Source organism: Callithrix jacchus, chromosome 2 (genome assembly GCF_049354715.1).
Source record: "Callithrix jacchus isolate 240 chromosome 2, calJac240_pri, whole genome shotgun sequence".
Taxonomy (NCBI): domain Eukaryota; kingdom Metazoa; phylum Chordata; class Mammalia; order Primates; family Cebidae; genus Callithrix; species Callithrix jacchus.
Genome location: NC_133503.1, coordinates 56,245,675 through 56,533,016, shown reverse-complemented (window position 1 = coordinate 56,533,016; position 287,342 = coordinate 56,245,675). Strand labels below are relative to the sequence as shown.

General features: G+C 47.7%; 3 protein-coding genes, 1 long non-coding RNA gene and 1 pseudogene across 18 annotated transcripts; 2 read left to right on the top strand and 3 right to left on the bottom strand.

The window, feature by feature from the left end:
- The first annotated feature begins 38,802 nt into the window (after window positions 1-38,802).
- On the top strand, window positions 38,803-47,402 carry LFNG (LFNG O-fucosylpeptide 3-beta-N-acetylglucosaminyltransferase). Its single transcript, XM_035289443.3, has 8 exons — window positions 38,803-39,328; window positions 43,736-43,784; window positions 44,256-44,355; window positions 44,451-44,604; window positions 44,711-44,796; window positions 45,271-45,436; window positions 45,860-45,945; window positions 46,140-47,402. Exons 1-8 carry the CDS (start codon window positions 38,891-38,893, stop codon window positions 46,204-46,206), a joined length of 1,146 nt encoding a protein of 381 aa, XP_035145334.1. The 5' UTR covers window positions 38,803-38,890; the 3' UTR covers window positions 46,207-47,402.
- An 8,499-nt stretch (window positions 47,403-55,901) lies between these two features.
- TTYH3 (tweety family member 3) lies at window positions 55,902-89,255 on the bottom strand. Of its 4 annotated transcripts, none has more exons than XM_078363732.1 (15): window positions 88,965-89,255; window positions 75,024-75,193; window positions 74,778-74,889; window positions 74,393-74,613; window positions 73,998-74,093; window positions 72,406-72,478; window positions 72,057-72,132; window positions 69,616-69,671; window positions 68,841-68,933; window positions 65,119-65,211; window positions 64,767-64,903; window positions 62,175-62,348; window positions 61,596-61,671; window positions 60,596-60,696; window positions 55,902-59,075 (listed from the first exon to the last, which is right to left on the bottom strand). In XM_078363732.1, the coding sequence occupies exons 1-14, from the start codon at window positions 89,085-89,087 to the stop codon at window positions 60,616-60,618; spliced, it is 1,581 nt and encodes a 526-aa protein (XP_078219858.1). In that variant the 5' UTR covers window positions 89,088-89,255; the 3' UTR covers window positions 55,902-59,075; window positions 60,596-60,615. The 4 variants fall into 4 exon arrangements, with proteins under 4 accessions (XP_078219858.1, XP_035145324.1, XP_035145325.1 ...); XM_035289433.3 differs by having other exon boundaries at window positions 55,902-58,976; XM_035289434.3 differs by lacking the exon at window positions 60,596-60,696.
- Window positions 56,935-57,895, bottom strand: LOC144581167 (uncharacterized; annotated as a pseudogene).
- A 9,049-nt stretch (window positions 89,256-98,304) lies between the features above and the next one.
- On the top strand, window positions 98,305-220,942 carry TIMD4 (T cell immunoglobulin and mucin domain containing 4). Of its 12 annotated transcripts, XM_078365777.1 has the most exons (17): window positions 98,305-98,406; window positions 98,739-110,512; window positions 112,308-112,605; window positions 115,692-115,763; window positions 122,043-122,096; window positions 125,898-126,012; window positions 128,227-128,260; window positions 156,722-156,885; window positions 162,171-162,270; window positions 187,201-187,542; window positions 190,134-190,403; window positions 192,129-192,209; window positions 193,283-193,366; window positions 213,963-214,012; window positions 218,132-218,249; window positions 219,809-219,848; window positions 220,785-220,942. In XM_078365777.1, exons 10-17 carry the CDS (start codon window positions 187,227-187,229, stop codon window positions 220,867-220,869), a joined length of 1,044 nt encoding a protein of 347 aa, XP_078221903.1. In that variant the 5' UTR covers window positions 98,305-98,406; window positions 98,739-110,512; window positions 112,308-112,605; window positions 115,692-115,763; window positions 122,043-122,096; window positions 125,898-126,012; window positions 128,227-128,260; window positions 156,722-156,885; window positions 162,171-162,270; window positions 187,201-187,226; the 3' UTR covers window positions 220,870-220,942. The 12 variants fall into 12 exon arrangements, with proteins under 12 accessions (XP_078221903.1, XP_078221901.1, XP_078221905.1 ...); XM_078365775.1 differs by having other exon boundaries at window positions 98,305-98,346; window positions 98,739-112,605; XM_078365779.1 differs by having other exon boundaries at window positions 98,739-112,605; window positions 115,695-115,763.
- Window positions 190,397-203,662, bottom strand: LOC118150655 (uncharacterized). Its single transcript, XR_004738803.3, has 4 exons — window positions 202,817-203,662; window positions 201,481-201,613; window positions 195,316-195,440; window positions 190,397-191,295 (listed from the first exon to the last, which is right to left on the bottom strand). It is a non-coding gene; the product is annotated as an uncharacterized LOC118150655 (long non-coding RNA).
- Window positions 220,943-287,342: the final 66,400 nt, after the last annotated feature.

The window sequence follows — 287,342 nt, the reverse complement described above, 5'->3', positions numbered from 1 at the left end:
AGGTGGATACAGTCCTTGCCCTCACAGAGCTTCCGGTGTCTGGGGAAGGGGCAGACACTAAATGGCAAAATCCAGCATTCCATTATTTAATTACTATTAATATTATGATAAATGCTCTGAAAGGGAAAAGATGGGGAGTGACAATCATGTATGCTGGAGGGAACTGGCCTTGATATGGGCAGTCAGGGAAGACTTCCTAGAAGAGGTGACATCAGCACAAAACCCAGAATAAAGAAGGGAAGGGTGTTTCTGGCAAAGGGAACGTCCGGTGCAAAGGCCCTGGAGTGGGAAGAGTCGGGAAGAGTGAAGGGCCTGGATGGGGATGGAGAAGATGTCCCCACCTCCACCTCTGCTGCCTGGCTGGGGTCCGGCCCTTCCTGGCTCCCTGATTAACCCTCAGTGGTCCAGCATTGTTCCTGGACCAGTTGCCCACCCAGTGCCCGGCCATTTTCTGTGGCTGGTGTGTGCCAACCTTGAGACTCTTATTACACAGAGAATCTGCTCACTCGGGGGCATTGTGAGGGCTGATAAGATTTGGCTGGAGCCAGCACCAAGTAGGGAATGCCCGTTCTGACACCACCCCTCTCCCTGGCACAGGCGAGCGAGCAGGCCGCCCCAAGGACCTTGGACGTCACCTGGCTCCCTCTTGGTGGGAATCCCTCCTGCAGGGTCTTAGCCAGGCACACCTCCTTGAGACTTCCCTGCTTCCTCCATACCTTTACCCCCACATTCCCCAAAATCAAAGCAGGCCCAGCTGCCTCCAACAGTTGAGGGGCCTTTATTTACTTATTTTTTTTGACATAGAGTCTCACTGTGTCGCCCAAGCTGTAGTGCAGTGGCACCTGCAACCTCCGCCTCCTGGATTCAAGCAATGCTCCTGACTCAGCCTCCCATGCAGCTGGGACTACAGGCATGTGCTACCAAGCCTTGCTAATTATAGTATTTTTAGTAGAGACGGGGTTTCACCATGTTGGCCAGGCTGGTTTCAAACTCCTGACCTCAGGAGTTCTGTGATCCTCTCACCTTGGCCTCCTAAAATGCTGGGATTACAGGTGGGAGCCACTGCATCCAGCCAGATGAGGAATGTTGAGAGAGTCCTTGACCCTCTCTCAGCCTCAGTGTCTCCAGGTGAGATAAATGTTGCCTTGTGCTCACCGCTCTAATGAAGGTTGTCTCCTGGGCTGGGGACAGAAGCAAGGCTGGCCTTGTCCCAAAGGAGGGACATGAAGGGTGAGACTTGCAGCAGTCCAGGCTGCTGAGATGGCCACTGTGTGGGTGAGGGGCCGGGGGCTTCTCCCTCCCTGTCCAGCCTGGAACCTGAGACAGCGCACAGAGGCTAATGCCCAGACAGAGGCTCCCCCAGGAAAGGACAGAACCCACATTTACCAAACACCTGCACGAGGCCGTGACCTTCAGCCAGAGTGCTCATGACCACCCTGGGAAGGGGCCATGGCTACCCCCACTTTATTTTACTATCTATTTTATAGATGTGGCAACTGAGGCTCAAAGAGGCGCACTGCCTGGCCTGGGTTCACACAGCCGCTCACTGGCTGTGCTGCTGGTGATCTTCACTGCTACCCTGCAGAGGCGGGGCCCGGGTTTGGGACGGCAGGAGGAGCCTCCTCTAGCTTGCCTCCCTCACTTTCTCAGCTTCCACAGCTGTGCTCCTCTCTGTGGTGCCCTCGAAGCAAGTTCACATTGATTCTCGTCCCTGCTGGATGAAGGCTTTCGTTCCCATTTTACTGACAGAGAGACTGAGGCCACTTTGCATGTTTCTCTGGTGAATTATTGTTGTAAACAGCTTCCAGGGGTCAATAGGGAGCTGGGTCCAAAAGGATGTGTCTGAGAGACTCCAAAGTTCTTGTAAATTGTGGTGCTGCTTAGGGTGGGGAACTGGTCTGAGGGGAAGCCTCCCTAATGTTTCTGAATGAGGGGAGCAGGGAGTGGACTGGTGAGGGTGAGGTCCAGAACACGTGGTGGCTGGGACCTTGCTGTGCTGTGAAAACCCCATGGGCCTTGAGCTAGTACCAACAAGGAGTGAACTCAACATGGCAGCCATCTTTGAGGAAGCTCAGCTACCCAGACAGGCCAATCAGAAAAGGCTGGCTGAACACTGGGACTACTGGCCAGGCACAAAAGCCAATGGGGGCCAAGCATGGTGGCTCACACCTGTAATGCCAGCACTTTGGGAGGCCAAGGCGGTGGATCACTTGAGATCAGAAGTTTGAGACCAGTTCGAGACATCTAACTGGGCGTGGTGGCAGATGCCTGTAATCCCAGCTACTCAGGAGGTTGAGGCAGGAGAAGTGCTTGAACCTATGAGGTGGAGGTTGCAATGAATGAAGGTCACACCACTGCACTCCAGCCTGTGTGACAGAGTGAGACAGTCTCAAAATAAATAAATAAAAGTCAATGGGAGCCAGCTGAGCAGGACAGGGTGGAGTGGGGCGAAGCAGCCCAGCTGACATCTGGCCTGAAGGGGAATCATGATGATTTCTACAGATGGGTACTGGGTTCCAGGGATGCCGTCTGCACCAGATTTATAAACAAACACAGCAGTGACCCGGATTTGAGGAAGGAAGAGCTGGGAATCCAATTAGATGAGAAAGGGCTGGGGGATCCTGGAGCTGGCCTGAGATGGGGATGTAGGAGCCTTCAGGGCCCAGGATCCCTCTCCCCAAGCAACAGCTTCAGAGGCAGGGAGGACCAGGGGGACATAGGTCAAGCAGGCGTGGGTTCAAGCCTCCCTTTCTACAGACTTCCCCAGTCTGAACCTCAGTGTGCTGCTCCGTAACCTGGGGCCACAGAGTACTAGATTTTTTTGTACTAACTTTTGAAAACTTTTAGTACAAAAAAGGTAAAATATCTCATTAATTTTTACATTAATCACATATTAAAAGGATAAGGATTTTAACCTATTGGGTTAAATAAAATATATTGTTAAAAGTAAATACACCTGCTTAATTTTTTTTTTTTTTTTTTTTTTGAGACAGAGTTTCGCTCTTGTTACCCAGGCTGGAGTGCAATGGCACCATCTCGGTTCATCGCAACCTCCACCTTCTGGGCTCAAGGAATTCTCCTGCCTCAGCCTCCTGAGTACCTGAGATTACAAGCATGTGCCACCATGCCCAGCTAATTTTTTGTATTTTTAGTAAAGACGGGGTTTCACCATATTGACCAGGATGGTATGGATCTCTTGACCTCGTGATCCACCTGTCTCAGCCTCCCAAAGTGCTCGGATTACAGGCATGAGCCACCGCACCTGGCTAATTTTTTTTTCTTTCAGTGATGGGGTTTCCTTCTGTTGCCCAGGTTGGAGTACAGTGGCAAGACCACAGCTCACCACAACCTCAGACTCCTGGGCTCATGCGATCCTCCCACCTCAGCCTCCCAAGTAGCTGGGACTACAGGTGCACGCCACTATGCCTGGCCAATTTTTAATTTTATTATTTTTTTGCAGAGTCTCACTATGTTGCTGAGGTTGAGCTCAAATCCCTGGCCTCAAGGGTTCCTTCTGCCTCAGCCTCCTGAGTAGCTGGAAGGGTGGATCTGGGGCGAGGGGAGGGGTGCCCATGCAGCTCTCACTACTCATCCACAGACATTTCCAGAGAGAGAGAGCCTATTGGGTGGTGGTTGTGGGTACTGGGATGCAGCGGTGAAATAGGTCTCTACACTCACAGAACTGATATTGCTGTGGGAGAGACAGATGATAAATACCTTGACCAATAAACAAGATATTCTAGATAGTGATAGGTGCCAGGAAGGATGTGCGACAGGACAGCAGCATAGAGCTGCACTCTCCTATCCAACAGCTGCTGACCGCATGTAGCCATGAAGCGCCTGGACGTTCCAAATTTAGATGTGAGCTGAAAAAGCACCCTGGGGCCCAGCACCTGTGTGCGATGGCTTGTGCCTATAATCCTAGCACTTTGGGAGGCCAAGTGGGAGGACTGCTTGAGCCCAGGAGTTCAAGACCAGCCTGGGCAACATAGAGAGACCCCATCTGTACAAAAAAATTTTTTTAAATTAGCCAGGTATGGGATACACACCTGTAGTCCTGGCTGCTTTGGAGGCTGAGGCAGGGTTGCCTGAGGCCAGGTGTTTGAGACTGCAGTGAGCCATGATTGCACCACTACACTCCAGCCTGGGTGACAGAATGAGACTTTGTCTCAAATACACACACTGGATTAATTTGAGACTTTGTCTCAAATATTCACGCACACACTGATTTTGAAAACAGTTCAAAAAATGTAAAATGTCTGGGTAATAAGTCTTATATAGGGGCCAACAAGGTGGCTCATCCCTGTAATCCCAGCACTTTTGGAGGCCAAGGTGGGCGGGCAGATCGCTTGAGCCCAGGAGTTTGAGACTAGTGTGAGTAACATACAAAACCTCACCTCTACAAAAAATTAACCAGGTTTGGTGATGTATGCCTGTAGTCCCAGCTACTCAGGAGGCTGAGGTGGAAGGATTGCTTGAGCCGGGAAGTTGAGGCTGCAGTGAGCCGTGATGGTGCCACTGTACTTCAGCCTGGGTGACAGGAGTGAGATCCTGCCTCAAAAAAAGAGATAATAATAATTATAATTTTCATATTGATTACATGTTAAAAGGATAATTGTTTTGACATATTGGGTTAAATAAAATATCTTAGTAAAAGTAATTACAGGTCCAGGTGTAGTGGCTTGCACCTGTAATTCCAGCACTTTGGGAGGCCAAGGTGGGTGGATCACCTGAGGTCAGGAGTTCAAGACCAGCCTGCCAATATGGTGAAACCATGTCTCTAATAAAAATACAAAAATCAGCCGAGCATGGTGGTGTGCACCTGTAATCCCAGCTACTCAGGAAGCTGAGGCAAGAGAATTACTTGAACTCAGGAGGTGGAGGATGCAGTTTGCCGAGATCATACCACTGCATTTCGCTGAGATCATGCCACTGCATTTCAGCCTGGGCAACAAGAGTGAAACTCCATCTCAAAACCAAAGGTAATTATAACTGTTTAAATTTTCTTTTTTCTTTTAGAGACAGGGTCTTGCTTTGTCACCCAGGCTGGAGTGCAGTGGCATGATCACGGCTCACTGAAGCCTCACCTCCTGGGCTCAAGTGTTCCTCCTGCCTCAGCCTCCTGAGTAGCTGGGGTTACAGGCACGTGCCACCATGCCCGCCTGATTGATTGATTGATTGTAGAGATGGAGATCTCACTATGTTGCCCAGGCTGCTCTTAAACTCCTAGCCTTAAGCAATCCTCCTACATGACCTCCTAAAATGCTGGGATTATAGACATGAGCCACCACATCTGACAAGAAAAGTGTTTTTCATGGGGCCACTAGAAAACCTAAAATTGCAGCTGTGGCTTATGTCATATTTCTTTTTTTTTGAGACAGAGTCTTGCTTTGTCGTCCAGGCTGGAGTGCAGTGATGCAATCTCAGCTCACTGCAACCTCCACCTCCTGGGTTCAAGCAATTCTCCTGTCTTGCCTTCCTGAGTAGCTGGGATTACAGGCCTGTGCCACCACACCCAGCTAATTGTTGTATTTTTAGTAGAGACAGGGTTTCGCCATGTTGGCCAGGCTGGTCTCGAACTCCTGACTTCAAGTGATCCACCCACCTCAGCCTCCCAAAGTGCTGGGATTACAGGCATGAGCCACTGTACCTGGCCAAGTCATATTTCTTTCTTTCTTTTTTTAAATTATTTTTGAGACAGAGTCTTGCTCTGTCACCCAGGCTGCAGTGCAATGGCACGACCTCGGCTCACTGCAACCTCCACCTCCCGGATTCAAGTGTTTCTCCTGCCTCAGCCTCCCAAGTAGCTGGAGTCACAGGCGCACACCATCACTCCCAGCTAAATTTGTATTTTTAGTAGAGATAGGGTTTCACCATGTTTGCCAGGATGGTGGATCATCTGACCTCAGGTGATCTGCCCACGTCAGCATCCCACAGTGCTGGGATTACAGGTGTGAGCCACCTCGCCCAACCTTGTGTCATGTTTCAGAGGGTGCAGGAGGAAGATGATGAGGGGGCAGGGAGGGAGGGAGAGCTGGGGCAGGAATCAGGGTGGGAGTGGGAGGCTCTTGGGCTTTTTGGGGGTGACCCAGAAAAGGACCTGGGAGGAGGAATGCCCACACAGGGATGAAGCACAGGTGCTTAAGGAGCGGGAAAGGGATTTGTGTGGCTGGAGCAAGGAGTGCACAGAGGATCAGGTGAGGGACGTTGAAGGGAGGGTCCAAGGCCCTGAGAGACAGGCTGGGGCTGGACTCAGTGGGATCCTCCAGCATCCCTCAAAAGGCATAATCCAGATGCCCAGGCCAGGGGAATGGCGTGAGGAGGAGCTGGTCGGGGTCTGTTCCCTCCCCAAATCCTCATGGGGGAGGTTGTGGCCCGCACAGCTGGAACCCCACCCCACCTGCAGCGCCACACGCCTCTGCTCGCTTGGGCCAGCTGGGCTGGCTTTGAACTCATGCTCCTGCCAAGGCTTCGGGGAAAAGACCCAGGGGAGCCATCATCTCCCAAAATAACTTCACACCAGCTCCAGGACAGCTGTGGAGAGTGGAGGAACCCGGCCCAGAGCTGGGAGCACTGCCGAGGCCTGGGGAGGGTGGGACTGAAAACGGACAGAGAGAGAGGGGCACACAGAGAGGGCCAGAAGAAAACAGGGGTTGTAGAGACATGTATCCTCACCCAGAGAAACAGAGTCCGGGGGAAGGAGAGGAGAGGGACACCTCAGTAAGAACCTGTCACCCATACTCCCTTAAGAGAGCCCCCTTCTGCACCTCCCTCCCCCAGCCAGGAGGCCCTGCAAAGAGAGAGGAGACAGCATCCCTGAGCCAGAGTCTGGCCAGGTGGGGGCCAGAGGGATGAGCGTGTCAGGGATGCGGCCCCACAGTGTCCAGAATCCCAGCAGCCCTGTCTGCGCAGGTTGGGCCCCACAGAGGGCCCATCTCCCAACACCCCTGTTGTCCCAGAGGGGAAACTGAAGCTCAGAGAGATGGGGGAGCTTGTGTAAGGAGCCACAGCATGGGTGTCAGGCAAGGACATGGCCTGGCTGGGCACACTCTTTCCCTGTGCCCTGCGCACTTGGCCACCACTGATTCAGCTGGCCAGCAGGCTCTGAGAGAATGTTCCACCCCCTCCTGGGGTCTCCAAGGCATTGGGAAATGTCCTCAGATGGGCATGGCCAGCCCTGAACGGAGCTCATGGAATTTCTCCAGCCCAAGGTGGTTGGGGGGTAAGGGAGAACCATGAAAGGCTGGCAATGACAAAGTTGGGCAGGGTGAGGAAACTGAGGCAGAGAAGGAGCTCCCAGGGAGCCTGCCTGTCCTGTCTTCAGGGCCCAGCCCATGAAAGCTCGGAAATTTGGGAGCTGGGGGTGTTCTTCTGAGATTTTGATGCAAGACTCTATCCAGTTCCACATGAGGCACTTATCTCATTCATTCATTCATTCATTCCACCAACACTTACTCATTGCTCTCTGTGCCCTGGGAGCTGGGAGGCCACAGAGAACCATGACAATCTGGACAAAAAACTAAGAAGGACCAAAGCCTAGAGGGGGTGGGACCAGCCTGAGCCCACAGACTGTGGAGGGGGCTGTCTGCCAGGCAGAGAGGTGGGCAGTCGATAAGGGAGCTGGAGGTCAGGGGCCAGGGGCTGGCCTGGAGTCTGCAGGGCCTCCTGAACCCCCACTCACCCCTCCCAGGGAAGAGAGGCACTTCCTTCTGAAAAGCTTAAACATCTGCTGAATGACCCACATCGGTTGCTCCCCAGTGATAATTTTTTGCAACGTGTTTTTCAGGATGGAAAATATAAACAAAGAAAAACCATGTGTGTGTATAACTGGGGTATTGGATGGAGGGTATTCTACAAGACAGGATGGGGAAGCTTGAGTGAGGGCCAAGTTCAAGAAAAAGAGAGTGTCTCAAAGGAGAGCCCAAAATCAAAGAAAAAAGGAGAGGACAGAGTGAGCTTGAGGTATCCCAGGGGGCAGCTGACCAGGGAAGGGGCAGGCTGGCCCAGGCAGGTGCCTGTGGTGCCGGAAGACACCTGCCCCATGAGCCAGAGGACACTGGGCCCTGGACAGAGCCAGGGCCACCTTCAGGCGACAGTTGAGGGCCTGGAGGAGGGGTGGGAGAGAGGTGGGCTTGTGGCTGGGCATGGTGCTCACGCCTGTAATCCCAGCACTTTGGTGGATTACCTGAGGTCAGGAGTTGGAGACCAGCCTGGCCAACATGGTGAAACCCCATCTCTACTAAAAATACAAAAATTAGCCAGGTGTGGTGGTGGGTGCCTCTAATCCCAGCTACTAGGGAGGCTGAGGCAGGAGAATTGCTTGAGCCCAGGAGGTGGAGGCTGCAGTGAGCAGAGATCATGCTATGCACTCCAGGCTGGGCGACAGAGCCAGACTCGGTCTCAAAAGAAGAAAGAAAGGTGGGCTTGTGTGCCAGGCTGGGAGCTAGGCAGAGGGTCCTGGGCGCCAACTGCCTGAGGGAAATGGTGTGAGAGGTCATGGCACAAGGCCTGGGAGGGGATGCTTGGGTTTAGCAATGGGAGGTCCTCAGAGGGCATGGAGTGAGTGGGCAGTGAGGAAACCGGGACCCTTCCTCTCCCTTTCACCCTCGTTTCCCGTTTCCCTCGGTCTCCACCCTCCCCGCCCCCCATTCCAGGATCTTGCGCTCTGGGGGCAGAACAGACACAGAGGGGCTCAGGGCCTGGAGTCTGGCTGCCCCTGGAGTCTGGCTGCCCACTCACCCTGGCCCCCAGGGCCACCAGGGGTCACCCCCACCCACCCGCTGTCCTGGCTCCAACTGCTGCTCCCACTTCCCTGGGCTGGAACGGGACACGAGAGTCTTTCAAAAACATTTCCTTTGCAAAATAATCCTTCCAAAAATGTTTTTGGAAACAGACTCCTGATCTGAACAGGAAGACGTTAATTACAGTCCCTCCCCAGAGGGGCAGGGGGAGGAAGCCTGGTGGTCGAAACAGCAGTGGGGGCCAGGACGGCCCCAGCCCACGCCCAGCCTCGACCTCCTGTCCCCCAAGGCTCCTGGGCCCAGTCCCTCCACCCACAATGGGAGACAGAGACCTAGGGAGAGACAGCAACACGGCCAAGGTCACAGGTCAGAAGCTGAGCAGGGTGGAGTCTCCTCCATCTGCTGCCACGTGGCATCAGAGTGAGAGCGTGGCGAGGCGTGTGCACTCATGAGTCTGGAGCGGGGGCAGGCAAGGAAGCTCCCAGAGTCCACGGCCTCCCCAAGCCTGACTTCCTCCCCCAGCAGGCCACCTTCCCCTGGCACCCAGGTGTTGGCTGGACTTGGAGGAAGGAGACAGGGCTGAGGATTTCCCTTTCTACTGCTGCTCTTAAGCACTGACCACCCTCCAAACAAACTCCATTTGTGTTCTCCCTGGGCCTGGATGAGGTCCCGCTATAGACGTTTTCTGGTACCTATGCCCATCTCAGTAAGCCCTGATGCTTATGTTCTGGGTCATGTAGACTAACTGGTAGTAGGAATTGTAGTTGGCTTAGAAGTTTGGGATATCTAAACCCTCACCTTTGCTTAGCCATCTAGCCAGAGGTCCCACCATCTAGCCTATGGCACCAGGGTTCATCTGAGTATAAATTGAAGGAATGAGCTATAAGCCGTCCTTCCACCCATCCATCTTTTTGACCATCCACCCACCCATCTCCCATTCATCCATCCATCTATCCATTCTTCTGACTAGTCATCCCCTTATCCACCCATTCATCTATCCATTCATTTTTCCATCCATCCATCCATTCATCCATCTATCCATCCATCTACCTATCCCATCCACAAATCCACCCATCCATCTGTCCATTCATTCATCCATCCTCCCTTCCATCCCTCCATCCACCCACCCTTCTGACATCCAGCGCCTCATCCACCCACCCACCTACCCTCTGATCATCCATCCATTCATGCTTCTGACCATCTATCTACCCATCCATCCATCCATCCTACTGATCATCCATCCACCCATCTATTCATCCTTCTTACCATTCATCCACCCACCCCATCCATCCATCCATCCATCCATCTACCCACTCATCCACTCATCTATCCACCCACTTATCCATTCTTCTACCTACCCACCTATCTACCCACCCATTCCATCCACTCATCTGTCCATCATCTGCCCACTCCGTATCCACCCAGCCATGCACGCATCCATCCATCCATCCATCCTTCTATTCATACATCTACCCATCCACCCACCCATCCATCTTTCTGACCATCCATTCATCTATCCACCCACCCACCCATCTACCCACCCATCTATCCTTCTGACCATCCATCCATCCATTTATCCATCTATCCACCCACCCACTCATCTGTGCATCCAACCCATCCATCTTTCTGACCATCCATCCATCCATCCATCTATCCATCATTCATCTATCCATCCACCTACCCATCAATCTATTCATTTATCTATATGTTCTATCCATCTGATAGAACATATAATTAGTTTCCAATTGCCATTGTAATAAATTACCACAAACTTGTTGACTTAAAACAGCACAAATGTATTACCTTACAGTTCTGTGGGTCAGAAATCAGTCTTACCTTAGAATCAAGGTATCAGCAAGGCTGGTTCCTCCTGGAGGCTCTAGAGAGAATCGATTTCCTTGCCTTTTCCACTTTCTCAAGGCCTCTTGCATTCCTTGGCTTGTGGCCATTTCCTCCGTCTTCAAAGCCAACAATAGCATTGCCTCAACTTCTGCTTCCATCTTCACCTCTGTTTCTTGGCCTCTCTGCCTCCCTTTTTCACTTACAAAGACCTTCGTGATTATATTGGGTCCACCCTGATAATATAGGATAATCTCCCCATCCTACGATTCTTAATCACATTTGCAGACTTTTATTTTGGTTTTTGAGCCAGAGTTTCTCTCTTGTCACCCAGGCTGGAGTGCAATGTCACAATCTCAGGTCACTGCAACCTCTGCCTCCTGGGTTCAAGCGATTCTCCTGTCTCCCAAGTAGTTGGGACTATGGGTGTGTGCCACCATGGCTGGCAAATTTTGTATTTTTAGTAGAGAGAGAATTTTGCTATGTTGGCCAGGCTAGTCTCAAACTCCTGACCTAGGGTGATCCACCTGCCTTGGCCTCCCAAAGTCCTGGGATTACAGGTGTTAGCCCTGCACCCATCCTGCAGAGTTCTCTTTGCTGTATAAGGTGGCATATTCACAGGACTGGAACATGGGCATCTTGGGAGGGGCATTACTCTGCCTGCCACACCATCTTTCCATTCTTCCACATCTGTCCATCTGCCCATCCATCCATTCATTTTACCATTTCATTTAATCCATTCATTTCACCAACTATCCATTCAGTCACCTATATATTATTTATCCCTCTGTCCAGCCAGCCAGCCAAGCATTTACCCATCTGTCTTTCTATCTGTCTTTCCATCCACCTATGTATCCTTTTGTCTGTCCACCCACTCACCATCCACCTCTCCAACCAGCTGTCCCAACTTCCACTTTCCTCTTCATCCATCCACCCACCCACCTACTCATTCACCCATCAGTCCTCTGTCCATCATCCATTCATCTATCCATTCATCCATCCACCCACCCACTCACCCACCCATCGGTCCTCTGTCCATCATCCATTCATCTATCCATTCATCCATCCACCCACCCACTCACCCACCCATCGGTCCTTCCATCCATCCATCCATCCACCCACCCACATGTCAGTCTTCTGTCCATCCATCCATCCACCCACCCACCTACCCACACATCAGTCCTTCTGTCCATCTATTCATCCATCCATTCATCCATCCATCCATCCACCCACCCACCCACAAGTCAGTCTTCTGTCCATCCATCCATCTACCCACCCACCCACCCACCCACACATCAGTTCTTCTGTCCATCTATTCATCTGTTCATCCATCCATCCACCCACCCACGTCAGTCTTCTGTCCATCCATCCACCCACCCACCCACCCACACATCAGTTCTTCTGTTCATCTATTCATCCATTCATCCATCCATCCATCCACCCACCCACCCACCCACCCACCCACCCATCCATCCATCCATCCACCCACCCACCTACCCACCCACCAGTCCTTCTGTCCATTTATCTTTCCATTTACCCCTCTGTCCATCTATCCATCCACTCACATGCCTGTCTGTCTGTCTGTCTGTCCGTGTGGGACAGGATACTAAGAGGGGGAGGATCAGAGAGTTATGGGGACTGCGGAGGGGAGACATTGGAGGTTGGAGTCAACTCCTCTGGTCAGTCTTCCTCTCCCCCATGCTTCTTCCTAGAGGCCTTAGTTACTGCCTCCCTTCCAATGGATAAATAGCTTCATCGTCTGCACCTACCATGCCCTGAGAGGGGCTCTTGTAGGACAGAGGCCATCACTGGCCATTCCCTGTCTCTGGAGCTGGTAGATGTTTGCTGAGTGAACTCAGAAGTGGTGTTGCCCAAGGCACAGCCCAGGGCAGAGGGGCACAGCCCCAGGCAGCCATGGGAGGGACTCACTAACTGGATGGACGGTGGGGGCACAGACTGCAGAGCTCGCTGATGCCCATGAGCTCCCTGCCGCTCCACTTGAGCTCAGCACAGGCGTGCGCCCCCGGTTCCAGGAGAAGCTGTGGGAAAGGCCCCTCAAAGGCCACAGGGCGTCTTGCCGGGGAGTGTTTGTCACCCCAGGGCTTGGGGAGAGAGCCTTGGACCAAGCCCAGGATGATTTGATGGGGAAAAAATGCCCCCAAGAGGAGCGTCGTGTTCTGACTGCCAAGTCAGCCCGAGCTTATCGCAGTTCCATCCTCAGCATCCCAGCTGGGAGAGCAGGGGAGCTGTGAGCCTGGTGTGGAGGGGGGAGGGCCTGTGGCCCCAAATCAGAGGCTGAGGCCCGGGTCACCCTTGCACTCCCTCTTCTCTGTCTCTGTCCTTTCCATCTCTCTTTCCCTGTTTCTCTCTCTCCCAGTGTCTCTGTGTTCTAGATGTGTCCCCTGCTGTCTGTTTCTGTTCTATCTCAGCATTCTCTGTCTCTCCCTCCCTCTCTCCTTCCTCGGTTCCCCTCAGGACATCCAGCCCCTCTCTGGGGCTTGTCCTGCAGATGAGCCCTGTCCCCACCCCCACCCTGCCTTGGGCCCAGAACCTCCTCCCCTTCTTGGGGCCACTAGGGGTGACTGCAATCCACATAGCCACCCCATGCTGGCCTGCATGGCCTGCTTCCCCCATCTACCCTCCTAGAGTGCTGAGGTGGGGTCATTCTGAGATCCTGGAGCAGGACTCAGGTGTACTCAGGACACAGGTATGGTGGGGGTTGTGACCCAGCATTGCCTGGGGTCTGTAGCAGGCACTCAGGTGGGAGTGTGGGGGTAAGGGCTGGGACAAGGCTGATGGGGCGGGACTTCTGATCTCAGCAGGGCAGGGGCAGTCACTGGTGCCGGAGCCCACCCTGCCCCACCCTGGGCCCCATCAGTGGCCCCTTCAAGGTCCTCCTATAACCTCCAGTGGTGCAAACCAGAGAGGCTCAGGGACTCCTGGCACACGCCCTCCAGGAACAGTTGTGCCTGTCTCGTGGGCCAGGATCCAAGGAAGTGGTGGGGGCAGAAAGGAAGCGGGCATTCCAGGGATCAGCTGGGAGGTGGGCAGGTGGGGCGTTGGCAACTAGGGAGCACCCTGTGGGCCCAGCCGGGTCTCCGCTGGCCATGGCTCCCTAGTGTCCTGCTCCAGGAGACCCCTATTCTATGGCCAGCTCTCCTCACATCCAGTGGGGGCTGAGGGATGTACAAGACAGGCAGAACCTGGAGTCCTCCCATCTGCAGGAGGCTGGTCTCAAGGAGGACCCTCTGTGACCTCTGTGTCCTCCGTGATGTGGGCATAGTGCTGCCCTCCCTTCCAGATGATCTTGGCCGTGCATCTTCCCTCCCTGCCCTGTGCTCTGTGCGGCTCTGGGCCCTCCACATGTGGGTTGCTGGACCCTGGACTTAGGGAAGCCTGACTCCAGCACTGCCGGCCACCAGGGCCTGGGCATCCTTACGTTGTCACTTCCCTCTGGCTTTAGCTCAGAAGCCAAGGTGCTGCATTTGTGACTCCTCTAAGGGAGGCCCCCAGGAGTCCAGGGAGGCCTGAGGGTAGTTTACAAAGGAAATGTCCTAGGGGAGCAGTCAGGGCCTCCTGCTCTTGTCCCTGATACCAAATCTGCCCCCCAGTCCCTGGCTCTCCCCAACCCCTCCACCGCATCTCTGAGGGGCCACCGGGCTGCCAATAGGTGGGGCTGGGTTACATCTGAGCATCTGGGGTCCAAGTGGCATTGAGGACTGGGGTCAAGAAAAGGAGAGAGGGGCTGAGCAAGGTCGCTCATGCACGTAATCCCAGCACTTTGGGAGGCCGAGGCAGGAGGATCACTTGAGGTCAGGAGTTCGAGACCAGCCTGGCCAACATGGTGAAACCCCATCTCTACTAAAAATACAAAAAGTAGCCGGGCATGGTGGCACATGCCTGTAGTCCCAGCAGCTACTCGGGAGGCTGAGGCAAGAGAATTGCTTGAACCTGGGAGGTGGAGGCTGCAGCGAGCCAAGATCATGCACTGAACTCCAGCCTGGGCGACAAAAGTGAAACCCCATCTGTAAAAACCGGAAAAGGAGAGAGGCTGGTGGCTGGAGACAGGGGTGGCCAGGGAATCACCTACCTGCTCCTCCATCAGCCTCCCATTGTGCTTACCCCACAAACGTGTGCACGTGTAGAACCATAAATATGGGCAGGGCTGGGAGTGGCACATGGGGGTGAATGCTGGCACAGTGGCCCCTCATCCCCCACCACCAAGTGCAGCCTCGCCGAACCCGCAGCCCCAGCCCTGTGCCTGCCCGGCCCTCAGTCCTGCTATTTGGGCAGTCTCACATCTCAAGGGGTGGCCCCCAAAACACCTACTGTCGGGGGAGTCTGGTTTATGACCCGAGACTCCCACCGTGATCCCAATTCTCTTTGGGTCAGGAGGGGAAATTGAGGCCCAGAGGGTTACTCTAGCCTCCTCTGAAGCCTAGCTAGCCCCCTATTCAGCTCCTCCAGCGCTGGCGGGGTGGGAGCTGGTCCTGTCTGTCCATTGTTCCATGGCCACCAGGGCCCCTGACCACCCCACCCCCACTGCAGAGAGGAGGCCCTGTGGGGAGGGGGTAGGGTTGGGTGCCGTGGAGGGGGCCTGGTGGGTGTGGGGAGGGTCAGACCTGTTAACAAGCTTCTTCCCAGCCTCCCCCGCCCTCAACTCTCCAGCCCTTCCCAGGCGGAAAATTCAATTAGTCTCGAGCAACTGCTTTGCTGAAGAGCCAGAGAAAGGGGACCCCGGAGAAAGGGGACCCGCTTGGCGGCTGTTGTGTGTGTTGGGGGAGGGAGATGTGAGGGAGGCAGAGGCAGCCAGAGGGAGGGTTGGGAGGTAAACAGGCTGCTGGTGAATGCATCCGCTGGTGCAGGGATACCACAGGGACAACGGGGTCCCTGTCTCTGTGTGTCTCTAGAGGTGGGTCTTTGTATGTGACTGTGTGTCCTGGGCCCCTGTGTGCCCACCTCTGCTCCTACACAGACACAGCCCTCACAGTCCTCCATGTGTGCCCCTCTCTCCCCTTAGCCGAAGCCTCAAGCGGGTCCATCCTAAGTCAACCCCAGCTCTAGGTTCTTGTGGCTGGGTGCCTGGGGTGGGGAGAGGAGAGGTGGGTGGTACAGAAGGGTAGGAGCTCCCTGCAAACTGCATCACACCACCCTCTGCTCATAGGGGTGTGGTGTGGCCCCAGGTCTCCCGGATTAGGCACCTGCCCCCACCTGGCCTCTTGTCCAGTCCGCCATCCCTGTGTCCTGGCCACATGGCCTTTGCACATCCTGCCTCCCCATGCTGGGTAAGCTTCCATCTAAGAATATTGTCCCAGCAAGCTCAGGCCTCTTCCGTCTCCCCTCAGCCCTGGCTGCACACCCAGTAGCTAGAAGGTCGCTCTGTGGAGGGCTGGGGGTTAGTCCTTGTGTGGACTACCCTCTGTCCCTGTGCCCAGCACAGGGCCCAGCACACAGCAGGTGCTCAATAAATGCTTTTTTGTTTGTTTCTTGGTTTTTTTGTTGCGACAGAGTCTCTCTGTCACCCAGGCTGGAATACAGTGGTGCGATCTTGGCTCACTGCAACTTTGGCCTCCTAGGTTGAAGCAATTCTTCTGCCTCAGCCTCCCTAGTAGCTGGGATGGCAGGCTTGCACTACCACACCCGACTCATTTTTTGTATTTTTAGTAGAGACAGGGTTTTGCCATGTTGAGCAGGTTGATCTCGAACTCCACTTGCCTCAGTCCCAAAGTGCTGGGATTACAGGTGTGAGCCACTGATTCCGGTCAGGTGTTGAATAAATGTTGAGTACATTGATGAAGTGTCCAAGGGGGTCTGGGCCCAGCTCTCAGGCCCACATAGGAGTTTAGAAAATGACAATGAGTTCTGTATGCCACTCTCTGTCTGGTGGACTCCTGTGCATTCCACTATGGCCTAATTTGCAGTACCGCTTCCTCTGGGAGAGGCTCTGATGATCAGTGAGAATGAGCATTGCAGCTTGGCCCTCAGCCTGGGGTGTCTGTGCTTTCCTCTGGGACCCTATCCCCTGGTCTCTGGCCCATGGTCTCGCGGCACCCACCCAGGTACCCATGATGGGATGAGGGGGCAGACCTCCGTACTCTTCTGTGATCTCACTGGGACCTGCAGGGAGAAGAGCTGACCAACCTGACCTCTACCCAGAAGGTCTTTCTGTGCCTCCTGGAGTGCAGGACAGGGACAGAGCTGCCCATCTGACCAGCCCCGCTGCACCACCCTCTTCCTCCTTCGATATTCCCCAGCCCTGGGGCCACCAATCCCTGTACGAGGAGTGGGGGCACCCAATTGAGTCAGACACAAGTGAGCGTCCAGGAGCTGGGGGCAGCCATGGACAGGGCACTTCTTCCCAGGTGAGGGAGGACCTGCTCCTAGTGTGCAGGCAGGGTCTGGGAAAACCTCAGGAAAGCTTGCCAAAGGGCTGAGGGGTCACCCACAGGAGGGACAAGGGGTGGTGGGCATGGACAGGGTCCCCATACCCTGCCAGGGAGGGGCTGGTGCCCATGTGACCCCTCGAAGTGGGTTTGGGGTGGGGAGGGGGCCCCAGGGCTTGCTGAAGAAGGCAGGGGGCTTGGGAAGGGTCAGATGTAGGGAGGGGAGGCATGTGTAGGAATGCGGGCAGCCCCTCCTCTTCCCCCGAGAGACAGAGGCAGATGGCAGGCTGGGGGGGCTGAGGAGGGAGGGGGAGGCTCCTCCCTGGGAGCTGACAGGGACACAGCCTTCTCAAGTTCCCAGCCCCATAACCTCTGCCAGCTGCGTGCAGCTGTGGCAATGCCCAGAGGAAACCCAACACCATTGAGGGGACCCCGGGCCGCTGGCTTCCTCACCAGGACCTGTTAGTGAGCTGCTGGGATGCTCATCCCAGGGGCTGTAGGTCAGTGCTGCAAGAAGTGACAAGGGTGACCCCCAAGCCTGGCACCCGGCTGACACCAGCCCAGTAAAGGCTGGAGGGGACAGTGTAGATGCAGCTCCCTGCTTGGAGGACCACCTAGCCCACCCTGTGATCGCAGGAGCCCCTCACGAGCTCCAAGCTACATACAACCTCCAGGAAGAACAGGCTCCTGGGGCTGGGGAGGTTGAGGCCAGGTTAGAGTGTGGGGCACCCATGGGAAGGGAGGCAGGAGCAAGAAGCTGCCCAGGCTCCACCACCACCCTTGAGCCTCAGTTTCCCCACAAGGGCCCTGGCCCCCAGCAAAAGGCTGTGATCTCACCTCCTAGCTGGCCAACCTCCCAAAGCTCCTTTCTACTGTGCGGGCCTTATGTCCCCCAGGGGACAAGGTGGAGCCCACTCGGAGGTCCCATGCAGAGCCTACCTTTGCCCCAGCCCCCACCCTGGAGCTCTGCACCCCCTCAAGTACACCCACTCTTCAGGTTGGGAGACTGAGGCCCTGCCAAGAGCTGCCCAGTCTCAGCTGCCTCCTTCCTGCCCAGAGCCCGGAGTGGGAGGTGATTGGGGGAGGGGCTGCCAGACGCTGTAATCCCATGTCAACAGGGGCTTAGACACCTGCTCAGCTCCTCCCCACCCTCTGAGGCTTGCCCTGCATTCCGGCACATCTCGGCTTGCAAGGGACTTTCCCCACTTTTCCGGAGTCTGGGCCTCCTGCATTGGTGGGGGAGGGGGGCACTGCCTCCCCGCCTTTGCCCCATCCCAAGCACAGATTTCACAGCCTGGTCTCAAAGGTCAGGCCTGACACTGTCCCTGCTCACTGTCCTGCCGCGGGTCCAGGCCTGGGAACGAGCCAGGCACTGTGGCAAGTCACACGAGTGAATTTTCTGGACAATTGGGGCTGGAGATGTGGTAGTGTCTGAAGCAGCAGCTTGGGGCTGGGTGGGGGAGGCTGAGGCACCTCCTTGGTGCTGAGCTTCAGAGGAAAGATAGCAGGGGGTCTTGGGAAGGGGTCTCTGCTGAGGCAGAGGGTCCTAGGTCAGGTGCGCAGGGCCCTGGCGGGCAGAGGCTAGAGAATGGTGAATGGGCCCGGAAGAGCTGGAGGCCAGGGCCCTGTGCAAGGAGCCAGGACCGGGGTCTGTGAGACAGGAGGGCACTGGGGACAGTGCCAAGGCCAGCGCCAGGACAATCTCCTGATGTGGACATGGGTCACGTCTACAGCCAGGGCCTGGGAGAAACTGAAGCTTAGTTATATTTGGAGCTGGGGTCAGCTTGGAATGAGGATGGGGGTCAGGGGAGCCTCAGGGGTCCTAGCTTCTGCCCATGCTGGGACCCCCGCTCTATCTGTCCAGGTGACCTCCCCTGCTCCACACCGTGGCCCACAGGCCTGACTCCGACCAGCTCGTCCACTTAGGAAACACGGCCCCTGGCCAGAACACGTCCATCACCAGGTCTGCCCATATTCTCCAGGGCCCACCCTGACTGCCCCCAGCCAGGCCCCACCCTGGACCCCTGTTTAGTGGGAGCCAAACCAGGTAACACTCCGCCCCTCCCACTGAAGGCCTTCAGGACACTGACCAGCGTGGGTCCTGGACACTCCCTTCCGTGGGTCCAGCCTGAAGGGGCGCTGAGGGGGTGGGGGAGGAAGGTGGAAGCTGGTCGTTGCCCTGGCCCAGCACCTGGCCCCTGCCCACCCTGCCCACCCTGGAAGCCCCCCTCCTGGCTCCCTTCTTTCAGAGTGGGACAGGCCTTTCAGGGCTAGGAATGAGGGCCTGGATTTCCATGTCAATGGCTGGGCAGGCCCGCCTGGTAAGCTGGTTAACAAGCCCCCAGCCCCACTGGGGTGTTAACACAGGCCCTATTCTCCAGGCCCGGCCTCTCGGTTGCCATGGTGCCCTGCGTGGCCCTTTGGGCCTCAGCTAATCCCTTCTCTGGGCCTTTCATCCTGCTGTCCCACCCCCAGGCTGGTCGCTGATGACTCGGCCATGCCCAACAAGGCTGGTTTCTCTGCCGGGGTCAGGGGAGGTCACAAATCCAGCCCCCATGGCCCCCAGCCCCTTGGCCCTGGCGCTTTGTCCTTGGCACTGTCTCCACATCCCCGGGGTTCCCGCTCTGGGAACTCTGGTGATGGGAAGGGCATTTGCCAGGTGGTCGGCTCCTCTCCCTGCGGAGTGGAGGCTTCCCGGCCCTGCCTTGGCTCTCTCCTCCACCCTGGCCACCATCACCCCTCATTTCCTTCTTGCTCCAGCCATTCCAGGAACAAGCCAGCCTCATCCCTCAGGACCTTCACTCCAGTGTCCTCTTGGTTCTGGAGTGGCAAGCTTTTTCCCAGCCAGCCTCCCCAAAAGTCTCCCCTGGAATGACCCCTCCTCTGAGCGGTTGCAGGCTCAGCCCCCGGACTCCTGTGGCACTGTCCCTTCTTTTTTTTTGAGATGAAGTCTTACTCTGTCACCTAGGCTGGAGTGCAATTGGCAGAGGTTCATCACAACCTCCACCTCCTGGGTTTAAGCGATTCTCCCGCCTCAGCCTCCCAAGTAGCTGGGATTACAGGCATGTGACACGCCCCCAGGCTAATTTTGGTATTTTTAGCAGAGACAGAGTTTCTTCATGTTGGTCAGGCCTGTCTCAAACTCCTGACCTCATGATCTGCTCGCCTTGTCCTCTTAAAGTGCTGGGATTACAGGCGTGAGCCATCACACCCAGCCCGGCACTGTCCCTTCTAGCACTTCCTGAGGATCACTTGCTGTCCACCCTAATCCAAAGGATGGTCCTTCAGCACCCAGGTCGTGGCTGGCCCGTGGCAGGCCTTGCCACTCTGCATGAAAGATAGCAGCTGTCTGCCAGGCGTGGTGGCTCATGCCTGTAATCCCAGCACTTTGTGAGGCACAGGCGGGTGGACCACCTGAAGTCAGGAATTTGAGACTAGCCTGGTCAACATGGTGAAACCCCGTCTCTACTAAAAATACAAAAAAATTAGCGGGGCATGGTGGTGCACACCTATAGTCCCAGATACTTGAAAGGCTGAGGAAGGAGAATTGCTTGAACCTGAAGGCAGAGGTTGCAGTGAGCTGAGATTGCACCATTGCACCCCAGCCTGGGCAACAAGAGTGAAAATCCATCTGAAAAAAAAAAAAAGGAAAAGAAAGATATCTGTTCTCCACTGCAGAGGGGGTGTGGCCCAAGATGAACAACTGTCACAGAGTTGGTGACTCCCCCCCCCCCCCGCCCCCGGCTCTGGGCTAACCTGACTCCACCCTCCGGGTCTCACCTAAGCCAGCTTCTCCCTGGCCCCGGAATCTCAGCTTGGAGACCACCTTCCCTCCCTTCAGCAGTGTCTGTTCCCAGAAGACAGGATGCCAGGATCCAGGAATTCCAGGCCAAGGTGTGATCTAAGGTCCATGAATTAGCCTGGACTCCAGCTTCGTGTTTGCTCCCCAGCCCTCCTTCCTTGCCAGCTTCTGCTTGCAAGCCTCCAGCAATGCGGAGCTCATCACCTGGGTGGTTCAGACAGGGAGAAAGTGTCTCCTTGGGGGTTTGCTCCCAGCTCTGGGCTTGGGCTTGGATGGCAGTGAAGCATAGCTCAATGGGCTTTGCCCCTGCTGGTGGTCTCCAGCCCCCGGGGTGCAGTGAGTGACTGCTTGCTCTCAGCTCTCAGCTCCCTGGCTGGGCTGCCAGTAAGTGGCTGTTAGCCAGGGCCTAGGCACTATATACTCAAGCATCCCATGAAGGTGGAGTGCGGAGGGACCTTGCCTGCTTCCTGGAAATGGAAAGCAGGGGGCCCAGCCTGTCCCCTGAAGATGGGGCGCAGAGGGACCCAGCCTGTCCCCTGGAGATGGAAAGCAGGGGACCCAGCTTGCCCCTGGAGGTGGCATACAGGGGGGCCAGCCTGTCCCTTGAAGGTGGGGTGCAGAGGGACCCAGCCTGTTCCCTGAAGGTGGGGTGCAGAGAGACCCAGCCTGTCCCCTGGAGGTGGAAAGCAGGGGACCCAGCTTGCCCCTGGAGGTGGGGTACAGGGGGCCAGCCTGTCCCCTGAAGGTGGGATGCAGAGGGACCCAGCCTGTTCCCTGAAGGTGGGGTGCAGAGAGACCCAACCTGTCCCCTGGAAGTGGAAAGCAGGGGACCCAGATTGCCCCTGGAGGTGGGGTACAGGGGGCCAGCCTGTCCCCTGAAGGTGGGGTGCAGGGGTCCCAGCCTGTCCTTCTCCACACAGTGGGCACATACTGAGGGCTGCCCACAGCATTTATTGCCCTTCAGTATCTCATGGAAATTTCGGGGGGTTGGAAGGGCAAGAAATGGCTCCTTTTGACAGCTGAGTAAACTGAGTCTTCGAAGGAAAGGTCAGGGCCTCCTAGGGGAGGCAGAGACTGACGCTGACCCAGCAGGTCCTGCAGTGAGGGGGAAACAGCCCCAGCCCACTTCTTACTGATCCCTCTCCCCTCAGGATGGCTCTCGGACTCCTGCAGCCCCGACACTCATGCCCCCTCCCATGAGCCACTGCCTGGGCTTTCGGCTCCCTGAGGCCCACCCTGCTAGGGGAAGCCCCAAAGGTGGGGCCATCTGAGGGGGCCTGAGCCACGCTGGGGTAAGTGGACAGGAGGTGCAAGATGTAGTGAGGGTGCTGGCTGGGCGGGACCCCAAGAGGTGGGCGGAACATGGAGGTCATTTGAGGTGGGGGGTGTTCAGTGAGGGTGCTGGCTGGGCGGGACCCCTGGAGATTCGTGGAACGAGTAGGCTATTTGGGGGTGGAGGTGTGCCGTGAGAGAGGCCAGCTGGGGGAGGGTAACGGAGGCCTCTGAGCAGTCGGAGGAGGAAGCTCCTGTTAGCCTCAGTTTCCCCATCTGCCACAGGGACTAGGGAAGGGTCCACCACCTCTAGAGCTTCTCAGAAGGTCTGGCAGCAAGGCCCCCCATACACTCCACATTGGGGAGGGATGTCAGGGGCCGGAACAGCAGGAAGAGGGGAGTGGTGGGAGGATGGGCGGGGGAGCTTCTCCCTGCAGTCCATGTGTGGGCGTGGGCGAGAGCGAGATTCCAGAACTCTCTGGGGAGACTGTGGAAGATCCAAAGCTGCTGTTGGTTGTGCTGTCCCGGCCTGTGGCTGCCCTGACCCTGCTCTTCCTGTCCAGTCCCCCTCTCAGAGACCCTTGGCTGACACATTGTGAGGGTCAGGCTCCTCTGCTGAATGGTAGACTTCACAGCCCAGAGAGGACATGACATTTGCCCAAGGCCACACAGTGAGAACCCATGATTACCTGCAGAATCAATGCATGCATGCATGCATGAATGAATAAATGAATGAGTGAGTGAGTGAGTGAATGAACGTTCTAGTGGACTGCTGTGTGAGCTGTCTGTGTCATGGTCTGACTCTTGGAGTAGCAGAGCCTTTCTGCTGCCCTCATGGCTGTACCTGGGGCAAATACCAGTGTCAATGGTCTCCTGTCCCAGGTCCTGTCCTGGGGTGGAGGTAGGCAGAGACAGCAGACTTGCCCACAGGCACCCCTCCAGCTGTGGTGGCTGGCACAAGCCATGCTGGGGGTGCACAAGTCTGCTGTTGTGTGGGCACCTGCAGCAGCGCCAGGCCACAAGTTTAGTAGGCCTGCCCACCTAGGACTAGGTCTAGCCTCCTGCCTGAGGACCCCCATCCACCCCAGCCTACCCTCCAGCTCCTGGGCACCCACTGACCTGACATGGTCTTTGTTCAGTTCTGCCCTCTCTGAGCCTCAGTTTCCAGGCTGTGGCAAGGCAGATAAAAGCAGCCCCTGGCCGGGTGCGGTGGCTCATGCCTGTAATCCCAGCACTTTGGGAGGACGAGGCAGGCAGATTACGAGGTCAGGAGATTGAGACCATTCCACCTAACACAGTGAAACTCCGTCTCTACTAAAAATACCAAAAATTACCTGGGCATAGTGGCACACACCTGTAGTCCCAGCTACTCGGGAGGCTGAGGCAGGGGAATTGCTTGAACCTGGGAGGCAGAGGTTGCAGTAAGCCGAGATCACGCCACTGCATTCCAACCTGGGCAGCAGAGAGAGACTCTGTCTCAAAAAAAAAAACAACAAAAAACCCCTTAAGGCACAGCTGTGGGACACAGACACCCCGTGAAGAGCACAGTCTTGGTGGAGGGGTTCTCACTGGGGAGTTGGTGGGGAGAAGGCTCACAGTCTCCAGGCAGGCAGAGCTGGGTTCGAGCTTCTGCATCTGTTTTAAAACCAGTCCCTGATCTAAACCGTGTGCCGGTGGCCAGGGCTTGGCCATGAACAAGGCAAGCGAGGCCCAGATGGTTTGAAGTTCCCAGCACAGCTTGGATGGCCAGACAATTATAATGGTAATGGCAAGAATAATAGTGGCCTGACACTGCACCCTCGCTGTGTACCACACCGGACACCTCGTGTCATCTTCACAACACCCTTGAGGCCGGCCTTCTAGTTATTCCCATTTTACAGTTGAACAAACTGAGGCACAGAGAGGTAGTGCCACTCACCCAAGGCTGCCCAGCTAATAACTAGCAGAGCCAAGATGGAAGCCCTGAAAGTGTGGATCCAAGAGGCAGATGAATGGGCTGGCTGAAGGCCTTGAGCAAAACACCCAGCCCATGTCAGCCTCAGTTTCCCCCTGAGGTCCCGCTGCCAAACCCAGGGCAGGTCTGGGAAGGGGCAGACAGGGAGTCCGCTTGCACAGTTGTGGGCCCAGCTCCAGGAGTCTCCCTTTCAGGGCCTGTGAAATTCGGTCATATCCTGACCCCTAAGGAGGACTGCATGGCTGAGGAGCCGCTTGGAAGCCCTGTGTCCTGCAGCCCACCAGCCTCGCCCAGGCCCTTGGCCCCCATCATCGAGGGGTGGGAGCTGCAGAGAAAGCCTCAGGCATGAATATCATGGGGGTAGGCAGAGGGGTGGTGGGAAGGGGCTTTGGAGGAGGTCCCTGTGGGCACACCGGGGTGGCCCGGCATCCTGGGGGCTGCGGGAGAGGCAGCAGAGCCAGCCCCCTCAACAGCAGGGCCACAGCCGCCTGTGGCCCCCGAGCAGTGACCTCCCCCTGGCTCCACAGAGGTGAGGTTAGGAAGAGGCGGAGGAACCGGCTGTGCGGGACACCTGAACCCTGGACCAGGCCTCCCAGGGGGCGGCCGCCTGGGGGCTGAGAGGCAGAGAGGAGGCCAGTTCCCACCGCCTTCCCACAGAGGCCCCGGGAGGAAGCGGGTCAGCAGGTGGTGGGCCAGCTGGGGCCTGAGCCTGCCCCGACCCGCATCTGCTGTGCAGGGGTGTCCAGGCCAGTTGCCTCCTGGCCTCAGTTTCTGGATCTGTCACTAGGGACACCATCCCTCCTGTCTCTGGCCCCTGAGCCAAGGCTGGCATGCAGGGCCCTTATCCCATTTCATAGACAGGGACACTGAGACCCCTGGCAGGGCTCACGGGTGATGCAGGGGTGTTCCCAGCTCTGCCAATGCCAGGCTGCTTCTCAGGCTGAGGAAGTCTGGAGACCCAGCTTCAAATCCTGGCCCTACCACCTACCACCTCTGGGCTGGGGGAGCGCTGAGCCTTGGTTTTCCACATGGCATAAATGACGCTTCGGAAGATCAAATGAGCCTTCATCTGGCATGGGTGATTATGGGGTGGATAGCACCTTCCGGCTGGTGGAGCAAGTACTGGGAGCCGGGCCTCACTGGCCCAGGACCTGGTGGCCACTGGCCCGGAGCTCATGCCTGGACCTGAGGGCTGGGGAGAAATATCCTGCCCATGTGTGGGCCTGGTGTGGGGTCTATGGCAGGCCCAGGGCTACTGCATTGCGGGCCCATCTCTGTGTCTATATGAGCCCCTCTGTCTCTTGCGCCAAACGGGTGCCTGCGGTCCCCAGAGCCAGGCAGGGGGCACAGGGGCCAGGTGCTTTCTGTCCATTCTTTTCACACGGGGGCAGGAACCACAGGCCGGGTTCCTGGTGGGCACGCAAGGGGCTGGCCGCTCCTTGAGTCTCCAGGTGATGCCTGCACCATTGGGCTCCAGGCCCCCAACTTAAACTTCCCAGCCCTCCTCTCTGTCCCCTAAATTACACATGCCAAGGGGGGCCGACGTGTCACAGTGGCTCCAAGCCTGCTATGGTGAAGTGGGGGAACTGGCTTAGCAGTGAGAGAAGACCCAGCTTCCCAGATTGCTGGCATTTTGGGGTGTTGTGGGTTGAATAGAAGCCCCCCAAAAGCTATGTTCAAGTTCTAACCCCCAGAACCCATGAAGTGGGGACCTTGTTTGAAGGACTCTTTCTTCTTTCTTTTTTTTTTGAGATGGAGTCTCACTGTTGTCGCCCTGGCTGGACTGCAGTAGTGTGATCTCAGCTCACTGCAACCTCCACCTTCCAGGATCAAGAGATTCTCCTGTCTCAGTCTCCCAAGTAGATGGGATTATAGGCATGTGCCACCATGCCCAGCTAATTTTTGTATTTTTCATGGAGATGGGGTTTCACCATGTTGGCCGGGCTGGTCTTGAACTGCTGATCTCAAGTGATCCACCCAGCTCAGCCTCCCAAAGTGCAGGGATTACAGGTGTGAGCCACCACGCCCTGCCTGGAGAAGTAGTTGAGGATCTTGAGATGAAAGGGCAGCACACAAGCTGGGAGACAGGCCATGTGAAGATGGAGGCAGAGATGGGGTGAGGCCTTGCTAAGCCACCCAAGCCTTGTTGGCAGCCACCAGACACTGCGGGGGGACCAAGCAGACAGAACAGACCCCTCTGCCCTCAGGGGCAACCAGCTGTGCGGCCACCTTGATCTCGACTTCTGGCCTCCCAAAGCGTGAGACAATGAATATCTTCTGTTTCCAGCCAAGTCTGTGGCCATTTGTTAAAGCAGCTCTAGAAACTAACTTGGGGAGCAGGAGGAGGTTTCTAGAACCTGGGAGGGAGTGGCGAGGGCTTGGGACGGGGGCCCAGTGGGGTGCCATGTGGGAAACCCTCCCCCAGGGGCGACTCCGCAGACCTCTGAACCCCAGCTCAGGCTTCCATTCATTGGTTGGGTGGGTTGTGGGGGTGAGCTCTCAGCAAACCAGGCCTCCTGGACTCCTGTTCCTCAGGGGACCAGGTCTGGCTGGGAGCTCCCGCAGCCTAGCATGGGATGCCGCCTCCCAGCCCCCACAATCCCATGCACGGGGCAGGGATGCTAGGGGGCCTTTTCTTCTTCCCTCGAGTTCCATCTCCTCGAGGAAGGACAGCCCCTTCACCCTCTGCACTGCCCAGCCCTGGCCCCCATACCCCTCAGACCTGGGAGCTCCCCAAGTCCTCTCTGAAGCTTGGTCCATGCACAAGAGCACAGTTCTGGCTTCTGGGAGGTTCTGCCCCGATGCTCTCTGAGCGAGGAAGCCAGCAGCTCAGCTGGCCCTGGGGCCTTTGCACCTGCCATTGCCTGCCCCAGGATGATGTCCACAGACACCCTCCATGTCTCTGCCCATGCATCTGCTTGTCCCTCCCTCCTCAGCTACCCAGGCTTGCCAGGCGTTCTCCACCCAATTCTCGAGTGTCATCGCTGGACTCCCTAGTAAAGTTGTTTGCTGGCCCTCTCTTTCTGCTGACTGCCAGGATGCTGAGTTCCGGAGGGCAGAGCTGGGTCTGTGTGGCTCCTGTCCCCATCTCCAGCATCCCACGTGGGCCAGCATTGCAATGATATTCCAGAGGCAGGGAAGGGGAGGGTGTGGTGGCTGCTTGGGGCTGGCCAAGATGACCCTAAAGATTCTCCTGCCTGAATGGCCCATCGGTGTGCCCAGTGTCGGCCCCCCTCTGCCAAAGGCCTCAGCAGCAGCTGCCTCTCAGCCCCCATCCTCTCCCCCATACCTAGAGGGGTCACCAGGCCTGGCCCCTTGGCTCCTAAAGCCAAGCTCAGAGTGGCCCCCCAGCTAGAAGCTCCAAGAGGATTTTAGGGCAGCCATAGTCACAAGTGCCCGGACCTGGGAGGGGCACTCCTTGGGGTCTAGCCCCATCCTGCCAGGGCTGGCTGTGTGCCCCTAAGCAGACCCTACCTGTCTCTGGGAATATGTCCACTGGGGCCCAGGGAGCAAGCAGACAGCCTCCTTGCTCCACCTGCTCTGGAGACAGAGGCCACTGGGGCAACAGCAGAAGTCAAGGAAGGCCGCCTAGAGGAAGAGGCAGTCACATGTTAGGATGAATGCAAACACTGGGGGAGCTGACCCAGCCTCGGAAGCCCCACTTCTTGGAGCAACGCCTTCCTGATGGGGACCAACCTGTTGTCCAAGGTGGCAGCCACTATTCTGGGCAGGAAACCTATGTTAGGGCCACACCCCAGCCTGATCGAGGCCTGGCCTTGGCCTCTCACCTTGGCCTGCTTGTCTTACCGCCTCCTCCTTCCGGAGTCTCCAGCTGTACAAGGGGAAGGAGCCGTCTCAGGTGTTTGCACACAGGGACACAGGCGTCCCCACACACAGCCAGCCCACATGTGCAGTTTCAGTGCCCCATGCTCCATGCTCCCTGCGGGCTCTCCTGTGCTTCTGTAAGCACTGTGCGAGCACAGGCCCCCCTCTGGAACTCTGGGCGTATGCCGGCCGGCACGCATCCTGCCAGGGAATCTGTGTCTCTGTCAGTGACCTACTCCATTTCCTGCAACAGCCCCAGTATGCCCCAGGAGCAATTACCAACAATGTTCCCTCCCAGCTGTGAAAGACGATACACTATGTGGTCACCTCCGTCTGGGCCACCAAGAGGATCCCGGCTGGGCTTCTGCTAAGTGGGTCACAAAAGCCATCAGGAGCTGGTCTTGGGGATTGCAGCTGGAGGTCGGTGACCTTAATCAGGCCCAGGGAAGCTGAGAGGAACCTCGCCCACTTTGCACCAACAGCCCCACTCACTCCACACCTGAGTCTTCAGAGGAAAGGCAAGGCCCTGAGGTTAGGACCTGAAATTGTTGGCCTGTCCGCATCCTGCTGGCCGGGATTGACTGTGCTTTTGTCGGCTGCCAGCCAGCGGCCGAGGACAAGCCCTGCAATCTGAGAAGTGGGCTGTGGGATGACGCAGCTGAGGGGAGCAGTGAAGCTAAGAAACTCTTGAGAGAGGTGGGAGAGGCACCTCAAGAGAGGGGGCAGTGCCAGGGCCGCCGTGCACATCCGTATATGTTGCGCACTGACCAGCAGCACACACCTGAGATCCAGTCCATGCTCTGCTCAACGGGCTGCAAAGAAGCAGTGCCTCTCCCCAAGCTGTGGCCCAGGCAGTGGGCAGGACATCTGGCAGGCATTGTCCACGCTTCCCCAAGACTCTGCGCTGGCTGCATCTGTATGTGCACACTTCAACATGCCTTGCAGGGTACCCAGACTGCTGGAGGAAGCTGGGACCCCAGCCCCCAGGCCAGGGCTCCCGTGGGCAGGGAGGCACATCCCTGTCTGGCCCGGGAGGCTTTGGTTCCCAGGCCATCACAATGGTCACACAACAGGGGCCCCCAGGGATGGAACCTAATCTCAGGCTATTGAAGACCTGAAAGCCATGGCCCCTGCCCCGAGTCAGCAGACGCGCCTGCTGGCCCCACCTGGGACACCTGATCCACTGGTCGCCCTGCCACAAAGGGGGACACTTTACCCCCAGAGCCCCCCGCCCCACTGACAGAGACAAGGAAGAAAACTGGGTCGTTGGGATAGAGTGACAGCAATGGCAGGTGGGGACGAGACAGGAGGGAGGGGCAGCCACCACTGAGCACAGCCCAGCCTCTGGGGATATCCCAGGCCTGAAGAAGATCTGCCCTGGGGGGCCTTAGAGCCGGAGGAAGGCTCAAGTGACTGCTGATTTGCAGGGGTTGGGGGCGGGGGCCAGGATGGGAGCAGCTGAGACCCGAAAGAAACAGCTAGGACCCCACCTGAGGCTGGAGACAGAGCCAGGACAGGGGACTCTCCACCCAGAGAGATGCCATAGGCCATGTTGTGGGGCAGGACTGGACTGCTCCCCAGGCCCCCACCCTCCTAGGCAGGCTGGCCAGCCCCCCACTCCTTGGCCTGGGCACGTCTGGTGTTTGCTCAGTCTCCCAGCCGGGCAGAGCATTCTGAGGGGTCACAGGGAGAAGCAGGCCTGGCCAGAAGACGGCCATGACCTAAGGTCCACCTTCACCCCCTGGCATCACCACAGACCCTGAACAGTGTCTGCTGGGGCCCAGCCCCTCAGAACTTTGGGACTTCCTGGGGTGTGGGAGGCACCTGGAATCGTGAGCCTGAAGGGCTCGCTTTCAAGGGTGGCTGCAGACACCTGCTGCTGGCTCTGTGGGCCTGGGCAGGTCCCTGCCTCCTGGGGCCTCCATCTTCCCATCCGTGAAATGGGACTTGGACCCAGATGCTCTTTAAGGTTCCTTCTTCCAACTCTTCTAGCAAGAGCCAAGTTCAGGAAGCCCAGCTCCATTCCATCGGCATCCGTGCTGAGTACTTTGTGGGTGCTGGGCTGTGCTGAGGGCTGGAGGGGACCCAGGAACAGGCAGCATGTGGACTGGAGGAGGGAGAAGTGTGGAGACTTCCCATAGACTATGGAGATGCTGAGTGCTCCAGGCAGATGCAGAGGGGCAGCTGGAGCATAGAGAGCCTGGGCCTGACAGGGCCTAGGGGGTTCAGCAGGCAGAGTGAACTGGGGGTGGCCTGAGAATGCCAGGGGCAGAGCCAGCCCTCCCAAGTGGGCAGCAGAGCCAAGGGAGGGTGGCAGACTTGAGCCCCATCTCTAGGATTTGGGGGCAGCCCTCAGAGCCAGCTGCCACCCGGCTCCAGCTCAGGATATGCAGTGGACATGGAATTGAGATCCACGAAGGCCGAGTCTGGAGAGGTGCATGGGCTGCCGAGGTGGCCTGGGAGACCGGTTGCCTTCAGCCCTGCCTGGAGCTCCTCGGTCCTACTGAGTCAGCCATTGCGGGGAAGATAAGGGATGGGGCTCTTATGGGGCCTGATGTTGATCTCAGAGGATGCCAGGGCCGCCTGGCATACCATCCTGCCCGTCTCCGAAGCTTCCTCTGGCAGTGGGTGGATCCACCCACAGCCAGAGGGTTCATGGCACCACAGCCCTGCTGAGTCCAAGCTGGCTCCACCCTCCCGGGTACCCTAGGGATGGGAGGCCAGGCACTGGGTGCTGTGTGAGTGGGAAAGTGGTGATGGTGGACAGAGCCACTCCCAAGAGTGTCAGGGATCTGGGGTGAGGGCACCTGGGCAGACCACCCCCACCTCACCCTGTTGACCCAGGCCAGACCACTTCCCTCTCTGTGCTCTGCTTCCTCATTTACAGAATGAGGCTGAGAGTCACAGCCAGGCAGCCTGTGACCCTGCAGTCCCCTCCAGCCTTCCCTGCAGCTGGCAGAGCAAGCAGGGTACCATCTCCCCGAGGTGCAGCCTGGGGGGCTGTGGGAGGCAGTGGGAGCAGCTGTACTTGAGGACAGTGCCTGTGGGGAGCCCCCCCCCCCCCCCCCCCCCCCCGCCTCCAGTGTGGGGACAAGAGGAGGGGCCCGGGAGTGTAACCTGGCGGCCTGCAGTAGTTCCGGCTGCTGCTTCTGTCAATAAGGCCTTCCTGTTTTGGAGATTAAACCCCGGCTGAGCAAACAGCTTTCCTGGAGGCTCCTCCCTCCACCCCAGCCGCGGCCCTGTCTTCAGGTCCTGAGGCAGGGACCACCTGGAGGCTGTGGGGGTGGCAGGGGCGGGGGGGGGGGACCCAGCTCTACAACCCCTGCCCTCACCAAGGCCTGGACCACAGCCCAAGCAGCCCAGACCGTGCCTCAGCCGCAGCCTCCTCCCAGCCCCCGGAAACCCCCTCCCCCAACCCCGTGCGATCCTTCCGATCCAAGGCAGCCTCACTGTCCTGGACACCCGGCCGCCGCATCCTCTGCCCTCGTGTGACCTCCTGCAAGAAGACAGGCACACGCCACTCCTGGGCCTCACAGCCAGGCACAAGCCACCTTGTGTGGACCCCAGGTGTGATGGGAGAGCCAGTCCGAGAGCCCCTCCAAGGCACAGCCAGAGGAGGGCCTGCCATCTCTTGGATGGCTTCTGCACCCTGGCCCCTGACCTTGATGGTGGATCATTCTTGGTTGTGGGGCTTTCCTGGGCACGGGGAGCTGTGGGGTAGCCTCCTATAGGCCAGATCCTACTGGCAGCTCAGCCCCAGCCCAGTGGCGACAACTGAAAGTGTCTCCAGGCATTCATGGTCAAGTGTCTCCAGAGACCAAAAGCAGCCCTGGATGCCACCCGTCGGGCTAGTCCCTAGCAGACAGTGTGCCCAGAAACAGGCTGCAGAGAGAGGACAGGGCCTCCAATGCCGGGACATTCCTCTGATGCCAGCCCCAGCCCAGCCTCTACAGCCCTGAGAGAGATGCAGCCCCACCTCCCCACTCTTGCCTCTGACATCCCCTCCTGCCAGGGGCCCACCCCTGAGCAACCTGGCCCTGCCTTCCCTCTGCAAATCCTGTCCAGACTAAGCTGCAACACTGGCTGAGCCTCCCAAGGAAGGGAGGAGGGAGTACAGAGGCCAACGTGGCTCCCCGCCACCCTCCCAGCTTCCTCCCTCCCTCCCTGGCCAAAAAGACACAAGGCTCAGAGGGACCAACAGACAGATAGGAAGGCTCAGGCTGGACGTGCATTGTCTGAGGTGGGCCTCAGGGTTGCTTTTCCTCCTAGAACACCACTCAGAGCCCTCCCTCTTGCTCGTGAACCTGTAACCCCTATGTCTCCCCAACACTCCTGCATCCCACACCTAGACCCCCAGGCTTCGATTTATCTCCAGCCTCAGCTCCACGGCTGTTCCACAACCCTGTGCCTGACCGTACAACCTCCACCTGCTCCCCACACCCCTGCCCACCTCACAACCTTCACCCGCTCCCCACACCCCTGCCCACCTCACAACCTTCACCCGCTCCCCACACCCCTGCCCACCTCACAACCTTCACCCGCTCCCCACACCCCTGCCAACCTCATAATCTGCACTTCCACCTCCGCAAACCTTCAAGCCCCAGGGAAAATGTCATCCTGATTTCCTGGAAGCCTTTCCAGAAGTCCCCTGCCTCCTAGCCCCAGCCCGAAGTGGTTTCTCTCTTTTCCAGGCCCTGGACACCTCGGGGCTGGACCCATCTTTCTAACCCCTGTTGAATCCACACTTCCTGTGTTCCCCCAGTGCCAAGCAGAGCTGGGCATGGAGCAAATGCTCAGGGAGGCTGTGGGATGAGCAGGTAAAATGGATGGAAGGATGGACAGACAGATGGATGGATGGATGGGTGGAGCCCAATGCCACCTCTCAGGTCCTATGGAGGTGGCCTCTCTTAGCAGGTGTGATCACCCTTCCTGGGGACATAACCTCCCCACCTTCTGCTTCTGGAGCAGCCTGGAATATCCTTCGATGCCGTATCATCTCCCCTGACCCTTTCAAAGGGGAAAGAAACATCGGTTCGTGGTAGAGAGGAGGAGCCTAGGATCAGGGAGGTACACAAGCCCATGGTCACACAGTAAGCAGGGCTCCCTTGGGGCCAAGACTGACCCCTGCTTCCTCCACATGGTCTGGAGTCCCTCCTCCCATTGCTCTGGAACCCATCCCACTGACATGGGCATGGGGTCATGACTAGGGTGGGGGGTCATGCCTGGGGCCTGACAGGCACTAGCCTGGCTGCACCCCACCCCCTGTTCGCCGTGGCTGCCATACAAGCCAGTCATTCTTGGCAAGACAAAGGCCGACTAGGGCAGGGTGGCTCTGGTGCCTCCCTGGTGGGTGTCTGGACTCTGCAGGATGTCAGTAAGTGAATCCTGGTGGCTGTGCTCTGCTACTGGGGGCTGCAAATCAGATTAGCCCCATCCAGCCCCATGGCCCAGCTGGCCTGGGACAGAAGTACCAGAGAGAGGCACAGCTGCCAGGCCTGCCGTCCTCCTGGTGCGGACAAGCCCTGGCCCCCAGGCTGAGGCCCCTCGCTGTTCCTGCTGTGGGCTCAAGGGGATGCGCCACTTCTCCTTTCTGGATCCCTGGACTCATCTGTTAGAACAACAGTTAGAGTGAGACCCTCTGAGGCCTTCTGGAGGTGGTGTTTGGAAATGTCCGAGGACAGGGCAGGCACTCTAGGCACTGGGAATTCACCCCCAGCACAGCCCCACACTCCAGGCCCCAGGCCCTGTGCTGACTCAGAGGCCAGTGGCAGCCTGCCAGTGCTTCTCACCCTGAGACTTATGCTCTCCAGGACCAGGCGTTTGGGAGACAATGTCAGAGAAGCACCTTTGAGCCCTCGTGTGTCTGCACATCTATCCGTCCATTCTTCCATCCAACCTTTACCAATCAGTGTTGATCAAGCACTTGATACACATAGACACTGCTCTGGGCCCTGGGGCACAGCCAAGAATCACATCAGATCCTGCTGTCAAGTAGCTGGCATCCAGCACCTTCCCAGCCACCCAGTGCCTCTGTGTGTGTGGCTGTCCATCCATCCATTAGTCCATCTGTTGGTCCATCTATCCATTCACCTGCCCATCTGTCCATCCATCTCTCCATCCATGCATGCATGCATCCTCCATGCATCCACCTCTCCATGCATGCATGCATGCATCCTCCATGCATCCATCCATCCATTTGTCTATCATCCGTTCATCCATCCATCCAACCAACCATTTGTCTGCCCATTCATCTGTCTGTCCATCTGTTCATCCACCTTTCCTTCCATCTATCCATCCATCCATCCATCCATTCATCCATTTGTTTGTCCATTCATCTGTCTACCCATCCATCCCTCCATCCATCCATGCATCCATCTGTCCATTCATGCATGCATCCATCCATCCATTCATTCGTCTATCATCCATCCATCCGTCTGTTCATCTGCCCATCCATTTGTCTATCTAAATGTTCATCCATCCACCTTTCCTCCCATCCATCCACCTTTCCTCCCATCCATCCATCCATCCATCCATTCATCTGTCTATCCATTCATTCATCCATCCAACTATTCATGTCCATTCCCCACCATCAGTTCAACCAGTGTTTACTGAACACCTACTTTGTGCCAGACAAGCAGCAAGGTGCAGTCTCTTCCCCCAGGGAGGCAGAAGTAAATGAGCAGCTACAACTTCATGTGACCAGCATCAGGATGGGAGGTAGCTGAGGGGGATGGCAAGGATGTTCTAGGAGGGGTAGCACTTGGTAGACTTGCAGGGTGCCCCAGGCCAGGTGCCTCAGTCACTGAGGCCAAGTCGGCTGAACTCTAACGAGCCTGGCCTCTCTGTCCACGCCTGACCCCAGGGTGTAGCCAATCCCGTGGCTGCAGGGCACCAACCCCAAGGCAGCCTGGTGGGCAGGGGGGTGAGGCACCAGCCATATCCTTGTTACAGAGTCAAGTAATGTCCTGAGACCCACAGAGAGAAGGGCATTAGCTCGAGACCACACAGCAGGTGAGCGGGTCTGGGCAGAGCAGGCAGCCGGGGTTGGGAATGGTGGGGGCGCTACTTACAGCTAGAGGCTGCTAGTCTCAGGGCAGTACCCACCCCAGCTGCAGTAATGGGAATCAGCTGTGCCACCCTGCAGTACTCCTTTCCCAGATTCAGGAGCCGGCTGTGGTGAGCCCAGCCAACCTTCCCATCACCCTCTTCCTGCCAGCAGGGGCTGCCACAGAAGCTCCTGGGCAGGGACATTCACAAGGCCACATCTTTTAGGAAATCTATGGGGTCCCTGGCATCTGGGGGCTTCACACACTGCCAGTTCTGACGCCTGGCCCCAGCCTGGGGGCCGGCATTCCTCTGTCTGTGTCAGGCGAGGACAGGGAGGCCCAGGGAGGCGCCAGGCTTGCCCAAGCCACAGCTACCACCTTGCTGAGTCCCGTCCAGGGTTTTCCATCTCTGAGCACTGCTGCTAGCTCGGAGGAAGCTGGTTCCCAGCACACTGAGTGGGGCCGTTCACCACCAGCTGATGAGTGGACAGGTGCCTCGGATGGCTTCCTGCAGAGTTAATGGGTCACCTATTATGTCTCCACAGATCTTCCCAGGGCCCTGCAGGAGGGCAGGCCATAGCAGTCCCAAGGAACAGCCTGGGGGAGGGAAGACAGATGGCTGCCTCAAAGCCAGCCCTGAGCCCTCACCCTCTGTCGAGGACAGACCCCAGCCCATGGCTTTGGGGACCTGATGGCACTGACTCCAGCAGGTGAACCCCAGGCTGAGCCTTGGCAGACAAAGGAGGCCTGGACTCCAGTGGGGACAGAATACTGTCTCAGCCTGATGGGTTATAGGGGAGACAGGTAGGGTCTTTGGTCATGTGAGTCCTGGCCCTGTGGCCCCACTCTCCACCTGACCCCAGCAGGTAGGTCTCTTGGGCCATTTGAGCACCCAGCTGCCAGGGATCCCCAGACTGGGACTGATGGCTCTGCGGAGGGTGAGTCCGGGGTCCAAGAAGCCCATGAAGCCATGTCCCAGGGCCAAACGGCTGGGCTGCCTGCTCTGGATGGTATGTCATGTTTGTGTTCCAAGTGGGGAAACTGAGGCTCGGGAAGTAACGTCACAGGTTCAAGGTCTTAAAGCTGAGAAGTGGCCCCTCTAGGTTTGGAAGGCAGGCTGGGCAGCCTCTACCCCCAGCCCCTCTTCCCAGGACCCTACGGCCTCAAAGGGCTTCCCTGGCAACACGGTCAGCCCTCTCCAGCCCTGCCCCCCAGTTCCCCTTGTCCTGTCCAGGGATGAGCAATGCCCCACTGCCCACTTCCCTACATGGCTGTATGGCCCAGCGGGTCCACAGAGGGAGACCTGGGGTTTGGAGGGGGTGGGGAGTGTCTCAGGCTGAAGCTGAGCCTGGGGAAGTGGGTGGGGGTGGCTAGACGGGCCACCCCCTCAACAGTTTTCAGACCTCAAGGAATCACCATGGAATTCCATTCTCCTGACAGCAAAGAAATTGATTCACTCTTGCCAAAGCCTGCAGCCCCCACAAGAATGCTGTAAGGCTTCCTCCCGCTGCTTCCAGACAGGCAGTGAATCAGGTCCTCCACTCCTCCCATGCCTGGCTACAGAGACACAGGAACCCCTGCTATCCAGCTCTATGCATGGGCCCCTGCCAGGCTGGGCCATCCACCTCTGTATAGTCACCCCCTTGGCACAATATCCCCCTTGCTTTCTGTACAATGGGCACATTGCTCCCACAACCTGCTGGGTCAAAGACACCGCGGTCAGGGAGAGCTGGGGAGCAGGGGTGGTGAAGGGCTCAAGGCAGGAAGTCCCACCCCCTGGCCTGGGAACTATGGAGACATTGACTTACAGCACCTTATCAGGTGGGGTGCAGGGTGGCATGGCACCCACCATCGGTGCTACTGACATGAAGTCCAGGTATAGAGCAGAGCCCATGCAAAGATTCAGAGGCTTGGCCATGCTTGGCTGCTGGGTGATGAGGAGGGATTGGGCCTCAAGAAACGGAGCTCGGACTAAGTTATGAGGTGCGTGGAGACCAGGCAGAACTTGAACTCAGGCAGTGGAGAGCCATGGAGGGTTTTGCTCTTCATGTGGGTGTCTGAGCAGTTATGGTCATAGTTGTCTGGCTGCTGCATGGAGAAAAAACAAAGCAGGTAGGGTAGGACTAGGTGGGACTGTGGTGGAGAGTGCCCAAGCCGTCCAGGGAAGAGATGATGGGGGTGGATGAGGCTCCGTCTCTGAAACAAGATTTGGGTGAAGTCAGTGGTGGGGCTGAAACAAGCGGGGGCATGGAGACACCTCAGACCCAAGGCTGGGGCTGGGCTGGGGCTCAGCTGACTGTGTTGGGGCAGCCAACCCAGTCACTGGGTCCTTTTCTTTCCGGCTTACCCTCAAGCCTCTCGAACTGCCTGGAGGCTCCAGGGCTAGATCTGGCTGACCCGGGGGGGGGGCGGGGGGGGGATTTATGGCAGGAGGTGACGCCATGGGAGTCTTGTCACTTGGGCACAGCCAGCACCATCTGCTCGGGCATCTGCCTTCAGAGGTGGTGCCTGCTAATTACCTGGGGCCAGGAAGAGGCCTGGGAACCCCCATCCCCCACACTGCCCAGCCGTCACAGGGGCTAGGGGTGGCCCCCTCCCCGCCCCCGGGCCCTAATAGCAAATGGGCTACAATGCCTTCAGAGGGGATCTGACAGTGGGGCCAGATATTTATCCAGTGCCTTTTTACAGAGCACCTACTATGTCCCAAAACCTGTTCCAGGTCGGGATGATGCGAGGTCGCTGCTGTCTTGCGGCTGACAATCAGGTAGAGGAAAGGAGAGGGGCTCCAAGGGGCATTTAAATAATGTAAAATGCCATCTCAGGGGTGAATTAAACTGTCAGCGCCCGAGGGGAGCAGTTAAGCCAGGATGGTGGCGGTGGTGGTCGTGGTGGTCATAGAGACCCTGCTTAGGAGGGCACGGGAAGGAGGCGCAGCCAAGCGTAGAGCCGCCCCCGTCCATGCTTCCGGAGGACGTGGCGGGCAGGGGGCTCACACCCTGCTCAGGAGACCCTTGGCCACTTCCGGGCCCCTCGCCCCACGCCCTCGGCTGCCGGCGCGCATTCCTGCCGCCTCCGCTCGTGCAAGGGGCGGGCCTGGGCCCGTGGGAAGGGCCGGGGGTAGGGGCCGTGTGCCGGGGAGGCGGGTCGGAGAGGGCGCACAGCTGGGCCGCATCTGGCTCGAGCGCAGGGAGACCAAATGGAACAGAAGGCGGCCTTTCATCCTGCGAGGCCTTCGTTCCACCTCGCCACGGGGCGCCTGAGGATTTCGGGGAGCCGACCTGCCCGACGGAGGCCCGGGACTCAAGGAAATTAGCCCGGGAAGAAAGAGTGGAATTTGATTCTGGTGCTTTCTCGCTAGAACCTCTAGTACCCACCTGCGGCACAGGTAATAGTAAGCTCTTGCTCCGTACAAATAACCGCTCCCCGGAACCGAGCGCTCCAGAAGACCCAGACGCCACCCCGTTTGCAGGGCCTGCCCCTTCCCAGTGGGGAGGAGGCTGAGCTCAGGAGGGGAAGCGCACAGCGAGGAAGTGGGATATCCCCCGCGGTGCGTCGGAGCCCGGAGCCGGGGTCCCAGCACGCTGCGCGCTGCGCCGAGGGTGCGTCCCTCCGGTGCCGGACGCCCGGTACATCTCCGGCCGGCGCTGGCCAGGCTGCGTTTCCCCTTCAGGGCCACTGGCGCGAGCCAGTCTCGAGGCCCCCAAGCCCGACGGCGGCCCGCAGGGGCTACCCGGGGTGGGGCGGGGCGTGCACGTGCGCGCCGGGGGTGAGGCCGCTGCGCCAGCGGGGCAGTTCCCAGCTCCGGACAGCGGCCCCACGTGGGACTGCGGGCCTGGAGAGACTAGAGCGAGGCCCCGCCTCTGAGCCCGGGAGCCAATGAGCACGCGGGGGCGGGGCAGGGGCGGGGAGGTTTAAGAAGCTGGCGCGCGGGCGCTGAGCTGCTGGACTTCGCCGCCTGAGCTGGGGGCTTCCGCGCGGTGCACCGGAGGCACACGGGGCAGGGCGCGCCGCGCGGCCGCCACCACACCATGCTCAAGCGCTGCGGCCGGCGCCTGCTGCTGGCGCTGGCGGGCGCGCTGCTCGCCTGCCTGCTGGTACTCACCGCCGACCCGCCACCGCCCTCGCTGCCCGCGGAGCGCGGCCGAAGAGCGCTGCGCAGCCTGGCGGGCCCCGCGCGGGCGGCCCTGGCGGCGCCCGTAATGGGAGCGGCGGGGGCGGCGGGGCCCGGGGCTCTGGCCCGCGAGGTGCACAGTCTGTCCGAGTACTTCAGCCTGCTCACCCGCGCGCGCAGAGACGCGGGCCCGCCGCCCGGGGCCGCCCCACGCCCCGCCGACGGCCACCCGCGCACCCTGGCCGAGCCGCTAGCGCCCCGAGACGTCTTCATCGCTGTCAAGACCACCAAAAAGTTCCACCGCGCTCGCCTCGACCTGCTGCTGGAGACCTGGATCTCGCGCCACAAGGAGATGGTGAGCGCCCCGCGGCCTGGACCGGCGGGCAGGCGGGGTGGGGACCCACCGTCTGGTCCAGCTGGTGGCAGCGTCCCATGGGGGCCACGCTGCATCCCCATCCAGCCACTGGGGCTGTCTGTGGGCGGTGACGCCAGTGCACATCCGTGCAGCCCAGTTTGCTTGCTGGGGCCACTCTCCCGTTACAGTTGTGTGACTGTCCCCGGGGCTCCGCCCCCAGTCCGGCTCCAGAGTCCTCGACGGCTGCAGGACCCTATGCCAGTCTCCAGTGCTTGGGGTTGTCTCCTGTGATACTTCTCACCCCCAAACACTGGAGCTCATTCATGGAGCATTATGTCCTTAAACTTCCCGCAGCAGTATTTGTTCGGACCCACCCTCAGCTCAGAACCCTTCCTGGGGAGAAAGGCTCTTCCTTTAGAGAAGTGGGGGGTTCTGACCCCTGGGCCTCTTCCTCATCACAGTGTTAAGGTGCGGGGTGGGGGGGGGACACAAGTCATTGCTGGTTGGTGGGCCCTGGGGAGTACATCTCAAAGAGCCCCAGCTTTGGGGGTCTGTGCGGAGACCCTCCCCCCACAGTGCAGGAGTCTCTGAGGCCTGCAACCTTGTGCACAGTACATCAGTTTCTTACATACACATAATTAAGACACACCCCACTTTGAAAATTTCCCTCGAGGCCACAGCAGGACGGTTGGGCTGAGGCGGGATGCGGACAGTGTGGGGCTTGCAATGGGCGAGAGGGAGGACATCCCTGGGCTGGGAGGTGCAGAGGCATTTGCTGTGAGGGTTGGGGCTCAGGGAAGACCCCACACGCCTTCCCCACTGCTCAAATCCTGGAGACCCAGGCCTTCTGGCCTGGCGCTGCCCTGTTTTGGGGCACCATGGTGGGGTGGGAGCAGGGCCTGGTGAGGTCATGATGAGGACTGGGGTGGGCAGGGTCCTCTCGGGTTCTGGCCTGGGGAAGGGGCCCTGGGAACCCCATGGCAGCCTCCTGGGAACACAGCGTCCCATTCCCAGGGGCTCAGCGGGCCGGCGGGAGGGGCGGCGGGGGCCATGGGTTTTGTTTGGCGGCCGGGCCGTTAGGATTCCCAGCGCCGGGCGGCTCTCACGCCGGCCCCTTGGGCAAGGTAACAAAGCCCCTTTCTCCAGCGAGAAAGGCGTCGGGCCCCTTGTGTGCAGCTACTTGCTCCGTGGGAACTGCCGCTGGCGTGCTGGCCACTCAGGTTGCCTGGTGATGAGGGGGCCAACGGGCCCCCCCAGCATCTCTTACTGACAACCCTTTTGGGGCACCATCCCTGAGCCTGTCTCCCCCACCCCCAGCACGCAACCTTCCTGCTGTGTGACTCTGGGCATGCTTCAGCCCCCCTCTGGGCTGCCATCAACTCTGAGCACCTCTCCCCTTGGAATCTGGGGTCTTTCTTCAGCAGAGGGGCTGTGGTTGGAGGGTCTCAGGTATCAGTCCCAGCTGGGCCGTGTGATCCTGAGCAAGACCTAGGGCCTCTCAGACCCTCACTCTCATCTCTGAAATGGGGGAATATGGCCTTTCCAGGAGCATGTTGTAAGAGACTGGCAAAGCCTGCAGGCATGGAGTGAGCCATGCGATCACTCAGCATCAAGGTGGGGGCCATCAATCCCTTGAGCCCTGAGGTCCTTATTGGAGGGTCACCCCACCTGGAGACAGGTTGGATCTGCCCCCAGCATCAGTTCACCAGCACACAGCAAGCAAAGCCCCCGTTGTGGTGGGTGATGGGTAGGGGTCCTGGAAATGCACAGAAGAGCCCCCTCTCCCAGCCCTGCATGGGATGAGTCAGACCCGGCTGATGGAGGACATAGATGTCAGGGCTGTGTGGCTTCAGAGGGGAGCAGGGGAAGGAACCCCTGGGAGGCTGTGTGAGGCAACAGTGGGCATCTGACCTACATGTGGGGGGAGGGAGGGAAGGCAGGAAACTTCCTGGAGGAGGCACCATTTGAGCAGGACTAAGAGTAAAAAAGTGCCCAGAAAGGGCACTCCATCTGGGCATGGTGACCACATTATGGGGGTTGTGCAGGAAACTTCTAGCAACTGGAGTGGTGGCTGGGGGAGGGTCTGTTGGTCAGCAGGGGCCACGCCAAGACAGGCCTGGAGTCCAGGATGAAGAGCCTGGCCTTTGGCCCAGAGGTTCCCCACCCCTCCCAGGAGCAGCCAGGCTGCTGCTCTGCCACCACAGCGGCCACAATTGCTGGGGAGAACTTGGCATCCTGTGTTTCTTTGAATCGCGGCTCCAGGAACAATGCCGCTTCCTGTGGGTGTCCCCCGGCCCCCGCCCGACACCTTCATCCAACCGACTCTTATTCCTGCAGCCCCTCTTACTCCTGCAGCCCGGTCTTCAACTGGGAAGTTAGGTGGCACTGGAGGGTCTGGGTCCCCAGAGGGCAGGGGCTGGCTGATCTAGCAGGCTGCCCCACCTCGGCCCCAGGGTATGACCTCAGACTAGTGCCTGCACCTCCCTGGGCCTCAGTTTCCCCACTTGTGCCTCAGCTGGTAATGGCACGCACCTCCCAGGCTATCAGGGAGAGAATCGATCTCTGCATTTGTTATGCCCATCTTCCAGAAGAGGAACTGAGGCTCTGAGCAGTGGGTGAGGCCTATAGCCTTTTTCTTCCTTTCCCGATGGCTCAGGTGTGGGGAGACAGGAGGCCCAGCACCCCCCGCACCCCACAGCCCCACCTTCTCAGATGCTGTTTTCCTAGAGGCCTCCCTGCTCCCCAGGCTGAACAAAGGTGACTTTAATCTCTGTAGCCTTGGGCTGGGTTTTTAGGGCACCACCAAATCTCGGGAGAACAGGCCTGCCTTGATCTCATTAAGAAAGCATTTTCCTTTTAACCCAGCGGCGCAGCAGAGCGTCTGCAGGGGCTGGCCCTCTGCCTCCCACGGCATTCCTGGGCTGAGATGCTGGGGAGGCCAAGGGGCTGGGTGCGAGTCTGTGCCTGTGGCTGCCCTGGGGTGTCTATGGGTGCTGCAGGAGGAGTGCATGCTTGGAGAGGCTAAGACCCAGCCTGCCACCTGCTTAGCTCTGGGCCTCACCTGAGAAGTGTGTGCATAGGGTCAGGCTGGACAAGGATCTGAGGCAACCAACGTGCTCCAGGGCCTCTGTGGGGCCTGTGTGTACAAGGAAGGAAACTGAGGCGGGTGGGCATGTGGGGGTTGCCCCTTGGTCAGAGCATTGCTCATACACCCTGGGTTTTGCACTCAGCCATGCCAGGGTGCGCCAGGCGGCACGTGCTGGGCGGGCCAGACAGAGGAAGGAACATTCCTCCCCGTGTGCCGGCAGGCCCTGGCGGGCGCTGGCAGCTCCTGGCCCCGCCCAGTGGCTCCCTCCTCTTCCGCAGAGCACTCCTGGCAGGGGGCGCCCGCATGCTGGCACAGGTGGGCTGTGGCCTTGGGCAAGCCTGGGTTTCCTCACCTGAGCAGTGAGAGGGGTGCTGGGCTGCATGGGTACTGGGGGCCCTCGGCCCGGGGGCTGGAGACACCTGAGGTTTCCTGCCACAACCCTGTTGACTGTCGGCTACTTTACAGAACTTGGGGGCTGCTTTGGCTCAGAGTGGGTAACCTGTCCAGCAGGGCACCCAGGCTGGGGGTGCTGGCTCAAAGGGGAGCCGCAGTGCTGGTGGCTACACCCTGCCCGTGCGTGGGACCTCGTGCCCGGGACCTCGTGCCCAGCCTGGCCCGGTTAACCAGGCCAGCTGTATGGTAATGGGCGACTCGACCACTCTGCTTAACTCGGTCGAGTTAAGGCCGGCCCGGCGCCCTCGCCCGCCGGCCCAGGACAAAGCTGGCGGACAATGCCTGGTGATTCATCCTCCCTCCGGGCCTTTTGTCCGCCAGGGCTTGGCAGCCGCCCAGTGAAGGCCTTTGTCCCCAACCCCAAGTGATTGAGACTTGGCTTCCCAAAGCCGACCTCCTCTGCCTGTCCCTCCCCGCCACTCCGCCTGTCCCTGCCCCCCCCCCCCCCCCCCCCCCCCCCCCCCCCCGCTTTTCCAGCAGCCTCCAAGTGGCAGGCTGGGCGCTGTGTCAATAAGGGTGTGTGCCCCGCCAGGTGCATGGGGCCGGCCGGGAACCGGTTACCTGGTGGGCGGGGGAGGCTCACCACCTGGCTCGTGCCTCACTGCGCCTGGATGACCTTGGGCGCAGCTGTTGAGGTTGGGGAGCGAGGCCCTAACCCCCTCACCCCCAGGGCAAGTGAACGTGTGAGCCCTGGCCCTATTGGCGCTGGATGAGTGGGGAAACCAAGGCCTGGAGAAGGTTGGAAGTTGGTGTGACTGAGCTGCAGCTGCAGTGACTCCAGGGTGCCCCATCCAAACCCCACCCCGCAGATGGCCTGGGGGTGTCGGTGCAGGGCTGCCTGCTTAAGGCCGATTTTCTCCTTCCAGACGTTCATCTTCACAGACGGGGAAGATGAGGCCTTGGCCAGGCACACTGGTGAGCCCTGGACTTGGGGCGGGAGGGGGCCCAGGCCTCCTCCAGGATCGGAGCCCTCCCCCTCCAGCTTCCCCCCTCCTCTGGGCCAAGAGGTCACAGAGGGCAGGATGAGGAGGACCGTTTACTTACCGGGTTTGCTCCACGCCCCGCACCACCACTCGGCCCCCCAATTCTCATGCAAATGAAGCCCATTCAGCCCCCCGGGTCCCTTTGAGCCCAGGCAGCGGCAACAGGTGGCGGGTGCTGGGAAAAAGCTGCCTGAATGGATGGGGGCGGGGCCGCCCTGGAGGGTGCTGAGCTGGGGGAGGGTCCGAAGGCCTGAGCCGGGAGCTAGTGTAGGGGAGGATATGGCCGAGCCTGGCTTGAACCAAGGGACTTTTCTCAAGCTACTGAGCCCTGCCATGTCCCCAAGGCCAGGACCCTCTCTGGGAGCCTGCTCAGACCCACTCACAGCCGCTCCTCGGTCCACAGGCAACGTGGTCATCACGAACTGCTCGGCTGCCCACAGCCGCCAGGCGCTGTCCTGCAAGATGGCTGTGGAGTATGACCGCTTCATTGAGTCCGGCAGGAAGTGAGTGTGGCCCCAGGGGACCCCCACCTCCCCACCCGAGCCTGGCAGCGCCCGCCCTGGCATGCCCTTCCCCGATGGCCCTGCCTTGCCCTCAGGTGGTTCTGCCACGTGGATGATGATAACTACGTCAACATGCGGGCCCTGCTGAGGCTGCTGGCCAGCTATCCGCACACGAGGGACGTCTACATCGGCAAGCCCAGCCTGGACCGGCCCATCCAGGCCACGGAGCGTGTCAGTGAGAACAAGGTGGTGAGTGTCTGTCCTCTCCCAGTCCCCCATGCCCCGAGGGGCACACACCTGGAGTAGGGAGGGGCAGTAGCACCCAGGTCTCAGGACACCTTCTCCCCTCCTCCAGCGTCCTGTCCACTTCTGGTTTGCCACGGGTGGCGCTGGCTTCTGCATCAGCCGTGGGCTGGCTCTGAAGATGAGCCCCTGGGCCAGGTGAGTGCCCCACACAAGTTAGGCCAGCCCAGTCCCAGGCTGTGCTCATGAAGTGACTGTGGGGCCCCTACTGTGGGGCCTGGCTTGGTTTGTGTTCCCAGTCACAGGGTGTCCCCAGCCTCCTGCGTGGCACTGCCCACCTCCTATCTTCCACTTCCTTCTGGGCTTCAGAGGGCAGATGTGTTTACAACGGCTACTCCCAAGCCTGACCTGCACAGAGCAGGCACTGGGGCAGTGAGCACCCCCAGCACCGTCCTGTGGGACTCCTTCCTGCACCCATATTCCTGCCACAGAGAGTCATAGAGCCGTACTCTTTGTTGTGGCTGTGGCCAGGGGAGGTGGAGGGAGCTGCAGCCCAGAGCTCTCCTCAGAGCTCTACTCTGAGTGCAGCGCCTTTGCCTGGTAGGGCCTCCCCAGTTCCCAGTAGGGAGCTCCTGCCTCTGCTCAACTGGTCTGGACCCTTCCCTCCTGCAGCGGGGGTCACTTCATGAGCACAGCTGAGCGTATCCGGCTGCCTGATGACTGTACTATTGGCTACATTGTGGAGGCCCTGCTGGGCGTGCCCCTAATCCGAAGTGGCCTCTTCCACTCCCACCTGGAGAACCTGCAGCAGGTGCCCACCTCCGAGCTCCACAAGCAGGTACAGCATCCTCTGGGCCCTGCCAGGAGCCGGAGAGCACAGGGAGGGACGTGTGGCTGCGGAGAGGGGGTGCAGTGGGGTTGGGCACTGTTCTAAAAGGGGAGGCCAGGCAGCGCCCCAGTGTGGATGCTGTCAGTGGTGTGTTGTTTCCCTGCTGTCTGTTCACTGTGATGCACCTATTGTGTGCCTTTCGGGTCTTTTGCTGAACCTGGGTGTGTATTTTGTCCATGCTGGTGACGTGGCCAGCCCCCACTGGTCCCCAGTTTGGGATGTTATTCCCAGGGCGTGCAGAGCAAGTGTCCTTCCAGGTCCAAGGGAGGCCAAGGCAGGGCTGTCGCCTCACTCAGGGCTGTGTGGCTAGTCTTGGGCAGGGCCCAGGGATGTGGGGGCCCCTCCTGGCATCACTCTGCCCCCTCCTCACAGGTGACCCTGAGCTACGGCATGTTTGAAAATAAGCGGAATGCTGTCCACATGAAGGGCCCCTTCTCGGTGGAGGCGGACCCATCCAGGTGAGGAAACCCCGGCCCAGATGGGCTTGCGTAGGGTGGCCTAGGGGCATCAGCAGGCCTTGCAGAGCTGGAGCGGGGTTTCTCTAAGCTGCGTGACTACACAGAGGTACCCCTCAAGTCTTGCTTGCTCGGGGTGGTTCCCGCCATGCAATGGGACTGCAAATGAGTGCTCAGCCCCTGCTCTGTCCCCACAGGTTCCGCTCCATCCACTGCCACCTGTACCCGGACACACCCTGGTGTCCCCGCACTGCCATCTTCTAGCGGCCACGGCTGAGACCCAATCCCTGGGCGCCCCTGGTATCCAAAGGGCCCGGGGACCCTGTTGCACTGCCCTGGCCTCGGCATTCGAGGCACCCCCAGGGCTGTGCCTGTGCATGTGTGTAGGTGTACTGCATGCCCACCCAGGTAGCAGGCTGCTGGGCAGTTCTGCTGTGCGGAGGGGCAAGCACAAGCGCCACTTATGTGTTTCTGCTCCAAGGGCCAGTGGGCCGCAGGGCCTGCTTGGAGGAAGGATTTGTGTGTCGGAGGCCACTCTGAGGGCAGTTCTGTTAGGATTTTTGGATCTTTCTGCAGCTATAGGGCTCTGGGCTACTTTGCAGGGATGCGTAGGTACCTTTCTCTTCCTGCTGAGCACAAGCCCTGTGCTGGGAGCACCTGTGCCCTGAAATCCTGGCTCCTGTGTCGTAGCCCCAAGTACAACTCACCGAGCCATGCTCATTGCAGTGGAGGCTGAGGCTCAGGGTGCATGACTCAGTCTCCTTCCTTCGGGCCTGGGCCCTGTGGCTTAGAGTAACAGCAGCCACTACCTGGTTCCAGGGGCCCCACAAAGCCCCCAGGGCCTACCTGCCCCCAGCTGGGTGAACAGTGGCTCCCCTCCCGCCTTTTTGGGTGGGGAGTCTTCCAGGTCCCCTCAGAGGTCTTCCCTTTGCCTCCCCAGGACTGGGTGAGTCAGAGCTGAGCGTTTAGACTCCTCTCCAAAGTAGAGAGCAAGTCGCCCACAGTGGGCGTGTCTGTAAATATTGTGACAGTATTTTTTTACTGTGCTGTTTTTTGAAAGGGAATAGGTAAAAAGTAGAGTGTTCTTGTTTTCTGCTTGGGCAGTGGGGGTGGGGTGGGGAGGGTCTTCTTTTAATCTTATCTTTTCTGTGGATCAGAAAAAACAGAAGCCAAACTCGGGGTCATCTTTATTTTTAGAGCTGAAGGGGGACTGTCTGGCACTGTATTTATGCGTTCCAGCATCTGGAACCTCCCATCCCTGCCCTCCTCCTCAGTAGCTGCCACCTCCCCACTGGGCCCAGCATGGCTCACCTGTCCCGTGTGGGGGGGTGTTTTGTGTTGTTTTTCTCTTTGCAAAGACATAGCTAGGAAAGCGAATAAGGGAAAAGTTCTCAGGGAATTCAAGTGTTGTTGCTATGGTGACGTCCTTTTGCTGTGAATAAAGGTGCTCTTTGCAGCAACCCTAGGGGTCCTGGTCTTGGCTGGAGGTGGGGCCTGAGTCCCAGAGCAGCCAGGGGTCGGGGTGGAGGACATACAGGTGAAGGGGAAGCACAACCTTGGGCGCACTGCATGGAGCAGGTAGATAGGAAGCCCTTTGAGACAACTATTTCGGAAGAAAACCTGGTGTCGAAATAGCTGCCCACCACTGCCTGCAGGTGCAGCCCGCCCAGGCTCAGGGTGGTCGCTGTAGGGTGGGCCCTGTACTTCCCAGAGGAACAGGTCTAGGATGCTGGGGGCTCTACATCCCAGCCAAGAGAGCCATCCCAAGGCTCTGGCCTGGACACTGGGGAGGCCAGCCCCTGCAGGAAGGACAGTGACTCCTGTGACTGGGCCTGGGACCTCCTTATCCAACTTCACTCCTACCACAAGCTTGCAGAGTCCACATCATCACCTCATGTTGCAGTTGGGAAAACCGAGGCATGGAGCAGCTGATGCCCAAGGCCTGGCAGTCATGCCCTTGGGCTGGGGAGGCACTCAGGCTCCAAGCCAGGCCAGCCATGGGTCCAGCCCCCCCACAGCTGATTATGCTGCGCCTGCCTCTCCTGGGAGGTGGCCCCAGATCCCGACCCCTGCTCTAGGTGGTGGGAGGAGTCCTGGAGAGCAGGAGCAGTGTGGAGCCCCCACTGCAGCTGGTCTCAGCCCCTTCGGAGATCCAGACCCTTGTTTTCTAAACACAGCAGCTCTGCAGTGCTTTTCCTTCCTCAAATCCAGCCTTTCAGGGTGACTGAGTAGGGAAGGGGTGCTGCAGCCTCAGCGGGGATTCCCTCCGCTCACCCTCCTGGCAGCCCTGGGTGGCTCACTTCCTCTTCTTCACCCTGAGCCCCCACCCCTCCCCTGGGGCTTGCACCCTTGGGCTGGCGCTGCCCTGGCTGTGCCTTCTGCAAGTTCCTGCTCTGGCCTGACCTCAATCCCCCCTCTCCGACCCCGGGGCTCCAGGTTGCCCTTCCTGCTACCTCTGCACCCCGTACTACTTTGCTCCAAACAGACAACACACTGTGAAAAGTGCCTCTCTCTGGGTGGGGGGTGTCTTCCCCTTCCCCATCGCTGCCCCCTCCAGAGAATGCTGAGCTGCTGAATGGGCCTGCCGAGACCCCTTACTCACAGCCTGGCTGGGGGCTGCCCTGGCCTTGGGGATGGCTGGCAGGGCTGTGACCCTACCTTGGCCTTGGATGGGCCTGAGTCAGCAGAGCAGCTGCCTGGGGGTGTGGGCAGTGACCGGGCTGGTGGGACGGGTGGAGGGCTGCTTACCATCACACAGCCTGACCCCTGTCTAGGCAGCTGTGGTCCTCCGTCAGCACCCACCACGTGCCCACCACTTCTCACAAGACAGTGCAGGCCCCTCTTCTGAATGCGGAAGTGGAGACTCCGGGGTGGGGCGGTGGGGAGTCACGATGGAACAGGTTGTGGGCAGAGGCTGCTGGCCTCCTTCCTGCCCTGGTGAGTCAGAGGCTTGGGGCCTTCTGCCCTGGCCCCAGTGCTGTCCCGCCACCCTGGCAGCTGGCATCGCCTCCCCACAGAGCTGGTGGGACCCCAGGGGCAGAGGTATGGCTGGACCCAGGGGTTGGAGAGCCCTATGGACGTAGCTGTGGGGCCCCCGTTGGGGCTCAGGGAGCCCCCATTAATCTTCAAATGTCCCTTTGTGTGGAGGGGGTAGGAGTCGGGGGTGAGTGAGCATCTGGGAGAGCAGAGGAACAAGAAGTGGGGTGGGGAGGAAGCCCAGCCCCTCCTGAGGCCTTGACCTCTCCATCTGAGAAATGGGAGCAAAGGTAAATTCAGTCCCTGTGTGCTGGGGGTCAGGGAACATCTCAGGAGGGACACAGGCTGGTGAATCTGGGTCCCTTCCTCTTCCAAGTTGATGGAGGGATGTTTCTCTGCCCTCAAAAGGGGAAGCAGGCCCAGCAGGGTCTTAGGAGAATGAGACAGTCTGACTTCTTCCATTTGCTGCACCCCCCAGAAGGTGACTCACCCAGCAGGGGAGGTGAACTCATTCCTCCCCCAGGTACATTCTGGGGACAGCTGTGTCCCACCCGCCAACGGTACCATCACACCAGATTAAGGGATGGTCAGAAAGGGCCCTGGCCAACTTCGGGGGCTCCATGTTCCCTGAAACCAGGAACATGGAGCTGGTTCCCCAAAACCAGCTCAGCCAGGCACCCCTTCCCAAACTGCTGATCATTTATGGGGCTTTCAAAACAGAAAAGTAAAACTGCAACCACAGGGGCTGCTGGGTGCTCAGCGAGGGTGGCAGACCGCAAGCCCCTACCCCTGCTTCCGTTCTGCCAGGTGAGTGCCTGGGGAACCCCAAGGCTGCTTGGGGTCTGGGAGGGGCTGCTAGGGTAGGGTGCCTCAGTTTAAAAGAACTTCCCTTCCACTGGGGTCATCAGGGCCAACTTCCTGGAAAAGCCGAAGCAGGAAGGCTTTGTCAAGATGTAGTGGGGAGAGGAGGGGCCTTCTATGTCTTGGCACAGCCTGGGCAGAGGTGCAGAGGCAAGGCAGAGGACAACTGGAAGCCTGATAGGGCAGGCAATGGCGTTGGGTCTCATGATCTCCCACCCCCCTGCAATTTCGGGCAACTAGAGCTTTCCACAGGCTCAGAGGGGCCAGGGGCTAGGCTATGTGACTTCAGCCAGTCCTGCCTGTTGGGCCTGGGGTCAGAGGGAAAGCAGGGGCCGAGGCCAGGGCCAGCTTTGTGTCTGTCAGACCTGACGGGCAAGTCTTGCTGCTGCTCCGGGCCCATGTGTCCACCCGGCCTCAGCCTTCTTAAATATTCTCAAATGGTCCCCTGCTTCTGAGGCCAGCCCCACCTCTAAGCCCAGAACTGGACACACCAGAAGGTGCTTGGGGTCAGGCGTGGTGGCTCACACCTGTAATCCCAGCATTTGGGGAGGCCAAGTGGGGAGGATTGCTTGAGTCCAGGAGCTCCAGGCTACAGTGAGCCATGATTGCACTACTACATTCCAGCCTGGATAACAAGAGTATGATCCTGTCTCTGAAAAAAAATCTTTTTTTTTTTAAATAGTCTTGCTTTGTTGTCCACATTGGAGTGCAGTGGCGAAATCAGCTCAGTGCAACCTCTGCCTCCCAGGTTCAAAAGATTCTCTCACTTAGCCTTTCAAGTAGGTGGGATTAGAGGTGTGTGCTACCACACTGGGCTAATTTTTGTATTTTTAGTAGAGACAGGGTTTCGTCATGTTGCCCAGGCTGGTCTCGAACTCCTGGCTTCAAGTGATCCTCATGCCTTGGCCTCCCAAAGTGCTGGGAGTACAGGCATGAGCCACCATGCCTGGCCTCTTAAATTTTTTAAAAAACAGAAGGGCTGTACTTGGTGGTTCATGCTTGTACTCCCAGCACTTTGGGAGGCCAAGGCAGGAGGATCACTTGAGGCCCGGAGTTTGAGAACAGCTTAGGAAACAGAGAGACCTCATCTAATAATAAACAAAAATAAAATAGGGCTGGGGGTGGTGGCTTATGCCTATAATCCAAGCACTTTGGGAGGCTGAGGCGGGTGGATCACTTGAGGTCAGAAGTTCAAGACCAGCTGGCCAACATGGAGAAACCCATCTCTACTAATATACAAAAATTAGCAGGGTATGGTGACATGTGCCTGTAGTCCCAGCTACTCGAGAGGCTGAGGTGGGAGAATCACTTGAACTCAGGAGGTGGAGGTTGCAGCGAGCTGAGATCGTGCCATTGCCCTTCAGCCTGGGCAACAGAGTGAGACTCCATCTCAAATAAAAAAGGCCGGTGCGGTGGCTCACATCTGTAATCCCAGCACTTTGGGAGGCCAAGATGGGCAGATCACCTGAGGTTGGGAGTTTGAGACCAGCCTGACCAACATCGTGAAACCTGTGTCTACTAAAAATACAAAAATTAGCCAGGTGTGGTGGTGCATGCCTGTAATCCCAGCTACTCAGGAGGCTGAGGCAGGATAATCGTTTGACAATCCAGGAGGTTGTGTTGAGCTGAGATCATGCTACTGTACTCTAGACTGGGCAACAAGCAAAACTTCGTCTCAAAAAAAAAAAAAAAATGAAAAAAAATACATAAAATAAAAAGGCATTTGGACTCTGTGCATCTCAAGGAGGGACCCTAGGACAGGGGCTCCTCGTCTTGGCCTCTGAAGGCTGGAGGTTGCCCTGATGATGTCACCATGCTGAGTTTGGAGGCTCAGAGCTGTAACCCCCCAACCATGCACCCCCTTCCTCCCCTGTGCAGGCCTCTGGGACTTCACGTCCCCACCTCATACAACCCAAGCAGTCCCTGGGCACTGGCTGGTGGTGATTGCAGGCAGTTTCTCACCCCTTCCAAGTCCCACCTTTCCCAGGCCCCGCACCGAGACCCATGGGTACAGCCCCAAGGGGTGGGGAAGGAGGAGACCCCCTACAGCCCCATGCTTGCTCTTCAGAGTTCCTGGCACGACCCACAGCCCCATGACCAAAGTCTGGTTTATGCAGCTCATGTCCTGTCAAAGCACACCTGACCCAGCTTCCTGTGGCAAAGCCCCAGCCACCCTCCTTCGGCTGCTGTCTGCCCTGGCTGTGGAGGGTGGCATCGAAACCTTAGCAACCGCTCCCCATGCCCTCAGAGTCCCACCAGCAGCCTCCAGGCACGGCGGGGAATGCAGATTCCCAGGCCCTGTCCAGCACAGAGGGAACTGCAGGGAGGGGCCTGCCCCGTCTTTCCTCCTCCGAGTACCTGGCGCCGCCTGCTGGGCACTTGTCCCCACAGCAGCTCTTACCACCACCTGGCCCCTTCTCATCCCACCTCTCTCATGCCCTCATCCTGAAATCTCTGGCTTCTGGGACAGGAGCTGTCACCTGCTGCCCACCTGGCCTCGTGTGGGTATCCATGGACTCCGTCTTTCCAAGGAGATTTCGACTCACACTCCCAGCCACTCTTCTTTTTTTTGAGACCAACTCTTGCTCTGTCACCCAGGCCACCATCTCTGCTCACTGCAACCTCGGCCTTCCAGGTTCAAGCAATTCTCCTGCCTCAGCTTCTGAAGTAACTGGGATTACAGGCATGTGCCACCATGACTCGTTAATATTTGTATTTTTAGTAGAGACAGGGTTTCATCATGTTGTTCAAGCTGGTCACGAACTCCTGACCTCAGGTGATCCATCTGCTTTGGCCTCCCAAAGTATTAGAATTAATGGGCATGAGCCCTGCGCCCACTGCAGCACCTCTCTTCTGCACTGCTCCGGGGCCCGTTCTTGGTGACCTTGGCATCCCCTCCCTCTCCCAGACCCCCACTCACGGTTGCTCTCCAGGCCTGGCCTTGCCCTGGGCCATCCTTGCCTCCTGCTCTGCCTCCACCTGCCTGTCCTGATGATCCCTCAATGATCTTTCTACCCTCCCACCCAAGTGTACCCTCACCTGGCTGCAATCTCAGGGCCTGGGTTTGATTTCACCTTCATCATCATCTCTTGGCAGGACCTGTGACGCTCACTCGGCTGCACCCAGCCCCCTGCCTGCATTGTGCCTGCCCCTGGGCAGCCAAACACGGCTGGAAAAAAAAACCACTCTGTCTAGTCTCATTTAGAGTCCCAGACCATGGACCCCAGGGGGCCTCAGGGATCCCCCATCGTTCCTCTCCTGGGCTCACCCTTCCTCCTCTCTCATCAGCTCCCACCCCCTCCTGCCTGCCTTTCTATTTCATGAGACCCTCCACATGTCCCCAAGGGACCACACTCCTGTGCAGCCAGCCTCCATTGTGCCCTGGGTCTAGCCCCTCTTGGGGCACGGTGGCTCATGCCTGTAACCCCAGCACTTTAGGAGGCTAAGGTGGGAGGATCACTTGAGGTTAGGAGTTCGGGACCAGCCTGGCCAATATGGTGAAACCCCATCCCTACTGAAAACACAAAAATTAGCAGGCAGATGCCTGTATGTAATCCCAGCTTCTTAGGAGGCTAAGGCAGGAGAATTGCTTGAACCAGGGAGGTGATGGTTATAGTGAGATCACGCCATTGCACTCCAGCCTGGGCATGGCAGTGAGACTCCATCTCAAAAAAAGAAGAAGAAAAAAGAATATTAGGTCATGTCAGTCTGCTCATTGACCCTCCATGGCTCCTATCTTCCTCTGGTTCAACGTCAAAGTCTCTCCCACCTCCAGCCAACCACTCTCGTCCTAGTTCCCTCCATTTTGGCCAGCCTCACCTCCTGGCTTGAACACACCAGGCATGCATCTGCCTCTGGGCATTTGCACTGGCTGTTCTCTCTTCTGGAACCTGCTTTCCTTAGCCTCAAAACTAAAACTGGCTTCCCACGGTAGGCGGGATAATGGCTTCCAGAGCTGTCCCAGACTTAACATGGCAAAGCAAAGGGACATTGGAAACATGAGTTAATTGTGGATCTTGAGATGGAAAGATGATTGGAAATTACCCACGTGGGCCCAGTGTAATCACAGGCGGGGGGTCGGGGTCAGACCCAGAGACCTCATGGTGCTCTCTGCTGCTGGGTTTGAAGGTGGAGGAAGGGGTCACCAGTCAAGGAATGCGGATGCCTCTAGAAGCTGGAAAGGGCGAGGAAATGGACTTTGGACTCTCTCCCCCAAGAGCCTGCAGAAGGAACCAGCCCTTGGCTTTAGCCCAGGGAGACTTCTGACCCACAGAATGATAGGATCATGAGTATGTGTTGTCTTAAACCCACGGAGCTTGCTGTGGTTTGCCATAGCAGCAGTGGGGACCTCATGCACTTCCTGACCTCCAGCAGCCTCTCTAAGTTGCCAGTTTTCCAGGGAGGCTTTTCCTGACCGTTAGAAATTGCACCTGGCTAACACCCCTGTCCCCGCCCTCCCGATCCCTCCACCACGATCGTTTTCCTGCAGCACGTTCTCACGTGTTTATCATCTCCTGGTTAATTTTGCCGTTTTTCTCCCACCTGAGCAGGCCCCTTTCTCTTTGAGGGCAAAGCCTTTTGTCCTTTGGTTCCCTGGGTGCACTCCAGTGCCCAGAACAGTGGCTGGACTTAGAAACACTGGTCCAGTGAGAGGATGAGGGGTATGCCACCCTCCCAACCCTCCCACACCTGCTCTGTGAGGAACCAGGATATTGTCTTCTGCCTTTCCTGATAGAGAGACGGGGGCTGAGATCTGAGGGGCAGGATATGCCTGGGGTCTTTCCCTTGTGGTCACTGGTTCTTGCTCCAAGGCTGGGGCTCTTGCCTTATAGGCTCCTAGCCCCAGATGTCCCTTATCACATGACTCCCAGAAGCCTCAGAGCTCTGGCGTCCCCACTCTGGGGAGCTCGGTGGCCTTCCTTCAGAGCTGGCCACCCTGGAGCAGCCACGGTCAAATCCAAGCACACTGGGCAAAGCTGCGGGTGTGTGCTGGTGGTGGGAGGAAGGGGCCCTGCCTAGTGGACACCCCTGCGCCACATACACGGTGCCCACAGGTGCCCTCACCACCTATATTCCCAAGCCTGTGCACCCAGGCATGGGAGACAAATGCTCTGCTGGTCAAAAGGGGCCTCCCCCAACTTAGGGGGTCCTAACATCAGCCTGTGAGATGGGTGTGTTATCGCAGGGTTAGGTACCTTCCCAAGCCTGCTTCTCAGCAGGAGCCTGGAGTGTGTGTGTCTGGGAGAGGGGTCCTTGAAACACGTAGACCCTGTGCGAGCCTCCAGGAGAGGACCCCCAGCCCAGGGAGCACGGGAACCCGCCTCGGTGCTGCTTTTGGAAGGACGGAGAGTGATTGCACTGGGGTCTCAGAAAGAGCTCGTCCTGGAACCCATCATTGCTTCCACCTCGCCGCTCGACCCCTTCACCCTCCCTGCTCCAGGCCAGGCACCCTCACCTCTCCTGAGGGCCGGCGGGGCCTCTGCACAGCGATCCTGGTCCCCGCTGGCCCCTGGCAGTGCAAGTGCAAACAGCAAAGTGAGGCTTTTACCATGTCGGTCGGATCAGCACTCCCAGCTCGGATCCATCGCTGCTTCGCACACAGCCGCCGGGTCAGCAAGGGCCTTGAGCCTGCGAGATATCGCCCACCCAGCGAGCGTGGCTCCGCCAACTCGCTCAGAAAGGCTCCTCTTAACTCCATCCCCCGAGATCCCGTTCCCGGCGCCTCGCCCACCTATTTTCCAAGGCCCTCGCCCTCACTCTAGAAGCCTTGCCCACCCTATCCCTGGAGCGCCTTCCCCGGCGCCCCGCCCACTCCATCCCTGGAGAGCCTGTCCCTGGCGTCGTGCCCACAATCCCGAGGCCCCGCCCACCCATTCCTAAAGAACCCGTCCCGGGATCCCCGCCCACTCACCCCGAGAGGCCTCGCCCACCCCTGGAGACCCACCCATAACTCCGAGAAGCCCCACCCGCAATCCCGAGAGGCCCCGCCCAGCCCACCCCGCCGAGCTGACCTGGTCGGCCCCGCCCTCAGTGTCCCCTCTGCGCCCCCACTGCCTCTGCCTGGAGCCACGGACTCCCTACCAGCGGCCGGGCGGGAGACAAAGCTGCTCAGAAAGAGAGGCTTGTTTTTTAAAATTTGTTTATTTTAAAACATGAAACCCAAGCTGAATAGAAACCACAGAAATTACATTGACGAGATATTTAGTATTTGCCAAGAAAAATAAAGCCCCCAAAGAAATAAAAATCAGCCCCAAACCCAGTTCTAAAAAAAAACAGAAAAACACAGCGACAGTACATACAGCCATGGCCCTACGGAGGCTGGAGGAAGGGGAAATGCAAAATGGTTCAGGCCTCAGTTCCTGGATGTTAAATCACACTGGGGTGGGGCGGTCAGATGCCCGGGCCGGGGGTAAACCGGGAGGCTGAGTCTTAAGGAGATTATATACATATTATATATAACAAATATGAAGTGGTTCAGTACACAACCATTATGGTTAAACACAAAACAAAGATCCCACAGGAGAGGGCCTGGTCCCCAGCCTGCCCCGTCTGGAGGTCTGGGGTCCAGAGGCTGCCTCACCACCCTTCCCAGGGCTGGGCAGAGCTGGCCTCAGGGAAGGAGCAAATGGTGCTTGGAACTCGAATTGCATAGTGAGATGGGTGGGTGGGCAATGGGCCAGGGGCTGCACCTAATCAGGCCCATTCACTACCAATCTTGCCACGACACTTGGGGGCCCCCAAGGTAGTGAATGCCTGCTGAGGAGACCCCTTAGTGTGGTAAGCCCCTGGGCTCCTCCCCTTTGTCCCCAGTGCCACCCTGTCCTCCCAATGAGGCTGTGGGCCTGGGGCCTGCAAGATCCCCTGTACTGGGTGAGAGTGGGGGCCGGCCAGGGTAACAGGTGCTGGCCAGATGCCCCCAGTAGGTGTGGTGAGGTCATAGGATGGGGTAATTAGGAACACGGCACCGAAAACTCAGAACAAAAAGACAACCGATGGCAGGTGTTCCCCTCCACCTACTGAGGTGGGGTTTGAACCCCTTTTGATTTTCCCCGTTTCCTTTCTTCAACCTCGTCACAGATGGGCACACACACACACCATGATCAGGAGTCCCGAGACAGCATGAGGCTCAAAGCCCGAGCCTCGCCGTCTCTCACGCTATGTCCATTCACCTGGCAGGCAGCCTCGTGGCCACAGACAGCATTTGTGCTTCTGAGCGGTTGTGGGGTGCTTGGCTGGCACCCAGGTCAGGGTGCCAGGGCATCCCTCATAACCCCAGGCTGGAGAGCTCCCCTGGCAGGTCAAGCCGAGGAAAGACTGGACAGATTGGCTGTGGCAGGGCCTCTGAGGGGGCTCAGAATGTCAGCTGTGCAGGGCCTGGAGCAGAGGCCCCTCCACTGAGGTTTGGTCATGCCCAGGGAGCTCAGACGCCCAGGATTGGGGCCCAGGCCCGTGGACTCCCCTCCCTGCTCTGCCCTCCCATATCCCCCTTTTTGGTCCCAGACACCAGCACAAAGAAAGGAGGGGTTCACAGAGGAAGGGCCGGGCAGAGCCTGGCCCCAGGGAGGGGATGAGGACATTTCTGGTCCAGGTAGCTGCCGGCTGCTCCAGGAGGAAGAGCCACGCATCTGTAAACTGCTGGGCCCGGCCTTGACCCCTGCATGTGGCCATCCAGCTGCCCTCTGGCTGGCCCTGGCCTTGGCACAGGCATTGAGCCTTGAGGGCTGGGCTGGCTGGGCCAGGAGTGGCAGAATGTCTGCTCCTGATTTGGGGTGGCTCTGCCCTCCACGGCAGGAAGCACAGCAAACATCGTACACTAAAGCCAAAAGCACCGTAGGGAAGCCTCACTCCCACTTTACGGGGAGGGAGACTGAGGCCATAGGGACCTCAGACCAAAGCCCATGGGAGGTTGATTCCCAAGGACCATCCTCCTGGGGCAGCACCTGCCTGGGGAGGGGTGTCCAGGCCCTTGGGCTGCCTGTCAGTCTATGGCACCCCCTGGAGCACCCCTTGAAGAAATGCTACCGCAGCCCTGACTCCCAGCCAGCTGCTCTGGCCTCGGCTCCAGTCCGCACCTGGGCTCACACTGCCGGCTCTGGGCCAGCCAGGGACACCCATGGAGGCTGGGGGTGAGGTTAGTGGTTAGTCCCAAGGGGGGCAGCAGAGGCTGAGGGACGTTCATAGCCAGCTTGGGTCCAGCCCCTCAGGCCCGGTTCCTTGGACGCTGTACCTGTCACGGATGGAAATGGAACCAAGAAGGGAGGGAAGGGGGTGCTAGTGGTCCCCTCGGCCATCAGCCCCGGCCTGCCCTAGAGATGACAAATGTAGTTAGTGCAAAGAACAAACCAGACACAGCTGCCCAGTCTCTGGGTGGGGGGAGGGGGTTTGGCACCAAGAAGGCAGCCAGCACTGGGTGGCAGGTGAGTGGCCTGGGCTCCACGTGGCCCCTGCTGTCCATGGAGGGCTAGGGCCTCTGACAAGGCAGGTGCTGAGCGAGAGAGTGAGGCTGGGGCGACGGAGAGGGGCCCTGCTGGAAGGGGCCTCTGGCAGCTGGCAGGAGGGTTAAGCCTGTGGGTAGGTGGGCTGCACGGGCAAGGAGGGCACTGCAGAGAGATGGGCACGCAGAGGGACCTCAGGAGAAACCAAAGGGCAGAGATGAGTAGATGGCACATGCCTCTGTCCCTCTGTGGCTAGCAGGTGCTGGCACAGAATGGCCCAGTGGTGCCTGTGAACTAGGAAGGGGTCCACAGAAGCGCTGGGCAGAGGAAGGAGAGCTGTGGAGGGAAGGGCCGGGTGGAGACAGTATAGGTCAGGTGCGGCCAGGGCTCGGGGTGCAGTGGCCATCTGCAGAGGGAGCGTGCTGGGACAGTGGGTGGCGTGCAGGGCTGGGGCGTCGGCTGGCAGCAGCGTTCAGGTGTGACTCGAGTTGAGGGTACAGGCCCTGAGCCCCTGTGTCTCCACTGTGCCCCTGAGGGGAGGGGAGAGGAGAGCAAGCGGCCTGCAGACACGTCCGGGGCAGGCCTGGCGCGGCGTGCAAGGGAGGGTCCGGCGGGTGGCCCGGGTGGAAGTGGCAGTGCTGGCATGGGAGGGGCAGTTGGCACGTGGGGTGGGTGGTTGCTGGGCGCCGTCTAGTGGCTGCCGCTGGAGTCGGGGCGAGGCTGGCTCGTGGCGAGGTATTTGGCTCTCATGCTGGAGGTGTACTGGAGGAAGACAAGGGAGAGGCGTCAGCAGGGCCCCTGCACGGCGCACACAGTCAGGGGTGTTCTCCTCGTGGTCCTTACTTGGCTAAGCCAGAAGCCCTAGGAGCAGAATGGGACAGTAGAGGGTGCCCTGGCAGAGCCTACAAGGAGGGGATCAGGAGGTGCTGCTGGCTTGGGGGGCCTGTACTGTAGGCCTGGCTGGGGCTGAGGGAGGAGCAGCCCCTAATTTGCTCGGCTCAGGGCAGGGGACGTCTCCTCTGAGGGGTGTACACACAGCCCCACAAGCCCACATCAGCAGCATTTGGGTGTTAGGCCAGACAGACTTCTGCCACCCCCAGGAGCCACAGCTCCAAGGCCCTACCTGCACCCTACACCCCCAGGACCTGAAGGACACACACCAGCTGCCCACCAAGGATGGGCCAAGGCCTCCTCTGGGCCCAGGGCCAGGTCCTTCTTCAGCCAGGCCACCGCCCGCTGGAGTAGGGGGAACCCAGCCTGAGGACATCCCCCTGGGCCACCCCTTCATGCCATGGAAGGAGGGCCCCCCTAAGCCACACAGGAGGCTGAAGCAATGCAGTCCCTCAACTCCCGTCAGGGACCCAACTGCGGGCTCCTTGTGGGTTTCGGACTTGGGAACAGAGGTGGCTGTAGGGGGTGCTGCTGTGTGCCTGGCTCTGCAGCCGGCCTGCACATCTTGGCTGCAGGCCAAGCCAGGAATATGAAGGTCTTATGTGCACGGGCGTGTGCAAGAGAGTGCATGTGTGTGCTCAGAGAAACCCACATGCATGAGGCATGTGCTAAGGCCAGACAGTGCAAAGGACCCACATGCCTGGCACGTGCTAAGGGCCAGCAGCAGTGAGGAGGCTGGGTAGGCCAGCCCCCAACCCAGGTGGGCTCCAGAACTCCAGAGCCCCAGGCCCATTCCCACAGTCCCCAGACTCAGAGGTACAGAGCGAGCTCCACAGGTCCCCAAGAGCCCTCCTAGGACACCTAGGTTTCGCACAGCCTGTGAGGCAGCCACAGAGGGGGTGGGAGGGAGGAGCCATGGCCCAGAGCCTCGGCATTCCATGGACATGCAGCATGGGGCGGGGAGGGGGGAGGATGGGGTGGGGGCAGGACAGGACAGGGCAGCCACCCAGACCCCTGAAGGAGTCCAAACAGGCACCCCCACCACTGTGGTGCCAAGCTCATGTGCTCATGGGCACACGCCCTTCCATGTGCACGCCCCAACACACAGGCAGTGCCTCCAGGGTAGGGCCAGCTGGCCACACGCCCAGGGGCCCAGGAGCATACAGGGGTCTGGGTGCATGGATTCCTCACTGGGAGGTGATAGGAGGGGCTGGGGCCACTTGGAGCTGGTGGCAGAGTCCCCAGAGGCCAAGCATCTGGGCTGGGGGAACGTGGAAGGGGACTTGCCAACCCCACTGTGAGGCTGGTGAACCCAGGGCCAGCATTAGAAGTCTGGTTGGGCTGAGGTGCTCAGAGCTGTCCCTGCCAACAGGAGCCGGATGGATGGAGCCCCAGGCCAGTGCCAACAGGAGGGCGGCAGTGAGTGCAGGGCGGAGGCAGGAGGCGCAGGCGGGCGGCCGTGCGGGGTGGGGGACCCGGTGGGTCAGTACCTGTCGCTCTGAGGGCACAGCTACCACAGCGTTCGGGCGCTGTCCATGGGCTTAAACTGCCAGCCCGCGTGGCTGCCAGAGTCCAGGGCAGCCAGATAGCGCTAGGAGGGCCCAGGGTGGGTGGAGTGCAGGAGAGAGAGAGAGAGAGAGCGCAGCCTCAACTCCAGGGTGTGGGGCTGGGAGGGGGCTATGGGCTGTGTGATGGCGAGGATGAGGGCAGTGGGACTGGGCCTGCACCTGGATGGCCTGAGCCTCACAGGCCTGGCCCCTCCAAAACACCCCAGGCCCAGCTCTGTGCTGCTGGGGACGACAGCAGCAGCCACAGGACGGGGATTTCTGAGCAAGGCAGCCTTCGGCCTCTCAAGCCCTGTCCTGGTAGCCCGGCCCCCTCCTCCCCAGTCCCTCCACTGTGCCACAAGCTCCTCTTGGGCACCATTTCCCCTCCTGCCTGCCTTACTCGAGATGCCAGAGGGGACAGCAGGGCCGGGCTGGAATAGACACTCAGGAAAAGACTCAAGGAAGAAAAAGAAAAGGAGGCAGAGCCAGGGCCCCTGGGAACTGGAGTGGTGGCACCCCATGTATCCAGAAGGGACAGAAAATGGAGGGTAAGCGGCCAGGGAGGGCCTGGTGTAGGGCCATGCCCAGGAGCTGGGAGGGCTGCAGTGGGGTCACACCTGCCCACCCACCTGCTCGCCTTCCCCAAGGGCCTGGGAGCTAACCTGCTGGGTGGCTGGCCCCAAAGCTGCCCTCTGGCCCCTGGGCACTCCAAGGCTGCCTGGGAGGAGCTAGCAGGCCCACCCAGCCCGGTCTACTCATGCCCGGCACCCTTCGGAGAGGTCCTGGCTGGGAAGAGCCCCCTGGAACCCCGGTGGTGGCGGCTCACAGCTGCCCCTAGAGCTCACACTGGCTGCATGTACCACACCAGCCCCCCAATACAGCCCAACAGTGGGCCCCCAAGGCTGAGCAGCCACCCCATCCACCCTCCTGCCCCAAGACTTACTGAGGGCGGCGGGGACTCACGCCCAATGAGTGGGGTGTTCTCACAGCGGGGGTTCTGGAAATTGGTGTTCTGGCTCCTGAGGCATGAAAGGAGACAGGCTGTGAGGCACTGCTGGCAATATGGGGGACCCTGGAGGTAGCCCAGCTGTGCCCTCCCAGCCTGCCTGGCACCCCCATCTTTGATCCTGACTTTCACAGGGGTGGGCACATCTGTTCTCACTGGGGGTTCCATGAACCAAGCACAGTAACAAAGGGCTCAGAGAGCCCCCTGTCCACCTTGGCCTGGCCAGAGCCCTTGTGACTCCCTCTGAGTCACCTGCCCACCACATAGCTGGGCCCTGAGTCCTTGTGCCCTGGACACAGAACCTCCATCTGACCATGTGGCGTCCCCTTGGCCCCTGGACCGAGTCCACCTGGGGCAGGAGGCACTCAATGCCCAGAAGCTGCCCCTTCTTCAGCCCCTTCCCTCAAGCTAGTCCCAACCTGCATCCACATTCTCAGCCGCATTAGAAGTCTGATGTGCCTGCTGGTCCCGCTGGGCTCCCTGAGTGAGCCTGGGCGCCTGCCCCCCTCAACTCACATGTACTCAGTGACTGGGGCGTTGCTGACGGTGTGGGCTGCAGCCGGGATGCTGGTTTCACTGCCGTAGCTGCTGCCACAGCTGTACAAACTGGGCATGTGGACACGGTAGAGGCTGTCATGTGCCTGCCGTGGCCCCGGAGCAGCCTCCTCCTCCCCATCCTCGTCAGGGCCTCTGTGAGGAGGGACATGCAGCACCAGCTCAGGCCCCAGCAGGAAGGAGCTGGCGACCCCTGAGGGTCTGCTTTGGTGCAGACAGACACTCCTGCTTCCAGTCCTAGCTTGGCTGTGTGCATATTGCATGTGGGACTGTAGGCTGGTCACCCAGCTCTGTGTCCAGCCCCGCCCCTGTGAGGTCGGGTGCTAAGAGACCTGTGTGGTCACCCGAGTGCCAGGCCCTGTACCACAGCCTGACATGGCAAGGCTTGCTGTCTGCTTACTGAAAGAAGAGTGCAAGGGCCCTCCTGGGAGGCCACAGGAGGCTGGGGTGCCTCTTAGCTCTGCACAACCCAACTGCACCTTTGGGTGGCCTGAGCCAGTTTTCCCGGCCCTGCTGCCCTCTGACTTTCCATCCTCCACTCTGTGCAGGCCTCTGGCACTCTGGAGCTTCTCCACACCCCATGAGGTCCCAGATGGGACACAGGGTGGGCTGCCTGGTGGCGAGCACTTCAGAAGCAGAACAGTGGTAGCTTTTGGCTGAGCGGTGGCCACCAGCCATGTCCCTCATATGCAGTGGCTTGAGTGCCCCCTCGACACTCCAGCTGTGTCCTCTTACAACTCCCTTTCTACATTGAGGAAAATGGAGGCCCTGGGTGGTTAAGTGACTGGCCCGAATCATACAATAAGCAAGGATAGAAACAGGATCTGAATCTAGCCCTGTGAGTTCAGTGCTATGCTCTTATCTACTCCCCTATGTCCACCATCTTTATTACCACTGACACCATCATCACCACCATCACCATTATCACCAACATCATCACTGCCATCACCATCATCACAACCACAACCACCATCACCATCACCACAACCACAACCACCATCACCATCACCACCACAACCATCACCATCACCACCACAACCACAACCACCATCACCATCACCACCACAACCATCACCATCACCACCACAACCACAACCACCATCACCATCACCACCACAACCATCACCATCACCATCATCACCACAACCACAACCACCATCACCATCACCACCACAACCATCACCATCATCACCACCACCATGATCACCATCATCACTACCACCATCACCATTATTACCACCATCCCCACTATCATCATTTACCATCACCATCATCACCACCACCTCCATCACCACTACCATTGTTACCATCACCATCATCACTACCACCACCATCACCATTATTACCACCATCACCACTACCATCATGGCCATCACCATCATCATCACCATCACCATTATTACCAACATCACCAATGCCATCATAACCATTACCACCACCACCATCACGATCACCATCACTACCACAATCATCACCATTACCATTACCATCATCACCACCACCGTCACCATTGTTACCATCACCAATGCCATCATTACCATTACCACCACCACCATCACAATCACCATCACTACCACAATCATCACCATTACCATCATTACCATCATCATCACCACCATCGCCTTCATCACCACCATTATCACTGGCAGCATCACAATCACCATCACTACCACAATCATCACCATTACCATCATCATCACCACCATCGCCTTCATCACCACCATTATCACTGGCAGCATCACAATCACCATCACTACCACAATCATCACCATTACCATCATCATCACCACCATCGCCTTCATCACCACCATTATCACTGGCAGCATCACAATCACCATCACAAGGGAAAATAACAGAAATCCAGACAAAAGTAAGAAATCTGAGCCAAGCTACCTGCCATCCATGTTGGGCCACCAAGCAGTAGCCACAGTCCAAGTGGGGGGGCGGGTGGAGGTCTCAAAGATAAGCCATGGGAGCCCCAGCAAGGGAAGGAGCCTGTCACCCCCAAACACCACACAATGCAGTACTGAGTGGGGAGACTCAGGCAGGGGCCACCAGGACCCCCACTTCAAAAGTAAGGACAGAGTGGCTCCAGGGGAGCTGGCTTCTTGGGGGTCATGTAGCTGGAGGCCACAGCCACCTGGGGACTAACCACTGACCTTTTCCCCCACAGCTCCGTGTACCTGCACCCCATGGCAACGGGGAGGGGGAAGGGTGAAAGCCTGCCTGGGAGGAAGCAAGGAGTAGAGAGTCTGAGGCCGCCTCTCAGGGTGGTGGGCAGGAGACCCCAGTCCTCCCCACTGCCTGCTCCAGACTCCTGCCACCCAGGCTGGGAGCTCCTCCAGGCTGTTTTCCTCCTGTGAAATGGAGGTGCTCACCTGGGATCCGGCAGCCTCAGAGATACCACAGAAACCTAGAGAGGGTCATGAGGTGAGGAGGTGTCTGTCCCTCTCCTCTGGCACTGGCATACAGGTGTCCATAAATGCATGCCCCTGAACGTCCTGCATGCCACATGGCCTGGGGCAAGCTCCCTCAACCCCTGGAACCCCTCACCTCTTCTGCTGCCAGGTGTGCGGGACGCTGCAGACGATGGAGCTGAACATGAGGGCAGTGACGAAGGAGAAGAGAGCCAAGTAGATGAGGCCCTCCACACCGTCATAGCAGAAGCCGGTCAGCGCCTGCACGTAGTCCTGAGGCCGCAGGGATGAGACCACAGGATCCAGAGATGGGGAGAGGGGCGGGGGCAGCGTGAGGCCCTTGGACCAGCCACAGCGGCCTGGACCGCCCCCCAGAGGCTGGGCTGAGGACCCACTATCTGCTGGGAGATTCCCATCCTCCCGAGCAGCCGCTCCCCTGTTCCTACCCGCCAAGCTGGCAGGACCCTGTCCCAAGCCCTGCCTCTCACCAGATGCAGGCTGCGGCAGTCCACCAGGGCGGTGAGGTGCTGCAGGTTGACCTCTGTGCCGTTCAGCACCTCCTGGACATGGAGGAGGGGGTCCTGGGGGGCACGCACCACAGGAGGTCAGCACTTCATTTGGAAGGGGGACCTTGAGCTAGTCTTGCCCTGTCTTGGAAGCCCCCAGGTCTCCCTCTACCCCACAATCTGCCACTGAGATACTCTCCACCCTGCGGTCTCAGTGCAGGACCTGAGGACTCTGGGGCCTTGAGAAATGGTGACCCCAGGCCCCTCCCTAGACTCATGGGGCCCACCAAGGACACAAGGACCTGGGAGCACCTGTCTGGTGTGGGCACCGCTACGTAAAGACAGACCTCCTTTTCTTGTAATGGGAGAGACAGTGAACCCCCCCACATGTCTACTGACACAGACCTGCTCTGCTTTTAAGTCTTATTTCAAGGAACAGTTAAAGGCAAGGGAAATGTCTCATGTTAACTGACAAAACTCTCCATGCAGAGTGAGCGTGATCCTGTAATGTGTCCGTACGCTCTCGGGTGCTCATGTGTGTGCACCTGTGCACAGACACTGCCAGTGCTGTCGCATGCCTTGAGAAACGACTGCACAGAAACACCCCCAGGCTGACGGCAACTCCGCAGGAGCAGCGACTGGCCCAATGCTGCCTTTTACAGCTCATTTTCTTTTTTTTTAATTTCTTCCTTTTTTCTTTTTGAGATGGCTCGCCTAGGCTGGAGTGCAGTGGCATGATCTTGGCTCACTGCAACCTCCACCTCCTGGGTTCAAGAGATTCTCCTACCTCAGCCTCCCTAGTAGCTGGGATTACAGGTCTGTACCACCATGCCCTGCTAATTTTTGTATTTTTAGTAGAGACAGGGTTTCACCACATTGGTCTGGCTGGTCTTAAACTCCTGACCTCCTGATCCGCCCACCTCGCCCTCCCAAAGTACTGGGATTACAGGCGTGACACCATGCCTGGCCTACAGCACGTTTTCTAAGGACCCACTACAATCCTGAAATGGATTTTTAGGACCGGGACTGGTGGTTCACGCCTGTAATCCCAGCACTTTGGGAGGCCGAGGCGGGCAGATCACCTGAGGTCAGGAGTTTGAGATCAGCCTGGGCAATGTGGTGAAACCCCATCTCTACTAAAAATACAAAAATTAGCTGAGTGTGGTTGTGCACGCATGTAATCCCAGCTACTCAGGAGGCTAAGGCAGGAGAATCGCTTGAACCCAGGAGATGAAGGTTGCTGTGACCTGAGATCAGGCCATTGCACTCTAACCTGGGAGACAGAGGGAGACCCTGTCTCAAAAAAAAAAAAAAATGCATTTCGGGATAATAGAGCCTATTGTTATGGGCTGAACGATGCCTCCAAAATTCTTGTGTTGCAGTCCAAACCCCCAGGACCTCAGAAAGGGACTGCATTTGGAGACAGGACCTTTAAAAAGGTGTTGAAGGTAAACCAAGGTCACATGGGTGGGTCCTAACCCCATGTGACGGGTGTCCTTATAAGAAGAGGAAACTTAGCTGGGCGTGGTGGCACACGCCTGTAATCCCAGCTTCTCGGGAGGCTGAGGCAGGTGAATCGCTGGAACCCAGGAGGCAGAGGTTGCAGTGAGCCAAGATTGTGCCACTGCACTCCAGCCTGGGTGACAGAACAAGACTCTGTCTCAAAAAAAAAAAAGACTAAGATAAAAAAGAAGAGATCAGGACACAGATACCCACAGAATTGGCCCTACAAAGACAGCAGAAGATGCCATCTGCAAGCAAAAGGGAGGCCTTGGAAGAATCCGGCCCTGCCAAGAGCTGTGAGATGATCGTCTGCGGCAGAGCCTGCCCTGTCTGGGGCGCTTTGCTATGGGGGTCCCAGGAAACCAATCCTTCTCCCTATCCACTCGAATGCAAAAACGCCAAGAGGGTGCTCTAGCTGTAACAGAAATTCTAAAAAGTAACTTTAATTCAAAGTAATGTGTGTATCTGTGTGTATAATTTTCACTTATTTTTCATTTATTTATATATGTGCATATTATATATATGTATGAATATATATGTGTGTGTGTGTGTGTGTGTGTGTGTATATATATTTTGAGACAGGGTCTTGCTCTGCTGCCCAGGCTGGGGTGAGGTGGCACCATTACAGCTCACTGCAGCCTTGAACTCTCAAGCTTAAACAATCTTCCTGCTCCAGCCTCCCGATTAGCTGGGATTACAGGCATGCTTCACCACGCCTAGGTAATTTTTGTGATTTCTGTAGAATGGGGTCTGGCTATGTTGCCCAGGATGAGCTCCTGGGCTCAAGTGATCCCCCTGCCTCGGCCCCAAAAAGTGCTGGATGACAGGCACGAGCGCCACCCCCTGCCCTGTGTGTGTAGGTTCATTTGTTTGCTTTTAGCTTTGTGAAGAGCTCCTTAGAGAAGGGCCAACTGCTCCCAAATGGAGTCTGAGAACCACGCTTGTGCCCGTGCTGGGGGTGTGCGCAGAGACAGGGATCCCCACGGGAAGACCAAACACCTCCAAAGAGATTTGGGTTTTATCAAGAGCAGAGCAACTTATTTATTTATTGATTAGACAGAGTTTCGCTCTATCGCTCAGGCTGGAGTGCAGTGGCACCATCTCAGCTCACTGCAACCTCTGCCTCCTGGGTTCAAGTGATTCTCCTGCCTCAGCCTCCCAAGTAGCTGGGATTACAGGTGCCCACCCCCGAGCCCTGATAACTTTGGTATTTTAGGTAGAGATGAAGTTTCATCATCTCGGCCAGGCTAGTAGTGAACTCCTGACTTCGTGATCCACCCACCTCGGCCTCCCAAAGTGCTGAGATTACAGGCACAGGCCATCATGCCCGGTCTAGTTTTTATTTTATACTTTTGAGATGGAGTCTTGCTCTGTTGCCCAGGCTGGAGTGCAGTGGTGCAATCTCTGCTCACCGCAATCTCTACCTCCTGGGTTCAAGCGATTCTCAGCCTCCCAAGTAGCTGGGACTATGAGCACCCACCACCACACACGGTTAATTTCTGTAGTTTTAGTAGAGATGGGGTTTCCCCACATTGACCAGGCTGGTCTTAAACTCGTGGGTTCAAGTGATTTGCTTATGTCGGCCTCCAAGAGTGCTGGGATTACAGGCATGAGCCACCTTGCCTGGCCATACTTTTAATTTTTTAAAACATATTTTAATGTAGAAATGCCTGGCCCAGAACATTACAGGGAAAAACAATAATCCCCTCCAATTTCCGGAATCCCCCCAGGACATTCACCCTGAGAAGGGATATGATTCTGTTAATCTCTTCCTTCATCTCTTTCCATTTTCTTCAAATTTTTTAAAAAATATAAGGAGCTTGTATTAGTTTTTAAACAAAGAATAAAGTTATTTTTTAAAAGCTGGGTGTGGTGGCTCAAGTCTGTCATCCCAGCCCTGAGACCCACCTGGGCAACATAGCAAGAGCCTGTCTCAAAAGAAATGAGTTTTATAACCTACCAAAAATTCCCAAGGAAAAGGAACAAAGGAGGGAGGAAGGGGAGGACAAAAGAGGCCTAATGAAGAAAGGGCTGGGGGAGGAAAGAGGAACACCTCCCGCACCCACTGCCATCAGGTCCCTACTCAGCCAGCCTGGTGCCTTCTCCAAATCTGCCCTGAGCCGTGTTTGCACCTCAAATTTCTTTCATGCTGAGAAAAAAGGGCCCCTGCCTGCCCCAGCGCCTGCCCCACAGCCCCTCACCTTGGTGGCCGGCTGCTCCCGGGGGACGGTCCTCAGGAGCTCAGCCACGACATCCTGCATCTCCACCAGCGCCTTGTGGCTGCCCGACAGCTTCTGCTCCAGAGAGGAGATAAAGTCTATGGGGGCCACTGGGCCCACCCACTTTTCCCTCCCAGGACCCTCCAACACGCTGCCACCAGCAAGGTGTCTAGCCTAGGAGGCTGTCAAGGCTTCGCCCTGCAGGCCAATGGGGCACTCCCAACCCTTGCTTCCCCAGGGACACACCCAGAGACCACAGAGCCCTGAGGTGGTAACAGGCAACCATGTACCCACACCAGCAAGCAAAGCACAGACACACGACCTTCAGGACCCAAAGGGTCCCACAGTCACGGTGAAAGGACAGGCAATGAGTACAGGGCTTGACCAGTTGGTGTGGCAACCACTTCAAACCCCCCCCCCCCCACCAGGATGGCTGGAACAGGCTACAGAGGCATCTCTGGGGCTCCTCCTGCTCCCCTCGACAAGGCCAACCCAAAAGCAGTCCTGGCAATGAGAGTCCACTGAGTGGGTCACCCCGAAAGGCTTGCACCCAGGTGACTGGCGTGGTAATCCCAGGGGCTGTTGGTGACATCCACACAGCCTCTGTCTAGCTCCGTCCCCCAGCTCCCCAGTCCTGCAGGCTGAGGAACCAGGCACCACGCCTGTTTGCCTGCTCAGGGCCCCTCCACACAGAGCAACATGCTCAGGTTCTCCCCGAATCTTAGTCCCAAACTCCCAGGACCGGCCAGGCTCTCACCTGCTGGAAGGGGTTGGCGGCGTGGGGTGAGCAGGCTAGGTAGTATTGCAGGATATCTGTGGAGAGACGTTAGGGCAGGCTGAGCCACGATGACTGTCCCAATGCGACTGTGTGCACGTGAGCATGTGTCTGCATGCATGTCTTCAGGGCACATCTGCATGTGTGTTTACATGTGTGCCTATGTATCTACACACGTTTTCAGGACACATGGGCATGTGTGTTTACACATGTGCTTATGTGTCTATACTCATGCCTCAGGGCACATATGCATGTGTTTACACGTGTGCTTATGTGTCTACACGTCTCCAGGGCACATGGGTGTGTATGTTTACATGTGTGCATGTGTCTGCATACACATCTTCAGGGCACACCTGTATGCATGTTCACATATGTGCCTGTGTGTCTGCATGCATCTGTTGATACATATGCATGTGTCTGCATGTTTACTTATACATGAATGTGTATCTGTACATGTTTACATGTGCATGCATGCCTATTTGCATGTTTACAAGTGCACATGTGTATGTGTGTGCATGTCTGTATGTGTCTTCACGTGTCTGCATCCAGTTACACACATGCATGTGTGTCTACACATTGACCCTTGCTGGGATCCACCTTCTGAACTCTTTATAAATTCAATTCTTCCAATTATCAAAGAACATTAAAAAAATGTTTTTAAAAGTTGAAAAAGCGATAAAAGTATTTGGAAACAGGAGAACTCATGCCTCAGGGTTCACTGCGGCCGCCTGTGCAGTGAACCCAGTGTGGCTGGCCTGGCTGGTCTTCTGGGAGGGGCTATATGGCCCGAAGGCTGGAGCTCACACTTATATTTGTACATGTACATGTGTAGCGGGGGCTGCTCATACTTGCTGAAACCCCCAAAGGCCGCCAGCAGTAGGGACCTGGAGGGGCCAGGCTGATGGCAGGGGGGCCAAGAACAGTGGTGGGTGCCACTGAGTGGTCACCAGCCCTACCCCGGCTCCCAGCAGAGCCGGTCCACCCCTCCACCCTGAGGACAAGGTGAGTTGGGGGCGGATTACTTTTCCTCCTGGAGGAGACTTGGGCTTTGGTGGAAATGGTTCCTTCAACAAAGGCAGGTAAAAAACCTGCCCACAAGGGAATCTTGTGGCCTCCAGGGACAAAGGGTGGCAGGATGGTCCCTGACAGGAGGGAGCACTTCAAGATCTTTCAGTGTCCCCACCCCCACAGGGAGAGGCCTCCTAGTTTCTACTTGGGAACACACAATACTTCCAGAATGGGGGCCCAGAGAAGCTTAACAAACTGACAGCACCCCAACCTCCAGATTCCCACATCCACCTGCCTCTGCGACATCCGACACACATTGCAAACCTCCCAAGGGGGCTGCAACTCCCAATGGCCCAGCTCCCTGCCTCCTAGCTCCAGACCTGCTCCCCAACCCGCAGTACAGCTCATGGCCCTGCAGCATAGAGCTGCTGAGACCATCGACATGAACTGCTCTGCCCCTCTCTATCCCTACATCTAACTGAAAGGCAGTCCTTCCAGCTCCACCCTCAAAGCCCATCCCTGACCAGCTTTTGCTCCATTTATTCAAGTCCCTGCTGTCTCCTGCTTGAGGTATCCCCCTCACCCGCTCCTGTAAACCCGGAGGCCTGAGGATGCTTTGAAAGAGACCTTCAATCATGGGTCAAGTCTCTCCCCTGCTTCCCTCCTTCCAATGGCCTCCCCTGGGAATAAAGCAAAGCTCACCATGGTGACTCAGCCCCACTGGCCTCCCACCCTCCCCTCCCCATAAGGGTCTGCCTCCTGCCTTGGGGACCTTGCAAAAATGCAGCATCCTCTGGCTCTATTTTTTTTTTTTTTTTTGAGATGGAGTTTCGCTCTGATTGCTCAGGCTGGAGTGCAATGGTGCAATCTCAACTCACTGCAACCTCCGCCTCCTGGGTTCAAGTGATTCTCCTGCCTCAACTTCTGGAGTAGCTGGGATTATAGGTGCCCACCACCAGGCCTGGCTTATTGTTGTATTTTTAGTAGAGATGGGGCTTCACTATGTTGGCTAGGCTGGTCTCAACCTCCTGACCCCAGGGACCCTCCTTCGCCTCCCAAAGTGCTGGGATTACAGGGGTGAGCTGTGGTGCCTGGCCCTTTAGCTGCACTTTAATGACACGCATTTGGCCTCTGCCCACCTGCTCAAAGCAGCCCTGGGTCACCTGCCCCTTCCCCCACCCCATGGGCACCCATCACCCCAGGCACCACTGGCCTCACAGTTCCTGTCATTCTTTACAAAGCCTCCCACTTGGGAAAGGTGGTCCAGTCTGCTCACTAGTGTCCCGGCCTGGGACCTGTCTCCCTGAGACCATGGGACCACAGGGCAGGGGCACTTCCGCTTCGGCCACCTTGCTCTCCTGGCTAAGCCCAATCCTGGGGAACCCACTCTGACACGGCTGCAGATGCAGACTCACCCCCACTCAGCACCGAGTGCTGCTCCACCATCTTGGTCACGTAGGTGTCGGGGTCCACACAGAAGTCGCTGGAGCCCTAGGGTGGGCGTGGGCGAGCGAGAGGGGGTGACCAAGCCGAGCCTAAAGGGAAGCTCTTGGGGGTAGAACCCCTGCCCCTGAAGTCTGCTTTCTACTGAGGAGGGTAGACTGTGAATCTGGGGTCACAGGTACACTGTGCCCATGGCAGGGCAACACTGTTCTTGGGACTCGGTACCCGGGGAAGATGCCAGGGAAGGAGTGTGGCTGTCCCTCATCCCTCCCCTAGTGCCCAGGTCCAGCAGCAGGGGACCGCACCCCCTCTGCCACTCACCACGGACACAGCCAGCTCCAAGCCCAGCGCGCCCCAGCTGATGACCAGGGCCAGGACTCCCAGCAGGCAGACCCTGGGGCAGAGATAGCCAGTCAGCAGCCCCAGGCCAGTGTTGGGGGCATGTCACCTGCTGGACTACAGGCCAGAAGATGGGTCCCAGTGCACAACGGGGGTCAGCCCACACAGGAACTGGGGCTTTTCCCACGGCCTGGCCTCAGCCAGAGCTGCCCACAGCCCAGGGCCCAGATGGAGCCCTCTCCTGGGAGGGGTGGGCTCAGAGAGTTCCAACCTGGAAGTAGGGCTGGAAGGCCAGGTGGCTCTTGGGGCCCTGCCTCTCCTGGCCCCCAGGTCCCGAGCAGGCAACAGTATCTACTTTCATGAGGGACCCTGCATCCCACTGCCCACGTAGCAGCCCAAGGGGCCTGCTAACCTCAGCCAGACCAAGCCCTCCTGTGCTGAACTCTAGCTCAGCAACTGGGTGCTCTTGCTACAGCACCAGCCTCTCCCTCATCCACACCTGGGGAGGCCTCACCTCACCCACATCTGGCTCCCTTTGATTCAGACACACAGGCCCCTGTGCACACCCCATTGCAGGCGCTTCCCCCCACACTGTGGGTCCCCCAAACCCCAGTGTAGGTCCCCCAAACACACCCCAGTGCAGGCCCCACACCCCACTCCAGGCCCTATGCCCCACTGTGGGCCCCCCACACTCTACTGCAGGCCCCCCACACCCCACCTCGTGTCCCCCAAACCCCACTGCAGGCCTGCACACTGTTATCCTTCCTTGTATGTCCAGGCATCCCTCACTCCCTGGGGTCCTTACTCAATCCCTCCTCTCTAGGGTCTCCTTGGGCATAGTGTGCAGTAGCACCCCCCCACCCACCTGTACCCCCAACCTGCCAGTACCCCCCACCAGCCTACACCCCCTCCACCCCAGCTCTTCCTCTTCAGGGTGCTGTCACCTCTGGCCCATGGCACCTTTCCCTCACTCCACTTCTCTGTGACCTGTGAGTGCCACATAGGGGGAGGCTGGGTGTTCTCCCATCTCTCCCGGGCCTGGCCCAGGGAGACACCAGCTATGGCCATGCAGCTGTGCAGTGAGGGGCAGTGACAACACCTCGCCTCCCACGGAGGAGCTGCCACTCTCTCTGCCTTCCCAACGAGGAGACCAAGGACCAGCACTAAAGAGCCACCTGCCCAAGGTCACCTTCCTGGTGAGCCAGAGCTGGGGCTGGAACCCAGGCTGCCCCAGGGCCAAGGATGGAAGGGGTGGGGGAAGGGGCCCCAGCCTGGTCCCTGGGTGGCCCGGGGCAGTCAGAGACCTCAGCAGGTTGTTTCAGGTCCTGGGCTACAAGTGCCCCATGTGCAGACTCTCACAGGAAACCAAGGGCTGGGGGCAAGTGTACCGGGACGGTGGCCACAGGGGCACAGGCCACAAGAATGGAAGGGGCATCTCAGAGCAGACCCAGTGCAGGGGGGGGGGTCCTGCTCAGCCCCCACCACAGAGCCTGTGGCTGATACCACAGAAGGGGTGTGGGAGGTGGTGCCATGGTCCCTTGCCCTGCCCCTCCGCTTCAGGCCCCCAGACTCACCCCACGAGGATGCCTTTGGAGCTGCGGATGAGGCCGACCAGCACCAGGAGACAGATGACGACATCCAACAGCAGCAGGCCCAGGTAGCCCAGCCACCTGCAGGCACACCTGGGAGTGGGCCAGGGCATGGACTCGGGGCCAGGGAGTGGGGTCCCAGGGGGAGCTGAGGCCAGCAGCCTGGCACATCGGAGGGCATTCAGAGGGTCTGGATCTTAAGGACTGGTGGCAGTTCTTGAGAAAGGCTCCTGTTAGGGAAACTCCAGTCTTTGCCTGTGACCAGTGGCCCTGGGCCCCCCACCCATCAGGCTTCATGTACTAGGTGCTGAGAGCAAAACTGACCCAAGGAGGGTGATGCCTGCTCAGTGGGGCGGGCAGGGGGGAGGGCCCGGCCGCACCTGTACCAGTCGTAGAGATCCACCTGCTCCGCCAGCACCTCCAGCGACACTGCGGTGTTCCTCCAAAAGGGAATGGCGGCCGTGTAGCCCAGCAGCGTTTCCAGCAGGCCCTGCAGCCGCTGCACGGCTTGCAGGGGCTCGGGCCGCCCGGTCAGCTGCCGCTCCAAGGTCTGCAGGCTGGGCTCCGCGGTGTGGTTCAGCCCCACTGCCGTGTCCCACACCTGCGCCGGACCCGCGGGCGTGAGGCCAGGAACCTGCCCTCCTTGCCCCAGAGGCTGGGCCCCTCCTGCACAGCCCCAGCCCCGGCTGCCCCGCCCGGCCTCGCACAGACGTGGAGTTCAGGAGCAGCAACAGCAGCCCCGGCCCCAATTCGGCGGCCACTCACGCGGTCCTGGACCCCGGCCACCGTGCGGTTGGCGTGGCGGAGCGAGTAGGTGGCACGGTGGATGCCGTCACTGGTCTCCCCGTTGCCGTAGAATCCTACCGCGATGCCGGCGCTGGAGGGAGCGGCGGCGTGAGGGCGGGGCCTGATATTGTGGCCCCGCCCCTTTACCCCATCCTCTCTAGCCCCGCCCCCTAGGGAAACACCCCTCTCTGGTCCCGCCTTCCAGCCCCGCCCCACCGCGCTTACCTGCACACCAGCGTGGCGATGATGACGCACCAGGCCGTGCAGCAGCAGTCGGCGTCCAGGTGCTCCTCGCTCTTGCGCCGCCGGCAGCACAGCCAGAAGGAGTAAAAGAGCAGGAAGAGGAGGTCCAGGGCGAGGCAGGCTAGGGCGGCGGCCCCCAACAGCAGCAGCGCCTGCGGGCGGGCAGGAGGCGGCGCTGGAGGGGGTGGACCCCCAGGCCCAGAGTGGCACGCCCCGCTCCAGCAAGGACCTTGCACAGGCTCCCATTTAATCCTGCTCCCAGCCCTGGGAGGTGGGCCTCATCCCCAACTTGTAGGTGAGGTATGGAGGCTCCCACCACCTCAGTGATGCACCTGTGGTTACCCGGGTCTGGACCCCACACCTGGGACCCCGGTCTCGCCATCTTCAACGCTGTACGGCATCAAGACTGCATAGCCACTAGGAGGGGCCGGGTGGACCCTGGCCTCCATTTCCAGGCCTCCGTGTCTCCGGCAAGGCCACCTGTACCCTCCCCACTGGGTCCCCAGAGTACAGAGCAGATGCTCAGGATGTCTGCCCCACCAGGCACCAAGGAGAGACACTGGGTGGAGGTAGCCAGAGAATGTGGGTGACAAAGGAGGACCCAGCAGTCTGGTGAACCAGTGTCCTTGCAGCCACAGCCCCACTAAGGAGGTCCCTCCACCTCCCCAAGCCTGGTTTTTCTTCTGTAGAAAGAAGTGCTGCTGCCCCCTGAAGAAGCGAAGCCCTGGGGAGGGGCTGCCAGCATCAGCTCCTGTCCTCACCCCCAGCCCAAGACACCCTAGAACCCCAGGGCCCATCTCAACTCAGGCCCAGAACTCTCCTACATCAGTCCTGGCAGGATCCCCCACCCCAGCTATAGTGCTAAGGTTTTCCCTACCCCACTTGTTGGCCATGAAAGTGTTTCTGAGGGGTGAACATGGAAGATGCCCCATCAGGAACCTGATCCTGTCTGGGGTCTGTGCACTGAGAAGCTGCACTCAGGGGTGGGCACTGCCCATTGAGTCCCCCCATGCTGGATGAGATGGTGGGGCTGGTCCCACATTGCCATGGTCACTGGCCAGGGCTGTCCCAGGGGACACCACCCACACAGGCTGCATATGGTCACCCCACCAGACACAAAGCCCTGTCTGGTTCCAAGCATGGCCTTCTGGCGTGGTTCTCCGCAGGTCTCTGAACACAAAAGACAGACCACAGAACAGACACCAGAGCCCTCCCATCCCAAGTCCGGGCAACCCCCACAGGAAGTGGCTAAACTGATGCAGCAGTGACATTTCCTGAGCATCCGCTTCAGGGAGGGAGGGTAACATGTCCCCAGAGCTGTCCCTTCTCCTGGCACCACACTCAGTCTGCCTGTCCAAGCACTCTCACCCCCCATTTCATCAACAGGGAAACTGGGCTTTAGAGAAGCTACAGAGAAAGCACGCAGGCCCTGCAACCCCAGGTCCCTGGGTTCAGCATAGCCCTGCCCCTGGCTCAGCCCTCCAGAACCTCCGCATACTTCCTGTGTCCAGGCGAGGGATGGAGAGCGGACACAGGGCTGTGCCTCATCATGGGGCCAGGGACCACCCAGAGGCTAACTCGGGGGTGTCTATGGGTGGGGGGTGTCTATGGGTGGGGGGTGTCTATGGGTGGGGGGTGTCTATGGGTGGGGGGTGTCTATGGGTGGGGGGTGTCTATGGGTGGGGGGTGTCTATGGGTGGGGGGTGTCTATGGGTGGGGGGTGTCTATGGGTGGGGGGTGTCTATGGGTGGGGGGTGTCTATGGGTGGGGGGTGTCTATGGGTGGGGGGCTGTCAGCAGCAGGGGCCATCAGTGTTGTGGGGTGGCCACCAGGTACACCTGCACTGCCCTCACTGGCACTGCTGCAGAGAAACACCTCCCTCCCTGGATCACAACGCTTCAGCAATGTGGCTCTCAGGGGCCCCAGCCTCGGGAGCTACTGGGGCAGATGGTCCCCTGCCTGTCCCCCCTTGGGATGAGGGCTCAGCCACAGTGGGCACTGGGACTGTTGCTGGATCTCCCAGGAGATGGTTGCCAGGCAGCGGAAGGATGTTGTGTCCTGCCCTCCAGGAAGCCGGCCACACCTGAAGGTGGCCTTTCCATCTCTACCTGGCCAGGAAGGTGCTGACCAACTCGGCACACCCAGAAATGAGCCGCCATAGTCCAAAGTCATGCCAGTGTGTCCACAGCTGCCCAGCAGTCAGCAATCTGGATACTGCAGAGCATCGGGGGCAGGCACCCTCTCGCTCCTTCAGCCATGCACAGGTGCCTACCGCCCTTGCAATGGCATGAGTACTGCTGGGCCCTGAGCCCACTCCCACCCTCAAGAGGCAGGCCACCACAGCCGCTGAAACTGAATCAGTTCAGGACAGTCTCATGGTCCAGGGAGCTCAAGTCACAGAGGGATCCTCAGGATCCAGTAGGGTTTGCCCAAGATCACACAGGGAGGCAGAGACAGTCCAGTCACATGGGGTCAGGGGCTCACATTAACACCCAGCACCACGCCCAGGCCCAGGCTGTACACACAGTGGGTCATCTATTAACGTTGGGGAGCTTGGAAAAGCAACACTCTGGGTCTGGCCTGGCCTATATGGGGCTGGGCATGGAGTAGAGGTGCTAACCCCACCAGCTGTGACCACAGGCCCTGCCAGTACCCTCCTTGTAGCTCAGAGGCCAAGGGCAGAACAGACTTGTGGGCAGCTAACTATGCCCCTGTGGGCCAGAGCTCCATTGGACCCATACCCATGTCTGCACTTCCATCCATGGGGCATCCCTTGGGCTCCTATGGCCTGGGGGCGACGGCAACCAGCCCCATCTTGGCCCTGGGCTGGCTAGACTCCTCCAGTGAGCCCTCCCTCTGCTCTCCACCTACAGAGGACTCCCCAGTCCTTGAATGGGGTCACCTTTGCTTGCTCCCCCAACCCTGGGCTCACATGGGGCATGACTCCAGGAGAGCCTGTCTGTATGCACACCACATCTGGGACTCAGGGAAACTCCTCCTGGGGTGAGGAGCTGGGGACTGAGAGAGCAGGTGTAATCCCAGACACGAAGCACACAAAGCCTAAACAGGTACCTGGCTGTGGCCTCCGTAGCCACCGGCCTGGCATGTCCACCCAGAGCTCAGGGCATCAGTGCACATCAGATGGCTCCCAGGCATGAATCACTTCCTCGGTGGCGCCAGAGCCACCCACTCCCATTTGGCAGATGAGAAAATGGAGGCAGGGTGAGATAAACCCTGGCCAAACAGGACCTAGGTGAGGCAAGCCCGTTCCTTGGACTGCTCTGCCCTGGTGCGGAGGGCTGACATCCAGGCGCAGCGGGCGGGGGGCAACTATGGCTAGTGGGGAGAGGCTGCTAGGCACCAGGCACACGCAGGGTCCCTGTAGATGGTGTCCTCTGCCCTCGGGGCTGCCTGTAGGAAGTTGAGGTGACGCAGGCACTAAACATCATCATAAGTGAACTGTGAAGCCTGCTGGAAGGTAAGAGGCACTGAGAAAAGCAGAAAAGGCAGCACTCGTGTTGCCCAGGCTGGAGTGCAGTAGTGTAATCTTGGCTCACTACAACCTTCTCCCAGGTTCAAACGATTCTCCTGCCTCGCCTCCCAAATAGCTGGAATTACAGGCGCATGCCACCACACCTGGCTAATTTTGTATTTTTAGTAAAGATGAGGTTTAACCATGTTGGTCAGGCTGGTCTTGAACTCCTGACCTCAGGTGATCCACTCGCCTCAGCCTCCCAAAGTGCTGGGACTACAGGCGTGAGCCACCACACCTGGCCCGAATGTACGATTAAAAAAAAAATTTTTTTGAGACAGGGTCTTGCTCTGTGGCCCAGGCTGGAGTGCAGTGGCACAATCACAGCTCACTGCAGCCTCGACCTCCTGGGCTCAAGTGATCCTCCTGCCTCAGCCTCTCAAGTAGCTGCGACCACAGGCACATACTAACAGCTCCTGGCTAATTTTCTTTCTTTTTTTTTTGAGACAGAGTCTGTCACCCAGGCTGGAGTGTAGTGGCTTGAGATCTCAGCTCCCGCGTTCAAGCAATTCTCCTACTTTGGCTTCCTGAGTAGCTGCGACTATAGGTATGCACCAACACACCTGGCTAATTTTTGTATTTTAGAGATGGGGAGATCACCGTGTTGGCCAGACTGGTCTTGAACTCCTGACCTCAGGTGATCCACCATTTTGGTCCCCCAAAGTGCTGGAATTACAGGTGTGAGTCACTGTGCCTGGCCTCTGCCCTAATTTAAAAAAAAAAAAAATTGTAAAGACAGGGTCTGGCTATGTTTCCCAGGCAGGTCTTGAACTCCTGGGCTCAAGCGATCCCCCCGCCCCCCCGCCTCGAACTCCCAAAGTGCTGGATTACAGGTGTGAGCACCGTGCTTGGCTGAGGCAGCTTTCTCCTGTTCTTGCCTGGATGGGGCCAGCTGCAAACTGAGCCTTACTCCTCAGCCCCCAGGGGCCAGAGGCCAGGCTTCGGGGCCGGCACAGGGACAGCCTCACTCAGCCTCCCCCAACTCAGGAAGGAGATGGTGTCTCCCTGAGAGTGCACAGCCTGTTCTCATCTGCTGTTTAGAGCCCAGGTGTCAGGGTGCCAGCAAACCGGGCAGCTGCTTCAGGCCCCCCCAGATCCCAGGCACCCAGTGCACCAGGCCTGAGCCCAGCTGTCTGCAGGGAGCGTGCCGTGGCCAGCCTGACCTCTGTACCCACTTCCCGAAGCCAGATTCCCAGATGGCAGCCTCCCTCAGGGCACTGGTCCAGCGGCATTCCCGTGATGGCCCAGCCACCTTTCTCCACCGGGCTGGCGGCCCCTCCACCCTTCCCTGGCCCATTCAGAGAAAGAATGGGAACTGTCTGATCAGCAGCTGGGCTCTGACCAAATGGAATTTTCCGTCTATGGTGGAAGTGATGTAAGGGCTCAGTCAGGCGAGTCGAAAGCTACACGCTGGGCTCCGTAGAGCACTCAGGGAGGACTCGAGTGCCACGAACGAGCCAAGGGGGCTGGGGGTGACCCCCTCCTGCTGCCTCAATTCCCCTCCCACACCCTAGGCCCCCTGGTCTTGGCCCTGGGCCACCCCCTGCTTCTCCAGGCCTCTGCAGCCCCACAGCCACGGATGTATCCACTGGGGATGCCCCCTCCCACTGTGAGCCTAGACTCCCCGTGACTGCCCTGTGGCCCCCCACAAAACCCCATCACTCTGGAAACACCCAATCAGAGAGAGAGCCAGGGTCTGAAGTCTTACTCTGTCCCAGATCAGGCTACCGCCAATAGGATCCCAGTATACCCCAAGCTACACCAAGTCCTCCCTGACCTGGTGGGAACGCCTCAGGCCACGGCTGGCTAGGAGTGGGCAGAGCTCTCTGGCCTCTACACCCAGGCATACACTGTCCCTGGGCCTAGAGCCTTCTTCTTTCAGGGAACCCCCACTGTGCCCAGACACAAGCCACCTCCTCTAGAATGTCCCCAGGATGTCAGAGACCCAGGCCCAAACCTGGTGCTGCAGCCTTTGCTCTGTGGGAGCCTCATCTCAGCACCTGCAAGGCAAGAACTCCTGACCCGACCTGGCTGCCTGCACAGGTGGGTGGCCCTGCCCCAGCCCTGCTTGGAGATGGGAGGGCCCAGTGTGCCACCAAGGCCTTAGGACAGCAGGCGGGGCAGGAGGCTTGGGGAGACAATATACGTGAGCAGTGGCGAGGCCAGTGCCCCACACCTGCCTTGTCCTCCTGCTCACGCCCACTCTGCCTCCAGGCCCTTCCTGGATGTGGCTCCCATTAGCCACGCAGACACAGGCACCCCCCACACAATGCCAGGCTCGGCACCAGCACAGGCTGCACCACACCAGGCTGCCGAGTCGGGAGGGCCATGCATGACTGCAGGGCAGGGCACACTGCCTGCCACCTGCACCAGTGGCTGCTTCTGGGCATCCTGGTGGCTCCTAGAGCACCTGGTGGCAGTACCTGGGCCTGGCAGCATGTGAGGATACATGCCACGCAGGGCAGGGCACACAGTAAGCCAGGGCCAGACTGTGGAACACACACCCTCCACACACATGCAGATAGCTGCTCAACACTTGTGCACCTGGGAGCAGCTGCCTGCCCCGGCGCCCCGGGCCATGGACCTACACGCTGCTCTGTCCTGCCAACCCCTGTGGGCTATGGCGGCGCATGGCTGGGCTGAGGAGGCCCTGGCCCACTGGGAGGCTCTCACAGGCGCTCTGATGAGAAGTCTGGCCTGATGCAGCCCGCAGCCCCAGCCACAGGCAGCAGCCACGATCCCGCCACCATGCTCTTCCGGCCACAGCTGCTCCTTCCTTGGCTGGATACTGCTTTGGGTCCACCCTGAGCAGGGAGGGAAACAAAGACACAGTGACACATCCTGGAGCCACGCTGCTAGGCACAGGGAGCCTGGGGGCAGGTCCAGAGTCCACAGTCACACAGTGGGGCAGGAGAGGCCAGCAGGCCAGGCAGTGTGACTGCAGCTGAGGATGACGGCTGCCTGTGGCCCTGGGAAGGACCAGTGAGCCCCAAAGGTACAGCCACAGGCACAGGGAGCAGGGGTAGCAGGGGTAGCAGGAGAAGCAGCCCCGATGCCCAGAGAAGAGGCAGGCAGAAGATGGGTTCCAGCCCTGCTCAGCCCTGCCCCGCCCCTCATGCCAGCTCCTTATGAAAGTGACAGTTTGGTGGAGGGAAAGGGACAAGCTCCACAGAGGCCAAGCACAAAGTCCACCGAGGGGCCAGAATCCTGCCAGAAGTGCCTCCATGTGACAGACACACAACATGGTGACAGCCACACAGCCTGACTGCAGTGGGGACGGAGTCACCCCCAGCTTCCTGGATAGGGACAGAGTCTCCACACTGACAACTATGATCCTGTCCGGGGTCTAGGCTAATTGGGGAGCATCAGCTTTCAGGGCATCTTAACAGCACCCTGCACTGGGTGCTGGGGACCCAGGCTTGGACAGACAGCTTGGCCCCGCTGGGTGGGGGGCTCCCCTGCATCCACAGTGCTAGCCGGGGGCTCCAGGAGGATGTGGGAGGCAGTGGGAAGGGAGCAACCCCACCTGACTCCATGGATGCCAAACTTCAGCCCTGGAACTGCCAAGGCCCCTCCTCCAGAGGAAGTGACAAGGTTTGGGGGTGTCTGAGAGGTGGGCTGGAGTCCTATACCCCAATGCAGACTGAGGAGTTCTGGCCTCCAGCACCGTGAGAACCCCCCAGGGTCCTGGGCCAGGGTAGGGAAAGGGGCCGGATCCCTAGGGCCAAGCCTTGCTTGGAGAGGCCAGGGTGTGCTCGGTGTGTGCAAGCCACCACCACTGCCCGTGTCAGGGGCCCCCCACTAGGAAGCAGGGCTCCCCACCTTTGCCTCGTGGGTCCCCTCACACAGTGGGGGCTCCAGGGTCATAGCCCTCGGCTAGGCCTCAGCCCCGCACGTGGCTACACTAGACACGTGGCTGCAGCCCCCACCCACAGCACACTCGGCCCAGGCTCCCAGTGACGCCGGCCCAAAATTAAAAACAGATTTTCCACCAGGCTGGGCTTGGGTTTCACGCATTCCATGACGGTGAGCTCCTGGCCATGCCTGGAGGGCATGCAGCCAGCAGCAGCCAGCAGCAGCCACGTGGGAGCCTGGGTTGGGGCCAACTTTGCATCCCCGTCCCCCACTCCTGAGGTCCGAGGTCCAGGAGGCCAGGCTACATGTGGCCCCACACCCACTGCTCCACAACCCCCAGAGCTCCCTCCAGGCTGGCCCTCGCCCTCCAGGAATGGCCTGGAAGGAGGCTGGTGAGGCAGCCCTTGGGTTGACACTCAGAGGTGCTCCTGCCCATCTCCCCATAGGCCGGGCCTCTGCCCTGCGCCCTGTAGCGAGGGGGCCCCTGCTCTCCTGCTGCCCTCGCCTGCCCTCCCCCATGCAGGGAACAGACACCAAAGAGCTGCAGCAAGCGTGTCTATTTTGGTCCCCGCGCTCCGACATATCTCTCAGCGTGACACCCAGAAAACCCCCTGCTCTCCCAACTTGTCTGCAGACCTCTGCACCAGACACCTGGGGACTGGGTCCCCGGCCTCAGACCAAGCCTGGAGCCGCCAGACTGGAGCCCCGTCTCCGGGTTCAGCTCCCCACCAGGGAGAGGCAGCCCAGAGGGCATGGCCCAACCCAGATGCAGGGCTCAGAGATCGGTGTACCCCAGAACTTTGGAAGTGCTCCTCCACGATGACCAGGAACCCCACCAGTGTGCATGGGCCCAAGGGGGCAGAGCAAGCAGGGGCACCATGGCTGGCACCCTCCTCAGAGGCCAAAGGCACTGGCACTCAGGCTGTGAGTGGCCTTGCCTCCTCTCACACGCTCAGCCAACAAGGGCCTGGCCCAGCCACGGAGGGTGCTGCCCCACGGGACTCAGGCCAGCCTCCCAAGACTGTGAGAAGCCCCCTTGGGCTCCCTGCAGACCCCAGCGGTAGGCCTGGGTACGGGAGGCTCTCCTGTGGTCCCACCATACACCTGCTGTCACATGCTGATTCCCTGGTGGCCGAATCAGGCACTTCCCATGTCCTTGACCCCAGGCCCCTGGCTGCAAACTCAGTTCCTCTTCTGTTGCCCAGGCCTCGGCAGAACTGACTGTGGGGCAGCTGGGGGAAGTAGATGCCCCTGAGCCCCTCTGAACCTGCACCCCTGGGCTCTCGAACTGCACTGACACCATGTCCACTGGAAGGGATGGAGCTGGGCTGTAGCTGGAACCGGGGTCCAGTCTTCCAGCTCCCGATGCTGGCTGGCCCACATTTCTGCTTATGCTGGGGACACAGTGTCCACCTCCCAGGGTCACTGGGTGGTTCTCCAAGAAAAGTGCTTTAGAAACAAGCAGCACAAGCCTCTGGGGATCCAAGCTGCAGGGCTCCCCACTCCCCCAGAGCCTAATCAAGAGCGCCTGGAGGGGTCAGAGCAGCTGGCATTGCACATCCCTTAGATGGGGCTGGCCAGCGGGGGCCCCTGCCCAGGGGTCAGGGAAGGAAGAAGGGTCACCATGGAGATGCCCAGAAGGAGGGCCCTAGAGCTGGGCCTGGAGTTCCAGGCAAGTTGGGGGCAGTGAGGGCCCCACACACACAGACTGCAGTGGCCCCTGGCACTGCTGAAACCGGAGATGGGGAAGCCAGTGCCCTGAGCAAGAATTCCCACCCCAACATCCGAGCACACCCAGGAAAAGCCATCAACACCTCAGCGACTTCTAGCAGGTCCAGGCTGCACTCTAAGGAAGGGACTTGAGAACCCCCGAGTCTCCTAGGGACAGAGGTGGCCAGAGCACCCTCAGAGTCACCAAAACCACAAGCCCAAATGCAGGAAGCCTTGATGAAGACAGTGGCCCAGGCCAAGGGTGGCCTGACACCCACCCTCTAGCATGTGTGGACTGGGTAGTCCAGGGCCCACTTGGCCAAAAGGCAAGCTCAGCCAATCAGTGTCTTCCAAGGAATGCAGACGCCGGCCAAGATGGAAATGCCCAGAGCGGACTGGGACTAGCCATGCGGCGTCCTGCCCCATCTGCAATGCAGGATCCCATTCGCTGCAGCCCCCTGTCTAGCTCATCAACTCCTGTTCACTCAGGGTTTGCTCCTGAAGCTTCTGCCCTGCTCCCTGGGGGCCTCCAGGTCTGGCCCGCTTCTGTCCCCTGCAGCTACAGAATCTTGCCTGGCACCGTGGGACACGGGACAAGCATCTGGAACCAAAGGCCCTAGATGCAGTCCAAAGTACAGGATGTGTAAAAAGCTATAGGATTCCAGTTCTCAGGGATACCCACCCTATAGCTCTATGCGCTTGGACAGAACCCAGCTGGAGGGACGTTTTTGTCTCACGCTCTTCCCTTTTCCCCAAATATTCCACGAACGTGTACCGCTTTCATAAATGACAAGACAGGTGACCAAAGCTGCTGTTTTAACTGGAGCTAATTTCCTTCTGATGAGTGGGGAGGATGATAACAGGCCAGCCCTATCCTGGGGAACAGTCCCCCAGCCTGCAACTGGGCACAAGGCTGACCTCATGTGAGTGGCAGCACAGAGACGCTGTGCTCTTAGGAGCTGGCTCCCAGCTCTGCTAGGATAACACTTGCCCTACTCCCAGAGCTCAGATCCTCTCACAGTGGTTGTCCAGCCTGGGCTGGCACAGCTCCTGGCACAGAGGACTCACCAGTTCCTGAGGTAGCACATTCCCCTTGTGCAGTCAGACCAGAGTGACCCTCCAACACGTGGGGTTGAGGCCTCTCCCCAAGGCTCAAGCTTCTCTCTGCCCCAGGGCCTTTGCACGTGCTGTTCCCCCAGCCCAGAAGCTCTTCCCCAAGTTTCTGCATAGTGACCTCAGTCTTATCATTAGGGTCTTGACAGAAACATCTGGGCACTCCAGACTCTAACTGAAAACAGGCCCCCAGGCTATGCAAACCTGAGAAGGGGCTCAGGGCATGTGTCCCAGTGAGGGGCAGGGACCCTGCCAGGGCTGGCGCAGCCCATGGAGGAGTCAGAAAGGAGAAGGCAACTCATAACCCTCTGTTGGCAGCCAGGCTTGCAGCCTCTATGGCAGGCCAGTTAACACCACCTCCTGCAGGAAGCCTTCCCTGACCACTGGGCTCCCACTGCCCAGTTTGGAACCCACCACAGGGTATAGCTGTTCTCCTGCATCTGGCCCTGAGCTGGAGGAGACAGTGAGCCCAAGAGAGAGGCTGAGGTGAGTGAGCATGAACTTGATCCCTGCCTGAGGACATGGGGTCACAAAGGGCTGGTGGGAGCTTAGCAGGCAGGCCTCCCCCAAATAAAGCCCACGATGGCGGCCGTACCACCCAAGGTCATGCAGAAGGAAGTGACAGAGTGAAGGTGCAGGCCTGCGATGCTCCAGCTGAAGAGAAGGCTCCGGAGCCCTCAGGAGCCCCTGCCCGATGCCAGGTCAGCCAGGCCCACTAGACATTCAGGACTCACTATGCAGCACAGACTGGCCCGGGCCACACCAGGTGCCCAGGCTTCAGGCCCAGCCCTGCCAGCTCAGCTGCAGGGCCACCAAAGAGTCTCAGGCCTCCAATCCCCCCCGTGAACGACACAGCCCCCATTCACTCAGATGCCCAGGCAGCGTGGGAGCCCAGCCCTACAGCCCATCTCTACAGTCACTTACTGGGGAGCCACGCCTCGGGGACTTCTATAGGGTCCAGGTTGCACTCCAAGGAAGGGACTTCCTTGGAGCCGACCTCAGATGCCCCTCTACCTCCTGCCCTCCCACAGATCCCTCAGTCCCCATCAGCTCCTAATCTCAAGGTCACAGCCCCAGCAGCAAGGCAGCCGTGGGGGAACCTGGGAAGCCCGCAAGTCCAGGCCAACTGGTGCTCCTCCAGGGGCAGGAGCAGAGGCCTGAAGAAATGAGTAGGGCTCTTGTCCCCACCGCTTACTCACTATGTGATTCGGAGCCTCAGTTTGCTAATCTGTACAATGGAACAACTGTCCCCACCGCCTGGGGCTGTGGGAAAAGCAGCTGGTGACAGGCAGTCCCACGCAGGGCCTTGAAACCTCCAGGAGGTTTCACCAGGGTTCCCAATAGCAGACCACGGGGGCTGGAAATAGCAAAGGCCAGTCCCTCGTGCCACACCCCCAACTCCTGACACCAGGCCCCACTTCCCCCAACCCCCTGCCCTGATAATCTCAAAGCAGACACCCACTCCCCAGCAGGGCACAGCCCAGGTGGGGGCAGCACACAGACAGCTAAGAGGGAACCCTAGGTCAGGATGGGTGAGGGGTCCACCTCCCCCACAGCCAGCAACTCCTTACCAGGGAAGGCGGGAAGGGGTGCCTGCCATGGCCCAGACCCACCCACTGCCCACCCTCCCTGGAAGGGGGCTCCTGGCCCTTGCCCCCCAGGAGTGACCCTATACAGGCGGAATGGCCAGCCCAGATTCAGGATGAGGCGATGAAGGCTCAGAGAAGCCAAGTAGTTGCCCAAAAGCACCAGCACTTGAAGGGCACGGGCAGGACGCATGCCAGAACCAGCTCACGCCACAGCCCCTCGCCAAGAGCTGGGAGTGGAGGCGGCAGGGGATGGAGGCAGGCTGGTTTCCACATCGTGAATTATTCAGTGGCTAATTCTGCTCCGTGGAGACGAGGCAGGAGAGAGAGTGAGTCAGAGCCCTCCCACAGCAGAACAGCGCAGGGCAGGGGAGGAAAGGGGGCAGAAGCCAGGGCCTCCCAGTGCCACAGCACCCTGCTAGAGGCCAGGCAGGCGAGACTGAGCAGAGGAGCTTGGCCACTGCCTGGAGGCCCCCTGGGCTGCAGATATCATCATCCCTCACTCCCTTTCTCACTCCCTGTCTCAAATCTGGGAATGCAGGCTCCCTGGAGGGCTGGAGGGAAGTCCAACTGTGGCTGGCAGTTCAGGCAGGTGGCACCCCAAGGGCCAGCAGGAAACAGCTGCCCCCCCCACCCATCCCCCATGCTCCAGGGCTGCCCTGGAGCTTCAGAACTGACAAATGGGCCAAATCCTCAGGGCAGAGAACTTTCCAAAGTGTAGCACACCCTCCTTGGAGCTTCAACAGAGTCTTCCAGGGACAAGTGACAAAGCCGAGAGCATGGAAGAAGTTCCAGAAGTTCCTGGATGTGCGTTGCCCCCACATAGAACGGTCCCCTGGGGCTGGGCCTCTAGAACGCAGGCGTGAGATTTTATACCAATCCTTCCGCCTCCCTCCTCCCTGCTGTGTCTGGGCGTGCCTGGGCCGATTCCTCGCCCCCTTCCTCATCTGTTAGGAAACGTCATCTGATGGGCTGGGGGGCCTGGGTGCAGTGAGCACGAGGCTAGGAGCACTGGGCTTCTCCACTTCCACTTCCCTCCTCTGGATGCAGGAGGCCACAGACAATGCAGTTCTGAAGAGTCCAGGTGCTAGGCTGTCCACGGAATACCAGATTCCCAAGCCATTTTGATAAGCAAAAAGCCATTCCCACCCCACCATGGAGCTCTGCCATGATCTGTCCAGAAAGAAACTCCGGGTGACCAAGGACCCTGGTCACGGGGCTTCTGGAATCCGGATCTCTAGGCAGGAAGGAAATGCCCACAGCTTGGTCCCCTGCCCCACACTCAAATGACAGTAGCTTGGCCATGGGGGTGGTGCTGGGGCCTGGCATCATGCCAGGCCAAGAGCTCCTCTGGGAGAGGGCTGCAAAGGGCCCCCCGCCACCCCCCAGCTCTACCCGGGTTCAGCCACTTCCAGCCTCCCTGCCTGAGGCCCACGGTGCTTCCCAGCCGCCAGGCCTCCCTCCTCTGGGGGCCACAGGCAGCCTGTCTCCCACGGCCACACACGACAACCTGTGTACATCCCACAGCCTGACCGCCAAGCAGGGGGTCATTACCGACCACAGAGGGCTGGCGGTGGCCCAGGCCATTCACCCACTGGAAGCCTGGCAGTGGGATTCCCCAGCCGCGGGTGAGTGGGCGAGGAGTCCCCGACAGCCTGCAACCAATGTGCTCCGGCACCCGCTCTGATCTCAGAGCCTGGGGGTCATCTGGGGAGGGGTCTCTACTGGGACACAGCACCAGGCTGCCCCCAGTGATGGAGAGGCCCTCCACTGGCCAAGGGGGCTCACCGAGTGGGGAGAGGCAGCTCCATGAAACCCCAGAAAGGGGGGCCTTAGTGACACCAGAAGGGAAGGCCAGAATCCGGAGGGGTACCATGGACCCTCGACGGGTTGGAGGGGATTTAGACCTTTGAGGAGGAGGCCATGACCCTGGAGGAGGGGGTCCCAGGAATCAGAAGAGACCCTCGAGAAGGAAGGAGGCCAGGACCCGCGAGGAGGAGGCGGCTGTGACCCTGGATGGGGGATAAGGGGTCCTTAGGCCCTCGGGGAGGGGGGCCGTGGCCCTGGGAGGGGAGGGGGCCGTGACCTGGGGACCCTGACCCCGTGACCCCGAGGGTCCCGTGTCACCTGCTGGTAGTCAGCGTCCTCGGGCCGGAACTGGCTGCTGGTGGCCTCCCAGCTCAGGTCGAAGTGGGGCAGCCGGTGCAGGAGGCTCACCCACCAGGGCGCCGCGTAGCTGACCCCAGCCATGGCGCGGCCCGGCCGCCTTCGGCTACGCGCGACCTGCGCGGGGCTCCCTCGCTGGCCCCGGGCGCGGGCTTTAGGGACCCGCCGACCCCGGCCTGGCCGCCCGCATCATCCGCGCGCTCCTGGGCCCGGCCCGGCCCGGATCGGCCCGGCTCGGCTCCGCTCGGCTCCGCTCGGCCGCCCGCGCCCGCCGCCTCTTTGTTCGCCGCCGCCGCCACCGCCCCCTCCGCGCCCCCGCCCGTCCGCCCGCCGACCCCGCCTCGGAGTCTCCATTGGTCCGCCACCCTCCAGACCTGCCTCCGCGTGCCCCGCCCTTGGCCCGCCTCTTACCCACCATTGGCCTATATGCCGCCAATCCCGCCCCACATTATGCCCCGCCCACCCGTTTCTGCACCCCTATTGGTCCTTTTACCTGATGCTTCTGCCCCTCCACTCTCATACCCTCCCATTCCCAATAGCCCCGCCCCTCCTCGTGTCCCCGCCTTCCTTCCCCGCCTCTGAACCGTCATTGGTCCGCCGGAAGACGCTCCGCCCACTTCGTCGCCCTCGTGGAGGGCGCCGGCCCCTAAGGCGCTGGAGGACTGTCTCTCAGCACTGTAAGACCTAGACCTGCCTTTCCACGTGGCCATGGGGGCTAGAACCCTGGCTGCAGAAGCAGCGACGCTTCATTCCATGCGTTCGCTCGTCGTTTCGATCTTTGCACGTTTCTTGCATTTTACTGCGGGGGTCCGGCCTGGTGGGGCTGGACTGGGCTGGCCTTGACCTACCCATTGCACACGCACAGCACACAGCCCATAGCGCTCAGCAAGGCACCAAGTGGCCTGGCTGTACAATGGACATGATCTGGATTCAGGATCTTGCTGGGGTATCTAGAGCTGTGTGATCTGGGGAAAGTTACTTAACTGCTCTGTGCACCATTCTGTGCATTGGTGTCTGTAAAAGGGGATGATTAAGGTACAAGTGTTGGCTGGGTGCAGTGGCTCACGCCTGTAATCCCATCACTTTGGGAGCCTGAGGCAGGTAGATCACCTGAGGTCAGGAGTTTGAGACCAGTCATGGCCAACATGGTAAAACCCCGTATCTACTAAAAATACAAAAATTAGCCGGGCGTGGTGGCAAGTCCTAGCTACTCTGGAGGCTAAGGCAGGAGAATTGCTTGAACCCAGGAGGTAGAGGTTACAGTGAGTGGAGCTCACACCGCCGTACTCCAACCTGGGCAACAAAGCCAGACTCTGTCTTGAAAAAAAAAAATTTTTTTTTGAAAGATATGGATGTTAAGTGGATCCAAAGATAGATTCAGTCCCCATCCAGCCTTCCCTCTGGGGCAGGTTGAGTCTTTTGTCAAGACCTAAGACGAAGACAATGCCCTGTCCTGGCATTCCAGGACCTGAAAATTCAGGCAACTGCCAGCAAGGGCCAATCATGAGCTTTGGAGCCACACATCCAAATTTCCTAACAGGGCCTCATCATGGCTGTGCCTCCTCCTCTGCTAAAGGGGAGATGGGGGCTGCCGGAGCCAGGAGGATGGACATAGTACCTGCTCGGGCCCAGGTGCATGCCTCTTCCCGACTCCAGGGGCAGTGGGTGCATCCTGGCTCTGTTTCACCTCCTGGGGCCTTATTCCTGGACCTCCTGTGTACTGAGAAACAGGTTTCCACACCCAGCCTCCACCATCTGCTGTGCCCAACTCAGCCAGTTCTGTGGGCAGGCGGCTTTTCCTGGCAGGAAGGGCTCTTTGCAAGCAGGGACAGTTCTGGGCAGTGACTTCCCAGGAGGCCTGGGCCTCAGCTCATCGACTACCCTGACTTGTCTGTTTTCCTGTGATAGGGCACCGGACAAGAGGGCCTAGCTAAGCTGCAGTTACCACCCACTGGATAACTTAGAGACACCACCCAGTTGGGAAATAACGGCCGAGCAGAACTGGGGAGGTCGCATTCTTCATCCCTAAAGGCTGAAGAGCCAGGAATTCTGGGTGGGGTGGGGATACTGGCTCAGGTTCCTCTCTCTCCAATGCCAAGGTTATGGGGAGCTCCAGGCAGAATGAAGACCACTCCAGCCCCCTAAGACCAAGGCTACCTCCTTGGGGTGGGTTGGTACCTGGCCAGGTGAGTCCTCTTCCTTGGCACCCGCTGAGTGTTCACTGTGAACAGGTGGCATAGGCAGGATGCCCACTCCTAGCCTGACATTGCTCCAGCATACAGCCTGTGCCCTCATCTGCACAGCGAGGGGATCGCCTGCATGGCCCACGCCCTTGGTTGACTCTGACCTTAGGGTTCTGTGTCGTATAACTCCAGGGATGAAAGGGACAGACCCTGGCCAGCTGCAGAAATTGTCTTCATGGCCCGAGATTGTTTCTTGTTCCTGCTATTGGCAGCAGCTCCTGTGGCCACAGACGGACCTCCGGCCTCCCCCTGATTCCAGTGCCCTCCACACCAGCCTGGCAGTCCTGCCAGGGGTACACACATGCAGACAGGGAGTACATGAGTTCCTTCCCATGTTTTCAGAAGCCTTGCAAAATTGTGCTTTTTCTTCTGATAAAACCAGAAAGCCAGCCAGGCGTGGTGGCTCACGCCTGTAATCCCAGCGCTTTTGGAGGCCAAGGCTGGTGGATCCCCTGAGGTCAGGAGTTCAAGACCAGCCTGCCAAACATGGCGAAACCCCGTCTCCACTAAAAAATACAAAAATTAGCTAGGCATGGTGGCAGGCACCTGTAAATCTCAGCTACTCAGGAGGCTGAGGCAGGAGAGTCACTTGAACCCAGGAGATAGAGGTAAGCTGAGATTGCACCACTGCACACCAGCCTGGGAGACAGAGCAAGACTCCTTCTCAAAAAAAAAGAAAAACCAGAAAGCCTAATGCAGACATTATGCGAAATGATAACTCAGGGCTCATGCCTGTAATCCCAACACTGGGAGACTGAAGCAGGGGAGATCGCCTGAGGTCAGGAGTTCGAGACCAGCCTGGCCAATATGATGAAACCTCGTCTCTACTAAAAATACAAAAATTAGCCAGGCGTGGTGGTACATGCCTGTAATCCCAACTACTCAGGAAGCTGAGGTGGGAGAATCGCTTGAACCCAGAGACGGAGGTTGCAGTGAGCTGAGATAATGCCACTGCACTCCAGCCTGGGCAACAAAGACTCCAACTCAAAAAGAAAAAAATGATAACTCAGGTGTAGTGGATTGAATTATGTTCCCCAAAAAGATTCGTTCCAGTCCTAACCTGTGGTATCTGTGAATGTGACCTTCTTTAAAGAAAGGGGCCGGGCACAGTGGCTCATGCCTGAAATCCAAGCACTTTGGGAGACTGAGGCAGGAAGATCTCTTAAGTCCAGGAGTTTGAGACCAGCCTGGACAACACTCCTCTACGAAAACAATTCATTCTCTGCAAAAAAAATTTAATTAGCTGGGTGTGGTGGCACAGGCCTGTAGTTATAGCTACTCAGGAGGCTGAGGCAGGAGGATCCCTTGAGCCTGGGAGATGTAGGCTGTGGTGAGCTGTGATTGTACCACTGCACTCCAGCCTGGATGATGGAGCAAGACCTTCTCTCTAAAAAAGGGTCTTTGTTAATGTAATCAAGTTAAGATGAGGTCATATTGGATCGGAGTGGTCCCCAGTGCAAAGATGGTGTCCTTATAAGAAAAGCTAAATTTGGACACGGACTCTGAGATACAGAGACACAGAAGGAAGAACCCCGTGTGAAGACAGAAGCAGGGGTCAGAGCAATGCCGCCACAGCCCCTAAGCACCGAGCATTGCTGGGGCCAGCAGAAGCTGGGAGCGAAGCCTGGGGCAGCCCCTCCCTCAGAGACCTCTGCCTCGATCTCGGACTTCTGGCCCCCAGAACTGTGAGACAATGCATGTCTGTGTTTGAAGCCACCCAGTTCGTGGAGCTTTATCACAGCAAATCCAGAAACGAATACACCGGCTTTCTCAGAGCTTCTTGGTGGCTGGCGCCCTGGGCCTCTGATTGGCGTGAGATGGAACGGTGCTGATGACTGACTGATGTTTGCAGTGTGCTTGGACGGTGAAATCTATTCCTAAGGGGCCCATGGAGGGAGAATTGGTAAAAGGGGTCCAGGGTGGAGAGACTAAGGGGCCCACAGCCAAGGTTCTAGAAGAACACAGCCGGAGTCCCTAAGCCACCCCAGTGCAATGCTGGCTGGGATCCAGTGTTGAAGAGAAACTTCCGTGGAACTGAAAACCCCCAGCTTCCAGGAGGGTTAAAGGAGAGAAGGCCAGATAGAGGACCTAGCGTGGGACGAGCATGGAGGAAGTTCCCGCTACCAACCCACATGCTGTGACCTGACTTCACTGCCCAGAGCTACTGTGGTTTTCCCATCTGTTCTGCAACCGCTGTGGCTGGAGGCTGGACTTTAATCCTACTCTACAGATGGAGCAACTGAGGCCCAGGCCCTGCCACTGCATGGGAGGCCTCGAGAATCACCAGCTGGTCAGGGAACCAGGGTTCAGCCTAGTTCCACTGGCCCTTCCTCCCTCCCCACTTCTTCCCTCCCTCCCTCCTTCCCTCCTCCCTCCCTTTCTCTCCTTTGCTTCCCCCACCCTCCCTCTTTCCCTCTGTCCCTCCTTTCTCCCTCTCTCCCTCCTTCCCTCCTTTCCTCCCTCACTCCTTCCCCCCTCCCTCTTTTCCTTCCTCTCTTCCTCCCTCCCTCCTCTCCTCCTTCCCTCTGTCTTTCTTCGTCCCTCCTTTCCTCCCTCCGTCCGTCTTTTTCTCCTTTCTTCCTTCCTCCCACTTCTCCTCCATCCCTCCCTCCATCCTTTCCTTCCTTCTATTGAGTGAAATAGGGATTGTGAGCAAAAAACAGGCATGAGAAAAATCTGTGAGGAGAGACTGCTGAGGGCCGAGTTGTCTGGAAGCCTCTAGTAGAAATGTCTGGTCCCAAGGGAGGGGAGCAGCCAGGCCAGGAGCTCCCAGGATCTGTCTTCCATACCAGGAAGGTGTCAGGGTTGAGGCTCAGAACGGTTGTCCCCAGGCCTGCAGAGAGGCCAGGCCTGAGCTGAGGGCCCCCAGATGCTGGGGTGGAAGCCAGGACAATGGAATTCCCTGTATTTGGGCGTCATTCAAAGAGGTTCACGTTTTCAGTGCAGAGGGAGCTCACTGGCCTGGAAGAGAGGGCTACAGGGCGGGGCTTCCTGGTGCCTGCTGAGATGAGGCTGGGTGATTGCAAAGCCAGTCTGGTGCCTGGCTGACCACAGACACCTGGCTGATGGATCTTGGCTGCAGGGAAGCCACAGGAGCACCACTTTCAATCTGGGTCTGAGACAACCAACCCGAGGCTCTGGAGGCTGGGAGAGATGCCAGCCAGCATGGTCCCCAAGAGGACCATGAAGCAAGCCACACAGACCTGTGCGAGGATGTAAGTGTCTCTCATTTATCCAGGCTCACCTGGCCAGCAGCCTCGCCTTGTCCAGAAAGCCACTGGGAGCCAGGAGACCAGTGGGGATGGCCTCTGAGTGGCCAGGAATTCTGTCCTGAGTCCACTCACTCAGGACAGGAAGTCGAGTGTGTCATCCAGCACTTCCCTGCTTGCCACATAAGACTAACAAGACTGGGTGTCTGGGTCCCAAGCCTAGTGTAGATTGAAAATAGTGCCCTGAGGCCACCCATGGCTGCTCATGCCTGTAATCCCAGCACATTGGGAGGCCCAGGTTGGAGGATTGCTTGAGCCAGGAGTTCCAGACCAGCCTGGGAAACATAGGGGGACCCTCATCTCTACAATACATTAAAAAGTTTAGCGGCTGGGTATGGTGGCTCATGCCTGTAATCCCAGCACTTTGGGAGGCTGAGGCAGGTAGATCAGGAGGTCGGCAGTTCAAGACCAGCCTGACCAACATGGTGAAACCCTGTCTCTACTAAACATACAAAAATTAGCCAGATGTGGTGGCAGGCGCCTGTAATCCCAGCTACTCAGGAGGCTGAGGCAGGAGAATTGCTTGAACCTGGGAAGCAGAGGTTGCAGTGAGCTGAGATTGTGCCACTGCACTCCAGCCTGGGCAACAGAGCAAGACTCAAAAAACAAAAAAAAAAAAAAAAAAAAGGGAGGGGGGTGGGGCTGGGCGCAGTGGCTCACATCTGCAATCCCAGCACTTTGGAAGACCAAGATGGGTGGATCATGAGACCAGGAATTCAAGACCAGCCTGGCCAATGTGGTGAAACCCTGTCTCTACTAAAGATACAAAAAATTAGCCAGGCATGGTGGCACGCACCTGTAATCCCAGCTACTCGGGAGGCTGAGGCAGGAGAATCGCTTGAACCTGGGAGGCAGAAGTTGCAGTGAGCTGAGATCTCGACACTGCACTCCAGCCTAGGTGACAGGATGAGACTCCATCTCAAAAAAGGAAAAAAAAAAAAAAAATTAGCCTGTTCACGCAGCTCCACCAGCAGCCAGGTTTTGTTGCAGTGGGCACTGTGCTGAGAGTCATCAGACCTGGGACGTAGGTCGGGCTTGGCCCAACTGCTATGGCCTCTTTGGAAACCCATGTCATCAACAGGGGGTGGTGAACTTAGCATCCACTGAGTCCAGTTTCCTATTTTACAGATGGGGAAACTGAGGCTCTGAGAAGGGAGGAGACTCATCCCAAACCACAACCCTGACTCATTGAGAAAACAGCCATAAAAAAAGAATGAGGCCAAGCAAGGTGGCTCACACCTGTAATCAAAGCACTTTGGGAGGCCAAGGTGAGAGGATCACAAGGTCAAGAGATCAAGACCATCATGGCCAACTTGATGAAATCCTGTCTCTAATAAAAATATAAAAATTAGCTAGGCATGGTGGTGGGCGCCTGTACTCCTAGCTACTCAGGAGGCTGAGGCAGGAGAATCACTTGAACCCAGGAGGTGGAGGTAGCGGTGAGCCAAGATCATGCCATTGCACTCTAGCTACAGAGCAAAACTCCACCTCAAAAAAAAAAAAAAAAAAAAGAATGAAATCATGGCCTTTGCAGGAACACGGACGGAGCTGGAGGACATCATCCTAAGTGAACTCACTCACATACTGCATATTCTCACTTATAAGCAGGAGCTAAGCAATGAGTAAACATGGACAGAAAGAGGTAAACAGCAGTACCGGGAACTCCAAGGTGGGGGAGGGGCCAGGTGCGGTGGCTCACGCCTGTAATCCCAGCACTTTGGGAGGCCAAGTAGGGCGGATCACTTAGGTCAGGAGTTCCAGACCAGCCTGGCCAACGTAGTGAAAGTCGGTCTCTACTAAAAAGACAAAAGTTAGCGGGGTGTGGTGGCACATGCCTGTAATACCAGCTACTTGAGAGGCTGAGGCAGGAGGATCACCTGAGCCCAGGAGGTCAAGGCTGTAGTGAGCCGTGATTGCACCACTGCGATATAGCCTGAGCGACAGAGCAAGACCCTGTCTCAAAAACATAAAAACAAAAACGAGACTGGGCACAGTGGCTCACGCCTGTAATCCTAGCACTTTGGGAAGCCAAGGCTGGTGGGTTGCCTGAACTCAGGAGTTCAAGACCAGCCTGGGCAATACAGTGAAACCCTGTTTCTACTGAAATACAAAAGATTAGCTGGGCATGGTGGCATGTGCCTGTAATCCCAGCTACTCAGGAGGCTGAGGCAGGAAAATTGCTAGAACTCGGGGTGCAGAGGTTGCAGTGACCCGAGATTGAACCATTGCACTCCAGCCTGGGCGACAGAGAGTGAGACTCCATCTAAAAAAAAAAAAGAAACAAAAAACAAAATGGGGAAAGCTTTCTTCGTGTTCTGATGCTTTCAAGGGTTGTTCTTTGTTTGCTAGTTAAAAACACACACCTGCTCTGTGGGTGCCGGCGGCTGGCTGGGTCTGAGCAGGAATATTCATCACAACCTGGTACTATCGTCTCTTCCAGGCAGCCTCCAGTGCCCCAATTCCAGGAGCAGTGGCAGGGGGTATCTGGCTGCCCCATAGGCTACAATTGGCATTGGTGACAAAGGCTGGCTGAGTCACCATTGGAAGGCAGGTGAGCTTGGTGAGTAAGATGTCTTTCACAGACCTTCAGAAACAGGCCATGGTGGGCATGAAGGGAGGCGCTGGGGTGGAGTGGGTGGTGGAGTGGGGGACAGAGTCTCACCTCCCTCTCAGGAGCCCCACCCACTGCTCTCACAAGACCCTCAGGCTGTCACAAGCTTGCTGCCAAGGAGACATTGCTCCCCTTCCAAGAGCAGAGACTTAGAGAGTGCCAGGCAACTCTCTAAGCCTTGGTTTCCCCAGCTGTGAAAGGAGGAGGGTCATGCTTCCCTCCACGGGTGGGTGCTGGGATTATGCTGGGAAAAGGGTTGTCTAAGGCCAGGTCCCACATAACCTACGTGCTCTGCCCCATGTCCCCATGTGGGGCCCTGTCCCCACCTCATGACCACTGTGTCTCTGTCTGGCCTGGGCAAGGGAGTGTCTGCACCCTCTAGGTTTGAAAGCCTGGATCTGACAAACCTCACTCCCCACACATGGGCGAAGGCCGTCTCAGCTTCCTTGGCTGGTTTTCTGGTCAGGGTGGGCTCAGGGAGCCCAGGGAGTCTGGGGTCTCCCTCACTAGGCTGGGCAGGCTGCTGGGTCTAGGGAGTCTCTGGAGATCCAGTCCTCCCCTTGACATGTCATTTCCAAGGCAGGGGGCCCAGGACGAAATGAGGGACCCCCAGCACCTCCGCCGAGGCTTTGTCCAGAACACAACACCCTGGAGACCCAGCTCAGCGCAGGGGAAAGAGTGCTTTGTGTGAAGGTGGGTTATAGGCAGCCCCTCTGTGGCCCCTGCCCCTCGCCCAGCTCCCATACTAGGACAAGCAGGGAAGGTTCTGGAGGCCACTCTAGGGGTGGCCTGCTTGCCCAGAGGGGCTCATCTCATAGGAAAGGTCTGGAGGCAGGAGATGGGGCCTTTTTTGGATCATGTGAAGACCTCTGGGGGCCACCTGGGGAAGCCCCTTAGAGGTGTCATCACCCTGCCCCGGCACAGCCCCCTCCTCCATGCACAGAAGCCAGTCGACATTGGGGAAGGACTCTCCAGCTCCACACCTGCAGTCCCAGCTCCAGAGGCTGAGAAAAGGAAGTGCCTCTTTCCAGGTTCCCTGGAGCACCGGGTGGCAAGGCCATGCCCTTTGCCCTGAACTTCTCTGCACCACCCCGGTTCATCTCCGCCAAGGAATCTGTCTGGCCTCCTGCCCCCCTGCCAGCCCCTCCCTGGCCTCCCAGGACCTCAGGACCAAGTCCAGAGTCCTCCCAGGACTGGCGAAGCCTCCACATCGCTCCGAGGTGGGTGGTGCAGGGGTGCAGGGCTCTGGAGAGGAGCAGGCAGAGGCTTCTGGAAGCGAGGTGGTGATGGTGATATTATGAGGGCGGGGCTGGGCCTGGGATAGACGCTTGGGGTCTGTGTCTGGGATGAACAGCCTCTTGCTCTTACAGAGCCCTGCTGGCTGGCATAGGCCTCCCTGGCCACTGGCTCACAGCCACCCGGAGACAGGGCCAGCACGCCCTTGGGTAGCGATGGTGAACCTGAGGCTCGCCACAGGTCGCCCAAGATGGGGAGGGGGTGGTGGCTGGAATCCTGGGGCTGCATTATTCCACCTGCAGGCCTGGGACTCACCCACCCCACTCGCCCTCACCCCCACCCCCACCCCCACCCCCTGCCACCTTTTCCTTCCTAGAGTTCCCAGCTGGGCTGTCAGCCCAGCAGAGAGGATGTGGGAATCAGGAGGCCCTACGGGGCTCAACTTCAGTGGGCCTAGAGCGGAGACCCAGCTCTGGGGGCCCGGCCAAGCCTCCGAGGACCACGGAACGCCCTCTCTGCTCCACAGGGTCCCCGTGAGTACAGAGAAGCTGGGGCAGCAGAAGCAGGAGGAGCTGGGGCAGGAGGGGCTGGGATAGGAGGGGCTGGGGCAGGAGGAGCTGAGGTAGGAGGAGCTGGGGCAGGAGGAGCTGGGGTAGGAGGGGCTGGGGTAGGAGGGGCTGGGGCAAGAGGAGCTGGGGTAGGAGGAGCTGGGGTAGGAGGGGCAGGAGGAGCTGGGGTAGGAGGGGCTGGGGCAGGAGGAGCTGGGGCAGGAGGAGCAGGAGGAGGTGGGACAGGAGGAGTTGGTGTAGGAGGAGGAGCTGGGGCAGGAGGAGCTGAGGCAGGAGGAGCTGGAGCAGGAGGAGCTGGGGTAGGAGGAGCTGGGGTAGGAGGAGCTGGGGTAGGAGGAGCTGGCCTGGACATGGCTTCGTTCTGGAGGAGGGGGTGGAATGTGCTCCTCTCTGCTCAGTTTCCCAGCCTGGCCAGGCCTCCTTCCCCACTGCCTCTCTTGGCCAACATCCCAGCTCTCCCCTTCACAGGGCCCTGGGCTCTCTCCTCCCTGGGTCAGCACACACATGGTTCCTCATCAGCCCATGAGCCATTGTCCCCTCTTGCTCCCAGCCTCGCCTTCTCAAATGCAAATCCAATCCTGTTCCCACAGCTTTAGGACCAGGTCCCTCCAGCCTGGCCTCTGTGTCCCTCCTGAGCCCTGTCTCCCCTGCCATGCCTGATCCACTGTGTCTGGCCACCCTGGGGCCTTTCCCATCCTGGAGGTGGGGGCCTTGCTCCCTTTTCCTCCGGAAGGAGGTTGACAGTTCCCTGGGCCTGGAAGACACTCCCTTCCCCACCTGCTCAGCTGCAGCCCTGACTCCCTTTTCTGCGAGACCAGAACTGCTCTCCAACATCTAGTTCCTGGGTCTAAATCACCTGCGTCCCCACCACCCTGGAGGGTAGACCTTGGCTGTGCTCTGCCCACCTTGGGTTCTCTGCATCTAAGCCAGTGGATATTTGGTGAGTAAACGAATTTAGGATTGGTGAAGTGGCTCCCAGCACTTTGGGAGGTCGAGGTGGGAGGATCACTTGAGGCCAGGAATCTCAGACCAGCCTGGGCAACACAGCAAAAGAAAAAAAAAAAATTAAGAATTAGCTAGCAGTGGGAACACACACCTGTAGTTCCAGCTACTTGGGAGGCTGAGGTGGGAGAAACGCTTGAGACAGTGAGCTATGATTGCACTACTGCACTCCAGCCTGGGCAACAGAGCAAGACCTTGCCTACAAAAAATTAAAAAAGAAAAAAATTATTTTCTGGCCCCAAAGATCTAGTCTTCACAGAGGTTAGCCTAGTTGTAAACAGACAAAATAAACCCTGATAGTGCATCCAAAGAGCCCTTGAGTACAATAAATACTAAAACACACAGGCAGGCTGGGTGCCGTGAGATTACAGTGGGGAGGAGGAGCTGATCGTGAAAAGCTTCTTAGCAGAGGGTCATCTGGGCTGGCTCCATAGGAAGGACATTCCTGGGAGCAGAAACAGCACAGGGGAGGGGCCAGCTGGAGGTGGGGGAGCATTTTCCAAAAAGACCGGTGGTGAGGGGCGTGTGGCTGGAGGGGAGGCCAGATGGCAGGCACGGGGTGCCTCGAGGAGGCACTGATGGGACCCAGGGTACCACGTGGGATCTGAGGGTGTCTGTGGAGCAAGGGGCCGAGGAACAGCTTACACTGGCTCTGGACTAAGAGTTCCCTAGTAGCAGTGGGGAGGAGAGACAAAAGCCCCCAGAAGGGGTGGGGCTGGAGGGAGATGACACTACTCTATACTTCTCTGTTTTTCTTTTTATAGTGTGTTATATATCTTTTTTAAGAAACAAAATATCATTGTAAAATAGAAATGGCCAGTGGGAAAGAGTCAGGTGAGTAGGTGAAGGGCAGATCAGAGAGGGAGCATCCCTCTAGGGCAGAAAAGGGAGGAGTCTCAGGCTTAGGAGGTGGGAGGATGAGGCAGGGGCTAAGACTGGGAGGCTGCTGAGCTTGGCATTGAAGGGGGGTCCTGTGGGGTGAGTCTGAGGGGTGAAGAAAGCCCTGGTTTCATTCTGGAACAGTTCAAATAGAAGGTGGGTCCCCCAAAATTTATTCTTTATGGCCTGGTGGTTCATGCCTGTCATCCTAGCACTTTAGGAGGCTGCAGTGGGAGAATTGCTTGAGCCCAGGCTGAGGCTGCAGTGAGCTATGATCGTACCACTGCACTCCAGCCTGGGTGACAGAACAAGACCCTATCTCTACAAAAAATAAAAATAAGGCTAGGAGCAGTGGCTCACACCTGTAATCCCAGCACTTTCAGAGGCTGAGGCAGGTGAATCAGTTGAGGCCAGGAGTTCTAGACCAGGCTGGCCAACAAGGCAAAACTCTATCTCTACTAAACATACAAAAACTAGCCAGGTGTGGTGGTGTGTGCCTGTAGTCCCAGTTACTCAGGTGGCTGAGGCATGAGACTCGATTAAGCCCGGGAGGCGGAGGTGGCAGTAAGCCAAGATCGCTCCACTGCACTCCAGCCTGGGTGACAGAGCGAGACTCCATCTCAAAAATAAAAGAAAAAAAATAAAACCATTAACTAGGTATGGTAGCACACACCTGTAGTCCCAGCTATTCAGGAGGCTGAGGCAGGAGGATCACTTGAACCCAAAAGTTCAAGGCTGCAGTGAGCCGTGATTGTGCCGCTGCACTCCAGCCTGGGGTGCAAGATCTTATCTGTAAAAAAAAAAATACAGAAATAAAAATTTAAAAGTATCCTTCAGAAAAGAGGGTGCTGCCTTCTTAAGTCCTTAGAAAGTATCTCACAGCATGAGGCTCTCAATTAGTTTATTTTGACAGCCACACACTATTCGGGAACTGAGGGAGGAGTTTGAAAGCTGGGAGCAATATGTATGGAGGTCGCCTGGCAGAATCCACTGAAAAGATGTCAGAAATAAATTTAACTCAGATTAGTCATTTTTCCAGGAGTAGAACCTCACATTTGCAAGCTTTGGCTGTCTTTGTAAATCAGTCTTTTAAATGCAACTTTAAAAATACAGCCAGTGGGGCCAGGTGCAGTAGCTCAAACCTGTAATCCCAGCACTTTGGGAGGCAGAGGTGGGCGGATCAGCTGAGATCGGAGTTCAAGACCAGTCTGACCAACGTGAAGAAACCCCATCTCTCCTAAAAATACAAAATTAGCTGGGTGTGGTGGTGCATGCCTGTAATCCCAGCTTCTCAGGAAAGCTGAGGCAGGAGAATCGCTTGAACCTGGGAGGGGGAGGTTGCGGTGAGCCGAGATCACGCCATTGCACTCTGGCCTGGGCAATAAGAGTGAAATTCCGTCTCAAAAAAAAAAAAAAAGTACAGCCAGCGGTTACATTTTGAAATGTGATCATAAAACCACTACCACCTGGACCACCAGCCTCAGGTCCAGCACACCAGCACTCGTGGCTTGGGAAGAAATGCTCCAATCATGGCATGTCCTGTTCAGAATTTTTTTCTTTTTTCTTTTTTTAGACAAGAGTCTTGCTCTGCCACCCAGGCTGGAGTATAGTGGCATGATTTCAGCTTGCTGCAACCTGTATTTTCCCGGATTCACGCAATCTGCCCACTTCAGCCTCCCGAGTAGCTGGGACTACAGGTGCACACCACCATGCCCAGCTCATTTTTGTAGAGAGGGGGTTTCACTATGTTGTCCAGGCTGGTCTTAAACTCCTGGGTTCAAGCTGGATCTCCCCGCCTCGGCCTCCCAAAGTGCTGGGATTACAGGAGGGAGCGGCTGCGCTCAGCATGAGCAGATTTCTAAATCATCACATGAATTGCAAACAGTTTAGCTGAAAGTGGAGGATGTCAGGCATGGAAAACTGTGTGAGAGGATCCAGAACACGGGGACTAAGCTGCCGGTGCAGCCAAGTCTCAGGAGTGCCATGAGAGGCATCCTCTTAGATCAGTGTTTTCTTTTAGATATGACTTTAAATATTCGTGATGTGTGACCAGATTAACATATTAATTATTAACAAGTTGGCATTTGACACTTTGGTCCACACTTATCAAAAGCTCATACTTTTGGCCAGGCTCGGTGGCTCTTGCCTGTAATCCCAGACCTGTGGGATGTTGAGGTGGGTGGATCATGAGGTCAAGAGATCAAGATCATCCTGGCCAACATGGTGAAACTTCGTCTCTACTAAAAATAAAAAAATTAGCCGGGCATGGTGGCACCCGCCTGTAGTCCCAGCTGCTTGGGAGGCTGAGGTGGAAGAATCGCTTAAACCCAGGAGGCGGAGGTTGCAGTGAGCCGAGATAGTGCCACTGTGTTCCAGCCTGGCGACAGAGCAAGACTCCCTCTCAAAAAAAAAAGCTCATACTTTCAAGTTGACTAGATGGGTTTCCTTTTTTTTGCAGTGTCTTTTTTGGAAAAGTGGAGCCTCACACAGCTCAAGCCGCTTGAGCCTGAAGTGCGTGCATGTGTGTGCATATTTATGTGTGTTTCATGTGTATGTCTGTTGTCATGTATGTGTTTGTATGTGCCTGTGTGTATGTGTATGTGGGGGGCAAGTTTGTGTATGTTTGTCCTTGCAGGTATGTTTTTGGATGCACGTTTGTATGTTTGCATGTGCGTCTGTGTGTATTTGTACACGTGTGTTTATGTGCATGTCTGTGCGAGGTGTGTTGTGTGTATATATCTGAGAGTGCAGGCATTGGTGTGTGCACGTGCACGTTGGTGCAGTGTGCATTTTCAAGCACGTTTGCATTGTTGCATGTGTGTGCATGGGTTTGTGGGCATATGTCTGCTCATGTGCATGTGTTTGCACGTACATTTGCATTGTGGTGTTTTGTGTGTGCATGTGTCTTTGTCTGTGTGTGTGGACATGCAGTAGTCTGGAATGTTCAGGAGGTGGGTTTTGTCTTGGAGCCTCTGGGAACTGTCTGGTGGGGTCACCTGGCCTCACTACAGATGTGGCAGCAGAGTTGAGGGCTGCTGAGGGGGTAGCCCCTGTGGGGGACTCTTGAAGACATTGAGGGAGACAGGAATGATCTCTGGATTTCTGGCAGGGACAACCATGTGGCTTGTATGTCATTTACTGAACAGGGAGCAGGGTCACAGGTGAAGGTAAATTGAAGCCGAGCTAAGCTGAATTGGAGGCATCTGAGACATGAATGTGCAGACGTCCAGTAGATGATCCAGGCAGGTCGGGGTGTTGGGGACAGAGCCAACACCCACACTCAACAGGCAGAGGGTAGGACTGAGTGCCAGGGCAGAAGAGAAATCCTGAAAGCAGGGAGGAGTGATGAGGAGGGAAGGGCATACTCCTGGGTGAGGGTAGCTGGGGTGGGTGATGAACGGGATGGGGGGTGGGGGGGAGGGGGCGGTAAGTGGAGTGGAGCCTGCAGCCCGAAGCATGCTGGGGGAGAGGTGGGTATGAGAAGGGAATGGGGCGGGCGAGGCTGCAAGGAGTGGGAACCAGCACCCTTTGTATAACTTATGCAAGCTGTGACCTGGCCCACCCACTCACACCCTTCCCTGCTTTCATTTCTTTGCAAGCCTGGCCTGGGAAGGGAAGAGCTGGTGGGGAGGAAGCCCCCAGACTGGGCCGCCATGAATGGCAACCGCGGGAGCCCTGGCAGGGCTGCACTCTCTCCTTTGAATCCCAGGCTGCTCTGGGGCTTCATTAACGAATAGCTCAGGGGCACCCCCTCCTCTTATTCAGAAAGGGACATAGCACCATGGAAACGTCCCTCAGGTTCCTGAGGCAGGCCCCATCTAATGGGGCTGGCCCTTGCGGCTGTCAAAGGGCCTGGCTCCCAGGAACCAATGGGAAGGTGCTGGCCGAAGGCCATTAGCTGGCACCCACACAGAGACGAGCCACCCTGTTCCACAGCCCGTCATTCATATTCCAAGCCCAACAGCAGTGCTGAAAGGAGTGAGGGATTCAGAGGCTTACTTCTTTTTTTTCCCTATGTCCCCCAGGGACCTTGGAGGAATCTCATATTTAAAATTATCTTGGCAAGAGCCTGTGGTGACTCTCGCTTGGTCTTTGAGGCGGCCCACATGCACTGAGCGCGTGCCTGGGAGCACCAAAAATCAGTGAGCTGGATGGGGAAGAGGAAGAGGGATTCTCCCTGTGTGCCTGTGCCTGTGTGCACGGATGTCCGTGCTCACATACGTCCGTGTCTATCCATACCGCTGCCCAAGGCGGGTGGAGGCCCGAGGTTGGACCTTCCCCCTCCTCCTCTCACCAGCTCTAGCTGGCAAGCCCTCACAGGCTGTTTTTCTCTCTGCCGCTGGGTCTGAACCCCTCAGGGACATAACAGCTGGAGGCTGCCGAGGCTGTGAGTTTGCAGTGGGTGACTGCCTGGTACACCATGCTCTCCATTGCCACAGGCTCCTTCAGGTCCTACCAGTTCCTCTGCAAAGCGCAAATTTTCAAATGAACTGCTTGCCAGAATAAGCCATTGAGGTGTAAAGATGGGCTCAGGGCAGGGCACAGTGGCTCATACCTGAAATTTCAGCACTTTGGGAGGCCAAGGCGGGAGCATCGCTTGAGGCCAGGCATTGTACACCAGCCTGGGCAATACAGCAAGATCCTATCTCTACCAAAAATTGATTGATTGATTGAGACGGAGTTTTGCTTTTGTCGCCCAGGCTGGAGTGCCATGGCTCACTGCAACCTCCACCTCCCAGGTTCAAGTGATTATCCTGACTCAGCCTTTTGAGTAGCTGGGATTATAGGCACCCACGACCATGCCTGGCTAATTTTTGTATTTTTAGCAGAGATGGGGTTTCACCATGTTGGCCAGGCTGGCCTTGAACCTCTCACCTCAGGTGATTCACTGCCTCAGCCTCCTAAAGTGCTGGGATTGGCCAGGCATAGTGGCTCATGCCTGTAATCCAAGCACTTCGGAGACTAAGGCAGGTGGATCACCTGAGGTCGGGAGTTCAAGACCAGCCTGACCAACATGGTGAAACCCTGTCTTTAAAAAAAAAAAAAAAAAAAAGTGCGGGGATTACAGGCATGAGCCACTGTGCTCCACCCCCCAAATATTTTATGTTAGCCAGGTGTACGCCTGCAGTTTCAGCCACTTGGGAGGCTGAGGTGGGAGGACCGCTTGGGGCCAGGAGTTCAAAACCAGCCTGGGCAACTTAGCAAGACCCCCATCTCTACAGAAATTTTTAAAAGAAGTGGTTGGCCATCGTGGTGCACACCTATAATTCCAGCTACTTGGGAGGCTGAGGCAGGAGGATCACTTACACCCAGAACTTTGAGGCTGTAGTGAGCTATGGTTGCACCACTGCACTCCAGCCTGGGCAAGAGAGCAAGACCCTATCTCAATAAAAAAATATACATATATTTTCACACACACAGATATATAGGAGAATGATAGAAAATGGGTTTGGGCAAATGCCAGAGCCAACCACAGTAACTGTGGAGGCTTCAGACAAACTCCGCCCAGGATTTAGCACCCCAGGGCAGGCAGCCACAAGTGCACAAAGCCACAGATGCACCTTGTTCTATGCAACAAAATATTGAAAAACAAAACCCAGATATCAGCTCCTTTTGGTCATTCCCATCTATGTTTGATTCCTCAGTAAATTATTCTTTCCTTGCTCCTGAAAAAGAAATGAAATCAAATTTGGAGAAATAACTCCCTCACGCACACACATTTTTGTGGGCTCACTTGTATCTAAGGAACAGAAATTCCACGAGGGACCCTGGTGTCAAGAGTTGCACCCCAGTTCATGCATGGCAGGGAGCTGGCAGCGGGACCTGTCCCTGAAGCTGGCTCTCCAACCCCTAGCCTGCACTGTGACCACAGCAAAATGCCAGAAGCCTAGAGAAGTTGGGTTTCTGAAGCAGATCCTTTGTGCAGCCTGAGTACGTGCAGTGGGAACACACCTGGAGGTAATTAAAAGGCTTTATAGGGCAATCAAGGCACCCTGAAAAACAACTTTTTATTTAAAAGCCAATAATGAGTTGTACAAGAAAGAAAACCTTATCCCTTATCGCTTTTAAGGGTGCTTATCCATCCATGGTGTGTACCAGACAGGGTTGTTGGCACTGTGTAGGTGCTGCCGGCAGGCCCTTGGGAGCTTGGCGAGGTGGGAGCCTTGAGAAATATCTGGCTCGGACCCATGGCGAGGTTTGTGTGTCAACTCCCTGGTTCTCAGAGAATCTCTGAGTTACATGAGAGCAGACACTGCTTCCAAAACCAAAGGAGAAATTTTGCAATCGTTTGGACAGGTTATAATAGAATCTCATTCAGATCTTGAAGGTTATTGGTACTTTCTGCAAGTTTTTATTCTTCAAAAATACAGCAAAGCTTTGCTGTACTTATCTTGGTAGGAGCTCTAGGTTGGGCTATCTTTTCTTAATTCAACTGGCTTTTTTGCAAGGAAGGGGGTTTCTGGTCCATCTGAGGGATCAAGGGCACAGTCTGTACAAAAATAGACATTCAGCAGGCAGACCACAGCCAGAGTGTGCGACCAGCATCGTTTGGCTATTTTAGTCTCTTCTTAATACATAGACTAACGAGCAAAGAAAAGGCTACTTTGTCCAACACGGGGCCCTGGGTTGGAGTTTAGCCCTGCTTGGTTCTGCCCACTAGTCTCACATCATGTCACTCACCCGAGGCCTGGGGGAACGGTGGTCTTGGTGGTCTTCTTTGGCCCTTCCACCTCTTCTCCCTTGTGGGGACCACCCAAGCCCTCTCCTCACTTGCCCAGAGGCTGCATGCCTCTCTGGCATCACAGTCTGCACAGGAACTGGCTGTAGGACTCCACTGAACTCCCCCTGGGGCTGGCTTTGTGCCCAAGGCACATCCACCTCACTTCTGCCTCCTTTCTGCTGGTTTCTGGCCTGTTTGGTTCCAGCCCCTCCCCGCACTCTCTCTGCAGCTGTGCCTGGTGGGTGATATGAACCAAGGGACACTGAGGATTGTGGCAATGCCTGGACTGTTTGGTAATCACTGGCAGTCGGTCCCTGGCTTCTGAGCCTGGGCCCTCCTCCTTGTTCTCCCTGTCCTGGATCAGCAGGACATGCTGGGGGGACAAGGTCCTACAAAGGCCTTGTAAGAGCTGTGCCCTGTGTCAGGAGAGCCTCCTATATCTCCAGGGATGTCCCTGGAGCTCTCCAGCTGATGCCTCTGCTGAGGTCCCTAAGTGGCAGGAACAGGACTCTAGGGGAGGAGTTGGGGACAGGCCTTTAAGGGGAGGGTGCACCTCAGGTAAGCTGCACCTGCAGCTCACCAGCCCCTGCATCAGGGCCTGTAGGGCTGAGGGCCCCACAGGGTCGTGGGGTGAGCCTTATGCTGTGCTGAGGTGCAGGATCTGAGAAATAAAGAGACAGGACACAGAAGTACAAGGAAAACGCAGCTGGGCTCAGGGGGTCATGCCACCTATAAGCGGAGTCAGGCGAGGCCCTGAATGTCCAGAAGCATGAGTATTTATTGTGTATAGGTTAGGGGGCAGGGCAGTGAGTGAATTCATCTTTAAGGATAGTGATAGGGTCGTGAAGAATAAAACATGGGGTCGACCCCCATTAGGTCACCTAGGCCGGGAGGTGGACAGTGCACAGCAAGGGGCCTGTTCCCATGAAGGCAAGGGCCGTGAGCAGTAAGGGGGTGCAGTGTCCAATACTTCTATCTATGGGCAAACTACTTCTAAGAAGATTTATAGGAGGATGCTTTAAGTCACATAGCGGTGACAGAGCTGTCAGTGTTACCGCCACCTTCTGGCGGCTTCCAATGAGTTCTACAGGAAGATGCTTTTCGAGCAGCATAGTAGCAAGAGCTGATAAAGTTCACAGTCACCAAGGTGGATTGCCGTTCTGAGGGCAGGCTTCTACAAGAACTGGAGCAAGGTCCTACAACTCGTTTATCAGGAGGAGTGGCTCTCGCCCCAAGTCTGCCATACAGCGGGTATCTTTACGATACTGAATGCTGCCACCTGGGCCATGGATTCTTGTCCTGGTATAACTGTTTTTCCCTTAAATCATGCTCTGCACTGTGTCTGCTCTAGGCATTTCTCTGATTATAAACTGCTTATTCCTTAATCCATGCTCTGTACTGTGTCCACTCTAGGCATTCCTCCGATTATGAACTAAGATATAATTATAGGTATATATTTTAGGGAATATATAATTATAGGGAAATATTCTTTAGGCACTCATACTATCAACTATTATATGTTTCTATATAGAGGATTATATAAAGGGATTCGTCAAGCCCTATTTCTATAAACTAATATATGATTATGAGGATTATATAAAAGGAAATAGCTGAGTAGTAACACTATAAATTGAGATATTCCTCAAACCCTTACTGTGCCAGCGTTCTGCTTAGCTCTCATTCCTCGGTGCCTATATGGGGGGTTACCCACAGAGGCCAGCTTCAGCCTCAGCAGTGTCTGCTCTACCGGTGTGGCTGCTGTTAACACAGCGGGGCCAGGCCCTGGAGACTGTGACATCTTCGGTGGCTGCTTGTTTAAAGGGCATGGGATGGAGAAAGAGTATGTTCTTTTAAAGCTGGACCCAACAGCCTCTGATAGCAGATACAGCTTTGCTGCTGTTCTTTAAGTTCAAGGTGATGTGGAGGTGTTGCAGTGACAATCAGGACACCATGAGCAACATGTGCCACCAACGTTTACCCCGAAGTGTTCACACCTGGGCCTGCTTTGGCACTTAACGCTGGGGCAAAGGTCACTTTCTTGGGGACTTACCCTCCACTTCCAGTCTCCCCAGGAATTGTCCTGTCTCCTGCCTTCCTAGGCCCTGCCAGCAGCTTCAGCAGCACCTCTGCCCACCCCACTCCACCACTGGCTCCAACAGCCTGGCCCCGCCCATGGCTTAGCCCCACCCATAGTTCATCCCGCCTATGACCCCCACGCCTCTCAACGTTCAGCCCACCCACAGCTCATCCCTCCCACGGCTAGGCCCCGCCCACACCTCGTACCTCTCAAGGCTCAGCCCCACCCCCGGCTCACCCCTCCATGGCTAGGCCCCGCCCCAGCTCACTCCCCCATGGCTAGGCCCCGCCCACAGCTTGGCAGCCTGGGCAAGCGTGGCGACAGGCAGCTCCACGACTAGAGACAGGAACCAGGGGTTTGTCTTTCGGAGTACCCCACCCCAGGAAGGCAGAGTCCAAGGCTTTCTGGCTGCTCCCCGACTCCATGGGCTCCTCTTCCCCTCCTAAGTCCCCTCAGGGCCAGAACTCCTGGCCCTCAGGACCTGGGGCAGCAGGCAAGGAGGCCTCTCTGCCTGGTGCGGCCTCCATGGAACAAAACTACATTGCAGTGTTCCAGAATCACAGAACAGCCCGATGGGCTGTCCCCAGCAAAGGGGACTGGTGACCAGCACTGGACACAGCATCAGCTGGTCACAGGCTTGAGAATGCATTGTTTTACCCAGGGAGCTTCAAGACGGATGCTGGCTTTTAACAGAGCAGCCCTGCTGCACCAAAGGAGGACACGGCCGGTTACCTACGGACTATTCTTCACCAACCCCGAGGCAGGGATCCCCTCTCCATACCCATAACCCAAAGTTCTAGGCCACTGGTTCCCAAGAGTGAGCATGTCCTGCAGAAATACGTGGGTTTAATGAGAGGGAGCAGCTGCCACAGAACGGAGGATCTCCCCCAGCGAACATGCAGGTACCTCACCTTCTGAGGGCTTTCGAGGGTGGACTGGTTCCTAGGACCTGCAGCTTTGAGCCGGCAGGCAGAGAGGGCCGGGATGGTGCCCCAGGGAGTGGACCTGGGCAGGTATGGTGATGAGGGCAGGGGTCTACAGAGGGCCTGTGTCAATTACGCAGTCCATCAAGTTATCAGCCAGTTCAGTGGAAAAAAATGGTTTTGGCAACTCACAGTCCAAATGAGGAAAACATGTGAGCAAGCTAGACCCTCGGCTGACTTGTTTCCACCCACTGTAGAAACAGAGCCTACGTGGAGACGGGCCAGGCAGCGAGCTGCAGGGTGGAGCTCGTCCTTCACTTTGGGTGGCCCCATCGCTGAGTGACTGGGAGAGGATGGGTTGGGCTGGGCACACCTGTGTCCTCCTCCCACAGGGCAGGTGGACTTTTGAAGCTCCTTTCTCCCTTCCACAAGACACTGAGTTGGGGCCATCAGCCCCTGACTGACGTGGAGGAGGCCCCAGGCTCAGGCTTGGCTCCCAGGGGTGACTCAGAAGGCTGCCATGCTGCAGAAGAAGCGCCCAGGGATTAGACTGTTCCCGTGAACAGAAGCCTTGGGAGAAGGCATTGGCTGTGTAAGGAGGGGTTTTCTAATGCTAGTCTCTCCTGAGACTGAGGCCAGCCCTGGCAGGAGTCCTGACAAGGGTGCTGTGGATCTGGACATCAGGCCTCGGCTGTGCAGGGGTCTAGATGCCCCTGAAGGCCCACCCGGGTCTAAGGCTCTTCTTCTTGATGCCCTAGCAAGGGCTAATCTCACACACAAGCAAGAGATGGGCATAGACACTGTGCGCTTACCCCAGGACCTCCTTCTTAGGCCTCTGCAGCTGCTGCCTCCAAGGGCTCTGCACACCAAGCCCAGCTGTGGAGCTGTGAGTGCAGAGGCCACACACATGGGGTGATGGGGACTGTCCCAGACAGCAGGTGCGACGTGCTCCATCATGAGCCTATGCTCTCCCTTGAATGGCGGGCCTGCCTCCTCACTCTCCTCTCCTCTTCCCCCGGGTGACCCCACAGAAGCCAAGGCACCTGCTGGGCTTGGTAACAGATGTTGCCCTGCTGTTCTCAAAAGCAAGTGTGATGCAGCTTTTGTGATTATAATTTGGGATTTAAAAAAATCTTCATTTACGCAGTGACAGAATCCACCTAGAATCCTTCCTGGGAAGGGCAGCTCTGGAGGGCAGTGCTCCAGGGGGCAGGGAGGGTGATAGGGGAAAGGATGGTGTGAGGGGCTGGGGCGTGGAGTAAGCTCATGTGGGGACCTGGGTGTCTTTAGCTCCTCACTGGCTTGAGACAGGCCATGTTTTTCCATGGAGATGGGGGAAGCTGGTCTCACACCTTCCTAAGGCATAGCAGGTCGTGTCTGCCTGGCCTATTGGGCCGAGATCGGGGGCAAATCCTGGTTGTCGAGGGTGTCACCAGGAAGAGGGGCATGGTGTTGGCACTGGCTGCTAATAGCAGCTCCTCACAGGTCAAGGTTGTGGGCAGACTGCAAGGTGCTGTCAGAGAACCTGTCACTGCAGGCTCCCTGGTGGCCCCGAGTTCACAGAAGACGTGTCTGTTGGACTGAAAAACCACCATCCGAGCTGCAGCTGGAGATGAGGAGATGCAAGCCACTGGCACTTCCCAGAGAATGAAGCAAAGGCATTTGGGATTCCTTCAACAAACAAAAGCACAAAGAGAAAGAGAAGCGGTGCAGATATTGAGGTGTTAAGTAGGTATCATCCTTCTTCTCCTAACACGATTAATTATCTTTCCAGTCGTAGTTCCTGTGTCCTCTGCAGCATGGCCATCACGGCATGGAGGCAATGATGGAGACCTAGACTGGGAAGTTCTTCTTCGTGGGCAGAGATGGGGCAATGATGATATCGTTGGAGTCATCAGAGTTGACGTCATCCCTAGGTGGAGGTGCCACGAGCTGCAGCCCCGAAGGAGGGGGGGTCTGTGGAAATGAACCACAGAGAGAGGGGTCAGCCACACTGACCTCAGGGGCTGCCACCACGGACACCCTTTCACTGTCTGCTCTTCCCTGCAAGATGGCGGCCACCCCCAGAAGCAGTAAGCCATGGGACAGATGGGCCCTCAGAACCAATTTACATACCTGCCAGAAAGCCTCTCTCTCCTAACCTTCAAACTCAGCTCTGAGTATCCTGACCATTTCCCCAAATCAAAACACCTGCAAAAGCAGACATTCCTCTGGCGCAGCATGGAGGAACCTCAAGTCTGCGCCAGAGGAATTCCCTGAAAGTCATTCCCACCGAAGCAGCCTAGGAGTCGGACCCTGGGCGGGAGGCTACTGGTCTGTAGGAGTGTTTCTGCTGGGTGCAGTGGCTCATGCCTGTAATCCCAGGACTCTGGGAGGTGGAGGTGGGAGGGTTGATTGAATCCAGGAGTTCTAGACCAGCCTGGGCAATACAATGAGACCACATCTCAAAAAAGAAAAAAAGCCGGTTTCCTAGTTAACTTGCTGGCCACTAGTATGGACGGCAGGATGGGGCAAGGCACGGATCACTGTGAGCTTGCAAGCTGCTTGGCCATTCCCCCAAGGATGCTACTTCCTTATAAGTATCTAGAACGTTCAGAACTTTTAATCCACCCTAGAATGGGATGCCACGTACAGACGGGATGGGGATGGGTACCGGAGCTGAAGAAGGGACAGGCCCCACCACAGCAGCCCAGAGCTCCTCGGGAGGGAGCCTGGCTTTTACTGCTTCAAAAGATGAAAGTAAAAAAGTCATGAATTGCTGATTTGAGATTTTTAAAAGGGAAGGAAATGACAATTCGGCCATGCTGCAGATACTGTAACTGTGTCAGCTTTTTCTTCCCTGCAACTTTCAAGAAAATTCATACTACTGGGTATGAATTTTAACTACTGTACTTTTAACTACTGGGTCATGCCTCCATGATAGGAGGCATGAGTTTTATGTTTAGATGAATTTGCCCTGATCTAACATTTTTCACTGAAAACACCCTTAAACAACCACACTGTCTTTGGGGCAGTCAATGACTTACATATTTTTGCTTCAAAGGTGCTTTAACTTATGTATGTACAGTGGAAATTGCAAAAGGTGCGATTTATACTTAGGAAAAAGTAACATTGGATTTAAGGGCTTTAGCGATTTAGAATGTACATGTTTATTTTTTTCAGTTCAGGCCATATAGTTGGTACTTCAAATTCCCTGTAAAGAAGGCATTAGATTTAATACAAATGGAGGGTAATTTGACTTACAGGTGGGGAAATAGCTTGTCATTCTGAGGGCAAGTTTAGGTTCAAATGTTTCATTTCAGGGATTTAAAAGATAACTTTCAGTGGAGATTCTCAAAGGCCTCAAAACCCATTGACCCCTTAGGGTGGCTCTGGATTCTGAGGAGTAACAAATGTCACAGCCTCTTAGCCAGAAAAATCTGATGGAACATATTGATTTCCCTTGATTCCCATTGAACTGTGTCTGTGTATTTAACCAGGAGCATCTGAAGGATTGGCTGGCAGCTCTGTTTGAAAGAGAGGGTGTTAGTTAGGTCACACCTTGGATTTTAGAGCCATAAAATTTGTAAGAAAAACCATTTTCTGCCAGGCAGCAGCATACACTATAGAGTCTGTTAGACTTTCTCAGTACTTTTGTTTTTAATACTTAGCTTGTGTCTGCTAAGTGGATGCATTAGTGGACTTGTTTTGGAGAACATGCCTAAGTCACTGACTTCATTTAAAGCTGAGATTGGGAGAAAGTTGCCTTTCTATGAAGAGTTGGTTTATAGTCTATAACCTGGGGGATGGTATCCATTGAGGCTTATTCTTATCTGGATAGTTTTCTAAAGAGTTTGAGTTTAGAGTTGAACATTACAGTCCAGGAATTAGAGAACCCTGGAGCAAATTGAATGCGGGGACATTTATCTTTGCATACAAACCTCCCTGCTCAGTGCCTCTAGTACCGGCTTGCAGCCTAAAACATCCAGGGAACAGCTGTAGGAGCAGCAGAGTCAAGAAAGATGCCACGGACACCAAACTTAGGAAAGAGGTGAAGCTCAAGGGGCCTTTTGGACAGAACTAAATTGGGTACAGACTGGCCACATGACTCTCATGTGTTGTTCTGTTTTTTGTTCTGAAAGAGCCACATCCTCTTACAGGTTTGAGTGCTAGAGGAAAACAGTTGAGAACTGGAAAAAGAGCGATGTTGAAAAGTGAAGTTATGGAGACTGTGGTGGGGAAGGGAAAACACACCAGTGCAAGGCGGTACAGAAAATCAGCGTTGGGAATTCTCATCTAGCCACCATCACTAATTGACTCTTTATTTCTGTGGTGCTCTAAAATAAGGGACTCATGCAAAGGCTTTGTAAAGAGGCAAGTGATCCACTTTGCAAATAAAGTGCGATATCTGATGGGAAATAAAGGGGAAGGTAGCCCTGAGCTGGAGCCTTCCTAAAGGAAGCTCTACAGTGAGAAGTGAAAGCTGAGTCAGGAAACACAGGAAGTCACCCCTAAGGAATGACTAGAATGCAGGTGCGGAAGGAGCAGGGGTCAGGCTCTGCCGGGAACCTTACCTTTAGGGTTGCAGATCATTACCAAGGCTGACACTGGGCAATACCGTCAGCTTTAAGAGACTTCAGGGAATTCATGTTGTGTCTATTCTGTTGGTTACTGGATGTGTGGATAATCGAACTTGCGCAAGGCTGGGAAATCCAGAATGGGGCTGTAGTATCACTTGTATGAATAAAATAAAAGCTTAATTGGGTGTTCTAGATAAAATCCCCTGTTGTTGGCTTTGTGTGTTTAGAGGGAACCTGGGAGTATAGAAAGTGTGAAATAATCTTATGTATTGGTAAGACTATCTAGAACATTATGTAGATCACATTTCTTTGTGTTGATGAAATAGCTAGGGCAATAATGAAATAAATAAATCAACGAAATAAGCAGGGCAATGCCTGCAATGCCTGAAGGCCATCTTAGAATTTATTTCTAAGAGGAGCTGAAAGGTTCGGAAGTGGGTGGGTGGGAGCCCTGCACGCCCGCTGTAGAAGGCTGGGGAAAGGCCCCGTAGAAAGTTGATGGTAATTCCTGATTCTAGTTTTGTTCTTTATTTTTCTTGGCATGCAAATTTTCCTCCACAAATGGAAAAATTCTTCCATTCTTTTCATTCCTCTGCCAGCAGAAACTACGACACCGGAGGAAGTGACAAGGACACAACCCACCAGCTCTCCGTTGTACCCTTACACAACAGGTAACCGCGTTCTCTTTCCTGAACACCTGGGATCATTCAAACCTTGATAATCATTGGCTCTGTTGAGGGCACATGCTCTGGAATATGACAGATCCGACTTGAGTGCCAACACCAGCCTCTCAGATCTGTCATGTGACTTGTACAAATATTTACCGTTTCCGAATGTTTTGTTGTGTGTGTGTGTGTGTGTGTGTGTGTTTTGAGACTGATTCTCCTGCCTCAGCCTCCCGAGTAGCTGGGATTACAGGCATGTGCCACCACACCTGGCTAATTTTATAGTTTTAGTAGAGAGGGGGTTTCACCATGTTGGCCAGGCTGGTCTCAAACTCCCGAGCTCAAGAAACCCACCTGCCTTGTCCTCCCGAAGTGCTGGTATTACAGGCATGAGCCTCCACAGCCCGTTGTTTTGTCATTTGTAAAAAGGATGTAATACCATGATCTTGTAGAATGCTTGTGAGAATCAAACGGGATGAAAGAGTTAGGACATAGTTACAGAGGGTAAGTGATAATTATAATAGCAGCTATTATCATTATTCTTTAGAACATCAAGAATCCAAATGCCTGATTGGCGCAGGTAGCTTATGTGATTTGGAAACATCCACATGCATATTACTTTGCTTTTAGAAATCAAGTCAACCAGCCTTGAATCTGAACGTATTATTTCGACTTGATTCCTTGGGCCAGGGCCTTAAAAGCAATTAAATCCAGTCCTCTGGTGTTTAGATCAAACACCAGACCCCATGTTTCTGATCAATCCCAGACCCTAAACAGTACCAGGAGGCTCCCACTGCCTCATCAAGTTTGTATTTACATGAGCATTCTCAGATGGTGCTGTGGTTTGAATGTTTATTTTCCTGCTATTTAGGGAAAACTCCCAAACTGGGTTTTCTCTCTGTTCTCACACCACCTCAACAACAAGCATCAACTCAGATCAAGACTTCAGTGACTGAATGTGTGGAGGAGTTTTTTCCTCATGCATCAATCAGTGGACACCGGCTGTGTATCCATTTCAATTCTCACACTATCTACCTGGAGAGAGGGTCAGATTTCACAGGAAAGATCCCATCTATCGCTCCTTTCCCAGCTATCTCTCCTTGTTCCCCTTAGTGGTAAACTCTGGGAGTGCCCTATGCTGAGCTCCTCTTTGATGCTGAGCTGGCTGTGGGTCCTTGTGTGGTATCCAAGCAAGGTCATGCAGGGTCACAGGTTGGGGGCTCAGTCCCCAAGACTGCCCCTCCCACCCCCGCCATACACACCAGGTACAAGTCCAGGTCTCTGGAACTTCTGCCCCACCAGTTTCAAGTTAGGTTTCCCGCCACCCTCTCTTTGGATTCTATTAATTTCCTGGAGTGGCTTCCAGAACTCAGAGAAACACTTATGTTTACCAGTTTACTATGAAGGATATTGCAAAGGATACAGATGATGAGATGCACAGGATGAGGTATAGGGGAAGGGATACAGAGGTTCCATGCCCTTCCTTGGGAACTCTAACTTCCAGGAACCTCCAAGTGTTTTTAGCTATCTGGAAGCTCTCCAAACCTAGTCTTCTTGGAGTTTTTTGGAGACAGAGTCTTGCTCTGTCACAAGGCTGGAGTGCAGTGGCATGATCTCGGCTCACTGGAACCTCCACTCCCAAATTCAAGTGATTTTCCTGCCTCAGCCTCCTAAGTAGCTGGGATTACAGGCATGTACCACCACGCCCAGCTAATTCTGTATTTTTAGTAGAGATAGGTTTTTACCATGTTGTCCAGGCTGTTCTTGAACTCCTGACCTCAGGTGATCCGCCCACCTCGGCCTCTCAAAACTGCTGAGATTATAGGCATGAGCTACTGCACTTGGCCCTTCTTGGGTTTTTATGGAAACTTGAAGACATCAACATTCCATCCCCCAGGGGCACAGGGAAAGATTCACTCTGGGAAGAGTCTTATGACCCATAATCAGAAAGCCAGGGGAAATTAAATCTCTGCCTTGTCAGGTGAAAGGGGAGCAGGAGAAGGTCAAAGATTCTTTCCCGAGGTCAAATATATTTATCATTATAACAAAAGACTGTAACTGGGGCTATGGGAATTATGAGCCAGGAACCATGCTCAGACATCCGTCTGTCTATATATGTACATATAATCTCATAACACCACACCCCCAAATTCATGTTGGTAGCTAATCCCCAGTGCAAATATTAAGAGCTGGGGCCTTTGGGGCATAATTAGGTCATGAGAGCCCTGCCTTCATGATGGAATCAATGCTTGTATAAAAGGCCCAAAGTACCATTTTCTGAATGGGAAAGAAAAAACAAATGAATTAGTTAGACAAAAGGAGGCCCAAGGGAGCTTGTTTGCACCTTCCCTCATATGAAAACAAATAGAAGACACCATCTATAGGGAAGAGGACCCTCACCGGATTGAGTAATGAGCCTGTGCTTTGATCTTGGACTACCCAGCCTCCAGAACTGTGAGCAATAAATTTCTGTTTAAATTACCCATTCTAAGCTATCTTATCATAGCAGCCTGAACAGACTAAAACAGATGGGTTGAGGACACCCACACCAACATCAAAGAAGCATACCCCTCGGAGATCCTGCTACTCTAATCCAAACAATCCATAGTATTGTCCCAAGTCGGTGCAGGCCTCTTAGAGGCTCCTTGAAAGTGTAGAATTGACCTATCTTTCCTTGTGATGGAGGAAGGTGATGCTGAAACCTGTCATCTTTCCCAGCCAACTCTCTTTGTTCCCCTTAGTGGAAAGCTCTTGGGAGTGCCCTATGCTGAGCTCCTCTGTGATGCTGAGCTGGTTATGTATCCTTGTGTGGCGTCTAAGCAAGGTCATGCCTTGCAGGACTCCTCGTGTGTATGACTCATTGTACTCAGGAGATGCCAATCTGTAGGCAGCTGCTTCCCAGCCCACATGGCCTACAGTTTTTGCCAATCATTCCTGGTAGCTGGTTAATTTAAAATGGACCTGCAGTGTGATTCACAGAGGGACTCATTCAATTGGGATTAGATAATGGTGACATTTGGTTTTGAAAGTGTAATCCTTAGCGCAAACTGTTTCTAGGCACAAAAGCAAAATGAAAATAGATAAAAACACAAGGTAACAGCAGTAGGAGCAGCTGCACCCCACTCTTTGAGGGTGTAAGGAGGAAGAAAATAGGAGTGGGGAATCATTCTCTGAAATACCGTGTCAGTAGAACCTGGTCAAGGTAGCGTTTTCCAGGATGGAACAGACAGTGGAGCAGCTGTATCCCCAGGACTCGTGAGGCTGCTGCCATTTTGGCGGTGGATCCAAGGCTCTTGGGCCAAGTTCTCACTGCGTCTGGGTTGGCCCTCAGTTGCCTAAAGCCTCATGGAAGCAAGGAATATTAGGTCTGGAAAGGATTTAGGCTGTCACATGGCCCACTACCCACCTTTGACAGATGTATGTGCCAGGAAATGCATATATTATCTTGTTTAATTCTTTCAAGGCAGGACACATTTAATGGGATTGCCAGATTGAGGAGGCTCTATAAATCTGCTCTGGAGACACAACTCTCCCATTTCAGCCATGAGTTACTAGTTGTGTGCCCACAGGCAAATTGTTGAACATTCCTCTCTGGATGATGGGAGTATGTATTTGGAAAGTGCATTGCATCGTATCTATCCTTCCCTCCTCCCCAGTTCTCTTCCTGTTGTATAATAATAATAGCTTAGTGCCAACCACTTTACATGCATCATCTAATTTAATTGTAACAACTTGATGGGCTGTGTACTATTAATAGGTTGTAGTTCATGTGGTTCTCTAGCTAGAGATATATAGTCTCCCTTATCTGCAGTTTTGCTTTTCTGTAGCGGTCAACTGCGGTTCTAAAATACTAAGATATTTTGAGAGAGACTAAATTCCCATAGCTTTTATTACAGTTTATTTTTATAATTGTTCTATTATATGATTTACTGTTGTTAATCTCTTTCTGTGCCTAATTTATAAATTAAGCTTTATCATAGGTATGTATATATAGGAAAAACATGGTCTGTAGAGGGTTTGGTATTATCCTTGGTTTCATGTGTCTACTGAGGATCTTGGAACAACTGTATACACACACACACACACACACACACACACACACACCCCTTTATATACCCCTACATACATATATACCTCTGTGTATGAAAAGGACCTTGAGTATCAAAGTTACATTGCTAACAGACATTGTCAGCATTGAACTCAAATTTTATCTGACTCCAGGCCATGCTATTTTTCTGCATCACCCCATTCTCTTCCTGAAACTGTTACTTAAGGTCTTAATACCTGTCACAAACAGAGCTGAGATTCTTTATATTACATAAACCTACATATTGCTTTTGGCTTTCTTTTTCTATTATTATTATTTTTAAATAGTCTCACTCTGTTGCCCAGGCTGGAGTGCAGTGGCATGATCTTGGCTCACTGCAATCTCCACCTCCTGGGTTCAAGCAATTCTTGTGTCTGTCTCCCTGGTACTGGAATTACAGACGTGTACTATCATACCTGGATAATTTTTTATATTTTTAGTAGAGACGGGGTTTCACCATGTTGGCCAGGCTGCTCTTGAAATCCTGACCTCAAGTGATCTGCCTGCATCAGCTTCGCTAAGCACTGGCATTACAGGCATGAGCCACTGTATCCAACCTTGCCTTTGGCTTTCTGGGAAGCCTCAGAAGCAGTAAAATGTAAACACAGTAATATAAATTTTGGGGAGATATTAGTCCAAGTTTATTCATGTTGAACCTATAGCATTGTCATCAGCTAGAGAACTTCATAGACTTAAGTATTTCCATTTGACGGAAGTGCAATGTGTGTGTAGGTTATCAGCAGAGTCTCTTGTCACTTAATTAGAAATCATCATCCAACCATTTCCTGTGTGTTTCTTCATCTGTAAAAATGAGATTAAGGAATTGGTTGTTACACTGTAAAGTGCTCACTATGTGGTAGATGCTCAGTAAGAAGACAGTTCTGTGTTTCACCTATAGTTGTCTAGGAAAGCCAACAGAATATACTCTTATTTTTTGGGGGGACAAGGTCTCACTCTGTTGCCCAGCCTGGAGTGTAGTGGTGCTATCTCAGCTCACTGAAACCTTTGCCTCTGAGGTTCAATCGATTCTCCTACCTCAGCCTCCTGAGTAGCTGGGTCTACAGGCATGTTCCAGCATGCCCAGCTAATTTTTTGTACTTTTTGGTAGAGATGGGGTTTTACCATGTTGGCCAGGCTGGTCTTGAACTCCTGACTTCAAGTGATCTGCCTGCCTTGGACTCCAAAGTTCTGGGATTATAGGCATGAGCCACCATGCCTGGCTGAGAATATACTGCCTACCACAAAATAGATATTTTAAAACACATTGAAATTTTGAAATGTTCAACTCTAAGAGAAATGTATCTTATATATTATATAAGATCTTAATCTTTATATGGTATAATAGACATTGATCTGGTGGTTGATATATTTTCTAAAGTACTTCTAGATCAAAGTGTAAGCACACTGGCGACAACACAGGAGTTATATGCCACCTGTTTTCCATATTATAGTATGTTTTACTCATTCTGAACATAAAACCAATGTGATGTCCATTCTAAAGAGGATGGTTCTGGTTTTTGGATGTAATGCCTCTGGACATTCATATACAGCTTTTCAGATAGCATAAAACTATTGATTGCCTTTAAATGGCATTCTTAACTTGACTCCATGAATGGGCTTTTGTGGTTACCCTAAAATAGTACATAAAACTTTGTGTGTACATGCATTATTTTTATTTTTATTTTTTTTGAGACGGAGTTTCGCTCTTGTTACCCAGGCTGGAGTGCAATGGCGCGATCTCGGCTCACTGCAACTTCCGCCTCCTGGGTTCAGGCAATTCTCCCGCCTCAGCCTCCCGAGTAGCTGGGACTACAGGCACGCGCCACAATGCCTAGCTAATTTTTTGTATTTTTAGTAGAGACGGGGTTTCACCATGTTAACCAGGATGGTCTCGATCTCTCGACCTCGTGATCCACCCGCCTCGGCCTCCCAAAGTGCTGGGAGCATTATTTTCTTAATAAAGAAAAAAGAAGGAGTTCATTTTCAAAGAACCTGTGATAAAAAGTTAAGAAACACACTTTACAGGAGGAATTAATACAACATTAATAACTTGGTATGACTCCTGCAATGCCTGCAGCGTTTGATCATATTATCATTCAACTTTTCATCACCAGAAGGCAACGTGAGTATATTTAGTGTCTGCAGTGAAAATTCAATATTTTTTGTAATTCTAATTAAATTTCCTTCTTGTTAAGCAGATGGGAATGACACCGTGACAGTCTTCAGATGGCCTTTGGAATAACAATCAAACTGTAAGCATATTCCTCCCTATTTGATTAGCCAGATTCACTTGAATATCTCCCTGGAAGCAAGTTACATTTAAAGCCTATTTCTGTAAGGCTAGCCTGCAGATTTTTTTTTTTAATTCTTAAAAAAAATGAAGAAAATAATTTGACTCTCAAATAGAATGCTTTAATTTGAAAAGTTTATTTCGGTGATCTCGTTTGTTAGGGATACCCAAAGAGCAATATGTTACTGAGTAGTACACTTAGATACACAGTACATAGACTTTCTGCTGGGTGAAAATTGGGGAAAAAAAGAATGAGCTAATTTAAGGAGAGCAAGTTAAGATAACACACCAAGGAGGAATTCAATTATCATTAGGAAAACAGCATGCTTTGACAGGTGGAATAGAGGCCATCCCAAACAAAAGTATAATGTAAGTGAAACTAACATAATATGTTTATTCCCTAATATATTTCCCCCACCTAATGACTATTTTATGCAGAAATTTTTAAGACTACTGTTGATTTTTTCCTATACATAAACCTCTCCATGGGATGACTTTTTTTTTTTGAGTCATTGTCTCACTTTGTCACCCAGGCTGGAGTGTAGTGGCGTGATCCCAGCTCACTGCAACCTCCTCCTATTGGGTTCAAGTGATTCTCCTGTCTCAGCCTTCTGAGTAGCTGCAATTACAGGTGCACACCACCATATCTGGCTAATTTTTGATTTTTAGTAGAAATGGGGTTTCACCATGTTGACCAGGCTGGTCTTGAACTCCTGACCTTGGTTGATCTGCCCATCTCAGCCTCTCAAAGTACTGGGATTACAGGCGCGAGTCACCATGCCTGGCCCAGGATGACTTTTTAAGATAAGTAAGTCCTAGATAATAACTTTGATTCTGTAAAATGTTCCCATACCTTTTTTCTCAGTGAACTTGGGAAAAAGTCTAAGGGACCTAGTCTTATGATGCTCATCAAAGTCTTCTACTTCCATGTAAATTAGATACATTTATTAATAAGACCTTTTCTTTTGGCTCCTGTAAGAAACAACTGCCTTTTAGTATCTGCAAGTAACTTTGTGAAGCAACAAACAAAAAAAGTCTGAGGTTATGAGAATAATCCTTCTGTTTTTCTTTTTTAAATTTATTTTTATTTTTTGAGACAGAGTTTCACTCCCATTGCCCAGGCTGGAGTGCAGTGGCACGATCACAGTTCACTGCAGCCTCATCCTCCCAGGCTCAAGTGATCTTCCCACTCCAAACCTCCTAAGTAGCTGGGACCAGAGGCACATGTCACCATGCCTGGCTAATTTTATTTTTTTCTGGAGACAGGGTCTCACCAAACTGGTCTCAAACTCCTGGACTCAGGCTATCCTCCTGCCTTAGCCTTCCAAAGCTCTGGAAATATGGGTGTGAGCCACTGTCCCTGACCTGGTTATGGTTTTTTTCGTTTTCTTTTTTACGCTTAGCTGCACATTCTAAAACGAGCATGCAGTATTTGTGTAATGTAATCAACAAACGAAAGCAAAGCCTGTCTCCTGAAATCCCATTCTCCATCTACCCACATTACACTTCCCTCCCACCCCATAGGTAAGGTAGTAACATAGTAAAAACATAGTTGTGCACTCCCAGACACTGGCTATGCCAGTTTTTTTTTTTTTTTGAGACGAAGTTTCGCTCTTGTTACCCAGACTGGAGTGCATGGCGCGATCTCGGCTCACTGCAGCCTCCGCCTCCTGGGTTCAAGCAATTCTTCTGCCTCAGCCTCCCGAGTAGCTGGGACTACAGGCGCGCACCACCATGCCCAGCTAATTTTTGTATTTTTAGTAGAGACGGGGTTTCATCTTGTTGACCAGGATGTTCTTGATCTCTTGACCTTCTGATCCACCTGCCTCGGCCTCCCACAGTGCTGGGATTATAGGCGTGAGCCACCATGCCCGGCCTAGTTTTTTTTTTTTTTTTTGTGATGAAGTCTTGATCTGTTGCCAGGTTGGAGTGCAGTGGTGTGATCTCAGCTCACTGCAATCTCTGCCTTTGGGTTCAAGCGATTCCACAGCCTCAGCCTCCTGAGTAGCTGGGACTACAGGCACGCACCACCACACCTGGCTAATTTTTCGTATTTTAGTAGAGACAGGGTTTCACCATGTTGGCCAGGATTGTCTTGATCTCCTGACCTTGTGATCCGCCTGCCTTGGTCTCCCAAAGTGGTGGGATTACAGGCGTGAGCCACCATGCTTAGCCTGGCTATGCCACTTCTAAGCAAGCATGGCTCAATTGCTGTTACTCCACTCGTATTCTTAGTGTTTATCAGGAAGGACCTAAAAGTACCCTTGCAAAGACCCTATTGAATATGTTATTGCTAGACATAGAAATAGGTTCAGAGAGGGTAAACAGTTTGTCCATGGTCACATAGTGACTAAGTAGAAGACCTGGGATTCTGACTCCAGAGATGAAACTTTTACAGATGAGAAGACTTGACCTTCATTCAGATTCTCCCTTTTCCTTCTATTAAAATACCTACCCAGTGAGATTGCTTTAGGATTACAACTAAGCCTTGAAAGGGGGACTAGCATGACGCCTGGCACATTTCAGGCTTATTCCAGGAGGTGATGATCTCTTGTGATAAGCACCAGAAGACAAACAATTCTGTATTTCTGCATGATTGCATAGAATTGTTAATCATGGACATATCTGTGTGCTGCTACTCTCTAATCTGTTTACATAGAGACAGAATAGTCAATTACAGGTAAAAAGACAAGTAAGGATTGTCATCAAGGACGAAATTCAAAAACTGAGCACATTAAGATAACATCAAGTCAATTTATATGAACACATTTTTTTCCTTTTTCTGAGATAAAGTTTCACTCTCTCCTAGGCTGGAGTGCAGTGGTGCAATTTTGGCTCACTGCAACCTCCAACTCCTGGGTTCAAGCAGTTTTTCCTGCCTCAGCCTCCTGAGTAGCTGGGATTATAGGTGCGCACCACCACACTTAGCTATTACGTTTTTAGTGGAGACAGGGTTTCACCATGTTGCCCAGGCTGGTCTCATACTCCTGACCTCAGTTGATCTGCCTGCTTGGGCTCCCAAAGTGCTGGGATTTACAGGCATGAGCCACCACACCTGACCTTTTTCTTTTCTTTCTTTCTTTCTTTCTTTTTTTTTTTTTTTGAGACGGAGTTTCGCTCTTGTTACCCAGGCTGGAGTGCAATGGTGCGATCTCGGCTCACCACAACCTCCGCCTCCTGGGTTCAGGCAATTCTCCTGCCTCAGCCTCCCGAGTAGCTGCGATTACAGGCACGCACCACCATGCCCAGCTAATTTTTTGTATTTTTAGTAGAAACGGGGTTTCACCATGTTGACCAGGATGGTCTCGATCTCTTGACCTCGTGATCCACCCGCCTCGGCCTCCCAAAGCGCTGGGATTACAGGTGTGAGCCACCGCGCCCGGCCCTTTTTCTTTTCAAATATCACAAGAGGATGTATTTATGGAAATAGCCTATTGACTTTTAAAACAGTAAATTCAAAAATTTACATATAAACCTGTTTTAAGCATACAGTTTTAGTTTTGACAAATGTGTACACCTATGTAAATATGACCTCAAGCAAGATAGAAAACACCTTTATCATTGTAAAATATGTTTTGAATTTCAGTTTGTCTTAGATTTTCACCATATGTTTACAAACTCAGATCATTTGGTCTTACCCTTACGTTCCAGAAGTACCCAGGCACCAATACAGGTAAATGCCGCTGGTAAGTGATTCTGGGAAATGTTTTCTCTTTATAGCTTTTTAACAAGATGCTGTTTCAATCTGTTATTTTTTCCTTAGCAACTGACCCAAGTATATAGTCCACAGACGGCCACTACCACTAAGGAACTCTATGCTGGACTCTGCATTTCTGTCTTGGTACTTCTTGCTCTTTTAGGTGCCATCATTGCCAAGAGTAAGTCATTTTGAGTTTGTTCCTAAGGGACCGGAACAAGGAATGTATGGCCAATTTGCCTGGGTTCACTAGTTTCTTAAGTCACGTGATTTTGATCTCACATGACTTCCCTTTATCCCCCAACTCCTCATTTGTAAAAGGAACCTGGTAATAACATCTACCTCAAGGGGGCAGGGAAAATGAAGTTTAAATGCATTGGTATCTACAAAGCCCTGAGAATGGGAGTTGGGTGTGGGGCTCATGCCTGTAATCCTAGCTACTTGGGAGGCTGAAGGAGGCAGGAGGATTGCTTGAGCTCAAGAGTTCAAGACTAGCCTGGGCAACATGGTAGGAACCCCATCTCTTAAAAAAAAAAATTTAGGCCAGGTGCTGTGGCTCATGCCTGTAATCCCAGCACTTTGGGAGGCCAAGGCGGGCAGATCATGAGGTCAGGAGTTCAAGACCAGCCTGACCAACATGATGAAATTCCATCTCTACTAAAAAAAAAATATCAAAATTAGCTGGGCATGGTGGCATGTGCCTGTGTTCCCAGCTATTCAGGAGGCTGAGGCAGGAGAATCACTTGAACCTGAGGGGCGGAGGTTGCAGTGAGCCAAGATTACGCCACTGCGCTTCAGCCTGGGCGACAGAGTGAAACTCCGTCTCAAAAAAATTTTTTTTGTTAAAAACCAGCCAGGAGCAGTGGCTCATGCCTGGAATCCCAGCACTTCGGGAGGCTGAGACAGGAGAATTGTTTGAGCCCAGGAGTTCAAAACCAGCCTGGGCAACATAGTGAGACATTGTCTCTAAAATAAAGAAAAAGAACAAAAAGAAAAAGCACTGAGAAAGGTTCCTGGCACATGACAAGTGCACAGCAATCTTAAACCGTAATTGTACTTAGAAAGATCCTTTTGCCATAAATCTTCATAAATCTCATGGAGCTTACATTCTAGTGGAGTTTTCACTTTAAACCATTATTTTTTAAACTTATTTTTCAATTATTATTCCCCCATGGAAAAAAATTTACTTCTATAAGAATTTTTTTGAGACAGAGTTTCTCTGTTGTCTCACAGGGTTGAGTGCAATGGCACACAGTCTTGGCTCACTGCAACCTCCGCCACCTGAGTTTAAGTGATTCTCCTGCCTCAGCCTCCCCAGTAGCTAGGATTACAGGCGTGCATCACCATGCCCAGCTAATTTTTGTATTTTTAGTAGAGATGGGATTTTACCATGTTGACAAGGCTGGTCTCGAACTTTGACCTCAGGTGATCCACCCACCTCGGCCTCCCAAAGTGCTAGGATTACAGGAGTGTGCCACGGTGCCAGGCCAAGAAAAATTAAATACAGAGCTTCCCAAAGTGCTGGGATTAGAGCTGTGAGCCACTGTGCCTGGCCTTAAATACCTTTTTCTTAGGGGAGAGAAAAGTGATGAATGTAGGCAATTTTAGAGGAAGAGTAAATGATTTTTAGGGAAGATGAATGGGCCCAAAGAACAGAGGGTAGGAACAAAGTTCCTCTGGACTCTGGATGTGTTATCAGCTGTAGTCTTATTCCTGGGTTTTGCTTCAATTTCCCTGACATTGATGAGATATCTGGGGGAGATTCACAACAACAGAAGGTCTTCTGGAGGATCTGGCCTTTAGCTAGATAGGGGAGCTTCAGAGAAGGCCCTTCCCTGCCTATGCTCCTCCACAGGTGCTCTCAATTTGAAGTCCAAAGCAGCCTATTTGAGGGTATTGTTTTCTGAGTCCTAACAACCTCAAAATATGCCTTCCTCCTTAAGCAAAAACCACTCATTCTTTCCTTCTCTAGGAGAGACGACTGGTAGTACATACTCCTGCAAATGTATCCTTTGGTAGAGGTGACTCTTAGTATATGAGCTCGTGTCCCAGTTCACCTAAAACAAATCTTGGTTCATTCCTGTTGTTCAGCAGCCTGTCTGAAGGATCTTGGACTTACTCTTTTGTTTTAAATGAAGGATAATTTAAGAATTGCATTACAGTTAGAGAGGACATGGGGATGAATACACCAACCCATTAATGAAATTGAGATACTGAACAGTAAATGGCTTGTATGGGTCCTACAGACCCAAAAGGGAAGGAGATACCTGAAGCGACCCGGGAAAAATCCAAGTAATAACAGAAATAATACACTTGATTGAAAAAAGATACTATGAACTCTTGCTGAGATGTTTAATTTTCTCTTCAATTCCTCTCTCCCACCCCTCCAATTTAGAATATTTCTTCGGAAACAAGACTCCAGAACTAAGGTAAGCTTGAAAGTATTTCTATCAATACCTCCTGAGGTTCCCACCCTGGTAAAATAAAAATAGAGTTCTGTCTCTCTCCTAAACTCTCCATTGTATACGTTGGATCCTGACAGTCTACTTTAATGAGCACTTCTATTATTTACACCTTCCAGTGGTATTTGTAGCTTTATGTATCTCCCTGGAGTTGTGGCAGAGCCGGTGCAGAGGGAGCACTTCAGTCCTAACCAAGCCCCATAAGGCAAGATAACTGAACTGCAAGATTTGTTTGATGGAACTAAACATTGAATGAGTTGCTTTAATGTGCTCTTTTATTTCACTCAATTCTTTGTCTTACTGTTTATTGACTATTATATTCCAAGGAGATGAATAAACAGACAGAAAACATGTAAGCAAATAAACACAGTTCTTTTACATACTTACAGACAAACACTCTGGGGACTATAGAACAAGATATGGGTCTGTTTGAGTGGATGCCAAGAAAGTAGGAAACTTGGAGGAAGATAATTCCTGGCTGGAGGGGCAGGGAGTGCAAAGGCACTGAGGTAGGGCAGGTGCCTCCAGTTTTCCACGGCTCCCATCATTCCCTGCTGCCCCCTATCCAGCTTGCTCCACTGGTCTATATTAGCTGTCTAGCCTTGAAGACACCTGAAATTTGCCTTTAAAGACCTTTCAGTCTTCTCTGCTTCCCAGTTACATTTTTTATTTCTTTGTTTGTTCGTTTTTTGAGATGGAGTTTCACTCTTGTCACCCAGGCTAGAGTGCAATTGTGCAATCTCCCAGCTCACTGTGACTTCTGCCTCCTGGGTTCAAGCAATTCTCCAGCCTCAGCCTCCCAAGTAGCTGGGATTATAGGCACCTGCCATCACACCTGGCTAATTTTTGTATTTTTAGTAGAGATGGAGTTTTGCCATGTTGGTCAGGCTGGTCTTGAACTCCTGACCTCAGGTAATCTGCCCATCTCGGCCTCCATAAGTGCTGGGATTATAGGCATGAGCCCATTCGCCCGGCCTCAGTTTCAATTTAAATCCCCTTTACTGCACCGATGTCCCAAGGCCATCTACTCCATTGCCTGTAATGGTAGGAGACAACTACCTAGTTCTAAAGCCAACCGGCCTGCTTCGTTTAGTTCAGGTTGAGTTTTAAGCAAGCACTTTCTCTGATTCAGAATCTATGCCTCTTACTTAGGCTACCATCTGTTAAGCCTAGTTCTCCTTCATTGGATGCTTGTAGTTAATTAACTGAGCCAATCCAGAGAACCTGTCTGAACAGTGCCCAGCACATTGTAAGTACTCAATACACATTGACTTTTTTTTTTTTTGAGATGGAGTTTCGCTCTTGTTACCCAGGCTGGAGTGCAATGGCGCAATCTCGGCTCACCGCAACCTCCGCCCCCTGGGTTCAGGCAATTCTCCTGCCTCAGCCTCCCGAGTAGCTGGGATTACAGGCACGTGCCACTGTGCCCAGCTAATTTTTTGTAATTTTTAGTAGAGACGGGGTTTCACCATGTTGACCAGGATGGTCTCAATCTGTTGACCTCGTGATCCACCCGCCTCGGCCTCCCAAAGTGCTGGGATTACAGGCTTGAGCCACCGCGCCCGGCCTACACATTGACTTTTATTATTGCAATCAAACCCTTTACAGCAATCAACTGTGAGAGAGGCACTATTCTCATTTTACAGATTGGAAAACAGTTTCAGAAATGTTGAGTGACATCTAAGGTCACATTCCATAGCATATAAAGGACTCAATCTCAGGAATCCATGCGCACAAATATTTCTGGAATGAAAGAGAAATGTGTAAAGTATATTAAAAACAAAAAACCACACTAACGAATGATGGGAACTTCCTTATGACTCTATCTTTTTGGCAGTTATGTCACACTGAGTCATTTGAGCTCACTGACACTTAAACTAAGTGTCTTCACACATGTATGACTGACCTGTTCAGGGACCATAAAGGTGTTTTGTTTCTCATAGTTCTTTAAATGTGTGGACATGTTTTTCATCTGCAGCTGAATGAAGACAAGTTCCATACTCTGGGGGCAGCCTTTGATAACAAATAGTCGCTATGTACAAATATCTTAAATAAAAATATCCAGTTACATCAAAATGCTACACGAGTTAAAATTCAGTCCACTTTCTCCCCTCACTTGTATTTCCACTCTTTCTACTGATTTCTTTTTTTGAAACCGAATCTCACTCTGGCCTAGGCTGGAGTGCAGTGGTGTGATCTCAGCTCACTGCAACCTCCACCTCCCAGGTTCAATGGAGTAGCCAGGATTATAGGCACAAGCCACCACACCTGGCTAATTTTAAAAAAAATTGTAGAAACGGGGCCTCACTATGTTGCTCATGCTGGTCTCAAACTCCTGGCCTCAAGTGATCCTCCTGCCATGGCCTCCCAAAGTGCTGGGATTAGAGGCATGAGCCACTGCATCCAGCACAGGAAGACTTGTAACACCACGATCCAGTGTACACTTGGGAAACAGTACTATTTAAGTACATTCAGTGCTTTTCTATTCTGTGTTTATCTTGAATACAGGATGTAGATCGCTAAGTAGATTTAACAACCCTCTTGAAAGGATCACAAGCCACAGTTGGAAAAACACCAGTCATCCAGTTCTTAGCCACATTTGAAAATGCGCATCTTGATTTAGCAACTTAGTTTGAAGTCAGAGCTCTGTATTTTCAGCTTTTCTGTTTTTGTATTCTATTATGTGAGTTTCTGAGAGACCAGTCTGAGTTTTTGAATACTTCTTAGATTGCCTATCTACATGCTTATTAAGCAGACTTTTCTTCAACTTAGTTAATACTGAGAGCCATACTTTTCACAACTCTGGAATGCACTATTCATTTTGTACTTTGTCTGAACGTGGTTCCTAGAGTCTCAAACACCTGATATTGCTTGATCATAAACAAGAGTGCTGCTCATATGTGAGGAGTGGTCTGCTTTTCCCCTTACCCCTGTTATTCTTCAACAACTCTTTCTGCAGTATTTCGTTTAGCAGCCTTCAAATTCAAGCTTTGCAAAATGCAGCTAAAAAGGAAGTCCAAGCAGAAGACAATATCTACATTGAGAATAATCTTTATGGCACGAACTAAGACCCAGTGGTGCTCTTCAGGAGTTTGCATCCATGATTGCAGAAGACAACAGATATCAGTGTATCAGACATCTTTTAGACTCCAAGATGGTAATAACATATCAGACATCTTTTAGACTCCAAGATGGTAATAACATATCAGACATCTTTTAGACTCCAAGACAATGTTTCTGTATCAATTTTATCTGGCATTCCAATATGTCAGGACTGGGTAGACTGACTCTCTAGCTCCAAACTGTGTATAGCCGACCTCATCATTAATGTAGTCCTAATATTTATGCTAAAACTGGCTCAATCCTTCTGATCATTGTGGAGTTCTCTCTCAAACATGAACACCTTAGAATTGTATGTTCTCCTTAGACCCCATAAATCTTGTATCCATCAAAGAGATTAGTTACTGGAAACAAAGCGAATGGACCTCTCTCGGCCATCAGAGCCGTCCAGAAGAGGGAAATCTATCTTACAGATCAGCAAATTCAATGTGAGACTTCATTTGGAAGCATTGTATGATTGTCTCTTGTTTCTGTATTACAGTTTCAAAAATTGCATTGCCTATGTTTTCCAAAGGTTTCAGATTATGGGGTACGTGGGTTTTTATCTCCTCTATGGGGAAAGAAAGTGAGTCTAATTCACTATAACAGGTATAGGTCTTTTCTCATGACTCTGGAAATGTGATGCATTAAGTACTGGATCGCTGAACTGGGGTATCTATTTTACCAGTTAAAAGAGGCTATAATAGTATGAAAATAATTTGCCAGGTGATTCAACACATTTATCCTTTTTTTTTTTTAAGATGGAGTTTCACAGTTTCACTCTTGTTGCCCAGGCTGGAGTGCAATGGCACCATCTTGGCTCATGCAACTTCCACCTCCTGGGTTTCAAGCAATTCTTCTGCCTTAGCCTCACAATTACCTGGGATTACAGGTACCCACCACCACACCTGGCTAATTTAAAAAAAATTTTTTTTTTTAGTTGCACTGGGGTTTCACCATGTTAGCCAGGCTGATCTTGAACTCTTGACCTCAGGTGATCCACTGGCCTCGGCCTCCCAAAATGCTGGGATTGCAGGCATGAGCCACCATGCCCTGCCCATTTATGCAATTTTTTACTACGTCTGTGTCATGGTGCTAAGCATTTAAACAACTATCAGGCTTTCTGAACAAATTTTTAGAACCAAGAAGGTCAGCAATAAAAGCAAAAAAAGGTTGGGGTAGGCAAAAGGCTGCCTTTTCTGCCTTAGAAGTTATATTACAGGTATAATAATGTTTGAAACTCATTAGTTTTGACCCAAATTCTAAATTGTCTCCAAGCCACTTTTACATTTAAAATTGTTCTGGAGGCTAGCGCCATGGCTCATGCCTGCAATCCCAGCGCTTTGGGAAGCCAAGATGGGCAGATAGCTTGAGCCCAGAAGTTTGAGACCAGCCTGGGCAACATGGCAAGAGCCCATCTGTATTAAGAAAAAAAATTAGAACTAAAATGAAAGATAAAATTGTTTTGGAAAGACAAAGCATTTTCTCATATATAATCAATTCCTGTATTTAAAAAAAATAATTCAGTTAAGCTTATTGTAAGGCTATCTTCAGTCACCAGTATAACTGTTCAGATGTATAGATTTGCCAGGGCTAGATTTATCAGAAAAGAAACACTTTGACATGAACAGTTAGGGCTGGGTATTAATTTCAATTTCAGTTTGAGTAAACTCTGAAATAATTCATGCTTGGGGTCCAGAGCTACTCATATCATAGTAGTCTAGGACAACAGGATGCTTGCTTTCAAAGGAAAAATATTTTTTTCTTTTTCTTTTGAGACAGAGATTTTCTCTTGTCACCCAGGCTGGAGTGCAATGGCACAATCTTGGCTCACTGCAACCTCCACCTCCTGGGTTCAAGTGATTCTCCTGCCTGAGCCTCCTGAGTAGCTGGGATTACAGATGCCTGCCACCATGTCCCAGCTAATTTTTATGTTTTTAGTAGAGACAGGGTTTCATCATATTGGCCAGGCTGATCTTGAACTCCTGACTTCAGGTGAGCCATCTGCCTTGGCCTCCCAAAAGTGCTGGGATTACAGGCGTGAGCCACTGTGCCTGGCCAGGGGCAACATTTTTAACACTTTTCAGAGTTCTAGGTCCTTTGAAGGAAAATTCTGTGGGCAGGTAAGATTGTGAAACGTGGTATTTCAGTCTTCCCAAATGTGGCTGGCCTAATCTGGTAAAACATTTTTTTAAAGAAACTATAGTGTCTTTTTTTCTTAAATTTGAGGCAACATGCACAAAACTGGAGATTTGAAATTAAAGCCAAGATTTGTAGCTTCTCCGGAAAGACCTGGCAAGATTGGACTGCGTTGCTATTTGACCAGGACGCCACTAGATGGGGTTGCATCCTTGAATCATCAAGTCGTTAGTTGCCTTCATGCTCACTTTTGTTACCTGCCTGGCACCTGTGGGGCTTTTAAATTTATCGTACCTGCTCTATTCTCTGGATCCTTCCCGGGCATGTATGATGCATGATGAAGACTATAGGAATCTGGTTAGCTTTGCTTAATGCAACATTTCCAAAACTTGTTTGAATGTATGAGTATAGTGACTAGTAGCATTCTGTGAAGTACAATGCATAGGGGCTTAGGAGTTTAGGGTAATATCCAGAATTAGGCACAGGACTTGAGCCTAACCCTAACTCTTAGCAGTTACACTGGATGACATTAGAGCAAATGGTTCTTTACTACATCTACAGTTTCTTCATCTGTTCGAGGTAATCATTTCCATATCAGCTATGGTGTACAGTGGTAATTCCAATGAAATGTTACATGTGAGAAGTCTTTGAAGTGTAGAAAACACTACAGATACTGAAGCAGTTTGGAGAGTTAAAAAACACTACACAAATGTAGCTTAGCAAATATATATTTTTTCTTTTGAGACAGAGTCTATCTCTGTCGTCCAGGCTGGAGGGTAGTGTCACAATCTTGGCTCACTGCAACCTCCGCCTCCTCGCTCAAGTGATTCTCCTGCCTCAGCCTCTAGAGTAGCTGGGATAGCTACCACTCTCACTTAATATTTGCATTTTTAGTAGAGACAGGGTTCCATCATATTGTCCAGGATGATCTTGAATTCCTGACCTCAAGTGATCTGCCTGCCTCGGCCTCCTAAAGTATTGGAATTACAGGTGTGAGCCACCGTGCCTGACCAGGACTTAGTCAATATTTTCTTTCTTTCTTTTTTTTTTTCCAGACAGAGTCTTGCTCTGTTGCCCAGGCTGGAGTGCAGTGGTGAGATCTAGGCTCACCGCAACCTCCGCCTCCCAGGTTTCAAGCGATTTTCCTGCCTCAGCCTCACAAGTAGCTGGGATTGTGTAGTAGACGTGTACCACCACACCCAGATAATTTTTTTGTAGTTTTAGTAGAGATGGGGTTTCACCATGTTGGCCAGGCTGGTGTCGAACTCCTGACCTTGTGATCCACCTGCCTCGGCCTCCCAAAGTGCTGGGATTACAGGCATGAGCCACCACGCCCAGCCAATGGTGTTACATTTATAAGTCTCTTGCTGTATGCTATCTTTTAAAGTAACATTTCTTTTTTGAAACAGTGATACTGGGTAATTTGGCTATCATCATATACTGCAGAAAAAAAATTGCCAGCTGAGAGGGAGAATAGGTAAGAAGAAACAAAGGGGAGGAATTTAGTGAATATGAATTATTTTCCTTTAAGTATATTCATCTTGTAGATCATATTGAGTTTTGTTTTTTTTTCTTTAAGATCGTGTTGAGATTCCATTACCTACAATCAGTCTTGGGATGCTGGAACACTGGTGTAATTAAGACTGTATGCTTAAATTGAGAAATTTTGCACATCTTTATCAAGTAGCAGAGCTAATCATTCACTGATGGCTTTAAAGGTGAAATAATTCTGTGAATACATGAAACTGTGAGGGACTCGGTGGTCATCTAAGTTTCTTTGTATGCATATTCATTAGTAAAAGTTTTGTTTGTTTCTTGAAAACAAAACAACTATGGAACAAGTTTGAAACCGACTCAGCATTTGACTTAGTTTGGGTCAGGCATCTTCAACTTGCTGGGAGCTCCAGTCAAAGTGGGTCACATTTGTGGCAAGTCATGTAAATGTCAGGTGCTCTTCAGGAAACACTCTGAATTTCAGGTTCTAAGGAGCTTAGTAGGGAAGAAATACAAAACCCATCATTTCTGGTACTGATTATTACTAAGAAAAAGAATCTTGTGATACAGACTGGCTTCTCAACTGTGGCATTTGGGGACAGAAATCTCTGTTGTAGGGGCTGTCCTGTGCATTGGAAGGTATTTAGCGTCATCCCTGGCCTCCACCCACCAGATGCCTGTCACATCCTCCAGCAGTGATGACTGACAGTGTCCCCTTTGTAATGTCACCCCTGGTTGAGAACCACTGTGGTAGAGGGTGCTTCGGGGGTGGGTAGGAAGTGGTGTAGCTTTAGCTGGTTGGTGAGTGGCTGTTTCTAGGAAAGAGGTGACATTTAAGTTGAAACCAAGAGAAATATGTAGGTAGCAGCCACATGAAAATCTGGTGGAAGGAAACCAAATGCAAAGGCTGTGGGGCAGCAGGAAGCTTGTGTATTAAAAGAGAGGCAGTTGTGTTCCAAGGATTAAAAAACTAGTGCGTGAGGAGGGATGAAGAGAAGCGAGGCTGAAGAGTTGGGCAAGGTGTCTGGCCAGCTGCTGGATGAAAAGGAATCTATGGGCCAGGCATAGTGGCTCACACCTGTAATCCAGTACTTTAGGAGGAAGACCGGGGATCGCTTAAGCCCAGGATTTCGAGACCAGCCTGGGCAAAAAAGTGAGTCTCCATCTCTATTAAAAATTAAAAAAGAAAAAAAACGGGGGTCTGAACATGTCTGTTTGAAAAAGAGTGCCAGTCTTAGAAAACCACTTTTGCATATTAAAAGCTAAACCTGCTACTCATCACCAAATTATATGTTAACATTCATGAACATGTTTCAGTGACACTATTCTAAGTCAGGTATAGCTCAAGAGTCAGCTTTGTAGGGATGATAGAAGGATATAGGCAGAGGAAGGAGGTGGGAGAAGGGAATCTCTCGGCAGCAAGGGGCTTTCCTCATGGCTGTGAGACACCCCCAGGCCTACCAAGAGGGGTTAGGGAAGAGGCACCAACGTTTAGCTCTAATTGATTTGCATCCAAACTTGCTGCTTTGGGAGGCAGTAGTGGGGTGGTACAGGAGTTGACTATTCAGTCCACAAATGAATTTTTAAAATAGTATTTTGAGGTGTATTTTAAAAAATGTATCAGACTTGTGATTTAATGGATATTGATGAGTAAAATGTTAAAGTTAATTAACATAAATAATTCGAGTGAATAATAGCAAAAAAGCAATGTGAATATGGCAATGTTATATAGATGCCTGAAGTCGGAGAGTCAATAGATGAAATCAGTTGGGAGCTTGTTAAAAGACACACTTCTGGGCCCTATTTCTAGACATTCTACTTTAGCAAGTCAGATGGGATCCGAGAACTTTTTTTTTTTTTTTTTTTGGAGACGGAGTTTCGCTCTTGTTACCCAGGCTGGAGTGCAATGGCGCAATCTCGGCTCACCGCAACCTCCGCCTCCTGGGTTCAGGCAATTCTCCTGCCTCAGCCTCTCGAGTAGCTGGGATTACAGGCATGCGCCACCGTGCCCAGCTAATTTTTTGTATTTTTGGTAGAGACGGGGTTTCACCATGTTGACCGGGATGGTCTCGATTTCTTGACCTAGTGATCCACCCGCCTCGGCCTCCCAAAGTGCTGGGATTACAGGCTTGAGCCACCGCGCCCGGCCCCGAGAACTTTTGTTTAAATGACAGAAGACAACTACGATAAAATATTTTACATTTCAATAAAAGTACTCAGACTTCAAGAAAGAACATGTGGAAATAAGAGCATACCGTCCTTCACTTTGACTTATTTAAGATGTTAATCTCAGGAAATGAACGCAAAATCTTTCTTCCAGGAAACTTTGGGTATTGCACTGCCACTTTTATTTATTTATTTATTTATTTTTTGAGCTGGAGTTTTGCTCTTCTTGCCCAGGCTGGAGTGCAATGGCGTAATGTTGACTCACCACAACCTCTGTCTCCTGGGTTCAAGCCATTCTCCTGTCTCAGCCTCCCAAGTAGCTGGGATTATAGGCGCCCACCACCATGCTTGGCTAATTTTTGTATTTTTAGTAGAGATGGGATTTCACCATGTTGGCCAGGCTAGTCTTGAACTCTTGACATCAGGTGACCCACCTGCCTTGCCCTCCCAAAGTGCTGGTTACAGGCGAGTGCCACTGCACCTGGCCTTGAACTGGCCTGTATTTCTGAGGCTAAATAAAACTACTTGGAGTCTGGCTGGGTGCAGTGGCACCCGGCCAGGCTTGGTGGCTCATGCCTGTAATCCCAGCACTTTGGGAGGCCAAGAGGGGCAGATCCCCTGAGGTCGGGAGTTCGAGACCAGTCTGACCAACATGGAGAAACCCTGTCTCTACAAAAATCACAAAAATTAGCCGGGCAAGATGGTGCATTCCTGTAATCCCAGCTACTCAAGAGGCTGAGGCAGGAGAATTGCTTGAACCTGGGGGCAGAGTTTGCAGTTAGCTGAGATCACGCCCTTGCACTCCAGCCTAGGCAACAAGAGCGAAACTCCATCTCAAGAAAAAAAATTTACTTGGAGTCTCCACAATATAGAAAGACTGAAAAAATGTAGGGTAAGCTTATTGACGCTTCGGTTTTCATGGTCTAGTTTGTAGAGAAATGTTTCTTACAGGTTTTTAGTGCTGTCTAGAAGGAAAGGAATGACAATTAGTCATTTGATCTCTCTCTGATTAAGGTTTTCCTTTTTTCCTTTGTCATTGATTTCCTTTGTTTCTTTTTCTTTGAGACAGGGTCTTGCTTTGTCACCCAGGCTGGAGTGCAGTGGTGCGATCACAGCTCACTGCAGCCTTGAACTCCTGGGCTCAAGCGATCTTCCCGCCTCAGCCTCCTGAGTAGCTAGGACCACAGGTCTGCGCCACCTTGCCCAGCTAATTTTTGTGATTTTTGTAGAGACATAGTTTCACCATGTTGCCCAGGCTGGTCTCAAACTCCTGGGCTCAAGCAATCTGCCCACCTCAGCCTCCCAAAGTGCTGAGATTGCAGGCATGAGCCACCGCACCTGGTCCTTTTCCTTAATTGTAAACAGTTTTGGAGGATCTCAGGAGTCATATCCTCTTAAAGCCACCATGCCTGACTAATTATTTTATTTTATTTTAAGCAGAGAGGAAGTCTCGACATGTTGTCAGGCTGGAGTGCAGTGGTGTGATCATGGCTAACCCTAACCTCAGCCTCAAACTCTTGAGCTCAAGCTGTCCTCCTACCTCAGCCTCCTGGGTAGCTGGGACTATAGGCATGTGCCACCATGAGTGGCTATTTTTGTATTTTTTTGTAGAGATGGAGTCTCCCTGTGTTCTCTCAAAACTTTATTTCTACTTTGACTATTGATCACATTAGATTTTCTGAGGATGTATACCCAAAGCCTATTACTCTACCCACTGCAAAAGTAACGATAGCCAACCAGAAGACAAGAGGGTACCCTTGGTGGCCTCGATGCAGAATGTGAGCACCGTGCACAGGGGCTGAGGGAGAATCAGTCTGTAACTCAGAACTCCTGGGACTCTACTTGTCATATTCCCTTGGGGATTCTCATGGGCACTAAGGATCTTTCCAACTCTTACTTGGAGCCTCAGGTGGCTACTTGTCCCTTACCCCAGTCACTCCTGAGTCCTTCTTCTGTAGGGCCACCAGCATAAGCTCAGAACCAAGATCTTAGCTTTTCACAAAAATGGAAATCCTGCAACTACTCCTATTTGGTAAAATTCTGAACTCCAGCCAGCCCTCTGCTGCCTATCCCCAATTTGCCTGCTTCATGGAGTCCCTTTCTTTTGTGCTCCAAAGGCTATAAATGCCTCAGATACCCACTGCCTACTCCATGGGTCATCCCACCTTTCAGGAATGCTTGTCCCCTGTTTCTCCACCAGGCATGTCATTCCTCAAAGTTCTGCTCTAGCCTCACTGCTTCGGCCCTTCTGGTCCTAATCCTCCTGGACAGAATTAATCTCCTCTTCTGAATGCTTCTGGGCAGCCCTTTTTAGTCACTCAATAAACATGGGAAAATAGAGTACCTCCCACAGTCTAGGCATGTTGCTAGTACCTAGCTGAGATTATCCTACATGAGGCCAGAGTTCCTCCCAGCCTGTGGGGCACCTTAGGATGAATTACAAAGAGGCCTCCCTCTTCTTTCTGGCTGACACAGCCTTGAGTCAGGACAGACTTATCAAAAGGAGTGTGACCTAGGATTTTTGTGCTGTGCAAACTAAAACCATAAATGGTGATCCTATAACTTTGTCTCTCTTATTAGAGATATTTAGGTTGATGGTGTTTTTTTTTTTACTCAACACTTTGAGGGAAGTGTCTGTATTTTCTCAGCACCTAGCTTATACTTAGGTGCTCATATCTATCTATTAAAATTAGTGAATAAATTCGTAGAGCCAGGCATGGTGGCACACCCCTATAACCCCAGCACTTTGGGAGGCTGAGGGGGGCAGATCACCTGAGGTCAGGAGTTCAAGACCAGCATGACCAACGTGGTGAAACCCCATCTCTACTAAAAATACAAAAATTAGCCAGGTGTGGTGGTACACACCTGTAATCCCAGCTAGTCTTGGAAGGCTGAGGCAGAAGAATTGCTTGATCCTGGGAGGCTGAGGTTGCGGTGGGCCGAGATTGTGCAAGTGCATTACAGCTTGGGCAACAGAGTGAGACTCTGTCTCAAAAAAATAAATAAATAAAATGAATTGATAGGAGAATGTTTCTTAGAACCTTCCTGTGTACTCTAGAGATGGGATAGAGCAGGAAAGAGTGTCTTTAAAACTCTTTTCAAGTCTATTTATATTACTGGCTAGAGTCGGTGGGAATGTCAATGACTCTGAGATCAGTAATTTGCAACATTAGCTGCATATTAGAATCATCTAGGAAGGTTGGGAAACCACCCATGCCTAGATCAATTAAATCAGAATTTCAGGAGGTGGGTCACAGATACTATGCTTTTTTCAGTCTCCCCAGATTTTTTGTTTTTTTTTTTGAGACAGTTTCTCACTGTGTTCTCCAGGCTGGAGAGCAGTGGTGTGATCAAGGCTCACTATAGCTTCAAACTCCTGGGATCAAGTGATCCTCCTGTCTCTGCCTCTGAGTAGCTAGGACTACAGGCTTTCCACCATGCCTGAGTAATTTTTTTGTTTTTTTATTTGTAGAGACTGGTCTCATTATGTTGCCCAGGCTGTTCTTGAACTCCTGGGCGCAAGAGATTCTCCCATCTCAGCTTCCCGAAGTGCTGGGATACCAGGCATGAGCCCTGCAACTAGTCTTCCCCAGGTTGCAGAGTGTGGCTGAGATTGAGAACCACTGACCTTGAGAGACTTGGGAAGGGTAGATGACAGCATGTTTTCATGTTGTGTGTGTCGAGTGCTCTGGAAGGACTAAAAGACAGAAAATCAAGCAGGAAAATGTTCACAGTAGGCTAGAGCAGGTGAAAAACCAAGTAGAAAAAAATAGCAAGAGGCTGGTGACCACAGGTGTGTTCTATGTCTAGCACTCATGACAATAGCATGATATTGGTAGCACCCCTGGGAACAAGAAGGCTGAATGCTGCCATGCTTTTGGAAAGCTCCCCAGGAAGCTGGCTCACAGCTATTTAGCTGACTTTGTCCCTTGGCCTCCTAGGAACTAAATGTTTCCCCTACAAACTGGTAAAAATAAACAAAAGAAGAAAGTCCCCTTTGGACTGTGAGGACATGCTCTAGGGTAACCTCTATTTTGTGCTGTGGACAGCTGAGATGGGGCTTGCTTTGCCCGTAAGTCCTTGCACCTGCTTGAGTCTAAAAATATTAAAAAAAAATTTAGGGATGAGGTCTTGCAATATTGCCCAGGCTGGAATGCAGCAGCTATTCACAGGCAGGATATTAGTGCACTGCAGCCTCCTGACCTCAAGCGATCCTCTGCCTCAGCTGCCGGAGTAGCCGGGACTAGAGGTGAGCATCGCTATGGCCAGCTCTAAAAAATACTTTGATGATGACTTAGGCACACATTGCTTAGCAGATTTTAATTGTTAGAAAAGTTTTAGACTAACAGCAAAGTTGAACAGAAAGTACAGTTCCCACATAGTCACCTTCCTCACACAATACACACACATCATGTCGCCCCATTGTCAATATTCCCCACCAGTGTGGCACATTTTTTACAAATGATGAATCAACATTGAGACATCATTATCAATTAAAGTTCATAGTTTCCTTAAGGTTCATGCTTTGTGTTGTACATTCTGTGTGTTTTGATAAATGTATAATGTTTAGTATCATACAAAATGGTTTTGCTGCCATAAAAATCCTGTAGCTCCAGATAGTCATTCCTCCCTCTCCCCAGATCTCTGGAAGTTACTGGTCTGATCTTTTCGCTGTCTTCACAGTTCTATCTTTTTCAGAATGTCATATAGTTGGGGTCATACAGTATGCAACCTTTCAGATTGATTTCTTTCTGTTAACAACACGCATTTAAGATTCCTCCATTTCTTTTTGCAGCTACACAGCTCATTTCTTCTTATTGCTAAATAATATTACATTGTTTGGATGTATCACAACTTGTTTTTTTATTCATTTGCTTTAGTTGCTTCCCAGTTTTGGAAATTATGAATAAAACTGCCATAAACATTCGTGTGCACACATTTTTTTGTATAGACAAAAGTTTTCAATTGATTTAGATAAATATCAAGGAACACAATTATTGCATTGTCTGATAAGAGAATGCTTAGTTTTTTAAGAAACTGACAAACTGTTTTTCTTTCCTTTTTTTCTTTCTTTCTTTTTTTTTTGAATGGAGTCTTGCTCTGTTGTCCAAGCTGGAGTGCAGTGGCACGATCTTGGCTCACTACAAGCTCTGCCTCCCAGGTCCAAGTGATTCTCCTCTCTCAGTCTACTGAGTAGTGGGGATTACAGGTGTGTGCCATCACACACCTGTAATGTGTGCCTGGCTAATTTTTGCATTTTTAGTAGAGATGGGTTTCACCATATTGGCCAGGCTTGTTTCAAACTTCTGACTTTGTGATCTGCCTGCCTCAGCCTCCCAAAGTGCTGGGATTACAGGTGTGAGCCACTGTGCCCAACCAGCCCTGTTTTCAAAGTGGCTGAGCCATTTTGCAATCCCACCAGCAATGATTGAGAGTTCCTATTGTCCCACATCCTTGTCAGCATTTAGTGCTGGATGTTAGCCATTCTAATTGAAATGTAGTGGTATGTCATTGTTGCTTTAATTTGCATTCCTTAATAACATAAGATGTTAGACGTATTTCTTATGCTTATTTTCCAGCTGTATATCTTGAAAAAAATGTTTATTAAGATTTTTGGCCAGCTTTTAATCAGTTGGTTCATTATCTTACTGTTGAGTTTCAAGAGTTCTTTGAATGTTTTATCAAATATGTCCTTTGCAAATACTTTCTCCCAGTCCATAACTTGTCTTTTTACTGATGGTGTCTTTTGCAAAGCAGAAGTTTTAAATTTTAATAAATTCCAACTTGTCACTTTTTTCTTTCATGTCTTTAGTGTTGTATCTAAAATGTCATTGCCAAAACTTATCTAGATATTCTTCTGTTATCTTGTATGAATTTTGTAGTTTGGCATTTTACATTTAAGGCTATGATCCATTTTGACTTAAATTTGTGAAGGGAATAAAGCTTGTGTCTAGGTATACTTTTTAAGTGTGCGGACATCCAATTGTTTCAGCACCATCTGATAAGACTCCATTTGCTCTGTTGTATTACTTTTACTTGTTTGTCAAAGATGAGATGACTATATATGTATAAGTCTGTTTTTGGGTTCTCTATTCTGTTGCACTTATCTCTTTGTCTGTTATTTCACCAATAACACACTGATTCCTGTAGCTCAAAGTTATTGTAGCTCAATTATGGTAAGACTTAAAGTTAGGTGGTGTCAGTCCTCTGACTTTGTTCTAATCTTCCAATATTGTATTGGCTTCTCTGAGTCTTTTGGTTTGCTATATGAGCTGTAGAATTGATGTGTCAATTTTCACAAAAACAACTTGCTAGGACTTGGATTGGAATCTATATATCAAGTTGTGCAGAACTGACAGCAATATTGACTTTTCCTATCCATGAACATGGTATACCTTTTTATTTAGTTCTTTGATTTATTTAATCAGTTTTTAAAAGTTTTCTTCATACAGCTCTTGCATATATTTTGTTAGATTTGTACCTATTTTATTCTTTTGGTGTTAGTATATTATGTTCTTAATTTTAAAATCTAGTTTTTAATTTCTGGCATATAGGAAAACAATAGACTTTAGATATTAACCTAATATCCTGAACCTTGATGTTATTGCTTATTGATTCCAGGAGTTTTTTCTTTTGTCAGTTCTTTGTTTTCTATAGACAATCATATCACATGTGAACAAACAGCTTTATTGCTTCCTTTGTAATCTGTATACTTTTTACTTGCTTTCCTTGTCTTACTGTATCAGCTAGGACTTTCAGTATGATGTGGAAAAAAAGTAGTGGGAGGGAATATCCTTGCCTTCTTCCTGATCTTAGTGAAAAAGCATCTAGTTTTTTACCATTACATATGGTATTAGTTGCAGGTCTTTTGCAGATTTAAAAAGTCAAAATACAAAAATTAGCTGGGTGTAGTGGCACATGCCTATAATCCCAGCTACTAGGGAGGATAAGGCAGGAGAATTGTTTGGACCCACGAGGTGGAGGTTGCAGTGAGCCAAGATGGTGTCACTGCACTCCAGCCTGGGCAATGGAGTGAGACTCTATCTCAAAAAAAAAAAAAAAAAAAAATCAAGATGAACCTATGATTTAAGGAAGCTTTGCCCCTCCCTCCCCAAAAAAGGAAATCAAGATAAAAATGTTCCCCTCTACAGAATCACACTTTTTTTAAAAAGAGTTTTTTGTTTTTTGAGTCAAAGTCTTGCCCTGTCATCCAGAATGGAGTGCAGTGGTATGATCTTGGCTCAGTGCAACCCCTGCTTACTGGGTTCAAGTGATTCTCCTGCCTCAGCTTCTTGAGTAGCTGGTATTACAGGCACAAGCCACCACACCCTTTTTTTTTTTAATTTTAGTCGCAGGGGTGGTTGCTATGCTGGCCAGGTTGGTTTTGAACTCCTGGCCTCAAGCAATCTACCCACCTCAGCCTCCCAAAGTGCTACTGCACCCAGTCAGATTCATACTTTTTTTACTTTGTTTAGTTTTCCATAGATTCAAACTTTTTTTTTTTTTGGAGACTGGGTCTTGCTCTGTTGCCCAGGCTGGAGTGCAGTGACATGATCACAGCTCACTGTGGCATCCACCTCCCAGACTCAAGTGATCCTTTCACTTCAGCCTCCCAGCTGTAGTCCCAGCTGGGGCTACAGGTGTGAACCACCACACCAGGCTCATTATTGCATTTTTTTCTGTAGAGATGGGGTTTCATCATGATGCCCAGGTGATCTTGAACACTTGTCACCCATATAGGAGTGCGATGGTGTGATCTTGGCTCACTGCAACCTTCACCTCCTGGGTTCCAGTGATTCTCCTGTCTCAGCCTCTGGAGTCACTGGGATTACAGGCGCCCACCACCACGTCTGGCTAATTTTTGTATTTTTAGTAGAGACGGGATTTCAACATGTTGGCCAGGTTGGTTTTGAACTACTGACCTCAGATGACTGGCCTTCCAAAGTGCTGGGATTGCAGGCCTGAGCCACTGCTTCCACCCACAAACATTTTAAGAAAAAAAATTACATTAATTTTTCTTTTTTCTTTTCTTTCTTTCTTTTTTTTTTTTAGACAGAGTTTTGCTCTGTCACCCAGGTTGGAGTGCAGTGGTGCCATCTTGGATTATTGCAACCTTGCCTCCCAGGTTCAAGTGATTCTCTTGCCTCAGCCTCCTGAGTAACTGGGATTGCAGGTGCCTGCCATCACAGCTGGCTAATTTTTGTACTTTTAGTAGAGGCAGAGTTTCACCATGTTGGCCAGGTTGGTCTTGAACTCCTGACCTCGGGTGATTTGCCTGACTTGGCCTCCCAAAGTGATAGGGTTATTGGTGTGAGCCACCATGCCCGGCCTACATTAGTTTTTCTAACTGCCACCCCCTCCATTTATTGATATTTCATTCAAAATTTAACAAGCCTTTATTATGCACTTGCCATGCAAGGCATTTGTAAGACTTTATGTAGAAGAAAACATAAGTGTAAATTTTCAATACCTTGGATTAGGAAATGGTTCTTAGCTATGACACCAAAGAATGAGCAACCAAAGAAGAAACAGGTAAGCTTACTTTATCAAAATATAAACCTTTTAAAAATTATTATTATTATTACTTTCTTTTTAGAGACAGGGTCTTATGTTGTACAGGCTGGTCCTGGGCTCAAGGGATTCTCCTGCCTTGGCCTCCCAAAATGCTAGGATTATGGGCCTGAGCCAACATGCTAAGTAAAAATAATTTAAAATAATTTTTAAATCAGCTACATTTAAGATTCATCAGATGTAAACCTTTTGTGCATCAAAGGACATCATCACAAAAGTGAAAAGACAACCCAAATAATGGAACAAAATACTTGCAAATCATATATCTGATAGGAGTTTATTATCTCAAATATATAAAGAACACTTGCCAGGCACAGTGGCTCATGCTTGTAATCCTAGCACTTTGGAAAGCTGAAGTGGGAGGATTGCTTGAGCACAGGAGTTTGAGGCCAGCCTGGGCTATATAGGGAGATCTCATCTTGCATGGGGCCTCTGGCCCCTTTCTTTTGGCCAATTCTCTTTCAGAAAGAGAGTATTTACCCAATGCCTGTTCCATGTTGTTTATTGTTCCACATTGTAACTTGTTTTTGATCTTACAGGTTTATAGGTGGAAGGAACTTGCCTTGAGTCTTAGATGAGTCTTTGGACTTTGGACTTGGGGCTTTTGAGTTAATGCTGCATTGAGTTAAGACTTTGGGGGAATATTGGGAAGGTATGATTATATTTTACAATGTGAGAAGGACATGACATTTGGGGGGCTAGGGCAGAATGACATCATTTTGATTTTTGTCCTCTCCAAATCTCATGTTGATATGTGATCCCCAATGTTGGAAGTGGGTCTGTGGGGATTCACTCAGGCTGGTGAGAAAAATTTTAGTTATAGTAGCCACAAACCCTCTTGGAAGGCCTGGGGGGTTTGCATAAGCTCCAGCAATAAATCTGGCTGAAGGCAGCCAGAGTCTCTTTGCAGAAGCCAGAGAGATTAGGACCCAAATACAAAGGAATGTAGAAGTGTTTATCTAGCTAGCTTGTTTATTTATGTGATTCTAAAAGTGACCTTTGATTTGCCATGGGTGCTTAATTGCTTTCTACTCTGGGAAGTCCTCAATGTCAATTACCCTTTAGTGGTGTTGACTCAAGTCTTTGTCAATTAAACTTTACTGAATAAATGCAAGTCTCACTGGCTAGTCAGGCCAGCAGCTGCTATCTGTTTACAGCACTCTCCTTGAGTGCCTGCAAATGGCCCCACCCAGCCCACTTTTACAATGTAAATCTGTGTCTGAGTGAATTGATTCAACCATCGCTGAGTCAGAGTCTGTAGGATAGACCCCTGCACGTCGTGACCCTGATATGGGTCCTTGTGGGAGGTATTTGTATTATGGGGGCAGACCCCTCATGAATGGCTTGGTGCCCTCCCTGTGGTAATAAGTAAATTCTTGCTCTAATAGTAAATGCAAGAGCTGGTTGTTTAAAACAGCCTGGAAGCACTCTTGTTCCTTCTCTTTCCATGTGACATGCCTGCTCTACTTGTGCCTTCTGCCATGAGTAAAATCTTCCTGATGCCTCACCAGAAGCGGAGAAGATGCTGGTGCTATGCTTGTATAGCCTGCAGAATGGTGAGCAAAAATAAACATTTTTTTCTTTAAAAATTACCCAGTCTCAAGTATTCCTTTGTAGCAACACAAAACAAATGAACACATCCTCTACATTTGTTCTTAGCAGCAGTGGTTGGATCCTCTTTTTTATGTCCTTTCATGTTTATGTCCCTCAGGACTCAGTCTACTGCCTGCTTCTTTCTAGGCATCTTCTCCCTACTCACCGGAGATTCCTAAATATCTGTTGCAGTCAGATGTCTCTCCTGAGTTTCAGATTCAGTTGTAAACTGCTAGCTTTACATTTCCACCTGGGTATTTCACAGTCAGCTGCAGCCTTCTGTGCCCAGACCTGAACTTAGCCTCTTTTAGTCCTTCTTCCACAAACATCTTTGAGTCCCAAAACCAGCTGTAGCCTGGATTCTTCCATCTTGCTTCATTCTTTCCCAAAGCTCTTCTGCAGCCTATTGATTATATCCCATGACTGCCTTTAATCCATAATTACCCTTTCATTCTCCACAGCTGTGCTTTTAGTTCTACTCTGGTTAACTTGGACTAGATTACTGCAGTGGCCCCCACAGTCTACTCTCCCTCTTCCTTTGCCTCCCTTGAGCTAATTCTCCATGGAACCCCCACAGAGATGAGCTTCAAGTACATATGTGTCATATTTCTCTCCTGCTGAGGACTCTGTCTTTTACCTCATGACCTACAGAATTGATGCACCTTAAAGTGGCCCCTAGTTGTACACCTTTTCTTGGGTCATTGTCCACTCTTGGTTCTTCCTGTTTATTTCACTTTATTCTCCAGACAGGCCAAAAGTTTCATTCTATAAATACACAATCCTGTTTCTCATTTTGCTCTATTGTAATACTAGTTCTACTGCTTAGCATAACTTGTTTAACGCGTAAACTCACACTCACCTCTCAGTACCCTGGTTAGGCTTCATCTTTTCCTGACAGACTTCTGTATATCATCCTCTTTGCCATTCTACAAATTGCATGTGTTTTTTATTTTTATTTTTATGGAGACTGCATCTTGCTATGTTGCCCAGGCTGGTCTTGAACTCCCAGGCTCAGGTGATCCTGCCTTGGCCTCCCACAGTGCTGAGATTACAGATGTGAGCCTCCGTGCCCAGCCCCACTGCATGTGTTTTTATTCTCGCATTTATTACACTGCAATTTCCTTAAAGGTCTTTCTCTTCTTTTGGCCTGTGACCTCCCTGGGGGCAGTTGTGATGTTTTATTCATCCCCATATTTCTTGGTCCTGCTCTGATGCCTTGATGGCACATAGCTGGCACTCAGTAAATATTGTTGAATATATAAATATTTGTCAGTCTCCTTTTAGTCTTAAGCATCAAACTCCTGTATGAGATTAAAGACATGCCTGCATTCTTTTGTACTTGTGGTGGGCAGACATCCAAAGGGTTCTTAAAGATTCACACTCCTGATATTTATATCTTTGTGAAATCCCCTACTCATGAGTGTGGACCAGCCTGGTGAATTGCAGCTAACCAGCAGAATGAAGCAAATGAGATTGCAACTTTTGTTTTGCTACCAATTTCTCTAATGGCTCTCTTCCTTTCTGGCCCTAATGAAGTAAGGCATCATTAAATGGAGAGACCTCCATGGCAAGGAACTTAGGGAAGCTTTTGTTTGACAGCTAGCAAGAAGATGAGGCCCTCACTCCAACAGGTCACAAGGAACTAAAATCTGCCAATAGCCATTCAAATGAACAGTGTATCCTTTCTCAGTTGAGCCTCCAGATAAAACCCCAGCCCTGGCAGATACCTTGGTTGCTTGCTCATAAGAGACCCAGATTCTTGACCCATGGAAACTATGAGATAATAAATATATGTGGTTTAAAGTCAGGATAGGTGTGTGTGTGTGTGTGTGTGTTTCCAGTAGTAGATAGCTAATACAGTGTTTTGTCATTGACAGGTGAAGTATAATGCCTCACCTTGAATCTGGGTTAGCCTTTGTGATCTTTGACCTACAGAATGTGGCAGAGGTGATGCTATGAATTTAGATCATAAGATGTTTTCAAGTTAGATCATGAAAAGACTGCAGCTTTCAGGCCAGGCACAGTGGCTCATGCCTGTAATTCCAGCAGTTTGGGTGGCCAAGGCAGGAAGATAACCTGAGGTCAGGAGTTCAAGACCACCCTAGCCAACATGGTGTGAAACCCTGACTCTGCTAAAAATACAAAAATTAGTCAGGTGTGGTGGCATGCACTTGTAATCCTAGCGACTTGGGAGACTTAGCAGGATAATCACTTGAACCCAGGAGGTGGAGGTTGCAGTGAGCCAAGATCTGTGCCACTGCACTCTAGCCTGGGCAACAAGAATGAAACTCTGTCAAAGAAAAAAAAAAAAAAAGCCTTGCAGCTTTCACTTGGACCTCTTGAAACACTTGTTCTTAAGATGCTCCATTTTGATGCTCTTATTAGGAACTCAGCTGTCATAATGAAAGCAGCCCTAGCCAGATGAAGAGACTGGGTGGATATGCTAGTTGACAGCCCAGCTGAGTTTTCTGCCCAAAGCCAGCATCAACTGCCAGCCATGGGAGGGAGCCATCTTGAATGTCCAGCCCAGTCAAGCCTTCAGATAATTGCAGCCCCAGCCACCATCTGATGGCAACTGCATAAGTGACCCAAAATAGGAACACTCCAGAACCATGAGAGATAATAATATACTGTAGTTTTAAGCTACTAAGTTTTGATGTGTTTTGCATGTAGCAATAGGTAACTGGAATGACCCCTTAAGTGAAAAGAGCTCTTATGCCATTTAAAAAATTTATTTTATAAATTTTTTTTGTAGAGACAAAGTCTTGCATGTTGCCCAGGCTGTTCTCAAACTTCTAGCCTGCCAAAGTGTTGGGATTATAGGTGTGAGCTACCATGCCCAGCCTCACTGATGCCATTTTTAACAATAGCCAACAAGAGGAGGGCTTGATGGACTATACAGTCATTATTCTTCCATTTCTTACAAAGCAAATCCTTAAACGGTGAATTATATTACATAATCCATCTAGACATAGTCCTTAGAATAAACCCAGTTCTTCCTTTGGCCTGTGTCATATGGCTCTTTTCTGGTAGTTATTCAAATATGGCCCACACCATCTTTTTCTAACTCACTGCTCTTGGGTCATACTGGCTTTCTTTATTTATCTAGCACATTCCAAGTTATTTCTGAACTTAGTGTCTTTGCACATTCTGATTCCTCTATCCGCAAGGCCATGCCTTTGGCTCACTTCATGGCATCTGTCTCTCCCTACCTACAAAGGAAGGGATTTATTATATGATATTGGCTCATAAAATGATGGAGGCTGAGGAGTCCTTTGGTATGCTCTCTATAAGCTGAAGACAGAAAAACTGGTAGTGTAGTTCAAAGGCCTGAGAGACAGAGGACTGATTGTCTAGATTATAGTCTGGGTCTAAAGGCTTGCAAAGCAGATTCACTGAGGACAGAGAAGATTGATGTTCCAGTTCAGGTAGTCAGGCAGAGTTAATTTAACCTTCCTCTGCCCTTTTTGTTATGTTCAGGTCCTCACAGACTGGAGAGTGCCCACTCATACTGGGGAGGGCCATCTGCTTTACTCAGTTCAGCAATTCAAATGCTAATCTTGTCCAGAAACATCCTTACAGATAGATCTAGAACTAATGTTTAGCTATGTAGGCATCCTGTGACCAAGTCAAGCTGGTACACAAAATTAACCATCATAGTTATTTTCTCAGAAAGACCTTCTCTTACCAATATTTCTGGCAACCTTTTTTAAAATCCGCAGCTTTGTTTCTTTTATTTATAGCGTCTGTTACAAAATTTAATTGATTACTTGTTTTCTCTTTATCCCCCTCTAGATGCCAAGTTCCATGAGGACAGCAGGTCGTGATAGTTCTAAAGGGTAGAACAACTCAGGTCTGTGAGAAGGGAAGGAAAATAGCTCAAGGAATTAAGGAGCCTTAGAGGCCCAGGAAGGTATCCAGTAGTGCTCACTGCAAAAATGTGAGCTTAAGCCAGAGAAGTCTCAGGCTTCATAGGAACCCACAGGTCAGCCATTTCTGACTTTATACCATTGCCCATTTAATAGTGTCAGCCTTACTTGTAACTGGGTAGAGGGAAAACGGGGCTCAAATTGAATTTTTTTCTATTCATGGAAGAAAGACTGTACATAACCAGAGAAGTTTCAGCTTCAAAAAATATATTTTATAAAAATTAAAAATGAAATACACGTTTATGGTACAAAATTTAGAAAGTACACAAAGTATTAAATAAAAGGTGAAATAATTATATCAATATATAAGTATAGTTCTGAGGAGATTACACAACAACCTTATTAGTAAAAAATTTCTATCATCCATATCCTATAGGTGAAGAAATTGAGGCAGTCAGAAATATAGTCATGCTTAAATAATTTGAAAGTGGTGGAAATAGGCTGTGGATACACTCATTTTGATTCTAGAGCTGTGCTGTTCACTAAGCCAGCCACTAGCCATATATGGCTATTTTAAAATTAAAACTAATTAAAATGGAATTAAATTAAAAATTCAGTCCTCAGTTGCACTAGCTGCTTTTCAAGTGCTCAGTAACCATAGATGGCTAAGAGCTGCCCCGTTGAACAGCACGGTGTTGAACCTTTCTATCATCACAAAATGTCTTTTTCTTTAAACAGGTGTTCTTAATTTTTATTTTTCCTGATTATTCTTTCAAACCATCTTCCACAATGGTTTAACTAATTTACATTCCCACCAACAGTGTAAGAGCATTCCTTCTCCACAACCTCACCAGCATCTGTTGTTTCTTGACTTTTTAATAATGGCCATTCTGACTGGCATGAGATGGTATCTCATTATGGTTTTGATTTGTATTTCTCTAATGATCAGTGATGTTGAGCTTTTTTTTCATATGTTTGTTGGCTGCATGAATGTCTTCTTTTGAGAAGTGTCTGTTCATGTCCTTTGTCTACTTTTTAATGGGGTTGTTTGGTTTTTTTCTTGTAAATTCGTTTGAGTTCCTTATAGATTCTGGGTATTATACCTCTGTGAGATGGATAAATTGCAGAGATTTTCAGCTGGGTACAGTGGCTCATGCCTGTAATCCCAGCACTTTGGGAGGCTGAAGTGGGTGGATCATTTGAGTTCAGAAGTTTGAGATCATCCTGGCCAACATGGTGAAACCTCGTCTCTATAAAAATACAAAAATTAGCTGGGCATGATGGCAGGTGCCTGTAATTGCAGCTACTTAAGAGGCTGAGGCAGGAGAATCGCTTGAACCTGAGAGATGGAGGTTGCAGTAAGCTGAGATTGTGCCATTGTACTCCAGCCTGGGTGACAGAGTGAGACTCCATCTCAAAAAAAAAAAAAAAATTGCAAAGATTTTCTCCCACTCTGTAGGTTGCCTATTCACTTTGATGATCGTTTCTTTTGCTGTGCAGAAGCTCTTTAGTTTAATTAGATGCCATTTGTCAATTTTTTCTTTTGTTGCAATTGCTTTTAGCAATTTTATCATGAAATCTTTGCCTGTGCCTATGTCCTGAGTGGTACCGCCTAGATTTTCTTCTAGGGTTTTTATAGTTTTGGGTTTTACATTTAAGTCTTTAATCATCTTGAATTAATTTTTATAGAATGTGTGAGGAAAGGGTCCAGTTTCAGTTATCTGCTAATAAATAGCCAGTTCTCCCAGCACCATCCTGAGTTACTTCACTTAGAATAATGGTTGCTGTGAATGCCATTATTTTGTTCCTTTTTATGGCTAAGTAGTATTCCATGTGGTATATTCCAGTGTGTTATATATTCTATAAATAAAATATATACCACAGATAGGGAACAATTTCCTTATTGCTTGTTTTTGTCAGGTGTATTGAAGATCAGATGGTTGTAGATGTGTGATCTTATTTCTGAGTTCTTTACTCTGTACCATTGGTCTATGTGCTGTTTTTGTATGAGTACCATGCTGTTTTGATTATTGTAGCTTTACAGTATAGTTTGAAATTTGGTTGGGTGATACCTCCAGCTTTGGTCTTTTTGTTTAGGATTGTCTTGACTATATGGACTCCTTTTTGGTTCTATATGAATTTTGAAATAATTTTTTCTAATTCTGCATCACAAAATGTTTTATTGTATAGTGCTGCTATAGAGACTACATCTGATAACATTTGGAAAATGTGTTTTCCTCAATCTCCTTTCATTTTCCATAGTGAAGAGATTACTGCTATTCATGGTTGCTTCCACAGCTTTTTCTAAGCAAATACAAATATAAATACCCATATACCTTTTATTTTGTGTTGTGCTTTAAAATATAAGATCATCATGCCTGTAATCCCAGAAGCTTGGGAGGCTGATGCAGGCAGATCACAAGGTTAAGAGATCGAGACCATCCTGGCTAACATGGTGAAACCCTGTCTCTACTAAAAATACAAAAATTATCAGGGTGTGGTGGCACACACCTGTAGTCTCAGCTACTCATGAGGCTGAGACAGGAAAATCGCTTGAACCCAGGAGGCAGAGATTGCAGTGAGCCGAGATCATGCCACTGCATTCCAGCCTGGCAACAGAGTGAGACTCCATCTTATAGAAAAAGCAAAAAAATAAAAAATAAGATCAACCTTACTTCTGCAAAAATGGTCATAATTAAAAAATAAAAAATAACAGATGTTGGTGTGGATGTGGTGAAAAGGGCACAGGTCTATACTGTTTGTGGGAATGTAAACTAGTGTAACCACTATGGAAAACTGTGGAGATTCCATAAAGAACTAAAAGTAGAACTACCATTTCATCCAGCAATCCCATTACTGGGTATCTGCCCAGAGGAAAATGATGCATGTTTATAGCAGAACTATTCACAATTGCAAAAATATGGAACCAGCCTAAATGCTCATCAGCCAACAAGTTAGATAAAGAAAATGTGGTATATATTTTCTTTATGGGATATATACCACACTGGAATATACCACATGGAATACTACTCAGCCATAAAAAGGAATAAAATAATGGTATTCACAGCAACTGTTATTCTAAGCAAAGTAACTCAGGAATGGAAAACCAAACATCATATGTTCTCACCTATAAGTGGGAGCTAAGCTGTGAAGATGCAAAGGTGTAAGAATGATATAATGGACTCTGGGGACTTGGGCGGGAGGAGTGGGAGGAGGATGAGGAATAAAAGGCTATACACTGGGTACAGTGTATATGTTCAGGTGATGAGTGTGCCAAAATCTCAGAAATCACCACAGAGGAACTTTTCCATGTGACCAAACACCACCAGTTCCCCCAACACTATTGAAATAAAATCTTAAAAGAAGATCAAATTATGCCTATTGTTCTGTAACTTGTTTTGTTACTTAATGATTGATTTTGGATCTACTTGTGCATTAGATTTTTAAGAAACTACCAACAATTTTCCAGAATGGTGCCACCCTTTACATTTCCATTAGCAAGTGTGGGTGATATGGTGTTTCTGGACACTTGTCAGCATTTGATATTGTTACTATTTTTAAATTTTGCCAATCTCTGATGGATGTGTTGTGTTACTTAATTGCAGTTTTAACTTGCAATTTTTTGTATATTTATTTTAATTTAATTTTATTTTTGTAGATACAGGTTCTCACTATGCTATCCAGACTGGAGTACAGTGACACAATCTCAGCTCACTGTAACCTCCACCTCCAGGGCTCAAGCCACCCTCCCGTCTCAGCCTCCCAAGTAGCTGGGCCTACAGGTGCATGTCACCACACCCGGTTAATTTTTTTTGTACTTTTTGTAGAGATGAGGTTTTGCCATGTTGCCGAGGCTGGTCTCGAACTCCTGGGCTCAAGCAATCTGCCCACCTCGGCCTCCCCAAGGTGCTGGAATTATAGGTGTGAGCCACTGCTCCCAGCCTTAACTTGCATTTTTCTAATGGCTAACAATGGTATTTTTAAGTATTTTTCCATGTGCTCATTTGCCACCTGTACATCCTTTGCAATGAAATTTCGATTTATGTCTTTTCTAACTAGATTTTTTAAAAACAGTTGAGTTTTGAGTTCTTTATGTATACTACATGTGTTCTTTTATGTAGTCTGTAGATTTAGTTCTTTGCTGGATATGTGGTTTACAAATATTTTCTTCCAGTTTGTAGCCTTTCTTTCTTTTTTTCCATCCTCTCTCCCTCCGTCCCCTCCCCTTCCCTCCCCTCCTCTTCCCTCTCCTCCCCCCACCTCTTCCTTCCTTCCTTCCTTCCTTCCTTCCTTCCTTCCTTCCTTCCTTCCTTCCTTCCTTCCTTCCTTTCTCTTTCTTTCTTTCTTTTTCTTTTTCTCTATCTTTCTTTCTTCTTTTTCTTTCTTTCTTCCTTTCTTTCTTTCACAGAGACTCACTGTGTCACCCAGGGTTCAGTGTAGTGGTGGGATCTTGGCTCACTGCAACCTCCACCTCCTGGGTTCAAGCAAGTCTTATGCCTCCCTCCTGAGTAGCTGGGATTACAGGTGTGAGCCATCATGACCAGCTAATTTTTTTGTATTTTTAGTAGAGATGAGGTTTCACCATGTTGGCCAGGCTAGTCTCGAACTCCTGACCTCAGGTGATCTGCCCACCTCAGTTCCTCAAAGTGCTGGTATTACAGGTGTGAGCCACCATATCCGTCCTATCATTTTAATAGTCTCTTGCAGAGAAAAGTTTTAACTTTGATGTACCTCAATTTTTTCCTTTTACAGATCATACTTTTTGTGTCTAAAAACTCCTTGCTGAGTTCTAGATCCAGAAGATTTTTTTACTATGTTTTTTCCCAAATGTGTTATAGTTTTACATTATATATAAACTTACATCCATGATACATTTGAGGTTTAATTATTATACGAAGTCTGAGGTTATGTTGAGGTTTATTTTTTGCTTGTGAATATATATTCAATCGCTCCATCATCATTGGTTGAAAAGGCTACCTTCATTTAATTATGCTTGCAACTTTGTACAAATTTATAGTGAATGCCCTGACTTGATAACTACACGTAACAAAATATCATATGTACCCCATAAATACACACAAATATTTTGTATCAATAAAAACAATTTATTGTGTATATTTGTGTGGGTCTATTTCTGGGTTCTCTTTTCATTTCCATTGATTGACGACTCTATCCTTCAGCCAATACCACACAATCTTGATGACTATAGCCATATAAATATTGAAATTGGATAGAATGATTCCTCCTAAATTGTTCTACTTTTTTATTTTTTACAATTATTTCAGCTATTCTAGTTCCTTTGCTTTTGCATATACATTTTAAAATAGTTTTGTCTATATTAATAAAATCTTGCTGAGATTTTGATAGGAATTGTATTAAACGTGTATATCAGTTTGTAGATAATGATAAATTTACTATATTAAATCTTGCAATCCATGAACACAGTATATCTCAACTTGTTTAGCTATTCTTCTTATTATTCTTTCTTTTTTTTTAGGAGCAGAGTCCTGCTATGTTGTCCAGGCCGGCCTTGAACTTCTGGCCTCAAGCAATACTCCCACTATGGCCTCTCAAAGTGCTGAGATTGCATGCGTGAGCCACCATGCTCAGCCTAGATCTTCTTTAAAGTTACTTTCCTCAGCATTTTGTAGTTTTCAGCATGTAAGTCCCATACATTTTTGTTAGACTTATACTTATTTCCTTTTTTGGGGAACAATTTAAAATGGTATTGTATTTTTAATTTCAGTGTCTATATATTCATTGCATTTATATAGAAATACGATTAATTTTTGCATATTTATCTTATATCTAGCGTATTTACTGAACTCACTTATTCTAGGAGGGTTTTTTTTTTTTAAGATTTCTTAATGTTTTCTACATTGACAATCATATTATATATAAACAGGGATAGTTTTGTTTTTTCCTTTTGATTTGGATGTCTTTCATTTCTTTTTCTTGTCTTATTGACCTGAGTAGAACTTGCAGCTTGTGTTGTCATGAATAAAGATGGTGAGAGGAGAAAGACATTCTGGTCTCCTTACCGATCTTAAGGGGAAAATATTCAGTTTTCACCTTTAGTATGATGCTAGCTATAGGCTCTTATGTGTATGCTCTTTATTTTCTTGAGGAAGTTCTCTTCTATTTTTATTTTTATGAGAATTTTACTTATTGAGTTCTAAATATTATCAAATATTTTTCTGCCTTCATTGATATAATCCTGTGATTTTTTCTTCCTCAGTCTGTCACTATAGTAGATTACACTGGCTGATTTTTGAATGTTGAATCATATTTACATGCCAGGAATAAACCCCACTGGGCCATGTTGTATAATTTCTTTTATATGATGCCAAATTCTCTGTCCTACTATTTTATTAAGGATTTCAGTATTTATATGCATGAAGGATATTGGTGATATTATTTACCAAGCCGTCTTTGTTTGGTTTTGGTATCAGAGTGATACCAGCTTCAGACCAAAACCTGACAAGGACACACACAACAAAAACCCTACAGGCCAACATCTCTGACGAACATAGATGCAAAAATTCTGGATAAAATGCTAGCACACTGAAGCCAACAACACATCAAATAGATAATATGCCATGATCAAATGAGATTTATCCCAGAGACATAAAGATGGTTCAACATATGCAAATGAATAAATGTACTACATCACATCGACAGAATGAAGGACTAAAACCATATGATCATCTCAATATACAAAGATAAAGCATTTGATAAAATTCAAATCCTTACATGATATAAACTCTCAAATTAGGAACATAGAAGAAACATTCCGCAACATAATCAAGGCCGTATAAGGCAAATGCATCATACTAACATCATAGCGAATGGGGAAAAGCTGACAGGCTTTTCTCTAAAAAGTGGAATTAGACAAGGCTGCCTTTTTTGAGACAAAGTCTTGCTTTGTTGCCCAGGTGAGGATGCCCACTTTTACCACTCTTACTGAACATAGCACTGGAAGTCCTAGCCAGAGCAATCAAATAAGAGAAAGGAATAAAAGGCATCCAGATTGGAAAAGAAAAAGCCATTTTTTTTTTTTTTTTTTTTTTGCAGATGACATGATCTTATATAGAGAGAAATCTAAAGCTTCAACCAAAAAAACCTCCTAGAATTGATTAATGAATCAGTAAACTTGCAGGATGAAAAATCAACATATAAAAATTAATGGCATTCCTTTTTGGTGGTCCTTTTTTTTTGGTCTTTTTTGAGGCAGTGTCTCACTTTGTCACCCAGGCTGGAGTGCAGTAGCACGATCTTGGCTCACTGAAACTTCCACCTCCTGGGTTCAAGCAGTTTTCATGTCTCAGCCTCCTAAGTAGCTGGGATTAAAGGCATGTGTCACCAAGTGCGGTTAATTTTGTATTTTTATAGACAGGTTTCACTGTGTTGGCCAGGCTGGTCTCAAACTCCTGACTTCAGGTGATCCATCCACCTCAACCTCCCAAAGTGCCGGAATTATAGGCATGAGCCACGATGCCCAGCCTTTTGTTATTTTTGTTTTTCAGTTTAGTCAATGGTCTGCTGAATACAGAGTAGTTTAACAGTTAGGGTTGCTAATTACTCCTCAGCACAGAGATTCAGAGTCAGCACACAAATGTCTTATCCATGACTGAGATAAACAGTCCCCCTGAACACAGTCCCAATTGTGTCATGTGGGCACCCTTCCCCCATGTCCATGGAAAGGGGCACCAGAGGCCAGCCGGGCCACAGCTATGAAAGGAAGACCTGACTTCAGCTCCTTGCCGTTTCTCCATCAGGTTCCTCCTCCCTGTGTGCCCATCATGTTTACCACTTCTTATTTCCAGAGGACTTCCTCCTCCATAGCTACCATCCCTTCATTGACTTTTACTGTCTACTTGTTTGCAGGGAGCTTCTCTTTGTGGCAGGATAGGGTGATGACCAGGCATTCAGGCTCCATCAGACAATAGAGTCTGGCTCTACCACTCATTATTTTTTAAACAACCTTGTGACTGTAACTACCGCTTATTAGCATACATTATCATGCAATTAATTAACAACCCTTAGGTCAGGCATGGTGGCTCACACCTCCCAACACTTTGGGAGGCCAAGGCCGGAGGATTGCTTAAGCCTAGGAGTTAGAGATCAGCCTGGGCAACATAGTGAGATCCCCTTGTGGTGCATGTCTGTGGTTCTAGCAACTCAGGTGGCTGGTGGGGAGGATCACTTTAGCCCAGGAGTTTGAGGCTGCAGTGAGCAATGGTCATATTACTATACTCCAGCCTGGGCAACAGAGCAAGACTCTGCCTCTAAAAATAAATAATAAATAATAATAATAATTAAAAAAACAGAGTAAAATCCTCTTAGATTCAGTTTTTACAAAGTGTCATTGGAAGCATAAATGTGAACTTGAAGATTTTTCAGATATTTAATGTTGGATGGTTGTTTTGCAAGATTTCCATGGGTAGAGTTTTGTACTGGAGATGAGGAAGTTTTTTTCTCCCTCTATTTTCTAAGTATTTGGCAGAGAAGAGTATTAAAACAACCTACGGGATATGTGTTTACCCCTGAACTATTCTATAAAATTTAACATAGCTAAAATAAATCAATGGAACAGATAACAGTTATTTCTTTGTCTCCTTGCTTACACCCACTTCTCCTTTTCTAAAAGGAAATTTGTCATTAGCTGAATATATTCTAAAGTTGTTTCTTTGTACTTTGTTTTGTTTTAAAAGATAAGCACTAAAGAAAAATTCTTTGTATTTCCATAAAGCTTTTCATCTTATATTTCCACATACTTTGACAATGTTTTTTCTTAAGTTCTGTAGCATGCTTTGTAAAAACAGCTATATTAGGTTATGGTTTACACACAGTAAAACTCACCCATTTTAGGTGTACCTCAGATCGGCAAATATATACAATTGTATAACTACCAACACACTCAAGACATAAGGCTGGGCGAGGTGGCTCACACCTGTAATCCCAGCACTTTGGGAGGTTGAGGCAGGTGAATTACCTGAGCTCAGGAGTTTGAGACCAGCCTGACCAACATGGCAAAACCACATCTCTACACCAAAAATGCAAAAAATTAGCCAGGAATGGTGGTGTGCACCTGTAATCCCAGCTACCAGGGAGGCTGAGGTGGGAGGATCACTTGAGCCTGGGAGGTGGAGGTTGCAGTGAGCTGGATTCATGCCACTGTACTCCATCCTAGCTGACAGTATGAGACCATGTCTCAAAAAAAAATTGTTATACAAAATTAGAAGATATAGATATATAAAAGAAAAAAGAAGCAAAAATCACCAGTTTCCTTTGTCCAGAAGAGGCACATTGTTAAAATAACTTAAAAAATATGAACTTTCAGGCTTTTGTCTGTGTATGTGTGTGTGTCTTCTTACTGGAGTAGGTGAAAGTTGTGCATGATCTTTTGTATTTTAATTGTCACACATTGTTAAAATAACTTTAAAAATATGAACTTTCAGGCTTTTGTCTGTGTATGTGTGTGTGTCTTCTTACTGGAGTGGGTGAAAGTTGTGCATGATCTTTTGTATTTTAATTATCACACTTGATGAAGATCGTTTTTCTCACTTCTCTCCTGGGGATCTTTTCACATCAATAAATATGCACCTACAATATTCTGTATTTTATTACTTTCTTTAAACTTTTCTTTTAAGGTTAGGAGTACATATGCAGGTTTATTGCATAGGTAAAAGTGTTATGGGGGTTTGTTATACAGATTTTGTCACCCACGTATTAAGTCTAGTACTCATTATTTTTCTTGGTCCCCTCTCTCCTCCCCCATCACCACCCTCTGATAGGCCCCAGTGTCTATTGTTCTCTTTATATGTTCACAAGGCATTCTCATAATTTAGCTTCCACTTATAAGTAAAAACATGAGTTATTTGGGTTTCTGTTCCTGTGTTAGTTTGCTAAGGATGATAGCCTTCAGCACTGTCCATGTTCCTGCCAAGGACGTGATCTCATTCTTTTTATGGCTGCAAACTATTCCATGGTGTGTTTGTATAGCATTTTCTGTTTTTCTTTCTTTCTTTCTTTTTTTTTGAGATGGAGTCTTGCTTGTTGCCCAGGCTGGAGTGCAGTGGTGCAACCTTGGCTCACTGCAACCTCCACCTCCTAGGATGAAGCGATTCTCCTGCCTTAACCTCCTGAATGGCTGAGATTACAGGCAACCACCACCATGCTCAGCTAATTTTTGTATTTTTAGTAAAGACGGGGTTTCACTATGTTGGCCAGGTTTGTCTTGAACTCCTGACCTCAAGTGATCCACCTGCCTCAGTCTTCCAAAGTGCTGGGACTACAGGCATGAGCCACCATGCTCAGCCCACATTTTCTTTATCCAGTCTGTCCTTGATGGGCATTTAGGTTGATTCCCTGTCTTTGTTATTATGAACAGTGCTTCAATGAACATATGTGTGTATTTGTCTTTATGATACAACAATTTATTTTTCTTTGGGGATATACCCAGTAATGGGATTGCTGAGTTGAATGATGGTTCTGTTTTTAGGTCTTCAAGGAATAGTCACACGGTTTTCCACAATGGTTGTGGAAAACACTCCCACCAACGGTGCATAAGTGTTCCGTTTTCTCCCCAACCTCATCAGCACTTCTTATTTTTTGTCGTTTTAATAATAGCCATTCTGACTGATGTGAGATGTATCTCATTGTAGCTTTGACTTACATTTCTCTAATAATCAGTGATACAATATTCTTTTAAATGATTGATGAATCTTTATTTGATGACTCAGAATCTTTATTTGATTCATGTTGATGGCACATGAGACTTAGACTATTTGCAATTTTATGATATTAACAGTAGTCTTTTATTCATTTTAAAGAAATTTATTATACCTCCACTTACTTCTAATCCATATTTTTGCATTTTGAGATGATCATTTGATTTTAAGATCTGCTATTCTTTAAAAGTACAACACTGGTTTCTTTCCCAGGTATCCTAGAAATGCTGGGGAAGAAATTGGACTTGGTGTGTAGATGGAGAAATGAACTTCATCTAAGTGAAGAAATACATCTCTTACGCAAGATACTCAGGTGCTGGATTTTGCATGTTGTCTCAAATATATTTTTTATCTGAATATAAAAATACTCTCTCTTAGCCTTCAAAAGAGGAACTTTGAGTAAAAATTTGGTAGAAAAGTGTCTGAAAGGACGAGCTTCCTTTAGCAATGCAACTCCAGAAGTTTCATTTCTCCCTCTTTTTCTTCTCTTCCCAAACTAGGAAACACTTAAAACACGTGGGCCTAGTTGAAAAGAGCTTCAGTATTTGAGTGGGGGGTTGGGGGGTGGGAGAGCTGATGACAGGGAAAGAGCCAGTTCAGTAACTAACCAAAATGACAATGGTGAAAATAATTCCTCTCCAAAAATTTCCATTCCCGAATTGTATCTGTGCACTTATGTAGACTACACTTAGTCCCCTCAAGTTCCTTTAACGAATAACTGTTCTTGGTCAGGTGCAGAGGCTCATGCCTATAATCCTAGCACTTTGGGAGGCTGAGGAGGACAGACCACTTGAGCCCAGGAATTCAAGACCAGCCTGGGCAGCATAGTGAGATCTTGTCTCTACAAAAAATTAAAAAATTAGCTAGGTCTGACATGACTGTATTCCCAGCTTCTTGGAAGGCTGAGGTTGAAAGATTACTGGAGCCTGGGAGGGTGAGGCTGCAGTGAGCTGTGATGTTGCCACTGCACTCCAGGCTGGGCAAAAGAGCAAAACCCATCTAAAAAAAAAAAAAAGAAAGAAAGAAAGAAAAAAAGAATTGTTCTCAAAGCCTTTTTGACAAAGAAAATGATAGAAAAGTCAATAGTGGAGATTAATTCACACAAAATTATTACCCCCTCTTGTTCATTTTCTAAAAAGACTATTTTCAGAGATTTGAGACAAAGGGAAGTTTTAGAATTATTTAGTACAGACTCATCTTTTTTATACACAAGGAAGTAGGTGGAGGCTATATTGTTAGATTTTATTCTGATCTTTGTTTTCTTTTTGCTGTAAAGGCTTGGCTCTTCAATTCTGGTTTATATAACCATTTTTTATTTTATTTTATTTTTTGTAGAGACAGAGTCTCACTATGTTGCTAGTCTTGAACTCCTGGGCTCAAGTGATGCTCCCAGCATATTGGGATTACAGGTGTGAGCCACTGTACCCGGTCTTTGTAATCATTTTTGAAAAGGGTTGCTTCTCTAGTTAACTCCCTGATCCAATAATAACTAAACAGGAAAGAATTTTCCTCTTCAAGGGATGAGGTTTAAGCCTCTCAGGACTACCTTAACTTAAGGAGTGAACTTCCTCCACTTAATCAACTACATTTTTCTGTATCGTTAACCTTTCTTATTGCATTCCTTCTTATTTTAGAGGGAGAGATAAGCCTTGTTTCTTTGTAAAGGCAAACTTTTCATCTGTGTTTCTTTTTTCCTTTCGTTTCATAAAATCTTTTTGGAAAAGCAATCCATGCTGATTAAATACAAAGCAGAAAATAGTTAAGAAGTCAATATATAGCATTTCTTTATCTCAGCAATGATTTTCTAGAAAATGTAAAAATAACATACAAATCACATTGGCAACAAGATGCCTAAAGTATGTAGTAATTAACCTTATCAAGAATGCACAGAACCTTTATGGAAAAAAATCTAAAACTTTATTAAGGATCATAAGAAAATATGAATGGCTGAGTTTATGGATGGCGTGATTTAACATTTGTAAAGATGTCAGTTCTGCTTGGGTGAGTGTGGTCAGTCAAGGAAATTCCAATAAGAAAATCTAATAGAATCTTTTGGGATACTCAACAAGTGACTGGAATTTTCATGGAAGTATAATCTATAAAATAGCTTTAAAAATTGTTTTAAAAGACCAAATGCAGTGGGAGAGGTTGGACTCACCCTTTATTAATATTGAAGTTTTTTATAAAGCCTTCATCATAAATGATGAGATACTGGCACAAGAACAAAACTCCAGTGCCACAGGGTAAATAGCATAGGACTCACACACAGCCACATACCTTTACTTACCCGTCTAATATACTTCATTCCACATGATTGGCATAGCATTATATATCAATGAAGAAAAGATGAATTTTTAGCAGAAAGTTGTGGGCAAACTATATTATTATATAGAAAAAAAAAAGTTGAATTTCTACCTCATACTACATACAAAGATGAACTCCAGAGGGATTAATGACTAATTGCAAAAGCAAAACTAAGGAGTTAATAGAAAAACTATAGGCAAATATTATGGTAATCTTGCAGTGGGAAAGAATTTTTTTCCTTTTTTAAAAAATAGATACAAGGTCTTCTCTTTGCCCAGGCTGGAGTACAGTGGCACGATCATGGCTCACTGCAGCCTTGACCTCCTGGACTCAAGCAATCCTCCCACCTCAGTTTCCTGAGTGGCTAGAAATACAGGTACTTGTCACCACACCTGGCTAATATTTTTTTAAAATTTTGTAGAGAGAGGGTTTCATTATGTTGCCCAGGCTGGTCTTGAACTCTTGGGCTCAAGTGATCCTCCCACCTTGACTTTCCAAAGTGCTGGCATCATTGGTGAGCCACTGCACCCAGCCAAGCTTTCTTAAACAAGATCCCCAGAGCAGAAGCCATAGGATAAAGATGAATGATTTCTAATATTAATATATCAGTATCAAGGATTTTAGTTCAGTGACATATTCAATGGGCAAAGTTGGCAGAGGGATGATGGAGTAGAAGAAATTACTTTTAATGTTTAGAGAAGATGGCATACACATACCCATGCAGAAAGAGAGAGGAGAAAGGAAAAGAAAAAGAGGAAAAAAGGAGGAAGAAGAGGAGGAGGAGAGGAAGAAAAATAGAAATATGGGCAAAAATATGAGAAGTCAATTTACTAACACATACAGTTAACAAATATGTGAATAAATCATTAAACCCCCAAAATAATAAAAACAAGAGAACAACGATGAAGTAGCACATTACATCCATAAGCTTGGAAAAAATTACTAAGAGATCTACTAGTGCTAATCGGTACCAGAGTTAACAGAATTCTCATGTGCAGGGGTTGGAGTAAAGCTGGCCAATTTGCTCTGGAGAGAGATTTGACGGTACCTAGTGAAATTAAGTGTGTGACTAGCCTATGATTTAACAGTTCCCTTTCTGGATGCCTGCTCTAAGAAACTCAGGTCCATGTAGGGACATGTATGAGGTTATTCAATGAAACATTTTTTGTGTCAGTAGAAAGTTGGAGGTAACTTGTGTATTCATCAATAAGAGAATGGATGAATATAGGTAGAGTGCAGTGACTCATGCCTGTAATCCCAGCACTTTGGGAGGCTGAGGTGCGCAGATCACTTTAGGTCAGGAGTTTGAGACCAGCCTGGCCAACATGGTTAAATCTCATCTCCACTAAAAATACAAAAATTAGCCAGGCACGGTAGCATGTGGCAGTAATCCCAGCTACTTGGGAGGCTGAGGCAGGAGAATCACTTGAACCAGGAGGTGGAAGTTGCAATGAGCCGACATTGTGCCACTGCACTCCAACCTGGTGACAGAGCAAGACTCCATCTCAAAAAAAAAAAAAAAAAAAAAAAAGAGAGAGAGAGAATGGGTGAATAAAATGGGGGATATGTCTACAATGGTATTATATATTATGCAGCAATTAGGAGCTATAAGCTAAATATACATACAATGACACATTTAGATTTTAAGATCATAGGGTCGGGTAGAAAAGGAAGCAGAATGAGATCCATAGCAAAATATTTTGTAATCTGAAAACACACAAAGCAATACTGTGCATCTTTCATGGATACTTACATATCTAATGACATTGATTTAACACATTAGCAAAAATTTGGAGTATGTATTGAGATGTCAGGAAAAATTGGAGGAGGCTTAACAGACCTATGATGATATTGTGCCTTAAACTGTGTGATGAACTCAATCCTGCACCTGTGAAGAAAATACATGCATTCACTTATGCACGGAAAATCTATTCATTTGACAAATAGTGAAAACCTGCTGGAGTGAAAAAACATGCCACCCAAATCCTACCACATAGAAATAACATATTTGACATTTTGTACACCTGTACTCTTTTCTCCACCTCCATCTCCCAGTTTTGAATCCTGACTAAAATACTTTTCCTTTTCTGCTGAAACGCATTTTCCCTTTCTAATGATGACTTTTCCAATGCTACAAAACTTGCTGTTTTTAATCTCAAACATTCTCTGAACCACGATCCTTTGCCTGTCTAGTTCACAGTTCAGGACAATGCCTCCCAAACTTACTTTCTCATTCACTTCTCAACATACAACAATGGTCATTTCTTCTACTCTTTCTCAAAGGTCATCAATGGTTTCTTAATTTTTAATCAAGTGGTCTTTTCTCTGTTGAGATCAGTAAGTATTTATTGGGTATATACCTTGACGCATGATGGCAGGGTCTATGTTAAGTGCTGGGGGTATGAGATGATTCCAGTCCAGTTCCTGTGTTCCAGGAAATCACACTGTGGTTTGAAAATAGATATGAAGGCTGGGCATGGTGGCTCACTCCTGTAATCCCAGCACTTTGGGAGGCTGAAGTGGGTGGTTCATGAGGTCAGGAGCTTGAGACCAGCCTGTCCAACATACCAAAACCCTGTCTTTTACTAAAAATACAAAAATTAGCCAGGCATGGTGGCACATGCCTGTAATCCCAGCTACTTGGAAGGGCAAGGCAGGAGAATTGCTTGAACATGGGAGGTGGATGGATGTTGCAGTGAGCCAAGATTGTGCCACTGAACTCCAGCCAGGGCAACAGAGCAAGACTCCATCTCTTAAAAAAAAAAAAAAAAAAAAAAGATATAAATTGGATAATCTTAATATGATGTTCTAATTACAGAAATAAGGTGTGCCCAGGTTGCTGAAGTTCCCACTGGAGCTCAAGTGGGAACTTTGCATTTAGGAAGATGTATTGGAGAAGATTCAGTATGAGTTTTGAAGGGTGAACGAATTAAATAAGATTAGGGAATTCTAGGCAAGTGGTTCTCAGACCTAGCTATTCATTTAAGGTTAAAAAATACTAATGCCTAGGTCCCAGCCCAGACCAATGAAGTCATGTCTAGGGGTGGAATCTGCATATGATTTTAGAAGTTCCTCTTGTTATTTTAGGATATAACCAGGTCTGAGAACCACAGCTCTGGACTGAGAGAGGAACAGGTGCCAGCTACAAGGGTATGGAATGGTAGGAGATATAGCTAATGTCAGAGCCTTTTTATTTTTATTTTTAATAATGAGATGGGGTTTCACTATGCTGCCTAGGCTGGTCTCAAACTCCTGAGTTCAAGCAATCTGCCTGCCTTGACCTCCCAAAGTTCTGGGATTGCAGGTGTGGGCCACCATGGCCAGCCTAGTGTCAGAGCCTTTTATCTCAGACTGTCTCACTCAAAAGAATGTTCTTAACCACTTCTCATTACTGGTTCCACATGGCTGAGGGAGGTATTAGTCAGGATATGTTAGATTATGATGTGGTTAAACAAAAAATAATTTAGTGGTTTAGAATAACAAAGTTTGGACTGGGCAAGGTGGCTTATGCCTGTAATCCCAGCACTTTGGGAGGCTGAGGCAGGCAGATCATGAGGTCAAGATATCGAGACCATCCGGCTAAGATGGTGAAATCCTGTCTCTACTAAAAATAGAAAAATTAGCTGGCATGGTGGCGCATGCCTGCAGTTCCAGATACTCGGGAGGCTGAGGCAGGAGAATCACTTGAACCCAGAAGGCGGAGGTTGCAGTGAGCTGAAATTGCACTACTGCACTCCAGCCTGGGACAGAGCAAGACTCCGTCTAAAAAAAAAGATAACAAAGTTTGCTTTTTAGTTTTACATGCTTCCACTGAGGATCATGGGGATGGAGGGTGGGGTTCTACTTAACATCATTCTTAATCAGAGACCCAGGCTTGGGGTCTTTTACTCTTTGAAGCCAGGCGAAGGGAACATAGTGAATTGTACACCAATTCTTATATGCTTCACCTGCAAGAGGCCCATGACATTTTCGTTTACATGCACTTGCCAAATCCAGTCCTGTGGCCATATTGAATATCATGGTGATGGGGCACGTTACTCCATTATGTGCCAAGAAGATAACTAGGATATTTGTAAAAATAACTCTTACTAAGCTGTATGAAATAAAATGAAACTTAATTGCCAATGGCAGCCATTTATGTTCATCGAGGTTCCACACTGTGGCACCTGGAAGAAGTGATTTCACTATATTTGTGCCAACCAATATATTTCCAGGGGAGTTTAATGCTGTACTTTTTCGTTCTTACATTCAATTCTTCCACTTTCAATTCTTTCCTTCCTTCCTTCCTCCCTTCCTTCTTTCTTTCTTTCTCCCTTCCTCTCCCCTTCCTCCCTTCCTTCCTCCCTCCTTCTCTCCTTCCCTTCCTCCTTTTCTTCCCTCCCTCCCTCCCTTGCTCACTCCCCTCCCTCCCTCCTTCTTTTCTTCCTTCCTTCCTTTCTGTCTTTCTCTTTTCCTCTCACTCTCTGTTTCTTTTTCTTTTTTTGAATGGGTCTTACTCTGTCGCCCAGGCTGGATAGCAGTGGCATAATCATAGTTCGCTGCAGCCTCAACCTCCCAGGCTCAAGCAATCCTCCCACCTCAGCTTCCATAAGTGCTAGGATTACAGGCATGTTCAATTTCTTAACAAAGATCTGGCCTTGCCAGGAGAGTAAAAGTTGGGTTTCCAAGATTTCAATACTTTCTGTATTTCTTCAGATGGAAACTCTTTTTCCTCTTCTGGGAGTAAAACTAACGTAACAATGACTTTTTGAGCTAACCACAATACGCTCCACCCAAGCTCCATTTCTCCTTTTTTATTTGAGGATCCTCCCTGTGTGAGGTTGATTTATGAGGCCAATGGACTTATGCCAGCTTCTTTTCACCTTTGTTTCCTTTGCTTATAAATTGATACTTTTCCCTATGTCTTTATGACTTCAAAGACCTTGCCTATAAGTAATCTCATTTAATTCCCAAATAGACTCCATAGTGAAGGCATTATTCAACCCTTTTTTACAAATAAAGAAAATAAGATTCAGAGGTGAGACCGGGTCTCACAAAGCTTTCTGAAATATTTACATCTTCTGGCAGCTACCCTTACCTTCTTTCCACTTTGTTTTATTTTCTCCTTTTAATGAGTCAGAATGTTTACTCATTCATTCACTCATCAGGTAGGTATTATCTATCAGGAGCCTGGCACTGAATCAGCTGCAGGGTTGTATGTACTTGGTCTCTTGTGCTCTGCTGTCCATTGCTCAAGCAACAGCCTTTTCTTCTTCTAATAGAACTCTGATTTTCTTCAGGGAACCAGCATGTTTTATCTTCCGATTTGAAGGACCCTAGATCCCTATCCCAGGCTCAAGGCATATGGGCCTGATTGGTCTAAACTAGTCATACCAAGAACCCAAAAGCAAATGCAATGCAAACAAAGATAAATAGCTGGGACCTAATTAAACTAAAGAGCTTTTGCATGGCAAAAGGAACAGTCAGCAGAGTAAACAGACAACCCACAGAGTGGGAGAAAATCTTCACAATCTACACATCTGACAAAGGACTAGATCCAGAATCTACAATGAACTTAAATCAGTAGGAAAAAAAAATACAATCCCATAAAAAAGTGGACTAAGGACATATATAGACAGTTTTCAAAATAAGATATACAAATGGCGAATAATCATATGAAAACATGCTCAGCATCACTAATGATCAGGTCAATGCAAATCAAAACCACAATGTGATATATCACCTTACTCCTGTAAGACTGGTCATAAAAAAAAAAAAAATCCAAAAACAGTAGATGTTGGTATGGACGTAGTAAACAGAGAACATTTCTACACTGCTGGTAAGAATGTAAACTAGTACAGCCACTATGGAAAACAGTGTGGAGATTCCTTAAAGAACTAAGAGTAGAGCTACCATTTGATCCAGAAATCCCACTACGGGGTATCTACCCAGAGGAAAAGAAGTTATTGCTTGAAAAAGACACTTAAACACACATGTTTATAGCAGCACAATTAGCAATTGCAATATCGTGGAACCACCCCAAATGCCAATGCCCATCAATTAATGAGTGGATAAAGAAACTGTGGTATAGATATGCAGTGGAATACTACACAGCTATAAAAAGGAATGAATTAGCAGCATTTGCAGTGACCTGGATGAGATTAGAGACTATTATTCTAAGTGAAGTAACTCAGGAATGGAAAGCCAAACATTGTGTGTCCTCACTGAATGTGGGACCTAAGCTATGAGTACGCAAAGTCATGAGAATGATACAGTGGACTTTGGAGATTTGAGGGGAAGAGTGGGAGGGGAGCAAGGCATGAAAGACTGCCAATCTGGTGCAGTGCATACTCCTTGGGCGGGTGCACCAAAATCTCACAAATCACTACTAAAGAACTTACTCATGTAACCAAATACTACCTGTACCCCAATAACTTATGGAGAAATAAAAAATGAAAAAAAATAAACCAATCATATCAATCTCATACAGTAGATTTGAGGGTAAGCTGGTGGCCTAGTTCTGGATAAGTCAAGTCGGTCAAGAAGGGCTTCTCTTCCCAAATAAAAAGTCAGACTAACAATGTGAAAGCTTTTCTATCTCCCCTTTCCCCTTCCCGAACATGAACTTGATGTCCAGAAGTACCTCAGCCCTCCTGTGATGAGGGTGTGACAAACCAGCATAGAGGAACAGAAAGAGAAAAGTCTGGGTCCTTGATATTTTTGAGTCCCTGGGCTGTCTACATCCGGGCTTCTTGTTATGAGAGGAAAAACAAACCTCTTATTGTTTAGGCTACTATGAATTGGATTTTCCATTCCTTCCAGTTGACTGGATTCCTAAGTGACTTAAATGATTGTTTTGGAGATAGACTCATAAAAAATTTCTATTTCTATTTTATTTGCTAGTCAAATTTGCACATCACCATACCCAGCTAATTTGTCTACCAAACCCAGCCACTTCTGAGTAACTGTACTCTATCCACAGCCCGAGGGCTGAAACTGCAAATGGAATGGTGGCATTCTGCACAATGGGATCCTTCTTCTCCAGGGCAAGGCTGATCTCAGGGTAGCCAATGACAGGGAGCAGCCAGTGGAAAACAATCTGAGGCCTGTCTTGGAAAATGTGAACCAGAGGGGCTCAAGTTCTCCCTCAGGAATCTGGCATTTAGAATTGAAAGAGTGAGTGAACTCTGAGAGCTAGGTTGGGGGTCACTTAGAGGATTTGGGGCTAGGGTGTATAATAAGGATCATGAGAAAGTTGGTATCATGAGAAACCTGGTCAGGGGAGAGGTTGAGAGACGGACAGAAAGAGATACCCCAGAGAAGAGCAGAGGAAGTAACCCCTTGACGTTTTCTAATGAGGTACTGAATCCAGACTGCATGTGCCCTTGTTGGGGCAATTTGAGTGAATCTCAATATTCTTGTCCTGAAATCAGCTTGAATATACTAGGTAGTAAAAGCAATATTTTGAGTTAAGTTTTCAATGTCTTCCAATCCCTCTTTTCTTATATGTATAATGTCAAATGTAATACCTCCTTTATGGGTTTGTTGTTGGGATTACACGTGAACAAGACCTAGCACAGTGCTTAGCACATAGCTACAGTTGAATGAATGTTAATTCCTTTTCCATTTCCCCAGCGCCTAGGTTGTGAGCGTAACGAGGGCAAGATACAGCAGTTTGTCTGATACAGCAGTCTTAGGGTTTAGCACCGTGCCTGCACATAGCATGAACTCAATGGGTTGGCAAACGTTTTCTGTTATGACTAGATAGCAAATACTGTTGGCTTTGTGGACCATATGATATCTGTTGCAATTACTCAATTCTGCTATTGTGGCATGAAAGCAGCCATATGCTAAAAAATGGACATGTTGCAATAAAAGTTTCTTTACAAAAGTGGATGTTGGGCTATATTTGGTCCAAGGGCCATAGTTTGCTGACTCTTGCTATTGATGATGAAGAAATGAATGAATAAAAATGAACGAAAGGGATTTTATTTAAAAATGCCATTTACCAGAAAGAAAGTACTGGTTACTATAAAGGACTCTTTATCAGAAAACCTGGATTCTATTTTCATCCTATTACATGTCTTTTATCTTCTCCCGCCTCATGCCTTTATTTGTAAAATGGGGCCTGATAATCCCTCCTTTGTTTAAAGATTTGAAACTGTTCTGTAAAGGTAAAATCTAGCCTTATTTGTCTTTATTCTCAGCGCCTAACAGAATTCCCACGTCTAAGCATAATAGTTGACAAGCACTTGCTCAATGATTGCAAGTTTGAGGTGAATCAGGGGTTTGGTGAAGCAGGTGGTTGAACAAGATAATAGCATAAATTCTTTTATTACTTATTCGTGTATTTATTTTTTGAGACAGTGTCTTGCTCTGTTGCCCAGGCTGGAGTGCAGTGGCATGATCTCGGCTCACTGCAACTTTTGACTCCCCAGTTTCAAGTGCTTTTCATGCCTCAGCCTTCTGAGTAGCTTGGACTACAGGCACACACCACCATGCCCTGCTAGTTTTTGTATTTTTTGTAGAAAGGAGGTTTTGCCATTTGCCCAGGCTTGTCTCAAACTCATGAGTTCAAGCAATTCGCCCACCTCAACCTCCCAAAGTGCTGGGATTACAGGCATGAGCCATGGTTCTCAGTCCTAAACTCTTAAAATTGGGGAGGGTAACATGGAGAGAAATGCCAGAATATAGGTGATGGGAGGATGGAGGCAGCAAACCACATTGCCATGTAAGTGCCTATGCAACAATCCTGCATGTTCTGCACATGTACCCCAGAACACAGAGTGCAATAAAAAAAATATGTATATATGTGTGTGTGTGTGTGTGTGTATAACATCTTAAAATTGGAAAGACTTTAAAATCATCCAGCCAAATTCTCACTTTGTAGAGGTTTTTTAGTAGATTTAAGATTCCAAATGACTGAAAACCCAATGCAAATTGACTTAAGCCCAAAAGGGAATTTATTGCCTCATTGATGTGCTTTGTTTAGGGATTCCACTCATGTCATAGACCTAGGCTTGCTTAATTTCCTCACTTGCTTTCTGCTTGATTGCTTCTCTTATGAGGTAGGCTTTCCTCGTTGGTGGCAAGACTGCTACCATTAGCTTCCGGCTCATTTTCTCACAGCTCAGACTAGAGAAAAATAGAGAAGGTCTCTATCTCTTAAAAGTCAAAATAAACATCTCAAGATTGTGTATCCTTGACTTCATTTGAGTCACTTGCTTATCGATGAGCCAATTGCACCCATGAATGAAATCAATGTCACCTGAGCTGCATTGACTGAGAATGAGGAAAGTCTGGTTCCCCAGAGGCAAACTTCCAAATGCAGAAAATGAAGGCGGCAAATACATGAAACACCCATCGCTGCTTAGGAGTCTCTCAAAAATATGCTTTAATAAGAACTGAGCATCGTATATTAGGCTGTTTGTGAATATTCTGAAGCCTAATCATGGACTCTAACTTAGGAAGAGACTACCAAAGTTAGCCTCATTTTTCATGCTAGATTACTTTTAACATTTACATTCCTAAAACAAAGGAATGTGTGCATTTAAAAAAAAATAAATTTTATTTTAAAGCAGTTTTAGATTTTCAGAAAAATGAAAGGTAATACCAGAGAGTTCTCATGTTCCCATACACTTGTGTCCCCTATTATTAACAGCTTATATTAAGGTGATATGTTTATTAAAAATAATGAACCAGCCAGGTGCGGTGGCTCATGCTTGTAATCCTAGCATTTTGGGAGGCTGAGGTGGGTGGATTGCTTAAGGTCAGGAGTTCAAGACCAGCCCGGCCAACGTGATGAAACCCCATCTCTACTAAAAATACAAACAAATAGCTGGGTATGGTGGCAGGTGTCTGTAATCCCAGCTACGCAGGAGACTGTGGCAGAAGAATCACTTGAATCTAGGAGGCAGAGGTTACAGTGAGCCGATATCATGCCACTGCACTCCAGCCTGGGCAACAGAGTGAGACTCTGTCTCAATAATTATAATAATAATAAATTAATGAACCAAGATGAGTACATTATTATTAACTAAAATCCATACTTTATTTATCTTTTCTTACTTTTTAGCTAACGGCCTTTATCTGTTCCAAGATCCCGTCTGGGATACTACATTACATTATTTATTTATTTAATCTTTTAAAAATAGAGATAGGGACTCACTATTGTTGGCCTGGCTGGTCTTGAACTCCTGAGCTCAAGTTATCCTCCCACCTCAGCCTCCCAAAGTGCTGGGATTATAGGTGTGAGCCACCGCACCTGGCTTGTTTTCTTCATGATTCGATGTCATTGGGTTTTGAGGAGGAAGTCCATAGAGGTAAAGTGACCCTTATATTACATCATATCAAGGGTACATATTATCAACTCAACTTATGGCCGATGTTGACCTTGATTGTGTGCCTTAGGTAGTGTATGTTAGTTTTCTCCGTCGCCCAGCAAATCCCCACTCTATGTGTTGAAGGAAGTCACCAGGTCAAACCCACACTTAAAGAGTGGGGATTTGTGCTTTATCTCCTTGAGTGGGGAGCATTTACATAAATTATATATAATACTTCCGGGCAGAAGATTTGTCTATTCTCCCCTACTTATTCGTGGATTCAATAATTTACTTCTTTCAGTATGGCCTCAGATATTTATTTTATACTTTGAATTATAATCTGGTATTCTTTTATTTATTTTGTTGCTCATGTTTTCCAGCTTCGAGGTGGAGCTCCTCCTTTGCCCTTTAAAATAATCCCATCATTAGGGAAAGTTTTTTTAATTTTTAAATTTTTAAAATTTTGTTCTTTTGTTTTTTAGCACCTTCTTGCTTTTACTTACTGACATTGCAGGATGCTCCAGGCTCATTCTGTATATTTTTTGCTTCAGTACTAGAATCAGCCATTTCTCCAAGAAGCTCTGGTTCTTTTTATGGGAGGGTAGAAGTAGAAATTAAGATGTGGGTGCTAGGTATGCTCAATACATCCATTTTATTTATTTATGTATTTATTTATTTAGAGACAGTCTCCCTCTGTTGCCCAAGTTGGGGTGCAGTGGTGCAAACTCGGCTCACTGCAATCTCCGCTTCCTGGGTTCAAGAGATTCTCCCGCCTCAGCTTCCTGAGTAGCTGGGATTACAGGCTCGCACCACCATGACCAGCTAATTTTTGTATTTTTAGTAGAGATGGGGTTTCGCCATGTTGGCCAGGCTGGTCTTGAACTCCTAGCCTCAAGTGATCTGCCCACCTTGGCCTCCCAAAATGCTGGGATTAGAGGCATGAGTCACTACACTCAGCCTCGATATATACATTTTTAAAAGTTAAGTTGTAAAAGGTTTATAACTTAAAAAATGGCAAATTTCTTTCCCACTTCTTTGCATTAAATTTAAACTCGTTTGAGCTTGTTCTTCTGGTTCTTACCTTCATATTACTCATAGTGTGTTTATGCTGGTACTGTCTGATAGATACATTTGAGACACTATTTGTTGATTTCTTATAAAGGTGAATAGACTTTGGCTTTCTTACACCCCTACCCCACTTCCTCTCTACCAGTCTTTCCAGTATAGTCATATCAAAATTGGGTGTTAAGTTGTGGCACGGTGGCTCATGCCTGTAATTCCAGCTCTTTGAGAGGCTGAGGCAGGCAGACCACTTGAGGCCTGTAGTTTGAGACCAGCCTGGCCAACATGGCGAAATCTTGTCTCTACTAAAAATACAAAAATTAGTCAGGCGTGTGCGTGCCTGTAATGCCAGCTACTTGGGAGGCTTAGGGATGAATCGCTTGCACCCTGGAGGCAGAGGTTGCAATGAGCCAAGATTGCACCACTGCATTCTAGCCTGGGTGACAGAGCAAGACTCTATGTCAAAAAAAAAAAAAAAAAGTCTGAGTGTAGTGGCCCATGACTGTAATCTCAGCACTTTAGGAGGCTGAGGCAGGAGGATCACGAGGTCAGGAGATCGAGGCCATCCTGGCTAACAAGGTGAAATTCCGTCTCTACTAAAAATACAAAAAGTTAGCTGGGCATGGTGGCACATGCCTCTAGTCTCAGCTACTTAGAAGGCTCTGTCTCAAAAAAAAAGAAAAGTGTATGTTAAGCCAAGAGCCAGATTTTACATTATCATGATATGTAACTACTAATAGCTTTCATATTTAGCAAACGCACCATAATTACATTTCTTTTCTAATACAACATTTTATCTTTCCTGGTTGTAATAATTACCTCCGATTTTGTTTGTTTGCTTGTTTTTTTGAGATGGAGTCTTACTCTGTCACCCAGGAGTGCAGTGGCACGATCTTGGCTCACTGTAGTCACCACCTCCTGAGTTCAAGGGATTCTCCTGCCTCAGCCTCCCAAGTAGCTGGGATTACAGGCACCCACAACTGCACTTGGCAAATTTTTGTATTTTTAGTAAAGACAGTTTCACCATGTTGTCCAGGCTGGTCTGGAACTCCTGACCTCAAGTGATCTATCTGCCTTGGCCTCCCAAAGTGCTGGGATTACAGGCATGAGCCTCCACACTTGACCTTCATTGTCTTTTTTTTCTTAATTTCCCAAGTATCCATAAAATATTCATCCCATCACTGTGAGCAGTGGCTCTGTTTCCCAGGCTGGAGTGCAGTGCCGCAATCTCAGCTCACTACAACCTGCACCTCCCAGGCTCAAGCAATCCTCCTGCCTCAGCCTCTGGAGTAGCTGGGACCACAGGTATGCATTGCCACACCTGGCCAATTTTTTATATTTTTGGCAGATACAGACTTTCTTTTCTTTTTCTTTCTTTTTTTTTTTTTTTGAGACAGAGTCTCTGTCACCCAGGCTGGAGTGCAGGAGCGTGATCTCAGCTAACTGCAACCTCTGCCTTCTGCGTTCAAGTGATTCTTCTGCCCCAGCCTCCCAAGTAGCTAGGATTACAGGAGTGCACCACCACACCCAGCTAATTTTTGTATTTTTAGTAGAGACCATGATCTGCCCGTCTTAGCTTCCCAAAGTGCTGGTATTAGAGGCGTGACCTGCTGTACCCAGCTGATACAGGTTTTCACCATATTGGCTGGGATAGTCTGGAACTTTTGGACTCAAGCGATCCACCCACCTTGGCCTCCCAAAGTGCTGGATTACAGGTGTGAGCCGCCACACTCGGCCTCCCCTCTGAATTTTGAAGGCATTCATGCATTATTTTCTAGCTTTGTTGTTTGGAACCCCAATGCCATTCTAATTCCAAATCCATCAATGCAATATGTTGTTGTTCTGGAGTCTTTTTGTATCTTTTCTTTATGTCTGATGTTCTCAGAATACATGATGATGTCTTGCTTTGTGGAGATAGTTTCATTCATTGATCTTAGCATTTGATTGGCCCTCTCAATGCTGAGAGCCATGTTCTTTAGTTATGAGAGTCTTTCTTTTATTATTTCTTTAGTAATTTCCTTTCCTCTATTTTCTTTGGTAATGTTCTGAAACAATCCTGGCCCTTTGACTTTGTAGATAATTATATTTTCTAACAAATTTTCTTAACTTTATTTTTCAAACCTTTCATAAAATTCAGGGGTAGGTATAATATTTTTAATTTCTACGAGTTCTTTTCTAGTCTCTGATTTTTCATTTTCATAACATCTATGTTCTTTTTCATGGACGTAAAATCTTTCTTTCTGAGAAAATATTAGCTTTTAAAAATTTTTTTGAAGTTCTCTTTAGCTCACCCTGTTGTTTTTTTCTTTTTTATGATAAATATTTTCCTCAAATGTCTGATGATCCCTGGTTATCTGTTCTTATTTGAAAATGACACTAAAAACTAATTAAAAGTTCTGCATACATGGCTGAGGCTCATGAACTGGTGAACTTATTGAAGGAGGGTTGGGTGATTTTGTTGGGGAACACTAAAAAAAAAAAATCTGAAAATGTTTTATTGGGACCATTTAGTTTAGCCAGAGATTAAATTCTCCAGGTTCCTGGGGAGAATAGGGAAAGGATCCCATGGTTCTGTGGGCATTCAGGGGAAAGTTTCACTCTGAATCCCCTTATTTTCATCCCTGCCCATGTTAGTTTGGCTTTCCTGAGTCCACAACCTACCTCACCTGATAATTTAGATTTTTCACTGATACCTTCAGTAGAAGTAATGTTGAAATGTTTGACGTTTGTTGGCTGGTTACACTCAATTGAGGATTTTTAAAAATCTGGAACATCTGTGCAGTCTTATATTTTCTCTCTGGTACTAAGTAGGAGCAAGACACAGGTAGGCTTAGTCATATGGACACATTACCCAAAGGGTCACAGGTCAAAGGACAATGTAGTGATTTACCATAAGCTTTGGAATCAGGAAGTTCTGGGCTTCAGTGTCTTCCTAAAACTTTACAGATTTTTTAATTTAATTTTTTTATTAAACATTTTTTAAGATAAAAAATTGAGAGGGGGTTTTGCTATGTTGATCAGGCTGGTCTCAAACTCTCCTGGCCTCAAGTGATCCTCCCATCTCAGCTTTCCAAAGGGCAAGGATTACAGGTATGAGCCACTGTGCCTGTCTTCACTTTTCTTTCTCCATTATCAGGGCAAGGAGACCAGGGGAGAGGGTGAGGGAGAACCTAGAATGGAAATGGAGCCAACTTTTAGTCTGGGTTTTGGCCCCATGAGAAATCTACATGTAAACATTAGCCAGTGTGGAGAGTCAACTGCGCTTTGTAATAGGCTGCACAGCGGTTGGGACGACTGTGGCACGTGCATAGGTTATACAGGCAAATTTGCACCAGCACATGCATGGATGCTCATGCACATATAGGAAACCCACTATACACTATACACTATACAAAGAGGCACAAGTGTGCCCATGCCATCCCTCCACACACACATTAGTCACCAGGAGAAAAGGGCTCAGCACATTTCATCATGCTTCACCAATTGGGGGAAGCCATTTAGGACAGGGGAACGGGAAGATTATGAGGGAAAAAGAGAAATGAAACAAGAGTCCCACCCTGTCAGCATTAACTGCAGTATAAGAAATGGGCTCTGGATAGATAGACAGACTCCTAGCTCCGGTCAACCGTCAAAATGTCCAAAGAAACTCTTGTTCTCTGGCTGGTGATTGAGTTTTGGGGGCTTTATCTGAGTAAGTGTTCTGAAACCTTCTATGTAGAAGTTCCTGGAGGACTTGCTATTGTGTGATGGACTTCCATGCACTGGTTTGGGCCTCCATAAAGCACAGGCTCACTTCATTTCTGCATTCCTCCCCTCTCCCTTCTAGGCTTTCTTCTGCGGAGAGTCTCTCCTCCCCCTTACACAGAGGTTTATCCAGAGACGGGTCTGGAGGTTTTAGGCTGGGGTAACTTGGGTTTATATTGGAAATGGCAACTGAAGAAGAGACACAGAAATAAGTGGTCAGTTAAACTGGGGAAAAGAGATTTCCTCTATGGGTGTTATTAATATAATCAATAAGTCAGGAGAATTTGTTCTGGTGAGAGTTGTGATAATTCTTATCATTCCCTCTGTTTTTTAGAAGTTTTTGTTTGTTTTTTATTTTGTTTTGCTGGGGTGAGGCCTTATGGTAAGGTTTCTTTTCTGCACGTTGTTTTTGGGTTTTGGATGATGCAGAGGTACACACAGTTTGGCCAGTGAAGTCCTTTGCATCCTGATGGTATAGGGCCAAGTGTTCTGGCCTGCACTGCACTGCAGCTGCATCTCAGGCACTAAGTCTTGACACTGGGAATACATCTAAATTGCTCTGGTGCTCCCGTATTTGTCCCATAGTTGAAATGAGGGCCCTGGCTTCTTAAATGACCAGTTGTCACAATCTGTTCTTCTAGGATAAGATAATATTGAATAGTCCTTGAAGTTTTATAAAGTCCATGTTTTTTTAATGGATATATAATAACTATACATATTTATGGACTACTTGTGTGTTATTTCGATACATACATACAATGTACAATGATAGAATCAGGGTAATTGGGATATTCATTTCTTGAAACAATAAATTTCTTTTTTCTTTTGAGATGGGAGTCTTACTCTGTCACCCAAGCTGTAATGCAGTGGCATGATCTCGGCTCACCGCAATCTCTGCCTCCCAGGTTCAAATGAGCCTCCTGAGTAACTGGGATTACAGGTGCCCACTACCATGCCCAGCTAATTTGCATCTTTAGTAGAGATGAGGGTTCACCATGTTGTCCAAGCTGGTCTCGAACTCCTGACCTCAGGTGATCTACCCACCCAGCTTCCCAAAGTGCTGGAATTCTTTGTGTTGAGAACATTCCAAATGTTCTCTTCTGGTTATTTTGAAGTACACAAGAAATTATTAATAACTACTGTGCTATTAAACACTAGGATTTATTCCTTCCTTTTAACAGTATTTTTTTTTCTTTTTTCCACATGTTCTAACTAACTGTATTTTTGTACCCGTTAACCCACCTTTCTTTATATCCCTTCTTCCCTATTCTTTGTAGACTCCGGTGACTATTATTCTACTCTGCTTTCATGAGATCAACTTTTTCAGCTTCCATGTAGGAGCGGGACCACGCAATATTTGTCTCTCTGTGTCTAGCTTATTCAACTTAACATAATATTAATAAACTCTGTTTCCATCTATGTTGTTGCAAATGACAGAGTTTCATTTCATGGCTGAATAATATTCTACTGTGTGTATATATCACATTTTCTTTATCCATTCATCCATTGATGGACACTTAAGTTGATATATCTTGGCTATTGTGAATAGTGCTGTGATAAACATGGGAATGCAAGTATCTCTTTAATTGGTTTCCTTTCTTTGGGATATTATCGTCAGTAGTGGGATTGTTGGATCATATGGTAGTTCTATTTTTAGTTTTTTAAGGAATCACCATACTGTTTCCTATAATGGCTGTAATAATTTGCATTCTTACCAACAGTGTATGAGAGTTCCTCTTTCTTTGCATCCTAATTAGCAATGGTTATTTTTTGTTGTCTTTTTGATAGGAGCCATTTTAAAAGGAATGAAGTGATACCTCATTGTGGTTTGGATTTGAATTTCTCCAATGATTAATGATGTTAAATATTTTTTCTTCTACCTCTTGGTCATTTTTATGTGCAGAAACCTTTCCAACATGGTCCATGAGAAAACACCCACATTTAAAGGAAAATATACGTATTTGCTTGCCTGTCAAACTCGTATTATACTATTCTCTCTGCCATTGTTTCCTCGATAGTGCTATGTATCCTCAGGTCCCTACTTAAGTCAGGCTTTTCCCAGCCACCCTGTAGCCTCTGGACTAGGTTAGGTGTTTCTGCTCTGAGTTCTCATTCTCCTTGGAGTTCCTGCATCTGCAAACTTGTGACTCTAGCAAATGCTTGCTTACCTGTCTCTCTTCCCCGATACTCTGCAGGCCCCGTGAGGGCAGGCCAGGTCTGTTTTGAGGCTTGTTATATTTCAGCACCTAGTTCCATGCTTAATACATTATAGGCACTCAAGAAACAATCTACTATAGGCCAAGTGTGGTGGCTCACGCCTATAATCCCAGCACTTGGAAGGCCAAGGTGGGTGGACCGCCTTAGGTCAGGAGTTTGCAACCAGCCTGGACAACATGATGAATGAAACCTTGTCTCTACTAAAATCACCATAATTAGCTGGGTGTGGTGGCACGTGCCTGTAATCCCAGCTACTCAGGAGGCTGAGGCAGGAGAATTGCTTGAACCTGGGAGACAGAGGTTGCAATGAGCCAAGATTGCACCAAGGCATTCTACCCTGGGTGACAGAACAAGACTGCATCTCAAAAAGAGAAAGAAAGAAAGAAAGAGAGAGAGAAAGAAAGAAAGGAAAAAAAAAAAAAGAAAAAGAAAAAAATCTAAGAATGAAAGCAGTCCCTGTCACTTTCACACTTCTACTTTGGGTTTGGTATGAGCACCTCTTTGTTTAGATGTGAGAAAACTACCATCTGCCTTTTCATCAATGTTTTTTTTACTGACTTTGTCTTACCCTGGAAACTTGAGGTTTGGAGAGTTTTGTTAGGTTGAAAGCTGCTGGGGTCTATAGCACACTGGTTGAGGGGCTTTTCCAGTCCTGCTTGAAGGAGGCAGTACTTGGTAGACTGTTTTTTGTTTAATTTTATTATTATTTTTTCCATATGTGCCTTTTCTTTTTTCTTTTTGTTTTCAATTTTTTTGTGTGTGTTTTTTTTCTGAGACAGAGTCTCACTCCAATGCCCAGGCTGAAGTGCAGTGGTACAGTCTCAGCTCACTGCAACTTCTCTGCCTCCTAGGCTCAAACAATTCTCCTGCCTCAGCCTCCTGAGTAGCTGGGATTACAGGCATCCACCACCACACCTGGCTAATTTTTTGTATTTTTTAGTAGAGACAGGGTTTCACCATGTTTGGCCAGTCTGGTCTTGAACTCCTGACCTCAGGTGATACACCCATATTAGCCTCCTGAAGTGCTGGGATTACAGGTGTGACCCACTGTGCCTGGCCTATATGTGCCTTTTCTAAGACGTCCAACTTAAAAGAGAGTGACTGCTCGGAATCACCAAGAATCAAAGCTGGATGTACTTTTAAAAGGTGCCCTTCACTCTGCAGATGGTGATTTTGAGACTCAGACTGGGGAAGAGCCAGCCTTGCTCAAGGTCACCAGCTAGGGAAGGAACAAGCTGGCATAAGGACCTACGTTGTATCCAGCATTCCAGGTAGCTCCACAGAAGTGAAATTGATTTGATACCAGCAATTACTTTACTGAGGGATACTTTTGCAATAGACAGGAACCATTTTTTGTCTTAGTTCCAAATTCTAATGTCCTTGGTTATGCGTATTAATACTTTGTTAATTTCACGTGGCATTTGATACTCCTCCTTATGTGGACCTTAGCACCATTTGTGAGGTGAGTATTATCCCCTTTGTCTTGTGATGATAATGAGTTCAATATTACCATGGCTTTCCTCCAACAACACAAAAGCAGTAACTGGCAGGATGGGGTTTACAATGTGAGCCTAATGGATGTTTTTCCTGCCCTACCCAGTGCCTGCTTCCTTTTTTTATATGAATTTTTAATAAGATGAGTAATACAGAGACACTCCTGGTGAAAATATTAAAATGTTATAAAGCCAAATGCCCTTTGGACTACTATCCCCAATTCCAGTCCCTTTCCTCTGATCCTGGGGGTAACTGACACAATGAGTTTGGTGTCTATTGCACCAGTTTTCTGTGTATTTAATTTCAAATGTCTGAGCCCACAAAAACAAAGACAATTGTTTTATTTATTTGTTTTACAAGAAGGGTTTTATATTTTATGTCTTGTTTTGAAATTTGCCCTCTTCATCATTAAATGGCTTGGAGTCTTCATGTCAATTCACGTAGGTCTATGTCTAATGCTATTAATCTACATAGAATTCCGTGGAATAAATATACCCCAGTTTAGCCATTCCTCATATGTACATTCATTGTCCATTTCATTCACATATACATGGAGGCTGCAGTCAACATTTGCAAATAGGCATCTTTGTAAACATGTGTTTTTCTAGGGTAGATAACAAACATGAAATTGCTAAGGCATATCTAGGACTCATGTATAGTGAATATTTAATAGAAACTGCCAAATTTCCTCGCAGTGTGGCTGTACCAATTCATGCCCCCATTTCACTCTGATTTGTCTCAGGAGGCTGAGTCCTTTCCTAAGTCCCTTCCCACAAGTATCTTGGAGCCCTGTTTACTCACGCCTTGGTCAATATTCAATATGTTCAGTGTTCTAAGTTTTTGCCAGTCTAATGGGTGAAATTAATTGGCTGCTCCTATTTTCTTATCTATAAATTGCCCATTATGTCTCCTGCTAGTTTCTCTATTGGATTTTTCTTATTGAGCAATTAGGATGCCTCCTTTCATACTATGGTACTTGGGAAAATAAAATGTTGACTCTCCAGTGGAATACTTCTTGTACATGTTTTATTAATTTATCAAATATTCATAGGAAAAAGATCATATGTTTTTTCTTTTTTCTTTCTTAAATTTGAGGCAGTCTTGCTTTGTTGCCCAGGCTGGAGTCCAGTGGTACAATCATATCTGACTGCAACCTCAAACTCCTGGGTTCCAATCATCCTCCTGCCTCAGCCTCCTGAGTAGCTGGGACTATAGGCCTATGCCACCACATGTGGCTAAGTTCATATTTTAGTAGTTATTAATTCTAGGTGAATATGTTCTATGTTGTTAACACAGCTGAGGGTGATGACATTGAACTTCTTATTTTTCTCCTGGATTCATGGGAGGCAAAATGGACTTCCCACTGCATTTATTTTTTATTTGTTTATTTTTTTTTGAGACAGAGTCTTGCTCTGTCACCCAGGCTGGAGTGCAATGATGCGATCTTGGCTCACTCTAACCTCTGCCTCTCAGATTCCAGAGATTCTCTTGCCTCAGCCTCCTAAGTAGCTGGGATTACAGGCACCTGCCATCATGCCTGGCTAATTTTTGTTTTTGTAGATGCAGGGTTTTACCATAATGGCCAGGCTGGTTTTGAACTCCTGACCTCAAGTGATTCACCCGCCTCGGCCTCCCAAAATGCTGGGATTACAGGCATGAGCCACTGCGCGTAGTGTCCCACTGCATTTATAATCTGTGAAACATTTCCATGTGGCAAAGTGAAGAGAACAAATTCAGGGAAGGCTGCAGTCTGGTCCGAACTGGGAATGGCCTTTTATCATAAGAACACCCAGAGGTTGAAGTGAGCTGAGATTGTACCAGTGCGCTTCAGCTTCGGCGACAAAATGAAACTGTTTTTGTTTTTGTTTTTTTTTTAAATGAGTTTCACTCTTGTTGCCTAAGCTGGAGTGCAATGGCGAAGTCTCGGCTCAATGCAACCTCTGACTCTCAGGTTCAAATGATTTTCCTGCATCAGCCTCTGGAGTAGCTGGGATTATAGACATGCACCTCCAGGCCCAGCTAATTTTTGTGTCTTTAGTAGCAACAGGGTTTCATCATGTTAGTCAGGCTGGTCTTGAACTCCTGACCTCAGGTTATCTGCCCACCTCGGCCTCTCAAGGTGCTGGGATTACAGGTGTGAGCCACCTTGCCTGGCTGAGACTGTCTTTAGAAATAAAGCCAACTATGGAAAATCCCAGAAGCACATGGTCTTTCTTACCATCCAGGTGACTCTTAGGGTACATGTCCACCTTCTCCTAGAGAGAGGAATGCCTGGATGTTACTGTCAACTGAGTCAGGGAGGAACACGGCGCTGCTGGCCATGCCTTCTATATAACTTAGCCAACTAAGTCAGCGAAGTTAGTGAATAGAGAATCTCACAGGAGGGTGCCTCGGAGAAAACAATGAGCAAGGACCCAGGTACCTAAGGGGGAGCAGGGTGTTGTCCCAACAATCTGAGATCTACAGCCCGCCTGGCTTTCACTTCAATAGCATTTCTGGGAAGGGAAATGGTTTAGAATAATCTCTGATGCACAATGAAGCCAATGGGCTTAACATTTTTAACAGTGAAAATGTTCTGCAGATAATCAGAGATGAACGTAATCTTAGAGGAGCTTGTTTAATGGTTCTCAAACACTGGAGAGCCAGTCAACTACATCAGGGTGACCTGGAGAACTTAATCCAAGTACAAATGCATGGGCCTTGGTCTCAGGGATTCAGGCTCAGGTTTGGGCAATAAACTATGTATTTTTAACAAGCTCCTTAGGTCATGCTAATGAGTAGCAGAGGTTGGGACACTCATACTTCATTTTAGAAAAGGTGAAACATTCCATCTCAACTAGCTGATGCAGTAAACCTAACCCTGCAGCATTTTTTTTTTATCTCATAGCTGTCATTTTAGATAATTTCTGTGGTTCCTTCTTGCGTTAATGTTAAAAAAATACATTACACAAAGTGAAATAAGCCATGCATAGAAAGACAAATACGGTATGATCTCCCTTATATGTTGACTCTAAGAAAGTTAATCCCATAGCAACAGAAGAAAGGTGGTTGCCAGAGGCTGGGGGGTGGGTGGCTGGGATAGGGAAAGGGGAGATATTGATTAAAAGGTACAAAGTTTCAGTTAGACTGAAGGACTAAGTTTTAGTGATCTATTGCACTGCATGGTGACCATAGTAATTAATAATGTATTAAATACGTCACAATTGCTAATAGATTTTTAATGTTCTCACCACACTAATTTGTTAAGTTGATAAGGTGCTGGATATGTTAATTAACTTGATTGAATTTTTCTACAATGTATATATATATCAAAACATCTCATGGTACCCCATAAATATACATAATTATTATTTGTCCATTAAAAATAGACAAATAGTCCATGAGCTCCACCTAACTTCATATTATCTAACAGCAAACGACTAGTCCAAAGCAACTAATTCCCAATTTCAGTAATTTCCACTGAAAGAAGAGAAGGAAGTAGAACATGTACATTTACAGCCTACCTTTCTCTCATCGCACTCTCTGGATTGGGAGACCCGTTGAAGCTTTTCAGTCTGTAGCCCACAATATCGATTTGTAGAAAACAGCCCACCTGATCATATGAATAAGTGGAATTGGGTGACAAGGTCAGGATTTTTCATGTGAGAGTTTATTGGTTATCGAATAGAACTAAAATCAGAGGATTTAAATCAGCAAAAAGGTCTTGCCATGGAGATGAGTTTAGAGATTCAAGTGGCCACTTGGCTGCACTTGGGGGATAGAATCATGTGGAATTAGGAGCACAGCAGCACTGCGAAGCACATCTGTACAAGAAACACAAAAATTAGCCGGGAGTGGTGCCACACACCTGTGGTCCCAGCTACTCAGAAGGCTGAGGTGGGAGGAGGGATTGAGTCTGGGAGGTCGAGGCTGCAGTGAGCCATGATTCACCACTGCACTCCAGCCTGGGTGACAAAGCAAGACCCTGTATCAAAAAAAGGAAAAAAAAAGAAAAAGAGAAAGAGAAGAAACATAGACTCCAGCTTTTTCCATCTTCCTGGAAGCATCTATTAGCACAAAAACTGCGTAGCATATTCGAGAGATTTCAGTACTGCACGACCTTTTCACATTTTTCCTTGCAGCACCAGCCACATCAGAGATCGTTGTCATGGGGTTTTTGGGTCAGCCCGTGACTTTGCCCTGTCTGTACCCATCCTGGTCTCAGGACAGCAACAGCATGTGTTGGGGGAAAGGCCAGTGCCCCAACTCCGGTTGCAACGAGGAGCTCATCCACACCGATGGAACGCGGGTGACCTCAAGAAAGTCAGCAAAATATAGACTTTGGGGGACTCTCCAGAGGGGCAATGTCTCCTTGACCATCTTAAATCCCAGTGAAGGTGACAGCGGTGTGTACTGCTGCCGCATAGAGGTGCCTGGCTGGTTCAACGATGTAAAGTTACACAGGCGCCTGCAGCTACAGAGAGGTAAGCACGTGAAGGGCCTCATGTCTGTGGAAGGGGAGATTCGGTGCTTAGTGGATAATAGAATCAGTGGCTGGTGGTAAAGAGGTTAGAATTGCTTTTACAATGTGTGGGAAGATAGAATTTGAAATGAAATGCCGTGGTATGAAGTAGGTAAGTAAACACAAAAGCAGCCACAGAAATGAGTGGAAGGTGGAAAGGGAACCAGTGAATTGCAGGGTCAATTTGAAGAGGCAGCTGCTATGTATCCAGGGGATTGCCACCTTGCAGATATTTGGGTCCAGTGTTTTTAGATCTATCCATTTTTATGTAAACTCTGTTGATTTTTTGCATGTTGGCAGATTTAAAATAATACAAAAATTGCATGAACTAAGTAAAATGTATTCATGGTTCAGCTTCAGCCAGTAAACTAATGGTTTGCCACTTCTGGCAGAGGAGAAAGGGCCCGAGATTTGGACACAGTCATAGCAGTTTTCAGGTGCTCTTTCTTCTATTACTATCAGTCACTTTTGATATAATTTGGAATATGCTGGGACTCCAGAAATTTGAGCTGCATTGAGCCTATGGTTGAATAATGCTAATAATAATCATCTTTAGTAGTTTTCTGGCATGGAGCTTCCCAAAGTGAGCTCTGTATTCCGCCTGAATCAGTGTCACCTGGAGGATCCTTGGACTCTATTCCTAACTGGATGGGCACCTTGGAAGACAAGAATCTAGATATCTATATTCTGTTTTGTTTTTTTTTTTGAGACAGTTTTGCTCTTGTCGCCCAGGCTGGAGTGCAGTGGTGCGATCTTGGCTCACTGCAAATTCTACTTTCCAGATTCAAGCAATTCTCCTGCCTCAGCCTCCCAAGTAGCTAGGATTACAGGTGTCCACCACCACACTCAGCTAATTTTGTATTTTTAGTAGAGATGGGGTTTCACTATGTTGGCCAGGCTGGTCTCAAACTCCTGACTTCAGGTGATCCACCTGCCTTGGCCTCTCAAAGTGCTGGGATTACAAGTGTGAGCTACCACGCCCAGCCTACATTCTTAAGTTTTTGGGTGACTCTAATGCACTTTAAAATTTGAGACCAACTGATGTGGATGACTCTAATTTAAGAACTTACATACATATTAGTATATCTTTCTCTTAAGGCAACATTGTGAGGTAAAGAGAAGGTATTCCAATTTTGCAGAAGAGAGAAATGAGGTTTATTGATGTTAAATGACTCCCACTCAAGTCTTCTCTTTTCAAATTGGGTATAACCAACTATTATTTTATAGAATACTTGACAATATATTGTGAGGTCATTTCCAAGTTCACTTGGAACAAATGGTGTCTTTCTGGTCCATTAGAGTCCATGAAAATTTGGCATATTCTAGAAAGGATGAGATTTGTAGAATAAACGGTGGCTATCGAAGCTCAAATCAGATGTTTAGGGGTGAGTGGTGTTGGTATGAACCAATCTTTACTGTCTGAGACTACATTCTCACTCTAGTTTACATACTTTGAGCTCACTTTCGATGCACTCATTTATTCATTCATGCAATGTTTTTGGAGCATCTACTATATGCCAGACACTGTGATAATTATTGGATTTATAGCATAGAACAAAATAAATGACAGCTTTTTCCTCATGATGCTTAAAGTTTAATGGGATAAATAGACTTTAAACAATAGCAATAAAAGAAATGTGCAGTTATGGAATGCAATAAAGGCTGTGGAGGTAAAGTATGAGCGCACATCACACAAAAGCCTAATAATTATTGCAGAATCCACTTGGCCTCCTTGCAGAAGTAACCTTTTAGCTGAGACCTGAGAGTTAAGTAGGAGTCAGCCTCGTGAGGAATGAGAATAGGAAGCAGCAGGTGCAAAGGTTTGTGCAGTGGGCAGGTTGCTGATGTGTTCAAAAAGCTAAAGAAAGGCCAGTTGGGTAGGAAAAAGTGACAGCAGGCGGGTGGAGACATGAGGTTGGAAAGAAAGGCAGGGCTGGGTCAAATGGAGGCTTGCAGCTTGTAGGCCAAGTTGCAGGACTGGGTTCTCTATCTTAAGGACAAGGAGCACCCAGTAAAAGATTTAGGCAGGGGATGGACATAATTACATTTGACTTCTTTTTTTTTGAGATGGAGTCTTACTCTGTCACTTAGGCTGGAGTGCAGTGGCATGATCTCAGCTCACTGCAACCTCCTGGGTTCAAGCGATTCTCCTGCCTCAGCCTCCTGAATAGCTGGGATCGAAGGTGCTCACCACCATCCCAGTTAATTTTTGTATTTTTAGTACAGGGTTTCACCATGTTGACCAGGCTGGTCGTGACCTCAAGTATCCCCCTACCTTGGCCTCCCAAAGTGCTGGGATTACAGGCATGAGCCACCACACCTGGCCAACATTTTAAATGATTACTCTAGGCAGTGTGTGAAGAATACATTGGAAGGAAAGGGTCAGGGTCAGGGCAGGAAATAAAATTTTACTGGGCATTACAATGGTCCAGGCCAGCGGACCAGGTGAGGCCACAGAAATGGAGAGAAATGGTTGGGTCCCAGATGTACTTGCACTATTTCCTTTTCCCTCTGTCTCCGCTTGGTGCCAGACATGTCTGTTGTTGTTTACAGCCCCGACAACCACGAGAAGAACAACAACCACACAGAGAACAACCACCACGAGCCCCACCACCCCACAAATGACAACCACCACAGCTGCACTGCCAACAACAGTCATGACCACACCCGATCTCACAACCAGAACACCACTTCCAACGTCAACTATCACCGTCCTCACAACAGCAGATTCGTGCCCTTCACCAACCCCAAGCACCCTTCCAGAGGCAGCCACAGGTCTTCTGACTCCTGAGCCTTCTAAGGAAGGGCCCATCCTCACTGCAGGTACGTGAATGTAACTTGGGTTTCTTAGAGTTCTCTCGCTGAGTGATGCAGCCCAGTGACTTGCTTTCTCTCTCTCTCTCTCTCTCTCTCTCTGTGAGTGTGTGTGTGTGTGCACGCACGCACACACGTGTATTAGTTTGCCTGGCCTATCAAACAAATACCACAGACTGGGTGGCTTAAACAATAAAAATTTATTTTCTCGCCGTTCTGGGTTCTACAAGTCCAGCGTCAAGGTGTCAGCAAGGTTGGTTTCTTCTAAGTCCTCTCTCCTTCACTTGCAGATAAGAATACCAGTCATACTGGATTACACTTCATTGGTATGCCCTCATTTTACCTTAATTAGCTCTTGTTAAGCCCTATTTCAATGTCCATTTGCATTGGAGGCATGGAGGGTTAGCACTTCAACATATGAATTTTGAGGGGACACAATTTACTCCTTAACAGTAGGCATGTGTGTGCGTGTGCTTGTGTGTGTGTAAGGAGATGCTCTCACTAAACTGTTCCTTTTCTTTTTTTAATGGTGTCTCTTTTTTCTGCCTTTTCCTTTGTGTTTTTGAAAAGTCAGCATTTTGGGTTCTCCAATTGACCTCTCAGGAGTCTTGCAAGAGATATTTATTAAAGAACCAGGAAAGGTCACTTCTGGTCAGACTCCAGTTCCATTCTTTCAGGGGTTAAGTCGCTGCCTGAGCATTAGCGAATGATTGAGGAAAGACCTCCAGTCGCCTCTAAAATGTCCCCTGTCGGTGCCTAGTTCCAGCCTTGTTTCTTTTCTTTGTTTCTTTTTTTCTTCCCCTGGAATTCTTGACCCTGCAACTTGTACCTCTCACTGAGCGACTCACTCCATTGCTTAGGGGGTCTTGTCAAGGCTGTCATTGTATGTTGGCCTCTGATTCTGCAGTAAGAATTGGGAAAGCAATCATGAGATAGCTTGAAGGCTGCCTCAGTAAGTCCTGGATAATTCAAATAGCTTTATAAAATTGAATTGGATAATTCTATTATACTCTGAATAGTCACCTAAAATCCATGAACCCTGAACCAATCAATTTTTGTATGTATTTTTTATTCCTTTGGGCTTGAAAATAAATAACTACCGTAAAACACAATATTTGTAGTTTCTATTCCTTAATTCTAAAAATCACTTGCAATCCTTGAAGACAACTTGAAATATAAAAAGAAGCACCAAGACAGCAATAAAAATAGCCTGGAACATGGTGATGTGAGCCTATAATCCCAGCTACTTGGGAGGTTGAGGCAGGAAGATCCCTTGAGCCCAAGAGGTCAATTCCAGCCTGGGCAACATGGTGAGACTCTGTCTTTAAAAAAATAGATAAATTAGATAAAAATAGCTCATGCCTATAATCCCAGCACTTTGGGAGACCAAGGCAGGCAGATCACTTAAGGTCAGGGGTTTGAGACCATCCTAGCCAATGTGGTCAAACCTCTTCTTTTACTAAAAATATAAAATTAGCCGGGCATGGTAGCACGTGCCTATAATCTCAGCTACTCGGAAGGCTGAGGCGGGAGAATCGCTTGAACCTGGGCGGTGGAGATTACAGTGAGCCGAGATTGAGCGACTGCACTCCAGAGTGAGACTCTGTTTAAAAAATTAATTAATTAATTAATTAAAAAAATTTGAAAAGATAATTCCAAATCCCACCACCCACTACAAACAAAATAATACTGTTATTTTTTAGCTGCCTTTTATCCAACCTTTTTCTCTTCCAGAATCAGAAACTATCCTCCCCAGTGACCCCTGGAGTAATGCTGAGTCTACTTCTGCAGACACTGTCCTGCTGACATCCAAAGGTGTGCAGACACTCACCTTCTTTGTCCTCCCCCACCCCGTGGACTGAGGAGAAGGAAATTAATAAAAGTGTTGCTGAATCAGATGACCGACAACCTCTTTGGGTCTTTCGTGTCATAAAATCCCCCTGTGGCAAATCAGCCTCTGGGCAGCCTTTGTAGTTTGTTCCTTCTTGTGGCTGGGGGGTGGGGGTGGGGGGAAGGCCCTTCTTGATTGGTGCAGTTCTCCGCAGTAGCTCATGGCACATCTCTTGATGTTTGCTTTTAGACTCTAGGCTGAGTAGCACTTAGCTGTCTCATCCTAATTTCATGCATGTAAATCTTCTTTGTTGAGACTCCTGAGGGGTTTACTCATTCAATGATTGGCTTTTTTTAGAGTGGAGTGAGAATTGTCACTCTTTCATTTATTTGTCCTTTCTCCTACTGATCAAACCTTCTTTACCTAGTCACTAGGGTCCAGGACAGAGTATACCCTAAAATAAGACATGATTGGCATCCTTGGGGGTGCTAGAGAGGATCACTTGGGTTTGACTCCCAGTTCTACTACTTTTTGCTGGGGGTCCCTGACCTCAGTTTATTCCTAGGTTTGTGGTAAAGTTGTATAACTTCACACATGTAAGGACTTAGAAGAATGCCTGGCACATTTGTAAGCACGCACATGGCAGGGGCTGCCATAATGAAGCTAATAATCTAGCAGAGGAAAACAGACATATATAAGATAAATAAATCAGTGTTTGTGATAGTGTAACATAGGAACACAGTATTGCAGAGTGATTTATGTGGGCACTCTGGCTTCACTCTGCCTAAGTACAAATCCTGCCTTTCCTGCTGTATGATCTAAACTAAGCACCTAATCTCTCTGGGCCTTAGTTTCCTCACTAGTAAAATGGAAATAACACCTATCCTGTGGCTCTTTCTAAGGATTAAATGACAGATGCATGTATGTCATTTAGGACAGTGTCTGGATACTATTTTTTTTTTAAGAAAGAAGTCAGTATAGGAACAGTAGGGTACCAAAAGCAGGAAGACAGGCATTTATCTAAGTCTATTTTCTGTTTCCCCTTTTTTTTCCAAAGAGTCCAAAGTTTGGGATCTCCCATCAACATCCCACGTGTCAATGTGGAAAACAAGTGACTCAGTGACTTCTCCTCAGCCTGGAGGTAAGGGGGCTGTGATTTTTTATTTTATTTTATTTTACTTTATTAATTTTTTTTTTTTTGTAGAGTCAAAGTCTCACCATGTTGCCCAGGCTGGTTTCAAACTCCTTGGCCTCAAGTGATCCACCTTGGCCTCCCAAAGTGCTGGGATTACAGGAGTGAGCCACCTTGCCTGGCCTGGGGCTGTGTTCTTATGAGTGGCTCGTCTTTGGCTGTGGAAACAATCTGTCATCTGCCTGTTTGTCTTGGGATTCAACTATTCTGGCTCCTTTGTGGCCATGTACCACATCCTCCTGCCAGCCGGGGTGAAAGTGAAACGTGCTGCAAGCGTCAGTGCTGGCTTCTCCTCTCCTCTGCTCATCTCCGAAGCCCGGCTGTTGAGATCTTCCTTTTTCCTTAGCAACTTCTGACTTGACACCATGAATGATAGTAGAAAATCACCTAGTCTTTTTTCAAATTTTTATTTTTTTATTTTAAATTACACAAATATCACATTAATGCATTTTTGTTCGGGGTGCATAAAAACAGAAATACGATTCTCTTTCACTTCTTGTCCTCAATCCCAGCCCTCTCACATGAGACAATAACTGTAATTAGTTGACGATGATCATTCTAGGTCTTTTCATTCCCTATGTGTCTGGATAGATATAGAAATTTATAGTTTGGTTTTGTGCCTGTCTTTAAAAAATGTTATCATGCTATATGCAGCATTCTACATTTTGTTTTACCACTGATTGTTATATATAGGACCACGTTCTTCTTTAGTCTGTGTAGATAGGTATCATGTTAAATTGCTGTGTAATATTTTCTATTACAAGCTCTCACAATATCTCTTGCCTATTGAGGGGCATTTAGATTGTTCCATGTTTCCTTTTTATAAACAGTGCTGTAGTGAACACCCCAGGACGTTCATGCCTGCCTAACCATTCATGCAAGGGTTTCTCTAGCTAGGATGGTGACCAAAAAGTAAAAATTACTGGTTAAAAGAAACATGCACCTTTAAATTTAATAGCTTGTAGAAAAATGTTCTCAGAAAAGGCTGTGCCAATTTATTTTTCCACCCACGGAGTATCTGCTTTCCCACATCCTCCTGACACTTGATATGACCGTTTAACTTTTTCAATCTTCTGAGAAGAAAATGTCATTTTGTTCCTCCCTCCCTCCCACCCTCCCTCCCTCCCTCCCTCCCTCCCTTCCTCCCTTCCTTCCTTCCTTCTTTCCTTCCTTCCTTCTTCCGCCTCCCGCACTCAAGCGATTCTAATGCCTCGCCTCCTGAGTAGCTGGGACTACAGGCACATGCCACCATGTTCAGCTAATTTTAGTAGAAACAGGGTTTCACCACTCTGCCCTGGGTGGTCTCGAACTCATGAGCTCAGGTGACCCAAATGTCTCTGCCTCCCAATGTGCTGGGGTTACAGGCATGAGCCACCAGGTCTGGCCCATCTTGTTCTTTCCTTATCATGATCAACAGAGAGTTTGAGTTCCTTTCTATATGCTTACCAGCCAGGAAACAGGCATCCTTTAATTCTGTGAAGGAGACAATGTAACATCACTCTCAAAGTTCAGAAGATGGAATTGGAGGGGACAGACAAGAGTGAATGGAAGGGGACAGGTTTTGAAGTTAAGACTGTAACTCAAGATGGACCTGCTAGTAAGGGGGACCTGGTAGTAAGACGTTGAGGCCTGCACTAACTCATACAGTGGGAAAACAGAAAATCTGGACTAGGAGTTGATAGTTTAAGGGAAATGGGCTGCCGAAGATCCAAACCCTGTTTGTCTATGGGATGGGGTAAGGGTGGGGGACTACTTTCTAACATACGAAAGAGAAGGCAGTGACTAGAAAAGTGATGGAAACTAGGCAGAACATTCTAACACCTCATCCTTTGTTCCATTTAAATCTTGGATGATTTTACATTGAATTACAATGGAACAAAAGGTCATGTGATTTTTACCTTCCATAAGCTTCTTGATAATTTTCATTTCTCTTCTTTACCAAATCCCAGAACAGAGAACACTTGCTGCTTGGCTGAAGAGGAGCTTGGTGTAAGAAGGCCGGTCAGTCTCTGGGAACATGTCACTAGGGATGAAAAGCAGGGTTTAGTGAGCAGGTGTTATGTGCTAGTTCAGTGTCAAGCTGTCTTCCTGGGCCACTTCATTTAATCCCTCTTCAGCAGATGCTCATAGTTCTGTTTTATCTAAATCTCCCAAGGCCACACAGCTCTCAGGCATCAGATCCAGGATGTCTAGCTCTGATTCCATACTCTTTAGATATCATTTTATTTTATCTGGATTTCTAATCTGAAATTAAAAGTCATATTCTTTTAAGTACTATTCATTTATTTTAAATTACACAAACATTACGCTAATGCATTTTTGTTAGGGGTACATAAAAACAGATAGAAATAAAATTCCTTCACTCCCTATTTCCTGTCTTCCCACTGTTTTTTTTTTTTTTGTAATGAAACATTCATAGGGACCATTGCGGTTAATGCCCACCAAGGACTTATCTATGCATTAGGTACTGTACTCAGCATTTTTGTGTTAATATTCTTTTTTGAATCTCACAACAACCTCCTAAGCGGGTACAGATATTATCCTTATTTTGCAGATAAAGAAATAGAGGGTCAGAGAGTTTATTAGAGAAGCTAACACCTACCATTGTAGATCTGCCATTGTTTTAACACCATGCACATTACATGTATTATCTCTTTTGATTGTCCGCAAATCCATAAGAAATAGGTACCATTATCACCTCCATTTTAAAGACCTTGAAGATTAAAAACTTGTCCAGTAAGTGGCCGATCTGGATTTAACCCATGTCTTTTCAACTCTAAATCACTCTAACACCAAGTCACTCTGCTTCCTCCTGATCTCCCCTCTGGAGCCTCTTACAGAATAAGAGTACATCTTCATTCACATGGAAACCCTTTCAACCCACTGGGTTTTTCTTTCTCCGGCTGACAATCCTCAATTCCCTCTCCATTTCTTCATGCAATTTTTGGACGGCAAAGCTTCCGTGGTTGCAGGCTTATTTAAATCCTTAAAGAGGGTCTTGTCAATCATTGTTCTTTAAAATTAGCATGACCCATGGTAGCAATTTCTTCCCTCCACTAGTCATGGCTGACTAGAATGGAGCTCAGAGATGTAGAGTGTCTTAAGATCACACAGCTGAACAGCAGGAGAGCTGGAAGTCATACCCAGCTTTCAAAGATTTTAAACTGTGTCTATGGACTCCTGGATGGGTGATATCTGTAGATGAGCTTCTTGTGGGAAGGGCACCACCCTCCTGAAATTATACGCACAACTGTATGTATGTGTGCACACACATTTTTCTGGGGTGAAGTCCAGGACTTTCATTCAATTCTCCAAATATTCTATATAACTGCAAATGGCTAGGAACTATAATTCAGTTACAAATAAAAGCACAAACAAACAAAACAAAAATAACGACTCACATGAAAATGTGGCATAGGTCCCTTTCCCCCCAAATCTGTTAGAGGAATACAAACTCATTTCTCAAGATACCTAGGAACTCTGACCATACCTTTTCACCCATGGGATTAATTTTCTTTTTTTTTTTGAGATGGAGTGTCACTCTGTCACCAGGCTAGGGTGCAGTGGCACAATCTTGCCTCACTGCAACCTCTGTCTTCCGGGTTCAAGTGATTCTCCTGCCTCAGCCTCCTGAGCAGCTGGGACTACAGGCACCCGCCACCACACTGGCTAATTTTTTGTACTTTTAGTAGAGTTGGGATTTCACCATATTGGCCAGGCTGGTCTCGAACTCCTTATCTTGTGATCTCCCCACCTTGTCCTCCCTGGGATTACAGGCATGAGCCACCACACCCAGCTGGGATTAATTTTATTTCTTGCTTGGTAGCAAAAATGTGTGAAATGGTCCCCAGTTGCTCTCTAAAGGCCCCATCTCTACTGGGCAGGGAGTCCGAAGCCAGGACATAAAAAGCTACATAACTATGCCATTTCTTAAATAAAATCAGGTGGCCTGGGATTAAGTTCCCTGCTGACTGTATCTCAGGCTCATGTTCACTGCCTCTGCAACATCCCAATCCCTGTCCTTTGTCCTTTCTTCTCATATTCTCATAGCCTGTTGTGTAGCATTAGGTGGGGGTTGAAAGAGTTGAGTCAGGGAGCCTGAAGGCCCCTGATGATGTCCTACCTCTGCCATTTCATGTGATTTTTGTTTTTCTTGTAGCGTCTCAGGTGAGTCACTTGTTCTATCCTTTTCTAAATCTCAGTTTCCTCAAAATGTAACATGGGGATAACCACAGCACTTATTTTGTAGGACTGCTAAGCGAGAAAATGCAAGAGAAAAATGCCTAGTACATAATTACTGGCTTGTAAATAATAGTCATTATGAAGGACTTCTATTTTTTTCTTTTCTTTATATCTCTGCTACTATTCCAGATCACAAACCTTCATTTTCAGGCAGTCCAGCAGGGTAACAAGAGGCTACTTCTGCCAGCTCCCAAGGCTGTTTCTGATAAATATATAGACACTTTTTGGTTTTATGATTTTTTTTAACTACTAATCACACTAGGGAAACAGCTGATGAGTGACAAAATCACAAACCTAGGGAAGTTACCAAAGCTTTTACAATCTCAGAGTAGTCATTGTCACTGATTATTAGAATACATCTGAGATTCTAAAAGCTTTTCACCGACTTCTGTTTAGATGGTTCTGTAGAACTCTCAATTATTGGCTTTATTCCTGTGGGTGAACATCTTTAATTTTCAATTGCCTTCAGTTGTTTTGTTCTCACGTTGCTCAATCTATTGAGGCTCCAGTCTATAATTTAGGCTTGCGAATCAAGTTACAGCTGAAAGAGAGCTGTGGTCTAGTTTGCCATTCAGATGCTTCCAGGTTTGTGTTATTTATTTTACAGAGCAACTCCATGTACATGTCTTCTAGTTCAATGCTGTCTTCCAATTTTTAGGTGTTTGGTCCACAGATATCAACCAAAGAAGCCCTCCTTAGTGTGGCAAATTCTGACCTCCACTCTCTGGACGCCAGATACAGAACTCAGAGATGTAGAATGATTGACCCAAGGTCACACAGCTAGAGTGAGAGAGAACTGGGACTCACACCCACATTTCAGGGGTTTAAACTTGTGTCTATAAACTTCTGGGGTTGTGGGGGGGAAATCTTGTCTGTAGAATACATAGAAAATAGAGACCTAGAGAAGGCCAGGGAATTGAGAGAAGCTTGAAGGCAGGGTTCCTTATTTACTCCTAAAATATGAGGATTCACTTTTTCTTGTGCCCTAAATGAATCGTTATACCTATCATCAGCAGGCAGTCAAAACTGTAGGACAAATTCAAATTGGATGCAACCAAAAACACACGAGGACTTTGCTTGTCAATATTCAAATAGGGAAAAATGAAGATTGCTCTGACAATGACATTTTTCTTTCCTTGTGATACTTTCTTTCCTTGTGATAGTTATTTCTTGGTCCCAGGGGCAAGATTATGGGGGAATGGGTTAGGGATGATTTTAGGAATATTTTTTTCATGGTCCAAAGCTTCATGGTCCAAAATGAGCTGGTCTTTCTATGGAGTTAAGGCATGCTCAGAGGGAAATGTGGTTGGACGTAGAATTTTAAATCTGTACTTTGTAACTCTGGCACTTAGTTCAGATATATGACAATAGATAATATATTTAGTTGCTACTTTTTGTGGCATAGGACATGTAAAAATGAGTAGGGCATGGTCTTCATCTTTAAAGGGATCACATCTTAGTGGAATGGACAGGCTTGTGCATAACAAACCATCCTTTGGTGAGTTCTGCTTTGAGATAGAGGTAAGAAAAGGTGCACTGAGGCCCAAAGACAAAAGAGGTGATTCTATCTTGAAAATGAGGGCCAGGGTCAGGGCTGATTTTACTCACTGATCTTTGAATTGGTTCTTTAAGGAGAAAATGCTATGAAGGAGGGAAGACCTGACATGAAAGGAAGAACAGCATGAACAAAGACAAGGAAATGTAATAAGACCATGCTATCTTTGGAGATTATTTAATAGTCTTGTTTAATCCAAAAATAGAGATAGGAAACTGGTAACGGTCTAGGTTCTTAAGGGGCGTGTATGATCGGCTAAAGAAATTATATTTTATTTCAGAGTCATGAGAAATCATTCATGGTTTTTGAGTAGGGAATGACATTTTCAGTTGTTTTAGGAAAAATTGCTCTGGCAAGAGTATGGAAGATGTATTAGATGGGAGCAAGGCTGGAGGCTCCTGCAATGCTTAGCTGAAGCATGAGTGTCTAGATTAGAATGATGGCAGCAATAACAATAGAGAGTGGACAGAGGAATAGCCATTTAGTAATTAGGAGTCAGAGGACTCGGTGGTCTAAGTGGAGAATGAAGGATGGGTGATTCTCCGCAGTTGGGAGAATGGGTCAATGTGTGAGTTAACTGGTAAAGTAGCTCCATGAGGAAGACTTAAGTTTGTGTGTGGGATTGTGAGTTTGAAATACCTCTGAGAAATGTCTAGCAGGCAGTTGGAAGTGTGGGTCTGGGCTGACTCATGGATCCTGGGTGGGTGTCTTTGCTAATTGGCACTTACATCTGATCAAAATAATGATGATTCACATTATAAGTGCTAAATAAAGACTTGCCAGTATACCAATATTCTCCCAAAAGGAATAGTGCAAGACTAAGGATATAATTTGGGAGGTCACTGCTCATAAATGACCATAATTATTGATTACTTATTATATGCCAAGGCTTGGCTCAGTGTGTCCAATGCATTGTCTCATTGTGAGCAATTGTCTGAATCTGCAAGGAAGATTACATCACAATGTCCATTACAAAGGAGGAAAACTGAGGTTTGAAGAGGTAGAAAAATTGGCCGGAATTTGAATCCCAGATCTCTTTGGTGCTCGAAGCTGAGCTCTTACACACTTTATTATCTTGCCTCATTAGCGGAGGAGGGATAATAGAAGCTCCTGTAGGATCATCTAAAGATATTGTGTGAGATGCAGAGAGAGAAGAAGAGGTGCAAGGGGAGACTTCTTCCCCACAAAGGAGCAGTACACTGGGGGAGCTGGTGGTAGAGGAGGAAAAGCCAGCTAAGGAGCTACTCCTAAGCCAGCTAAGGAGCTAGACAGAGAGATACCAAAAGTAGGATGGGATGCACAAGCACATGGGTCAGAGGGAGCTGGGCTGGCAAAGCCTGGGGAGGGTGTAGTTAAAGATTAGGAAATTCTAGGATGAGGCATTTGGAGAGGTGGCTGTGTACCGTAGGAGGGTCACCATGAAGTGGGCACAGACTGTGCGAGTTCTGTGATGGGACTCTGTGAAATCCCAAAATGAGCAATTGCTAGAGGATGAATGTCTGATGTTCTTTCAAGAAATTTACAGGGAAGGCAGGGTAGAGAAGGAAGGAAGGAGCAAGGTGTGTCCTGGCATGGCTTAGGAGGATATAGTCAAACGTGGCAGAAGCAGGTTTGATCTGGACATGGAGATAAGAGAGAAGAAGGTAAGGAGAGAATAAATGAAGGTGTGAGAACAATCAGCTCTCATGTTGACCTCTAGGAGGTAGGAGAAGACTGGGGAACCAAGATCTTGAACTTGGAGATCATCCAGTCCATGAAGGCCAGACCTGATCATGTTCTGGAATCACAGGGAGCTTAGTAAAAATATGGGTCTCCTTACTGTACCCAAGAATTGCAAGAATTGCAGATTAGAACCTCTGGCAGTGGGGTCAAGAAATCGTATGTTTAACAAACCTCAGAGGAGTCTTTTGAAGTCATAGCCCTGATCCCAAGAAGGCAATTAGGAGTTACTAGTATAATGCACTCTCCTTATTTCATAAAGAAGGAAACTGAGGCACAGAGACATTTAAAAAGTTTTAAGAGGAGTGAGCACTTGTCCCTAAGTAGCAGTGTCTTCTGGCTCCCAAATTAGAGCTCATTGCCCTACATTGCACTATTTTAATAAAGTAAAGATAAAATTGAGCCCTGTCAGAACCTGACACTTTTCTGAGACTTTCGCTGATCAAGGGCATGAAAAAGTTGTAGGAGGAATTGCCGTTCTCAGTACAAGTTCAGCAGAAGGAGCAGAGAAACGCAGAGGAATGAAGCAAACCACATTTGTACTCACCGATGCCATCGTTAGGAAGGAAGAAGTTGATGCACTTGATTTCAAAGTCAGCATCTTCTGTGAGGTATTAGCAGATTTGTTTTATCTCTCCTGCCCAGTGCTGTTCACAGGCTAGAATCAGTTGGTAGCCCAGCTGCGGGATAAAGGAAAAGGACAGAAATGGATTCTTACTACTTTTTCTCACAATAGCATTCTAGTCTACCAACTGTACCAATGATTTTTTTATTAATAAAATTGGAATTGAATCCATGTAATGCTAGCATCTAACAGCTTACCTTCAGAAATGTCAACCAAATAAGATCAAAGGGAATTGCCAAGCTTTGAAAGAGGTTATGTCCGTGTAAGGCAGATGAAGAGTGAAAATGAAATAAGGGGTGAGCTGTTGAAATAGAACATGAAGCCAGCCCCAAGATAGATCCTGACTGATAACTGACAAGCTGAGCTGCGTAGCCCTTCTGTAGGCCAAAACATCCCTCTGATGCATAGCCAGGGAGGGGTTTCCAGGCACTGGAGAGGTATCTGATTTCAGAGGGTAGAACAAATGAGTAAACCTCAGTGAGTTCCTCAGCGTGGTCTCTCTCTGTTTTCTGCCCTGTAAACAAGTCTCCAAGAAAAGGTACAAATGTCCTTTGGCAAGATCTACCGTCTGTTGCCCAATGAGGGCTGTTGAACCCTGTGATACTCAGCAGTACAGCAGACAGGAAAAGAAGTGGAATCCGGAATCGGATGTCATTGCCCTACCATTCACTAGCTCTCATTATTAGCTATACAGCCTTCAGCAAGATATGGACCCCTCAGGGCTTTCATTTCCTCCTCTTCCAATAAGTCTGCCCAGGTTTACTTAGCTCATAGAATCATATTAAAACTCCAATAAGATAATGTATGTGAAAGCGCTCTGTGCACTTTCAGATGCTTACATCGTACTCATAATAATAATTATCGATAATAATGATTATTAGAATCTCTTTTCTAAAACTTGTATCCATCCAGGTGAATGGAGGACTGTGGTTTCATTTCTTTCTTTTTTTGAGATAAAGTTTTTCTCTGCCACCTAAGCTGGAGGGCAATGGCGTAATCTCAGCTCACTGCAACCTCAGACTCCTGGGTTCAAGTAATTCTCCTACCTCAGCTTCCCGAGTAGCTGGAATTACAGGCATCCACCATGAGGCTTGGTTAATTTTTTTTAAATTGTATTTTTGTAAAGACAGGATTTCACCATGTTGGCCAGGCTAGTTTTGAACTCCTCACCTCAGGTGATCTGCCCACCTTGGCCTCCCAAAGTGCCGGGATTACAAGCATGAGCGTCTTCCCATTGTATTTATTCTCCAGCACTCACCTTGCCACAGTTTTCAAAGTCCGTAGAGCCTAGAGGATAAGAGCTTGGGCTCTGCAGATAGATGATCCTGGCTCTGAGATTTGCACTGTCCCTTCCTGTGCTACTTGAGCAAGTTGCCCAACCTCTCCAGGTCACAAGTTTCCCACTGCGAGATGAGGACAGTAATGGTAACTACTGCAGAGCATTTTCTGAGAATTCACTAAGAACGTGGGAAGTACTTCACATTGCACTTGGCCTGGAGTAAGCGCTCAGTATATGGTAGCCATTTATTATTATTGCTGTCATTATAAATAATTCTGAGGGTTTTAGGTTAAAGGCAGATCTTCTCACCTCCCACAATCAAGATTTTTTGTTTGTTCATTTCTGAGATGGAGTCTTGTTCTGCAGCCCGGGCTGGAGTGCAGTGGTAGGATCATGGGTAATTGCAGGCTCAATCTCTTGGGCTCAAGCCTCCTGAGTAGCTGGGACTACAGGCATGTACCACCAAGCTCAGCTGTTTGTTTTTTTAATTTTGTAGAGATGGTATCTCCCTAGGTTGTCCTGGCTGGTCTTGAACTCTTGCATTGAAGCAATCTGGCCACCTCGGCCTCTCAAAATGCTGGATTACAAGGATGGGCCACCGCGCCTGGTCTCAGTGAAGATTTATTGATCAGCTAGTGTGGGCAAAGTAGGGTGCTAGACATTGCCCTTCAGAGGAGAGTCCAGTGATGAAGGATTAGGAATGAGGTCTTATCTGTGCTTCAGAGACCCTCAGCTATTGGCACGTGAGAGCAGGAGCCTGAGGAGGTGACTCTAGGCTCTCACAGGGATGATAAGATTTTGTTGTTGGCGTGTCTCAGGACCAGTGGAAGGTTGAGGCCAAAGTTCAGAACCAGGGTGCCTCTTGAACAGTGGTGTTCTAGAATCTCTGGTTTCCTTCCGTTGACCTAATCTGTGTGAAATGTGACAGCATCTCACCATTTCTTCTTTCTGAACCGCATTGGGTTCCAACACAACTTGCTCTCTGTTCTCTTTCAAAATTACCAACATAAACCCCACCCAATTCTTCCCTTGGACCTAAGGAATGCCTGACTCATGTATGTAATGCTCTGTTGATTTATTCAAGTGTATACTGCTTTTTTTGGATAATTCTACATATTAAAAACATGCAGAGGCCTTCAGAATTTAAAGCAAGTATGTGAATTCAATATATGTGTGTTTCCACTTTCATAAGGAGTTTTGAAATTCCAGATCTGTATTAGTGTTGCTGGAAAGGTCAGAAAATGTAAATTCTGAGTAGAGGTCAGCAAATGTACATAGTCCCTTCCTTTCTTACTCATTTACTGTAAAATCTTGGGCAAATGAACCTTTCTCTCAGATTTCAGCTTTCCTCTTAACAAATTAAAAAAAAAAAAAAGAAATTGGAGGAGATCATTTCAAATCCCTCCCAACTCTTAAACATTCAGATTGTGATTTCTGGATTCTTTTGCAGTCTTTTCCATTTTTTAAGATCATACCGCCCATGATCCAGAGGGGCAACATAAGCCTGTGGCTACCCACGAGAAAGAAGAAACTTGCACTTGTCACTTCTAAATGTCCAGGATTGCGTTAAAATTGTATCTTTGAGTTGACTTATTTCAGAACTAATTTTGTTTTAAACATAGAGATAGATGAGTCCCACCATCTATGAATTTAATGATGAGTCAACATATGTGATAACTGTTTTAAAATACACCCACTGAGAGGACAGAGTGCTTTTCTTTCCAGTTGATTTCTGGCTTGAAGCTCACTCGTTGGAGTATTTGTGTTTTCAAGTAGAATTTTAATATGCTTTTTTCCTTTTCTGTCAGACTCATTATGAACACTTTTTTTGCGTCATTCAGAGTTGGGTCCAAATTTCCTGTGATTGTTTGTGTCACCTTGGACAATTGATGCAACTTCTTTCAGCCTCAGTTTACACATCTGTAAAATGGGTTTATGAGCATTAAATGTGACGATTTGGCCAGGTGTGGTAGCTCCCACTTGTAATCTCAGCACTTTGGGAGGCCGAGGTGGGAGGATCACTTGAGCCCAGGAGTTCGACACCAGCCTGGGCAACAAAGCACAATTCCATCTCTACCAAAAAACATATTTAAAAACTAGCTGGGTGTGGTGGCACACACCTGTAGTCCCAGCTATTTGGGAAGCAGGGGTGAGGTGGGAGGATACCCTGAGCCTGGGAGGTTGAGGCTGCAGTGAGTCCTACCTGATTGTACCACTACACTCAAGCCTAGGTGACAGAGCAAGATCCTGTCTCAAGTTTAAACAAAAAATTATAATTTATATGAAGTGCTTATAACTGTGCCTGGCACATAGTAAGCGCTCAATAAATGTATTCCAAGAGACGGTCTCTGCTAATTTTCACGCAAGTCTCTAGGAATAGGGTGGGAACAGGGATAATATTAAAAGTCGACTCCTAAAAGATCTTCTTGTTTAAAATTTTAATGCCATTTTAGAACTGCATATAGCACAGTTCTAACTGGGAAGGAGCAGGTTCTGGTGTACCACCGTAAGCATAGCCATGTTGAAAGGGAAGTCTATCAGCACCCTAAGTTCTAAGGCTCTTACAATTAAATTTAATTCTTTGACACCATGGGGGTTGTTTTGGCACAGTAGATGGATAGGGATCTGCAGACTTTCTCTGTAAAGGGCCAGAACGTACATAGTTTAGGCCTTTCAGGCTCTACTGTCAGTTCTACTGTAGCTACTCAACTCTGCTACTGTAGTGCAAAATCAGCCACAGACAATAGGTAAACAAAGGGTACAACTGTGCTTCAAGAAAACCTTATTTATGGACACTAATATTTGAATTTCATAGAGTTTTCATGTGTTATGACTTATAATTTTTCTTTTGATTTTTTCCCACTATTTAAAACTGTGAAAATGAATCCTATCTCCTCCCAGGCTGTATAAAACAGATAGTGAGCTGGATTTGGCCCTCAGGCTGTAGTTGGCAAACTTTTGATCTATACCTTCCAGACACAAGACAGGTTCCTTAGCAAGGGCAGATGTGACATTGTTTCTATAGGGCTCTTCCGGAACATGTACTAAATATGGCCTCCTACCCTACTAGACTTTAAGTCCAGAACATGTACTAAATATGGCCTCCTACCCTACTAGACTTTAAGTCCAGAACATGTACTAAATATGGCCTCCTACCCTACTAGACTTTAAGTCCAGAACATGTACTAAATATGGCCTCCTACCCTACTAGACTTTAAGTCCAGAACATGTACTAAATATGGCCTCCTACCCTACTAGACTTTAAGTCCAGAACATGTACTAAATATGGCCTCCTACCCTACTAGATTTTAAGTCCAGAACATGTACTAAATATGGCCTCCTACCCTACTAGATTTTAAGTCCAGAACATGTACTAAATATGGCCTCCTACCCTACTAGACTTTAAGTCCAGAACATGTACTAAATATGGCCTCCTACCCTACTAGATTTTAAGTCCTTTAAAGGTAAAGGTGGGGGTTTTATGCTATAGTTTTAACATTTAAACTTTATTTTTCAGGTTACAGAATAAATACCTGTACTCACACAAAAAAAGTTAAAACACATGAAATGAAAGCTGCTTGTACCCCAAGCAACACTCTTGGCTGGGCGCAGTGGCTCATGCCTGTAGTTCCAGCACTTTGGGAGGCTAAGGTGGGCAGATCACAGCTCCTTGAGGTCAGGAATTCAAGATCAGCCTGTAATCCCAGCTACTCAGGAGGCTAAGGCAGGAGAATCACTTGAACCTGGGGGGCAGAGGTTGCAGTGAGCCAAGATTATGCCATTGTACTCCAGTCTGGGAGACAGAGTAAGACTCTGTCTCAAAAAAACAAACAAACAAACAAACAAACAAAACTCTCACCCATGAACAGATAAAGAGATTATCACTGTCACAGTTTGTAAAGCAAAGTATCTTCACTTTTCAGACTTTTTTTTCTCTTTTTAGGGACAAGATCTCACTCTGTTGCCCAGGGTGTAGTTCAGTGGCCCAGTCATAGCCCACTGCAGCCTAGAACGCCTGCTAATTTGTTTTAAAATTTTTTTATAGAGAGGGCATCTTGATATGTTTCCCAGGCTGGTCTCAAACTTGTTGCCTCAAACAATCTTTCTGCCTTGGCCTCCCAAAGTGCTAGAATTACTGGTGTCAGCCGCCATCCTTGCCTGGTCTTTTTAATTTTCCTCATAACAAGAGATCATTATTTTTCATAAAAATTTTCAAATTTTGTTTTTCAATATCATTCTATGTTCTTTCAAACTCACTTTGCATTTCATTCAACAGTTTCATTCAACAAATCTTTACCACAAAGCTGTTCTATACCATTCATATAAGTGATAGAACAATGTGAAATGGCCGATATTTAAACCATTTTCTTTTTTTGTTTGTTTGTTTGAGACAGAGTCTCACTCAGTTGCCCAGGCTGGAGTGCAGTGGTGTGATCTCGGCTCACTGCAACCTCTGCCTCCCAGGCTCAGGTCATCCTCCTGCCTCAATCTCCTGAGTAGCTAAGATTACAGGTGCCTGCCACTATACTTGGCTAATTTTTGTGTTTTTAGTAGAGATGGGGTTTCACCATGTTGGCCAGGCTGGTCTTGAACTGACCTCAGGTGATCCACCCACCTCAGCCTCCCAAAGTACTGGGATTACAGGCTTGAACCACCACACCCACCCCTGAAACCATTTTCTTTAAAGCTTATTTTAAAATAATTTTAGGCTAACGAGAACTTGCAAAAAAAGTACAGTAAGGTTCTCCTATATATCCTCCAATATCCCCCAATGATCACATCTTACATACTTATAGTACCTTGTCCAGCCAGGAGACTGATGCTGGCAAATACAGTTAATTAGTATATTAATCCCAGTGGGCCTTTGTCTGTTTTTATATGTACTCACTGTTAAAAATTATTTTGACTTATAAAAACAAGCAGTATATATCTATTGGGCAGCTTCCATGTGAGCACTTTTAGATCTAGAGGGTGTTCTTTATTAATAGCATCATTCTAACCCTTTTTTGGCTGTGGGTTACTGGGTTTCTAACACATGTCTTTAAAGTTTCACATAGAAGGTCACTTTGACACTGTTTCAGAGAAAGGATACACTCCCCAAGAGTTTGCTCTTGTCTCAAGCATCCCAGAGTTTCCAGTGATTAACATATTATACAAACAATATTTTACCATAAGGCCGGGTGCAGTGGCTCACATCTGTAATCCCAGCACTTTGGGAGGCTGAGGTGGGTGGATCACCTGAGGTTGGGAATTTGAGACCAGCCTGACCAACATGGAGAAACCCCATCGCTACTAAAAAAAAAAATAACAAGAATTAGCTGGACATGGTGGCCCATGCCTGTAATCCTGGCTACTTGGGAGGCTGAGGCAGGAGAATTGCTTGAACTCAGGAGATGGAGGTTGCCGTGAGCCAGGATCGTGCCATCCACTCCAGCCTGGGCAATAAGAGCGAACGTCCATTTAAATATATATGTATATTTAACCATTAAAAAGTCACATTTGAGAAAATTTAGAAATTAGACAAAATTAAAATGGTACTAGGAAGAATAATTTTAATTGTCTTGATATTTCCACTTGAAAGCAGATGTATTTGGTCTCTACATTTCTTTTTAGTTTTCTCTGGGGGATGAGTATGCAAATATTTAAAAATACATTATTGTATTTCTGTATGTATTTTAAAATATTTGCATACTCATTCCCTATACTAAGTATAGTTTTGTATCCTTTTAAAAGAATACTGTGAAATAATTTTCTCAGTAAAATTATTTGTAAAAAGACATCCAGAATTAGAAAGGTTAAAAAGGATATAGGAGATCAGTTGGTGAAATATTAGCATTTTCAGATGAAGAAACTATGGCTCAGAGAAGGGAAGTATCTTGGCCAAAATCACACAGCCAGGAAAGTTGAGATAAATACTTACTGATGGCAGAGAATCCCAGGATGCCACAGTGAGGGAGGCTGAGGGGCAAACGCTTGGCAGTACTCCAAGATCTAAGGTTAAGTGTTACAGGAATTCCATTTTACCAGAGTGCCCATGCCTACCAAGAACTCAAGAGTCCAAAATACAAGCTAGAAAGCCAAATTACTAACTGACAGTGAGAATTCTAGCTGCCAAGAACTCTAACTGGTAATCCTCCTGTAAATACATTCTCATCCTGTAGAAAAATCTAATATTAACCAGAAGGTCTGGTGAATCCATGAACCCAGAAAAAGTGGAGTTAGTGTTACGATTCTTTTGTTATTGTTATTACATTTTAATTAATTTAAGATACATTATACACACACAAGGAAAAAGTACAAAGCATACAAAAAATGTTAACATGAAAAGTAGATCTTTCTTTCATCTCTTGTGCCTGTCCCAGAGCCAATGTTCTTTTGGAAGGTCTTAGAGACCACTGCCTCTGTATTAGCTTCTTGTTGCTGCTATAACAAATGATCACAAACTTAGTGACTTAACACACAAATTTATTATCTCATAGTTGTGAAGGGTAGAAGTTCTAAAATCAAGGTGTTGGTGGGGCTACATTCCTACTGGATTTATTAGGGGATAATTTGATTCTTTGCTTTTTCTAGCTTCTAGAGGCATTCCTTGGCTTGTGACCCCTTCCTTCATCTTCAAAGTCAGCAGCATAGCATCTTCAAATATCTCTCTCTGTGAACTCTTCTTCCTTTATCACACATCCTCTGATTTTAACCTTCTTGCTGCCTCCTCCTAAGGACCCTTGTAATTACATTAGGCCCATCAGATAACCCAGGATAATCTTCCCATCACAAGAGCCTTCACTTAATGACATTGCAAAATCTCTTTTGCCCTGTAAGAGAACATATTCACAGTTTCTGAATATGTTCATGGACATATTTGAGTATCATTATTCTGCTGACCAGTTTCCAAACAACATCAAGAGACAAATGACTTCTTCCTTTTCTCTAGACCAGAATAATAATGTGTTCTGATGAAAAATAATGTATTCTTGTTGTTAAGATGCTTATTTATGTTTGTTTGCCAATTTGTTCTGTACATTATGAAATGTATCCTTCTGGACAATGTTTAATAGATGAGGTATAAATAAACGTAAATAGAAGATGTCATTTTCCCCACAGCCAGTGGATTCCTTACTACACTCATGGTGGGTACCAAGCCCTCTTTAGAGACCACTGTCCTGGACCATCCTTTTTCTAGATTCACTGCCAATCGCTGTCCTGAACATTCCTTTCTTCTGTCAGTAGGACATGCTATTTATAGGGTACAAGGCACTTGAGCTCCAGTATAATGAGGTTGTTAAGAGCATAGCTATTTATGTCAGTCAGACAGGTTCAAATCCCAGCTCCACCACTACCACCTGTTCAACCTCCATCACGTTGCTCAACCCCATAGGCCTCAGGTTTTTCACTGGTAATATGCATAATGTCTACCTCATAGGGTTGCTTGTGAGGATTAAATGTTCAATGTGAGGCTGTGTTCACTCCTGCTATATCCTAGTACTTTGGAGGCCAAGGTGGGTGGATCACTTGAGGCCAGGAGTTTGAGACTGGTCTGGCCAATATAGCAAGACCCTGTCTCTACTAAAAATGCAAAAAATTGGTGATTCACACTTGTAATCCCAGCTACTTGGGAGGCTGAGGCATGAGAATATTTAAATATACATAATTTTGTATTTCTGTATGAGAGAACCCGGGAGGCTGAGGTTGCAGCAAACCAAGATCGCACCACTGCACTCCAGCCTGGGCGACAGAGCGAGACTGTCTCAAAAATAAATAAATAAATAATGTTCAATGGAATTTTAATAATAATATGATATTAGATTTATACACTTTGAAGTTTAATATTAGGATCTTTCATTGAATTTAGTCTTATCTGTGCTCAGCACCCATTTTCTGACTTATTTTTAGGTTGGTTACCCCCAATTAAGGCCACTTTCATAGTCTGTGTGTTGATTTCTTTGAATATCGTTCCTGGGGCTTCCATAACACAAAGTACCACAAGCTTAAAACAACAGAACTTTTTATTATCTCTCGGTTCTGGAGGGCAGAAGTGTGAAATCAGGGGTTAGCAGGGCCATGCCCTCCTTGGAGGCTCTAGAGGAGAACCCTTTCTTGCCTCTTCCTAGCTTCTGGAACTCCAGGGATTCCCTGGCTTATGACAGCATCACTCCAGTTTCTTCCGTCTTCATATGACCTTCTCTGTGTGTCTCTCTGTGGCCCCTTCTCTTAAGGACACCAATCATAGATTTAGGGCCTACCCTAAATGTAGAATGATTTCATCTCAAGAGCTTAACTAATTACATCTGCAGAGATACTATTTCTAAACAATGTCACAGTCTGAGTTTCTGGGTGGATGTGATGTGGTGGGGAGAGGGGTAGTGATACTATGCTACTCATTATACTTCCCTCTTGCAGAATTGCTTTACCAGCAAGTTCTAGGAGTCTCCTGCCTTTGTCTCAATGTACGTGTGTCAGAGCTCAGGGACTTGAGAGTCTGAGGGCTGGAGGAACACAGACCACCTGGAAGTCAGTGGCTTTGCCTGTGTAACCCCCACCCCCTCGCCACTGGCACGGCTACTTTCTGCAAGGTAGAAAAATGACCATCAACTTATGCTCAGTGTTGCCATTCTGTGTACAGCCCTGTAGCCTGTGGGGTGCTTCCCATTTGGGCTTTTAGCATCTTCATAAGAAGAAGAAGAAGAAGGAAAAAAGTGCCACTTGGTATCACGCAGCAGTGTTTGTGTTGGCAAAATGTCTCTCCCATTAGACGATTCCAATTTAAAATACAGATGAGCTCTGACAAAACTGACCCAGGCCAGCTTTTCCCTTTGATGGTTTCAATTTCAGGCTTATTCATCACAAATGATTGTAATACAACAGGATTTTGACAGAACAGAGGTAGGAGTTTTAAATTCTTACCTGCAATTTTCGGCTTTAGGGGATAACTTCTGAGAGAAAAACAACAGTAACTTAGTTCTAGAATATGAAAATATGCTGAATTTCCTCTTGGAATTTTATGTTCCTAGGCATTTAACAAGTCTCTTTCCTGATGAACAAATTAAGCTCTCTGATACCAAATTATGAGCCTTACAAAGTCTGCCACATTTATCCTTTTGCCTTAAGTACAAAGGAAGCTTGGGGGAAAACACTGATCAATTTCATTAATTATTAGCTTAGGTATTTATTATATCCAGACCTTCTCCCCGTGTGTTTTATTTAAGTTCTGTTTCTATTTTAAGATTTTATTGTACATATGACTTTACATCCCTCCTGGGTGTTTACTTCCTTGCCCCGGCTTCTGACACTGCTCTTACTTTCTGCTCTTTTCTGACCATTTCTTCTTTTTGTTTTTTCTCCTCCATCTCGTCTGCCTACTTTTGAATGCCATTGTTTTCCAGGATCTCTGCTCCTCTCTCTGAACATGCAGCCCTTGGAATTCTTATATACTCTGAGGAGGTCAGCTGCTTCCTGGATACTGATGACTCTCAAAGCAGTACTTCCAACTGCACCGTTTTCCTGCATTTGATTGAGATTCAAATGCATCAACCTGCTTGTTAGGCAAATTGTGCTTGTGTGTACCCCGCAGTCACTCAGTGACTGTAAATGTGAACTCAACACTTTTCTCCCAGACTTGCCCTTTTCCACTCCTTCCCCTGTCGCCAGTCTTAGTGGGCAGCTCAGGCAATGGCCAGGTGTCTCAAGCAGGAACTGGTAAGGTATCGAAGACTTTTTCCTCTTTCTCATTCCCACATTCAACATCCATATCCTGTTGTTCTCCCTTCTAAGCATTTCTGAAATCTCTCTCTCTGCTCTTCAGTTTTGCTAGCTCTGAATTTCAGACGTGGAATTAGATGATAATTCTCATCTTGGCTGTTCCATTATCCTCCTAACTGGACTATATCATGCTTAAACAGTTCTGTGGTTTTCCATTGCCTACAGAATCCAATGGAGACTTGCCATCAGGAAACAAAGGCCCTCCCTGATTGGTTCTTGCCCACCTCAGTCTCATCTCCTGCAGCTCCCATCCCTCATTTCACATCTTCACGGCTGCTTGCCATCTTACATGGAGACCATGCTCTTTCGTGCTTCCACAGCCTTGCTGATGCTATTCTCTCCACCTGAAACGCTGTTGCCACCATTCTTTGCCTGGTTAATTCTTACACGACCTTAACTCAGCTAAAGTGTTATTCAACAGATGTTGATTGAGTACCAAGTATATGCAGGCAATATTGGAGTCCCAATGGTGAACAGGCAGACAGGGACTCTGTCCTCATTAAACTTTATTCTAATAAAACTTTAAACAAACTATGATGTTGAGCTGAATGCTTCTCCCTCGACCGGTTCTTCCAGCAGTCTGTGTGTGCTCCATCACTATCTTTGGCCTATTAGGCTGAAATCATCTTTCTGTCTCTCTTCTCTAATGGACTGTAACTTTCTTGAGGGTAGAGGCCATGCCACAGTCTCACGGTATTCTTAGTGTCCAGAACAGTGCTTAGCACTTGGTAGATTCTTAGTATGGTTCCCTTGTAACTCAACTATAGATTATGAATACTTGATTCCACTGCTCAGCATAAGCTCCCGTTCTCAAAGAAAGTTTTCCTTGACCCTCCAGAACAAGTCTTCCATCCTCCTGATATGTCCCTATCTATCATATACTGTTTTTTCCCAGAATTTTGTACTCATAACTAATTATGTTCTCAGCTATTTACATTCTGTTTTCTGCACTAAATTGTAAATTCTGTGAGGTCCAAGGTAGGGCTTTCACACTGCATAGCCTATAATAGGTGCTCAATAAATATTTGCTAACTAGAAAAGTAATGAATTTTCATGCTGGATAAAAATCCTGAATGAATTGCTGAGGCCTACAGAAAAATTCGAGCCAACTGCCTGCTGGCCCAACGCCTGACTCTACCCATCTGTAAAATGGAGATGTTTCTGGGGGATAATATTGAATAGCAGATAAACTTTACATTAAAACCATATCAAACCAAATATGCGTAAACAGATTATACAAAAAAGACAGGATTAAATAATTAAACACATCAGCTGCAGTTCCAGATGGGCTCTTAATTACCTATTTCAGGATGTGATGTTTTATTCCCCCACCAGACATATAACCATTTTCTTCTCTTTTCTTTCCCAGCATCTGAGAGAGCAGTTCCTGAGCAAAACAAAACAACAAAAACAGGACAGGTAAAACATCTGTGAAGTATTTGACATATATCACTTAAATTATACGAATCCACAGTAGTGGCTGGGCATGGTGGCTCATGCCTGTGATTCCAGTGCTTTGGGAAGCCTGGGCGGGCGGATCACTTGAGGCCAGAAGTTTGAGATCACCCTGGCCAATACGGTAAAACCCCATCTCTATTAAAAATGCAAAAATTAGCTGGGTGTGGTGGCACATGCCTGTAGTCCCAGCTACTCAGAAGGATGAGGCATGAGAAGCGCTTAGACCCAGGAGGCAGAGGTTGCAGTGAGCCAAGATTGTGCCATTGCACTCCAGCCTGGGCGACAGAGCGAGACTGTTTCAAGAAAAAAAGCCAATCAACAGTAGAAGTTTGTAGAGATGAACTAGGAAAGGCAGGATATTGCTAAGTGGCAAAATTAATTGCAACGATTATGAAATAGCCCAAGAATTTGTAGACTTATACTCTTGGCAGAAATAAACTTGATTGTTGCTTCTGTGTGTGCTGATGCTTTGAAAAGCAAAAAGAAGAAAACATAAAAAAACATGCAAGATCATTGTGTGTTCCTTCTGCATGGCCCAGGATTCACGGTGTACTGCAGAATCAACCCGTGATATTAATATCCCTCTTACTTTCTGAGGGTACCGTTCGTTTATTTTTATTATTACAAAAGTGATTCAAGCCACTTTAAGTGAAAGCTTCAGGCAGTACAGATGTCTATTTATAGGTGCCCCATCCCCTCTTTCTTCTTCCCCATCTCTCTCTCAGACACTGTCTGTTGTCCTGCCCTGGTTGCTGTGCCCACTGTGTGTTAGAGAATGGAACAAAGACAGAGGGAGAAAGCATAGCCTGGTCAATGGAGATGGCATAGTCCTGGCAAGATGCCTCAATGCCTGCCTGCAGAGCAGCACCTCTCAATTTTTTTGGTGTCAGGGTCCCTTTATACTCCGTTATTTTTTTTAAGACATAGTCTCACTCTTTTGCCCAGGCTGGAGTGCAGTGGCACAACCTTGACTCACTGCAACCTTCACCTCCCGGATTCAAGAGATTCTCTTGCCTTGGTTGCAGTGAGCTGATACTGCGTCACTGCACTCCAGCCTGGCAACAGGGCTAGACTCTGTCTCAAAAAAAAAAAAAGAGATTCTCCTGCCTCAGCCTCCCAAGTAGCTGGGATTATTGGCATGCATCACTATGCCCAGCTAATTTTTTGTATTTTTAATACAGACAGGGTTTCATCATGTTGGCCAAGCTGGTCTTGAGCTCCTAACCTCAAATGATCCACCCATCTTGGCCTCCCAAAGAGCTGGAATTATAGACATGAGCAACCGTGCCTGCCCTATATTCTTTTTGTTTTTAACTTGGATTTTACTTGTGTATGTAAATAGCAACATGAGTACAGGGAGTTCTAAGGCTTGTGGCTTATATCTAAGTGAAAGGATTTCAGATTCATTTGCTTGTAGGATGGCATTACCCAAGATAACAGAGGCCTGGTATAGTCTTTCCTGGAGAAGAAAGTCAGTCTGATGCATTCAATACTGACTTCTCTGCCATTTTTTTGGTAAAAATATTGATTGACCATATGAAGTTTCTATTGCTTACCTATAACTGATTAAAGTGTGCAGAGAATGGAATTCTCTACTTGTTTTCAGATGGATCCTTACATTTCCTGGCTTTAAAAAGTTCTTCTTCCAAAAATCTTCCATGACTATGTATCCTTGTAAACCCGGGTCATATAATCTCTCCTTTCTGACCTGCACAAATTTGACGGGTTGTTGTAGAGAATGGATAGAAGCTACTAATCTCATGAAACCAGGTAGAAATACCTGCTTCTTTACTTTTGAAGCTCTAGCCAAAAGAAGTCCAACAAGGCCAACCAAACCGATAACACCCAGTCCTGGAAAAAAATCTAGCAGGTGCATTTTGGAGATATTCATAGATGTGTCACCCCCAATGAACCAAACGTTACATCTTGGGCTTCATTTGGGAGTACGTTTCCCGACACCAACATGTATATCGCTCATGACAATGTCAAAGCTGAGAGATGCTTTTCTCAAGCTGGGTCCTTGACTCCTCCACATGTTTAGATTGGCCCTTGAGAACAGAGTAGAGTAAAAGCTCATAAATCTTCATGGGATTTGTGGGAGGGGAGTCATTTTTCGGTGCTGCAGAGACTTTGAAGGTGAGTAGGCTCAGGCTGGCCAGCCCCATGGTCCTCTGAACCACCTTGAACATGTTACCGGCAGTGGGGGCTCTCACAGGGTCATTTTATACTCTTGAAACTCAGTTTCTAGCCTGGGCAACATGGCAAGACCCCATTTCTACAAAAATAAAAATAAAAAAATAGCCAAGTGTGGTATCACGTACCTGAAGTCCCAGTTACTTCGGGAGGCTGGGGTGGGAGGATCACTTGAGTCCAGGAGGTTGAGACTGCAGTGAGCCTTCTTTGTGCCACTGCACTGCAACCTAGGCAAAAGACAGAGACCCTGTCTCAAAAAAAATAATAGTCCAGGTCTCATAGCACACTTCCGTAACCCTACTTTGGGAGGCTGAGGCAGGAGGGTTGCTTGAGCCCAGGAGTTTGAGACCAGCCTGGGCAAAACAGTGAGACCCTGTCTCTACAAAAAGTTAAAAAAAAAAAAAGGCCAGGCATGGTGGTGCATGCCTGTAGTCCCGATACCCAGGAGGCTGAGGTGGGAGAATTGCTTGAACCTGAGAGTTCAAAGTTGCAGTGAGCTGTAATCATTGCCACTGCACTCTAGCCTGGGCAAGAGCGAGACCACGTCTCTACAAAAGAAAAAAAAATCAGCTTCTTAAAACTGAGACTTCGCTTTGTTTTGTTGTGTTTTTGATTGTCTAGACTGTTCAGCAGAAAGCATGGAGACATTTTTGCAATTAAAAAATTTTTTTAGGCCAGGTGTGGTGGCTCATGCCTATAATCCCAGCACTTTGGGAGGCTGAGGTGGACGGATCACTTGAGGTCAGGAGTTCGAGACGAGCCTGGCCAACATAGTGAAACCCCATCTGTATAAAAACCCAAAAATTAGCTGGACGAGGAGGTGCATGCCTATGACCCCAGCTATTTGGGAGGCTGAGGCAGGAGAATCGCTTGAACTTGGGAGGCAGAGGTTGCAGTGAACTGAGATCACATCACTGCACTCCAGCATGGGTGACAGAGCGAGACTGGGGCTCAAAAAAAAATTTTTTTTTTTTTTTTTTTAAATTCCAGCAGTTTGGAAAGTGATGATGGCAGGAGGATCACTTGAGCCCAGGCCTGGGAACATAGTGAGAAACCATCTCATTTTTAAAATTAAAAAAAATTTAAACTTTTCCTTTAGGTTCAGGTACATGTGCAAGTTTGTTATACACATGTCTGTATTTTTAAAAAATTTAAAAATCAATTCATTTAAAAATAACAAGCCCACTTTGTGCTAACATAACCTGTTTAACAGCAACTAATTCTATTTTGAAAAGAATATTACTGAGAAAAATGAGTGAAAAAATTAGTGAGAAAAATGGCATTGTTTTACATTTCTTGCAAATCTCATTAATGTCTGGCTTCATAGGAGACAGAGGGATTCTCATCTCTGCTCTCCACGTTCTGTATCAGCGACAGCAATGACGTCACACATCACATAGCCTCTGGAAAAGTCTTATGAGAGAATGACAGTGAAAATGGCAAAAATGTCCCATGAAAATCATTTTGCTCTCATGAGCTCCACATCTAGACTCTGAGAACCACTGCTGTAAAAAACGTAAAATTAAGGTTCATTTTCTCTTTAATCCTGTTTTTTCTAGAAGCCTAAGTCAGCCATGAAAAGAGCAGCACAGGGCTAGGGAGAGCTCGAAGGATTTGAGCAGTGGCCATGAAAGGGATTTGACCATGGAAAACACAGCTCACAGCAGTTACTTTTGATCCTCAGACTCCTGATATGCCCGATGTCTAACACTAAGGAAAATTTTGGGATATGGTAACATGTTTTAGATTTTCAGAGATTTTTGGCAAAAGATGGTGAAATGTGGTGAAACTACTGGTAGTTGTAAGGTACCCTTGGCTGGGGATGTCATCCTGTGAGGGTGGTGTCTAGCAGTGACTGGGCTCCTCTCCTTGCCTGTGTCCCATCAGATGGATGGAATGCCCACACTCACGAAGAATGAAATACTCACCTCCCAACTACTGATGATCATCGTCCCCTCCTTGGGATTTGTGCTGTTGGCATTGCTCGTGGCATTTATTTTGAGAGGTAAGGAGGGAGGGCCAGGTGATGGAGCACTTCAGAACCCTGATGACTGCAGGAGGATCTGGAGTTGTATTCACTTCCTTCCCCTTTCTCTCTCCGCAAAGAGGCTCAGTTTTGTCACTGTCTCCATCCCAGCCAGGGAAGTAACAGGTAAGCTCATTCTCCAAAAGTGGCTAATGCCTCTGTGTATTAACCTCCTGGTAGAGTTGACATTTTGGAAAAGAAAAAAAAAAAAGCAGAATAAGAGCATCTTCATTTATTGGACATTTCTGTGCCAGTCCTGATGGTATACTCTTGACATGCCTAATTCATTTTATCCCTATTACTGCCTTAAGAGGAAAGTATCATTATTATCACTATCTTTGTTCTATGGTTGAGAAAACCCTAGCTTGTCTCTTTTTTTGGCTAGGATTATTGCAGGAGGAAGACCATGAACGATTCCTGGTTTTCTTTCTTTTTTTTTGAGATTAAGTCTCCCTCTGTTGCTCAGGCTGGAGTGCAGTGGCACGATCTGAGCTTACTACAACCTCTGCCTCCTGGGTTCAAGTGATTCTTCTGCTTAAGCCTCCCGAGTAGCTGAGACTACAGGTGCTCACCACCACACCCAGATAATTTTTGTATTTTTAGTAGAGACAAGGTTTCCTCATGTGGGCGAGGCTGGTCTGGAACTCCTGACCTCAGGGGATCCACCCACTTTGGCCTCCCAAAATGCTGGAATTACAGGCATGAGCCACCATGCCTGGCCTGATCCTGGTTTTCTTATGTGTTCCCTGAAAGCAAGTCACAGGTGGCTTCAAGGGTAATGTGATTCCTTTCAAATCGTGTGCAAAAGTGCTTATATGTTAATGCCTACATTTTTCAGGGGACAAGGTTTACAGTTTTCATTAAATTCTCAAGCTGCTCCATGACCTTGCACCTCCATCCCACCCCACCCCACCCCCAAAAGTTTTAAAACACTACAAAAACGAGCCATGAAACAGAGCTTATGGTTTTCATGCAAATTATAGGCACATGGCACCTGGTACTGTTGTGAAATGGAGATAAATTGGTCTGTACTCATTAACAAAAGCTGTTTCAGGGAAGTACGTCAGAAGATGAGACTAGTAACCATCTCAGCGGATTCGAACAATAGTGAAACCCGTAAATTTCAACACCTGCCCCAGGTGCAAAAGGAAATTTAAACTTTACTGGAATCCTGCTGTTAGCCTTCATACAAAGGCATGGTTACAATTTTGGAAAATTCCGAGTGTGTCTCATAAAGAAATGTTTACAAACCCAAGTGAGTATTTGGATTCTGGATAGGCAGATGACTGAAAATGAAATAGCTTAACTCCATTGCCCACATGTTGGAACAAGTTTGTAATTGATGAGCACTGACTGTGGCCTAAAATAGCAAGCATTTGACCTGGGAAAGGGAATGGCTTTTTCTGCTAAAGCCAGCCGCTGGTTCTCATTTTTGGCCCATGTCTGCTTTTTGGGAGGCAGCATTGGAAATCCCCCAGTATTTTGCATGTTCTATCCACCACAGCCACTCTGCTCACGCTGCGGCCTTGTCTTTTCAGAGAAATTCATGGAAATCAATTGTTTGCAGAGGCACACAAGGTAATTTATCTTGCATGGATGGTTGTTACAATGATTGTACAAGCTGTTACAAATGATTAGCTACTACTCAGTGGTTTAATGACTTGAACTTGTGCTCTGATTAAACTTGAACTTGTGCTCTGATAGCGTTGGAAAGATGTGACATTAGAAGTGAAAAAGTTGTGCAGATTTAGCTCACATTAACCTGTGTCTTGGTTAACACTGTGTCTGAGCAAAATGCCAATACAAAGGCAGGTGGCATTAATAGAAGCATAGCATGCAAAGGAAAGAAGGTGATACAGCACTCTATTCTGTTTGAAATTTTTTGTTTACCTATGGGTAAATTAGTTTAAGAGGACATTGTTAAACTGGAGTTTATTGAGGAGAGTTGGCAATATGGAAAATGAAAAAAGCATGTATAATATTATTCCTGGGAGTTGGTTCCTTTGCCAAATTAGATCATGGGAACAGCTTTTTATTTTGGGGCCTTTTAAAAAAGAGTGTTTGAAGATTCTCTAGTAGGGGATTTTAGCCATCTGCCCTATTCTATAGCTTTTGGAAAAGAAATGAAAAGACTTGGTGTAAATTATCAATGAAGGCCTTGCCTTCACTAATTAATTGCATTAATAGTGTGATATGTATTAACAAGCAGGAAAATTCATACCCAGCAAAGTGACCTTTCAAGGTCAAACTTAGAGACCTTTTGGTAAATAAATGTAAATCATGATTTTAGATTTTGCTAAGAATTTTTTTTTATCTCCTTATTATAATGGATTGGCAGAAACTCTTTCCCCTGCAGCCCCAGTTTTCTAATCTGTAAAATGTAGAGCTTAAACTGAAGGAACTGTGAGCCCTTTGAACTTGAAGGGCAATTGGATTGTAACTTAGCAGCATTTTTTGTTTGTTTGTTTTCTAGTCTTGTGTTTCCCATTACCAGCCTCTCTCTTCTGTTTACAGGCTAGGCAGCACTGGAGATACTAAAAATGTCCTCAATGACACGCGGCATGGAAGTGAAGACGAAGATGGCCTTTTTACCCTCTAACATGCTACTTTCCATTAGGCTTGAGAATGGGGGCATGACAATTGAAGTGTCAAAATAAATCTTAGTAGGTTTATTTTTTTGTTGTTTCATAAAAAAGACTTACTTATCCCATGGAAGTCATTGATAACAGTCTTGCTTTAGTTTCACAAATGAAAGGTACTTTAGAGACAGCACCTTCTCTGTCCATGCTTTAATCATCTCTGTAGAAGTGATCTTTTATACTATACTAGAACACTTTCAGTGATGGTGAACTCCTTACCTCACCCAAGGGAGTCCATTCAATCTCAGAGCAGTTCTGAGATTCAGAATATTTAAAGCAAAATCTATCTCCTGATGACCTCTGCCTATGGATTCTAGTTAAATTCATTGTGCCTATACAGAACATGTCTTTATTAAGGGCTAGTGTTGTGTGAACTAACAGGACAAAAATTCTACAGCCTCCATCAGTCAAGTAATAGACTGATTTCTTTTCTCTCTTAAAGGTAATGTCAAGAGAGTAGAAATCCAAAAGATGGTTACCTTTGGAGAACCATGTACTTATTCCATTAATGTTGCTATTGCCCTAAGCATGCTGGGAAGTACTGGAGAGCGGTTAACTCTTCAGATATTGGAAGGAGATCCTCATCTCTCTCCAAGTTTCCTTGCTTCTGGGATGCAATTGCTGGTCCTATTGTTACCCTAATTACCTTCATCTTGTATGTGTTTGTATCTCTCCTTTTATGCCCAGCTTTCAGAGTTCAGTGTCTCACTGAACTGTTGCTATAACATTAGGAGCAGCACAGAGCCTATGCTTCATCAACAAGGCAGAAAATGACAAGGAATCACACCATAACTTCGACTCACTTCTTTTTTTTCTTGAGATGGAGTCTCGCTCTGTTGCCCAGGCTAGAGTGCAATGGTGGAATCTCGGCTCACTGCAACCTCCGCCTCCTGGGTTCAAGCGATTCTTCTGCCTCAGCCTACCAAGCGAATAGCTAGGGTTATAGGTGCCCACCACCATGCCAAACTAATTTTTGTATTTTTAGTAGAGATGGGGTTTCACTGTATTGGCCAGGCGGACCTCAAAGTCCTGACCTCAGGTAATCAGCCCGCCTCAACCTTCTAAAAAGCTGGGATTACAGGCTTTGAGCCACTGTGCCCAGCCAATGTTGACTCACTTGTAAAACTCCTAAATTTTCTATTATTTTCTTTTCACATTTGAGTGTCTTTAGAGTTGACCATAGTGTCACATTTTAATTCTTGCTTGGGGGATTTAATTTTGAAACAGAAAAGAGTCAATGGGAGTAAAATGTGATGAATGACAGCAGTATTCAACCAGGGGCAGTGCTTAGATGCGAAAGCAAGGCAATACAAATAAGTTTCTCTAAATATAATTCATGGAAATGTGCTCCTCAATAACAACAGGTTTATTTTAAAACTTTAATAACTGCTAACATGAGGAACCCTGGGAGAGAGATTAAAACAAACAGTTGTTGAATGAATGAATAAAAAACATGTGTGCCTGAGTGAGAGGGGCTTCTGGCTGGGCAGAAATGTGGAAAGCAAGCCAGATCTGAAAGACATGTCTGTGAAGAACTTCCCAGCATGTTTATAGCAACATTAATGGAATAAGTACATGGTTCTCCAAAGGCATCTATCTTTTGGATTTCAGCTTTCTTGACATTAGATTTAGAGAGAAAAAAATCAGTCTAATGACTTGACTTGTGAAGCCTATAGACTTTTTGTCCTGCTGATGCATACAACATTGATCCAGCAGTTAGTAAAAGTCCCCCTCACCTGGGCACTTGGAATAAACTGGCCCAGGGCAGCCTGACTTCTGACTCGTTCAGTTGCTGTTGGGCAGAATGATTGGCCCCAACGATAAAAACAATAAGCAGAAGATTGGCAGTTGTTTCTTTCCTTTCTTTTTTTTTTTTTGAGATGGAGTTTCACTCTTGCTGCCCAGACTGGAGTGCAGTGGTGCAATCTCAGCTCACTGCAACCTCTGCTCCCAGGGTTCAAGCAATTCTCCTGCTTCAGACTCTGAAGTAGTTGGAATTACAGGTGCCTGCCACTATGCACATCCAATTTTTTGTATTTTTAGTAAAAATGGGATTTCATCATGTTGGCCAGGCTGGTCTCGAACTCCTGACCTTAGGTGATCCACCCACCTCAGCCTCCCAAAGTGGTGGGATTACAGGCAGGAGCCACTGCACTTGACCTTTTTTTTTTTCCTTAGGTTAACTTGGCTTTTGTTAGATTAAGATACTTGAAATGACTTGGTCTAGTGTGTTAAACTCAAACATTTATTTAGAAATGTGGGGGAAAGTGGGTCTAGAGTCAGGTTCAGGGCCTGAATTTTCCCATCTGGAAAACAGAGTGGGGCCAGATGGCTTTGTGTATGTAGTCAAGTTAATGATAGACCCCACCCTAACTTCTCATGCTCCCTATCCATCTTCCAAAACCACTGCCATTATCAATATCATGATCAACTTGGGTCTGACTGGAAAAAGAAGACTGCAGATACCTCCTAAACACAACATTTAAACTCAATGAATATTTTCTGTTTTGCAAAGGGCTATCTTCAATCAATTCCCAAATATATTTCTGAAACTCCTTGTTCAGACTAAGAAACACTGACATGAGCAATCATACTATTTTAGAACTGGTAATGGCCTCCAGGAGTCTCTGTCCTAGTAGTTCTCAATGCTAGCTGAACAATCAACTGGAGAGCTTTTAAATGCCAATTCCTGAGTCCTACCCTTTAAGAGATTCTTTTTGTAATTAGTCTGGGATATGACTTGGGCACCTGAATTTTTGAAAAATGTCTCAAACTGGTTCCAATGTAGAACCAAGGTCTACAAAAAAATTCTGGTCTAGTCTGGTGGCTCTCAAACTATGCACTTCAGACCAGCAGCCTTAGCATCACTGGCACTTTATAGAAATGCAGATTCAGGTCCTTCACCCCATATCTCCAGAATCAGAAACTCTGGGGTAGAGCCCAGCAGACTGTGTTTTAACAAACCTCCAGATGATTCTGATACGTGTTAGAGTTTGAGAAACGTTGCAGCGTAGTAATTCCTAACAGATGGATTGAGAATTCAAGAAAAGAATCTCTCTTTTACCAGGGCTGTGTGGTGATGGGCTTGGCCAGAGGGTCAGGAGCTTCCAGTACCAGCGGCAGAGGTCCTGCTGCTTCACCTCCTTTAAGCTGGTATCTCTTTTTGCTTGGATTCTTGCAGCACTTTCCTAACTATAATCTCTGACTTTACTCCTTTTCCTCTCTAATCTGTTCTCCATGCTGTGGCAGAGATACCCTCTTTCAATACAGATCTGGGATTTCTATCTCCTGACTTCTAGCCCTTTTCATCCTTGGCCCCTAGACCTACCTAGAAGCAGCACATGTAGCTCTGCCTGGGGCAGAGGTGGCAAACTCCAATGACTTCAGAGGCCAGGTAGCTGATACAGTTGAGGGAGTCAACAGGAGATGACGTGGCCCGTGATAAATTGAAGTGTGTGTATGTACACTTAAGGGCGTTACAATTTAAAATTAGTTAAAATAATTTCCTGAGCAAGAAAAGCATGGCTGTGGGCTAAAACAAGGTAGCCAGTTTGAGACTGGGAGTAGGGGGTGGGTTTTAGTAAAAGACGAGTTAAAATATATAATTCTTTTACTGAGACTCCTTGATCAGAGAAGGCTGTGGATATAGTTGTTCCTCTCATTCCCTCTTTGTGTAATCAGGATGAATTGTTAGCATCTATAAATAACTCTTTGGCATCTATTGTATGTGGGGCCCAGGAGAGACAATTGCTCCTTTTAAGGAGCTTCGAATTGGAATGAGGCAAACACACATGGGAAATGCAATAGACTAGGCTAGGTGAGGTGACTCACAACTGTAATCCCAGCACTTCTGGAGGCTGAGGCGACACATCACTTGAGGCCAGGAGTTCAAGACCATCCTGGCCAACATGGCGAAACACTGTTTCTACTAAAAATACAAAAATTAGCTGAGCCTGGCGGCGGGCGCCTGTAATTCCAGCTACTCAAGAGGCTGAGGCAGGAGAATTGCTTGATCCTGGGAGGAGGAGGTTGCAGGGAGCCGAGATCGCACCACTGCACTCCAGCCTGGGAAATGGATTAAGACTTTGTCTCAAAAAAAGAGTAATGCAATAGAATGGAATCAGTGTTGTTTTTCCATTTCCATAAGGAAGGAACTTGATTCAGTATGTGGCTGTTACAGCTAATGATTATATGGTGGATCCACAATCAAACTTCACAATTTAAATCAGGGGCTTCCAATATTTTGACTTCCCTGAACCACATTGGAAGAATTGTCTTGGGCCACACATAAAATACACGAACACTAATCATAGCTAATGAGCTAAAAATAAAAAATTGCAAAAAAAAAAATCTCATAATTTTTTTTTTTTTTTTGAGACAGAGTTTCGCTCTTGTTACCCAGACTGGAGTGCAATGGCGCGATCTCGGCTCACCGCGCCCTCCGCCTCCTGGGTTCAGACAATTCTCCTGCCTCAGCCTCCTAAAATCTCATAATGTTTTAAGAAAGTTTACCAATTTGTGTTAGGCTGCATTCAAAGCCATCCTGGGCCCATGCAAGCTCGATTTAAAGCAACCTAATTCTTCAGCTTTCACCAGGGCCTTTCTAGGCCAAATACAATAGATACTATCAACTTGTACTGAGCACCTACTGTATTCTGGGCACTGAATTAACTGTTTCAAGGCATTTATCTCATTGACTCCTGACAGCAGCTCAACAAAGCAGGTCTATTATTTTGGCTTTGGAGCCAAGAAAACAGAAGCAGAGGCAGGTGAAGGAACTTGCTCAAGGTCACATTGTCCAACCTCCTGTAACAGAGCCAGGTTCTCAGCCAGGATTGAAGACTCCACACTCTACTACCTGTAATTCACAGTAAGGGCTGCAATTCCAGATGTCATGCATATGGCTCTGTATCTCTGAACTGCATTGGACTCAAATGGATTTCAGTGTCCTCAGATCCACAGCAACCTAAGTATATCAATAGCTTTCCAATCCCAACCCCATTATAGCTCAATCTTCCCTAGTCCTGGCATTATTTACTCAGAATCTGATTTGCATTTGCAGAGGAAGCTGCAAAGGGAGAACCTGGCAGGAACCTTAATGAAGCCAGGTGGGACACATTTAAATGGGAATGTGTTGAACTAACTCATGAAGAGCCAAAGCCAGCTGTCAGCAGGCTTAATGAAAGGTTAACAGGAATCCAGCAATGGGTGGCTGGGGAGCCTCTTTGTCTCTCTAAAGAAAACAGGAAGTTGAGAAGTGGGCTCTTCAGATGGAGGTGAGAGCAGAAGGAGGAAGCTATTCGAAACCAAAAGGCTGGATCTGAAAATAGAGTTTCATTTAGATTTGTAAATGTGTTACAGCCTTTAAAAAGAGCACCGAGTTCTCAGCTCTCTGAGCATCAAAGGACAGTGAGGGGAAGTATTTCCCAAATCAGATGAATACTAATGCTATCCAGAAGGAGTTTGGGGAGCACTGGAAATGGCTGCTCACAAAACAGAAGGTGGATTTGCTCTCTGCTTGTGCTGAGAAGGTACTGTTGTGCAGTTATACGCAGTATCCACACTGTATGTGAAATAACGGGATGGGAGCACAGGAAAGACCCACACACATCTGTCAGTTTAAATCCCATTTTTCAGCCAAAGAAACTGAGGCTCAGTAAGGGGGCATGAATTGCCCAGGCTCCACAGTAAACCAGTACTAGAGCAAAGCCCTAACTGTGTTTTCTAGACTTCCTCTGTGGCTAACATTCTGGGGTTTTCACAGAATCTGACCTGTTATTCCCCTTCTGGAGTCACGTCATTAAGTTCTTATTGGTATTGCCATGCAATTCAGCATTTCTTTTCCAGGAGCCATCTCTCCTAGCACACCCCGGCTTAATAGTGAGCTGCTGCCCCCAGGAAGAGGAATCAGAATGCAAAAAGTGCACAGCTTGGCTGCTCTGTTGCTCTCCTAAGAGCACCGTAACTATGGTGACCAACTTGTCTGAGTTTTCTCTGGGCTTTCCTAGTTTTAAAATCTCAAAGTCCCATATGCCAGTAACTCCTCAGTTCTGGTCAAACTAGTGTAATCACCCAGTGGGTTGCTCCTGTGCCCTCTGCACAGACAAAACCAGTTCAAAGAGACCATAGCATTGCAGTAGAGAAATAATTTAATGGACATGAGACCAGTCACATGGGTAATAGAGTTATTATTCGAATCAGTCTTTCCAGAGGCTTGAAAATTAGGGTTTCTATGGACAGTTTGGTTGGCAAGGGGCTAGGGAATGGGTGCTGATGATTAGTTGGGGATGAAATCATAGGGGTGTGGAAAACTTCCTTGTGTGCTGAGTCCACCTCTGGGTGGGGCCACAGGCCAGGTGAGTCATGAGTCACAAGTCTGGGTGGGATCAGTCTGAAAAAATATTTTGAAAAAACCGATCTTAGGTTCTACAATAATGATGTTATCTATAGAAGCAACTGGAGAAGTCACAGAACTTGTGATCTCTGGGTGTGACTCCTGAGCAGTAAGGGATTGTAGAAACTATGGGGTCAAAATATGTCAACTATGCAAAATGGGGTCAACTGTGTCAGATTTCTCTCACCATTATAATTTTTCAAAGGTGGCTTCACTGGGATGGTTAGTCAACCTAAATCCATAAACTGAGATAAAAACCAACTGTCCTCTCAGTTCTCTCACTCACAGCCCCTGCTCTTGACTTTATTGCAGTGATTACTTTTCCTGTACTTTGCAGTTGGACCTAAATGGAATTTAGTTTGTTCAGATCTGCTGTTAGAATAGACTACAAGTAGATTTACATTTTTATGTAGACCCTTATTATTCAAAGTGTGGGGTTGACATCAGCAGTTTTGTCATCACCTGGGAGCATGTTAGAAATGCAGAATCCCATAAAATGATTTGGGAAGGAATATCATCCTGATACCAAAACCCCGCAGAGACCCAACAAGAAAAGAAAACTTCAGGCCAATATCCATGATGAACATGGATGCAAAAATCTTCAATAAAATATTGGCAAGCCGATTGCAACAGCAAATCAAAAAACTTATCCATCATGATCAAGTAGGATTCATCCCGGGGATGCAAGGCTGGTTCAACATACGCAAGTCTATAAACGTAATTCACCACATAAACAGAACCAAAAACAAAAACCACATGATTATCTCAATTGACACAGAGAAGGCATTTGACAAAATTCAACAGCCCTTTATGCTAAAAACCCTCAATAAACTCGGTACCGATGGAACGTATCTCAAAGTAATAAAAGCTATTTATGGCAAACCAAAAGCCAATATCATACTGAATGGGCAAAAACTGGAAGCATTCCCTTTGAAATCTGGCACTAGACAAGGATGCCCTCTTTCACCACTCCTATTCAATATAGTACTAGAAGTTCTAGCCAGAGCAATCAGTCAAGAAAAAGAAATAAAGGGTATTCAAATAGGAAAGGTGGAAGCCAAATTGTCTCTATTTGCAGACGACATGATAGTATACCTAGAAGACCCCATCACCTCAGCCCAAAAACTCCTGAAACTGATAAGCAACTTCAGCAAAGTCTCAGGATATAAAATCAATGTGCAAAAATCACAAGCATTCCTCTACACCAATAACAGACTTAAAGAAAACCAAATCAAGAACGAACTGCCATTCACAATTGCTACAAAAAGAATAAAATACCTTGGAATACAACTCACAAGGAACGTAAGGGACCTCTTCAAGGAAAACTACAAACCACTGCTCAACGAAATCAGAGAGGACACAAACAGATGGAGAAACATTCCATGTTCATGGTTAGGAAGAATTAATATCATGAAAATGGCTATACTGCCCAAAGTAATTTACAGAATCAACGCTATCCCCATCAAGCTACCATTGACTTTCTTCATAGAACTGGAAAAAACCACCATGAACTTCATATGGAACCAAAAGAGAGCCCGCATAGCCAAGTCAATTCTAAGCAAAAAGAACACAGCGGGGGGCATCACACTACCGGATTTCAAACTATACTACAAGGCTACAGTAATCAAAACAGCATGGTACTGGTACCAAAACAGAGTTATAGACCAATGAAACAGAACAGAGGCATTGGAGGCAACACAACATAGCTACAACCATACAATCTTTGATAAACCTGACAAAAACAAGCAATGGGGAAAGGATTCCCTGTTTAACAAATGGTGTTGGGAAAACTGGCTAGCCATGTGCAGAAAGCAGAAACTGGACCCCTTCCTGACACCTTACACTAAAATTAACTCCAGATGGATTAAAGACTTAAACATAAGACCTGGCACCATAAAAACCCTAGAAGGAAATCTAGGCAAAACCATCCAGGACATAGGAGTAGGCAAGGACTTCATGACCAAAACACCAAAAGCATTGGCAACAAAAGCCAAAATAGACAAATGGAACCTAGTGAAACTCCACAGCTTCTGCACGGCAAAAGAAACAGTCACTAGAGTGAATTGGCAACCAACAGAATGGGAAAAAATTTTTTCAGTTTACCCATCTGACAAAGGGCTGATATCCAGAATTTACAAAGAACTCAAACAGATTTACAGGAAAAAAACAAGCCCATTCAAAAATGGGCAAAGGATATGAACAGACACTTTACGAAAGAAGATATATATGAGGCCAACAATCATATGAAAAAATGTTCATCGTCACAGGTCATCAGAGAGATGCAAATCAAAACCACATTGAGATACCATCTCACGCCAGTTAGAATGGCGATCATTAAAAAATCTGGAGACAACAGATGCTGGAGAGGATGTAGAGAAATAGGAACACTTTTACACTGTTGGTGGGAGTGTAAATTAGTTCAACCATTGTGGAAGACAGTGTGGCGATTCCTCAAGGCCTTAGAAATAGAAATTCCATTTGACCCAGCAATCCCATTACTGGGTATATATCCAAAGGACTATAAATCGTTCTACTATAAGGACACATGAACACGAATGTTCATTGCAGCACTGTTTACAATAGCAAAGACCTGGAACCAACCCAAATGCCCATTGATGATAGACTGGATTGGGAAAATGTGGCACATATACACCATGGAATATTATGCAGCAATCAGAAATGATGAGTTTGTGTCCTTTGTAGGGACATGGATGAATCTGGAGAACATCATTCTCAGCAAACTGACACAAGAACAGAAAATGAAATACCACATATTCTCACTCATAGGCGGGTGATGAAAGATGAGAACATATGGACACAGAGAGGGGAGTACTAAACACTGGGGTCTATTGGGGGGAAAAGGGGAGAGCCAGTGGGAGGGGGAGGTGGGGAGGGATAGCCTGGGGAGAAATGCCAAATGTGGGTGAAGGGGAGAAAGCAAGCAAAACACACTGCCATGTGTGTACCTATGCAACTGTCTTGCGTGTTCTGCACATGTACCCCAAACCTAAAATGCATTAAAAAATAAAATAAAAAAAAAGAAATGCAGAATCCCAGGCTCTACCCTAAACCCTCCAAATCAGAATGCACCTTGTAACATCTAGGATCTCTAAGTTACTTGTGCTCACATTAAAGTTTGAGAAGTCCTGCTTGAAAGCATTGATTTTCAAACTCAGCTGCACATTGGAATCACATGGGGAAATTTAAAAAATGCTGACACCTGGTCCATAGATCAAAATGTCACCTTGTACACATAAATATACACAATTATTATCAATTAAAAATAAATTTAGGGAAGGCACGGTGGCTCATGCCTGTAATTCCAGCACTTTGTGAGGCTGAGGCAGGCGGATCACCTGAGGTCAGGAGTTCGAGACCAGCCTGGCCAACATGGTGAAACTCTGTCTCTACTAAAAATACAAAAATTAGCTGCACATGGTGGTGGGCACTTGTAATCCCAGCTATTGGGAAGACTGAGGCAGGAAAATCGCTTGAATGCAGGATGTGGAGGTTGCAGTGAGCTGAGATCACACCATTGCACTCCAGCCTGGGTGACAAGAGGGAAACTCTGTCTCAATCAATAAATACATACATACATACATACATACATACATACATACATACATACATACATACATACTGATGCCTGGCTCCCATCTGAGGTCCTGATTTGATTTGTAATGAGATACACAGACGTCAGTTTTTAAAGTACTTCAGGTGATTTGACTATACAGCAACGTTTGCAAACTTCAACCCTAAAGAGGGGGTAGCTTTGCACCAGAAAGTAATGTTTCTAACTAATCAGAACAAAGCTTGGCCTACGTTTATGTGGTTCTATTACCCCCACGTGATTTTGCTTACAGAAATCATCAATAAAATTGCTCAAGAAGATCAGAGGCATAAAGATAATGAGCAATTACTTATGGAGGAGGCTCATTAAAGTAATTACAAACCAAGATAAGATACTTAGTCTATGGAAAGTGATAAAAAGAAAAGACAAAAGATAATCAGAGCAGAAACATCCTAGGGTCAGGGTGGTGCTACGAATCTCTTCAGAAGGTGTCAGAAGCATGTCTTGACACTAAGATTATAAGAGAAACACATGGGAGATTGGTTAACTGGTCATCTTTGTTGCACAATAAGGAACTTGGTCAAAAGGCAACTACCTGGTTTTCTGTACTTAGATATAATGGGAGATCTTCTATAAGGAACAAGCATTCATTCATTGTCTCAGTAAGATTGTATTCTTCTGCAAGTAAGAGAATACGAAAAAACACTGATTTAATTGGTAAAGACTTTGAATTATCTCACATAACTAGAGGCTGGACTAGTCATGAGATCACTGGGAATGGCTGTAGTAGGGTTGGTTCAGCAGCTTCATGAGAATGCGGTATTAGTCAGGTCTTCGTGTCTTTGTTGGCACTTCCCTCATGGTTGCAGGATGGCTGCCACAGCTCTGATATGCCCTCACACAAAAGCATCCCAAGTAGAAAGAAAGAGCCCTGGCGACATAGCAAAACCCCATCTCTACAAAAATAAATTTTGTTTTAATTAGCTGGGAGTTGTGGCATGTACCTGCTCTCTTAGCTACTCAAGAGGCTAAGGCAGAAAGATTCCTTGAGTCCAGGATTTTGAGGCTGTGTTGAGCTGATTATGGCACTGCACTCCAGCCTGGGCAACAGAGCAAGATCCTGTCTCAAAAAAAAAAAAAAAAAAAAAGGTGGCCAAGTAGGAAGAAAGGAAGCAGGTGGCAAATGAGACTTTTCCTGTAATATGATGCTTTATCCAAAAGGGCCATCTTTCATAGACATTACTAGAAGACTTTCCTATGTTTGATTTTTCAAATTGGGTCACATACCTAGACCTTGGCAAAGGGAAATGCAATTGCTGAGATGATTTATACCAACCAATCATCATTCATTCTCTAGGCTATGCACACTGCCTAGGATCCGTTAGCATGGGTGAAACTGGGAATGTGTATGGGGTGAACAGTCTTGATTTCTGCCATAGTCACTCATCCACCACAAAGTTACTGGTTGTCTCCTATGTGCCAAAGGGTTCTGTGGGGACCTGGGGCATTGAGAACAACAACGGAGTCCCAGTCCCCGAGCCTAGGCAGCTTACAGTCTACAGAGCCGTCTCTATCTTTATCGTCCTTTCATGATTCCAAATATTCGGATCATTTCTGATGTGCCTGAGAAACAAAGAGTGAAGGGATGAAAGTTTAGAAATTCTACCTATATATATAGATATGTTCTTCCTGAACTTGTGGATCTGTACCTTTGCTGTAAGTGTCGTGAGGCAATGGAAGAAGGGGCTGAAACATTTAGATCTAGATGGTGAAGGCAAATGAGAGTAGGAATTCTTAGCTACGGCAGAACTTTTTCAGCTTGGCAGAAGATAGCTGGCTTTATCACAGTCAGATGTGAGAGTAATAGAAATAAATCCCATCTTATATTTCTATGCTGCTTCATACTTTTTTATGCATTTTCAAACATTGGTGCTCTGTGTCAGAAGGACAGTGTATCCCAGTTTCATAGAGGAGCAATGGAAGCACAGAGAAGCAAAGTGACTGTGTTCCCACCATGGTTAGGGAGACAGGACTAGAATCAAGTGTCCTGATTCCTTCTCAAATCAACGGATCCATACCATCTTTATGGGATGCTCACATGTGCCCCTGGCTTTGTGCTTGGAATTCATAACAGGGCCAATCATCATCACTAATATTATTTGAGCATGTACAGTAAGCCAGACACTGCCCTAAGAATGTTAAATATGCTTTTAAACTTAATCATGACACTCGCTCTTTGAGGTAGTCAGTTTTATCTCTGTTTGACAGATGAGGAAATGGAAGCTCAGCCAGATAAAGTAGCTAGTCTGCTGGGATTCTAACTAAGAAGCACGTCCACAGCCCAGGGCCTTAACCGATGCGCCCTGGCCCTTCCAGGTATATAAAGCTCTGTTTTGATCTCTTAATGATTACACACATGTGGAAGGTAGAAAGAACTATTCTGCTGTGACTTTTAGGTTGTCCCCATTTTCCATCTAAGCACCTTAGTAAGATGATGTGGAGTGGGTACCTTGCCTGGGGCATATACCCTGGGGTTCGTTGTAGTGCACCAGAAAAACCTACAACACAGACACACGGGAGGAGTTCAGGAGCGGAGGTTTAATAGGTAGAGAAGAAGAGAAAGAGAAACAACTTCCTCTGTAGAGAAAGGGGCCCCCAGTGGAAAAGCCCCACTGTGGTGAATGTGCAGGATGTTATAGTCTGGTTTGAGGAGGCAGTGTCTGATTTACATAGGGCTCATAGATTGGTTCCATCAGGTATGACGTTTACATAGCACACGGGGAAGGCTGGATGCCCATTCTAATCTTCTTATGCAAATGGGCTTTCCAGTTGATCATTGCCATCTTGTCTGCTTCTTACTGTACATGTGATTGGCAGAGAGGGGATGGTGGAGCTGTCATCTTGAACATGTCTAGTCCCTAGTTCCTGCCAGCATTCACTGTGCAAGCTCCTGGCTTGTAGGTTGCTGTTTGTTAGAAAATGATTTGGGGCTGCTCTTCATTAAAAAGAAAAGCCTTACTGAGGACTCCCATACCCTTGCCATCTGCATAAGAGATTTCTTCTTAATGCCTGTATCAGCGCCTTCTCCATCTTTAGCCTCTCTGAATGCCACCAATCTGGAGATGGATGGAGAGCGAAAAGCAAGGAGCTAGAAAGTTATCTGGGTCTGGATCTCACATTGTTTGTGTTTTGAGACAGGGTCTCACTCTGTCACCCAGACTGGAGTGTAGTGGTGTGATCCTCCCAGGCTCAAGTGATCCTCCCACTGCAGCCTCCTGAGTAGCTGGGACTACAGGCACAAGCCACCATGACTGGCTAACATTTTTTATTTTTATTTTTTGTAAAGACAGGGTTTTACCATGTTGCCCAGACTTGCCTCAAACTTCTGGGCTCAAGTGATCCTCTGGCCTCAGCCTCCCAAAGAGCTGGGATTACAGGCATGAGCCACCACTCCTGGGTGGGTCTCACCTTCTTGAAGAGACTCAAGTTCAGACTGAGATCTCCAAATGAGGTCGTATATTCAAGCACAGAGATTAAATGATCAGGTTCAAACATTAAACTATACTAGAAATTTTGCCACCTCTCAGTTTAAAAAAAAATACCCTGAAAGACTTAAAAAAAAAGAGAGAGAAAGAAAGAGAAAAGGAAGTAGCCTGGGTCCCACTCTCCTTTAGAGAAGCCTGGTCACATCATCTTCCTCCCTGGCCTTGCTCTTGCTCCCCGTCTTCTATCCATTCTCCACCTTGTTTATCCGGTTCCCTCTGTTCTATTTCTTTCTTTCCCCTCTCTCCTCCCTCTGAGGTGAGGTTGGTGTCTTTTCTCCCTTTAGCAGCTCCACCAACACAGTCCTATCATTTTTCCCTTCAGATTCAGGATGTCTCTGCATCGTTTTAATCTGTTCCTACGAACTTTGGATTTCAATCTCCCAAACTTAATCTTCAGATCCTTCTTCACTGAGCTGAAAAAGAGGCCTGAATTACATTGCAAATGCTGACACTACATTTTGCTTAGGGATCAAGATGATTAGAAAAGACAGCAGAGCCTTGCTTCACCATAATGTCCTGGGTGTGTCAGGATAATGTTTTTTTAATTAGCCAAAGACTGATTATCAACTGGTGCTGCGACCTCCACCACCATTTTCTTAACTATTATTGAAAAACTTTGCCACCTGTTGGCTTATGGAAAGGGCACAGGTCTTAGAGTCACACTGGCCTAGAACGTGAAGCTGCTATAGCCCAGCTGGGTAGCCCAGGACAAGTTGCTCGGTTTCTCTCAGTCTCAGTTTCATCATCTATAAATTAGAAATAATAATGGTTCCCTCTTCGTAAGTGATCATTAAATGTGTTAACATCAGTAAAACAATACAGCACAGTATGTGGCACAGGGCAAGTGCCCCACGATTAGCAGGTGCTGCTGCTGCTGCTGGTCACCCTCTGGGCCTAGCAAGTTTAGAGTTATACGTGTGTGTTTATGGATATTTGCTGGCAGGACCCACACAGTTTCCCAGTGAGGATGCATTCGGTTTACTTGGAAAACCAGAATGTCAAACCTAGGGGTTTCTACTCCGTTTCAGAAGCTGAGTATGTGTCTCCTGGCCTGCGGTTCTCATCCTTTATAGAGCCTGAGAATAATCCAGGGACGCTCTAAAATGCACATATCTGGGCCAGACCATCAGAGATGCTGATTTTGTGATGCTGGACAGGGTCCTGTAATTCCACCTTGCCCAGTGGGAGTCTGATGTAGGGGGTCAAAGTATCACGCCGTGAGAGTGTGGTTCAGAGGCTCACATTCAAACAGTGCTGATATCAGCCATCTCAATTCCTAGTCACTTTGGTCTTGCCATGATGCTTTTCCGAACTCTCAGCTTTATGTATCTTTGTCTTTCGACCCTGTGCTTAGGTCTGATTTTACTCTCTTTCTCAGTCCACTGGAATCAACCCCAGAACAGTGCCCTCTTTTTCACTAGGTCTGGTACCCTTAGCTATTGCTCCTGTTTTACAGCTGAGTTTCTTGAACACTCCTACCGGACTGAGGTTTGTCATGGCCTTTCTGTTTCCATCACTTGGCAGTATCTGGCCTGCACTGTTTTGTTTTCTTTTTCTTTTTTATTTTTATGTGAGATGGAGTCTCACTGTGTCACTTAGTCTGCAATTTTATCTCACGGTAACCTCTGCCTCCCGGCTTCAGGTGATTCTCGTGCCTCAGCCTCCTGGGTCCAGGTGATTCTCCTGCCTCAGCCTCCTGAGTAGCTGGGATTACCGGTGCCCTCCACCAGACCTGGATAAATTTTGTATATCTAGTAGAGACAGAATTTCACCATGTTGGCCAGTCTGGTCTTGAACTCCTAACCTCATACAATCCACTTGCCTTGGCATCCCAAAGTGCTGGGATTACAGGCATGAGCCACTGTGCCCAGCCTCACTATTTCCAATATTCTCTGAATGAATGAATGAATGAATGTAGATCTATTTCTCTTCCCATGTGTTGGTCTGTTTTACAACACCTTTGACAAATAGCCAGGTTTTCTTGATTCCCTCCAGTGACTAGAAACTCACTATCTCCTGTTTAATTTTTATGTGGCTCTAACCGGTAAAAAAAAACAAACATATTTTCATAAGCAAGGAAATATATGCCTCTCTGTGGCTTCTGTCTTCTGATCCCTTTTCCCATCTGGAGTAAAATAGAAGGCTTTTGTTCTCTCTTTCACATGACAGCCCGCAGACACTCGGAGACAATAGTTGTGTTTCTCTCTGCCTCCAGGTATTCTCTCTTCTAGTTTCTAACAACGCTTTTACTTTCTTCATCTTCGTCTGAATGTCATCTGCTTTGTCACTGTTCCCTCTTAAGATAGGGTTACTATAAGGAAACGAATACACCGATTTCAAAAATGGGCCTACAACTTGACTAGAAACTTCTCCGGGAAAAAATATGAATGGCTGTTAAAGGCATGAGATGCTTGACATCAATAGTTACTTAGGAAAATACAAATCAAAACCACAATGAGATACCCCTTCACACCCATGAGGATAGCTGTAATAATAATATAAAAAAAAGACAGACAATAACAAGTGCTAGGAAGGATATGGAGAAATTGGAGCCCTCGTGCATTGTTGGTGAGAATGTAAAATGGCCCTGCCGCTTTGGATAATAGTTGGCAGTTTCACAAAATGTTAAACATAGTTACTATATGATACAGCAAAGACTTGTACATGAATGCTCATTGTAGTATCACTTGTAATAGCCCCAAAGTAGAAACAGCCCAAATACCTATAAACTGATAAACAAAATGTGATATATACAATGAAATTCTATTTGGCAACAAAAAGATATGGGCTGGGTGTGGTGGCTGACAACTGTAATCTCAGCACTTTGGGAGGCTAAGGCGGGCAGATGACTTGAGGTCAGGAGTTCGAAACCAGCCTGACCAATATGGTGAAACCCTATCTTTACTAAAAATACAAAAATTAGCTGGTATGGTAGCGGATGCCTGTAATTGCAGCTACTTGGGAGGCTGAGGCAGGAGGATCACTTGAACACAGAAGGCAGAGGTTGCAGTGAGCCAAGATTGTGCCACTGCACTTCAGCCTGGTTGACTGGGTGAGCGAGACCCATATATATATATATATATGAAGTACTGATCCATACTGCAACATGGATAAACCTCAGAAACATTAGGTTAAGTGAAAGAAGCCAGATACAAAAGACTACATATTGTAGGATTTCACTTATATGAAATTTCTAGAATAGGTGAATTGGTAGAGACATAAAGATTAGTGGTTACAGCCAGGAAAGATGACTTATGCTTGTAATCCCAGTACTTAGGGAGGCTGAGGGAGGAGGATCGTTTGAGCCCAAGAGATCAAGACTGCAGAGAGCTATCATCATGCCCACTGTACTCTGGCCTAGATGACAGAGTGAAATCCTGGCTAAAAAAAACAGAGAAAAAAATTTGTTGTTATGTGGGGCTGGGGATGCAGAAAATGGGGAATTAATGAGTGCTACGTTTCTTTTTGGGGTGATGAAAATCTTTGACTTAGATTATAGCTATATTAGCATTCCTCTGTAATTACATTAAAATCATTGGATTGTACACAATACAGATGAATTTATGGTATGTGTTGGAAACAGATGCTCGGTGTCACAAAGAAAAATCAGCACTGAGTCAAAGGATCTCTCAGCAAGGCAGTTTTACTTGCTGTCTGTTAGCTGTCTTGCCATGAAAGCACAATGAATAAAGGAAAGGCAGGCATATTTATTCCTTATGCATTGGGTCCTTACTGCTGTGTCCAGTCTCCATTGGTTGAAGCCAATGATTTCACAATCATTGGACCTCATAATCTAAACTAAACCTGATTGGCTAACAACTTAAAACTTTCTAAACAGGTAAAGGCAATGGAGAACGAAGGAAAAGAGGGAGTTCCTTACAAAAGGATTTAGAAAAGTAATAACATTCCCAAATAAGGAAGGGGCTTGGGCTGTGAGCTGGGACATGACTGTGAGCAAGTCTAGCACAAATATCTTGGTTAAAGTAGAAGGACATGGAATGCACTTAATACCTTATATCTAACAGCTACATAGCCTAGGGCTTAACAAAGAATTACTAGCAAAAAGCAAGAAGGCTTTGAAGAAAGTAAGTGTTTAAAAGAAACTATTATTTCTAACATTTATCGTTATTATTTTTAACAAGAGTGGAAACTTTGAAGAGGAACTTTTAAAAAAATTTTCCACAGCATGTAATTAATATTTTAATAAGACTCTTAAAAATGGTGTTGCTTGTTTTAATTTTTTTTTTCAATTGCGATGGGGCTTTGCTACGTTGCCCAGGCTGGTCTCAAACTCATGGACTCAAGTGATCCCTCTATCTCTGCATCCCACAGTGCTGGGATTACAGACAAGCATCATCAACTCTGGCCAAGTGTTGCTTGACATGAATGTAGAGGTCTGGCCACCATAGAATAGAATAAACTCATCACATTATTCTACAGTGCAATCTAAGACCACAATCATTTTTAAAACAGCAGTGTCTCACCCAGTTACTTCATACTGAATTTGTGATGATTAAAGTTGCCCTGGCAGCTGGGCATGGTGGTTCACACCTGTAATCTCAGCACTTTAGAAGACTGAGGCAGGAGGATAGCTTGAGCCCCAGGGTTTAAGACCAGCTTGGGCTTAGTGAGACCTGGTCTCTACCAAAAATTAAAAAAATCAGCCGGGCATAGTGGTGAACATCAGTAGTTCCAGCTATTTGGGAGGCTAAGGTGGTAGGATCACTGGAGCACAGGAAACAGAGGTTGTAGTGAGCCAAGATCATGTTACTGCACTCCAGGCCGTATCTCAAAAATAATAAAAAAAAAGTTTCTCTGGCTTATGTTGTTGGTACATTGTTATAAGTACGAACAGTACCTAAAAGGATTCTGGCACAGTGTGGTGGAAGAAGACTTTTGTGGATGATGCATATGGGAGAGAGAGAGAGATAGAGTATGCGTGTTATAGGCAGAAAGGGAAAATGAAAAGGCAAAGGTGATGCTCCAGCTAAATAAGAGACCGCTTCCTCTTTTCTTTCTTTCCTTCTTTCATTCATTCTTTTTATTTTGAGACAGCGTCTTGCTTTGTTTCCCAGGCTGGAATGTAGTGGTGTGATCTTGGCAGCCTCCACCTTCTGGGTTTAAGTGATTCTCCTACCTCAGCATCCTGAATAGTGGGAACTACAGGCATGCACCACCACGTCTGCCTAATTTTTCTTTTGTATTTTTGTATTTTCAGTAGAGATGGGGTTTTGCCATGTTGGCCAGGCTGGTCTTGAACTCCTGACCTCAAGTAATCCACCCACCTCGGCCTCCCAAAGTGCTGGGATTACAGGTGTGAGCCACCATGCCTGGCTAGGAGACAGCTTTCAATTGTGAAACTTTTTACTGTGACAAAAGAAAAATTTAAAATCATTTTTTTATTACTTATTTTATTATATAAAAGTTGTACACACAATTTAAATGTTTTATCTCTTTCTCTTCCTCCTGCCATCTGCAGTCTCCTTCTCTAGGGAAACCACAATTGCCTGTTTTGGGTATGTGTTTGTGTATTCTTCCTAAATGCATTATTCAAGAACAAGCAAAATGTATATATTAATATAGTCTATTATACAGAAAGGATTATACCCTACAGATTGCTTGGCATCTTATTCTTTTCTGCTTTTTAATACATCTTGGATATCTTTTTCTTTCTTTCCTTTTTTTTTTTTTTGAAATGGAATCTCACTCTGTTGCCCAGGCTGGAGTGCAGTGGCACCATCTTGGCTCACCGTATCCTCCGCCTCTTGAGTTCAAGTGATTCTCCTATCTTAGCCTCCAGGGTAGCTGGGATTACAGGCATGTGCCACCACTTCCGGCTAATTTTTGTACTCTAGTAGAGATGGGGTTTCACCATGTCTGCCAGGTTGGTCTCAAATTCCTGACCTCGTGAGCCACCCGCCTCGGCCTCCCAAAGTGCTGAGATTACAGGTGTGAGCCACCAGGCCCGGCCTTGGGTGTCTTTTTCTGTCAGCACACAAAAATATACTTCATTCATTTTTTTTATATTCTTTTTTCTTTTAATTGTACTTTAAGTTCTGGGGTACATGTGCAGATAATGCAGGATTGTTGCCTAGGTACACACATGGCAATGTGGTTTGCTGCCTCCATCCCCCCATCACCTACATCTGGCGTCTCTCCATGTTATCCCTCCCCAACCTCCCCACCCTGCTCTGGCCCTCCCTTGGCACCCCCTAACAGACCCCAGTATGTGATGCTCCTCTCCCTGTGTCCGTGTGTTCTCATTGTTCAACACCTGCCTATGCATTTCTTATTATTGAAGAATGTACCATTATATAGATTATTATGACGTAACAGGGTTCCTGTTGTTAAGTAATTACAGGAAGATAATTCCTCTGCTATTACAGACTGCACTGCAGTAACAGCCTCACATGTCTGTCTTTGCACGTTCGTAGGAGCAAAACTGGATGGTAAATTGCAATAAGTGGAATTTCAGGCTCAAAGGGTATGTTAAAGTCTTGGTAGTTTGTTCACTGAAATACCCTGGAAGGGTCCAGAGTGTTTTCCAATATATACTTCCATTAATTTTATTATGAATGCCTGTTTTCATCATAAGCAACACACAATTAGATTTGCTTCTCAGTTTGACAATTTTTATGTTTTAACTGGAACAATTTATTTATTTATATTTAAGTGAATTCCTGATAAAATTTAGGTTTAAGTCTACGATCTTATTTTGTGTTATTTGTGCTGCTTGCTGTTTTTTTCTTCTTAATTTCTTTTGGATTGAATTTTAAATTTCCCATTTTTTTAAACATTAAATTGAAAATTATACACTGGGATCGATCCAAGATGGCCAACCACTAACAGCTCAGGATTGTAGCTCCCACTGAAAGCTCAGAGAACGAGACGACGCCACATCATTAGACAAATTTTCGTCACTCACCGATTAGCCGATTCCCAGTGGAGGAGCCCCACGGGTCGCCAGCGTGACTCTTGTGGCTGCCGCAGCGGTTTTGCCGGCGTCTCGGCGCAGCAGCTCTTCATGCAGAGCAAACGGGATTGCTTCCCCTACTGACTGGAGTTTGGAGCTCCGGGAAGTCAGAGCCGCTTGTTGCGGACTCAAGAGGGAAGCCAGACCAGAGATTCCCGGGCAGAAGAGCACCATCAGTCTTATTGCTGCCATTTAGGCCGCCACAGTGGGTTGCTCGGATCCCAGCACTGGGAATCAATAAGTTGGATGTCGACTCGGAAACCTAATTAGAAAGGCGGTTAAAAAAACTCACCAACCAAATGGAGAGCAAAAATAAATAAATAAAAAGCAGGAGTTGCAATTCTCACACTTAATAAAATAGATTTCAAAGCTACAGGGATGCAAGGGTAAAAGGATTAATGTAATAATAAGAGATCTTAACACCCAGATACATAAGACACATAATGAGATTTAGATTCAACGAGACAACAAATTGATAACGATATCCAGGACTTGAACTCAGAGCCAGAACAAATAAACACAATAGAGATCTCTATTTTAAACACATAAAATATGCATTAACCACTTTAAACACTCAAAATATTGATCGGCCATTATTGAAACCCATTTTAGGAATGAAGTAATATTCCTTTTCCCCCCTTTTTCTTTTTTTCCCCTTCTTTTTCTCTTTTTCCCTTTTTCCCTCTAAAAAAAAAAAAAAGAGAGAAATACAGTATAGCGATTGAGCATTCTTATATTTGTCATCACTCTAGACTTAAGTTTAATTTGATAATACTTTTGATAAATTGCTAAAGTTTAATTTGATAAAATAATTTACAAAAGTTATTTCAAAATGGGATAAGCTTTGTAAGTTTCACTAAAAAAAATAAAAAAATACAAAAAAAGTTAGCTACTTGGGAGGCTAAGGCAGAGAATTGCTTGAACACGAGGGGTGGCAGTTGCAGTGAGCTGAGATCACGCCACTGCACTCCAGCCTGGGCAACAGAGTGAGACTCAGTTAAAAAAAAAAAAAAAAAAAAAGAAAATTATACACTGTATTTCTATTTTTTAGTGTTTGTTTTACAATTGATAACCTACATCTTTAGCTTATCAAAGTCTAATGTCACTCAACACTATTACCTTCTTAGACTACCGAAGACCTTCAAATACCTTCTTTTCATTTAATCCTTTCTTGATAAATGCTATTGCCTGCATTTTAAGTATACATAGATTTATTAATTCAACATGATATTATTTTTGTGGTTTGATATAGTCAACATTTACTTTGTTTTTACCACTTTCCATGCTCTTTATTCCTTTCTAAATATCTGACTTTTCATCTGATATTATTTTTCTTTCTTTCCTCCCTAAAATAGTCTTTAGCATTCCTTTTTTTTTTGAGACAGCATCTTGCTCTGTCACCTAGGCTGAAGTGCAGCAACATGATCTTGGTTCACTTTAACTGCTGCTTCCTGGGCTCCAGCCATCCTCCCACCTCAGCCTCCTGAATAGCTGGGACTACAGGTGTGCACCACCATACTCAGCTAATTTTTAAATTTTTTGTAGCAATGGGGTCTCCCTATATTGCCCAGGCTGGTCTTGAACTCCTAGGCTCAAGTGTTACTCCCACCTCAGCTTCCCAAAGTACTAGGATTATAGGCTTGAGCCACTGCACCCATGCTACCATTCTCTTTGTGCAAATGTATTTGTAGTCATCTCTGATAGTTTTGTGTATTTTAAAATATCTCTATTTGACATTCATCCTAGAAAAAATATTTTCCATGGGGTTAGAATCCTAGTTTGACAGTTAATTTCTTTCAGCTTTTTGATGATAACATAGTACTCTTCTGGTTTGATTATCTCTGTAGAGGAGACAACTGTCGGTCTAACAGTTGCTCTTCTGAAGTTAATTCATCTTTTTATTTTGGACTGTTTAAAGACTTTTTCCCTGTCATTGGTTTTCTACAATTTTATATGCCGTGTTTAGACCTGGATTTCTTTTTATTTCTCCTGTTCAGGATGTTTGACTTCTTATCTATAGGTTCATGTCTTTCATGAATTCTGAAAAATTCTCAGCTATCATTGTTTCAAAATTTTGCCTCAGCCCATTCTCTCTCTTTTGTCTGTGCTAACTTTTTTTAAAAAAACCTTTTGCTTATATCCTCCTGTTTCTTTTTTTTCTTTTTCTTTCCTTCTTTCTTCTTCTTTTTTTTTTTTTTGAGACAGAGTTTTACTATGTCACCTAAGCTAGAGTGCAGTGGCACAATCTTGGTTCACTGCAACCTCTGCCTCCTGGGTTCAGGTGATTCTCATGTCTCATCTTCTAGAGTAACTTGGATTATAGGCATGCGCCACCATGCCTGGCTAATTTTTGTATTTTCAGTAGAGACAGGATTTTGCCATGTTGGCCAGGCTGGTCTCAAACTCCTGGCCTCAAATGATCGACCTACCTTGGCTTCCCAAAGTGCTGGGATTACTGGCATGAGCCACTGCTCCCAGCTGTCCTCCTAGTTTCTTAACCTCTCTTCTATCTTTTCCATCTTTTGTCTCTCTCAGGAGCATTATGAAATGTCTTCTATCTTTAAGGTCAAAATTATCTTTTAAACTGAATCCAATATGTCATTTAATGTTTGGGTTTTTGATTTTAGGTTTTTAAATTAGATCTTAAATTTATATTTGGTTGTTTTTAAAATCTGCTACATCAATTTTTATAGTTTCCAGTTCCAACATTTAAAAAATTTTCATAAAATTTGCCATTTTAACTGTTTTAGTGCACAATTCCATGGCATTGACTACATTCATAATATTCACAACCAGCATCTCTACCTGTGTCCAAAGCATTTGTCACCCCAAACAGAAACTCTGCAAGCATTAAGCAGTAACTCCCCATTCCTCTCCTTCCTTCAGTCCCTGGCAACCATCATTGTACTTTCTGCCTCTATGGATTTGCCTCTTCTAAATATTTTACATAAGTGGAATCATGAAATATTTGTCCTTTTGTATATTGCTTATTGCACAAAACATAACGATTTCAGGGTTCATCTGTATTTTAGCATGTATAAGAATTTTGTTCCTTTTTAATATTCCTGAATAATATTCCATTGTATGTATGTACCACATTTTGTTTATTCATTCATCTGTTGATAGATACTTTGGTTGTTTTCACCCTTTGGCTATTATTGTAAATAATACTGCAATACACTGGCATACAACTATCTGTTTGAGTCTCTGCTTTGAATTTTTTTGATATATACATAAGAATGGAATGGTTGAATCATATGGCAATTCTATGCTTAGTTTCTTGAGGAACCACCATAGTGTTTCCCAAAAAGCTAATTCTATGCTTAGCTTTTTGAAGAACATTTATACTTTGCTGGTGAGACTATAAAATGGTGTAGCAGCTTTACAGTCTCACAAGCAAAGTATGAATGTTCCATTTTTTTTCGATAGTCTTGCTCTGTTGCCCATGCTATAGTGCAGTGGCACCATCTCAGCTCACTGCAACCTCTGCCTCCTGAATTCAAGCAATTCTTCTACCTCAATCTCCTGAGTAGGTGGGATTACAGACATGCACCACCACACCCAGCTAATTTTTGTGTTTTTAGAAAAGATGAGCTTTCACTATGTTGGCTAGGCTGGTCTTGAACTCCTGACTTCAAATGATTCACCTGCCTTGGCCTTTCAAAGTGCTGGGATTACATGAAGGAGCCACTGCACCCAGCCTGGTATTTTCCTTTTTAAAAAAATCATAGTCATTCTCATAGGTGTGAAGTGCTATCTCATGGCTTTGATTTGCATTTGCCAAATGAGTAATGATGTTCACTATCTTTTCATCTCCTTCTTGGCCATTTGTATATCTTCTTTGGAGAAATATCTATTTAATTTCCTTTTCCAATTTTATTTTATTTATATATTTTTTCCTGCCTCCTTCTAACTGCTTGCCCAATTTTAAATCAGATTGTTTAAAGATCTGTTTGCTGGAGGGGATTCAAGATGGCGTGGTAAGAACAACTCAGGATCGCAGCTCTCAGTGAACGCTCAGAGGGTGAGTCAAAGCCACATTTCCAGACGGATCTTTGTTGCCCACAGAACGGGGAAATTCCCAGGTGTAGGAGAGACATGGGATGCCAGTGCAACCATTTTGGCTGGTGTGGCCACTTTGGCCGGCACTGCAGCGCAGTGGCACTCTGCACAAAACACACTGGTTCGGGTGCCCTGTTAAACCGGCAATCTGAGATTTGGAAGGGCAGATTAGCATATCCATCTGATTAAATGGGACTTGGACAGTGAGCCAGACCAGGAGATTCCTGGGAAGCAGCATTTGAGCCAGCGCAGTGGGTCGCTGCATGGGAAATCACACAGATCCCAGTGCCCTAACAGCGGGCGACTGAAACACCTGGGAGAGAGCCAACCGTTCAACTTAAAAAAAAAAAAAAAAAAAAGAAAGGCACTGTGAGGCAGGGAGCCAGGTGAGCAGGGTCGGTGGGCTTCACCCCCATAGGGACAAACAAAACGGCGATTTCAAATGCTCCAGGTGGAGAGTTTCACTGCGGGCACAGCAGAACTCAGGATGGTGCAGCTCGGTGGGGGAGAGGTGTCCGCCATTACCAAGGCAATCCGCCCCTACTGAGGTACACTCCCATTGCTAATGCAGCCTGCCATTGCTGAGGCAACCTGCCATAACAGAGAGACTCCGCCACAGGGCAGAGCCCGTGGCAGCAGGGCGGAGCCCACGGCTGCAGGGCAGAGCCTGCGGCAACAGGGTGGACCCCACATCAGCAGGGTGGAGCCTCGGCAGGCAAATAGTGACTAGACTGCTTGCTAGCTAGGCAGGATAGTGCAATGGACACTCATAAAGAAAGCCCCAACTCCCCGAGACAGAGCATCTGAGGAAAAAAAGGGGTTCTATGAGTTCTGCTGCAGCAGACTTAAATGTAGCAGCCTAACAGCCCTGAATGAACAATGGAGCTCACAGCTCAACACCTGAGCTCCTATAAAGTTCAGACCATCTCCTTAAGCAGCTCCCTGACCCCTGTATATCCAAAGAGTCACCTCAAAAAGGACTGATCAGACTGACATTTGGCGGGCATCATTCTGGGACAAAGATAGCAGAAGAAGAAACTGGTAGCATCCCTCACTGGTCTGCAGCTGCTACAGGTGTACCCCAGACAAGCAGGGCCTGGAGTGGACCTCAGCAGTCATACAGCAGAGGGGATAGTCTGGTAGAAGGAAAACCAAGTAACAGAAATACCTCATCATCAACAATCTGGGCATCCACCCAGAGACCCAATCGAAAAGTCAGCAACTACTCAGATGACAGGTGGATAAAACTACAAAGATGGGAAGAAACCAGTGCAAAAAGGAGGAAAACACCTGAAACCAGAACACCTCACCTCCTACAAAGGACCAAAACTCCTCACCAGCAAGGGAACAAAGCTGAACAGAGAATGACTGTGATGAAATGACGAAATTAGACTTCAGAAGGTGGGTAATGAGAAACTTCTGTGAGCTAAAAGAACATGTTCTAAATCAATGCAAAGAAACTAAGAACCTTGAAAAAAGATTTGAAAAAAGATTCGAGGAAATGATAACAAGAATGGATAACTTAGAGAGGAATATGAATGAATTGAAGGAGCTGAAAAACACAACAAGAGAACTTTGCGAAGCATGCACAATTTCAACAGCCGAATTGACCAAGCAGAAGAAAGAATATCAGAAGTCGAAGATCAACTCAATGAAATAAAACAAGAAACCAAGATTAGGGAAAAAAAAGCAAAAAGGAATGAACAAAGTCTCCAAGAAATGTGGGACTATGTGAAGAGACCTAACCTACGTTTGATAGGTGTACCAGAAGGGGACGAAGAGAACGAATTCAAGCTGGAAAATACTCTTCAGGATATTATCCAGGAAAATTTCTCCAACCTAGCAAGGCAGGCCAACACTCAAATCCAGGAAATACAGAGAACACCACAAAGATATTCCACAAGAAGAGCAACCCCAAGGCACATAATCGTCAGATTCAACAGGGTTGAAATAAAGGAGAAAATACCAAGGGCAGCCAGAGAGAAAGGTCAGGTCACCCACAAAGGGAAGCCCATCAGACTCACAGCAGATCTCTCGGCAGAAACTATACAAGCCAGAAGAGAGTGGGGGCCAATATTCAACATCCTTAAAGAAAAGAACTTTCAACCCAGAATTACATATCCAGCCAAACTGAGCTTCAGAAGTGAAGGAAAAATAAAATCCTTTGCCAACAAGCAAGTACTCAGAGATTTTGTCACCACCAGGCCTGCTTTACAAGAGCTCCTGAAAGAGGCACTACACATAGAAAGGAACAACCAGTACCAGCCATTCCAAAAACACACTAAATGCTAAAGAGCATCAAGAAAATGAAGAATCTACATCAACTAATGGGCAAAACAGCCAGCTAGCATCAAAATGGCAGTATCAAATTCACACATAACAATATTAACCCTAAATGTAAATGGGTTAAATGCACCAATCAAAAGACACAGACTGGCAAATTGGATAAAAAACCAAAACCCATCAGTGTGCTGTATCCAGGAAACCCATCTCACATGCAAGGATACACAAAGGCTCAAAGTAAAGGGATGGAAGAAGATTTACCAAGCAAATGGAAAGCAAAAAAAAGCAGGAGTTACAATTCTCATCTCTGATAAAATAGACTTTAAAGCAACAAAGACCAAAAGAGACAAAGAAGGTCATTACATAATGGTAAAAGGATCAATACAACAAGAAGAGCTAATGATCCTAAATATATATGGACCCAATACAGGAGCACCCAGATATATAAGGCAAGTTCTTAATGACATACAAAGAGACTTAGACTCCTACACAATAATAGTGGGAGACTTTAACACTCCACTGTCAATATTAGACAGATCAACCAGACAGAAAATTAACAAGGATATCCAGGGTTTGAACTCAGACCTGGAACAAGCAAACCTGATAGACATTTACAGAACTGTCCACCCCAAATCCACAGAATATACATTCTTCTCAGCACTACATCACACCTACTCGAAAATTGACCACATAATTGGAAGTAAAGCACTCCTCAGCAAATGCAAAATGACTGAAATAATAACAAACAGTCTCTCAGACCATAGTGCAATCAAGTTAGAACTCAGAATTCAGAAACTAACCCAGAACCGCACAGCTTCATGGAAACTGAACAACTGGCTCTTGAATGTTGACTGGATAAACAATGAAATGAAGGCAGAAATAAAGAAGTTCTTCAAAACCACTGAGAACAAAGACACAACATACCAGAATCTCTGGGACACATTTAAAGCAGTCTCTAAAGGAAAATATATAGCAATAAGTGCCCATATGAGAAGAATGGAGAGATCCAAAATTGACACCCTATCATCAAAATTGAAAGAGCTAGAGGAGCAAGATCAAAAAAACTCAAAACCTAGCAGAAGACAAGAAATAACTAAGATCAGAGCAGAACTGAAGGAGATAGAGACATGAAAAACCCTTCAAAAATCAATAAATCCAAGAGCTGGTTTTTTTAAAAGATCAACAAAATAGACAGACCACTAGCCAGACTGATAAAAAAGAAAAGAGAGAACAACCAAATACATGCAATAAAAGACGATAAAGGGGAAATCACCACAGATTCCACAGAAATTCAAACCATCATCAGAGAATATTACAAACAACTCTATGCACATAAATTAGTAAACCTGGAAGAAATGGATAAATTCCTGGACACCTGTGTCCTCCCAAGCCTAAACCAGGAGGAAGCCAAAACTATGAATAGACCAGTAACAAGGTCTGAAGTCGAGGCAGCAATTAAGAGCCTAGCACACAAAAAAGCCCAGGCTGTGATGAGTTCACAGCTGAATTCTACCAGACACACAAAGAGGAGCTGGTACCATTTCTTCTGAAACTATTCCAAATAATCCAAAAAGAGGGAATCCTTCCCAAATCATTTTATGAGACCAACATCATCCTGTTACCAAAACCCACAGAGACCCAACAAGAAAAGAAAACTTCAGGCCAATATCCATGATGAACATAGATGCAAAAATCTTCAATAAAATACTGGCAAGCTGATTGCAACAGCACATCAAAAAACTTATCTATCATGATCAAGTAGGATTCATCCCAGGGAGGCAAGGCTGGTTCAACATACGCAAGTCTATAAACGTAATTCACCACTTAAACAGAACCAAAAACAAAAACCACATGATTATCTCATTTGACACAGAGAAGGCATTTGACAAAATTCAACAGCCCTTTATGCTAAAAACCCTCAATAACTCGGTACCTATGGAACGTATCTCAAAGTAATAAAAGCTATTTATGACAAACCAACAGCCAATATCATAGTGAATGGGCAAAAACTGGAAGCATTGCCTTTGAAATCCGGCACTAGACAAGGATGCCCCCTTTCACCACTCCTATTCAATATAGTACTGGAAGTTCTAGCCAGAGCAATCAGGCAAGAAAAAGAAATAAAGGGTATTCAAATAGGAAAGGTGGAAGCCAAATTGTCTCTATTTGCAGATGACATGATAGTATACCTAGAAGACCCCATCGCCTCAGCCCAAAAACTCTTGAAACTGATAAGCAACTTCAGCAAAGTCTCAGGATATAAAATCAATGTGCAAAAATCACAAGCATTCCTATACACCAATAACAGACTTAAAGAGAGCCAAATCAAGAACGAACTGCCATTCACAATTGCTACAAAAAGAATAAAATACCTAGGAATACAACTCACAAGGAATGTAAGGGACCTCTTCAAGGAAAACTGCAAACCACTGCTCAACGAAATCAGAGAGGACACAAACAGATGGAGAAACATTCCATGTTCATGGTTAGGAAGAATTAATATAGTGAAAATGGCTATACTGCCCAAAGTAATTTACAGAATCAATGCTATCCCCATCAAGCTACCATTGACTTTCTTCACAAAACTGGAAAAAACCACCATGAACTTCATATGGAACCAAAAGAGAGCCCACATAGCCAAGTCAATTCTAAGCAAAAAGAACACAGCAGGGGGCATCACACTACAGGACTTCAAACTATACTACAAGTCTACAGCAATCAAAACAGCATGGTACCAGTACCAAAACAGAGATATAGACCAATGGAACAAAACAGTGGCATTGGAGGCAACACAACATATCTACAACCAAACAATCTTTGATAAACCTGACAAAAACAAGCAATGGGGAAAGGATTTCCTGTTTAATAAATGGTGTTGGGGAAAACTGGCTAGCCATGTGCAGAAAGCAGAAACTGGACCCCTTTTTGACACCTTACACTAAAATTAACTCCAGATGGATTAAAGACTTAAACATAAGACCTGGCACCATAAAAACCCTAGAAGAAAATCTAGGCAAAACCATTCAGGACATAGGAGTACGCAAGGACTTCGTGACCAAAACACCAAAAGCATTGGCAACAAAAGCCAAAATAGACAAATGGGACCTAATCAAACTCCACAGATTCTGCATGGCAAAAGAAATAGTCACTAGAGTGAATCGGCAACCAATAGAATGGGAAAAAATTTTCGCAGTCTACCCATCTGACAAAGGACTGATATCCAGAATTTACAAAGAACTCAAACAGATATACAGGAAAAAAACAAACAAGCCCATTCAAAAATGGGCAAAGGATATGAACAGACACTTTACAAAAGAAGACATACATGAGGCCAACAAACATATGAAAAAATGCTCATCATCACTGGTCATTAGAGAGATGCAAATCAAAACCGCACTGAGATACCATCTCACACCAGTTAGAATGGCGATCATTAAAAAATCTGGAGACAACAGATGCTGGAGAGGATGTGGAGAAATAGGAACACTTTTACACTGTTGGTGGGAGTGTAAATTAGTTTAACCATTGTGGAAGACAGTGTGGCGATTCCTCAAGGCCTTAGAAATAGAAATTCCATTTGACCCAGCAATCCCATTACTGGGTATATATCCAAAAGACTATAAATCGTTCTACTATAAGGACACATGCACACGAATGTTCATTGCAGCACTGTTTACAATAGCAAAGACCTGGAACCAACCCAGATGCCCATCGATGATAGACTGGATTGGGAAAATGTGGCACATATACACCATGGAATATTATGCAGCAATCAAAAACGATGAGTTCGTGTCGTTTGTAGGGACATGGATGAATCTGGAGAACATCATTCTCAGCAAACTGACACAAGAACAGAAAATGAAATACCGCATATTCTCACTCATAGGTGGGTGATGAAAAATGAGAACACATGGACACAGGGAAGGGAGTACTAAACACTGGGGTCTATTGGGGGGGATAGGGGAGGGACAGCGGGGCAGGGCGAGCTGGGGAGGGATGGGGAGGGATAGCCTGGGGAGAAATGCCAAATGTGGGTGAAGGGGAGGTAGGCAGCAAAACACACTGCCATATGTGTACCTATGCAACTGTCTTGCATGTTCTGCACATGTGCCCCAAAACCTAAAATGCAATAAAAAAAAAAAAGATCTGTTTGCTGTTGAGTTGCAGGAGTTCTTTATATATTCTAGATCTAAATCTCGTATCAGATATATTACTTGCAAATAATTTTCCCCATTCTGTAGGTTGTCTTTTCACTTTCTTGATAATGTCCTTTGTGCATCAAAGGAAAATGTTAATTGTCATTGCTCATGCTGTTATTGTCCTGTCAAAGAATTCATTGCCAAATTCAAGGACATGAAGATTTACCCAATGTTTCCTTTTAAGAGTGTGTTGGTCTAGTCTTATATTTAGATCATTGATTCATTTTGAGATTTTAAAAATATATTGACCAGGAACAGTGACTCATGCCTGTAATCTAATCCCAGCACTTTGGGAGGCCAAGGTGGGCAAATCACCTGAGGTCAGGCGTTCAACACCAGCCTTGACAACATGGCAAAACCCCGTCTCTAGTTAAAATACAAAAATTAGGTGTGGTGGCGCATGCCTGTAATATCAGCTACTCCAGAGGCTGAGGCAGGAGAATCGCTTGAACTCAGGAGGTGGAGGTTTCAGTGAGTGAAGATCGCACCACGGAACTCCAGCCTGGGTGACAGAGTGAGACTTGTCTAAAAAAAAAAAAAAATTCACACACAGATATAGTGTGTATGTATCTGTCTGTGTGTATGTGTGTGTGTGTGTGTGTGTGTGTGTATTTATATAGTATGAAGTATATATATATAGTATAAAGTAGGAGTCCAGCTGCGTTTCTTTGCCGGTAGAAATCCACTTATCCCTGTACCATTTATAACCTGGTTGTAGGTCATCTAAGTCATTCATGAAAGTTAAAGCCTGACCTTGGATTAAGATATGGCACAAGAAGATGCCTGACGGAAGCAAATGCAAGTTTTTTGAAGAAAACATTGTTCCAAGCCTTAAATTATTCCTACAACAAAATTTTCTTCCACTAAATTGACTTGGAACCCAAAGTTAGCTTTATTTCCTTGAATATACTAAGGATGCTTGTCTGGTAATTTCACCATTTGAGGTCATTGTCTCTGTTGATTCTTATTCATGTGTCTTAATTTCTTGTGTGCCTGGTTATCTTTGATTGTATGGATGTTACTACAATTGAGTTTTTTTGTTGGAATAATTTGAGGCTGATAATAATGTGATCTTCTCCAGAAATCTGCATTTGCTTCTAGCAGGCATCTCTTTGTGCCGCATCTTAATTCAAGTTCAAGGCTTTAAGTTCCATGAATTGCTTAGATCACCTGGAACCAAGTTACAAGGCCATGTGAGAATAGTTACTACTGGTTCACCCTGACTCTAAGGGTATGGCTTTTTTTGTCTTAGCTTATAATGGGTAGTGGTTTATCAAAGTCCCTAACTTTGGTGAGTCCTATGTTTTGACACTCCTCCATCTCCTTGAGGCAGTCAGAACCTCAGCTCAATTTTGCTGATATTCATTCCAGATTGAAAAATGATTTCAAGGCAAAAGCAACTTTGAGTTCATGTAGATTAGCATATTCTTTAGTTTGAATTCTATTCATTTTGAATTTTATTAGTTTTTTGATATTAAAAAATATTTTAATATATTTTGTTCATCTTTTGTGTGTGTAATGTAGGGTGGTTGGTCCAAATTACCAAATCAGCATTACCAGAACTGATTCTCCTTGAAAATGTTTATTTCCTTAATAGCCTTGCTAATGCTTATCATTATCAAATTTATTATTATATTATTATTATTTTCTTCAAGACAAAGATGAAAGGAATAAAAACTAATGTTATATTTCATTTCCACAAAAAGACTCTGATGTCAGGCTAAGCACAATGGCTCATGCCTGTAATGCCAACACTTTGGGAGACTGAGGAAGGTGAATTGTTTGAGCCCAGGAGTTCATAATCAGCCTGGGCAACATGGCAAAACCTCATCTCTACAAAAATTACAAAACTTAGCTGGGTGTGATAGCATGTGCCTATAGTCCCAGCTATTTGGGAGGCTGAGGTGGGAGTATCTCTTGAGCCCAGGAGGCAGAGGTTATGGTGAATTAAACTTGTGCCACTGCACTTCAGCCTGGGTGACAGAGTGAGACCCTGTTTCAAAATAAAATAATTAAAAATTAATTAAAAAAACAACTCTAGTGTCTACCTAATAGTAGGCATTGATTTATTTTCAGTCTAAAAAGTCTACCCCGTTGTGTGCAACATGTTTAACCAGGAAGACAGTAGACTGAGTGAGATTTGGTGTCTGTCTATGAAGAGTGGAAAGACTGTCATCAGGAAGAGGAAGTAGCCTTGTTCTGTGTGATTCCAGAAGATAAATTTAGGACTGGGAATCGCAATTTCACAAGTTAATTTCTATCTCACGAAAGAGAAATACGTTACTAGAATAACTTACAGTGGTGAATGTTGTTGTAAAGAGTAGGATTTTGGTCATCTAGGATTCATTTGTTCTATTTTTCCATTTGGTTTTTTTTTTTTTGAGACAGAGTCTGGCTCTGTCACCCAGGATGGAGTGCAGTGGCGTGATCTTAGCTCACTGCAACCTCCATCTCCTGGGTTCAAGTGATTCTCCTGCCTCAGCCTCCAAAGTAGCTGGGATGACAGGAATGTGCCACCAAGCCCAGATAATTTTTGTATTTTTAGTAGAGACAGGGTTTTATTATGTTGGGCAGGCTGGTCTCGAACTCCTGACCTCAAGTGACCCACCTGCCTTGGCCTCCCAAAGTGCTGGGATTACAGGCATGAGCCACCACTCTTGCCCACTTGGATTTCTTTGATACCTCTTAACTGCCCTTTTATTATTTATAGTTTCCTTGGAACTGACTCACTTCCATCCATCCATGGTCTGACAGATGAGCCTGGCAAGTCAGAGCATTGTATAACCTACCATAATCCTGACAATAATGACTGGGTATTGTAAGACCCAAGTTAGGCTGTTTAGAATGAAAAAGATGCAATCCTAAGAGTTTTGTATGAGTTATTTAGGACCCTGAAGATGAGAATGGGAAGCCACAGCTGCTGTTATGGAGAGAACCTATTTGAGAAGTGTAGTTCAGATGTGGGAGTGAAAACTAGACCCTTGTGACATTGGCTGAGTCTTGATCATGCCAAGACTGAAATTATGATCCTAGGAGATTCATGGCCTGTGATATGAGGAAATAAATTATTATTTTGCTTAATCCAGTTTGGGCTGGGTTTTCTGCCATTCGAAGTGAAAAGAGTTTTAACTAAAATGGGTAGTGAACACTGCATTTACATTAGTTTTCACACAGAGGAGATGACCAGCCTTCGAAGTAAGTATGGAAAGGGGAGGATGCTCAGATAATGTGAAGGGTTGGCTTTGAGGACTTCCAAATCTTAATTTTTGGCTCTTCCAAAACTTGATTTTGCTTGCATTCTGCCCAGTGGACTTGGTATCTTCAAAGAGACTCCAAGATGGTATCATAAGTGACCTTGGGTAGGAAAAAATAAACAATAAATAAATAAATAAAAATAAAAAAAGACTCCAAGAACACTGGATTGGCCATCCCTCAGGGCCAGGCGATATAGAAGATAATACATGTCCAGGCCTGGGATGCATATTAAATGGAGGAATCTATAATGTTTAATTCTGGAATGAATGACTTTTAGAGACCTGGATTATTCACTTTATACTAAATTATCTTTTTTAGCCAAAACAAGGCTTCTTGACAGGATTTGCGTTATAGCCTTGGCCGAATAATGAGTTTCTTTGCTAGGGTAAATAATTAATTAGATCTTTGTATCTTCTGCCCAGGAGATGAAGGGAAACTGTTTAATTTTAAATATGTTCATATCCAGGCTGGGCGTGGTGGCTCACACCTGTAATCCCAGCACTTTGGGAGCCTGGGGCGGTGGATCACTTGAGGCAGGAATTTGAGACCATCCTGGCCATAATGGCAAAACCCTGTCTCTGCTAAAAATATAAAAATTAACCAGGCATGGTGGCCCATGCCTGTAATCCCAGCTACTCGTGAGGCTGAAGCATGAGAATCACTTGAACCTGGGAGGCGGAGGTTGCAGTGAGCCAAGATCATGCTGCTGTACTCCATGCTGTGTTGTCTCAAAAAATAAAAAAAGATGTTCATATTCACACATATATGCACAAAAGAAGTTTTGAGTACTGTGCTTTAACTCTATCATTTAATTATTCCTTGAATATTTATGGAAATTGGGTCTGAGTTATATCACAGTGCTGGGTTATTTTTAGGCCAATATAAGTAACATTCCCCAACTGTGGATCGAAATATTTTCTCTCCTTTTGTTGTTATAATTACATATGTTTTAGGTCCAGATGTTTAATTTATTTTTTCAAATGGGAAAATTTCAAATCAACTGAAATAGTAAGTGCTTAATAATGACTTACATTTGTGTGATGTGCTTAATTTTGCAAAATGTTTTCACCTTAATTTCCTCGATGTATAATAGTTAATTATCACTTAGCATGTAGCAAGTACTTTGCTAAGAACATCATATGGATTATATTATTTAATTCTCACAAACCCCTACAAACTAACTACTGATACTATCCCTGTTTATGGTTGAAGGAGCTGAAGTACTGGGAGGGTAACTAGCCTTCCCGGAGCCACACAGAGACTCACAGAGCCAGGGTTTAAACACAGGTGCTCTGTTCTGGAGTCCAAGCTTTTAACCCATATCCTAAACAAATCCTATGGTTAGTGAAAATTTAACATATCCATTTGCATAGGAATCCAGAATTCTATCAATAATTTTGTGAAGTCAATGCATTTTTATTTCTGTTTATCAGAGGAGGAAAATAAGAAAGAGACATAAAAATGACATGACGGCGGGGGGCTCACATTGCTTTTTTTAGGTTACAATTCCTCTCGTCACCAGGAGAAATCACAGCACTGTCTATCTCCAGATTAGAAAGTACTTTCATTGAGTCAGGAAGCCTTTCCTTTGAGTTTCTTCCCAATACTTGACACAGTTATGATGGAAATGCAATTTAAACAGTAAGTGGAAGTGTAAAAAAATTATTTTATTTTCTCTAAATCAGACCTTAAACCTATAGAAGGGCTGTAAGAAAAGTAACCCACAGTGATTTTTGGAGGCTCTCCTCCCCTTTGCAAGAGTCACATCCAAGTTGTGTCCAGGAAATGGTGGAAAGACTCCTTCATTTTCAATCAATCATGGCGTCTTCATTACCAAACCTGAGGTGGGGTAGGTGGGGTCTCTTGGAGACAAAGCTTTCAGTTGCTTTTTTGCCAATAGTTGGAATCTCCAATGACTCCAGCCAAGCCTCCCTAGTTTCTCCAGACAGCCATTCTCCTCTACAATGTCCGTTCACATTTCTTAAGTACCACATTTGCAAAGGTCTTCAATACCTTGTGGATCACCTTCATCTCTTTTCATTCTTGGGGCGTCTGTTCTTTGTTCTCTTGCTTCAAAGGTGCTGGTGTCTTTCCACTCTTCCTGCCATCCCTAAGTTTGCAAAGGGGTAGAAGATCTTGGGAAACCAAAGTCGAGTATGCCAGTGTTCAGAGGACAATTTAGCTCTTGACTTTGCAACACAAACCTCCGCAGAGATATGGGAGCACAAAGGTCTCACTAATTGGTCTGGGTGGCATGGTGTGACAAACAGGAAGAACAGAGCATTAACTAGTATCTCAGCAAATCATCCTGCCACAGAATAGTTTCAGTTTCTTTGCAAAGAAGAGAATGAGCAAAACACTCATGATTGGATCCTGCTCTTTTCTATCCCTGAAATACTGATTTCAAGTGCTGCTCTTTAATAGTGATGTGAACCTACTAACGGGAGGTAGGTTTAAACAATGATGGAAGAACTGGGATGCTTAACTGGAGATGCTTAATAGGATGGATGGCTCCTCCACTGAGGCTTTGTGAGGAAGAACCAGTCCCAGTGAGTAGAAGGGACCAAAGGGAAGGTTTATGATTCCTAAACTGAACAAACTTTCTGGAGAGCAGGTAGAATGATACTGGCTTCCTCTATGGGGTGGTCAAATGGAGACTGAAAGATGATGTGTCAGGGTAATGTAAAGGGAATAATTAAATAAAATTTGGGGTACTTGATCTTTAAGGAGATGTTTATGCCGTGCAGTTCTGTGTGAAGAATAATCAGCTGCGCGTATAGCCACTGTGGGTTGTGGAATATAAAACGATTAACACTGTGACAAATACCAAAGAAGAGAAACTCCTCATCTTCACAAACGTGTGTGTTTGTGTGTGACTTCCTTTATGGGAAAGAGTCTGTTCTCCTGACAAAAGCTTAGACTTCCAGACATTCATGTATAACAGGACTCGCCAAAGAAAGGAGTCTAGGAAACACAGACCAGCTAGCCTCAAGGTAAAAGTGAGGTCCTCTGGCAGAGTAAGGGGTGCTAACGTGACCAAGAAAGCCAGAAAGATCAAAGGAGGGCTCTGGCAAGAAAGGGCTTGTCTAATTCAAGGGTCAATGAAAAGGAGGGGTTGTAGGTGTTTTTATCTGGGATCTGGAGCCCTCACAGCAGAGACAGTTCTTCTCATGAGTATACTGGAGACCGTCACTGCCTAGAAAGGTACTTAGAAGATGATCTAGTTCTGGCCGGGTGCGGTGGCTCAAGCCTGTAATTCTAGCGCTTTGGGAGGCCAAGGTGGGCACATCACGAGGTCAGGAGTTCGGGACCATCCTGGCCAACATGGTGAAACCCCATCTCTACTAAAGACACAAAAAATTAGCCAGGTGTGGTGGCATGCACCTGTAACCCCAGCTACCCAGGAGGCTGAGGCAGGAGAATCGCTTGAACCCAGGAATCAGGATGCAGTGAGCCGAGGTGGGCGCTACTGCACTCCAACCTGGGTGACAGGGTGAGACTCTGACTCAAAAAAAAAAAAAGAAGATGGTCTAGTTCTGAAATCTTCATGTTACACATTGGGGAAATGAGGTCCCTGGAAAGGGCAAAGAACTTGCCTGCTTTACAGCAATGCAGACAGACATTAAAAAAAAAAAATAACTTGCCTGCCATCAGATGGAGACAGCAACAAAGCTAGGAATAGAGCCTTTGTGGCAGCTCCCCTCCGCTTGACCTGGGGTGAACTGGGGATGCTGTGCTTCTCTGCAGAAATATCTTTCCAAAGCATCTGCATCATGCCATGACTTGAGGAAATACATTCTGAATATTTTACATGGCTAGACTGACAGGTGGGACTCTTCATTCCTGCTTATTCATCTTCAACACAGCGAGCATTTATCATTAGTGCTACTCAACATGAGGGCTACTCAGATTTATTACAGATATGAATCACCTGGGGTCTGGTTAAAATGCAGATTCTGATCCTGCGGGGCTGGGGTGGGACCGGTGATTCTGCTCTTCTAACAAGCTCTCAGATGTTGTTCTAGCACTGACGAGGCTCACTAGTGTCCTATTGCAGTCAGGACCCAGGCTCAGCTTTTAGCCCTCCTCAGCCACTCCCAGGTCTTGCTGCACACCCTCTGCCTCTCAATGACCTGCACCTGGTGGACTCACCTGATGCAGGGCCTCACAGATCTCTCGTGAACTCATCATAGGGAGAATGAGGCAGGGGCCGTTATTTATAGCCCTATTCCCTCCATGCAGAGAGAGTTGCCCAGGTCGGAGTTTGCTAATAGATTCCAGTTGTATGAAAGTTCCAAGGAGGCTCCAGGTAATGTAATTTGGTAGCAAGCACCAGTGTAAATGATTCCTTTTTGTTTGTTTTTTAGATGGAGTCTTGCTCTACCGCCCAGGCTAGAGTGCTGTGGCATGATCTGAGCTCACTGCAACCTCCAACTCCTGGGTACAAGTGATTTTCCTGTCTCAGCCTTCCAAGTAGCTGGGATTCCAGGCATCTGCCACCATGCCTGGCTAATTTTTAAAATATTTTTTAGTAGAGATGGGGTTTCATCATGTTGGCCAGGCTGGTCTCAAATTCCTGACCTCAAATGATCTGCCCACCTCTGCCTCCCAAAGTGCCAGGATTATAGGTGTGAGCCACCACTCCTAGCCAAACATTGCAAATGATTCCTATTGCATTTAATTCTAAAATCTCCCAGACACTGGGGCTCAACAATATGTATTGAATGGATTTAGGGTAAATTCTGGAATTGAGGTTTTGGGGGCTTCCATTGCTCTATAAAATCAAATTGAGTACATCAGACATTTACACTGTGAATGCTTCCCTTCCCTCTCCTTGGCCTTCTCCACCCTGCCAGGAAAACCTATTTTGGAACTTACAGAAATTCATTCTGAGAATTTCATTATGATTGTGCTATTTATAATTCATAATTTAACGTCTCTGGATGGAGGAAGTACAATGATGAACAGCCCTACTGGAATAAAATCACAGAGTTAATAATCTCTTCTCTTTGGGTGCCATTGGAAAAAAATGGTATCCTGGTAAAAAATATTAGGAGAAAACTAGTTTTTATCAATTTTCATGTGATATAAGAAGTTAACTAGTGACTGAAATAATTTCATTGTAAGTTTCTTTCCCCCGACTCACGGGACTGGGGCAAACCTATGAGCACTGCATTCTGAAATTGATCTCTCAACATTTAAAAAGTGTTTATCCAGAGCTTTTTGATACAGCTATGAGCAGCTAGAGTCCCTTTCCTGGCTCAAATGGTAGAATGCAACGGATGCTGTTTTGCCATGTTGTGTCTTCATTTAACAGTGAGTATAGAGATTGTTCCATACATAGGTCTGCCTTGTTGATTTTTAAGTGAACAGTGCTTGGCTGCATGGAGAATCCAGACTTTATTAACTGCTCACATACTGATGGGCATTTATGATGCTTCTGAGTATTTTTAAACTGTAGTTTTCAGAAATAGAGTTGGGGAAAGGGAAGGAAGCGTGTGGTTTCTGAAACTAGATGAAATGGAGTCTGTCAAAGCTAGACAGCACTCAGCTTTGGGGTCTCTTCTTGAGTTTTGGAGACATTGTTACTGAGAGGAAGGGATTTCTCCCAAACTGAGGGCCATAAAGAGAGGGAGAACTAAGAAAGGCTATCGTTTTGGCAGGGGAATGAACGATCTGTGTTTGAGTGTGCAGAGATGGGCTGAGAGGGGAGCAGAACAATGAACATATTCAGGGGGCCAGGGAGAGGCTGCCTCTTGATTCAGCAGCAGCATTTCTAAGCTGACAATTCCCTCACCTAGGGAGAGAGGCCACAGCTTATTGGATTAACCTAGCTGCTGGCCAGCCACTGTTGCTGAGGAACCTGAGGATAAGGGGAAAGATTTTACTAAATGAATGAAGCTGAGGCTCATGGGAAGCCATTTCTCGGCCTGGCCGATTGAGCAGAGCTGCTCCTCGGAGCCATTTGTTCTTTTCTGTTTGTGTTTCTACAGCAGGTTGCCCAGGTTTGCTCATGCATATGAATTTGCTCTGTTTCCATACATCACATCTAGTTAAAAAGGCCTGGAACCTGGCAGGTGAATTTTACTTGGTTCTCTGAGTATTTACAACAGCTTGCTAGCCATTTCCACCCTCACACCTCACTGGCACTTGGAAGCCAGCATGTTCCAAAGACACTGTCCAGTTGTTTAGTGTCTCCTTCCAGGGCTTCCTCATATCCATCCTCTCACATCCCCACTGTCTTCTCAGCTTCAGGCCCTCATTATCTCCTGTCTATATGGCCACAGTGGCCCCCTGGCTGGTCTTTTTGCCTATGGTCAATTCATCAAGGATCAGTGTTTCCAGAGAACTTTCTAAACCACAACTCAAATTAAGGCCCTCTCTGTCTCCAAAACCTCTAATAGCTCACCCTGCCCAGAAGATACGTCAGCACTCCTTAGCTGGGTATTGAATGGGCTCTGTGAGCTGTCATCCACCCAACCGAAATCCATCTCATCTGCACTGTCTTTCCAGGCTTAGCTCTTACTATTTCCTGGAGTAGCCTCTACTCTACCAAAATGGTCAGAATAGTGGTTCAAATCTGAATCTTCTTCACTTCTTAGTTTATTTCACTGCTATTCGTCCTTAATGCAAAACAATTTCAAAAACTCCCTATCCTTAATAAACCACAATGTCTGGGGATTGCCATTTTCTGGATTAATTACATTTTTTTCATCAACTTTTAAGTTTGGGGGGCACATGTGCAGGATGTGCAGGTTTTTACATTGGTAAATATGTGCCATGGTGATTAGCTGCACAGATTATCCCATCATGTAGGTAGTAAGTCCAACATCCATTAGCTATTCTTCCCGATGCTCTCCCTCACCCCAACCCCGTACCTCTGTGTGTGTGTTCCCCGATGTGTCCATGTGTTCTCATCATTCAGCTCCCACTTATGAGAATATGTGGTGTTTGATTTTCTGTTCCTGCATTAGTTTGCTGAGGATATTGGCTTCCAGCTCCATCCATGTCCTTGCAAAGGACATGATCTCATTCCTTTTTATGGCTGGAGACCATTCATAGAATTTAGGGGATCATTACCCTGTCTGATACCTATATTTAGTCTTGGTCAGTTACCAGGTGTTTTGCTTGTAAAGGGAGTTTAAGCTATTCTTATTAGGGTAAGCTTTATTTTAAGATTTATGAGAGTTGCATCTGTGTTGAGGTGATCTTGTCTCATAGAAATCTCCAGGCCAGTTTGCTTCATACTGCTAAGTCACATGTAGTGTCAGCCCTGAGAGATGTTTGGGTGAGTCCTATGGCTATAATAAATTTTCATTAAAATTGATTTTAATTTAGTTTAATTTTTTTGAGACAGTGTCTGGCTCTGTTGCTTAGGCTAGAGTACAAGAGTGCAATCTTGGCTCACTGCAACCTCCATCTCCCAGGTTCAAGTGATTCTCCTACCTCAGCCTCCTGAGTAGCTGGGACTACAGGTATGTGCCACATGCCCAGCTAATTTTTGTAGAGAGATGGGGTTTTTCCATGCTGGGTAGGCTGGTCATGAACTCCTGACCTCAGGTGATCTGCCTGCCTTGGCCTCCCAAAGTGCTGGGATTACAGGCACACACCATTGCACCTTGCTCATTGTTTCTTTCTTTCTCTCTTTTTTTTTTTTACATTTTTGTAGAGATAGGGTCTCTTTATGTGGCCCAGGATGGTCTTGAACTCCTAGACTTTGGCAGTCTTCCTGCCTTGGCCTCCCAAAGTGCTGAGATTATAGGCATGTGTCACTGCACCTGAACTTAATCTTACAATATTGATGTTTCTTATAGTATACCTTGATATTTATTTTAACAATGGTCCCTCTTGTATATGAAGAAGAAAATGTTTGGTAGCACAAGGCATGCTTTGCCCTGGGCTGGTTTACATGCTAAAAATTGGAGTTAAGGGAAAACAAAAGGGTTTTCTTTTGCATTTTGATTATTTGAGGTCAGATGATTTGATGTTATCCTTTATTAATTAGTCAAAGAACACTGGAGCTCAGCTTATTGAAGTTTATTGACTTAAGCTTTGAAAACCCTTCTGTCCACATTCTGGCAAGCTTTTCAAAATAAGAGTACTATTCCTTTACCATCTGCAGTTTGCTACAAGATAACGTTTTCTCTGATAATTTTCTGATTACTACCTCTTGGGAGATGGAGGTGAGGCTTTGGGAGGAAAAGAATGAAACAGTGGCATGGGCTGAGATGATGCTGTATTCGAGCAAACTATATATATATACACATGTGTGTACACACACACACACACACACACACACACACACACACCAATGAGGGACTTCTCTTCCTGGTCTGCTAGGGCCGTGATTTCAAAGGCAGGAGTTTCCTGGCTCCACACCTCCATCTGGGAACCAGAGGGGTTTCAAATATAAAGATCTTTGTCTGGGTTTCCATGCACGGGATAGGTAGGGAAAGCCAAGTGGGACTCCTTTGTTCTAAAATCCCTTGAAAGCTCTGGGAGGAGGGGGCTCTGTAACGCAAGGCTGGGCCAAGTAGCCAATCTGGTATCAGAGTCAAAGATCAATCACTCTAGAGGAAGTTTGAAAGAACTCCTCTCATTGGATGAGAACATGAGTGGGGAGGGAATAACTCAAAGATTAAAATTCAGCAGCTCCTTACCTAAGCAGATTGCCCACTCTGGGATCCCCTCCCACAACAGCATGGGAATTCTGTGTCTCTCTTTGTCTAATAAATCACTCTCTCACAAAACTCTTTGGGTATATGGTATTTATTCAAACGGTAACCTCACCAGGCATCTGGGGCTGCTTTCCCCATTCTTCAGGGTAAGGGAGGCCAAGAACCTCTTCGGAACTGGGAGCTGGGGACGCTGCCCCAGTTAAAACAGTAGAATATTTACAAATACCTCATTGTGAGAGATGTTCATGCTCAGAGGGAAGATAATTGAGTCGAAGATCTGTCTGATTTTTGTTTGACGCAGTTATTTGATTTGCTTCCAAGTTTTGTTATTGTTGTTGTTTTTAAACCACCAGAAAGTTGTACTTTGCTAAAGTGCTTTAGAGGAGAGAATTGATGGTAGCTTGGGAGTGTAGGGTAGGGTGCTAATGCATTTCTCTATGGCATACCTCTACCAACAATAACGCCAGGTTTATAACTGAATCGTTGCTAGGCATTTCTCTTTGGGTTTTACATTTTCCCATTGGGATAACTGATATTTATATGCAAAGTAATTTAAAATAGTTGTGACTAGCTTTAAGGCATGCCAGATAATAGCATTGTTAGGGTCATTTTTTCCCCCCTCTCATGGAAGTTTTTTTTTTTTTTTTTAACTCTCCTTGGTTAATTTCTGTGTGCCTCTTCCTTGTTTGCAACAAATATTTGGTGAAGAATGAATTTGGACAAACGCTTTGGAGCGCTCAGCTTTATAAAAGAAGGGGAAATTAAGAGAGCATCCTGCTTAGCTGCCAGCAGTTTTATAGGACTCAGACATGTTTCTCTGGTTCCCCTGGAAGATTATTCTCAAAAATAGAAAATGGGCTTTTGGAACTTGAAACCCACAAATGACCCTCTTTTGGTGTGTGGTGGTGGAAGTGGGGAGGAAAGACTTAGTTTAGTTTGAAGTGGCCCTTATGATATGAAGAAACATTTTTAAAAATTATGTTCCTGGACAACAAAGCTGTAATTGGGTATTTTAGATAAATTACATGTTAATTGACTCCTAATGAGTTCCCAATAACACTACTAAAAATATGAGAAAAAAAACTCACCTTGCCATTACCATATATTTTCTCTGGGGGATGTACATTTTCTCCCCATTTTTCCCTGATGGTTATTAGCTATAAATTAGCATCTCCATGCAATTGTATTTACTGCTTTAAATGCTTTTGGCTAAGCAGTACTCAAACTTTTCACATCACATTAAACTTTTAAATCAGTCTATTTTTCCTGTCTCCAATATTCTTATGCAGAAAGAAGACTCCCTAGGTTAAGAGTCTTGCTATTAAAATGCAGCTGCAGGCGTGCTGGTCTACTAAAACTCTGAAAAAGTGACTGGGCATTACTTGATTATTGATCACGGGGGCTTGTCGGAAGCCCGTCTCCGAGGAGGCAAATGCATTAAAAGAGGTTCATGAATTGCTCTGAAAATACCATGAGAACACAGAGTCCTGAAGTCTCTGTCCTTCTTCACCTTTGCACAGTATTGATGGATCAGGTGTGTGAGAGTGTGAGACGGAGTCAGAGCCAGATTATGGGCTGGCAGACTTTTCTGTCCTTGTTGCCAGTGACTTTAACATAGCAGGACAGTGTAATGCAAATAGTACTAACTCTGATACGGCATTTTTTTTTCATATCTGCTCTAGAATTTAGTAACAGAATGGGATTTGGGGAGCTGTAACAGATAGGGGATCAGCATATTTAGTTATACTGTATTATTGGTAAAAACTCACCCTATTTTTAATAGTGGAGTCACCCAATAGGAGCAATGCAGGAGAAAACATAAACATGGACCCAGAAGTACTCCAAATATCAGAAATGCTATGATTTTATTGGCAAAGTAGCTTCCAGAGTTGCTGAATATCTGGTCTCTGCTTTCTAGGTATATTCCCAACAACGCCTCTCTGCTCCTGTAGAGCCAATGGATAAGACTTAGAATGCTGCTTTTGGATTCTGGTAGGCTATCCTTCGTCAATGAACAAATGCAAGCATGATGAGGCTACTTATGGTAATGAAGACCCTCATGAATATGAAAAAAGCTGCTAACTACAGTGTAAGAATGTATTAGGTGCAGTTAAATTATAATTGGGAGGTAATGGTTGGTATTAATAACTTGGTTCTAAGTTTCATAGCAGCATCAAGCAGTAGAATTGAAACCCACAGATACTAGAGAGGGAATAGGGTGGTATAAAGATCACTGGGACTGGCTGTTCAAATAAGTGGCTTCAGATCTAGCCTTTACCTTTTTGTTTGTATGGTCTTAGGGAAGTCATGTCACATCTCTGGATGTTATTTAACCCATTTATAAAAAGAGAGTTTGATTAGGTGGTGGTACAGGCCCCCCTGCCATGGTTATTGGCAAGGCAAGGGGTGTATGTTTTGATTGAATGACACAGTGAGGTTGGACTATGCTACGGGCATTTATTGGGGAAATAATTGTCTTGCAATGCAGGGCACATTGCACAAAGAAGAATTATCTCATTTAAAATGCTAACAGTGTCCCAGCTGAGAAACACTGTGATGATCTTGACCTGTATTGTAGGTTTGTGGGAAATTGGGCTAAGGATGGAAAAGAAGAAACCATTGCCAGGTAACTTCTGTTTTTTTTTTTTTTCCTTTGAAGAGATGGGACCTTCCTCTGTTACCCAGGCTGGAGTGCAGTGGCGTGGGCATGGCTCACTGCAGCCTTGACCTCTTGAGTTCAAGCAGTCTTCCCATTTCAGCCTCCCGAGTAGCTAGGACTATAGGTACCCACCGCCATGCCTGCCTAAAATTTTTTTTTTTTTAATTTCGTAGAGTTGAGGCCTTGCTATGTTACCCAGGCTGGGTTTGAACTCCTGGGCTCAAGAGATCCTTCTGCCTTGGCCTCCTTAAGTGCTGGGATTACTGGTGTGAGCCACCATGCTTGGCCCCATCACCAGAGAACTTCTTGATCTGTTTTTACTTATTTTTAACAAGGTGCTTTCATAGAAAACAGGAAAATGATACTTTCAGCCAGCTTTGGGACTCCTTATAGGTCATGCTGGCCTCTAAGACATTTGTAAATCTTTTCATAGTTTCTTGTTAAATTTTTCAAGAAGTACCTGAAGTCTTTCATGGGACACACATAACCATAGTGAAAAACAAAGTGTTTTCCTTCCCCTGAACCTGTCCTTGTCTGGTGTGTGGAGCTTGCCCAAGTGTAGGGTGGAATGAGAAGTACAATGTAAATAGCAGACTCCTGCTTCTGTTTGTGGTTCAGAGATTAATTTTCCAGAAAAAAATCAAACGGTGCTGTGTGGAAACAGTCACCTTGATTCCAAAATCATGGGCTGAAAATGTTTCTTTTCTGGGGAGAATTGGATCATCACCTAAACACAAGGAATCTGAGAATGTAGAAGTTTGCTCAGAAAGGCAAATTTTCTTTTATAGATAGGGAAGTTGAGGAGGACTTATCTGAGATCACAGAGCAAGGTAGGGGCCAAGACAACATCACAGCTATTGAAGGGTAGAGTATCTTGGTTTCGTACCAGACCCTTTCCAGGTGTCTTTTCCCAGACAGAAGCTGGGTATAGGAGAAGCCCTAACCAGGTAAAGTGTAATGGACTTACATGTCCACCAACCATCAGTTTCCAGCGTGCCGGTGGTCTGAATTTCCCCAGGGTAGGGGAAGAACAACCACACAGCTTCTGGTTTGTAATGGACCCCCTGAAATAAAAGGCCAACGAACAAGAGAAAAACAAACAAGTTTATTAAACATGTATATTTTATATATACATGGGAGACACCCAGAGAATAAGTTGTTCTCGAATTGGTGGCTCTGAATTCTAGTTTCTACAGCATCTTCAACAAAAAGCAGCACATTCTTAGAGAAGTGCCAAGACAAAGGAAAATAACTTTGAGTTTTAGGGGCAGCGCCTTGTGGAAAGGCAAGTAAATGGCAGATAAAGGCCAGTTAGTAAAGCTTGTTCATGTAGATGCTTCTGTACTATCTACAGGCTGAAAAGGAACCACACTTGACTTTAGTGGTTAACTCTGTTCTTCCTGGTGTGAGGGGCATGTGGTGGGGACACCTTTTTTTCTTTGTAAATTGATGTTCTACCTTTAAACAGACAGAGAAGGCAGAGAACTCTCCTGCACCTGCTTCCTCTTCATTGTCATTAACTCAACAGTCCTTCATATTTTGGGGCAACCTATTTTGGTCTCCTACACTGGTGTCAGGCTAAGAGTTGTGGAAACAACAAATGTTCCTCACTTGGTGGTGCTTTGGTAGAGTTAGTTGCCTACTTGATGAAGGCTGTTACAGGGGATAGAACTCCTCCTGTCGTAAATGACAAAACTCAATCAGCAAAACATTAAGAATTTATTGGCTTCTGTAATTAGGAAGGAAGAGAAGTACTGTGGGGTGCAGGGCTCAGGGCAGCCACTGGCACTCCCAGCTCTCTCTGCTTCCTTCTCCACTGTCTCCCTGCTCACTGAAGGCAGCTTCTGTGTTGGCCTAAATGGGCACATTTGGTGGAGTCATCAGCCACCCCAGACTCATAGCCATCTAGTACCATCACAGCGGAGACTACAGGCAGTCTTTCTTATCTGTTCCAGTAGAACCCACCCTCCCACCATGCACCTCTGGAGAAGATTGTTAGGGTCCTAGTCCATCTCTGAATGAACTGCTGTAACCTTGGGTCTGGGGTTCTCCCTTTGGGTAGTCTTGAGTGGTCCCCTGGAGGTTAGGAGAAAAGGTGGAGAAGATTGTTCTGATAACTATAGGGGAAAATGTTTTTGTTATGCAAACCCACAAATATCTCAATATAATCACAGCCAAAATATTTGACATAGGAGATTCTTACGGCTGGAGTTCAAAAACACAGAGTAAGGTGTAAGTAAGGGAAAACTTTACAGAGAGGGTAGGACTCAAGGCAAACTTGCAGTTTTGGGAAAGAATGGTTGAGGCACTGAAAGAGTAGAAATTTTTAAAGATCAACAAGGAGATCGGTCTCATGAGATGGAGAGTTTTGGAGAATGGAGACCTAGTCTTACACAGTATTTATAGTTATGGGGATCTGGTTGTCTCCTTGGCATACAGCAGGTGCTCAATAGTTGTTGGACAAATGCTGATTAGCTACCATTATATAGCGCTTTGGCTACTGCTACAGACTTTTAGCTTAGGAGTTGGCTTTTTTCTTTTTTTTTTGCAAAGGGCCAAATACAGAGTTTTTTTTTTTTGATTTTGTAGGCCATACAGTCTCTGTTGGAACAACTAAACTCTGGTGTGTGGGAGTAGCCAGGGATGAGACATAAACTAATAAGTGTGCGGTGTTGCAACAGGACTTTTTACTTACAAAAATCTGCTATAGCAGATTTGGCTTGCAGGCTACAGTTTGTTGATCCCTGTTCTCATTCATCTCCTGGCTTCATCCTTACCAGCCTCCAAGCCCATTCTGTACACAGCAGCTAGAACAATCTTTTTCTTTCTCTCTCTCTCTTTTTTTTTTTTGAGACAGAGTTTCGCTCTTGTCACCCAGGCTGGAGTGCAGTGGCGCAATCTCGGCTCACCGCAACCTCCGCCTCCTGGGTCAGGCAATTCTCCTGCCTCAGCCTCCTGAGTAGCTGGGACTACAGGTGCGCGCCACTGTCCCCAGCTAATTTTTGTATTTTTAGTAAAGACAGGGTTTCACCATGTTGACCAGGATGGTCTCAATCTCTTGACCTCGTGATCCACCCGCCTCGGCCTCCCAAAGTGCTGGGATTATAGGCTTGAGCCACCGCGCCCAGCCTAGAACAATCTTTTTCAAGCTGTACTCAGAGCATGTCACTTCCTTGCACTAAGACATTTAGTGGCTGCCATATTTAATTTTGGTAAAAGTGCCAAACTCCTTACTGTATGTCCAAGACTCTGCCTGGCCTGGTCCCTGTCTACCTCCTGAACCTCATCTGGAGCCCCTCTTCCTCCTTAGTGATGTGCACCAGACACTGGATGTCGTCTGCGCTTGGGAATTCCACAGCCTGTCCTACTTCATGGCATTGCACACTGTCATATCAGTCTGGAGCATTCCTTCTTCCCTTGTTTCTTATCCTTCAGTTCTCAGCTAAATAGAACTTCCTCGTAGACCCCATCTGTAATCCCCCTGTCTAAATTGGGCGATGCTTCCCTTGCCAATGTGTTCTATCTATACTATTTGTTTTTGTTCTTATTTTCCCAAAACACTTACCACTATGTGTAGTTATTCATCCATTTGTTTGATTACTTCTTTATGTTCCTTCTACTAGACTAGAAGCTCAGGGAAGGCAGGGACAGTGTCTGTTTGGATCACTCTTGGGTTCTTAAGGACCAGGTATAATGTGGTTCTGTTATTCTGCAAAAGTACAAGGTGTGCTGTGGAGCTCTATAAATGTCTGAATGACTGCAGAAACAGAAAAGTGGGATTAACAGTTTTTTTCCTCCCTTAATCTTCTCTGACTTCGGATTCTGTCGTATAAACAGCTAATATTTTGAATCAGGGTCCCTTCAGGCTGTCCAGGACTTCTCATAAACATGCTAGCTGATCATCAATCCCAGCAATTTGAATTTTTTTCATAATTATAATATATGTGAGTGTAGGAGTTAAAAAATAAAAGCAAAGTGACAAAATTATGATATATTTCAAAATGTACAGAGAAAGAGCTGTGTGCCTACCACTCAAATGCCATTTCTGTGTTTGTTTTAGATGACTTCTATATTAAAAACATTTTAAGTTAACTTTTAAAATGTTAAACATTTATACATTTTTCAGTAAAAAGCAATTTTATTTTCTTTTTGGGCTTTGTTTCCTGAAATGGCAATTATTTCTGGGAAAATCCTGGTTGAGAAAGTCTTTTTTTCAGCATGCATTTCCCAGGCCAGTGTCTGCTTTCATTCTTAGTATAATATTTCATTATTTATCTTTTGCCCACTTCTCCCCAAAATATGAAGCCAGATCCTAACAAAGCACAGTTAGCTAATTTTGGATAGTTTTCAATGCTGTTGTAAGGGAGAGGCTAGTAGTCAAAAATCTATGCTAAGGAAATAAACTAAAATCAAACATAAAATTTAACCGAGTTTTCTTACACAAGGCTGGGTAGAAAAAACATTGCTGTCTTTCATAGACTCATAAAAGCAAACTGATTCTTCAGAAGACAAACCGTTTCCTTCTTTAATACGAATAACATTCATTTGTCTTTTCTTTCTTTCTTTTTTTGAGATGGAATCTTGCTCTGTTGCCCAGGCAGGAGTGCAATGGCGTGATCTTGGCTCAATGCAGCCTCTGTCTCCTGGGTTCAGGTGATTGTCCTGCCTCAGCCTCTCAAGTAGCTAGGATTCCAGGCTCCCACCACCACACCTGGCTAATTTTTTGTATTTTTAGTAGAGACGGGATTTCACTATGTTGGCCAGGCTGGTCTCAAACTCCTGATCTCAGGTGATCCACTTGCCTTGGCCTCCCAAAGTACAGGGATTACAGGCTGCCTGGCCACCATGCCTGGCCCCGTGCTGCTTCTTCTTCTTTTTTCTTTTTTGAGAAAGAGTCTTACTTTGTTACCCAGGCAGAGGCCTGATCTCAGCTCACTGCAGCCTCCACATTCTGGGTTCAAGTGATTATCCTGCCTCAGCCTCCTGTGTATTTGGGATTACAGGCGAGCGCCGCCACACCCAGCTAATTTTTGTATTTTTAGTAGACAGGGTTTCACCATGTTGATCAGGCTGGTCTCAAACACCTGACCTTGTGATCCACCTGCTTGGCCTCCCAAAGTGCTAGGATTATAGGCGTGAGCCGCCGTGCTTGGCCAGCCCCATGCTTCTTTATCATTTTCTCTGCAGTTTCCACCAGCAGTACCCTACCCCTGTGTGATTTCATCTACCTTTTACGGTTTTTGATGCTGAGCTTCCCGGTGTGTGTCTGGTTAAAGCACTCATATTGGTTGCTGCTCCTTTATTAGCCCTGAGTATGTGAAGAGAAAAAAGACTGAGTTCCACAGAAGGGTTAGAAGCTCCCGATGTAACTGTAGGAGGTGATTTTCAGATATTAAATCCTTAAAACTCACAAAGCTTGGCTGAGCCACAAGAGGTCAATATTTAATATTCTCTTCATTTTAACAGATGGCAGAATAAACCATGGAGCAGCTGTGACTCTCATGACCAGGAGCTGCTAAAAGAGATTTTTGAAAAGCTTTCAGATGTCAGTCCTGAGGTTGCTGCCTGTGAATAAGGTACCTTAGATAAGCCGTCTACTGTGTGTGAGGGAGAAAACCCTTCATTTGATGAAATCTTACAGAGGATGTAGGTATAATACAGTGGATGTAGCAGGGTTTAAATCTCACAGGTGTTAAGTTAGGAGCTGCATGACTCTGGGCAAGTTACTTAAACTCTCTGTGCTTTATTTTCTTGTCTGTATGATAGAATTATTATTAGGTTGGTGTAAAAGTGACTGCAATTTTTAACCTTAAAAGTAATACTGCATCACCTCATTCAGTTGTTACAAGAACAAAATGAGAGAACACATGTAAAATGTTTCAGACAGCATCTGGCATATTGTTAGTCCTTGATAAGTGTTAGTTATAATTTGAAACCCATGTAAAAGAAAAGCCCTGTGTTTGGAGCCCTGCCTGCTCTCTGCCAACTAATTGTGTCCCTGAAATATTTTCATGGAACCCCTAAGACTTGGTAGAACACAGTGTAACGATACTAGACTTGCTAGTTTTCCTCTGGGTTTTTTCAGATCCCTTGGTCTACTGGGGACTAGCAGGCTTGTCCTTCCACATTGGATTTTAAGATGAATAAAGCAGCTGCCCTGAGGTTCTCAGGAGTCACCAGTAGTGGCTCCAGAACAGAACCAAGCCTTCCTAACAGCCCTGGAATGTCAACACCCTGGGGCTGTTAGAAAGCATCCCATCCATCCTTACTCCTGAGTGGAGTAAGATGGACAAGCCAAGGGTTCGGGCCTATCCACTGTTCAGCTCCTAAACAGAGAGCTTCTTGTCTCCTGGAGCATCCCCTTTGAGTCTCTGAGGCTCTCTAGAGGTGGGACCCACAGCTAGTGGGTCCTCTCTGCCTTACAGCCTTGGTACCAAAAGGAAACTTCACATCCTGCAGGCAGTGAGACTACCTGTTTGCAAAATCATCATCGTTATGATATCAGGTGCCCAAGAGTTTCTTCCAGGTGTCCTTGGAGGCTGTTTTAAAAACTCATCCACCACCTCTTACCACCCCACCTGTTTTCTTTCTCCTCAGTCTTCATGCAAGTCCGATACTTTTTGCTGCATATCCTGTGGCAAGTTGACAGCACCATCTAACTTCTCTTTTTTCTCTCCTGGTTTACTGTCTGTTTTTGACAATCGGGCTTCAATCACAGGCAGCCTTCGAGGGGCCTATCCATCATGCCTGCACCACCGGCCCTGCAATTCTCTGCAGCACTGGGCTGTTTCATTTCCATCCAATTGGCCAAGTTCATCTTCTTCTTCTCAAAGCTTTTTCTTGCCACACTGCTGCTTCTCCCTTAATTATCTAACCTTAAGTCACCCTGGGGTGTTGACATCCTGAATGTACCCTGTAAGGAAGCCAATATGTCCACGTATGATTTGTGCAATCTGATTTGTATGAGTGGGCACAATAGGCATGCCAGACCTGCTGTTTCCTGGGAAATTCTTTTAAGCTGGTTTGACAGATTAAGCTATCTCTAATGGAACAACCCACTTGCCCACTCCAACACCTGTCTGTTGGTTGAGAGTAGGTCCTAAGAGTTCTGAAATTTAAACATCTTTCTTTCTTGTATGGTTTGTGGAGAATAAAACATTTAGGGAAATATTTACAGCTCTTTTTGCTACATGAATCTATATATTAAATGACAATTTTTTTCCGATACAACAAAGGGTAGAGAGCATGAGTCTGCGTTAATTGTCTAAAAATCAAAGTAAAGTCCCCAGCTTTACCCATATTCAACAAGTGACTTCACCTAAGTCACCTTCCTACTCCAGACTTAGTTTCATCAGTCAGCAAATGAGACTTACAGGGGTATCGTAAGGACAGATGTGATGGTGTACTTAGCTCAGTACCTGGCCTTTAGCACGCAGTCAACATATGTCAGTTTCTCAATGGGTTCCATATCTTTTCAAAGAGAAATTGAATACAATGCTCATTAAGTAGGAAATCTAGTTTTATTTGGAGGTAAATTTATTTTTTAATTTTGAGAAAAAATCCAAATGTGTAAAGAATAATATCACTTTTCCCCATCAAGAAGAATTACCATTATTGTCTTGATAGTTGTCACCCCGATATCCATTCTACCTAGAATGATTTGTCTATGGCAATTATACAGACCTCAAGTCCCTTGTCAGTATTTGGAGAATAAGTGTATTTGGTTTAGGAATTGAGGGAATGACCCAGTCCTGTCCTGGGACTTTTAGAAAGGTTCCCTAACCCCTGAGAAAGAAACTAAGACATTTATGCTTTCTGCCTATGTGATACCTAGAATTGTGGCAGCTACTTCATGGCTGTGATGGGCTTCATCATGGGGTCAAAGTCACTACACTGAGGATGGTGGAACGGAGGGATAGGACAAACCTTTTTCTTTGATGTCTCTGCCAAGCCACAGGGTTAACCCTGAAAATAGCTCTACTTTTGGATTTCCTGTTAAATTATTGTTTAAGCCATTTGAGTCACAGTTTTTCTATTGTTTGCAGCCAAAAGCATCTACTTGATAAAATCATTACTAACATTTACTCTATCTGTCCGCACACTAAATTACACATTGTGTTGATATCATTGCTTAATACAAAGTCCTGATACCTGCTAGGGCAATCCCTGTATTTTACTCTTCTTTTAAAGAAATTCTGTCATTATTTTTAGTTCTTCGCTCCTTTATACAAATTTAAGAGATTCATCTTCTCTATTTACGCAAACAAATGAACATACACACTTTTAAAAGTTAACAATATGCTGGGCGCGGTGGCTGAAGCCTGTAATCCTAGCACTTTGGGAGGCCAAGGCGGGTGGATCACAAGGTCAAGAGATCGAGACCATCCTGGTCAACATGATGAAACCCCGTCTCTACTAAAAATACAAAAAAAAAAAAAAAATTAGCTGGGTATGGTGGCGCGTGCCTGTAATCCCAGCTACTCGGGAGGCTGAGGCAGGAGAATTGCTTGAACCCAGGAGGCGGAGGTTGTGGTGAGCCGAGATCGCGCCATTGCACTCCAGCCTGGGAAACAAGAGCGAAACTCCGTCTCAAAAAAAAAAAAAAGGTAACAATAACTACTAGAACATTAACAAGAGCCCTGTCAGAATAATTTGGAGAACTGATATCTTTACAATAAAACATAGTATATCATGTTCATAGTATCTACTTGTTATTTAGGTCTTGAATGTTTTATAAAAATTATTTTTATTAATAAAAGTTTTATACTTTATTCATAAATACTTTATCTGTTGGTATTAGAAAGGGGGTTCTTGCAATAATACCTTATCTAACAGTTGCTCATATATAGGAGCACAGTTGATGTCAGTAGGTTGACTTATACCTCAAAACGTTTTGAATTCTTATTTTGGTAATTTCTACTTAGATATTTTTCATTTTATAAACGTTTGGAAAATTTACAGAAAAGCTGAAAAATTAAAATTGTACACATTATAGTTATGTAGTGTTATATAATAATTTGGCTGGATTTGTCCCTGGTTTCTGGGAGGTGACCTCTAAATCCTTGGATTGTTCTGAATGATGGGAGTGTCTTAGTTACTCATGGTGGGTCCCTGGGATGTGCCTAAGTTTAGGCTTAAGGGAATAAATCAGGGTGAGGATGTCTATGCCAGAAAGACCAATCATGTGATTAGATGGTTAAGATTTAAGTCGGGTGATACCAGCCTGATCTTTAGAAATCAGAGACAGGCTGGAGATTGAGTTAAACAATATGGCTAGTGGTTCAATCAATTATGCCTGTGTAATTAAACGCCAGTAAAAAGCCTGAACACTGAGGCTCAGGAAAGCCTCACTGACTGGTAATTGATAGGTAATTATACATGGATGTACCAGGAGGGTGATGTGTCTTGGGGACATGGAAGCTTCTCATTTGGCGCCTTCCCAGATCTGGTCCTATGCATTTTTTACATTTGGCTAGTCCCAAAACCTGTAATTGAAAGTATGGTCATCCCTTGGTATTCTTGGGGGATTGGTTTGAGGACCCCAGCAGATACTAAAAACCAACATGTGTTCAAATCTCTTATATAAAATGGAATAATATTTGCATGTAACCTATGTACGTTTTTCTGCATACTTTAAATCATCTCTAGAATACTTATAATACCAATTGCAATGTAAATACCAGTTATACTGCATTTCACTTTGTATTCTTACATAGCATTTCCCCAAGTTCTGGAGTTGTTCCAGCAAGTTATCAAACCTGAAGGGGTAGTGGGAGCTCCTGAATTTACATCCTGTTGGTCAGAATTGTGGCTGGCCTGGAAACCCCAGAGCTTGTAGCTGGCTCTGAAGCGAGGGCAGTGTCAGGAGGACTGTGTCCTTAGCCTGTGAAATCTGACTCAACTCTGGATAGTTAGTACCAGAATTGCACTGCAGTACCCTTTACTCTGACTTATCTATTATTAACATCTAACTGGATGCTTTATCATTTGTTGCACTCCATTGTTTCTCTCTTCTACCTCTACCTAAATACTTCAGTGGCATTTTTGAAGAATATAGATATTCTGTTATGGAACAACAGTACAGTTATCAACATCAGTAAATTTAACATTGATATTGTAAGAGTTATTGTCTTGTGAGGTTTATTGCGGAGTTTAAAATGAGGAAACTGAGGCCTGCATGAGAACAACTAGATGCCAATTTATTTGGCTCCCGGGCAAGGTTCTGCGGTCTCGGGGAAAGATGCCAGAGAAGTAATGCCCGACTCCTCTGGGCATGGGGTTTTATAGGGAGTGAAGGCGTTTGATTGGCTGTGGAGAAACAGGATGTGGACGTGTTTCTAAACCTATACCAAGCTGCTATAGGTAGGTAGGTGTGATTTCCAGATGGGGCAATGTGCTATTGGGCAGGTTTTGGTGGGGTTTTCCAAGGGTGGGCTAGGTGCCGAGTGCAGAGGGGATTTCCAAGGGCGGGATGAGTGCCAAGTGCAGAGGGGATTTCCAAAGCAGAGCTAGATGATGGGCATATTCTGGTGATGTAATTTTCAGGCGGGGAGAGGGATGGGCGTGTCCAAGCTCCCGGCGAGGCAACCAGCCTTACAGATATGATACTTTATGATTCATAGTCTAATTTTATTACTTGACCAAAGATCTTTTATTTCATTTCTTTAGTACAGGATCCAGTCTAGCATCAGGGACTGTATTTAATTGTCCTGTCTCCTTAGCCTCCTTTAACCAGCAACCTTTCTACAACTTTATTTTTTCTTTTATAACATGGACATTAAAAAAAATACAACCTTCTCTACATTCATTTTTCTTAAAAGCTTTGATTTTGACATAATTTTAGATTTACATAGCAGGCCAGGTGCAGTGGCTCACACCTGTAATCCAAGCACTTTGAAAGGCTGAGGCAGGAGGATCACCTGAGATCAGGAGCTCAAGACCAGCCTGAGCAATATAGCAAAACCTGTGTCTATTGAAAATACAAAAATTAACTAGGTGTGGTGGTACACATCTGTAATTCCATCTACTCAGGAGGTTGAGACAGAAGAATTGCTTGAACCCAGGAAGCAGAGGTTGCAGTGAGCTGATATGGCATCACTGCACTCCAAACTGGGCAATAGGGTGAGACTCTGTCTCTAAATAAATAAATTTTAGATTTACACAGTAGTACAGAGAATTACTATATATTCTTTGCCCAGTATTCTTTAGTATTATCGTCTTATATAACTATAGGACATTTGTCAAAACTAAGAATTAACATTAGTATAGTACTATTAACTACAGATTTTGTTCAGATTCACATTTTTCTAGTGATGTCTATTCTCTGTTTTAATATCCAATCTAGAATATCATATTGTATTTAGATCCTTCTCCCTGAAGCACCACACCCCATTTTTAAGACAGTGTTTCTCAGTATGGGCTTGCCTCACGGTTCCTTGCAATTATGTTTAGGTTATACATTTGTGGCCAGGACACTGCATATGTTATATGTCCTGAGTGTATCACATCTGGAGGTACAGATGTCCCTGTCTCCATCTTGAATGATATTAATTTTGATCACCCAGGTAAGGTTCTGTCTGATTTATCTACTAGTTATTTATCTGCTATTATTTTTCTGTTAGTTTTCTCCCTTGCAACTCATAATAAAGACCATGCAATTATCCTGGTACTCATTAAAATTTTCCTATATATTTAACATTCACTGACACTTCTTGCCTGATTTGACCTTTACTAGGATGGTTCTAAAATGCTAATTTTCCAACTCTGGTATGCCCTCCATGTTCACTAGTAAGCCTTGGCATTATGCTATCATTATGCTACTTTATTTACTTATCTACTTTTTATAGGAATGAACTCATGATTCCCTTAATTTTCTCCCAGTGGTTTGTAATTCATCACTGTCCTTTACCACTTTAGTGTCTAAATCTGGCTCCTTTGTCCTTTTAATATGCCCTCACTGTTTATTGAACATTTCTCTGCTGTCTGATATATTCCAGAATATTCCAGGCTTATCTTGTCCTCTAACTTGACCTAAATCCTGAAATCATGGAGTTGATCATCTCTCTGAGAAGCTCTGATTTCTTTCAGTGGAGAATGCTTAGAACTCAGACAAGGTTTTGAGTGTTAGGTGTGCCCATTGCTAGAGGGGTGTCTTTCAGTTTTGGTCCTTTCAGTGGATAGAGTGGACCTGTTATTTTTGTCCCGCTCTTCCAGCTGGAATTTGCAAATTGCTGTAGAACAGAAGCAGTGATAAATCTTAACTCCTGACTTTAAAGCAAGTGTTCTATCCTTTCCTTACTAAGCATAATATTTGGTATATGTATTTGATCAAATTAAGAAATTTCCATTCCCATTTTATTGATTGTTTTTTATCATAAGCAAATGTTGACTCTTTATCAAAGTTTTTTTCTGTATATGTTAAGATCATTTCCCCCCTCTGTTACTCTAAGTAATTTTTACATTCATATAGGCATGTTTGATTAATTCATAAAATGACTTTGTTAATTGTTTATTTGGAAGTTTTACATATTTTATCCTGCAGTCTCTTTTTTTGGGAATTTTTATTTCTGTCTTTCAGTGCTACATGCTTAGTCATTACTTCAGATGTATCTTTTCATCTACAACTTTTCTCATCAGGGATGGTTAATCCTATTTGTCCCACCCATTGGTAATATATAGCAATTGTAGCAGAATTCATACACAAAAAATACATACTTATAGTAAACTGTACTATAATTTATGTTATAAATGGATATAATATATAATAATTTTTCATTTCTAAGAGTTGTTCCATTTTGAAATAGTTTTCTGATTCCATCTCTTACCTATAAAATAAATCATTTTGTACACTGTCATTTTAAATTCTCAGTCTGATAATTCTAATATCTCAAGTTGTAGGGAACAAAAAAATCTAAATAAATTATTCTTTTGTCCTGCTGACTCTCGCTCATGGTGGTTCATTCCCTTGTATGTCTGGTAGTCTTTGGTTGTGAGAGTATATGAGGTTGATGTTAAATTGGAGATGGTTTCCTTCAGAGAGGACTTGGAATTACTTTGTTCCCGCTGTGAATCAAAGGGTGCTACCAAGTAGAACCACGTTAGTTCATTCCAGGGTCCCTGGCTTGTTTTGGCTAACTCAGATTTAGCCTCCACCTCCAGCTTGCTGTTGGCTTCAGGTCTTGTCTTAAAATTGCAGTCACAACGGCCATTGGGTTCCACTAGTTCCACATGCCAGTAGCCGCTCCCATCTTTTAGTAATGTCCTTCATGGGAACATTATCAAGCATTGAAGCAGAGGCTCAAGAGGCAGGGTTCTGGAGCTGAAGTGCTTTGTGTCAGCATCTCATCTTTTCCCCTTAGGACTCTGCTCTGTTTTCCTGGATAAATGAACTTCTTGAAGTTACACTTTCTTTATCTGTATGATGAGGATAATAACGATAGTACCTTACATTTTTGTGGCTTGTATTGAGGGTTTACTGAGAAATGCACATAAAACAACAATTGGTGGTGGGTAAGTACTCAGAAATGGCAACGTCATTGTGGGGGGTGCTTACATGACCATAGCAGATAAGGAGCTCTTTTGCTACCATTCTTCTCACGTATAAGCCTGCGATCACGCTTTTTCCCTGGACTGCAGACCCCTTACCTGTCAAAATTCCATTCATTTTTCAAAGCCCGGATCAGTTACCACCTCTGTTATTACACTTTCCCTCATCTCTCTGGCAGATTTCATTTTTTCTTCCTCTGTCTCAGTAGCAGTTGTTTACACATCTGATGATCACTTCTGTAACTCCACCTTTTATTAGAGCAGGTTATGTACCTTAGTGTTTTGCCCACAAGATGGGGACATGTCCTTATTTGTCATTATTTCCTTTTCTGCCTCCACTTGTAATAGTAGGCTCTTTCCCAATACCTGCATTGAATTGAATTTCTACAATAGACTTCACAGAGGATAGGTAGCGCTTCCCTTGGGATTGTGTTCAACTGTTTATTTCAGAAACTTTTCCAGACTTTCCAAACTGCTTTACCAAATAGGGGTGTATTAGGCAGTTCTCACATTGCTATAAAGACATCCCTGAGACTGGGTAATTTACAAAGAAAAGAGGTTTAATTGGCTCACAGTTTTGCAGGCTGCACAGGAAGCATAGCAGCTTCTGCTTCTGGGGAGGCCTCAGAAAGCTTTCAATCATGGCAGAAGGCAAAGGAGGAGCATGCATCTCTCATGGTGGGAGCAGAAAAAAGAGAGTGAAGGGGGAGGTGCCACACACTTTTACACAACCAGATCATGCAAGAATTCACTCACTATTGCAACAACAGGACCAAGGGGGATGGTGTCAAACAATGCATGAGAAATGGCCCCCATGATTCAATCACTTCCCATCAGGCCCCACCTCCAACACTGGGAATTACAATTGAACATGAGATTTGGGTGGGGACACAGATCCAAACCATATCAGGGGATTTATTCTTCTCTATAAGAAGTCAGGAGGTGGGACTAATGCAGTTGTTTAAGGATTTCTTCAAGAATATAGGCTCCTTCTCTATTCTGTTCTTATCCTAAGTTTGTGGTTTTCAAGGTTAGGGTTATAAAATGCAGCAGCATCTCTGGGCGTCACATCTGCATTCCAGTCAAGAAGGTAGGTGAGAGCAAAGGGCAAAAGATAAAAGCTCCAGTGTTCAGCCACTTTAAAGGAGCCTCAGGAAGCACCATTAGTGACTTCTTCTCATCTCATTGGCCAGGACTGGGTCACATGACTCCTTTTAGCAGTAAGGGGGGATGTGAAATAAGTAATAGGAATGTTATTATACCAAACAAAATTAGGGTTCTGTTTGAAAGAAAAAAATGGAAAGTGATGTTGGATAGCAACAGGCAGAGATGTGTATTTGTTCATGCTGTTTTGTGGCTGAAAACAAAAATGGACTCTGGGTAGCTTAAGAAAAAGACTGAGACAGCTTACAGAATGGATAAAGCCTCAGAAGGGCAGGTATCAGGGAACTCTGTGAACTTTGGCAGCAGAAATCCGTGAACTCTCTCTCTAGGGTACTGCTATTTACGGGACTTAGTACTGAAACCGGCTCCTAGTCACTTTGCTACAAACTTCAGATTCCTGAGATGGAAAATGCAATTGGCCAAGCTAAGGCTCCTTGTTTGCCCTGGCCCAGCCAGCTTCATCTGGGTGACGGGATCATGAGGCATAGAGAGCACCCCTGCGCTCTGGTTTTACCTGGGCGTTAGGGTTTATTTCCAAAGAGAAGTGAGGGCTGGGCAGTTATCGTTACTGCTTTGGGCAGAGACAAATTTAACACAAGGGCCAGAATGCAGTTTTGCCAGTGTTGGGTTCAGAAAACAGTACCCCAAAATGAAGGCCTCAGAAGCAGCTTCAGAAGTAAAACTTTCTCTTTGACCTTCTCCTGCCCTTACGTCTCTGTCCCCATTCTTCCCCATGGTTAGCCATGGAAACTAGAATCCCTCTTCCCCAAGGCATGTCACAGAAACCAGAACTCCTTTCGTCAAAGTCAGCCATAGAACCTAAAAGTATTCTATGCAAAAACTGGTCATTAAAAAAATTATCTGACCTACTTTGTTTGACTATAGTCATAAGATCCCCATTCCAGAGACGATGTTGCCCCACACGCAGGAGAAAGGAATACTGCACAGAGACCAAGAAGAATCTAGACAGACAGGACTTCCTAGGTTTCCCCACTATGTTTATTAGAATCAGATCTTGCCCTTTTTGTCCAATTCTCTTTCTACATGCTGTTTATATTTTACTGAACCTAAGCATAAACAGAGACAATTTCCTCTGTGTCTTTTTCATTCTGAAGCCTCCCATGTATACACATTAAATGAGTATGAATGCCATTTCTCCTATTAATCTGCCTTTTGTGAGCTGATTTTTCTTTTTTTCTTTTCTTTTTTTTTTTTTTGAGACAGGCTCTCACTCTGTCCCCCAGGCTGGAGTTCAGGGGTATAATCATGGCTCACTACAGTCTTGAACTCCTGGGCTCAAGTGATCCCCTTGCCTCAGCCTGCTGAGTAGCTGAGACTACAGGTGTGTGCCACCACATCTGGCTAATTTTTAAAAAATAGAGATGGGGTCTTGCTGTGTTGCCCAGGCTGGTTTCAAACTCCTGGTTTCAAGTATCCTCCTGCCTTAGCCTCCCAAAGTTCTGGGATTACAGGTATGAGCCACTGTGCCCAGCTAATGAGTTGATTTTTCAATGAACCTTGAGGGGGCCAAGGGTCTTGGTTCTCATATGAGGTTCTAGGGATGCAAATTTCAGAACTTATCTGGGAATTCACTTTTTTTTTAAAATAAGTTACACTGTGTAGGAAGGCTCTTCATGTGTCTGGCTATAGATAGTTCATCTGGCACACAGTGCTTTCAAACAAGCTGAGGATTTATTTAATTTTTAAGATGGGTAGAATTTAGTTAAAGCCAGTAACAATAGGTTTCCTGTATGGCCAGAAGGTAAGAATTTCAGCCTGGTAGGCTTTGCACTTAAGGAGAGGAAGTGTTCTAAATGTTGAGAAATTCCACTTGTCTTTTTGGATTATCCCTGGGAAAGAGACAGAGCTGAACATTCTTCTGCTATATCAACCTTTTCCCTTCAGAAACTTAAAGGTGAATATGACTTTCTTTTGTAAAATTCCGTTATTTCCTTTATTACAGGTCTGTTCATTTTTTACACCTGGTTGTTTGGGAAGCAGAAAGTAGGAAACGTTGTGCCATTTGTTTTCCTGCTACCTTTGTCCTTTAGCGTCATCAGATGGTATAAAGCATCATGATTAACAGTACGAGCTTTGGAGTCTGACAGATCTGGGTTTGAGTGCTCACTTTGCTACTCATTGGCAATATGATCACGGGCTAAGAAAACCAATGAACTTGGCCCACAGGAGCTATGACAGATACTTTTCAGAGTTAGTCCTAGCCAGTATATTTTTCTTATGTGGGGGGGTATATACATATAATATCTATAATGCCTCTGTCCTGCTTTTATTACTTAACATTATATCTTTGAAGTCCTTTCTTATCAGCTCATGTAAGTCAGCCTGAATCTTTTTAATGGCTACACAGTATTACAATAGTATGACTGTGCTATCCTTTAGTTAACTCATTCCTCCTCAATAAATGTTTAAATTGTCTCTAAATTTTTACCATTAAAAATGATACTGCAGCCTTAGATAATCTTCTTTACACATGTGTGAAAATGTATCAGGATAAATTGCTTGAAATATAATTGCTAAAATTATATTTAAAGGGCATGTGAATATTTAATTGATATGGATGTAGCCATATTATCCTTCATAAATGTACCAATAAATTTACATTTCTACCAAGAATTGCATAGGAAAGCCTGTTCCCTACACCCTTACTAACACCTTGCTTTCAAATTCTTTAGTATTTGTTAATATGATAAAATGTTATTTATACTTTTGACTTACATTTCCTTAATTTTGAATGTGCATCTGCATGTATATGTAAAAGCCATTTGCATTTTTCTTCTTGCTAAATATCTATCCAGGCTTGGCACAGTGGCTCATGCCTATAATCCCAGCACTTTGGGAGGCTGAGGTTAAAAAAAGTTGCTTGGGGCCAAAAGTTCAAGACCAACCTGTAAGGAGACCCTGTCTTTACAAGAAATGAGCTGGCAGTGGTGGCTCATTTAGTCCTTGCTACTTGGGAGGCTGGGGTAGGAGGATCACTTGAGCCCAAGAGTTTGAGGCTGCAGTGAGCTATGATTATGCCAATGCATGCCAGCCTGGGGGCCAGAGTAAGACCCTATCTCAAAAAACAAACAACAACAAAAACACCCTAAATATCTATCCACTTGCAGAGGAGTGGGATAGAACTTGTCCTGTGAAACTAACTGGTCAGAACTTTTTATGAATTGAGGAATTTACCTGTTGTATTATGTTGCATTTTTTTCTTACCATAATTGTCTTTTTACTGTTTATGGCTATGAAGTTTTTCTGTGATCACAGCCATTAATCTTTTCCTTTGAGGCTTTTGGTTTATGTATCTTGCTTTAGCTATCCCCACTCCAAGTATTTTTTAGTTGTAATATTTTCTTTGATCACTCTTACAATGTTTCTTAACCTTCTGATCCACTGAAATTTATTTTGGTATAAACAGGGATGATGCATCTTTATTTCCTCCCCCAGAGTCTGGCCAGTTATTCCACGACTATTTGTTGGACAATCGATGTTTTTCTACTACTTAAATGTTACCTGGATAAAAAAAATTCTTCGTGTGTGTGAGCCTCTCTTGACCTTTGTTCCATGGATTCGTCTTTTCCTGCAAAGTTAGGTAGAAAATTACCTGTACCGGTTAATCCTAAAGCTGAATGTACATTTCAAACTTTGCTGATAGTTTAAACCAAATAAAAGGTATGAGCGCCACTTGATAATTTTTTGCCAGCCTCTGGTCCTTATGTGTCACATCCGGGAGTAATGTGCTATGGGAGAGATTTAATGTGTGACCTGGAAGACGAAGTGGGGTTGGGTGGAATGGGAACAAAGAACATTTTACTTCCAAATAACCAGTAACTCTTTTCTAAAAATAAATTACCTTGGAGCTTTGGTGAAAAATGAAGGGGTGCATAGGCAGTGAAGGGATTTATGGAGATCGGTGACATGTTACAGACTTGGGGCAGTTCTTCATCATTCACAGTGCGCTTTGCTTACACGGATGAAGGCGAACTTTCACTCTCTCTGTGGCTCTCTTCTGTTCTTAGAGACTGCTTTGTTAGCATTGTCATTGCACGGGGCCTTTGCACGTACAGTTCATCTCTGCCTAGGATTCTCTTTTCTAAAATAGCTGTTCCTTCATATCCTTCAGGCTTCTGCCCAAGTATTTCCTATCAGCCCTTCTCTGACCACCTTTCCTAAACTGTACTTTCAGCTCATGTTTATTTTTTCAGAGAGCACATTACTTTCTGACATATACTTATTCTGACCTTCCCAGTGAACTCCATGAGCTAAGTACCTAGAATATGGCCAGACATAGAGATGCTCAACTACTTGTTATATTTTTCTATTTTTTGAGACAGGTTTTGCTCTGTCACCCAGACTGTAGTGCAGTGGCATGATCTCGGCTCACTGCAACCTCTTCCTCCTGGGTTCAAATGCTCCTTCCATCCCAGCCCCCCGAGTAGCTGGGAGCACAGGCATGTGCCACCATGTCTAGCTAATTTTTGTATATTTTGTAGAGACAGAGTTTCGCTATGTTTCTCAGGCTGGTATTGAGCTCCTGAGCTCAAGTGATCTGCCTGCCTCAATCTCCCAAAAAGCTGGGATTATAGGTGTGAGCCACCATGCCCAGTCTCATCTACTTGTTAATAAATACACATTACCACCATCTTCTCTTCACTGCTTCTTACTAGTGTACAACTAAGAAGTTTGCTGAAATAAAATGAGGCTTGAAATTGCTTTATTTGGAACCAAAATACTAGACTATCTCTTTTTGTTTTCCTTTGTTCTAGGAAAGTATGACCCAGACATTGAGTGCTGAGACAGTTAGCTTTGCTCATATGGGTGTTTGTATCTCTCTGAGAGATGTTATTTCCAGCATGGAGGGGGTGTTGGACTAGAAATCTCAGAGGGCCATGACCCCTACCAGGAGCTTTAAGGTGAGCAAGTGACAGCTCTGTTTTCATGAGTATGTGTCCAAAATGATGCATGCAGACAACATGTTTTTCTTAATATACAAGAGACTTTATGTTACAAAATCCTAAGTCTCTGTTTTTCTGAACCTTCGGCTGTTCATGATTTCTCCACTGGTATGATATAGGAATATAGGAAGACATGAGATAAAGAATAGTACTTTGAATAGCCCTTTAATGACCCAGGATCTTTGCTATCATGGAAATTTCTATGTAGGAAGATTTAGAGGTAAAATTTTACTATAACTGGTAGTTAGGAGAGTCTCTTAAGACTTTGTTTGCAAAATAAGATTGAATGTTAATTTAGGAGTGAGGATTAATAAAGTCTTTAGCGTCTCCAAACCACACTCTCCGTCTGGACTTCAGCTGAGACGTATGGAGGAGGGAACTCATAGCACAGGAGGTCTCAAGGGAGTATGTATTACCCAGCTCCCAGGAGGAGGAATATAGGCCATCAAAGCCCGTAGAGTCTGGTCCCAGTGACTTTCTATGTACTGTGAAGTTTTCTGAGTTCTCAGATCCTCAGTGGGTATCTCTTCTGGCCCCTGGATTATTGCACTTTGTGCATTCTTTGCAATAACTGCTTTAGTTATGGCTTTTCAGGCTGCAAGAGAAATTCCTCAGACTGGTTGAAGAAAAAAGAGATTTTATAGATAGCTTCAGGAGGGTTGCTCATAGAACTCAGGGACAATGACCAATGAATGTGCTTTACAAGGTACTGGAAACGGAAGTGCAAGGGGTGAATAGAAATCGGGTGTCCCTCTGGGAGCTTTATTGACTCTCATCTTTACTCTCTCTGCACAGCCCCCATGTTCTTCTCTTTTGGTAGACCAGCTTTCTTTGCTTCTCATTTGCATATGGTGGGAAATGGCATCTCCATACTTTCTGAGCTTGCATGTCCTCTGTTGTCCAGCACTACAAAAATTATTGAGTGGATGTTAATATAATTCTAACTCACAGGGGAGAATCTAATTGGACATTCTGGGTTCAGGTGTTCTTCCTCGTGCTGTTAATCGTGCTAGAGATCAAGTAGAAGTGCGGGTCTAGGATTACACCCCTGTCGGAATCCTCAGAGGAGGGAGCTAATGAATGAGTAGGCATCCCAAAGCCCTCAATTACAACCAACCCTGCAAGTTACCAGCACACATAT

What these genes read in the sequence shown, in the direction of transcription:
- TIMD4 (XM_002744433.7), top strand. Translation starts at nt 179,258, where the DNA reads ATGTCCAAAGAAACTCTTGTTCTCTGGCTGGTGATTGAGTTTTGGGGG. An exon ending in CGTGGCATTTATTTTGAGAG is followed by an intron (nt 218,250 to 219,808) that starts GTAAGGAGGGAG and finishes TTGTCTTTTCAG; the next exon opens with AGAAATTCATGGAAATCAAT. An exon ending in TGTTTGCAGAGGCACACAAG is followed by an intron (nt 219,849 to 220,784) that starts GTAATTTATCTT and finishes TTCTGTTTACAG; the next exon opens with GCTAGGCAGCACTGGAGATA.
- LFNG (XM_035289443.3), top strand. Translation starts at nt 38,891, where the DNA reads ATGCTCAAGCGCTGCGGCCGGCGCCTGCTGCTGGCGCTGGCGGGCGCG. An exon ending in GGCCTTGGCCAGGCACACTG is followed by an intron (nt 43,785 to 44,255) that starts GTGAGCCCTGGA and finishes CTCGGTCCACAG; the next exon opens with GCAACGTGGTCATCACGAAC. An exon ending in TTCATTGAGTCCGGCAGGAA is followed by an intron (nt 44,356 to 44,450) that starts GTGAGTGTGGCC and finishes CCTTGCCCTCAG; the next exon opens with GTGGTTCTGCCACGTGGATG.
- TTYH3 (XM_078363732.1), bottom strand. Translation starts at nt 89,087, where the DNA reads ATGGCTGGGGTCAGCTACGCGGCGCCCTGGTGGGTGAGCCTCCTGCAC. An exon ending in AGGACGCTGACTACCAGCAG is followed by an intron (nt 75,194 to 88,964) that starts GTGACACGGGAC and finishes GCCCGCCCGCAG; the next exon opens with GCGCTGCTGCTGTTGGGGGC. An exon ending in ACTGCCGCAGCCTGCATCTG is followed by an intron (nt 64,904 to 65,118) that starts GTGAGAGGCAGG and finishes CTGCGGCCTCAG; the next exon opens with GACTACGTGCAGGCGCTGAC.